Here is a 288,358-nt window from a genome sequence, read left to right on the forward strand (position 1 = left end):
GATTTGTTCAGGATCCTCAGTCATCCCATAGAAGTAAGTGTCCTTAATTACAGACAAGTGTGTCTTCTGTTGCACGGTGGGACTGGCTTCCGGGTAGGGTGGGAGGGGTGAGTGGATGTTGGTTAAGAATAGCTTTCTCCAGAGCTGTTCTCCTCACCAAAGCCCTCTCCAGAACTGTTCCCACACTGCCTTCTTTTTCATCCTAGAAGTATGTGTGTATGGTGGGGGTGGGGACATGGGCTGGGGGTCTTGAGGCTTCATAATACATGTGCAGGATGACTTAACCCTCGCTCTGTTACCATATCTCCTGGTGTCACCTAGGAAGAGCCCAATTACAGTTTAGAGGCCTTTTTGACTGCCTGATTTTTAGTCTTTTAAACTTCCTACACTTTTATATTTTAAAAAGAGATCCTTTGAGTTAAAGGGAATGCTGGGACACACACACAGACCATCCACTTTGTTCTTTTGGACACGGTGACCAGTTTCCTCTGAAATCTGATGCTTAGGGAATGTGTTGCCAGTTTCAACCCTTGGACTTGTCTTTTCAGCAGTTTTTAGTGACTGGATGAGGCCCAGAGGGACACCTATATCATCTGCAAATGTTACAGGGCAGAGGAGGGTTAATATACTGGATGGTAGTCGATATCCAAAAGCATTTCACAGCCTAGAATGGATGGAATGACTATAACAACATGAATCAAAATAGGACAGGGTGTAAAGTCAGGTTCCTGTGTTAAGTGGGAAAACAAAAGGCTGTCCAAGTCCACAACTGGGGAGAAAACAATAACTACATATGGAAGGAAAAAAGCTTTAGTTCCCTTCAGTACGCCCAGTGGAGTGCTGGGTTGTGTCAACACAGTGTCCAAACAAAGAGACAGCAGTCCTGCTGTCCTGGGGACATGCCTGCCAAGAGATTCAGTAGTAGACTCCCAGGGAGATTTTGCAGCCATGAAATAGACAATATTAAAAAAAACTGTTGATAAATTGCTCCCAAAAGGGATGAACCATAGACTGTGTGGTACTTACTGTAAGTGTCCAAGTGGATAATAGCAAAAAAAGGTAAATCTTGAGTTGTTTTCAGGAAGAATTGAAATCTGTCAGATCAGGAGCAAAGCAGCCTGCCTACCTGAGGCTATGTTACCTCCCCTGTGAACTGCTAACATTAGCTACTGTGGTAACTATATTGCATCTGGATGCCCCCTCCCTAGTCATTTTGTCTTATAATTGCAAGCATCAAAAGATTCGATGGACATGAGTTTGGTGATAGACGGGGAAGACTGGCATGCTGCAGTCCATGAGGTCCCAAAGAGTTGGAAACGACTGAGCGACTGAACTGAAGACATGGCTAGGATGATATTTAAAATGGTACTTCTTAAGCATAAAGGAGGACAACAAGGACCTATTGCACATGGAACTCTGCTCAATGTTAACGTAGATGGGAGGGGAGTTTGGAGGAGAATGGATGTATGTATATGTGTGGATGAGTCCCTTCACTTTTCACCTGAAGTTATCACACTGTTAATCAGCTATGTGCTATGCTTAGTTGCTCTGCTGTCCATGGGATTCTCCAGGCAAGATTACGGAAGTGGGTTGTCATGCCATTCTCCAGGGGATTTGCCCAACCCAGAGACTGAACCCAGGTCTCCCGCATTACAGGGGGGGTTCTTTATCATCTGAGCCACCAGGGAAGCCCAAGAATACTGGAGTGGGTAGCCTATCCCTTCTCCAGGGATCTTCCTGACCCAGGAATTGAACCAGAGTCTCCTGCATTGCAAGCAGATTCTTTACCAGCTCAGCTACCAGGGAACTCCTAATTGGCTATACCCCAAAACAAAATTGGAGAAGGAAATGGCAACCCACTCCAGTATTCTTGCCTGGGGAATCCCAGGGATGGAGGGGCCTGGTGGGCTGCCATCTGTGGGGTCGCACAGAGTCAGACACAGCTGAAGCGACTTAGCAGCAGCAAAACAAAATGAAAAGCTTTAAAAAAATAAAGGTTGAATAAGCAATTCCAGGCTCACTAGGAACCAAAGAGAGATCAAGTCAGATAACACTGTAATACTTCTACAGTGTCAGCTGAGGAGATGCTACCCCTTTGTCCCACTCACAAGGTTCAAAACAGTGATATAAAATGTGTTTAAAGCCAAGTGAATCTATGTGTGCTAAGTCGCTTCAGTTGTGTCTGACTCTCTGTGACCCTATAGACTGTAGCCTGCCAGGCTCCTCTGTCCATGGGATTCTCTAGGCAAGAATACTAGAGTCGATTGCTATTTCCTACTCCAGGGGGATCTTCCCGATCCAGGGATCAAACCCAGGGATCTCATGGCTTCTGCATTGCCAGGTGGGTTCTTTACCACTAGTGCCACCTGGGAAGCCCAATAAGTCTCTGACTATACTCAAAAAGTAAGAGAGGGAAGCCCCAGACACCAGCATTCTTAGGAATTCCCAGAAAGATGGCTATCAGGCAGGAAGTGGCAGCCAGGAAAACACAGAGGCCCCATGTCAGTCACTGGCCACAGAGCAGAGAGAGGGAAGCCTGAATGGTCAGCAGTGGAGCTAAGGGGGAGGCTGCAGCAGAAGCGACTGGATTTCCTCTCCACCTGCCCAGGAGGAGGTGAGCAAGGAGTGTGGTGGGTGGGTGGGGCAGAGTCAAGACACACAGGCAGTGTCTCGGGGCCAGTGTGTAGAACAGATTGTGTCCTCGGTAGCCTGCTTACTGCACACCCCTCCTGTGTTCAGCAGTATCTCATTATTATTGGGCCCACTTTATAAAGGAAAATACCTGGACTCTCAGAGCTTGACTTGCCAAAATTTCTCACAGCAGCCAGAACCCAGGCCCCTCAGGACCAGGACAACGCAGGCCAGCCAAGTATCATCTGACACTTTAGTTTCCCCCTAAAATAATCCAGGGAGATGAGACTAGAGAGTCTGTCTAATCTGCAGCAAAGGGGGGAATCTAAGGAGGTGTCCAAGCTGTAAGTGCCCTTTCTTTGCAAATTAGTGGAAGTACTATGTAAGCATCTCCTTTTGTGTGACATCATAGTTGTGTAATAACTCATTTTCATCTTCAAAGAGCAAATATTCCCAAATAAAAACCACTAACATCTGGGTAGGTCTAAAGAACCATGTTAGATTTTTTTAATGGTAGCTATTGAGCTCATTTTTGAAAACTAAAAATTATTTCCCAAAAGTGAGAATCACTAGCAGCACCCACTTTATTTATGTGTGAGTATATGTGTGTGCCTGTGCATTCATGCACTTCGTGGGGCAGGTGCTAGGGCTTGTTTAGGAAGTAGTACAACCACTGGAGTGACATTATAGTGTCCACAAACTACTCACACCAGGAAAATTTAAATAAAGAATACTCAAGTTTCCAGCGAAGATTGAGAAATAAAGAGAATTTAGAATTATGAGTTGCAGTTGAATTAGAAATGTAAACTAGGATGTCTTATGGGAGGGTGAAGTAAAATATGACTAGTTTAAAGACTTTGGCAGCATTTTCTGCAGAGCTAGCTTTTCCTGATTCTAATGAATATACGGGGAAAAAATAATTCAAGAACTAATGGAGGCAAGTGGGAGCAGTCTTGGCAAAGGAGAACAGGTAATATTAGACGGTGACAACATTACTTAAAAGTCAGGAGGGCACGCCACTATCTCCACTGAGTCATGATGGAGATTGCCAAGGCATGATTGCTATTGTTGAGTATTGATAGTGTTACTCGCAACAAATAGAAGTACTTCATAAAATAAACTAAGCAAAGTAACCCAGACAGATACCACTGCCATTTTTTATATTTCCATTTTGTCAGCCTTACCACATGAGGAGGAAAAGCTTCCTTTGGGGAAAGTGCTTGAATAAAGTTCAAAGTTCTGGAAGTCAAGAATAAGACCCACTTGAAAGTGCACATGAACAAAATTCTGAAGATAGGAAAGGAGAAGAAGAGCATTCAGTAACAATACATGCTGATTTAACAAAAGGGAGAATAGCAGAAGCCTCAGAATGAACTGTCCTTGAAGTGAGCAGATATTTCAATGTAACAAGTTTTCCTAAAGGGGCTTCCCTTGTGGCTCAATGGTAAAGAATCTGCCTGCGATGCAAGAGACGCAGGAGTCCAGGGTTCGATTCCTGAGTTGGGAAGATCCCCTGAAGAAGGAAATGCCAACCCACTCCAGCATTCTTGCCCAGGAAATCCCAAGGATGGAGGAGCCTGGCGGGCTATAGCCTATGGGGTCGTAGAGAGTTGGACATGACCGAGCGACTGAACGATAACAACAACAAAAGACCCAGTTAATAAATAATAATAATAAAGTTATTCTAACAGCTATACCAGATATACCATGAGAAGGGACTTTTTTTAGAAAATAACTTTGATGTATTACTGGGGTCACAAGGGAAGCCCTGAAAACAATGATGTCAACAGGTGCTGCGCACCATAAGAAAGAGGTAGGTTGCTTTGCAGAGAAAATGAGAGCAGAAGGGGGTGGGGTGGTTTGTGCTGTATTCAGGAGGCTACTTTTGAAAGGATGGGGGTAGAGAGAAAAGAGGAGAGAGATGGGAGAGAGGAGGCCCAAGCAGGCCACTGATGAATATGTGGCAAACACATTAATAACATTTCCTTCTCAAATTTTCAATAAGTCCTCCTAGGCTCTCAGATGCCTTGTGTGAGTGGATTTGTGTTTGTTTGCTGGACTTTGGGTCAGCATTCTGCAGAGCAAGGCATCTCCCCTGGGACTAGGGGTGGTGAGGGTTGACACCCAGAGGAAACTGCAGAATCTAGATGGGTATTTGGACTTTGACTACCCATGTAACTGAGGCTAGGAGACCACCTTAGCTGGATCTTGGGGGCTTAGGGAAGCCCTGCCCATTATTAAATAAGAATTGCCTCTAGATGCCTTTGTGCTGTGTGCTATGGAGGAAACAGCAAAAAAGGACTCCTCCTGAAGAGTTTTGAATTTGCTTGTGATGGAAAGACCAAGACACTAAAAGTGGAAACAGCCAGTAGACATTACTGGTAGAATGTATGGGGAAAAGTATGCCTGCGAGAGAAGCTGAAGGATGGATTGCAGCCATAGCAAGGACCTGGGACACATCCCAGCAAGAAAAGAATGGGCTGCAGGGGGCATTAGCACTTGGACCTCAGGGAAGAGCTGAATAGCGGTGCAGGTATTCTCTATCCCTGAAGAAGTGAATTCATTTAGAAGATTGATAAGCCATATACAAAATAGATAGCCAGTGTGAATTTGCTGAATGATGCAGGGAGCTCACACCTGGTGCCCTGTGACAACCTAGAGGGGTGGGATGGGTGGGAGGTGGGAGGAAGATTCAAGAGGGAGGGGACATATGTATACTTATGGCTGATTCATGTTGATGTATACAAGCATATTAGTTGATTCAGTTGTGTGTGACTCTGTGCAACCCTATGAACTATAGCCTGCCAGGCTTCTCTGTCCATGGGATTCTCTAGACAAGAATACTGGAGTGGGTTGTGACGCCATCCTCCAAGTGATCTTCCCAACCCAGGGATTGATCCGGCATCTCTTATGTATCCTGGGTTGGCAGATGGGATCTTTACAACTAGTGCCACTTGGGAAGCCCGTTGATGTATGGCAGAAACCTTTTTTTCCCCCCAATTAATTAATTTATTTTAATTGGAGGATAACTCCAATTATGATGGCTTGTGCCACACATCAACATGTATCAGCCACAGGTATACATGTGTTCCCCCCAACCCCATCCTGAACTCCCCTCCCTCCTCTCTCTACCCTGTTCCTCTGGGTTGCCCCAGAGCACCGGCTTTGGGTGCCCTGCTTCATGCATCGAACCTGCTCTGGTCATCTGTTTTACAAATGGTAATGTACATGTTTCAATGCTATTCTCTCAAATCATCCCATCCTTGTCTTCTCCCACTGAGTCTAAAAGTCTGTTCTTTACATGTGTCTCCTTTGCTGCCCTGCAGGTAGGATCGTTGGCACCGTCTTTCTAAATTCCACATATATGCAGTTAATATACAATATTTGTCTTTCTCTTTCTGACTTACTTCACTCTGTATAATAGGCTCCAGACTCACCTCATTAGAACTGATTCAAATGCATTCCATTTTATATCTAAATAACATTTGATTGTGTGTAAGTTCCACAACTTCCTTATCCATTCATACACCAATGAACATCTAGGTTGCTTCTTTTTTAATTGGAGGATAATTGCTTTATGATACTGTGTTTGGTTGATGTATGGCACAAACCAAAAACAATATTGTAAAGCAATCATCTTCCAATTAAAAATAAATAAATTTTAAAAGATAGAAGATTGGTAAGAAAATTCAAAAGTAAGTGTAGAACCTATTGTCTAAGGACTTTGAGTTCCAGGTTTGAAAAATTACCCCTGATTCACTTAGGAATGGCTAGAGGAAAACACAGTTTCAGTCTCCTAACTGCCTGCTGAAAAACAAATTCAAGTGTGAGGTCAGGAGAGCAGGTGGGCAAGGGTGAAGGGAAAGATTTGCGGAAGGCCAGGATGAATCAGGGAGAGAGATTCATGGTCAGAGCGCAAAGGGTGAACAGAAAAGGATGCTGCGGGTGGACACACCAGCAGAGGTCTCCGAAGTTTTTGGGAGGGTGGCTGGGTTGAAGTCATGTGGGGCTGGGGTGTGGGCTCATCCCAGCAGCCCCACGACAAGGCCCACTGGGCAAATGTGAGCAGACAGTGTGCACTCTCCCTGTGTCCTGAAGGTCGCTGACGCTGACCTCCACTACAGCCCTGAGCCGCCCTTGTGCCTGGCCTGGGTGCAGAATTAAACAGACAGAGCGTCTTCACGCATCCATGTTGCCAGGTTGGAAATTTCCTAAGGATGCTCCGGAGTCACCCACTTCCACTTAACTCTTGAAGTCTGGACTCAGAGCTTCTCCCAGCGGGTCCCTTAGACCTGCCCAGGTGTACACTGAATCCGGAAAAGATGATAGGGAGAAGGGTTAGAAAACATGGAAGAGCTGGGAGAAAAGTGATTCAGGGAAGACAGACCCGAGAAGAGCAGAGCAGGAGGTTTTCTTTGAGGTGATGAGCCTGAACCTGCTAAGAAGAAACCCACAGGGTGGCTCCTGGCAGGAGAAGGGGGCTGCGGTCCTACACTCCAGGAAGTTGATGGGACAGGAGGCTGACTCACCTGCGGACAGAATCAGAGAGGTCAGTGCAGCAGTCTTCCTCTTCAGAACTTACTCAGAACTGCTAAGTTGCCATACAACTAGCCTTTTCCAGCAGGCAGTTCATAAGATCGCTTCTTTTCTCTCCTTAAAATCATGTCACCATACAATATGAAAAATACAAGTGTGAAATTTAGCTGAAAAGCTCTGACATGCCCGCATGCATCAGCATTTTCTGGACACTTCACCAGTAACAAATTGAGCCAACCAGGGTTCCTGAGAAGGTGGATTGGAGTGAACCTATTCTTAGTCTTCTACAAAGTAGGATAAATGTCACAGTAAATGATGTTTTGCTTCTTTGATTTGTAGTTGCTTTTGTACTGTAGGCCAAGTGGCAACTGAGATCACATCTAGATCACTGCTGTGCAAAATTGTGATAATTATTTTGATAACTCAAGTGAAAGGATTCTGAAATTTTTGATATTGTAAATGAACATCTTTTTCAAAAATCAAGATAATTGCTTGCTATGAATATGCAAATTAGGCCTAAAGCTTGCAAAACACACAGAAAGTGTTTTCGCTAGGTAGAAGGAATCATCTTAGCACCTCCTTAGAGTCATGCAATAAAGCAGAAATGCAGAAAGTGTCACTCTTGTGTTCACTGAATTTGAAAGTAAATTAACTTCAGGCCAAAATGTTCAGTGATGGAGAAAAGTGTAATATAATAACTGATGAAAGCAATAAACAATGGCTAAGCAGAAGGAAATATAAGCAATTACTAGAACCTACTACTTTTTGTTTGTCACTGCATAACATTTTTGCCAATTTCTCTGATGCCTAAAGAACACGAATAGGGTGCCAAAATTGAACTCTGCCTTAAAAATACAGTAATGTGTGTTTTTGATGAAAGCATAATAGAGAACTAATAACAGGTCATATTCCTGGGCATGCCTTTATAAGAACTCAAGGCTTTAAACATATAAAATTACTGTGTGTGTCAAGTCAGGAGCACAAGCAGCATTTCCTCTGCACCCTCCTTTCTCATCCCCACGCCTTTTTCTCATCCCCACCCGACTTCTTCACTCCCTCATGACTAGAGAACAAAGTGATGGGGAAACCAGGGTTTGGTGATAGCAGATTCTGAAACTTCATTCAGAGGAATATTCTGCCTGTAGTGACAGAAATTGTTTGCCTCAGGAAATATAACTGGTCAGAGTAAGGATGTGGGAGTGCTGGACTTCGACACAGTGTGAACAGTATTATCTATACTTCTGAGAGCTCTTAGGGTGTCCCTCAGGGAAGTATGAACTTAACCTGCTGTATTAGTCAAGTGTGTTTAGAGAAACAAAGCCAATAGCATTTAAGGATATCTCTATCTACTTCTCTATCTACTGAGAGAGGAGAGAGATTGAGATTTATTATAAGGAATTGGCTCATGTAAATATGGGGCCTGAGAGGCCCACAATCTGCTTCTGTAAGCTGCAGAGCCAGGAAAGCCAAGCCAGTTGTATAACCATCTGAGTGCAAAGGCCTGAGAACCAGGAGAGCAGATGGTGCAAATCCCAGTCCGAGGGCAGAAAGAATGATGAGATGTCCCAGCTCAAGCAATAAGGCAGAGAGAGAGAGAGAGAGAGAGAGAATTCCCCCTTCCTCTACATTTTGTTCTAGCCAGGACCTCAAATTGGATGAGGCCCTGCACACTGGGAAGGGCAACCTGCTTTACTCAGTCCATGGATTCAAATGTTAACCTCATCCAGAAATACTCTCACAAATACAGCCAGAGTCATGTTTAATCTAGGCACCCCGTGGCCAGTCAGTTGACACATAAAATTAACCATCACACCTGCCTAAGCTCACAGAACTGGCAGGTAGGGGAGTCAGGATGTGATTTCAGGAGCCATGTTCCTGACTACGGTCCACACTGCCTTTTATTCAAACTAGTGGTGCTTTGAAAGGCAGAAAGAAGAAAGAAAAAAGGACAATAAGTACATTATCCTCTTGGTTTAGGCCTATTTTCCTCATATCTGTGGGGTGCTACAGTAGTCCCTTAACTCCCAACTCTTCTTTATTATGTGTTTGTATTACATAATATACTATATACAGTATACACACATACACACATATATGTCTGTGTGTGTGTATATATACATCTTTATGTATATGTGTGTGTGTATTCACACACTAAACCACCACCATGTATTATTACTGGTATTTCTGATTTTCCATCTAAAAATTGTTCTTATGTTGTATATTTAAAACTAATACAATGTTATATGTCAATTATATCTCAACAAAAATGAATACATATATGTGTGTGTGTTGTGTATGTACTATGTATAGAATATTATGTAATATACATATATATACAGGGGCTTCCCTGGTGGCTCAGATGGTAAAGAATCTGCTGGCAATGCGAGAGACCTGGGTTCAATCCCTGGGTTGGGAAAATCCCCTGGTGGAGGGCATGGCAACCCACTCCAGTATTCTTGCCTGGAGAATGCATGGACAGAGGAGCCTGGCAGACTACTGTCCATGGGATCACAAAGAGCTGGACACAACTGAGGGACTAAGCCCACACATATATACATCCCTCATGCCCACTGTTGCAGATTGACCTCCACTCACTTTTTAAAAACCTCAATAGGTCTTCTTGTTAATAAATAATAAAAGTCGAACTCCTTTACTTGGCACTCAACATTTTGACCAATACTAACTTTTCCAGGCTTATCTGTTACCCACAGATTTGCGGCAAAGACTCAGACATGACTTAGTGACTAAAGTACCACCATGTATTATTACTGGTGTTTCTGATTTTTCCATCTAAAAATTGTTCTCACATTGTACATTTAAAACTAATACAATGTTATATGTCAATTATATCTCAATAAAAATAAATTTTATTTAAAAAATATAAAAATTATTTGATATTATACCCCTTAAGGACAATTTGAATAAATTAAGTCACCTGACAAGTCTCTGAAAATGCAAAGGAAAACAGTCCTAGTATCTTAGACCAGAGATTTCCAGCTTTCATTTGTTTATCACACAGTTCTAGCTATATCAAGAAAAGTACATCCGTCCATCCATTTATCTATCAGTCTCTCCATCCACATCAACCCAATTCTCACACACACACACTCACACACACTCACACTCACACTCAAATGCACGTACTAGAGTCAGTTAAAGCATTAAATGATAATGAAGTTTTATGTAACTGATTTTAGACAAATAAATGTAAAAAGAAATTCCAATATTTTCCCTGCATCAAGGAGGATAATCTTGTAACATCCTGGGCATGATGACCCCACATAAAGACCACTGGTCTGTGTAGGGGGCACAGGGGTAAAGGAATAACTGCTCTTCATATACTTGATGAACCAACTGGGACTTTCTTTGTAATTTTGTTTAAGGTGTGTTTTAGGACCTCAGTTCAAAGCTCCTCAGTATTTTTGAATTATAAAGGTATACACACATCCCTATGTATTCCTCCTTCTATTTCTTCTCACTAGCCAGGATTTTAGTGCATAATATTTATAGGTAATATAAATATTTTAAAATTTTCAGCTATTTTGGATGCTTATGCTGTATTTTGGAGCTGAGGCTGGGTGAGTTTCACAAAGTGCCCAATACTGTCTGTTGCTAAACTAGGCAGGAGCGTCGTGGGCCTGCCTGAGTCTCTCCCAGGGTTCGGGGACAGCTGTGTCACTACATGAAATTTACTGAGGCATTGGGAACTACGTAACATTGGGCGATGCATCCATCAGGAGTTGTGTTTATTCAAGCACTGGGTACCCAATTATGGAATAAAAGACCAAAGAATATTAAGTGAAAGTTGCTTAGTCGTGTCCGACTCTTTGTGACCCATAGTCCATGGACTTCTCCAGGCCATAATATGGAAGTGGGTAGCCTTTCCCTTCTCCAGAGGATCTTCCCAACCCAGGGATTGAACCCAGGTCTCCTGCATTGCCGGCAGATTCTTTACCAGCTGAACCACAAGGGAAGCCCAAGAATACTGGCGTTGGTAGCCTATCCCTTCTCCAGGGGATTTTCCTGACCCAGGAATCGAACCAGGGTCCCCTGCATTGCAGCCAGATTCTTTACCAACTGAGCTATGAGGGAAGCCCAAAGAATATTAAGACCCCCTTTAAAAATTGTGGCTAGAGTTCAAATAGCTTTGGAAAAATAATCACCTATTAAAGATTTTATGGGGAGCATCTCCAAATTAATCTTTTAAAGAATACCATCTGGTCTCTGAACTTAGACCTTCTTGAAAATGACAGCTGACCCCAAAGTCATTCTCTTTTGCTGTTTTCTGCCTTGGGTTCCAGCAGCCTTCCCAATAAGTGTAAGATATTTGTAAGATTCATCATCTGTTATTGCTCACTATGTGTTAGGCTTCTAATGTAATAAAAACATTATTTTAAATAGTACATTTTAAAACTTCCTATCCCCTTTTGTGAATGTTTACTAAAGAATCATTATTAAGTCATTAAGGTAAGTATGATAATTTATTATTACATATTTGTTTTTCTACAAAATGAGAACAGCTTGTCTATAATGGTAACAGAATCTTCAGGAACATCTGCTTTGGAGTTAACTTCTAATAGGCCTCACATGGAACAATCTGTTCTCCGTGTACAGGACTCAATCACTGCTGGAGTCCCTGAGAAAAGATGGCACCAAATCAACTCCTGCTGTTTCAATTTATACTATTTTTAAATCATTTTATTTTTGGCTGTAGATGCTCTCTTCTTGAAATAGACAACATATAAGAATTCTGCTAAATTCCATTTCTATAGTAAGACCAAACTATTAAATAGGGGAAACATATATAGTGCATTCAAAGAATGCAATTTTTTGCAAATCTTTGAGGTGTTCTTGCCATTTGAGGAATTCCTGCAATGAATCAGGGGACAAGAAAGCCAAGTTACAGTAATTATTCATAATGTATAGGACAAATGTCTGCAGAACTTTTGTTGTGTGATTAACTGCAGTAGCAATTCATTTGCAACCAATTTCACACATAGTTTTCTGGTTTAACTTTATAAAATACAAATGCAGTCGAGCCAATCTTGCTGTGTAGACTAACCTCTGCTACTCAATGTGTTCAAGACTCCAGCAGCAAGGACCTGACATAGAAGCTTCTAGAATCATAGACTCTTAGCTCCACCCAGAATTAGAATCTGCATTCTAACAAGATCCTCAGGTGATTCACATATCCCCATTAAAGTCTGAGAAATGTGATCTGTAGGGTGGCCTCCCTCAAACTCTGTCGTGGTGAAATTAGTGAAAAGTGGACAATACAGTTTTTCATAAAGCTTAATGTATTCAACTATGTTTTTTTTTAGTAGATATATGATTCGCATACATTCTTGGCATTGTTCTTTATGAAAATGATGTTAATTTCAGATGATAGTAGTTTGGTTTTTACTTAGTAAAATAAAAATCCAACAATCTTATGACAGCTATTAACTCTTTACCTTGTAAAAGAAATGCAATAATCTGAGAAAATTTGCTATGGCAAAGGCCAAACTTCCTCACATGCTCTTTAGAATTGTCACCCCTCCTCCAGCCTCTGTCCCCCACCATAGTCCTCCATTTAGTTCTCCAGTCACCACGTTCTAGTCTTCACCTCCCACAACTCTGGACTCCCTGAGTGAAGTCCCTCTGCTGGAAACCCAACCTCCATCTGACAAGTTCCTTCACTTTCTTCAAGCCCAGCACAAAGTCTCTACCTGTGAGGTCCTCCTCAATGGTGTTGCTATGATGCTTTGCTCACACTGTTATTATAGTGCTTTTCACACTGCATAAAATATTGCTTGTTTAGATGTCAGTCAACACATCTAGACAGCATGCTCCTCAAAAACATGACACCACATTCTATCACTGTCTTCTCAGTTCCTAAGAAAGACTCACACACACACACATACACACACACACACATGCTCAATATGCATTTGCTGAGTGGCTTTGACATACTTGGAAATAAGCCCTGTTTGAAATAGTTATCATTAAATATTCCATTTGATAGGATGAAAATGGTCAGTGGAAAGGCTACTGGTCTAGATGACCAAATCTCTAAATCTGGTCTCAGTTTGCCCCCGCACGTTATGTGACTTTGGTTGAGTCTTATTTGGTAGGTGTCTCAGTTTCCTTATTTGTAAGACAAGAACACTTGCTTTACTTTGCTGCACTGATTTATCCTGACAGTGAAAGGACTTATGAAAGAGTTTATCAAGTTGAAAGCTAAAACATTAAACAAAAGATTAGGTGTAAGTATGAGGCCATACTTTCTCTTTTATCATCCCACTAGGATGAAGACATACCAAAGCTGAAGGCACAGAAACATAGAGTAGAAAAGTGGTTGTTTGGGGATGAAGGTTGGGGGATATAGATAGAGGCTGATAAAAGGGAACATGCTTTCAGTTATAAGAGGAATAAAGTCTGAGGATCTAATGAATAATGTGATTCATTAGAAAAGTTAATCATTTTTAACTATAGTTAAAAATACTCTAATGTATAATTGACATTTGCTAAGAGAGTAGAACTTAAGTGTTCTCACCAAAAAAATAAAAAGCTATATATGAAAGGTGATGGATGTGTGAATGAACTTGATGGTGGGAATCCTTTTAAAATGTATTTGAATATCAAATCATTACATTGTATACTTTAAATATATTATAATTTTGTCAATTATACCTCAGTAAAGATGGAAATAAAGGACTGAAAGTATACCATATATGAATATTAGGTCACTGTATTAGTTACTAGGGCAGGTTGCATAACAAATACCAAAGAATGAGTGGACTAAACAGCGGAAATTTATTCTCTCACAGTTTTAGGTGCTAGAAGTCTGAGTCAAGGTGCCAAACAAGGTTGGTTTCTTCTGAGGCCCTTCTCCTTGGCTTATGGATGGCGTCTTCTCCCTGCAGCTTCACATGATCCTCTCTGTGCAGGTCTGTGTCCTAATTTCCTTTTCAGGTAAGGAAACCAGTAATATTAGCATTCACCCTAATAACCTCATTTTAACCTTATTTCCTCTATAAAAGCCCTAACTCTAAATGCAGTCACATAATGAGGTGTCAGGAGTTAGAACGTCAGCATATGCACATGAGACCATTCAGTCTATAAGTAATTATTTAACTTTGCATTGTAAGTATAAAGCTAAGGTACCTCCTATGTGGTTTATCCACTCCAAAAACCTGCCTTTTTTTTTTTTTTTAACATTTTTTAATTTATTTTTGGCCGTGCTGGGTCTTAGCTGCTGCACATGTGCTTTCTCTAGTCACAGCAAGGAGGGGTTACTCTCTAGTTGTGGTGCGCGGGCTTCTCATTATGGTGGCCTCTCTTGTTGTGGAGCAGGGGTCTAGGGCACAGGCTCAACATTCATGGTGCATGGGCGTAGTTGCCCTGTGGTATGTGGAATCTACCCTGACCAGGGATCAAACCTGTGTCCCCTGCATTGGCAGACAGATTCTTAAAGGCTGGATCACCAGGGAAGTCTGTTTCTAATTTTTTTACAACAGTGGGTAATTTCAGAAATGAAGGGAATGTTAAATTAACCATGGTGAACCAAAGCAATTTATCCTTGGTAAATAGGATTTGATTCTAACATGATGCAAATGTATCAATTTTCACAATATTTTTCAAGTTATAAAAATATAAGAGAAATATAGAAGTATAGGAAGAAAAATTTTAAGGCTTCCCTCTTCTAATGTGATCCTCTTAAGATGACCAATGTTAAGTTTGTATTTTTTCATATTAAAAAGGCTTGTATGTGAAAATTTACACTAAAACAGATGCACATATGGAGATTCCATATGGAGGTATTTTCATACCCATTTCACTTTTTATGTCATGTCACCCATCTTAATATCCCAGTTTCATAATGCAATTTCAGTGGAATTCATTTAACAACTCAACTTGACAGATAATCAACACCTTTCAATGAGGGGAGGGGCAAATAACATGACTTCCACTTGCCAATAATAACAGAAAGTCCTAGCATTCAATTCTTTTCTTGTGTAGACCTTGCCCACTGGACTCCTAACAACTATTTCTAATTCCTTCCATCTTGCCTTCTCAGAATATAGAAACAGGAACAAAATAGATGCTCACTTTTGTGGACTCCCTTGCAGCTAGTGGTGGAGATGTGACCTGATTTGTAAGTGTAATATAAGGGAAGTCACTTATACTGCTGAGAGTGATCTGTTTCTTCTCCTGATAAGAGGAAAGCTGTCTACAAATGCTTTTCTCTATCATTGGATAAAGTCTCATGAGGCTGCTAGGCCCAGAGGGAGGGTCAAGAAAACCACAGACACCCTTTGATATCCAAAAGAAGAGTTTCCCAGCAATTGGACTACATTGAAGGGAGAAAGGTCTCTTCATCAAAATATACCAGGTGAATGTATTGTCAACCCACAGCTGACAAAACCCACAGGGACTGACAATACATTTGATTTCTATCAGCATAACCAACAAGAGAGTCATAAAATGTGTTAGAAAACGTCTATAAATCTGTAAGAAAAAGAGCAGACTTCACAAATGAGGATATCCAATTGGCTCATGTTCTTAGTTATCTGAGAAACACAAATTAAAACCACAGTGGACACTACATACCCACCAGAATGGCTAAAACTTTAAAGCTTAAAATACCAAGTTTGGACAAGGATATGGAGCAAGTGAAATGTTCATACATTGTTGGTAGGACTGTAAATTAGTACAATTACTTTGAAACCAACTTGTCAGTTACTAATAAAGATAGACATATGCATACTTTATAACTAGCAATTGTGTTCCTAGATACATCCCCTATGGAAATGAAGACATCATCCACCCAAAAAACCTGTACACAAATGTTCGTATAGCAATGTTACTCACAACACCTAAAAACTGAAAATAATACAAATATCCATCAACAGTCAGTTCAGTCAGTTCAGTCACTCAGTCATGTCCGACTCTTTGCAACCCCATGAATCGCAGCACGCCAGGCCTCCCTGTCCATCACAAACTCCCGGAGTTTACTCAAGCTCATGCCCATCGAGTCAGTGATGCCATCCAGCCATCTCATCCTCTGTCGTCCCCTTCTCCTCCTGCCCCCAATCCCTCCAAGCATCAGGGTCTTTTCCAATGAGTCAACTCTTCGCATGAGGTGGCCAAAGTATTGGAGTTTCAGCTTCAGCATCAGTCCTTCCAATGAACACCGAGGACTTGTCTCCTTCAGGATGGACTGGTTGGAACTCCTTGCAGTCCAAGGGACTCTCAAGAGTCTTCTCCAACACCACAGTTCAAAAGCATCAATTTTTCGGCGCTCAGCTTTCTTCACAGTCCAACTTTCACATCCATACATGACAGTAGAAGAGATCAATTAATTGATCAATTAATCTTGGTATAGTCACACAATGAAGACAATGAACAACTTGGGTAAAATTTACAAACATAATATTGCACAAAAGAAACCAGATTTAAAAAATACACACTATATAATTCTATTTGCATGAAGTTTTTTTGAAAGAGGTAAAACTACCTAGTGTTAGAAGTCAGGAAAGTATTGGTGAATTTTAGGGAGGGAGAGGTAACTGGGAGAAGAATTGAGGAGGGCTTCTGGGATGTTGCCAAATCTCTGTTTCCTGAACTGGGCAGGTCACTTTGTGAAGACTGATCAAACTGTGTACTTATTATTCCGCACTTTCCTGTACATGTGTTATACTTCAACTAACAAAGTTTATTGATAAAGACATTACACTGAAAAACAGAGGATGGGAAGTTTGTGTCCCAAGAAAATATTTGAACTTGCCCTGTACGAAATGAGGAGCTGGTGAAGATTTTTAAGCAGAAGAGTGATGTGATCCAGCCGTACAAGCCCATGGGATAAACTGAGCGGTGGTTAAAGGAAAGAGATTGGTAGGGAGAGACGTAAGGAGCAATATTGTAGGAAAGAGTGAAAGGATGCTGTACCCTTGGGCCACCACAGTGATGGCTGGAGTATCACACCAGAGAATGAATGTGAAAGCCTGCTGGACTACCACGATCTGTTGGATGCTATGACAATGCAGAGGATGAAGTTAAGAGAAAGACAAGTTGATTTGAAGCATATTCCCATTGGGCTTCCCTGGGGGCTCAGCTGGTAAAGAATCTGCCTGCAATGCAGGGGACCTGCGCTCAGTCCCTGAGTTGGAAAAATCCCCTGGAGAAGGGAACAGTTACCCACTCCAGTATTCAGGCCTGGAAAATTCCATGGACTGTACAGCCATGGGGTTGCAAAGAGTTGGATGCAACTGAGAAACTTTCACTTTACTTCCTTTTCTCATTACCAGGTGGTGCTAGTGGTAATGGACCCACGTACCAACGCAGGAGACATAAGAGATGTGGGTTTGATCCCTGGGTCTGGAAGATCTCCCAAGGAGGATTCAGCAACCCACACCAGTGTTCTTGCCTGGAGAATCCCTTGGACAAGAGGAGCCTAGCAGGCTACAGTCTATAGGGTCTCAAAGTCAGACACAACTGAAACCATTTAGCACACAGCACACTCATTACTCAAGTCACTGTCACCCAACATAGGTATCTTGGAGGTGTCAATGCTGTGGGCAGGAGCAGCAGATCCCACATCCTCACATCTCCCTTCCTCACTGTCCTGCCCCCAAACCTAGCAGGAGGTGGCAAACAGTCTCCTCTCAATGAAGCTAAATTTGCTATCTTTGTCCTTTGATGGTACTGCTCTGTTATTTTCTTTATATCCCAGTGTTTTAACAACCAGAAATGTTTACACTTCTATCAAAGGAATGCCAATCTAGCAGCACAACAAAAAAGCAAGTATAAACCTCCCATAGTCAAGTTATCAAACAGCAGTAACAGAATGAGGCAGAGTGAAATTCTGATGTGATGTGAAAGCAAGTACCCAGATGATAGTACCTACATAGGATTCTCACCTAAATATGCAGCCTGAACCTCACCCTCAGGAAATAATCAGAGAAACCTGAAATCCAGACATTCTACAAGACAACTGGCCTGTTGGACTCTTTTAAAAAAGTCAATAATGTTCTAAATTAAAAGACTAAAGAGGCATCACCAAGTGCAATATAGGAATTTTAAGTAGGAAAAAGCTATGGATGACATTCTCAGAAATTCTAAGTATAAATGATCTTTTGGAATAGTTTTTAGGTTTGAGATGTGATAATGGGTATACATATGGAGACAGAATTTTCTCATTCTTAAGGAATACATGTTGAAACATTTAGCAATGAAGTGTCATGATGTCTGTAATTTACTTAGAAAAACAAATGCAAAAAACTGGTGAACATACTTTTTACCTGGTAAAAGGTATATTCAAGTGTTTGTTGTACTCTTCTTTCAACTTTTCTGTAGATTTTAAATTTTTCAAAAGAGAAATATAAAGAAGAATCTCTAAGTATCATGTAATTAAAACTAAAACTTGGTTTAAAAAATAAATTTGATTTAGAAACAAGAGGGGCCATAAAACCCCATTCTAGAAACATTTCGCAGGGCAAAATATATGACTGAGTTCCATGTTCTGATCAGTTAATGAAACAAAATGTAGTGAAATGGGATACAGAACTGCAAAGGCCAGAGAAGGAACAAGATGGTAAGTAAATATATAAAGACAGAGGAGAGAAGGTGAGAACCGATCCCAAAGGCGTGTACAGAAGCATGGGGCTCTCACGCTAGGCAAAGAGACAGTACCGTCCTCTGGAAAACTGCTGCTGAAGACAGTTAGTGATCAGAAGCAGCACAGGTCAGAAGTTCAGACATCAGCTCTGGGACTCACTGGCTAAAGAACTAAAGGCAAATTTCTTCCTTTTAACGTCCCCAATTTCTTTTTCTTTATGAAAAATGAGGATTAAAATACAAATATTCACAGGGTTGCTGAGAGAGGTCCATCAAATACGTAGCAAAGTACCCAGCATCACAAGGGGTTAACAGTCACTGCTAGTATGATCACAGATATATTTTACAAAGGTAGGCAGAAATGGATATCCTGGAGTTACAGCTCCATGCAAGTTCTGTCAAATGAAGGTGATAGCCCACCTGGTGGGAGAAGCAGCTTGGGGAAATTATAATCAGAAAAGGGGTATTCGAGGATAGTACAGCCTTGGTAATCAAACAGGTCTGGGGTATAATACTAGCTCCATCACTTTTTACTTACGTGTCTCTGGGTAATTACCTTTCCAAGTCTCAATTTTCTTGTGGGTGGCTAAGAAGTTAAAATAATGAATGCCTTGAATCTAAGTGAAAGTGAAGTTGCTCAGTCGTGTCTGACTCTTTGCAACTCCATGGACTGTAGCCTACCAGGCTCCTCCATCTATGGGATTTTCCAGGCAAGAATACTGGAGTGGGTTGCCATTTCCTTCTCCAGGGGATCTTCCTAACCCAGGGATATGAACCCCGGTCTCCTGCATTGCAGGCAAACTCTTTACCATCTGAGCCACCAGGGAAGCCCACAGATATGTATAAAAACATTCTTCATTATATTGTATTATTTTTAAAAAGATTGAACTGAATTAAGTAAGAATTTTTACTTTCATATATAAATAACAAACATGTTTTGTTTGTGGGGGGAAAGGCATAGATAATGTAGATGACTTCTGTCTCATGGTTTTTTATTTAAAACAAAAACTGCCCAGCTCTCCACCAGATTTTAGATAGGAAAGATGCTGAGAAGATAAGAAAATACATCAGCAAGTTACCACATCCCTTTGAAATCCTGATCACCTTTCTCTTCAGTCTTGGGGGCTTTTTAAGCCTTCTTTTCAGTTAGTTATATTTTAGATCAAGTCGGGTAGCACATGGTCACCCAGGTGAGGCTGCTCTATGGAATGACTATGTTCTATCCTGTTCCCAATACCTTCTTTTTTTCCAAGAAGGAATTTAGGAACTCAACAAGGGCACTCACCTAAAGCACAGTCTAGAGGAGACCACTCGACCCCAGAAGAGACTGAGGACTACCATGGCCAACCTCAGCTCTTTCTTCTGCCATGACTTCTGGAGATCTCTCCCAACACTGGACGTCATGTTGGCAGAAAGGAAGAGATGGTAATCCAAGAGGCAAAGAAGGTCTGTTCAAATTATTGGATTGGGCTAAAAGTATTTTAATTCTAAAAAAATAGACTTTTTTTTAGAGCAGCTACATTATAGTAAAATTAGCAGAAAGTACAGAGAGTTTTCCCATGTACCCTCTGACCCCACAGCACAGCCACCTATATGATCAACATTCCCAAATAGTGTGATATGTTTGTTACAATGATGAACCTATATGGATACATAATTATCACCCAAAGTATATAGTTTATATTAAGGTTTGTTTTTGGTGGTGTACATTCCATAGGTTTGAACTAATGTATAATGACATGAATCCATCATTATAATATCATACAAAATAGCTTCACTGACCGAAAAATCTTCCATGCTCTGCCTATTCATTGTTCCCTAGCCCTGAGCTCCTGAAAACCACTGATCTTTTTACTGTCTCCATGGATGAGTGGATCAGGCTATATTTAACATGGAGTAGATACCTGCTTACTTTTTTCCTGCTAACAAGTAGAAGGAAGCTTGAGAGAAACACCTGAGTAGTTACACACAGTTGGAGGGAGCTCTTTTTGTAAAGATGAAGTTGGAGCATGAGTTCCGTTTTCAGTGTTGCTACATTGCTGTTAACAAGTTGAAGGTGGAGAGGCCACTGTACTAGCCTAGTGGTCAGGAATACTGAGTGTGGTGGTTCATTTTATGCGTCAACTTGACTGAATCACAGGGCACATGAGTATTTGGCTAAACATTATTTCTGGGTGTATCTGTGAGGGTGTTTCTGGATGAGATTAATATTTGGATCAGCAAACTAAGTAAAGCAGATTGCCCTTTCCAATGCAGGTGCACTTCAGCCAATCCACTGATGGCTTCAACAGAACAAAATGGGGATGGAATCTCCTATCCTTGGCATGAGAATTTTACCATCAGCTCCTCTGATTCTCAGGCCTTTGATCTCAGACTGGAATTTACACCCCTGGCTTTCCTGAATCTCCAGCTTGTAGATAGCACATTTTGGGACTTCTCAGCTTCCATACTTATATGAGTTGATTCTTATAACAAATCTTTCTCCCTCTCTCTCTATATATATCTCCTATAGTTTCTTTTGGTTCTTGTTTCTATTTCTCCAGAGAATTCTGAGTAATACACTGAAATGTGTGACTTACCAGAACATAGGTTGCAGTTAAAGCCACGATATAGATGATATCTTCCCAAGAGGGTACTTCAGGAACAAAGAGACAGTACCTAAGTCAGCACCCCGAGGTCCAAACCAACTCTTTGCAACCCTATGGCCTGTAGTCCACCAGGCTCCTCTGTCCTTGGGATTCTCCAGGCAAGAATACTGCAGTGGGTTGTCATGCCCCCCTCCAGGGGATCTTCCCCACCCAGGGATTGAACCCACATCTCTTATGTTTCCTGCATTGGCAAGCAGGTTCTTTACCACTAGAACCACCTGGGAAGCCCAGGATCAGGAAGAAATCTGTAAATAACATGCAGAAGGAGAGGCCAGAGTGGGAAAGAGGGAAACCAAGAAGCTGTGCTATCACAAAAAGCTAGAACACAACCACACCAGAAAATTGGACAGAGAGGCATTTAAAATAGAATTTGGACTTTTTCCATCGCTGACTTGAGATGTTCAAACAGCGAATTCTATACGTTGACTTGCTTAATTTTCATAACATCTCTGTATGCATTTGAAATGTCACTGCCTAAGAGATATTCATTTCATTGCAAATGGAAATGAATATTGCTTCTTAAAATGTTTTTCTGTGAGGCTTAGTGGGGAACTGACATGATGCCAAAACACCACTGCACAGATTGCTCATTGTCAGAAAGGGGGCAATGACAACACTCCATGGAAGGACTTGACTGTGATCTGTGTCAGCATCACAGAGATCAGGCAGCCAGACAGTGGCTTCTCCTTTGGTGGAAAAATACAAGCTCTGTGCTATTCCTTAGGAGGGTCCTTGTCCAAAATGGTTAATCTGAGTTTAATGAAGCCTATCTACTTGCCTCTGGTTTATGGAGAAATATAGGTAAAGGAGAAAGTGAAGCGGCTTCACAAGGACACAAACAGATGAAATCAGGAGGTGGGACTTTCTATAGGACAATAGAAATCGGTACACAGAACACAGTATAACTGTCTCCTCAAAAAGTTAATGTTGTATGAAGAGGGGTGGGGAGGAGGGTAAAGAGGGGACTGTGTTTTATTAAGAGATACTATACTGGACATAATTATGCAATATACAGTCCTGAATCGTATCCTGGTGTGTTTACACAGAAAGGCAAGTTTGGAGATAATTGGAAAACAATTATGAATTGATATTGGTGATATGGGAAGTTATTAATTTTATTAGGTATGATAATAATCACATGATTACAAAGCAAAAGCTTAATGTTTAAAAATGCATACTGAAATATGTAGAGTTGAACTGCTGTACTATCTATAATTCACATTGCAATACTGTAATTGCATTACTTTGCCAACAAAGGTTTGTATAGTCAAAGCTATGGTTTTTCCAGCAGTCATGTATGGATGTGAGAGTTGGACCATAAAGAAGGCTGAGCGCTGAAGAATTGATGCTTTTTAACTGTGGTGTTGGAGAAGACTCTTGAGAATCCCTTGGACTGCAAGGAGAGTCAACCAGTCAATCCTAAAGGAAATCAGTCCTGAATATTCATTGGAAGGACTGATGCTAAAGCTCAAGCTCCAATACTTTGGCCACCTGATGCAAAGAGCCAGCTCATTAGAAAAGGCCCTGATGGTAGGAAAGATTGAAGGCAGGAGAAGGGAATGACAGAGGACAAGATGGTTGGATGGCATCACTGACTCTATGGACATGAGTTTGAGCAAGCTCTGGGAGTTGGTGATGGACAGGGAAGCCTGGCATGTTGCAGTCCATGGGGTCACAAAGAGTCGGACACAACTGAGTGACTGAACTGAACTGATACCTTACATTGAAATATTTTAACCTGCTCCCAACATATTAATAAGGCAAATAGAGGAGAATCAGACATTACTAATGTTCACCAGTATCTGGTTGCCCCTACTTTCTAATGTCTGGAGAATTACACTCCCCCATGTTCTTGAAGTTAACCTAAGAGTGGCTGGGAAAGAAAATTAGATCTTGCCAAAGGAGAGTGGGCAGAAATAATAAAGTAGTTCAGGGGCAAACATTTAATCACCTGTATCATCTCTCCAGATTGCTTTTAGCCTGTCCCACAAGAAGCCCAGAAGCCTCTTGTTTTGATTTAGGTATCATAACATTATGGAGTCTTTGTCAGCCTGGACCCCCAAGTGATGCCCAAATGATATACAAAGTACAGCCTTGATCTTCCCACAAACTTATGTTGAACATATGGCAGAATATTTTATTGCTTTCAAGGTCACTGTGAAGCCACTGGGGTTGTTTGTTACTGAAGTATAAGGCAGACCTTTCCTGTAACAGACTAAGTGATGAGTGTATTTTATTACTTTACTTTTCTGAAATTTTTTACAATAAAAAGTCTAAGTAATGATCTTTTAAAAATGAGTGTCTATATCACTGGCATTAATTCATTGAGATTCTTGCTTATTCACAACTTCTTTTGTGATGCTGGAGCCAACTCCATATTGTCAGAGTAAATATTTTGGTATACTAAAAAGAGTCAGGTCCACATACTGCTTCTAAAAATTTTTTCTGATTGACATGAGTCATATTTTTTGAATTTCAGTTTCCCTCCTTATAAAATGAAAAATTTGGACAAGACAGTCCCTAAGGTGCTTTCCATTTACAAAATGTAATGACTAAGCAATTTAGGGACTTAATATCACTCATTTTTAAGTGAATATAAACACACACACACACACATATATATATTATTCACATTGATTTTAAATCTATTTCCTTTTCCTTGAACTTAAATTTCATTCTTGATTGTATTAACTTGCTCCTTATGTAGATACACTGCTTAAGGAACAAATTTTTAAGAAACTTTGGGGATGGAGAGCAAGTAAATTCTGTTTTACTATCTCAAGACATTGACTGGAAATAATAGGCCATATGAGGCATCAGTGCCTATGAAGCACCTTGAAGAGGGACAGAGCCAGAGGAGAAAATTTAGTACACGGTGCACTTATACACATAAGGCTATTTAAAGTTCTTATTCTTAAGTAGAAAGCTGGACCTACTTTAAATGTAAAAATCAGGACTTGAATGCTATTTTGAGGCAATAAATGGAATGCCTGAACAGAAATAGCGATTGATGAAATACCTCATTGGAATAATATACTTTAATAAGACTGTGGTGACTAAGGGCCTGAGGTTGAAAGCAAAGACTTCCCATCGTCACTCCTCTGGCATCTACTTGGAGGGAGCTCACTGGGGCAACGCTCTTGCTCTCTCTCCTCCCACTCTTTTCTTCACCCCAGGGAAGAGAAGGGAATTCATCTCATTGGTTGTTTGGGGGGAAAAATCAGGGTTTGTGGCTTAGCCCCTTCCTTTTCTGTCTCTGTTTAGGATCTAGATCTAACTATCTGAAAAGTATGCTTTCTTTGCCTCTCTGTGCCTTGAGTGTTAGGTGATCAAGTCTGAGCCTGAAGATGGGGAGGCAAGTATTGGGTTGGCTAAAAAGTTCGTTCAGGTGTTTCCATAACATCCTTAGAGAAAAAAATCTGAACAAACTTTTTGGCTAACCCAATAGTTCTAACAGCCAATTGGTTGTCTAGTAATGATGGTGACTGAGTGAACAAGTCTTGTTCTGGAGCCCAGCACTGGCAAGCTTATTGGATTGCAGGTGCAAAGCCACATTAGCTAGTAGCCCTAAACAGAGATCAAAGTAATAGAGGAAAACCTGAGATAACACACACATGGACACGGACGCCCTACCTCCTGCTCCATCTATCAATAGTGCTGGGGTGGGGGTAATGTGTAGTGTGCATTTTTGAGTTTGTTAATATTTGATGATTTGCTATAGAAGAAATAAAATAAATGGGCAAAAAGGAAACTAAGTGGAAAGGAGGAAAGATGTAAGATAAATAAGTATAGATGTAAGACATAAGTGTAGATAAGTAGATAATAAGCATTTGGAGTGGAAGGTATTGGCAAAATTCCTAGGATATGCAGATAAAGAGAAGAAGTTCCCAAGCAGAGTCTGTGTATGCTAAACACAGAGAGAGAAGGAAGGCAAAGACTCAGAGATATCTAAAATTCACAACTATAAATATCCATTAGGCACTGGGGTACTAAATATTCATGAGGTTTTAATTCAACCACCCTTTCAAGTTCCATGTGGCCTTCATCTAAGTGCAACTAGAACCTATAGCTTCTTAGCAAGCTAACTGGCTGGACCAGACATCCTTGTCTCGCTGGCCACAGGCACCTTCTCTGATTGCACCTCCTTGTTCAAATCTCAGTTCCAGTCCTTAGAGCATTACAACAGAAACACTGATGATGCAGAGATACACACCCAACAGGAATCCTGTGTTGGCAGGACTCAGAGCATGGCCTTCCCACCCTGCTTGCACCTTATCCTGAGTTCATTAACTAATCCTATACATTTCGCCTAGCTTATCTCTGTGTTTTAAAGTGACTCAATAAACTAAGTGCTTGGAGCAGTTATATTTGGCACCTTCTATGCTGTGACCTCTGGGACCTCTTGGCTGATGAGTGTCCAGTTGGCAATGAATATGGGGATGACTCTCAACAAAGGTAATATAGGTCAGACCAGAGAAATGTTCTCTGAAACTGAAGCAATATTTAAGAGGGAAATCTTCAACCTAAGGGGACTATGAAAAACTGACTCATGGTCTATTGTAGAAATGCATTAAATAAGAAATCAGAAACAAATTCAGGTCAAAACTCAATAGAGGCCTGATAAATCTATAGAGAAAAAATCAAAATCCCAAATCAAAGGACATGGCTTTAGTGTTAGTGACAGCTATGTCTAATGTGGATAAGCAGATACATTTGGCACAAATCAAGTGAGGCTGCAACAGTTCACCCCTGGGAGCTGACTGTGGAGGATTCTGACACCTGACATCCCAACTCTGCCCAGAGCATATAGAGAGGAACATGATGATCAAGCAAAATAGCTTTTGCAAAACCCCAAATACTGCTCATGGTCTGTCACTCATCATAAAAATGAGAAACTTAAACCAGATCAGAATTAAATGAATAAAAGAAAATCAAATCTTAATTAAGAAACACAATGAATTAGCAGAGTGAAAGAAATTCTAAGTCAATCCATCACTATAGTTTTTGTCTTTTTAGGGATGTCTTACAAATGGAATCATACCATATTTAATCTCTTGAGCCAGGCTCAGAAATTTCACTTAGCATAATGCCTTTGTGATTGATCCTAGTTCTGTGTGTATCAGTTGTGTGTTCTTCTCATTGCTGGACAGAATCTTGTGGTATGGTTGTACTGCAGTCTGCTTATCTATTCACTTATTGAAAAACATTTGAGTTGTTATCAGGTTTGGGTTATTACATGTAAAACTTGTGCAAATTTTTGTGTAAAAAGAACTATTTTTCTGGGGTAAAAAACTAGGAATGAGGTTGCAACCAAAAGTGGGAAGTATGTGTTTAACTATATGAAGTTTATGTTTAACTATAAACTGTCAAACCCATTTCCACAGCAGCTGTACTATTCTGCATCCTCAGCAATGTCTGAGAGTTCCAGTTGCTTTGTATCCTCACTAGCACTTGGTGGTATTAGTACTTTTTATCTCAATCATTCTGATAGGTGTATAGTATGTGCATATGTGCTCAGTCATGTCTGACTCTTGGCAAGCCTATGGACTGTAGCCTTCCAGACTCCTCTGTCCATAGGATTTTCCAGGCAAAAATACTGGAATGGGTTGCTAGTTCCTCCTCCAGGGGATCTTCCCGACCCAGGAATCAAACTCAAGTCTCCTGCGTCTTTTGTGTTAGCAGGTAGATTCTTTACCTCTGAGCCACTTGGGAAGCCCCTAGTATATAGTGGTTCCTTCTTAAATTCTCTTTTCTATTTCTTTCTTCGGAAACTTTCCAGATCCATTGGTCATCCCTCCCTCAAAGAAAAAGTTCTTTCATTCCTAAAAGTCATGCCATGAAAGTCTTGATAGTATCATCATCATTTAAGTTCAGTTTAGTCACTCAGTCATGTCTGACTCTTTGCGACCCCATGGACCACAGCACGCCAGGCCTCCCTGTCCATCACCAGCTCCTGGAGTTTACCCAAACTCATGTCCATTGAGTTGGTGATGCCATCCAACCATCTCATCCTCTGTCGTCCTCTTCTCCTCCTGCCCCCAATCTTTCCCAGCATCAGGGTCTTTTCAAATGAGTCAGCTCTTCGCATCAGGTGGCCAAAGTATTGGAGTTTCAGCTTCAGCATCAGTCCTTCCAATGAACACTCAGGACTGATCTCCTTTAGGATGAACTGGTTGGATCTCCTTGCAGTCCAAGGGACTCTCAAGAGTCTCCTCCAACACCACAGTTCCAAGGCATCAATTCTTCAGTGCTCAACTTTCTTTATAGTCCAACTCTCACATCCATACATGACTACTGGAAAAACCATGGCCTTGACTAGAAGGACCTTTGTTGGCAAAGTAATGTCTCTGCTTTTTAATATGTTGTCTAGGTTGGTCATAACTTTCCTTCTAAGGAGTAAGCACCTTTTAATTTCATGGCTGCAGTCACCATCTGCAGTGATTTTGGAGCCCCCAAAAATAAAGTCAGCCACTGTTTCCACTGTTTCCCCGTCTATTTGCCATGAAGTGATGGGACCAGATGCCATGATCTTAGTTTTCTGAATGTTGAGCTTTAAGCCAACTTTTTCACTCTCCTCTTTCACTTTCATCAAGAGGCTCTTTAGTTCTTCTTCAGTTCTGCTATAAGGGTGGTGTCATCTGCATATCTGAGGTTATTAATATTTCTCCCAGCAATCTTGATTCCAGCTTGTGCTTCTTCCAGCCCAGTGTTTCTCATGATGTTCTCTTCATATAACTTAAATAAGCAGGGTGACAATATATAGCTTTGACGTACTCCCTTTCCTATTTGGAACCAGTCTGTTGTTCCATGTCCAGCTCTAACTGTTGCTTCCTGACCTGCATACAGGTTTCTCAAGAGGCAGGTCAGGTGGTCTGGTATTTCCATCTCTTTCAGAATGTTCCACAGTTTATTGTGATCCACACAGTCAAAGGCTTTGGCGTAGTCATCATCTAAGTGACAATGCAAATGCTGTCTTTGCTTCTCCGCTTACTGTCTTTGTGATCTTGTCATGTTGCTTCTCTGCACCTCAGTTTACTCTTCTGTGAAATAAGACTGTTAATAACAGTACAGCTATCTCATAGGGAGGTTGCTAGGATAAACATAGTGATAAACATAAACAATGCCTGCCAAGCAGTAAGGTCTGTAAAAATATTAAACTTTATTGTTATTATTTAAGTAAAAAAAAAGCTCTTTCACTTACTACATACCTGGAAGAAAAAGAATGGAAAGGGACTGAGGGGAAAAAAAACCCCAAACAACCAGAACAGCTATAAAAATTTCAGACATCATCATCAGAAGGGATTTGGTATCATATGGTATAAAATAAAAATAATGTCTTTTCTTCTCTGAGAAGAAGACCACACAAAACCAACAGTACATTCAAATGTTGGGGATATGTATCTAACATTTGGTAACCCTTCTGTGAGGTTATGGGAAGATCCAGGAAACTTGAAAAAACCTCACAACAGCAAGACAGCTTTTGAATAACCTAAGCAAGCCCTTCACTCTTGCCCCTAGCAATTTCTTCCTGTGAGCTGGAAGTCACTATGTTTGACAACTATGCTTTCTTGTCCCTGTTTTACATTAGCAAGTAGGCTTTGGGGATAAAAATCTGTCCCATTCCAAATCTAAAATGATACAAATTTCTTGCATGTGTGCACATGAGCACACACTTTCTCTGACAACATATTGGGCATTAGAACAAACTGCGACAATAACTCAAAACTATCCAGAAATACTGACAACTGCTAGTACAATGGGCTAGATGTACTTGGGTACATCTAACAAGAAACCGGGGGCAAGCCCGCTTCTCTCTGCATACAAAAGGAAGAGGTACACCATACAGCAGGCCAAACCGGAACCAAGGGCACATCATTCTTATGCGATGCTACATCCTCCTTGAAAGGGGACTTTCTGGTTTCTCAGAGCTCACAGAGGGAGAGGGAAGGACCCACTGGGTACCTGGGTCCTTCATAACCTGGCATGCTACAGCCTATGGGGTCACAAAGAGTTGGACACAACTAAACGACTGAACTGAACTGACCTATCTGCTCTAGAGTTCTAATTGAAAAAGTCAAATGCTGAATCTTGAGATACTTCTAAAATTAATTAGTAATTTTGGGGGGTTTGGTTCTAGTTCTAAGTAACTTCATGGAAAGCCTAGACTTATCTTTATTTGTTCAGTAAGAACAAATCTTACCAGGAATCTAATTTGTATTAGACATTATAGTGGTCCTTGGGATACCATAGCCAATAAAGTATGAAAAAGTGAAAGTGAAAGTGAAGTCACTCAGTTGTGTCCAACTCTTTGCGAGTCCATGGACTGTAGCCCGCCAGGCTCCTCTGTCCACGGGATTCTCCAGGCAAGAATACTGGAGTGGGTTGCCATTTCCTTCATCAGGGAATCTTCCCGACCCAGGGATCAAACCCACGTCTCCCACATTGCAGGCAGGCACTTTAACCTCTGAGCCACCAGGGAAGCCCATATGAGGGGCTATTTTCCTGGATTTTATAGTGTGGCAGTAATTTGGTTGCCGATCCTGGGAGTATAGAGAAAGGCCACAGACAGTATTCAAAGTAATTGTGAATTCAATCCTGGGCTACAGATTTGAAAAAGAAAAGCCCCAACTATCAAAATTTGATATGTGGCTCAGGATTACATTTTCCCTAATTAAACCTGTGCACCAGTAACATCACTTAAGTGGTGTGCTTGCTAAACATACATGTTCTTACTCTCATATTTACTATGAAACAAAGTCAGCTTTCTTTTTGGAGCTGAAGGTGCCTTCTGACTCCAAAGACCAGAAGATTCCAGGGCATTTGCTTGGCTCTGGTAGATTGACTCTCACGGAACTGACATCAGTCACAGGGGTTTCCATACCCATAAGGGTAGAGTGTATACAGAAGAAACAGGAAAAGTCTCCCTTCCCTCTTAACTCTATTTTCTAAGAGACTTAGTAAAAGATCTTTGGTGTTGTGATATTAGGAAGCATTTTTTTTTTTTCTCTCAGAAGTACAATTGAGTTACTTTTGCCTCTTGTTTGGAATTCTGTTTCTGGTAATGGCACAGTAGTTCATACTGGACCAAATCTCTTGCAGATAACAATTGAAGCTCTAAACAAACACAAACAACAACAAAAACCCACAGACAACTAACTGAAGGAAGAAGTGAGAACAGGAAAAAACTGGAGTGGAGTTGACACTTGGAAGAATGGTACATTACTTAGTTATTCTCCCTCTTTTATGGATTTTTGCCTGAGGGCAAGCTTCAGTCTATGTGCTGGCTAAAACTCAGAAACCTGCACATTTGTATTCGTTGTCCCAGTACAATGTGTCCCAATGTACTGGCTGAGGAATCAGAGGAGAAATGTAAGGGCAACCACACAAGCTAAAAGTTAAGGGGAGAAATCTCAGAAAAAGAGAATTACAGACCAGATGCCCCAAATTATCTGTGTTAAGACTGCCCATCTCTGACTGGCCTTTGAATGATGCATGAACTTGGCAGACTGCAAGCAACACAGCTAAGGCTAAAAGAAGTAACAGGAGAGCTCAGCTACTGCCACTGCAAGAGAGACAGAGTCTGTGTTCAGACAAGTTAATTGCCTGCCAAAACAAACTAATCAATGCTATTCAGAGCAACTACAGAATCCAGAATCTCTATAATATATCACCACAATGTGCAGAATATAACCCAGAATTATTAGATATATGAAGAAACAGAGAAACATGACTCATAATAAAAGCAGTGCTTCTAAAACATTTTGATCTGAGGAACTCTGTACTTTTAAAAACTAGTGAGGACCCCAACAGGGCTTTATCACGCATGTTATATCTATTGATATTCCCTTATTAAAAATTAAAGTTGACATTTTACAAAATTTATTAATTTCCTAAAATGTGTGTGTATATTCAGTTGATTCCAATGCATTGTGACCCCATGGACTGTAGCCTGCCAGGCTCCTCTGTCCATGGGAATTTTTCAGGCAAAAATACTAGAGTGGGTTGCCATTTCCTCCTTCAGAGGATCTTCTTGACCTAGCGATTGAACCCACATTTCCGGCATCTCCTGCATTGGCAGGTGGATTCTTTACCACTGAGCCACCTGGGAAGTCCAGCTATTTTAAAATAGTAAAAATAAATATAGTACATGTCAATATAAATAATATGTTTTCATAAAAAATAACTATATTTGGCAAAATAAAAGCAATTAATGAGTGGCATTATTTACATTTTTTCAAATCTTTGATGTCTGATGATAGAAAAATAGCAAGATTCTCATGTTTGCTTATGCATACAACCTATTGCAATGTTTTGGGTTGGTTTACATTAAGAAGGTAATCTGGCCTCATATAGTTGGAGAGGTAGAAATATTTTAATAGCCTTCACAGATAATTGTGGATATTCTTCTTTAACACTGTACCAAAATTTGAGAAATAGTAGTTTCTTAAAGATTTGTTGCCACGTGGAATCTGAAACTGGTAAATTTCATATTCTATTATATTAAAATCCATTGTTTTATATTGTACCTTTAATTCATGCATGAGTTTACAACACTAGCTTTGGTCATTTATGAAATACTGGTTCATTAAGTCATGTAGAACTTTTAAATGTTGACTCATTTCATTGCTCAGTATTAAAAATCACAGTCATTAATATCATTACTGATCTCATCAGGCAAGTCTTTAAATACCAAGAAACTCTTATGCTCATGATGATAGTTATAAATTTTTTAAAATTCCAATTTTCACTGAAATTTCAAATTATATTGCAGATAATAAATATTGTCAATTTCCCTGAAGTGGCAAACTCTCATTCACTTTTTAAAAAATGTCTACCAAATACTGAACTCTGAATTACCAGTGTGGCTACTCATTGTTCTTTAAGTTAAAAATGGTATTTCATGAAAGAATCAGCTAGTTCTGCTCACAGCTCAACAAATCACCAAGTACTTTTTATTTAAATCTGCTTTTTTACGCAGCAAAAGTGGTTTATGCATGATTCACATCTTGTTAGAGAATATTTAAAAGATCTGTATTTAAAAGTTGAGATTTGAAGAAAGTAATAGTTTCATTTGGCTTCATCCAGGAAATTCTTAAATAACTAGCCACTAGTACAGCTTGATTCATTCTAAAACATCAGGAGTTTTACTGACAGCGGCTTTTGTACAATCATTGCAAATGTCGGCATATTGAAACAGGCAAATAACACACTAGTATTATTAGTAAAATAGTTTTAACTTTTCAACTCCCCAGAAAGCATCTTGGGAACCTCAGGAGCCTGCAAACCATGCTCTGAGAAATGTTGCACAGGAGAAAATATAAACAATGAAGGCTGACCTCAAGAGCACCCAGATCGGGACTTCCCTGTGGTTAAGAATCTGCCTGCTAACACAAGGGATATGGGTTCAATCCCTGGTCAGGGAAGATTTCACGTGCTTGGAGCAATTTAGCCCATGCACCACAACTACTGATCCCCATGCTACAGCGACTGTAGCCTGCTCACTTTGAAGCCAAGCTCCACAAAAAGAGAAGCCCCCACAATGAGATGCCCATCTATAGCAATGAAGACACAGTAGAGCCATAAATAAATGTAGAAAGGTCACCCTGATGTTTAAGATGAGAAACTTCCCTTTATAATCTTACTTCAGTGGCTGGGGCCTGCAAATTAAACTGGCAAAAGAGATCAATAGGAGAAAAAAGGATGTTTTTTCTATGTATATTTATACAGGAACTAACCAAAGAAGTAGTTAGCTTCCTATATGGTTAAAGTTAGAGGCTTTAGACCTAACTTAGAAGGAGAATGGGAGCGGACTTGTATGAGAACAAAAAGGTTTCATTAGGCAAGACAAATGGGTTTTAAGAAAACCAAACTGAAGATAAGAACATCTGTGATAATGTTTGTTTCAGCAGGTGTGAGTGGAGTGGTCTTTCTTTCTTCTTCATGGCTGTGAAACTTCCCAAAGAAGGGATTTACAGTAAGTTTAGTTTATTTTGATTTCTCTCCTGGGAGTAGACCCACTTCCAAGATGAGATTTATGACAGCCTCATTTCTCAGAAGCTCCTGCTGAGTCAGATAAAAGAAGCTCTGAGAAAGCTCCTTTTTACATCTGTCAAATCTCAAATATTTTCAGCTTAAAATAAGAAGGCTGCTGTGGAGCTGGGGTAGGTGGATGTAGATCAGCAGAGCTGGTTACAGGGAACTGAAGAAGGGGAGTCTCTGCCATAGACTCAGTCGTGTCTCCTCAAATTCATATGTTGAAGACCTAACCTCTAAAGAAACTGTATTTGGATATATGGCCCTTAGAGAGGTAATGAAGATGAGTAACATCAAAAAGATGGGGCACTAATTCTATAGGACTTAACAGAAGAAGAGGCAGAGACATGAAGTAAGCACACATACAGAGGAGAGGTGGACATAGCTATAAGGTGACCATCTGCAAACCAAGGAGAGAGGATTCACAAGAGACCAAATCTCTGGACACTTTGATATTGAACTTCTAGCCCAGTTTGTGGTATTTGCTATAGCAATCCAATTTGACTAATAAACCCTCTTTAGACTCCTTTGGGCTTCCTGGTGGGGAAGAATCTGCCTGCAAGTGGGAGATCCTGGTTCCATTCCTCGGTCTGGAAGATCTCCTGGAGAAGGGAATGGCTACCCACTCCCGTGTTCTTGCCTGGAGAATTCCATGGACAGGGGAGCAAAGAGTCGGACACAACCGAAGTGACTGAACACACACATGCTGACTCCTTTACAGATGTAGAGGACAGAATCAAATTCTTACCTTCTGGGAAAGAGTCTAAGGAACAAAGCAGAAGAACCCCAAGACCTGAAGAGAATGGGCTAAACCACAGATTTCCAGTTACACTCCAACAGAGCAGAAGCTCTTTCTACCTGACTGAGAGGTAAGAGAGAGACACTATAACTTTGAGGACTAAGAGAGGTAAAGAGTAATGGGATTGGCCTTCAAATCTTAGAGTTTTATGCCAATTCTCATCCTAGACATGCTAACAGCCAAGCAGAGATTTATTGTCTAGTGGGGACGGCAACATTTAAGCTTTCCCTGGGTCTGTCTGGGAGAACATGATGCAGGGAGGGAACGTCAAAGGATCCAAGGGGCAGGGAAAGACAAACAGGTGGCTTAGAGGAGAAGGCTGGGTGAGAGGCATGGAGGTATTCCAGAAGTGTCCAAGACCAAGTGACCAGGGTAGACTTCCAGCTTAGTTCAGAGCAGCACAGACTTACTGGTTTTGAATTAGGGTCCAGGTGGACTGTGGCATCTATCTTTTATTTTGTCTTAGTAATTTAAAAAATGTTACAACAGTTTTAGACTTACAGAAAAGTTGATAATAGAACAGATAGTTCCTGTATACCCTACTCCAAGTTTCTCCTGTTATTAACATCCTATTTAGTATGGTACATTTGCTTCAACCAATGAACCTATATTGACATGTTATTGTCAAGTAAATGCTATACTTTATCTGGATTCCCTTAATTTTTACCTAATGTTCATTTTCTGTTGCAGGATCCAGCCAGGATTCCATATTCCATTTAGTCATCATGTCTCCTTAGGTTCCTCTTGGCTGCGACAGTTTCTCAGACTTATTTTTGATTGTTTTGATAGTTTTAGGTATTGGTTAGGTATTTTGCAGAAAGTCCCTTAATTGGGATTTGTCTGACATTTTAAATCACAATTAGTATGTGGTTATGGGTTTTGGGAGGAAGACCTTGGAGGGAAGATGCCATTCTCATTACACCATATCAAGGGTACATATTAATTCTGTCAATATGGCTTACTGCTATTGATTTTAACCTTAATCTCTTGGCTGTGGTGGGGTCTGTCAGATTTTCCCACTGTAAAATTAGTCTTTCTATTCCTCTTTATACACTGTACTCTTTGGAATAAGTTACTGCATGCAGCGAGCATTAAGTAATGGAGAGTAATGCACTCCCTCCTTGAGGGCAGAGTGTCTACACAGATTATTTGAAACTCTTTTGCTTGGGAGATATGCCTCTTCTCTCCCATTTATTTAATCATGAATTTATACCAATAAATATCCAATATTCATGGATATTTATTATATGCTTTGGCTCAGATGGTAAAGTGTCTGCCTGCAACGTGGGAGACCTGGGTTTGATCCCTGGGTTGGGATGATCCCCTGGAGAAGGAAATGGCAACCCACTCCAGTACTCTTGCCTAGAAAATCCCAAGGACGGAGGAGCCCGGCAGGCCACAGTCCATGGGGTTGCAAAGAGTCGGACACGACTGAGCAGCTTTGCTTTCTTTCTTTCTTTCTTGAGTTAATTTAGCAGTGGCCACAGGACTGGAAAAGGTCAGTTTTCATTCCAGTCTCAAAGAAGGGCAATGCCAAAGGATATTCAAACTACCGTACAATTGCACTCATTTCACATACCAGCAAAGTAATGCTCAAAATCCTTCAAGCTAGGTTTCAACAGTATGTGAACTGAAAACTTCCAGATGTACAAGCTGAATTTAAAAAAGGCAGAGGAATCAAACATCAAATTGCCAGCATTTGTTGGATCATAGAAAAAGCAAGGGAATTCCAGAAAAACATCTTCTGCTTCATTGACTATGCTAAAACCTTTGACTGTGTGGATCAAAACAAACTGGAAAATTCTTAAAGAGATGCGAATACCAGATGATTTCTTCTGAGAAACCTGTATGCAGATCAGGAAGCAACAGTTAGAGCTGGACATGAAACAATGGACTGGTTCAAAATTGGGAAAGGAGTACATCAAGGGTGTATATTGTCACCCTGCTTATTTAACTTCTATGCAGAGTACAGCATGCAAAATTCTGGGCTGGATGAATCACAAGCTAGAATCAAGATTGCTGGGAGGAATATCAATAACGTCAGATATGGCGATGATACTATTTTAATGACAGAAAGTGAAGAGGAACTAAAGAGCCTCTTGATGAAAGTGAAAGAGGAGTGTGAAGAAGCTTGCTTAAAACTCAACATTCAAAAATCTAAGACCATAGAATCTGATTCCATCCCTTCATGGCAAATAGATGGGGAAAAAGTGGAAATGGTGACAGATTTTATTTTCTCGGGTTCCAAAATTACTATGAATGGTGACTGCAGCCATGAAATTAAAAGACACTTGCTTCTTTGAAGAAAATCTATGACAAGCCTAGACTGAATATTAAAAAGCAGAGAATCACTTTGCCAACAAAGGTCGATACGGTCAAAGATATGGTTTTTCTGGGAGTCATGTACGGATGTGAGAGGTGGACCATAAAGAAGGCTGAGTGCTGAAGAAATGATGCTTAGACCTTGATTCTGGGAAGGTTGAGGGCAGGAGGAGAAGGGGGTAACAGAGTTTGAGATATCTGGATGGCATCACCAACTCAGTGGACATGAGTTTGAGCAAACTCCAGGAAATACTGAACGACAGAGAAGCCTGGTGTGTTGTAGTCCATAAGGTTGCAAAGAGTTGGACACTTAGCAACTGAACAAAGAAGTAAGCATTAGAAAAATGTCAGGATGTGGAGGAATAAAAAAGACTGTTAGATGACAGCTACCTAGTGGCAAGTTCACAAATGCTGTAAACCAATGATAGTAATTCCTGGAGGAGGAAATGGCAACCCACTCCAGTATTCTTGCCTGGAAAATCCCTTGTCCAGAGGAACCTGGAATCCATAGGGTCACAGTCAGACACAATAGGGTGACTAAGCGCACAATGGCAGTAATTATAGTGTTAACAGAATGTAGCAACACTAGCCTTACCTTTCTCTTCCAACTGACATTCATCATTCCCAGAGCACATCTTTTTCTGAAGAGTAGAAGGAACCAAAAGAAATTAAATTTTAATGGACACCTTAACATCATTAATAGGCTGTATAAAACAGTGATTAAGAACATGGGGACTGAGGTTATATATATCAGGGTTCCAATTCCAGCTTCATGACTTATTAGCCATAAAGTTTGGTAAGTAACTTAATCTCAGTGTCCTCATCTGCAAAATGGAATAATAATACCAACTTGGAAGCTTTCTGGACATTAAATAACATATCTAAAATCTGGAATGGACAAAAAAAAGAGGCTGATAAATGGTGGCTAACTTTATCTATTATGATCCCACTTCCCTGTCAAGAGCTTTACATACTTATCCCATCAATCCTAATAAATGGATATGATCTATTAAAAAAAAAAACAAAATTTAACTGAGTAAATTTGAAGATCTAATTGGCTTTATAAAATGATTCATGAATTGGACAACATCTCATCTGGAAAATAAAGAGCTACTCGGAGAGGTTACACAGCAAAGAAGGTTTCTATAGTAAAGATGGCAGGACAAGGAAAAGACATTATTAGCAAAGAAAAAATAAAATTTCATTGCAGGATAGTAAAAGCTGAGGTGATGCTGGCTCCTCACTGGCTGAGCTGTGGTGTTTTCCATTGGCTTGACTTGTTGGGCAAGAAGGAATTTATTCTTCCTCCCCTGGGGTAGTAAAGTAGTTGTACTTCCTGTTTGTGAGTGCAAATTACTTCCTGGGGTAAGTAACTGATTAGCTTCCTGTTGGGATAAGTGTCCTCTTCCTTTTTGGGGTAATTGACAATGAATGGTAGGGTGTGAGAGCTCCCTCCATAGGCCTTTCAGACTGATTTTAGTTGAGATTTCCTTTTATTAACTTCCACACATACTTATGTTATTAATCCTATAAAATGGACATAATCCTTCCCACTCTATAGATGAAGAAATTGAAGTAAAAGAATTTATGAGATGAAATAGGTATCATACTAGCTATACTGCAAACGAAGAAATGGAAGCATGGATTATTTAAATAACACCTGAGTGTTTCAAAGCAAAGCAATGTGGAGATAGGATCCAAAGTCATGTCTGTCTGACCTGATATTTGGCAATACTATATCAATTGTCTGGGGATTCCCTGGCAGTTCAGTGGTAAAGAATTCGCCTGCTGGTGTGGGAAACACAGGTTTGATCCCTGGGTCAGGAAGATCTCCTGGAGAAAGAAATGTCAACCCACTCTAGTATTCTTGCCTGGGAAATCCCCTGGACAGAGGAGCCTGGAGGGCTACAGTCCATGGGGTCACAAAAGAGTGGTACACAACTTAGTGACTAAATAGCAACAACAACGTATTAGTTGTCACCCCTGACAGGTTGTCACTGTCATGGTGATATTTGTTATTTGTATTAATTTTTAAGAATCAATTTTCTTTACAAATGGGGATATCCCCATGACTCCTTTCAGTAAGGACCAGAGTCACAACATTTAGGGAAGAAGCAAGTGTTCCCAAATGGTATTTTCTCAACTGGTTCTGTGCTCGTCAAAGCCATAGGCCATCCATTTAACTCGGATTTCTTTTTAAATTTTATTTATTTATTTAGGCTGTGCTGGGTCTTCATTACTTTGCGTGGGTTTTCGCTAGTTGCAGTGAGCAGAGGCTATTTCTCATTGATGTGCTTGAGCTTCTCATTGCAGTGGCTTCTCTTTTTGTGGAGCACTAACTTTAGGAGCAGGGGCTTCAGTAGTTGCAGCATGCAAGCTCAGTAGTTGCAGCACATGGGCTCAGTAGTTGAGGCGGGTGTGCTCTAGGGTGGGCAGGCTCCAGTAGTTGTGGCTCACAGGCCCTAAAGCACAGGCTCAGTGATTGTAGCCCCCAGCTTTAGTTGCTCCAGTCCCTGTGGAGTCTTCCCAGTCCAGGGATTGAACCTGTGTCCCCTGCATTAGCAGACGGATTCTTATCCACTGTGCCACCAGGGAGGTCCCTACTCCGATTTCTAATATAACACAAACAATCTATGATCAGCCTTCTGCAGTTGTCCGATCAATCACAAGTATTTTCTGAAATTGAATTATTTCAAATAGTACTGTGTCAGGCATTCTGTAACTCCTTTACTTGAGTTTACAATCTATTGATAAACCAACATAAAGATATCAAAACAATTAGCAACTAATGTCAAAGAACAGTAAATAGATATTTAATTAGTTATTGATTAAATAATATCAAAATTAATATTTGATAAATATTATACAGTAAATCATTTAAACAGTAAATAATTACAAGTATTGTAGTAGTTGAGCTGTAAATTCAATTCTGAGTTTCTCAGCAGAAGTGAACATGATTATAAGAAAAGGGGAAAGATACCAGAGGAAGCAGTTTTTCCTTGTATTCAACTTCAAGAGATTGCAAAAGTGTTACTTTACAGAAGATAGAGTAAAAGATGCCCTCAGTGACATTCTCACAGCAGACACAAAAATGGAACCCAGTTAGCTTTATCTTTTTGCTTTGCATAAAGCTGAGGGTCTAACATTGGAGGCGTGCGTGCTAAGTCACTTCAGTCATGTCTGACTCTGCCACGCCACGGACTGTATCTCGCCAGGCTCCTCTGTCCATGGAGTTTTTTGGACAAGAATACTGGAGAGGGTTGCCATTTTCTGCTCCAGGGGATCTTCCTGACCTACGGATCGAACTCAAGTCTCTTTCATTTCTTGCATTGGCAGGTGGATTCTTTACCACTGTGCCACCTGGGAAGACCACTTTGATGGGCACTTACATTTTAAGTTGATATTCTGCCTTTCTGGTTGAGGAAAAGGCCTCTGTGCTCTAAATCCCACCTTTGCAAAAGGTTGGGCTGAGCCTCTTTGTTAAAATGGTGGCGCCAGATTACGACTGGACTCTGGGAAAGGTCCAGACCTGCCTGAGTTAGTGGGCTGAGAACCCTTGTTTCTATTGGCTGTTTTCATGCCCTTCCTGAACTCCCTATGGTACTAATCACCTATGTTTACAGGCACGTTTAACTGATAACCCACGACTCTCACGGGGCTTTCCTGGAGGCTCAGTGGTAAAGAACTTTACCAATGTAGGAGACGCAGGTCTGATGCTTGGATGGGGAAGATCTCCTGAAGAAGGGAGTGGCAACCCACTCCAGTACTCTCGCCTGGGAAATCCCATTGACAGAGGAGCCTGTGGACTACAGTTCACGGGGTCGCAAAGAGTCGGACATGACTTAGCGATTAAACAACAATATCAAGACTCAACATGCGTGAGAAAACCGGAGTCTCAGGCAGTGCTTCTAGCCTGTCAACCTAACTTGACCCTGTCAGCCAAACCTGAGACCAAACATTTCGGTTTACCTTTGCAGCTAACTCAGGACCCCAGAGAGTGCAGGGAGGGGCTCTCGCCCAGGAATTCTTGTTTCCCTAAGAATATTCCACAGCCTTGGAGAGTTACTTTCCCGCTGCCTTGAGTGGACAAGCTAGTACACCTCGTGTCAGACAAGGGAGGCCTGAGCGTGTGGAAAGTTCCGTCATCGGTGCTGGGCGGGGCGAGGATTCCCGGTCTGAGCCTGTCAGCAGAAGGAGACCCCGGGGGCGTGGCTGGGCGGGGCGATCCGGGGGCGGGGCCTGGGCGTGCCCTGCGGCGTGCGTGGGGCTGGCGAGCGCGCGACGGGGGCGGGGCAGCAGCTGCGGGCCCACGCCGTAAACAGACAACATGGCGGTGGCGGCTGCCGCGGCACCTGGGGCCTTGGGCACCTTGCAGGCCGGCCGTGCCCGCTTGGTGGCCGCTTGCTGTGCGCGGGTAGGCCCCAGGTGGAGGCTGTCCGGTTCCTGGACGTGGTCGCGGGTCGACTCAACGATATGGGCCCGGGGCTGGACGCCCGCGGCCGGGGGAGCGGCCTGGCAGAGGGGCTACAGCGCAGAGGTTAAGACTGAGGACGAGCTGCGTGTGCGGTACCTGGAGGAGGAGAACCGAGGTGAGGGGTGTGACCCGGGTGACCGTGGGCCTTAGGAAAGGGTCTCAAGGTCGCGTGTTCGGGCTGACGTCAGTGTCTACGGAGAGGCTCGAGGAGGGGTGTCCTCCCTTCCCCCACTCACGCTTTGCAGCTTTTAGTGCTTTCCCGGCCTAAAGAGGGTTTCCTTGGTGGCTTAGCTGGTAAAGAATCTGCCTGCAATGCGGGAGACCTGGTTCGATCTCTGGGTTCGATCCCTGGGTTGGGAAGATCCCCTGAAGGAGGGCATGGCAACCCACTCCAGTGTTCTTGCCTGGAGAATTCCATGGACAGGGGAGCCTGGCGGGCTACAGTCCCTGGGGTGGAAAAGAATCGGACACGACTAAGCAACTAAGCACATGCCTAAAGATGTACTACGGAGCAGCTTACCTGCAAAAGAGGCCCTTGGCGCCAAAGACAGAAATGCAGCTTACGCTTTCATCTCTAGATGAGCCAAGGTTAATAAACCGGGTGAATGATATTTGCTTCCAGATTTCGTTCTTGCTCTGCAACTGCTTTCGGTTAACTCAGCTATGTAGGGGAGAGTTTTAGAAGCTGCAGTCAAAGTGCGCTTTATTAGAGTATTCGTCAATTTAAAGCTGTTCATCTGGAAAAAAAATTTTTCCTTTGTTCATTTTATCTTAGGAGGATAGTTTTGTGGACTATTTCACTTCACAGTTAGACAATTTTGAGTATTTTCTTGGTTTTCCAGTTCCTTTGCTAACCCTGGAGGAGACACACTTGGGGATGGTATTGATGTTGCCCTTGAGCTCCTTTAGTGGGAGGAGACAGATGCTTTAGCAAAATAGTACAGTGGGAGGAAGGGTTATGATCCAGGGTGTGTGCCAGTCCTAGGAATGCTGTTAAAGCCCAGCTCCTTTCACTTGCCTTGTTGGGAGAAGCTAAATGGATCATGAAAGGTGGAAATAGCAGTGTGCCAGAAGGGTAGTCTCTGAATTTTGACATGCAGTTATTGAGCACCTATAATCTGTTAAGCAGAAGTGCAAAACCAGTTAAGTCATGATTGATACCTTGAAGCTCCTAGTATATCGAGAAAGATACTGGTGATTAAAAAAATTATGCTAACTTTAAAGTCTTGATGACAGCAAAAGGTTGTAATACCCGAAATAGGCATATGATCAGCTATATTCGGTGAGATTGGAAGATTCCAGAGGGGAGGTTCTGAGGGTCAAGTTAGGATTTTGCCAGATGTATATGCTGTCCAAGGCATTCCTTGCAATGGAATTTGACATTACTGAGGCAAACTTCTCTGTGCTTCAACTTTCTTATGTGTAATATAGAAAAAGTAATACAGACTTTGTATGGCTGCTGTGGAGACTAGATGGGAGTGTGATATTAATTGCCCAAGTATCAATCTAGCTCTCGAGGGTGCTCTGAAGTATTTGATGAGTTATTTCATTTATTTATTATTCCTGACAGAAGAGCATGGTTAAAGGCATGTATGGTGTTCTGGGGAAAGGACATAGGGCAAGTGTGGTTGTAGTATGGCATGACAGGCAGAATACTGAGAAATTCAATTGGAAAGTAGATTAGCACTGGAGTGCCTAGAGCCGTGAATCCTCCCATCTTTTGGGTAAGCGTAGTCTTGTCAGGATTTCAGTTCCATCACGTGTACCAACAGTACATTAGATACAAAAGCATTGCAGGTACAGCTAGTAATATGCACCATATTCTGTATTTTTTTAACCTAAATAATGCACACTGAAAATTAATTTTCATAAAATTTCTAAGAAGTCCTTCAGTTAGGTTTCAACTGGATGAAGGGAAAGAAATCAGAGTATAAATTCAGAATGTTTTCAGTCACTTGAAATGTAAAAATCAGCTATTAGTAAATACAGTTTTTAAAGAAAATTGATCCGCTTCCTTTCAGGATTGACCAGGTGACAACTTAGTTTTGTCTAACATTATATATGCTTTGCTTTACTGTCAAACCAGCAATAAGCAGTGCAAAGAAAAACATCCTGGTAAGGCTGATGGAAGTGAAGGAATCTCCGTGGTGTCTTTGCGTCTCATTAGAGGCGAGTCCAAAATTTTGTCCTCTCAGTGGTCTGCAGGCAGTATGATGACTCTGCTAGGGGTCAGAGGAGCCCCAAACTGCTCTCTGCCCTGTCGGCCTTGTTAGGCTACTGGAGGTAGGTAAGTGCAGAATGTATCAGCTCTCATAGGTTTTCTGAGTTCCATGTTTGTAATTTATTGCAGAAGCTCAGTTAGACACCAGCTTTCTTGAGTCGTTGTTTCTTGCATTGTTGTCCAGCCTACTGAGCGTTTAGGGCAGTGGTACTGGTTATGGTTTACAAAGGTCTCTTCCTGGTTTCCTGCAGTGGCCTCTTTTATAGGTCTCTAGTCATTCTCCTTCCCAGTTCATTCTTTGCCTTGGTGCTGGAGTTATTTTTTCAAGGCCAAGCAAGAATTGCATCTCTGTTCATTTAGAAACCTCTAGTGGTCTCTAACGGAGAAGGCAATGGCAACCCACTCCAGTACTCTTGCCTGGAAAATCCCATGGGCAGAGGAGCCTGGTAGGCTGCAGTCCTTGGGGTCACGAAGAGTGGGACACGACTGAGCGACTTCACTTCCACTTTTCACTTTCATGCATCGGAGAAGGAAATGGCAGCCCACTCCAGTATTCTTGCCTGGAGAATCCCAGGGAAGGGGGAGCCTGGTGGGCTGCCGTCTGTGGGGTCGCGCAGAGTCGGACACGACTGAAGTGACTTAGCAGCAGCAGTGGTCTCTAATGTCTGCAAGCTCTCACACCTACAGATATTAACAGATCATTCATCTCCTTTCTGCTGCACCTAAGCCTTACCTTTTCCTGCTCTTATGTGTCAGTGCTTCTGCACACACCTTCTGGAATGATCTGTCTCCTGTCCCTACCAACCTTCTCCCAGTCCAACAGACTTATGCTTGTAATTGTGACCCATTTTAAAAATAGTTTTTCTGAACTTTGTCCCAACTTCTGGCAGAAAGAGAACAAATAAGCAAATGCATAATGCAAGTTATTCTCAATACTTGCTCCTTCCTCATTCATTCACATCTTCTGGAGTGTCTTTGTAGTCCTTCCACTTTTCTCCATGTTCTTTACCAGCACTATTTTTGTCCAAGCCTGTATCACCTCTCAAGTGGATTGTTGCAGAGTTCAGCTAGCTTGCCTTCCTACTGCTTTAACAGATTGATTCTTTTCATGTTTTTCTCATGTTTCAAAAAATGTATTTTCATGTATTTTATGGTGTGTGAATTCTATCTCAGTAAAGTTCTCGATTTAGAGAGACATGTATATTTTAAAATTTTTATTGAGATAATTCACATTATAAAATTAAAAATGTACCATTGTTTTTAGTATATTTATAGAGTTATGCAACCATCACCACGATCTAGTTTTAGAACATTTTTATCACTCTAGAAAGAAACCATGTTTTCTTTAACAGTGACTCCCCATTTTGAGTGCTCCCTCTCCCTCCAAACTAAGACCCATTTGTCATCTACTTTCTGTCTCAAAAGATTTTTTTTCAACAACATACTTTATTTAAAAAAAATTATTTATTTTTAATTGGAGGATGATTGCTTTACAATATTGTGTTGGTTTCTGCCATGTATCAACATGAATCAGCCATAGGTATATGTATGTTGAAACTTGTTGAACTCCCTGTTGAAACTCCCTCCAACCAATAGATTTTTCTGCTTTGGACGTTTCACGTAAAGAAATCATATGCGGTTATTTACGGCTTTTTCACTTGGCAATATGCTCTTATTTTCTTATGTTGTGACATGTACCAGTGCCTCATTTCTTTTTATGACTGGATAGTGTTCCATTGTTTGGATTTTTTTGTCTGTTAATTATTGATGTGCATTTGGATCATTTCCACTTTCTGAATCTTGTGAACGGTACTGCTTAGAACATTTCTGTATACATTTTTATGGATACCCTTTTTTATTTCCACTTGGGAGTGTAATTGCTGGATCCTATGACAATTGTAATATTGTGATTAACATTTTGAGGAACTGCCAGTTTTCCAAAGTGCCTGCAGCATTTTCCATTCCCACCAGCAAAGTGTAAGGGTTTTAATTTCTTCATATGACCAATATTTGGACTTTTGATTATAGCCACTGTGTGTGTTGTGAAGTGATAGCTCAGTGTGGCTTTGATTTGGACTTAAGCTGGAGAAGGAAATGGCAACCCACTCCAGTACCCTTGCCTGGAAAATCCCATGGACAGAGGAGCCTGGTAGGCTACAGTCCATGCGGTCGCAAAGAGTTGGACACGACTGAGCAACTTTACTTTCACTTTAATGGTTAAAGATGTTGACTATGAGGATCTTTTCACGTGCTTATTGTCCATGTGTATATCTCCTTTAGAGAAATGTCTTCTCAAATCCTTTTTAGTGGGGTTGTTCTTTTGTTGTTGAATTGTAAGTGTTCTTTATATATTCTGGATACAAGTCCCTATTCAGATATATAACTTGAATATATTTTCTCCTGTTGTATGGGTTGTCTTTCCATCCTTGTTAATTTTGAAGAACCTAAGTTTTTAATTATGGCGTAGTACAATTTTCATGGACAGAGGAGTCTGGTAGGCTACAGTTCATGGACTTGCAAGAGCTGGACATGACTTAGCCACTGAACCAACAACTGACCAAGAATTTATTTATTTATTTATTTCTGTTGTTCAGTATCAAAGAATCTCTAGAGAATTCTCAGTTTTTTCAAGAAAGTCACGTCAACTGAGATTTTGATAGGCATTGCATTGAATAGGTAGGTCGATTTGGGGAATATTGCATTTTTAACAGTGTTAAATTTAGCATTCCATGAACATGGAATATCTTTTCACTGAGCAGTGTTTTGTATTTTTCAGTGTATAAGTCTTGCACAATTTTTATTAAATTTATTTCTAACTATTTCATTCTTTTTGAATGCTACTGTAAATGGAATTGTTTTTCTTAGTTTTCAGATTGCTCATTGCTGTCCTACAGTAATACAGTTGTTTTTGTATGTTGATCTTGTGTCATGCAACTCTGCTGAACTTGCTTATTTATTCTCATAGTTTTTTAGTGGGTTTCTTAATATTTATATATATATATATATACACAAGATCCATGTCATCTGCACATAGAAGAAATTTTACTTATTCTTTTCCAATCTGAATGCCTGTTATTTCTTTCTCTTGTGTAATCTCCTTCCTTGAGCCTCCATTACAGTGTAGAGTAAAAGTATCAAGAATAGACATCTGAGTCTTTTTCCCGATATGTGGTGAAAGCATTGATCCTTTCACCATTAAGTATGATATTAGCTGTGGGTTTTTGGTAGATGTCCTTTATCAGGTTGAAGGAACCTCTGTCTATTCATACTTATAAGTGTTTTTATCTGGGTGAAAGTAAGAGAAAGTTGCTCAGTCATGTCTGACTCTTTGCGACCTCATGGACTATACAGTCCATGGAATTTTTTTACTGGAGTGGGTAGCCTTTCCCTTCTCCAGGGGATCTTCCCAACCCAGGGATCGAATCCTTGTCTCCCTCATTGTAGGCAGATTCTTTACCAGCTGAGCCACAAGGGAAGCCCAAGCATATGGGAGTGGGTAGCCTATCCCTTCCCCAGCGGATCTTCCTGACCCAGGAATCGAACCAGGGTCTCCTGCATTGCAGGCGGATTCTTTACCAACTGAAATATGAGGGAAGCCCTCTATCTGGTTGAATTTTGTCCAATTCTTTTTCTGCATCTATTGACATGATTGTATGACTTTTCTTGTTAAGCCTATTAATATGATTGATTATGTTAATTGTTTTTCAAGTATTGAACTGTCTTGCACACCTGGAATAAATCCCACTTGATTTTGGGGTGTAATTATTTTTATACATTGCTGCATTTAATTTGGTAACAGTTTATTGAGGATTTTTGCATTTATGTTCATGAAAGATAGTGGTCTTTAGTTTTCCATTCTTGGTATATTTTTTCTGGTTTTGGTATAAGGGAAATGCTTGCTTCATAGAATGAGCAAGGAAGTGCCCTTTCTGCTTCGATTTTCTGGAAGAGATTGTGGAGAAATTGTATAATTTTTTTCTTTGAATGTTTTGGTAGAATTACAGGTTTTGGTAGAATTACAAAAACTATCTGCCCCTGATGTTTTCTGTTTTAGAAGCTTGTTAATTGTTAATTATATTTGTTTAATAGATGTAGGCCTATTTGACTTATCTCTTTCTTGTCCTGGTAGATTGTGCCTTTCAAGGAAGTGGGTTTATTTCATATAAGTTAGCAAATTTGTTGGCATATAGTTGTTCATAATGTTTTTTTATTATGCTTGTATCAGTGAGATTCAGTAGTGATGAATTTCTCATGTTAGTAGTTTGTATTTTCTTTCAAAAGATTTCTGATATTAATAGTTTGTTTTCTTTCTCTCTCTCTCCCATGGAGAGCCTGGCTAGAGGTTTATCAATTTATTGATCTTTTAAAAGAACTAAGTTTTGATTTGACTGATTTCTTTTCTACTGATTTTCTGTTTTTATGGCATTGATTTCTTCTGATTTTTAATTTTTTCCCCCGCTTACTTTAGATTTAATTTCTGTTTCTTTTCTAGTTTCTTAAGGTGGAAGTGTAGATTTCCAGTTGTAGACATTTCTTAATAAGTGCATCAGTGTTATCAGTTTTCGTCTAAGCACTGCTTTTGCTGTGTCACAGATATTTTCAGTTCAGTCGATCAGTCGCGTCCGACTCTTTATGACCCCATGAACACAGGCCTCCCTGTCCATCACCAACTTCCAGAGTTCACCTAAACCCATGTCCATTGAGTCGGTGATGTCATCTCATCGTCTGTCGTCCCCTTCTCCTCCTGCCTTCAATCTTTCCCATCATCAGGGTCTTTTCAGATGAGTCAGCTCTCCGCATCAGGTGGCTAAAGTATTGGAGTTTCAGCTTCAACATCAGTCCTTCCAATGAACACCCAGGACTGATCTCCTTTAGGACAGACTGGTTGGATCTCCTTGCAGTCCAAGAGATTCTCAAGAGTCTTCTCCAACACCACAGTTCAAAAGCATCAATTCTTTGGTGCTCAGCTTTCTTTATGGTCCAACTCTCACATCCATACATGACTACTGGAAAAACCACAGCCTTGACTAGACAGACTTTTGTTGACAAGGTAATGTCTCTGCTTTTTAATATGCTGTCTAGGTTGGTCATAACTTTCCTTCCAAGGAGTAAGCGCCTTTTAATTTCATGGCTGCAGTCACCATCTACATTGATTTTGGAGCCCCCAAAAATAAAGTCAGCCACTGTTTCCACTGTTTCTCCATTTATTTGCCATGAAGTGATGGAACTGGATGCCATTATTTTAGTTTTCTGAATGTTGGGTTTTAAGCCAACTTTTTCACTCTCCTCTTTTCACTTTCATCAGGAGGCTTTTTAGTTCCTCTTCACTTTCTGCTATAAGGGTGGTGTCATCTGCATATCTGAGGTTATTGATATTACTCCCGGCAATCTTGATTCCATCTTGTGCTTCTTCCAGCCCAGCGTTTCTCATGCTGTACTCTGCATATAAGTTAAATAAGCAGGGTGACAATATACAGCCTTGATGTACTCCTTTCCCGATTTGGAACCAGTCTGTTGTTCTGTGTCCAGTTCTAACTGTTGCTTCCTGACCTGCATACAGGTTTCTCAAGAGGCAGGTCAGGTAGTCTGGTATTCCCATCTCTTGAAGAATTTTCCACAGTTTATTGTGATCCACATAGTCAAAGGCTTTGGCATAGTCAATAAATTAGAAATAGGTATTTTTTGGAAACTCTCTTGCTTTTTCAGTGATCCAGTGGATGTTGGCAATTTGATCTCTGGTTCCTCTGCCTTTTCTAAAACCAGCTTGAACATCTGGAAATTCACGGTTCAGGTATTGCTAAATCCTGGCTTAGAGAATTTTGAGCGTTACTTTACTAGCGTGTAAGATAAGTGCAATTGTGGGATAGTTTGAGCATTCTTTGGCATTGCCTTTCTTTGGGATTGGAATGAAAACTGACCCTTTCCAGTCCTGTGGCCACTGCTGAATTTTCCAAATTTGCTGACATATTGAGTGCAGCACTTTCACAGCATCATCTTTCAGGATTTGAAATAGCTCAACTGGAATTCCATCACCTCCACTAGCTTTGTTCGAAGTGATGCTTCCTAAGTGGCAGAGGACGATGGGCGGGGGGGGGTGGCGGGGCGCACGGGGCACACATATATTGGTAAGTTGTATTTTCAGTTTCATTTAGTTAGAAATATTTTAAATTTCTCTCTAGATTTCTTCTTTTACCTATATTTCACTTAGAAGTACCTTATTTAGTCTCTAAGTATTTTGAAGTTTTCCAGCAGTCTTTCTTTTACTGATTCCTGGGGTTTATTTCTATTGTTATTTAGGAGCGTACTTCAGTATGATTTCTATTTTAAATTTGTTGCCGTGTGTTTTTGGCCCAAAATATGGTCTGTCACGGTGAATATCCATATCACCTTGGGAAGAATGAGTAGTCTGCTGTTGTTGGGTGCAGTGTTCTATATTCAGTTAGATATGGTATTCAATTAGATTTAGTTGATTTTTTTGTTGGTATTCAGTTCAGCTATACTGTTAATTGATTTTCTGCCTGCTGGATCTATTAGTGATAAAGGCAAGTTGAAATTTGCAACTGTAATGATGGATTTGTTTATTTCTCGTTATAATTCTGTCAGTTTTTAAATCATGCAGATTTAAGCTCTCTTGTTTGCTGAATACACATGGGTTATTATGTTGGAGAAATGACCCCTCCAACATCACCCCCTTTTCTCGCTCAGACTATTCTTTGTTCTGAGATCTGCTTTTTCTGAAATTAATGTTTCCACTCCAGGTTTTATTAGTGTTGTTGTTGTTTCGTCGCTAAGTTGTGTCTGGCTTTTGTGACCCCATGGACTGTAGCCCGCCAGGCTCCTCTGTCTGTGGGATTTTTCCAGGTAAAAATACTTAATTGGGTTGCCATTTTCTTCTACTGATCTTCAGGACCCAGGGATTGAACGCAAGACTCCTACATTGGCAGGCGATTTCTTTACCACTGAGCCACCTGGGAGGTCCTTTTTAGTGTTAGCATTGATTATCTTTCTTCATCTTTTGATTTTTTAAATCAGTGTGTGTCTTTTTTTCTTTTTTCTTTTCCAGTGTGTGTCTTTATATTTAAAGTGGATTTCTTGTATATGTCATACGGTTGGTCTTGTTTTAATCCACTCTGACAGCATCTGTCTTTTAATTAGTGTATTTTAGACCATTCATCCTTAAATTGATTATTGAACTAGTTGGATTATTATGTATTTGTAACTGTTTTCTATTCATTGCCCTTGTTTTTTTCTTTCATTTTCTGACTTCCACTCTTTTGCTGCCAATTTTCTTCCCTGTTTTAGCTTATCAGTTACCCTTTTTTAGAGATTTTATTGGTTGCCATGTTATTTGCAGTACATATTTACAACTAGTGTACATCTACTGCAACACTAGCTGACTTCATAGTGGTAAAGGTGTAAATGCGTATTCCCATTTCTTTCCTCCATACCATTGCTGTCATTCTTTACACTTTTCTGTAAGCTACAGTCACCACACATGTTATTGCATTATTGTTTGGAATAAGTTGTTATCATTTAGTTATAAGTCAAAAAGAACATTGAAATTTATTTTATAGTCTGTTGTTAGCAGTAGTTGGGCTTAATAGTTCTGAATTTGTTTTCCTTTTATTGTAGAATAGAGCAAATGAAAACCTGTTGGTCTTGGGAATTAGACTTCATTATGATGAAAAGAGAAGAGGAGAGAGACGGTACAAATATGGGATGGGGGAAAGGGAGGAAGAAACTTGTTGCATTGGATTTGAATTAGAGTTACCAGGACAAACTTAAAAAAATCATAAGTATGTTGTATGTATACATATTTACATTTATTTCCTTTTCTGACCACTAAAGTTGTCTAAATGGAATGATACCATGGTAGCAATAAACATATCTGATGTCCACATTTTGGTTTCTGAAGACTATTCTCCCACTGAAAGAAGCCAGGACTTTTTGGAGAAATGTCTGATTTCAGGTCTGGAGCAGGGAACATGAAAGGTGAGTCTGGAATATCTTTGTGGGCCAGAAAGCAAGGAAATGCTCAAATAGTAAAAGGATTGTGGCAGGGGACAGCCTTACAGGGCTCTCACTGAGCCTATCTAGGGTAATTTGAACATTAATGGATTAATGGAACAGTGTTAATGGATTATATAGCACCTTGATTAAAGAATCCATGAAGCCATAGTGATTACTCAAAATAGTGGGGTAGGGAAGAACATATTTTTATAGAAGAGTGGTAGGAATGATAGAAAATCACCATTTTTTGAAACCACCAAGATAAAAATAAAGGAATTATCATGGCAATGAGATACAGATGCTTTATCTTTTTCCAAGTCGGTATATTCCAAGTCCCAACACTGCTTAATCATCTTTGCTCCACCGTTTTGAAGGGCATTTTTATCACAAGCTGAATTTCCACACTGTTTTTCTGTTCTATGATCTCCGTAGATGTTCTCCATTATTTTATGATTAAAGCTGTGTTGTGTTTCTGTAGGGCCGGGTCCTCACTTCTTCATCTTTACTCTTTTTTTTTTCCTTCGTTTCATTCCTTTTCCTGCATGGTTATTTTTCTGCAAGAGTTTTGGAATGTTCATGTATAATTTCAGAAAAAGGCTTATTAGTATTTTTATTGGCATTGTGTTGGTTTTAAAATTAGAATATTTATATGATGTTTTTTTCAACATAAAAACATGATGTTTCCATTTGTTAATACTTTTTTTTTTTTAAGGACAGTTTAAAAAGTGCCTACCCACAGGGTTTGCACATTTATGTTACGTGTATCCCAGGTCATCCTGCCTCCTGTCTGGTTCATAAAAATGAAATAATTTGTTTCACTGTATCTTCTAAGTGGTTTCCTTTCTCCCTTTGTTTCTCTATTTCTCTTTATAAGAAGGCTGTTGTTTCTGGATATATTAATGTCATGTGTTTCAAATAAATATGCTTTTGTTTGCAATAGTTTTTTATTTGATTTGGATTTTCTAGGTTTATAATCATCATCTGTTAATGATTTTCTAATGTTTCTAAAATTTGGATATTATAAAATTGCTGCATATTCTCTTTGTATTCACGTGAAAGATTTCTGGGTTAGTTCATTATGTTTTTAGTGTAAGTTCTCACTACTTTTATAGTCTTTTAAGGAGCCTGAATTATATATGGTTTATCAAAAGTATTCTGTTCACTAGTTTTCAATACTTTGAATATTACATGTGATTTGTTATTAAAAATAGTTAAATTATTGAGGTTTACAAAATTCTAAATTGGCAATATGTCCTCATTGGTAAAGTTAAAAAACAAAAAAGCACCATGGAAGGGTGCTACCTCTTCACTTTCAAACCCTTTTATCAAAAGTAAAGAGTTTATATTTTGAGTCCTTGTTGTGAATGATAATTTTATTCAGTTCTGATTTGTGTTACCTACATAATTATATAGGCAGTATCTGAACTTTTTTTGGTATAAGGTTAGAAACTGTTTGCTGTTCTACATCTTTAATCTTCTAAATGTACAATTTCTGTCATTTGTAACCTTAGTTTATATCATCAGAACTTTTGATAGTTGCATCTTGTTCTCTTATCCAGTGCTTTACCTAGAGACTGACCTGGTGCTTTATCTAGAGATTTAATATAAACAGAGTTTGTAGTGTTATTGATAATATTTATGTTGGTACTACTTTCAGTATATCTTTAGAAGCAGTCTACTTTCCATCTCTGCTCCACAGCCTATGGGATCTCTTACTTGGATCTCTGCAGTAGCATCTTGTTTAGTATCCCCTACTATACATTTTTTTTTTTGTCTATGTAGATGAAATTCACATAATAGAAAATTTACCATTTTAACTTTTCAAGGTGTACATTCAGTAGTTTTTAGATTATTCCATGTTTACAACCATCACCACTGTCTTAATTCCTTTCAAATTGCTTTCAAAACAAAACCATGCTTTTTAGTCACATCCTCCTCATCCCATTCTCCCCAAGGTTTCCAAAACCCACTATCTCCTTTCTGTCTTTATGGAGTTTGTCTATACTAGGTACTTTATAGAAATAGAATCATACCATATGTGATTTATGTCTGAGTTCTTTCAGCCTAATGTTTTCAGAGTTCATCTGTTTTACAGCATGTATCAGCATTTCATTTGTTTTTATGGCTGAATAATATTTCATTGAATGGATATGCCTTTTTTTTTTTTTTTGTTTTTAGATACAATGAGTAATGCTGTTGAATACTTGTGAATAGTTATTATTTGATTGTATGTTTTCATTCTCTTGGTTAGATACCTAGGAGTAGAATCATTGGATCATGTGGTAATTTTATGTTTAGTGTTTGGAGAAGCCACTGTATGAGACTGTATGAGAGTGTATATGAGAGTTCTTATTTCTCCACATCCTTGTCAATGCTTGTTTCTTTTTTAAAAAAATTAAAGCCATCTTACTGGGCATAAAGTAATTTTTGTGGTTTTTGATTTGCATTTCTTTAGTAACAAATTCTTGGTCTCATTTAATTTTGAAAAAAAAAAAAAGTTAATTTTTTAACACCAGAAACATTTTGTATTGGTGTAGAGCCAATTAACAATGTTGTGGTAGTTTGAGGTGAACAGCAAAGGGACTCGGCCATAGGTATACATGTCTCCATTCTCTCCCAAACCCCCACTCCCATCCAAGCTGGCACATGACATTGAGCAGAATTCCATGTGTTACACAACAGGTCCTGGTTGGTTTTCTCTTTTAAATATAGCAGTGTGTACATGACTCTCCCAAAGTCCTCAACTATTCCCTTCCCCCCAGCAACCATAAGTTTGTTTTCTAAGTCTGTGAGTAAAAAACAGGCAGAAGACCTGAACCGACATTTCCCCAAAGAGGACATACAGATGGCCAATAGGCACATGAAGAGATGTTCAGCAACTCTAATTATTAGAGAAATGCAAGTCAAAACTACAGTGAGACATTACCTCAGACTGGTCAGAATGGCTGTCATCAAAAAATGCACAAACAACAGATGCTGGAGAGGGTGTGGAGAGAAGAGAGCCCTCTTGTACTGTTGGTAGGAATGTAAATTGGAACAGCCACTATGGAGAACAGTAGGGATGTTCCTGAAAAAACTAAAAATGGAGCTATCATATGACCCTGCAGTCCCTCTCCTGGGCGTATATCCAGAGAAAAACATGGTCTGAAAAGAAACATGCCCCTCAGTGTTCATTGTAACACTGCTTATGGTAGCCAAGACATGGAAGCAACCTTATTGTCCATCAACAGAGGAATGGATAAAGAGGATGTGGTGCATGTGTACAATGGAATATTACTCAGCCATTAAAAAGAATGGAATAATGCCCTTTGCAGCAACAAAGATGGACCTAGAGAGTGTCATACTGAGTGAAGTAAGTCAGAGAGAGAGAGAAGTATCATATGACATCCCTTATATGTGGAATCTAAAAAGAAATGATACAAATGAGTCTCATTTAATTTATTGTGTCTTCTTTGGAGAAATAATTATTCAACTCTTTGCCTGTTTTTCAGTGGAATTGTCTTTTTGTTGTGAGTGGTACCTATTCTTTATATGATCTCAATATTAACCCCATATCAGATGTATCATTTGCAAACATTTTCTATTCTGTGGGTTTTTTCACTTCCTTGTTAATTTTGATGAAGTCTAGTTTATCTGTTTTTTTCTTTTGTTGCCTGTGCTTTTGTTGTCATGTTTAAGTCAGTGTTGCCTAAACCAGGATTGTGAAGATGTATACATTTGTTTCCTTCTAAGAGAGTTACAGTTTTAGGTCTTAGATCCATTTTGAGATAATTTTGTGTGTGCTGTGAGTAAAGGGCCCAGCTCCCTTCTTTTGTGGGTGAATATCTGGTTGTCCACCCCTGTTTGTTGAAAAGTCCTGCACCATTGCATGGTCTTGGTATCCTTGTTGAGAACAAATTGATCATTCATTTTTATTACTGAGGTCTTTCTTTATTACTTAGATCTCTTTCAGTGTGTTTTGTAGTTTTCAGTGAACTTTCTTGGTTAAGTTTATTCCTAAGCAATTGTGTGTGTGTGTGTGTGTGTATATATATATATATGTATATTTTATATGTATATATGTATGTATATATATTTTATATACATATATATGTATATGTATAATATATATATATATATTTGATGCTGTTACAAATTGAATTGTTTTCTTAATTTCATTTTTGGAGTGTTCACTGATAGTGTATAGAAATATAACTCATTTTTGTATATTGATATTATATTATGCAGCTTTACTGAGTTCACTTATTAACTCTAATAGTTTTTGATGGATTCATTGGGATTTTCTGTGTGTAAGACCATGTTATCTGTGAATGGAAATAGACTTCTTTTTTTCCCTCATAGCTCAGTTGGTAAAGAATCTGGCTGCAATGCAGGGGACCCTGGTTCGATTCCTGGGTCAGGAAGATCTGCTTAGAAGGGATAGGCTACCCCCTCCAGTATTCTTGGGCTTCCCTTGTGGCTCAGCTGATAAAGAATCCACCTGCAATGCAGGAGACCTGGGTTCACTTGGGAAGATCCCCTGGAGAAGGGAAATGCTACCCACTCCAGTATTCTGGCCCAGAGTGTTCCATGGACTGTATAGTCTATGGGGTTGCAAAGAGTTGGACACAAGCAACTTTCACTTTCACTTTTTTTCCTATCTGGATTCCTTTTATTTCTTTTTCTTACCTAGTTACCCTGGCAGGAATTTCCATTACATTGTTAAACAAAAGTGGTGAAAATGACATCCTTATCTAATTTTTTTTATCTTAGGGAGAAGACTTTGAGTCTTTTAACATTAAATATGATGTTAATTGTAAGTTGTTTTTTTTAAATAAATGTCGTTTATTAGGTTGAGGAAGTTTCCTTCTGTTACTACTTTGTTGAGGTTTTTAAGTTATTATTTTTTAAAAATCATTGAAAGTATGTTGGATTTTTGTCCAGTGTTTCTTTTGCGTCAGTTGAGGTGATCATATAGTTTTAAAATATTTTCTTTTATTCTCTGTTAGTGTTAGTTGCTCAATTGTTGTGCTGAACTACCCTTGAATTCCTGGGATAAATCCCTCTTGGTCACGACTGCTAAATTTGAATTGCTAGTATTTTTTTGAAATTTTTACATCTGTATTCATAAGGGATATTGGTCTAGTATATTCTTGCTTCCTTCTAATCTGTTTTCTACACTGTGCCCTGAGTGACCTTTTTAAAATGTAAGTTTGAACATAGAAATAAATTTCCCCAATTTGAAAAAAAAGCTTTTAGAAATGCATAGCAAACATTATACTAAACGGCAAATGCTTAGAAACATTTTCATTAAAGGTATTGACAAAATAAAGAAACTTATTATTTTTGCTAATATTATATTGGACTTGAAGTCCAGGCTAAATTGAAATAGCAGGAGAAGAAAATGAGAAATTAACATTGGAGCAGAAAACATAACTGTTAGTATTTTTGAACAAGATTGATTATTGACTTAGAATATTGAAGAGAACCATGTAAGTCTTTTAATATTTCATAAGTTTGCCAGAAAAAATTTATGTAAAACAGCACTAAAAAAATAGCACTTTCCACATACTCTCAATATGTGATTAGAAAATGTAACTAATATAGAGTGATTTTTGTAGTTATTTAGAATACAGTTGTTTGATTTTTAAAATCAGAAGGAAAATAATGGACTGTTTTATAAATGGTTCCAGCCAAAAATGTTTGTGCAAATTAGAGAAAATAAGACTCCTGTGGAGTTGAGAGCAGCAGAAATAAAAGTAGTCAATGTAAGGAGACAGTGTCAGAGGATTGTTTTATTCAGAAAGAGTTATTTAAAACCCTTTGGCTGATTGTTTTGGGCACATATTGTCTCATTTAAAATAACATACATATATTTCTACTCCTGGAATTTTCATGTTTAGGTATTATCTGTCTACTGACTTTTTGCCATGGAGGATAAGGGTTTGGTCCCCTTTCACACTCCACCACACGTGTGTATCTTCTTTTTTGCACTTGTTCTTCCTCTAATTTGACTTTATTTCTAGGTCTAAGTGAATACTGCTATTTTTTAAAAATAGCTTTATTGTGATACAATTCGTATACCTTAAAATTCTCCTGTTTAAAATATACAATTTAATGGCTTTTAGTACATGTATAGAGATGTGCATCTATCAACACTATCATGTATTGAACATTTCATTGCCCTAAAAAGAAACCTGACACTTTTTAGCTGTCACTGCTCAATCTCTCCATCTCCCGCAGCCCTAGGCAATCACTAATCTACCTTTTTTGTCCCTTCTGATTTGCCTACTCTCAACATTTCTTATAAATGGAATTATACAGTATGTGCTCACTTGTCACTGATTTCTTTCACTCAGCATGTTTTCAAGGTTCATTCATGTTGCACATGTATTGATGCTTCTTCTTTTTTTTTTTTGCTAAATATTACACTGCATGGATTTGTTATATTTTGTTTATCCACTCATTTCAACTGATGGATATTTGGGTTGTTTCCACGTTTTGAATATTTTGAATGATGCTGCTCCGATCATTCTGGTGTAAGCGTTTGTGTGGACATGTGTTTTCATTGTAAACTCTTTCTAAGGAAGATACTAAGTCAAAAGTTGGAAAGGCAATAATATATAAAAAGTTAAAACCTTGGTGCAAAAAAATGCCATAAACAAGTTGATTTTTAAAAGTGAGTGATAGGGAAGAGATCTGGTATATAAATAATGAATTAATATCTGTAATCCAAAAATTTATTACTTGAAATGCAAACGACAACTTTAATAAGATAGGTAGACAGTAAGAACAGTCAGTTCAGAAAACAAATGACAAATGATTATTAAACCAATTTAACTTTTGTTCCTACGATTGGGTGAAATCTGATATATAATGGCATTTCCCCATATATTGTCAAAGATTTGCAATATTGAGAATAACATGAATATTATAATATTCTCAATGATTCCAATGATTCTCAATAATGTATTTATTAAGGTCCTCTTATTGACCTGAAATGAAATGTATAGATAATGTAAGCAGCTGACACACATAATTAAAAAAAAAATCCTTAAATATAATAATGAAAGCAAAAGAGGTAATTTATGGCAGAATAACATTTCAGTATGTAATTTTTCTGCTGTGATCATTAAAATATAAATAAGTTAGAATTTAAGAGAAATAAAACTAGAAACCATTCTACAAAGTAAATAAAGACAAATAAAAAACAGATGATATAAGGGTATAAATAGACCAAACTTATTGTCTATGATAAGAGGCTGAGGAAATAGCCTGAATTGAAAAAGGGGTAATATACCAAGATAAGTTTGATACTGAGCAAAAGTGGTAGTCTTACAAATGAGCTCCACTTTACTTATTTGTTTTTGACTTAAAATAATCCTCTATTGGGATGTGGAACAGGGTGGTGACAGAGTAAATTGTGATTCAGTTCTCATTGACACCACGTCAAACAGAAGTTCTTTTACCAGTAATAATACTTGAAAATGCAGTGAATGTAATTAGACTTAACATACATTTTGTTTTCTTGTTTGATGGGTACCATGTAAAACGGAATTTATTAGAATTCCTGTAATTTTAGGACAAAAAGCCTGTACTCGAAAATTCTAAATGTAAGTGACTTCGGGTTAAGTACCTGGGACAGAGTCAGGAGAGAAACCTGGGGTGAAATATTGAAAACTATGTAATATGGCAAATGGAGTAGTTGAAGTATTAATTCCTGGTGGCTCAGATGGTAAAGAGCCCGCCTGCAATGCAGGAGACCCCGGAGTTTGATCCCTGCATCAGGAAGATCCCCTGGAGAAAGGAGTGGCAACCCATTCTTGCCTGGAGAATTCCATGGACAGGTGGGCTGCACAGTCCACGGGGTTGCATAGAGTCGGACATGACTGAGTGACTATTAAACACACACACACACACACACACACACACAAGCAAAAAAAAGCTGATCCCATAATGCTTGCCTGTGATAAGAAATTGTTAGCTATTGTGTATTTCTATGTATACTGAAGATAATAAAACTGTATTTTAAATAGTATTTCATAATTTAGAATTTGTATCAGTAAATGTGGCCTTCCTACTCTTTAGTCTGATTAAGCTATGTAAAATTTAAAATGTGTAAAATTGTAAAATGTGGCATATTACCTTGGTGGTGCATAAAGAGAGAGGAATTGAAGGGGACGTGCTATTTACCAAGTTCTCTAACAGGCTGAATAAAAGTGGTGAATGTTAAGTATCAGATTGATTTTATAAATACGTATACTACATTTTTCAAAAATATGCTTGAAAAGGACGGTAAACATGAAAATTAGGATAAGGCTCTTGAAGCGAACCTCAGAGAGGTGGTAGATTCCAAAGTCCCAAGTTAACTGGCTGTGTATGTATGGGAATCTGTACTCTGAATTGGAAAAACTGATGCTGAAGCTGAAACTCCAATACTTTGGCAACCTGGTGCAAAGAGCTGACTCATTTGAAAAGACCCTGACGCTGGGAAAGATTGAGGGCAGGAGAAGGGGACGACAGATGATTAGATGGTGGGATGGCATCACCGACTCAATGGACATGAGTTTGGGTGAACTCCGGGAGTTGGTGATGGACAGGGAGGCCTGGCGAGCTGCGGTTCATGGGGTCGCAAAGAGTCGGACACAACTGAGCGACTGAACTGAACTGAACTGTACCCTAAATACCTCACTAACTCAAATGCTTTTTTGTTTCCCCCTTAACTAGGAATTGTGGTGCTTGGAATAAACAGAGCCTATGCCAAAAATTCATTGAGTAAAAATCTTATAAAAATGGTGAGTGTAAAGATTAAAAACTGTTTGCTTCTAAGATTGTGGTACAGTGTTAACGCCAACCTGAAAATGATTTTTCCTCTTTTCCTTCTTATCTTCCCTGTTTCTGTTTAGCTCTCAAAAGCTGTGGATGCTTTAAAATCTGATAAGAAAGTACGGACCATAATAGTCAGAAGTGAAGTCCCTGGGGTATTCTGTGCTGGTATGTAAAAAAGATTAAATTTTTAAAACTAGTCTAATGTTTCCTTAGTAGTACCCTGTTTTCCATTATAAAGTGTTACGTGGTTTGAATTTCATTACCAACAATTCCTCTTTGTTTTTCTACTGTTGTTACAAGAAAAAAAAATGTTTTCTCAGAAAAATCTTTGCAACATGTGGAGAAGTTGTTTTGGAAGTTGAAAAAATAGTTTGAGCAATTAAAATATTGGTTTGTCGTACTTGAATGATCTTTATGAAAGATGAGCTGGGAAGGAAAAATTGTGTCTCCTACTCAAAACAGTGTGCTCTGTGTTTATAAGTTACTTAAAAAGTACTTCAGCTGACTAGCAGTAACTACCCCAGTGTAAATGTTAAGTGTAGACATATGCTTCGGAGGTTTGTGTTTGTAGTAGTGCCCACTCAAGTATGTGTCCACAAATGATGTTTTTAAATTGGTGTCTAGAGCAGTGAAGTGTTTTTTATTTTTTTCTGTTTGTGCTGTGTTACCAAAAGCCAGAGATTAAGTTGCCTTGCATTTTCCATATTTGTTAGTATTTCTAAGTCATGAGATTGTATGAATCTGTTTCAGCTAGTCAAAAATATAGATGATTAAGATAAATAAATGCTGATAAGACACAGTATTATTGTATTTTATTAATAAGTAAATGAAGGTAGAAGTTGAGGGGTGAAAAAAATTTCTTCCAGTACATATAAATGGGATAATCTACTTGAGATAATCAAAGATTTGAGGGAACAACATATAATATTTTATTCATTCAAGTACTTTTGAGCATTTGGAGTACTCCCAGAGCAGTGCTGGGAACATGGGGGAGTATTTTTAAACAGAATGTTTTAAGAAGTGTCTTGGTTTAGACCCATATTCTTTAGTTTGTCATTTTTAGATTTTTCAAGCTTCTAACTCTGTAGCTTCCACCTTAAAATACTATAAAATTTTATGGTATTTAAGAATATTCAGTGTAAATGAGTTTTATTATAGTTTTTTATGTAATGTACCATATATAAAAGGATTAGTTTTAGCTTCAGTTTGGTGATCAAAGAGAGTAGGTTTATCATGCTCAACTGCCTGGGTGAGGACAATTTGCAGTAGTTTCTGCTGCTTCTACATATGTCCAGCTTGAGTAATGCTGTCCTCCTGGTGTTGTCAGAGGCTTGATGTGACTGTCCATAACACACAGTGCAGTGGTCAATATATTGTGTAACTGTTAATAGTTTCATAAGGACTAAAATTTATTAAAATTGTTTTCATAATATGAAAAACTTACATCCAGTGCATTAGAATTCTTTTATCTGTGACCTTGGGATCCGGCAGCTATGTTTCCAGGTGACTGAATCCAACATCGTGACTGATGGCTCTGAGGTCACTGCGCTCAGGTCCTTTGAGGGCTGCTGAGGGGCTTATTGGGAAGATACTGAGCAGTTTTGGGGCTTTTCAGGAAAGCCCAGTTATATGACTCTTGGGGCATGATCGTAGTAGTGGCAGAACAATACTTCAGAAAGAAGGGTTGATCATAACTCGCGTTACTTTCTTTCTGTTGGTGATGGGATTTGTATTTATAACACTATAATTACTGGTAGAATTCTTTTTATCTATTCCTTTGCTGTCCATTTGTTTTGTGTCTCCACATTATCAATATTTGGAAAAAGCTTTAGTGCTTTCATACCATTTATAGCTATCTTCTATAGATTTCCATTTTTGGGGGGATGTATTAAGTAATATACCAAATGCTCTACCAGATTAACATATTAACCTTGAATACTTTTTCCCAAGGGTTTATTAAATCTACTCTCTTTGTTCTGTGTGCTTTTGTGTGATCAGGATAGTTTTTCCTATATTTTAACTCATAAGACTTGTTATTATATTTTGTCCAAAAAAAGTTTGAATTATAGAAAAATTAGGGCAAATTGTTTTAGTAACAGTATATATAATAAAACCATTCTTCCAAATTTCTTTGAAAGGTTTTCTTTTCTTACATATATTTGAAACAGGCAGTTTAGTAGGTCTGTCTTTATTACTGTGTACACATTAAGTGTATTGTAAGTTTAGATACACAAAAGCTCTTTACATACCTAAAAAGAATATTTAAACTTATAGCCTATGAAAATAGTAGTATAAAAATATTAATTTTAATCAGACCTCATTTATTCATTCTTGTTGAAGAATACAGTCTTTCACATAATTAGAGTGTTAACTTTTATTCTGAAGTAGTCATCTTCAAAAGAAAAATCCTCACAAATAGTGTACTCATTTATTGGTTATTCTCTTAGCTCCCCATTCCCTAAAGTTACTCATTTTACCTCTTCCCTTTCTGCCCCCACAAAGGTTTCTCTTCTCTGTACATCTGTGTTCTAGTGGCATTTTGTTCATTTCCAGAAACTTAAAGCTTATGAAGTGATCTTGCTTCAAATTTCTTGAGGATGGTAACTTCTCTTTTTCTTCCTTGAAAATCTTCTTATGTATTCTCACATCACAGTACATAATAGAGACTCACCATGTACTTGCTGAATTTAATCAGCCTTTTGGAGAAGTAAATGGCAGCCCACTCTAGGATTCTTGCTTAGAGAATCCCATGGACAGAGGAGCCTGGCAGGCCACAGTCCATGGGGTCGCAAGAGTCAGACATCACTTAGTGACTAAACCACCACCACCACCAATTAGCTTTTAAAGTGTGCTGTGATTCACTGATTTTTTTTTCAAGGATTATTGGGTTGTGAGCAGTTTCTCTGAAATTATCTCAGACTACTCTCCTATTCACTGACAGCATCTCTGGCTCTTGCCTTTGGTTCTTTTTTCTGTGTCCTTTTCCTAATATACTAGAGGAACAGGTAATTAAGCATTATTAAAGTGATTCTGGTGGTTTGGGGGAGAATGGATACATGTATATGTATGGCCGAGTCCCTTTCTTGTTCACCTGAAACTACCACAACTTTGTTAATTGGCTATACCCCAATATAAAATAAAAAAGTTTAGATATTAAAAAAAAAAGTGATCCCTACATGCACTGGAGGTTGCACTGATTGATTTCTGACTTTTCATTTAAATCTGTTATTTAGAAGCAAAAATTATATTTTACTTGCCTTAACATTTTTAAAGGAAATTTTAGTTTAAATAATAAGTAGTATGTCAAATGTATGAAATGTGTACAAAATGTTTGAAAAAGTATACAAAGAGAAATCCCATTCTTACCCATTCCATTCTTTTCCTAATAAAAATAGCAATTTTAATTTTCTTTTTTATCCTTCCAGTTTTTCATTATACAGATATATACAAATATACAGACATATACACATGCACACAGTAGAATGTTAAGGAACAATTTAGAATGATAGTATAAAGACTATGTTATAGTGCGAAAAATACATGTTATAAGAGATAGCTACTGTAAAATGATATTCCCATTATGACTGCACCTGTGTAAACTGTGTCTGCAGATGTGGTTCAGCTTTCTGTAATAAGTATATTAAGTTGTATTAAGTGAATATACACAAAATAATTTTGAAAAAATTAGCAAATGTATTTAGTGTATTTTCTAGTTTTGGTAACTAAAATCATAACATTAATTGAATTTCTGAATGATTGTTGCGACATTTGAGAGGAAAAATTTCAGAGTGTAAAAACCTTATGTCATAGTTCAGATGCTTTCATTTAATATAACCTGTGTAAACCTAAGTGCCTGTTTAAAGGTGGTGGCTTTGCTGGAATTACTTCTGACTCCTAGGGTAGGGTTTTTACTAAATCAGTGATTTTTAATCTTTTGAGGTATGAGGTCTCTAAGTTCTTAAAATTTCTTGCACTTATACAGTCACCTATGGTGACTGAGAATATGTGTAATGTCATAACGGCATTCTGATTACAGTAATGTAGTTAAATGAATTTTCTCTGATTAACCGCAGTGAAATCTAGAGCACAAAAATGTATATCATGGCCATTATGACCGTAAATGTTTTTTACACATGCTTTCAGATACTATGCCATATCCGCAGCATGACTCTAGGTTGGGAATCAGTGTTATGTTTTCTTTCTTGTGGATTTGAGCATTGCTTCTGGGTTTATGACTTGCATATATTTTTCATAGAATACTGAGAAATACCGTTTTGATAGTTAGAGTTCATTGTGAAGTACTGACTAATTTTATCTTGTTTCTTACATGCACAGAAACACACATACCAAAAAAACTGAAATAATTTTACTGTTTCATAATGTTTGAGTCAAAATTTTAACATTATCTGTAATGAAATTATGAGAAAGACCTTTTAACTAGGCTATTGTATTGGATGTAAAAGTTTACTCCTACTCATCTGTTCATTTTCTTGCTCTTTTAGTGTTCTAACACTAGGTAGCAAAGTATGTATGTATTGTTTTTATCATAAAAATTTTATGAGAAATTACTGAATCTGAGGGGTTTTTTTTTGTCTTGAAATTCCTGAAATAGATTATAAACAATTCTTGGTAATTGATCCCTGTATGTAGAACTCTAAATTGAGTGATTCACTGAATTATACGAGTATGGTTTTGTTTTTTTTTAAAGTAAAGGTACTTTTGCTTCTGCTTTTGAGTTCTAGTAAATTACGTTCTGACTAAAAACTTGTCACTAAAATTGTCAGCGTGCTTTATTGAGTGATGTATTGTTCAAATGGATGTAGATGTCCTGACAGTTAGATATGTGGAGTCCTCTGACTAATGACGTTATCTATTCAGTATTGTTTAGAATCTCAAGTTAAGTTATATTTGTTAATTTAAATGTTAGTGCCTTAGAGAGTTTGATAAGTAAAGTGAAAGGATACAAGTTTGTATTAATTCTGTGTTGGGTTCTTTTTTGGAAGTAAAAAACCTGTGTTATAGACGTAGGCATTACTTGCAATAAAATGTACCTGTTTTAAGTACACATGTCCGTTTTGATAGGTGTTTAAACCATGAGGACAGTTGTGATATACAACATTAAGCTTTCTTTTTTGATTTTTAATTGAAGTGTGACTGACTTGTATTACTATGTTAAGTCCAGGAGCACAGCATGATGGTTCATGCTTTCCATACATTACAAAATGATCGCTAGGAGAAGTCTAGTTACCATCTGTCACCATGCAGTTATTAAATATTACTGACTGAATTCTCCATGCTGTACATTTCATCCCTGTGACTCACATCTTTTGTAAATGGAAGCTCATGCCTCTTAATCTCCCTCATCTATTTCATTCCTCTTCCTGCCCTGTCCCTTTTGGCAACCACTGGTTTGTTCTCTGTCTGTGACTCTTATTTTTGTTTGGTTATGTTTGTTTATTTGTTTTGTTTTACAAATTCTACAAATGTAAGTAAATTATATTTGCAAGTAAATTTACAAGTATATTTACAAGTACATTATATTTATAAGTAAATTTGTTTTACAATTTACAGATGTAAGTAAAATCTTAGAATATTTGTCTTTCTTTGTCTAACTTATTTCACTTGGCATAATGCCCTCTATGTCCATCCACATTCTTGCAAATGGCAAGAGTTTTTTTCCTTTTTATGGCTGAGTAATATTCTGCTGACCATATATGTATATACACCGCATTTTTGTTATCCATTCATCTATCAGTGGACACTTAGGTTGCTTCCATATGTTGGCGATTGTAAATAATGCTGCATTGAACATATGGATGCATATACCTTTTTGAATTAGTGTTTTAGTTTTCTTTTTTTTTTTGCAAAGGAAAAATATACAAGTCTATGTATTTAAAAATATGAATGACGATTTCTACACTTTTCTTTGGAAAGATCCCAAGGAGGGAAATTGCTGGGTCATAGGGTAGTTCTGTTTTTAGTTTTTTGAGGAATGCCCATACTCTTCTCCATAGTGGTTGTATGAATTTGTATTCCCACCAGTAGTGCACCGTGAACAGTGCTCTTTTCTCCACATTCTTATCAACACTTGTAATTTGTTTTTTTTTTTTAATAGCCATTCTGAGAGGTAGGAGGTAATATTTCATGGTGATTTTTATTTATATTTCATAATGATTAGTGATTTTACCTGTCTGTGTGCCATCTGTGTATCTTCTTTGGAAAAATGTCTATTCAGGTCCTCTGCCCCTTTTTTAATCAGAGTATTTGTTTTTGATGCTGAGTTGTATGAGTACTTTGTTTACTTTGGGTATTAATCCCTTATCAGATAATATAATTTGCAAATGTGTTTTCCCAATTGTTTTGTTGATAGTTTCCTTCAATGTGCAAAGCTTTTTAGTTTGATATAGTATCATTTGTTTATATTCATTTTTGTTTCTGTTACCTGAGGAAACATATCCAAAAATATATTGCTAAGACCAGTGTCTAAGATCATACTGCCTGAAGTTTAAGTTTTCTTCTAGTTTTTTGGTTTCAAGTTTTATATTTAGTCTTTAATTCATTTTGAGTTTATTTTTGTATATGGCGTGAGAATATAACCCAGTTTGATTCTTTTGCATTTACTGTCTTGTTTTCTTAACACCATTTATTCCTCTGTTGTATATTCTTTTCTTCTTTGTTGTAGATTAGTTGCCAACAAAAATATGGGTTTATTTCTGTGCTATCTGTTTTGTTCCATTAATTTATTAGTATTTTTGTTTTTTGGGCAGTTAGCATATTGTTTTGATTACTGTAACTTTGTAAGATAGTTTGAAATCAGAGTGTGTAATACCTCCAACTCTATTCTTTCTCAAGGTTGTTTTGGCTATTTGGGGTCTTTTGTGTTTCCATACGAGTTATAGAATTACTTGTTCTGGTTCAAATGCTATGGGTATTTTGGTAGGGACTGCACTGAGTCTAGAGATGGCCTTGAGTAGTATGATCATTTTAACAATATTCTTCAAATCCATGAGTGCAGTGTATCTTTCCATTTGTTGGTGTTGTCTTCAGTTTCTTGTAGTTTTCTGAGTATAGATCTTTTACCTCCTTGGTAAATTTATTTCTAGATATTTTTGCTGCAGTTATACATGGGATTATTTCCTTAACTTCTCTTTCTGTTAGTTTGTTGCTGGTTTATGGAAAGGAAACAGATTTCAGTATACTAATTGTACCCTGCAACTTTACTAACTTGAGTGATGAGTTCTAATAGTTTTTTGATGGTGTCTTTAGGACTTTCTATATAGAGAACCATGTCATCTGCAAACAATGACAGTAAAGTGCTTTACATGTACTCTCCTCAGTTCATCGAACATCTTTTTAAAACATTTTTTTTCGTTTTTTATTTTTGGCTGCACTGGGTCTTTGTTGGTACATGCAGGTTTTTCTCTAGTTATGGCGAGCGGGGGCTACTCTTTCTTCCGGTGCTTTGGCTCCTCATTGCAGTGGCTTCTCTCGTTGCAGGGCACTGGCTGTAGCCGTGCGGGTTTAATAGTTGAAGCTCCTAGGCTCTAGCGCATGGACTCAGTAGTTGCGGTGTGCAGGCTCAGTAGTTAATAGTTTGTGGGCTCTAGGGTGCAGGCTCAGTAGTTGTATTACGTGGGCTTAGTTGCTCTGTGGCATGTGGAATCTTTCTGGACCAGAGATCAACTAACCCATGTACCTTGCGTTGCCAGGCAGATTCTTATTCACTGAACCTTGAAAGAAATCCTGAATTATGATCTTTATCTTGAACTCTCTATCAGAGAGTTTGCTTACCTCTTCACTTAATTCTTCTGGCGTCTTGTTTCTTTGAAACATATTCCTTTGTTGCCTCATTTTTCCCAGTTCTCTTTTTATTTCTATGTATTAGGTTGATGGCAGGCGGCAGGCTACAGTCCGTAGGGTTGCAGAGAGTCAGACACGACTGAGTGACTTAACACTTGGGTAGCTTGGTTACATTCCCCAATTTTGGATAACTAGCCTCATGTAGGCAATGTCCTGTGGGGTCCGTCAGCACGCACCTCTCTGGTTACCAAAGCTGTATGCTCTTGGGATGCCCCCTAAGTGGGCTGAGTGAACCCTTTGGTTGTGGCAGGGCTAACTACCTTGCTGGTGAGTGGTGCTGGCCTCTGGCCACGTTGACTGCCAGGCTCCGCCTTACATAGAGGCTGTAGGTCACTCATGGTTAGGGCTGGGTTCTGGGCAGCTGGCTTCAGGGTCAGGTTGTCCTAGGGCTGGTGCCAGCTTCCTGCTGGGTGGTGCTGTTAAAAATCATTCTTATGTACATTTGTAGTCAGTCCTTTCTCCTACTGTGACCCCCTTAAAACACTGAGCCTGTTACTCTTACCATAGTTGTTCCTCTTCTAGAATGTCTTACAGATGGGATCCTTCTGTAGGTGGCCTTTCTGTGTGGTTTCGTTCACTTAGCATAATGCTTTGAGGCTCACCCATGATATATGTTTCAATAGTTTCACTTTACTGTTGAGTATGATTTTCATTATATTGTTGAGTATTCATTTTATATGTTGAATAGTCCATTGCATTGATACACTGTGAATTGTTTATCTGTTTAGCAGTTAATGGTCATTTGGGTTTTTCCAGTATTTTGGCTTTTATAAATACCACTTCCATGAACAGTCACATATGAATCATTTTGTGAACATGTTTTCATTTCTCTTTTATAAATACTAAGGAGTGGAATTGTTGGGTTTATAATAACTATACATTTTGTTTTATAAGAAATTGCTACTGTTTTCTAGCCATTTTGCATTCCTGACAGCAGTGTGTGAGCCTTCTAGGTCTTCTGCATCCTTGCCAACACTTGATATTGTCAGTCTTGAATTTTAGACATACTAATTGGTGTGCAGTTGTGTGTAATTGTTTTAGATATCATTTCTCTAATGAATAATGATTTTGAGTACCTCTTCTCTTGCTTTTTTGTCACCTTTATGTGTTTTTTTGGAGAAGTGTATTTAGGTCTTTTGCCCATGTTTTAATAAAAACTGTATTGAGTTATAGGGTTTTTAATATATTGTTGACATAAGACCTTTTGCTGATACTTGTTTTTAAAGTATTTCTTCCTGCTCTTTGGCTTGTCTTTTTCTTAACAATATGTTTTGAAGAACACAAATTTTTCGTTGATGTCCAGTTACTCAATTTGTTTTCTTTTTTTCAGTTTTGTGAACTAAGAAATCTTGTCCTACTTCAGAGTCACAGAGAGTTTCTCATGCTGTGTTTTCTTCCAGAAAGTTTTTAGTTACTATGTTTTATATTTAAGCCTATGACACATCCTTAATTTTTGTTGCAAGGTGTGAATTTAGGTAATGTGATCAAAATAAAATATGTCCTTGATATCTGCCTTGGGTTCCTGGGACAGAGTTCCTAAAATCTTGGAGATGTCCTTCATATTATAGTAAGAGTATCTTCTGTATGTGATTAGGGGATTAGAACTCTCAGCCTCAGTTCTCCAACTTCAAGAAGGCAGAGGAGCCGGAAATTGAGTTCTATCACCACTGGCCAGAGATTTAATATATTGTTCAGGTAGTGAAAACTCCATAAAAACCTATAAACAATGAGGTTTGGGAGAATTTCCAGGTTGGTGAACTCATGGAAATGTTGGAGGGTGAAACCTTTGTGCCCCTCCTCTCCTGTACCTTATCTATATATCTCTTCCATTTGGCTGTTCCTGAGTTGTATTTTAATAATAAACTGGTAAGAATCTGCCTGCCAATGCAGGACATGTGGATTCAATCCCTGGGTTGGGAAGATCCCTTGGAGAAGGACATGGCAACTCAGTCCAGTATTCTTGCCTGGGAAATCACATGGACAGAGGAACCTGGAGGACTATATAGTTCATGGGGTTGCAAAAGAGTTGGGTATGACTTAGCATCTAAAGAACAACAACAACAAATGTAAGTTTTGTGAGTTTTTCTGATGAATTTTTGAATCTGATGAGGAATTTGTGGGGAACTCCTGACTTTGTAGGTGATTGGTTAGAAGTATGGTTAATCTCCAGTACTTATGACTGGCATGTAAAGTGAAAGCAGTTTTATGGGACTGAACCTTTAACAGTATGGTCTGTGCTGATTTAGGGAGTTAGCATTAGAATTAAGTTGAATTGTTTGACATCCACTTGGTGTCAGAGACGTAGTGAATTGGTGTACAAGTCCTCCCCTCCCCACCGCATATCATGTCAGGGTAGGATTTGCTAGACTGACTCAAAGAACTCAAGAAATTGCTTTACTTATTACTACTGGTTTATTATAAAGGCTACTACTCAGGAACAGGCAAAATGGTAGAATGCATAGGGCAAGATTGGACTGGAGGGTGTTAAGGAGCTTCCATGCCCTCTTGGGCATGATGCTCTCTCTAACATGTGTTCAACAACCTGGAGGCTTTTAAACCCAGTTGTTAATGGGTTTTGTGGAGATTTCATTACACAGCCACAGTTGATTAAATAATTGGCCATTAGTGATTGAACTCAATGTCTGGTTCCTCTACCCTCTCCGGAGGTTGAAGGGTAGGGATAAAAAGTTCTAACCTGTAATCATGACCAACCTCCATCCTAAAACTTTTAAGGGGCTTTCCAATAGTTATCTCATTAACATGAGCTCTGGTATGGTTGAGAGGGGCTCAGTATGAATAAAAATAGATAGAAAATACTTCTGTCATTCAGGAAATTCCAAGGGTTTTAAGAGCTCTGTACTAGGATCTCATGACAAAGACTGAATATGTTTTTATTATACACTAGGGTTTTTATGTATATCCAATTCTTTCAGCACCATTTATTGAAGACTAACTCTTTGTCCATTGAGTTATTTTAGTACCTTTCTAAAAAAAATCAGTTGACCATCTGAGTGTGAGTTATACCCAGACTGTGCTTTTCACTGTCTCAATTTCTGTGTCTTGAAATTGTTTGGCTAAACTTATTCCTAAATATTGCATATTTTTGATGGTACTGTAAAGTGACCTTTCATAATTTAGACTCTTAATTTTTATTGCTAGTGTATGGAAATATAATTGACTTTTATATATTGACTTTGTATCTTGTAGCCATATTAAACTCACTTTTTGGTTCTAGGAATCTCTTTTTGTAGATTCTTTGGGATTGTCTCTGTAGATATTCAAGTAATCTGTAAAGAAAGTTTTACTTCTTCCTTTCCACTATGTTGACCTTTTGTTTGATTCTTATTACATCAGTTAGGACCTTTTTTAGTGTTGAGTACAAGTGGTGAGAATGTTAGGGGGAAGGTTTTATTGCTGTTTTTTTTGGTTTGTTTTGTTTTATTGTTTTTCAAGTCATGAACTGTTGAATTTTATCAAATCTTTTTTTGTTTTTGCATCTATTTTGATGATTATATAGTTTTTCTTTCTTTTAATATGGTGAATTGATTGATTTTCAAATATGAAACAGACTTGTAGTCCTGGAACACATCCTTCTTGATCATGATGTATTAATGTTTTTACATATTGCTGGATTTGATTTGCCAAAATTTTAATGAATTTTGCAGCTTTGTTCATAAGGAAAGCTACTTTGTAGCTTTCTTTTCTTGTAATATTCCAGTCTCTCTTGGTGGTAAGGTGTTGCTGGTCTCAAAATGAATTGGCAAATATTCCAATTTGTTTCTTCTGTTTTATCGGAAGAACTTGTGTTCTTCCTTTGTTTGTATTTCTTTGTTGTTCAGTAAAATGCACCAGCAAAGCCATATGGTCTGAGAGTTTTCTTTGTGGGAAGATTTTTAAATGTGAATTTAGTTTCTTTAGTAGATATAGGACTGTTCAAGTTATCCATTTCTTTTTAAGTTTTGATAAATTGTGTCTTTTAAGGAAATTATCTGTTTTATCCAAGTTTCATTGGCATAAAGTTGCTTATAATATTACTTTTGTTGTTGTTATTCAGTCTCCCAGTTGTGTCTGAGTCTTTGCAGCCCCATGGACTGCAGCACACCAGGCCTCTGTCCTTTACCATCTCCCAAAGTTTCCCCAAGTTCATGTCCATTGCATCAGTGATTCCATCCAGCCATCTGATTCTCTGACACCCTCTTCTGTCCTCAGCCTTTCCCAGCATCAGGGACTTTTCCAGTGAGTCAGTTGTTCACATTAGATGACCAAAGTATTAGAGTTCAGCTTCAGCATCAGTCCTTCCTATGAATATTCAGGGTTGATTTCCCTTAAGATTGACTGGTTTGATCTCCTTACTGTCCAAGGGACTCTCAGGAGTCTTCTCCAGCACCATAGTTCAGAGGCATCAATTCTTTGGCACTCTGCCTTCTTTATGGTCCAGCTCTCAGAACCCTATGTGACCACTGGCAAGATCATTGCCTTGACTATACAGACCTTTGTTGGCAGAGTAATATCTCTGCTTTTCAACACACTGTCTAGGTTTGTCATAGCTTTCCTGTCAAGAAGCAAACATCTTCTGATTTCATGGCTGCAGTCACCATCCACAGTGATTTTAGAGCCCCAAAAGAGGAAATCTGACACTACTTCCACCTTTTCCCCCTCTATTTGCCATGAAGTCATGGGGCTGGATACCATGATTGTAGTTTTTTTAATGTTTAGTATTAAGTTGGCTCTTTGACTCTCCTCCTTCACCCTCATCAAGAGGCTCTTTTAGTTCCTCCTCACTTTCTGCCATTAGAGTGGTATCATCCGCTCATCTGAAATTGTTGATGTTTCTGCCGCCTATCTTGATTCCAGCTTGTAACTCATCCAGCCCGGCATTTCTCATCATGTGCTCAGCTGTAGATTAAACAAACAGGGTGACACCTGGTCATACTCCTTTCTCAATCTTGAACCAATTAATTGTTTCATACAGGGTTCTGACCATGGCTTCTTGACCCATATACAGGTTTCTCAGGAGACAGGTAAGATAGTTTGTTATTCCTGTCTCTTTAAGAGCTTTCCACAGTTTATTATGATCCATACAGTGAAAGGCTTTGGCCTAATCGATGAAACAGAGGTAGATGTCTCTTTGGAATTCCCAAACTTTCTCTGTGATCCAGCGAATGTTGGCAATTTACTCTCTGGTTCCTCTTCCTTTTCTAAACCCAGCGGATATCTGCAACTTCTTGGTTCGGATAATGCTAAAGCCCAGCATGAAATATTTTAAGTATGACCTTACTAGCATGGGAGATGAGTGCAATTGTCTGATGATTAGCACATTCTTTAGTACTACTGTTCTTGGGAATTGGCGTAAGGATTGACCTTTTACAATCCTGTGGCCACTGGTGGGTCTTCCAGATTTGTTGACATAATGAATGCACCACCTTGATGGGATCATCCTTTAGGGTTTTGAATAGCTGTACTGTAATTCTTTCACATTCACTAGCACTTTATAGCAGTGCTCCTAAGGCCCACTGGACTTTGCTCTCCAGAATGTGTGGCTCTGGGTGGCTGACCACACCACTGTAGAAATCTGGTTCATTTGGATCTTTTTTATACCATTCTTCCATGTATTCTTTCCATCTCTTCTTGATCTCCACCGTCTACTAGGTCTCTACTGTTTATGTCCTGTGTTGTGTTCATCTTTGGTTAAAATGTTCCCTTGATATCTCCAATTTTCCTGTAGTTCTTCCCCTTCTGTTGTCTTCCAGTTTTATACACTGTTCATTGAAGAAGGCCTTCTTGTCCCTTTGTGCTGTTTTTGGAATTCTACATTTGATTGGGTATACTTTCCCTTTCTCCCTTTCTCTTCACTTCTCTTCTTTCTTCAGCTGTTTTCAGGGTCCTCTCAGATAACCACTTTACCCTCTTGCTTTTATTTTTCTTCAGGATGGTTTTGTTTGCTGCCTTCTGTACACTATTATTGTACAATATTATCCATCTGTAGTTCTTCAGGCACTTTGTCTACCAGATCTAATCCCTTGAATCTATTTGTTACCTCCATTGCAGAATCATAGGGGATCTGATTTAAGTCATACCTGGCTGGCCTAGTGTTTTCCCCCACTTTCTGTAGTTTCAGCCTGAATTTTGCTATAAGAAGCTGATGATCTGAGCCACAGTCCACTCTAGGTCTTGTTTTTGCTGACTGTGTACAGCTTCTCTATCTTCGGCTACATTGAATGTATAATCAGTTTGATTTTGGTATTGGCTATTTGGTGATGTCCATGTGTAAATTCATCTCTTGTGTTGTTGAGAAGGGTATTTGCTATGATCAATGCATCCTCCTGGCAGAATTCAGTTAGCCTTTGTCCTACTTAGTTTTGTTCTCCAAGGTCAAGCTTGCCTGTTACTCCAGGTGTCTCTTGGCTTCCTACTTTTGCATTCTAATCTCCAGTGATGAGCAGAATATCTTTTTTTGGGTGTTAGTTCTAGGAGGTCTTCTAGGTCTTCATAGAACTGATCAACCTCAGCTTCTTTGGCATCGGTGGTAGGAGCGTAGACTTGAATTACTCTGATATTGAATTGCTTGCCTTGAAAACGAATCAAGATCACTATGTCCTTTTAGAGGCTGCACCCGAGTACTGCATTTTGGACTCTCTTGTTGATTATAAGGGCAACTCCATTTCTTTTATGGGGCTCTAGCCCGCAGTAGTAGATATAATGGTCATCTGAATTAAATTCGCCCACTCCCGTCCATTTTAGTTCACTGGTTCCTAAGATGTAGATGTTTATTCTTATCATCTTGTGCTTGACCACATTCCAGTTTACCTTGATTACAGGAACCTGACATTCCAGGTTCCTGTGCAATCCTGTTCTTTGCAGCATTGGATTTTACTTTCATCAGCAGGCACATGCAAAACTGAGCACCATTTCTGCATTGGTCCAGCTGCTTCATCCTTTCTGAGGCTATTAGTAGTTGTCCTCTGCTCTTCCCAAGTAGCATATTGGACACCTTCAGATCTCAGGGACTCATCTTTCAGTGTCATGTTGTGTCCTTTTATACATTCATGAGGTTCTCACGGCAGATATGCTGGGGTGGTTTGCTATTCCCTCCTCCAGTGGATCTTGTTTTGTCAGAACTCTCCACTATGACCCGTCTGTCTTGGGTGGCTCTACATGGCACAGCTCATAGCTTCATCAAATTATGCAAGCATCTTCGCCACAACAAGGCAGTGATCTGTGAAGGGGATATTCCCTTATTATCCTCTTAATGTCTTTTGAATCTATAGTGATGGTTCCTCTTTCATTTTTGATATTTATTATCTGTATCTTTTTTCAAAACTTCTGGTAAAACATTTTACTTTTCTAGATCCTTTGAAATAGCTGGCTTGCTTTCATTGTTTCTTTTTTTCTTTTCTGTGTCATTAATTTTTTTTATTATTTTATTTTCTCTGCTTTGGGTTAAATTTAATTATTGTTTTATAGCTTCTTACTGTGGAACTTCCCTGGTAAAGGCTCAGTGGTAAAGAATACACCTGCCTACAATCTCTTAAAAAACTTTTCTCAGTGCTTTCTTTTTTTCTTTTTCCTCTGGGACCCCTATAACTTGAATGTTGGTGGGTTTCATATTGTCCCAAAACTCTCTGAGGCTATCCTCAATCCTTTTCATTCTTTTTCCTTTATTCTGCTCTTCAGAAGTTATTTCAGCCATTCTATCCTCCAGCTCACTTACCCATTCTTCTGCCTTAGTTATTCTACTATTGGTTCCTTCTAGAGTATTTTTAATGTCAGTAGTTGTTATTCAATTTCAGTAATTGTTATTCACAATTCTCATGATGTACTCTTCATATAAGTTAAATAAGCAGGGTGACAATATACAGCCTTGATGTACTCCTTTCTCGATTTGGAACCAGTCTGTTGTTCCATGTCCAGTTCTAACTGTGGCTTCCTGACCTGCATACAGGTTTCTCAGGAGGCAGGTAAGGTGGTCTGGTATTCCCATCTCTTGAAGAATTTTCCATAGTTTCTTGTGATCCACACAGTTAAAGGCTTTGGCTTAGTCAATAAAGCAGAAGTAGATGTTTTTCTGGAACTCTCTTGAATTTTCAATGATCCAATGGATGTTGGGAATTTGATCTCTGGTTCCTCTGCCTTTTCTAAAACCAGCTTGAACTTACGGAAGTTCATAGTTCACGTGCTGTTAAAGCCTGACTTGGAGAATTTTGAGCATTACTTTGCTAGCGTGTGATATGAGTGCAATTGTGGGGTAGTTTGAACATTCTTTGGCATTGCCTTTCTTTGGGATTGGAATGAAAACGGACCTTTTCCAGTCCTGTGGCCACTGCTGTTTTCCAAATTTGCTGACATATTGAGTGCAGCACTTCCACAACATCATCTTTCAGGATTTGAAATAGCTCAACTGGAATTCCATCACCTCCACTAGCTTTGTTCGTAGTGATGCTTCCTAAGGCCCACTTGACTTCACATACCAGGATGTCTGGCTCTAGGTGAGTGATCACACCATTGTGGTTATCTGGGTCATTAAGATATTTTTTGTATAGTTCTTCTGTGTATTCTTGCCACCTCTTCTTACTCTTCTTAATATCTTCTGCTTCTGTTAGTGAAGTGAAGCCACTCAGTCCTGTCTGATTCTTTGCAACCCCATGGACTGTAACCTACCAGGCTCCTCAGTCCATGGAGTTTTCCAGACAAGAATACTGGAGTGGGTTGCCATTTCCTGCTTATGTTAGGTCCATACCATTTCTGGTCCTTTATTGTGCCTATCTTTGCATGAAATGTTCCCTTGGTATCTCTGATTTTCTTGAAGAGATCTCTATTCTTTCCCATTCTGTTGTTTTTTTCTATTTCTTTACATTGAACACTGAGGAAGGCTTTCTTATCTCTCCTTGCTATTCTTTGGAATTCTGCATTCAGATGAGTGTATCTTTCCTTTTCTCCTTTGCCTTTTCTCTTTTTCTCCTTTGCCTTTTGCTTCTCTTCTTTTCACAGCTATTTGTAAGGCCTCCTCAGACAACCATTTTGCCTTTTTGCATTTCTTTTTCTTGGGGATGGTCTTGATCCCTGCCTCCTGTACAGTGTCATGAACCTCCGTCCATAGTTCTTCAGGCACTCTGTCTTTTCACATCTAATCCCTTGATTCTGTTTGTCACTTCCACTGTATAATCATAAGGGATTTGATTTAGGTCGTACTTGAATGGTCTAGTGGTTTTCCTTACTTTCTTCAATTTATATCTGAATCTGGCCAATAAGGAGTTCATGATCTGAGCCACAGTCAGCTCCCAGTGTTGTTTTTGCTGACTACATAGAGCTTCTCCATCTTTGGCTGCAAAGAATATAATTAATCTGATTTCAGTATTGACCATCTGGTGATGTCCATGTGTAGAGTCTTCTCTTCTGTTGTTGGAAGAAGGTGTTTGCTATGACCAGTATGTTCTCTCGGCAAAACTCTATTAGCTTTTGCCCTGCTTCATTCTATACTCCAAGGCCAAATTTGCCTCTTAACTCGAGGTGTTTCTTGGCTTCCTACTTTTGCATTCCAGTCCCCTATGATGAAAAGGACATCTTTTTTGGGTGTTAGTTCTAGAAGGTCTTGTATCTCTTAATAGAACCGTTCAACTTCAGCTTCTTCAGCGTTGCTGGTCGGGGCATAGACTTGGATTACTGTGATATAGAATGGTTTTCCTTGGAAACAAACAGAGATTATTCTGTTATTTCTGAGATTGTATCCAAGTATTGCATTTCTGACTCTCTTGTTGACTATGATGACTACTCCATTTCTTCTAAGGGATTCTTGCCCACAGTAGTAGATATAATGGTCATCTGAGTTAAATTCACCCATTCCAGTCCATTTTAGTTCACCGATTCCTAGAGTGTCGATGTTCACTCTTGCCATCTCCTGTTTGATCACTTCCAATTTGCTTTAATTTCATGGACCTAACATTCCAGGTTCCTGTGCAGTCTTGCTCTTTACATCATTGGACTTCACTTCCCTCACCAGTCACATCCACAACTGGGTGTTGTTTTTGCTTTGGCTCCATCTCTTCATTCTTTCTGGGGTTATTTCTCCACTGATCTCCAGTAGCATATTGGGCACCTACCAACCTGGGGAGTTCATCTTTCAGTGTCCTATCTTTTGCCTTTTCATACTGTCCATGGAGTTCTGAAGGCAAGAATACTGCAGTGGTTTGCCATTCCCTTCTCCAGTGGACCACATTTTGTCAGAACGCTCCACCATGACCTCTCTGTCTTGGCTAGCCCTACACTGCATGACTCATCGTTTCATTGAGACAGAAAAGGCTGTGTCCATGTGATCAGATTGGTTAGTTTTCTGTGATTGTGGTTATCATTCTGTCTGCCCTCTGATGGAGAAGGATAAGAGGCTTATGGAAGCTTCCTGATGGGAGAGACTGACAAAGGAGAAAACTGGGTCTTGTTCTGATGGGCAGGGCCATGCTCAGTAAATCTTTAATTTAACTTTCTGTTGATGGGCAGGGATGTGTTCCCTCCCTGTTATTTGACCTGAGGCCATACTGTGGTGGAGGTAATGAAGATAATGGGGACCTCTTTCAAAAGGTCCCATGGATGTACTGCTGCACTGAGTGCCTCCCACCCTGAAGCAGGCCACCGCCAGCCCACGCCTCCACTGGAGACTCGTGGACACTTATGGGCAAGTCTGGATCAGTCTCTTGTGGAGTCACTGCTCCTTTCTCCTGGGTCCTGCTGTGCTCAAGGTTCTGTTTGTGCCCTCCCAGAGTCTGTTTCCTCAATCCTGTGTAAGTTCTGGTGGCTCTACGATGGGGTTAATGGCAACCTCCTCCAAGAGGGCTTATGCTGTACCTTGGTCTACTGCACCCAGAGCCCCTGCCCCTGCAGCAGTCCACTGCTGACCCGTACGTCCCCAGGAGATGCTCAGACACCTGTCTCAGTCTCTGTGGGATCTCTGGGTCCTAGTGCACACAAGGTTTGTTTGAGCCCTCATAGCATCTCTGGTGGGTATGGGGTTTGATTCTAAACGTGATTTCACCCCTCCTATCATCTTGCTGGGGCTTCGCTGTGTTATGCCCGATGTCCGAATCCCCGAGCGGGAGGAGAGAAGGCTTCCAAGACAATGCAACTCGCAAAAAAGGGAAGTATATCGCTGACTCAAGTCAGGGCTCACTGCCGCAACCAATGCAGTGGTGCAGGGTCAGAAAGCTCTGAGCCTGAGCTGTTACCCAATTTATAAGGTGTGCATAAGCAGTTGGTAGCTGGCTTAAGCAGATTGGTTACATGTTTGCAAAGTAATCTTATTGGCTCAAACCTTCGCGGGCGCTTTTCAAACTTGGGCGATCGTGGGCTTTTCAGCTTTCCCCTGATAGGTTCCCTTTTCCTTACTGGGTGCATATTGATTGGCTGGCTCCAGGTGGCCTGATAATCATGTTACCCTGGAAAGCCAGGCCTACTCCTAGTCTAGGCTGCCTGTCATGGCGCAGCCTCACTCTCTGCCCTTGGACATGGGGTATCTCCGCAAAGTTGCTCTAGTGCCACGTAGCTGCCTCTCCAGCACTACGCAGCCACCACTCCAGCGCCTACCGTCTTAGTGGGGCTTCTCTGTCCTTGGATGTGGGGTATCTCCTCAAAGTCCCTCCAGCACCGTGCAGAGTCACTTACAGGATAAACCCAAGGAGAGACATGTCTAGACACATATTAATCAAGCTAACAGAGATTAAACACAAAGAAAGAATATTAAAAGCAGCAAGGGAAAAGCAACAAGAAACATAAAGGGAAAACCCATACCATTAACAGTGGATCTTTCAGCAGAAACTGCAGGCGAGAAGGGAATGGCAGGATATATTTGAAGTACTGAAAGAATAAAGTCTACAACCAAGATTACTATACCCGACAAGGGTCTCATTCAAAATTGATGAAGGAATCAAAAGCTTTATAGACAAAAGTTTAAGAGAATTTTCCACTACTAGACCAGCTTTAACAAATACTAAAGGAACTTATTTAGGCAGTAATCATAAGTGAAAGGAAAGACCCACAAAAACAAACCCAAAACAATTAAGAAAATGCCAATAGGAACATAGGTATCAACAATTACTTTAAATGTAAACAGATTAAACACACCAACCAAAAATACAGACTGGTTGAATGGATACAAAAACAAGACCCATTTATATACTGCCTACAAGAGACCCACTTCAGACAGAGACACATGCAGTCTGAAAGTAAAAGGATGGAAAAGGATATTCCATGCAAATAGAAACCAAAAGAAAGCCAGAGTGACAATTCTAATTTCAGACAAAATAGACTTTAAAGAATATTGCAAGAGATAAAGAAGGAAACTACATTATGATCAAGGGAACAATCCAAGAAGAAGACATAACAGTTGTGAATATTTATGCACCCAACATAGCATCTCAGTACATAAGGCAAACACTAACAGACATAAGAGGTGAAATTGACGGTGACACAATAATAGTAGGGGACTTAAACACCCCACTTACACAAATGGACAGACCATCAACATAGAAAATCAGTAAGGAAACACAAACCTTAAACATTAGACCAAATGAACCTAATTAATATCTTCAGGATATTCCATCCAAATGCAAAAGAATACACTTTCTTCTCAAGTGCACATGGAACATTCTCCAGGATAGACCACATCGTGGCCACAGATATCAAGCCTCAGTACATTTAAGAAAATTGAAATCATATCAGGTGTCTTCTCTGACCACAACTCTGTGAGACTAGATATCAACTCAGGCAAATAGATTGGGAAACAGTGGAAACAGTGGCAGACTTTATTTTTTGGGCTCCAAAATCACTGCAGATGGTGACTGCAGCCATGAAATTAAAAGCTGCTTACTTCTTGGAAGGAAAGCTATGACCAACCTAGACAGCATATTAAAAAGCAGAGACATTACTTTGCCACAAACGTCCATCTAGTCAAGGTTATGGTTTTTCCAGTAGTCATGTATGGACGTGAGAGTTGGACTATAAAGAAAGTTGAGCACCAAAGAGTTGATGCTTTTGAACTGTGGTGTTGGAGAAGACTCTTGAGAGTCCCTTGGGCTGTAAGGAGATCTAACCAGTCCATCCTAAAGGAGATCAGTCCTGGGTGTTCATTGGAAGGACTGATGTTGAAGCTGAAACTCCAATACTTTGGCCACCTGATGCGAAGAGCTGACTCATTGGAAAAGACCCTGATGCTGGGAAAGATGGAACGTTGGAGGAGAAGGGGACGACAGAGGATGAGATGGTTTGATGTCATTGCCAACTCATTGAACATGAGTTTGAGTAAACTCCGGGAGTTGGTGATGGACAGAGAGGCCTCACGTGCTGCAGTCCATGCGGTTGCAAAGAGTTGGACATGACTGAGTGACTGGACTGAACTGAACTGAACTTTTCTTTCAGGAAAGAAACTGCAAAAAACACACTCATGGAGATTAAATAATACATTACTAAATAAGAGGAGATTACTGAAGAAATAAGACGGGAAATCAAAAGATTCCTAGAAACAAATGACAATGAGTACACAACAACCTTGGCCTATTTACAGTAGGTCCTTTACCCATTACATTATGTCGGGCCATCAAGAAGATACTAAAAGGCTTCTCAGTAGGGCTGGGAGTTGCAGAGAGGGGGAGTGCTGTGATTAAGTGTTACGCTTTTAGTGAGCCTGTGCGTCTGAAAGGTGAACTTCACAAGTGTTTCTCAGTGTTTTTTTTTGACCCTTTAGGTGGGACTGGATGACTGAATGGACTGGAATTGGGTATTTCCCTTCCTCCTGGTCAGTTAGGCTTTGGTTAATTAGTTTCCCCTGAAGGCAGACTTTGTTAAGGACAGAGTGCTCTGGTATTTCAAAATGGTTCCTTTTCCTCTTCCTCTGTCAGAAGGGAGAGGGGATTTTTCTCCAGTATTTACTTTGAGAAGCTGGTTAGGCTCTTGGAGGTAAATCTCACGAAATTTTTGGGTACCCCTAGAGTTTTTAACCCTCAGGGTTAAAATGGAGAGGGGGATGGTGGGAGAAAGAATAGAACTACAGGGCTAAGTATCCCCAAATGCAATTGTAGAAATACTTTCAAATTTATTACTTATCATGGTGAATGCAAGTGTACTAAATTCTTTAATTAGAATACAAATAGTAGCTGACTTAAATTATCACTAAGCTACTCAAAAGAAACACCTAAAACATAAGGATGTTGAAAGTTGAGTAGAAAAAGATATACCAATCTAATACTGACTAAAACAAAGCTGGTAAAGCTGGTAAAACTGTACTGATATCAAATGAGACAGATTTTAAAACAAATTTTTATCAGAATAGTAATTATTAGAGATAAAGAAGGTCACTAGATAATGACAAAAGTTTAAATTTCCTTGGTAGAATGATGATTCTGAACTTTTATGCTGTTAGAAACAGCCTCGAAATATACAGTGTAAAAATTCATGTCACTCTAAGGAAAAAAGGACATATCCACCACCATAATTGGATTTTTTTTTAGCACCTTTCTTAGTTATTAATAGATTAAACAAGAAAAAAGAAAGTCTATTTGAATAGAAAGAAAGAATATTTGAATGGGTTAATAAACTTACCTTCAGAGTCCCCTGGACCCAGATTTAGTTTACTGGTTTCTATTTTGAACAATTCTACTTGGATTTGTTGGATTGATGCTTTATGGCTTTCTTTCTGTCTTAGAGGTCTTCTGAAGAACAGAAAATTTACTTTAAAATAGAAAATTAAAACTCCTTTTCTCTTATAGTGTATATCATATGGGTCTTTTGGGCCTTTTTATGAATCTAAGATGCTGTGGGTTCTTATATCACTTTATCTGTGTATAGGTAATTTGATCATCCTAGAATAATTTTTATCATCACTCTTTAATTATTCCCAACTATATTAAGACTAAAATAAAATGAAAGGATGATGGAATCATCTAGAAAGATGTTATAGTAGTCAAGTCATTGCTATTGCATTATCTTTGATTTTACTACATTACCTCAAGAATTGCACATATTTTAAGAAAATATAAATGAAGTCTGGAGGTACCATCTTTGTAGTCATTTTAGTTTTTGTTGAACCCAACTGAGAATTTAATAGTTTTCATTTTCTACATGTAATGGTACAAAAGTAGAAAAGTTGATGGAGGAAGTCATTTCAGCTATTAAATGGGTAAAATGATGGTCAACAGAGGCAGCAGACTCTAGGCCCTAATTATTATGGTGAACTTGATCATGTGAGTGACGTCTTAGACTGTGAGTCACCAAGCAGCAATATCCTAGATGAATTTTCTTTGAACTCAAGAATTGATGAGTGACCAGTGTGTTTCTGCAATATTCTGTGATAAGAAGTTGGACTCTTCAGTTTTGTTAAAAGAATATGTGACTTATTTTTGAATTACATATAATGTTGTGCATGAACATTTACTTGTTACAGCTTATAATTGAAGAGTGTTGAATTAAAGTGTGTATACAAAGGTGATAGGAAGTGAATATATGATTTAGGAGAGAAAGCAAAACATTGGATCATTTTGATGTATGTTTATAAGTCTCAAAATGAATGTTTACAACCAAGGAACAAACAATATGGCTGTCCTTCTCAGCAAGTTTATGAGACATCAAAATTTTAAAAAAGCACTGCATTTCTACAGTGCAGATTCAAGAAGAAGTAGTGATGATTATCTAGTAGAGATATAATTGAAATCTGGAATCAGATTTTGTAAAACTATATGTCCCAGATTCATGCATGTCAGTTGGTGACCAGTTTCATTCTCTTTTCATGTGTGTTTGTGTGTGTATGTGTGTGTGATGTGTGTGAGTGTATATATACACACATTATGCATTTGTAGATATGTGTATGTATCAAACACATATCATGTACATACACATAGTATGTACATACACATAGTATGTACATACTAGGAAATATAAGAATACAGATTTTCTGTATTTAAATTTTGATTAAACTTTTCAGTTAATTTGCTTTTTTACTATATCCTTTTATTTTTCTGTAAATTATGTGCTGGGTGCTTAGTTGCTCAGTCATGTCCGACTCTTTGGGACCCCATGGACTGTAGCCCGCCGTGCTTCTCTGTCTATAGGATTTCCCAGGCAAGAACACTGGAGTGGGTTGCCATTTCCTTCTCCAGGGGATCTTCTCCACCCAGAGATCAAACCTGCATCTCTTGCATTGGCAGGCAGATTCTTTACCACTGTGCCACCTGGGAAACCCCGTGAATTATTTATAAAATGACCTAAATATTAAATAAAATACAAAGAGGCTATCAGCCCAGCTGATTAAGGGTGTTGATTATTTTTCCTGGCCTACTGAGGGTTAATATATTGTACCTGTGTGGATCATTGCCCTCAGCAGTTGATGACTGTGCATCTCTTTCAAGTGCACATGAAATATTCATGAAAATTAGCCATCTGCTTGGCTATAAAGCCTCCACAGATTTCAAAGACTGAGTTCTGTTACTACAGGCAGTTAAGAGACAAGTCATTTACAAAAGGTAATTAGAAAAAGTCCCCTACAGGGGGAAATTTAAAATAACTTCTAAATAACTTACAGCTCAACAAAGGAATCTTAATGTAAATTAGAACATATTCAGAATTAAATTCTAGCAAAATACTTCAAAAGTTGTGTAATGTAGTTAAGATTGTACTTTAAGAATAAATGCTCAAGATGAATAAACTAAGAATCCAATTTTAAAAAATGACAAAAGTGATTACAGAATAAACTCAGAGTAGAAGGAAGAAACTGAAGATGAACATAAACTTATGACATGGAAAACACTCAGTAAGTACTAAGAATAATAAAGTCCAAAGCTGGTTCTTTGAAAGTCAGAAAGTCAAACTTCTGGTAAGATTTATCAATAGTGAGGGAATAACTAAACAATATTCAGATTGAAAAAGGATGCCATAGGTATAAATTTCACAGAGATTAATTTGGTAAAATAATATTAAGAATAACTGATGTCAATGAATTTGATATTTTAGGTGGAATAGGTAAACCATTGGAAAATAAAACTTAACCAAAACCGACTTAAGAAATTGAAAACTTAACTTGTCTTATAACAGTGAAAACTCTTGGTCTCCATGACTGCAGAGGAATATTCTATTCACACATTTCATTGAACAGATAATTGCAATCTTACGTATATTATTTGATAAGTAAAAAGAAAGACCTTTTCTTAGCTGTTTTTGTGAGACTAGGATAACACTACTACAACCACCGTGCAAGAGCAGTACAGGAAAGGAAAACAGATACATCTTCTGGTCTTAGATGGGCAGCTCCCCAGGACAGCTTCTACTCCATCTGGTGCTTTTTGGAGGTTAAGATGCAGATTGAGGCACCTGGAAATCCTTGCTTATTTTGACCTGATGTTTTGGTTGGATGGAAGAGATTAAAGCCTATTTGGAGTGGGAGCACTGAAGACCATGGTGCTTTGGATTGATAGCACATGTCCATAAACTGAAACAATTCTGAAATGATGACTTTGTTCACTGTACAGTTATGTTTTACAAAATTGAGATATTTCATCTTTTACTGTGCTGAGAAAAGTGCAGCTTAAAGCCACCTTGTCTCACCCATTAGCTGAGCGGACCTGTGTGTGACAGTGCCAGGCCCTGGTGATAATGTAGAGCAATGCCCTGCTGGTGACAGTGTGTGGAGGTGGGAATACTTTGGAAAAATAGTTTGGTATTAACTTTTGAAGATCATTGCACTTCACGTGACCCAGCAACTACATTTCTGAGGGAAATGACTTAAAGCAGTGATTCTCCCAGACTGCAGTTGGGATCTCCTCTAGGCATTCAGGAGATACAGATTGTTTTAAAGGAATCTAGCTGATAATGCAACTTATATGCATTTTTTCTTAGAACTTTTCAGTCTGATGTTTAACTTTACCATCTTCTCTTTCATAGTTGCCCCCTCCCCCGCCTTTTTTTTTTTTTTTGCTTCCTTGCTTCAGGGAGGGAGAAAGCTATGACTTGCTATAAAAGAATTGTTTACAATACCCAGGTTGAGAATTTCAGCTAGGATCCTTAATTTGGCAGTGTCCAGTTCTTTTGTTTTCAGCATGATTTAAAGACAATGTAGTTTTTATGTAATTGTTAAATTGCTTTATTAGCAATTGTTAAATTGTTCAGTTGCTTCTTGATTACTATGTGATTTTTCAAGAGCTGACTCTAAAGGAGTTGAAAGAATTGGGAGACATTGCTGAAATATTCTAGCAATAAGTGATTTCATTCATATATATATGAAATAATAAAAGGAGGGCAGGTAGTCTCATCTGTCTTATTGAGATAACCTTCTCCAAAAAAGTTTACTTTTAGTACCTAGTTGTCAGATATGTATTTTTGCTTCAATCAACTGTATGCTAATAATACTTGTAATCAAAAGTCAATCCAGAGGAAAACTTTTAAACTTAGTGCTTCATGGTTACAAGGAATTTAATAAAAATCAATTCTATTTGTATATATGTTTTGTTGCATAGAAATGTGACAGAGTGCGCCCCTTATGAAAAAAAAAAAAAAAAAAAAGAAATGTGACAGAGTGATCAAAAGAAGATTTTTAAGCATAAAAGCTGATGGTACCAGAAAAAAAAAAATCACAGAAAAGTGCTATAGGAATATAACACTTCATAAAATTGTTCATAAAGAAAGTAAATGATGTGGTATTTGTGCTGTTAAGCAAGGATTTGTGTGTTTTAGACATGAATGATTTTGAGAATCAGTCGCTGTGGTGTGTAGATTCTGCTGGATACATTGACAGTGATATAAATTAATTGTATTTTAAGGTGCTAGTGTTTATAGTGTACTGCAATCTTTGCAACTTTTATTTTTTAAAAACTACGTGTATATTTATTTTTATTTATTTATTTTTGGCTGCACTGGGTCTTTGTTGCTGTGCACAGGTTTCCTCTAGTTGTGGAGAGCACAGACTGCTTTCCGATGGAGCATGTGGCCTTCTTACTGCGGTGCTGGCGTCTCTTGTTGTGGAGCCGGGGCTGTAGGGCATGTGGGCTTCAGTAGTTGCGGTGTGCAGGCTCTAGGGCCTTTACATAGCATCTGTTTAAACTTAAATTATGAAAAATTTTAGATGTCAGTATAAAAATGTTCGAGGGAGTATATTGTCTTTCAAAATTCTCTGCAGCAGTAATGGAAACAAAAAAAGTTGAAGACCACTGAATATTACCATGTTAGATAATAGGTCTCAAGGGGGATTGTAACACTCAGTGGGGAACATACTGGAATTTGAGCAGGCATTTTTGCTTGTCATGATGATTGAGGGGCTTTACTGTCATTTGATTATTGGGAGCCAAGGAAGCTAGATATCCTGCAGTGTACAACAAACAATATTGTAGTTTCCCATAAGTTTTCTAAAGTTACTGGACTAGTCCACGGCAAATATAAATAAGTAGAAATTTACTACATAATACTCCTAAAGCATATTCAAAAGAAGGAATTTATTTTTTAAAAAAAGCCCAAGAATTTTGAGAGGACCATTTTAGTGGACAGTATTTAAATGAAATAGATACTCTCTCAGAATTGTTAAATAATGTATTAACTCTGTGCATTGTCTTCTTGGGGTATTACATTTCTAATTACTACATGTTTAGTTGAAAAGAGTGTGCAGTACAGGAGCAATATAAGCAATTAAAATATGTAACTTAGAACCAAATATTAAATTATCAGGAACTTACAAACTACAGAGATCTCACTGAATTTTATTACACTTTGTCTGTAAGAACAGTGTGATTGTACTATTTAGTGTTGTAACATGGTTCAGATCTTCTACTCCAGATTCACATTTCCTGATTGATTTACTCCTGAACATTTATTGCTTTTTATGTAGGTTATTTATTATATTTATTTTTTACTGTATTTTTGTCCCTTTTACTTAGAGACATACTGTAAGAGGAGAGATTGGAAGACAGAAAAAGCAGCCCTTTTGAGGAGTCTAGCTTATTAAAAAAAAAAGAAAATTGGAGGTAGCTGGATCAGGTAATTGTGTATGGGGATCAGGAATTTTTTTTTTTTTTTTTTCATTTGTCTTTTGGGGCAGGACATTAGGATTTATTGGTAGTCGTGAGTAAGGAGGGAAAAATACCGGCTTTCACGAGTGTAGGTTCTGCCATTTGTCCTGTGGGCCACAATTAGAGATGTATTAGGTTGGGTCAACACTCCAGTACTCTTGCCTGGAGAATCCCAGGGAGGGAGCCTGGGGGAGCCTGGTGGGCTGCCGTCTGTGGGGTCGCACAGAGTCGAACACGACTGAAGCGACTTAGCAGCAGCAGCAGGAGGTTGGTTCAAAAGTTATTGCAGTTTCGCATCGTTGAACTTTGCCGTTTTATGTTGAAATACATTCTTAAATAAAATAAATGTGGTTATGTTATATATCATTTTAATACTCATTTCTAGCTTTATTTTCTTTTTTTGCTGATGACTTATTACATGCTGTTTATGATTTCAGACTGTATAAATAATGTTAGGACAAAAAGCAAATCTGAGCAGTTTTTTAATTTGAGTTCAAAATGGATCATACAGCAGCGGAGACAAATCACAACATCAACAGTGCCTTTGGCCCAGGAACTGCTAACGGAGTAGACACAGTGGTGGTTCAAGAAGTTTTGCAAAGGAGACGAGAGCCTTGAAGATGAGGAGCATGATGGCCACCATCGGAAGTTGACAGTGACCAGTTGAGAGCAATCATTGACGCTTGTTCTCTTACAACTACACAATAAATTGTCAAGGAACTCAACGTTGACCATTCTATGGTCATTCAGCATTTGAAGCAAATTGGGAAAGTGCCTTGTGAGCTGATTGCAGGTCAAAAAAATCATCATATTGAAGCGTCATCTTCTCTTACTCTTTGCAACAATGACCCGTTTCTCTGTCAGATTGTGACATGTGACAAAAAGTGTATTTTATATGATACCCAGTGACAACCAACTCAGTGGTTGGACCAAGAAGCTGCTCTAGGGCACTTCCCAGAGCAAACTTGCACCCACCAGTCATGGTCACTGGTTGGTGGTCTGCTGCCCAATTGATCCACTACAGCTTTCTGAATTCAGTGAAACCATTACAACTGAGAAGTATGCTTGGCAGATTGATGAGATGCAGCGAAAACTGCAATGCCTGCAGTTGATATTGTCAACAGAATGGGCCCAGTTCTTCTGCATGGCTACGTCCGATCACACATTGAACAACCAACGCTTCAAAAGTTGAATGAACTGGCCTACAAAGTTTTGCCTCATCTGCCATATTCACGTGATCTCGGTACCGACTGCATCTAGACAGCTTTTTGCAGGGAAACCACTTCCACACCCAGCAAGAAGCAGAAAATACTTTCCAAAAGTTCTTTGAATCCTGAAGCATGAACTTTAAAAAAAAATTTTATTTATTTATTTTAATGGCAGGGTAATTACTTTCCAGTATTATGGTGCTTTTTGCCACACATGGACATGAATCAGCTATGGGTGCATCTGTGTCCCCCCTTCCTGAACCCCACCTCTCTCCCCACCCCATCCTTCTGGGTTGTTCCAGAGCACCGGCTTTAAGTGCCCTGCTTCATGCATCAAACTTGCACTGGTCATCTGTTTTACTTATGATAATGTACATGTTTCAATGCTATTCTTTCAAATAATCCCACCTTCACCTTCTCCCACATAGTCCAAAAGCCTGTTCTTTACATCTGTGTCTCTTTTGCTGTCTTTCATACAGGATTGCCATTTCCGTCTTTCTAAATCTCATATATATGCGTTAGTATACTGTATTGGTGTTTCTCTTTCTGAGTTACTTCACTCTATATAATAGGCTCCAGTTTCATCCACCTCATTACAACGGACTCAAATGTATTCTTTTTTATAGCTGAGGAATATTCCATTGTGTATATGTATTACAACTTTCTTATCCATTTGTCTGCTGATGGCTGCCTCCATGTCCTACCTGTTGTAAACAGTGAAGTATGAATTTTTTATGCTACGGAAATAAACAAACATTTCTTGTTGGTAAAAATGTGTTGATTGTAATGGTTCCGATTTTGACTAATAAAGATATATTTGAGCCTGGTTATAATGATTTAAAATTCACATCTGAAACCATAATTACTTTTGTACCAACCTAATATTTGACTACCCATCATCCAGGATGATCCACTTTTCTCCTACCATGTCTTCAGATTCATCCACTTCTTGGAGATGTGGCTCTTCAGGGGCCAAGGAACTTGAATGTGGCCCTGTGTGGGGCCTTAGTCATCTGTTCCTTGTTTTGCAGCTTAGTGCAGATGGGCATGATAACTTGGTCAGTGTGGACCCTGGCCAGTGTGCGCTGCGGCTTTCCAAAGGCACTCTGCATACCTGTCTGGAACTTGGACTGGGGACACCAGTATGTCCGACATGAATGTCCATGGGAAGGGGCTGTCTTCACAGTCCTTTAAGGCAACTGGCTGCATGCACTACCGAAGAGGCTACATTTTCCAGCCATTCCAGCCATTGCACACCAGGCCCCCACAGAGAAAAGGAGCACAGTGCACCTGATTGGCTGCAGAAGGAATTTTGTCTTCTCTGGTGGCTCAAATAAAGAATCCACCTGTCACTGCAGGGGACTCAGATTTGATTCCTGGATTGGAAAGATCACCTGGGGAAGGAAATGGCAACCCACTTCAGTATTCTTGCTTGGGAAACCCCATGGACAGAGGATCCTGGTGGGCTATAGTCCCTGGGGTTACAAAAGAGTTGGACCTGACTTAACAACTCAACAACAACAACATTATGTAGGAAAATTGCATAAAGTTTAAGTAATAAGTTTCTACAAAATGAACTCACCTGTGCAGTCACCACTCAAACTAAGGAATGAACACTACCATTACCAGCGTACTAATCCATTCCATATGCCTTTTCCTATCATTAACCATCTCTCACCCAAAACTAGTGGAGATTTTTATGGTTTTTATTACCAAATACTAAGTTTGCCTGTTTTCAAACTTTTCTGTAACTAAAAATTTCAAGTATGTATTTTTTAAGGTTGACGTTTTCTCAACATGTTTGTGGGATTCATTGCATAGTCTTCATCTTGGAATAGTATATTCATATTCCTTGGGGCAGTATTTTATAGTTTATTCGTTTTGCTGTTGATGAATGTTTGGGGTGTTGCTGGCTCCAGCTATTCTAAATAATGCTTCTGTGAATATGTTTCTGCATGTCTTCTGGTGTAAATATCATGCGTTTCTGTTGGGTGTGTGCATGTGGGGTGAAATTGCTTTTCCAAAGTGAGTTTTACCAGTTTTATTCCTAACAGCGTTAAATCAGAGTTCCTGTTGCTCTGTGCCTTCACCAGGGCTTCTCTGGGGCTCAGTCAGTAAAGAATCTGCCTGCAGCACAGGAGATTGCCTTTAACATAGGAGACATGGGTTTGTTCCCTGGGTTGGGAAGATGGATCCCCTGGAGAAGGAAATGGCTACCCACTCCAGTGTTCTTGCCTGGGAAATCCCATGGACGGAGGAGCCTGGTGGGCTACAGTCCATGGGGCTGTGACAGTCCTACATGACTGAGTGACTGTAAACAACCACCATACCTTCACCAGCACTTTAGCACTGTATTGCTTATAAACCTATCTGTGTCTGTAATTGGTGTTTCCTTGATGATTGTTGTTGTTTAGTCGCCAAGATCATCAGAAAAGCAACAGAGTTCCAGAAAAACGTCTGCTTTACTGATTACACCAAAGGCTTTGACTGTGTAGATCACAACACACTGTGGAAAATTTTTAAAGCGATGGGAATAATCGACCACCTTATCTGCCTCCTGAGAAATCTGTATGCAGGTCAAGAAGCAATAGTTAGAGAACTGGACATAGAACAACAGACTGGTTCCAAATCGGGGAAGGAGTACATCAGGGCTGTGTACTGTCACCCTACTTATTTAACTTATATGCAGGGTACATCATGCAAAATGCCAGACTAGATGAAGCATAAGCTGGAGTCAAGATTGCTGGGAGAAATATCAATAACCTCAGATACGCAGATGACACCTCCCTTATGGCAGAAAGCCAAGAAGTACTAAAGAGCCTCTTGATGAAAGGGAAAGAAGAGAGTGAAAAAGTTGGCTTAAAACCCAACATTCAGAAAACTAAGACCATGGCATCTGGTTCCATCACTTCATGGCAAATAGATGGGGAAACAATGGAAACAGTGAGAGACTATTTTGGGGGGCTCCAAAATCACTGCAGATGGTGACTGCAGCCATGAAATTAAAAGATGCTTACTCCTTGAACGAAAAGCTATGACCAACCTAGACAGCATATTAAAAAGCAGAGACATTATTTTGCTAACAAAGGTCCATCTAGTCAAAGCTACGGTTTTTCCAGTAGTTAGGTCTGGATATGAGATTTGGACTATAAAGAAAGCTGAATGCCAAAGAGTTGATGCTTTTGAACTGTGGTGTTGGAGAAGACTCTTGAGAGTCTCTTGGACTGCACAGAGATCCAACCAGTCCATCCTAAAAGAGATCAGTCCTAAATATTCATTGGATGGACTGATGCTAAAGCTGAAACTCTGATACTTTAGCCACTTGATGCGAAGAGCTGACTTATTAGAAAAGTCCCTGATGCTGGGAAAGTTTGAAGTCAGGAGGAGAAGGGGACGACAGAGGATGAGATGGTTGGATAGCATCATCAACTCAATGGACACGAGTTTGAGCAAGCTCCAAGTGTTGGTGATGGAAAGGGAAGCCTGTCGTGTTGCAGTCTGTGGGGTTTGCAAAGAGTCAGACACGACTGAGCAACTGAACTGAACTGAGTCCCCAAATTGTGCTTGACTCTTTTGCAGTGGTCCCAGCCTCATTTACTGGACTGTTCCAGCAGTGCCATCTTTGTCATAAGTCAAGCAGGTCTTTCCCAGACGTGCTGTTCTGCTCCTTTGCTCTGTTTCTCTGTCTTTGAGTAAACATCACATTTTGTTATTTACTGTAGCTTTATAATCATTTTATTTTAGTATAAATTCTCCCAACTTTTTCTTCTTCAAGCTTATTTGTTATTGAGCTTTTGCATATCTACTTTGTAAACTTCTAAGAAGTGTTAGGATTTTGATTGGCACCACATTGAATATTAATTTGGAGAGAATTTACATCTTTCAGTATGGAGTCTTATAACATATGATGAACACAATATATTCCTTCATTTATTTTATTGTCGTTGCACCACTAGGTCATGTCTGACTCTTTTGTGACCCCATGGACTGTAGCCCACTAGGTCCCTCTGTCCATGGGATTTCCAAGGCAAGAATACTGGAGTGGGTTGACATTTCCTTCTCCAGGGAATCTTCCTGACCCAGGGATCAAACCTGGGTCTCTTGCTTGGCAGGTGGATTCTTTACCACTGAGCCACCTGGGAGGCCCCTCCATTTATTTAGGACTTATTTAATTTAGACTTTGTAGGTGTTTTTTTTTGTTGTTGTTGTTCAGTTCAGTCCAGTCGCTCAGTCGTGTCTGACTCTTTGTGACCCCATGAATCGCAGCACGCCAGGCCTCCCTGTCCATCACCAACTCCCAGAGTTTACTCAGACTCATGCCCATCGAGTCGGTGATGCCATCCAGCCATCTCATCCTCTGTCGTCCCCTTCTCCTCCTGCCCCCAATCCCTCCCAGCATCAGGGTCTTTTCCAATGAGTCAACTCTTCGCATGAGGTGGCCAAAGTTTTGGAGTTTCAACTTCAGCATCAGTCCTTCCAATGAACACCCAGGACTGATCTCCTTTAGGATGGACTGGTTGGATCTCCGTGCCATCCAAGAGACTCTCAAGAGTCTTCTCCAACACCACAGTTCAAAAGCACTTAACCAGTTATTTATTTTTGGTTATGTCAGGTCTTCCTTGTGACAGGCGACTTCTCTCTGGTCGTGGCGTGTGGACTGCAGGGTGTATGTGCTCTGGTTTCCAGCACACGGTCTCTCTAGTTGAGGTGCTAGCCCTTAGTTGTCCCACAGCATGTGAGATCCTAGGTCCCCAACCTGGGATTGAACCCGCGTCCCCAGTATTGGAAGGGGGATTCTTAACCTGAGGACCATCAGGGAAGTCTTTTTGTATGTTTTTGTGTCAAGATTTTATGCATCTTTTATTATATTTATTCCTTGACTCTTTGAGTTTTGAATGTTAATGTAGATGATATCTTTTTAAAAATTTCTTTTTGTAGTATATAGAAAGACAGTTGATTTCTGTATATTGAGCCTGTATCCAGCTTATTTTTATGATTTGTAAATTCTTCTGAGTATTCTTCATGTATAATTAACTCATCTGCTAATAAAGACAGTTTTATTTTTTTTCTTATGATCTTTATAATTAAAATTTTTCTTATTACACAGACTAATACACCTATTTACATTTGTAGAAATGATAAAGAATGCATTGCCTCATTCTTGATAATTGAGAGGAAATTTTTGACCATTAAAGGTGATGTTGCCCATAGGTATTTTGTATTTACTCTTTTTAACAAATTAAGAAAGATTCTTTTATTCTTAGTTTGCTATGAATTCTTAATTAAAAATGAGTGTGTTGATTACAGAGGACAATAAAAGCACAATAAAAGAGAAATATTGATAAACTGGATTTCATTAAAATTGAAAACCCATCAAGAACTATCAAAAGATAAGCTACAGATACGAGAAAATATTTCCAAATAATTTTTCTGAAAAGGGACTTTTATTTAAGATACAACTCTTACAACCGGTTAAGAATCAAATAAATTGCACAGCAAAAGATTTGAATAGACATTTCAATCAACTGTGTGAATGGCTATTAAACATCTTGAAAAGGTACTAATAACTTCATTGTTGTTGTTCAGCTGCTAAGTAGTGTTCATCTTGTGACTCCATGGAGTGCAACACACCAGGCTTCCTGGTCCTTCGCTATTGCCCAGAGTTTGCTCAAGCTCATGTCCATTGAGACCGTGATGCCATCCAACCTTCTCATCCTCTTCCCCTTCTCCTTCTGCCTTCAGTGTTTCCCAGCATAAGAGTCTTAAAAAAAAAAAAAAAAGAGTCTTTTCCAGTGAGTCAACTCTTCATATTAGTATCGGAACTTCATCTTCAGCATCAGTCCTTCCAGTGAATATTCAGGGTTGATTTCCTTTTAGGATTAACTGGATTGATCTTGCTGTTCAGGGGACTCTCAAGAATCTTCTCCAGCACCACAGTTCAAAAACATAAATTCTTTAGTGCTCAGCCTTTTATGGTCCAGCTCTTACATCCGTACATGACTACTAGAAAAACCAATAGTTTTAACTATATGAACCTTTATAGCAAAGTAATGTCTCTGCTTTTTAATATGCTGTCTAGGTTTGTCATATTAGTCGTTAAAAAAAAATTAGTCACCCATTCCTGTCTGACTCTTTGGAACCCCATGGACTGTAGCTTGCCAGGCTTCTCTGTCCATGGAATTCTCCAGATAAGGATACTGGAGTGAGAAGCCTTTCCCTTCTCTAGGGGATCTTCCTGAACCAGGGATTGAACCCTGGTCTCCCACATTGCAGGCAGATTCTTTACCATCTGAGCCACCAGGAAAGCCACATTAGTCATTTGGGAAATGCAAATTTAAAACCATAATAAATATCACATCACTAAAATGGCTATGATAAAAAGGCAGACTAGTGTCCTTGTAGGACAACAGAGACCCTTCTGCATTGCTAAGAATGTAAAGTGGTACAGCCACCATGGAAAGCAGTGGCAGATTTTTGTTTTTTTTGTCCTTCCCTGTTTTAAATTAAATAGAAATTTACAATATAGCTTAGCAGTTCCACTCTACCCAAGTGAGTCTTTGGGTGAAAGTGAAAAAATTTCTCTACACAAAGACTTGTATGCGTGTGTTCACAGTAGTATTTTTCATAATAGCCAAAGAGTAGAAATAGTGAAATGTCCATCATTGAATGAATGGATAATATCTGTCTCTACAATGAATACTATTTGGTAATAAAAAGACAAAAGATACTGATTCATCTTTATATCATGGATGAACCTGAAAAACATTATGTAGTATGAAAGAAAGAAGTGAAAGACTATATATTCTATGAGTTTTGTTTATATGAAATGTCCAGAGAAGGCAAAGTTATAGGAAAATAATAGTTTGGGACTAGAGGTGAGAACAGGGAGTGACTGTATATGAGTATGAGGAATCATTTTTGTGATAATGAAAATGTTCTAAAACTAGGTTGTGGTGATAGTTGTACAACTCTCTAAATTTACTAAAAGATACTGAATTGTGTATTTTAAATGACTGAATTTCAAGTAGATTATGACATCAAAGAAGGTGTTAAGGAATGAGTGTTGAATTCTATCAGCTCATTTTCTACTAAAAATTTATATGATTTTCATCTTTCTTAATTTCTTAAATTAAAAAATCTAATAGTAAATCAGTCTTAAATCTTGGCCTGAGTATAAATTGGTATTAATACATGTATGTTACTAGTAGGTATGATATACTGATATTTTGTTTAGGATTTTTTGAGACCTTATGAGAAAAATTGGTCTGTCATTGTTTTTCTTACAATGTTCTTGTCAAGTTTTTATTTTCAGTTCAGTTCAGTCGCTCAGTCATGTCCGATTCTTTGCAACCCCATGAACTACAGCACGCCAGGCCTTCCTGTCCATCACCAACTCCCGGAGTCCACCCAAACCCATGTCCATCTAGTTGTTGATGCCATCCAACCATCTCATCCTCTGTTGTCCCCTTCTCCTCCTGCCCTCAATCTTTCCCAGCGTCACGATCTTTTCAAATGAGTCAGCTCTTCGCATCAGGTGGCCAAAGTATTGGAGTTTCAGCTTCAGCATCAGTCCTTCCCATGAATATCCAGGATTGATCTTTAGGATGGACTGGTTGGATCTCCTTGCAGTCCAAGGGACTCCCAAGAGTCTTCTCCAACACCACAGTTCAAAAACATCAATTCTTCTGCGCTCAGCTTTCTTTATAGTGCAACTCTCACATCCATACATGACCACTGGACTAGACGGACGTTTGTTGGCAAAGTAATGTCTCTGCTTTTTAATATGCTGTCTATGTTGATCATAACTTTCCTTCTAAGGAGTAAGCATCTTTTAATTTCATGGCTGCAGTCACCATCTGCAGTGATTTTGGAGCTCAGAAAAATAGTCAGCCACTGTTTCCACTGTTCTCCCATCTATTTGCCATGAAGTGATGGGACTGGATGCCATGATCTTAGTTTCCTGAATGTTGAGCTTGAAGGCAACTTTTTCACTCTCCTCTTTCCCTTTCATCAAGAGGCTCTTTAGTTCTTCTTCACTTTCTGCCATAAGGGTAGTGTCATCTGCATATCTTAGGTTATTGATATTTCTACCAGCAATCTTGATTCCAGCTTGTGCTTCCTCCAGCCCAGAGTTTCTCATGATGTACTCTACATATAAGTTAAATAAGCAGGGTGACAATATACAGCCTTGACGTACTCCTTTTCCTATTTGGAACCAGTGTGTTGTTCCATGTCCAGTTCTAACTGTTGCTTCCTGACCTGCATACAGGTTTCTCAAGAGGCAGGTGAGGTGGTCTGGTATGCCCATCTCTTTCAGAGTTTTCCACAGTTTATTGTGATCCACACAGTCAAAGGCTTTGGCATTGTCAATAAAGCAGAAATAGATGTTTTTCTGGAACTCTCTTGCTTTTTCGATGATCCAGCAGATGTTGGCAATTTGATCTCTGGTTCCTCTGCCTTTTCTAAAACCAGCTTGAACATCTGGAATTTCACGATTCACGTATTACTGAAGCCTGGCTTAGAGAATTTTGAGCATTACTTTACTAGCGTGTGAGATGAGTACAATTGTGCGGTAATTTGAGCGTTCTTTGGCATTGCCTTTCCTTGGGATTGGAATGAAAACTGACCTTTTCCAGTGCTGTGGCTACTGCTGAATTTTCCAAATTTGCTGGCATATTGAGTGCGGCACTTCACAGCATCATCTTTCAGGGTTTGAAATAGCTCAACTGGAATTGTATTACCTCCATTAGCTTTGTTCGTAGTGATGCTTCGTAAGGCCCACTTGACTTCACATTCCAGGATATCTGGCTCTAGGTGAGTGATCACACCATTGTGATTATCTGAGTCGTGAAGATCTTTTTTGTACGGTCTTCTGTGTATTCTTGCCACTTCTTCTTGATATCTTCTGCTTCTGTTAGGTCTTTACCATTTCTGTCCTTTATTGAGCCCATCTTTGCATGAAACTGTTCTTCATATAAGCATTTAAGATTGATGGTAAATGTTTTTCATTATATTTTTGGAATAATTTACTTTTGCAGCCATATGGGCAAGCAGTTTTCTCTGTAGGAAAGTTTTAGATTACATATTCAATTTTTAAAATATTTATTTGCGTTTTCAGATTTTCTGTTTCTTTGTCAATTTTAATAAGTTGTGTTTTCCTAGGAATTTGTTCATTTCATGTCATTTTTCAAATGCATTGAGTCAGAATTATTAGTCGTTTTATTGTTTGTGAAATCCTTAGTGTTACCGTCTTTTTCATTCTCGAGACTTGTGCCTTCTCTGATTATCTGTGATGCGTCTTGCTAAAATGTCTGTTATTTATTTAAGTTTTTTTCAAAAGCTGATTGTTTTGATTTTCCTCTCATACATTTGTTTTCTATTAAAAGTTTCTTGCTTCAGTTTTTGCTGTTTCTTTTCTTCTACTTTGGGATTAGTTTCGTATTTTTTATTTCTTGATAGGAACGTTTGACTGCTTTATCAGTTAATGTGAAAGGTCTATTATAGTCCATTGTAGTTGTCCGCTGTAGACAGTTTTTTCATTTTAGTTCTGTAAATTTTTGCTTTATGTATTTTGGGGCTGTCTTTTTTATGTATGCCAGTTTAGAATTTTTACGTCTTTTTTAATGGATCATCATATTTATTATAAAATAACCCTCTCGTTGAGCGATATTTCTTGCCTTACTTCTCTTTTGTTAGAGATGAAGATACCTTTACAAGTTTTCTTTTGGTTAGTGTTTGTATGTTTTTTACACTTTTATTTTAGCCAGCCAGTGCTCTTACATTTTAAGAAGATCCCTTATAAGCAGTATACAGTAAGTTTTAAAACTCTGCTCTCATAATGCCTGAAGAATTCCCTGTAGTGCTTCTTTTAGTTTGGGCCTGCTGGTGTGTTTGAGGATGTGTCTGTTAGTTGGTGTGTAAAATGTTTTTATTCATCATTTTGAAGGATAGGTTTGATTAGATTGGAATTCTAGATTGGCAGTTAGTTTCTTTTCCCACTTGAAAGACAAATCCTCACGCATTTGTGTGGATAAAGCTGCATTCCATAATAGGACACATCTTCTATACTTCTCTGCTGGGACTGATGTGCAGTTAGTTAAATGGGCTCCATATGTTAAGAGAAAACCTTGATTCCCTTTAGCTCCTGACATGGTTTCTAGCAGCTTTGTCTTTTGTTTTCAAGCATGCTGCGTGGTCACAGGGTCAGAATGTTGGTAAGACCCCCAGTCGGAGCTCTAGTTAGTGTGTTAGAGGGTACCCTAATGGTGCCCTGGGGTCCGAGGACATGGATCCCATGATTCAGTTACGAGGGCTCCTTCAGGACTACTTCCTCAGAGTCCCTATCTGTCCCATCAGCTTTTACTTTGTGGCTTTGGCTCCTCTTCTGTCTGTTCCCTTCCCTCATATCATACTGCATTTAGCTACATATGCAATCTAGAAAAGCAGTACTGACGACCCTATTTGCAAGGAAGAAATGGAGGCATAGACGTAGAGAAGGGACTTGTGGCCACAGAGGGGGAAGGAGAGGGTGGGATGAATTGAGAAAGTAGCATCAACATATATACACTACGGTGTGTAAAATAGCTAGCTAGTGAGAAGCTGCCATGTAACACAGGGAGCTTAGCCTGGGGCTCTGTGATGACCTAGAGGGGTAGGATGGGAGAGGTGCAGGGGATGAGGGATGGGGGGGGTGGGAGGGAGGCTCAAGAAGGAGGGGATGTGGGTTCTAGGGTATGGGTTTTATCAACTGCAGTTCTCAATTGCACAGGAAGTGTATCGGCTCAAAATGTCTCAGCTTCAGCTGCTACTTGCTTGTTACATCTAGTCCTGATCAACTTATATTTGGCTCGTAAAAGAGTAGGTAGCCGAGTAGGTACCTTCTATGCTGTAATTTTACTTTGTTTTTTATTTGTCTATTTATTTAAATGAGGACTTAACCTTTTCTCAGAGTGTTTAATTTTACTAAAAAGAATGTCTTTGTTGAGACACAAAGGAAATGATCCCTTGAAAATGAAGTGAAAGTTGCTCAGTCGTGTCTGACTTTGTGACCCCATGGACTCTATAGTCCATGGAATTCTCCAGGCCGGAATACTAGAGTGGGTAGCCTTTCCCTTCTCCAGGGGGTCTTCCCAACCCAGGGATTGAACCCAGGTCTCCTGCATTGCAGGTGGATTCTTTACCAGCTGAGCCACACGGGAAGCCCAAGAATACTGGAGTGGGTAGCCTATCCCTTCTCCAGCGGACCTTCCCGACCCAGGAATCGAACCGGGCTCTCCTGCATTGCAGGTGGATTCTTTGCCAAACTGAGCTATGAGAGAAGCCCCAAATGATCCCTTAAGGAAGTAATTATATTTATTATCTGTTCCAAAGTTACGATTCTCTGGTAAACTCATAATTATGGAATTGTTGGTTTGTATGTATTTTCAAGTCAGTGATTCTCAGATGTGATCTGCAGTCACCAAGTCAGGCATCCATAAAATAACAGTGATTTTCATAGCAGTAAGGTGTGAATTGCACGTTTCATTGGGTTGGCATTTGCACTGATGGGGCAGAAGCAGTGGTGGATAGAACTACCAGCATCTTGTCAGGAACCAAGGAAGTGGCATCAATCTGTAGTCATTTATGTTGACAGGAATGGATTTATTTGTATTCAGTGGATAAATAATTTAAAATTTTAATTGGGTTCATTTTCTAATAGAATACTGTGGATAGACACATGTATAATCTTAACAGTACCTCTTCCTCTAAGAGTATAAAGGAGTCCTGACATGAGAGTTTGAGAAGCATTCCTTTCAGTCCTTGGTAGATGTGTAGACAAGCAAGTATTTTGTTTAATCTGATGCTGATTTTTGGGAAGAAAAGCTTAGAGAATATGATTCCTTTGATAGGTAAATCCAGTCTATCTTCAAGTTTTATGTGAATCTTATGTAAATGTTCAGTTCATTGCCTTAAAATTTTAACTAGTTTATATTCATAAATAAAATACTTTGCAGGTGCTGATCTTAAGGAAAGAGCCAAAATGAGTTCCAGTGAAGTTGGTCCTTTTGTCTCCAAAATAAGAGCAATGATTAATGAAATTGGTAAGTACAATTAAATTGTCCTTTTAGCATGGTTAAAGTGACCTTAAATATTGGATTTTAAAAGTTGCACACTGTTTTTAAGTAATGTGAAGTGAAAGTTGCTCAGTCTTGTCCGACTCTTTGCTACCCCATGGACTGTATAGTGCATGCAATTCTCTAGGCCAGAATACTGGAGTGGGTAGCCTTTCCCTTCTCCAGCGGATCTTCCCGTCTTTATGTATAAGCTTTGGCTAAAATATTTACATGATTAGATAATCATGGTGTATAGCTGGTTGTAAAACAGAATGTATGTTTATGTTTAATTTGAAAAATTGTGAAAAATATTTTGTAATTAAACCTGCCTCATATTTATGATGACATTACTTATGGAGGTAATTATTAGAAAACAAAGAATAATTTGGCATAAGTGTTTGACATAAGTATATTTCTTAAATAATTGCAATCACAGACATACAGATTTGGATTTATTTTTTGTGTGAGTGGGATTATATTGTTTCTTTAGAATGACAGTCTTCTTTGTAAGGTTTATATTTAAGTAACATATAAATTTGCTTTTATTATTAATACCTTTTAATACATTACTGCATAGTAATCCATGGTCTTACCCAGAATTTTATTTATTTATTTTCCTTTATTTTTATTAGTCGGAGGCTAATTACTTTACAATCTTGTAGTGGTTTTTGCCATACATTGACATGAATCAGCCATGGATTTACATGTGTTCCCCATCCTGAACCCCCCTCCCACCTCCCTCCCCATCCCATCCCTCTGGGTCTTCCCAGTGCACCAGCCCTGAGCACTTGTCTCATGCATCCAGCCTGGGCTGGTGATCTGTTTCACACTTGATAATATACGTGTTTCGATGCTGTTCTCTCAGATCATCCCACCCTCACCTTCTCCCATAGAATTTTAAATTATTTCTTCATTAATGAACATTGGATGTTTTTTTTTGTTTTGGCTGTTTTATTTTCATGTTTTTTTAAACTGCTTTTTTTGTTTATAATAAAATAGTGATTCCTTTGTACAAATTCTTTTAGAACATTAGTATATATAAGATAGATTTCTAAATATGGTATTGCAGTTCTAAGTATCATGTGTTCATTTTACATTTTAATAAATACTACCAGATTATATTACAAAAAGATTATAATAATTTATATTCCATCAGTTATATGACAGTACCTGTTTCTTCATGTTCTTGCAGCATTTAACGTTGTTATTTTTTTAGTTTGCCAAAGTTATAGAAAAAATAGATCTTAACATTTTAATTTGCACTTTCCCAGATGCTAGTGTAATGTTATATCTTTTCAAATTAAACTTGCCTTTCCCCTTCTGTAGATTGCCTTTTCACATTCATCTCCTTTTCTGTAGCATCATTTAATAACTGTTTACTGAAAAGCCAGTTTTGTATTGAGCTTTTGTTGTTAAATGTATTAGAGGTATTGTCTCTTAATATTCCACCCTAATTCAATTCCAGGAGCTTTATATATCTAGAGGGTACTAAGTTCTCTTTATTGTTTTTTTTTTTAACTGAAGATTTCTTTGCTAATCCTCACATCTCAGTTCTTCCAAATGAATTTAGGATTGTTAATTTTAAAGGGAAGAGGAAAAATAGTCTCGAGCCTATGATTGGAATTTCTGTAAATATTGTTTATAGAGAATTAACATTTTTATGATACAGAATCTTTCCATTCGTCATGTCATAGCTTTCATTGTATGGGGGGATCATTCATGTTTTAATGTTCTTTAAGAAAGTTTTCTTCACATTGCCTTCAGTCTTGTATCTTTTTTCCCTCTCAGATTTATCCGTATTTTATAGCACTTATTCCTTTGAATGGAATCTTTTCCTGATATTTCTGTTGAAGTCTAGTTATTGTTGTAGGTCTGTAGGAAATTTGTTAAATTTTATGTGCTTGTTTTGTATCATGCTAGCTTATTACTTGTATTAGTTATTGTTATTTCTCAATTTTCTTGTGTTTTCCAGAAAGCAAAAAAGTTCCTTATATATAAATAATGCTGTTTTTATCTTTTCCTTTTCCAACATTTTAATCTTAACATTTTTCATATATTTTCACATTGGCTAAGGCTCTTGGTACAATATTCAGTTGTTGAAGTGATCATATTCATCCCTTTATTTGAGCATGATGACTGCATTTAATATTTTGCCAGTAATTGTCAAGTTCAGGGAGTTTTCTTATATTTCAGCTTGTTTTGGAGTTTATTACTCTTCTAGTCAAGAATTAAGGTTAAAATTTGTCAACTGCCTTTTTGGTATGTGTCAAGATCATATCTATTAGAATTTGTCTCAGCTTTTATTATACTAAATTGTATTAATAGCATTACTGATGTTACACTGGCCTTGTGTTACTAGAATAAATACTGCCTGGTCATTGTGGTTAGTGATTATGGTGGTTTTTAATATATACCACTGGATTTAATTTTATATATTTTGATATAAGCATAAATGAGATGGGATCTTCTAATTTTGTGTTCTGTGTTTCTCTTTCTGGTTCATTACCATGGTTTTACAACCTTCATAGAATAAAGTGAGACGTTTTTCATCTTTTTCTGTGCTATCCAGGGAAATCATCTGTTATTTGAAAGAGTAGTAGAATTTGACCATGTGACATATTTGGGGTTTTGTTATTGTTGTTTACCTTTTGTTTTTAGAGCTAAGTTTTAAAATATACATGTTTTGATTTCTAAAATAGTTCTTGTCACCTTCCTACCTTTTGTTTATCCCTTGCCAGATTTATTAGAGGCTCTTGTCCACACAAACACGTGGTCAGAGAGATGTTTTCTAAGGCAGAACATGGATTTGTTTTCCATTGTGGTCAGAGAACTTGATCTTGGAAGTAAAAGTTTATGCTGTCTGTAACTTTATATATATGCTAGGACGAATTGTTAAGGCTGGTTCAGTTGTAAACATTACCTTGATGTTTCTTCTCAGCCTCTTTCTGTTTTATTGAACCTGAAATTGGAGTTTTCTGGGACTTCTTAAATGAAGAACTATTCCTTTTTAGTAGTGGTGTTTTCTTTTCAGTGGTTGTAGTGGTAGCATTTCTGTTCTGGATCCTGATCCAGTATACTTGTTTCCCTTACATGGATTCCCTAACTTGGGAGTGATACTTTTCACTATGATATTACAATGGGCATAAATCTTTTAAGATGTCTTTTTTTTGGTGACTTACTGAGATTTTGAGGGGCAAATAAAAACTGTCTTGATCAAATCTCTTTGTTTAAACCACGGGCTAGCAAAGTTCTTCTTAAAAGGACTGACAGATATTTTAGGCTTTGTGGGGCTGTTATGGTCTAAGTTGCAGCAACTCAATTTTTTTTTTCTTTTAAAGACTATTTTTCAGGAGCAATTTTAGGTTCACGTCAAAATGGAGGGGTAGGTAAAGAGATTTCTCATATATCCTCAGCCCTCAATATGCATAACCTTTTCCCCATTATTAATATTTCACACTAGAGTGGCACATTGGTTATAACTGATGAACCTACATTGATATATCATAATTACCCAAGTCCATATGTTTACATTAGGGTTCTTTATTAAGTGTTTTACATTCCATGGATTTGAACAAATGTAAAATGACATGTATCCATTATTATAGTGTTATGCAGAGTGTTTTCACTGCTCTAAAAATCTTCTGTGCTTGTCCTGTCCATCCCTTCTGCTGTCTCTGGCAACCACATTTTATTGTCTTCATAGTTTTGCATTCCCAGAATGTCAAATATTTGGAATCATATAATATGTAGGTTTTTCAGATTGGCTTCTTTTCACTAAGTAACATGCATTGACATTTTCTCCAGGTTGTTTCATGCCTTGCGAGCTCTTTTCTTTTTATTGCTGAATAATATTCCAGTGTAAAGATGTGTCACAGTTTGTTTATCCATATACCTACTGAAGGACATCTTAGTTGCTTCCAAGTGTTGGCAATTATGAGTAAAGATGCTGTATACATCTGTGTGCAGATTTTTGAGTAAATGTGTTTTCATTTCCTTTGTGTAACTGCCAAGGAACATGATTGCTGGATTGTGTGGTTAAGAGTCTGTTTAGTCAAGAATTTACCAAACTGTTTTCCAAAGTGGCTGTACCATTTTGTTTTCCCACTGGCAATGAACGAGCTTCTGTTGCTTTATATCCGTGCCAGCATTTGGTGGTATCAGTATTCCAGGTTGTGGCTATTCTGATAGGTGAGTCGTGGTATCTCTTTATTGTTTTAATTTGCATTTCCATGATGGTGTATGATGTGTCTTTTCATAGGCTTGTTTACTGTCTTTACGTCTTCTTTGGTGCTGCTGCTGCTGCTGCTAAGTCGCTTCAGTCGTGTCTCTTTGTGCGACCCCTTAGACGGCAGCCCACCAGGCTCCCCCGTCCCTGGGATTCTCCAGGCAAGAACACTGGAGTGGGTTGCCATTTCCTTCTCCAATGAATGAAAGTGAAAAGTGAAAGTGAAGTCGCTCAGTCGTGTCCAACTCTTAGCGACCCCATGGACTGCAGCCTACCAGGCTCTGCCGTCCATGGGATTTTCCAGGCAAGAGTACTGGAGTGGGGTGCCATCGCCTTCTCCCTTCTTTGGTGAGGTGTTTGTTAACGTTTTTGGCTCAGTTTTTAATTGAATCGCTTTTCTTATTGTTGAGCTTTGAATTCTTCGTATATTTTAGATAACATTCCTGTATCAGATGTGTCTTTTGCAAATACCTTGTCCCAGTCCATGGCTTGTCTTATTCTTTTGACTTGATCTTTGACGGTGTACTGTGAGGGCTTTCCAGATGGCGCTCATGGTGAAGAACCTGCTTGCCAATGAAACGTAAGAGATGGGAGTTTGATCCCTGGGTCAGGAAGATCCCCTGAAGGCAGGTATGGCAACCTACTCCAGTATTCTTACCTGGAGAATCCCATAGACAGAAGAGCCTGGTGGGCTACATACAGTCCATAGGGTCGCAAAGAGTCGGACACATCTGAAGCAGCTTAGCATAACACAGCACACTCTAGCTTATCACCCACCAGCTGGTCACAGCTAGTACTAGGGTACTTCAGGGAAAGCAACCAGCTAGGCTGGGATACAGCCTCGCCCACTAGCTTCGAAGTCGCTAGGTTGTGTCCAACTCTTTTGCGACCCCATGTCAGCTGCTTCAAGACTTCTTGAGCCCACAACTACTCTGGGACCTGGCTCTGTCCTCCAGAGGGTCCAGAACCAAGCCTTGCACACTAGTAGGCTGGCAATAGATGCCCCCCTAAGGGCCCTGCAGCCAGAGACCTCAGGTCCTGACTCTGCCCACCAGTTGGCTGGCACTAGCCTTAGACCAACCTCAGCAAACATTGGGCAGGCACCAGCTTCAGGTCACCTTCAGCCCTAGCCTGCCCACTAGTAGGTTGATACACCAACTCCAGGACCTCCAGGGCCAAAGACTCTAGGATCTGGCTTTGCCCACCCAGGGACTGGTACTAACCCCAGACCAGCTTTACCAGCTTGCTCATAGGACCTGCCCTGGTGTAAGCCAACAATAGCTCTAAGACATCTTGGACCCCTCAGCAGGCCTACCCAGGATTCAGCCCTACACACCAACAGGACAGAGACAGCTTTGGGACACCCTGGGCCCTGCAGCCAGCTGTGTCAAGAACTGGCTCTGCCTACCAGCCGATGAACATTAGATCCAGGAACCCCAGCTCTGCGGTCACCCACCCCACAACCTGGCTCTGCCCACCAGTGATCCAGTGCTAGCCTTGGGACCCCCTAGGGATCCACAGCCAGCCAGCTGCCTTGTGACCCAAGCCTGCCTAGCATCAACCAGCAGCCTTTGTGTAAGGACCTGGCAAACAGCTGAATTGGAGCCAGCTATGCCTGCCAGACTGTTCATAGTAGTCAGTTTGCTGTAACAGCAGGACCCATGCAGCCCCCATGAGGGGCATCCCTTGAGCATACAGTTCTGGTGACCAGTTGGAGTGTGTTGCTGGAACACATAGGATGTCTTCTACTAAAGAGAAGTTCCAAGGTTGGGGAATGTAACCAAACTACCAAATACATAGCAATAGAAATGGCAGATTAGTCAAAAAGAGGCCACAGAGGTACATGTTCTAAATGAAGGAACAAGATAAAACTCCATAAGGACTAAATGAAGTAGAGATAAGCAATTTACCAGATAAGAAGTTCAAGGTAATCGATCATAAAAATGTTCAAAGAAATTGGAAAAGATTGGATGTATAGATTGGGAATACAGACGTTTTTAACAAAGAGTACTAAAATATGAAATGACTAAATAGTGTAAGAATGCAGTAACAAAGGAAAAAAAATATGCTAGAAGGAATCAACAGTAGATTAGATCATAGAGAGGAACAAGTTAGCTGGAAAAATGGAGTAGTGGAAATCAATGAAATGGAACAGAAAAAGAATAAAAAGAAATGAGGACAGTTTAAGAGACTTGTAGGACACCAAGCATCTGAACATTTGCGTTTTAGGAGTCCCAGAAGGAGAAGAGAAAAAAGGGAATGGAATGTATTTGAAGACACAATAGCTAACAACTTCCTTGACCTGGGAATGGACCAGGAAGAACAGAGAGGCCCCCAAGAAGATCAACCCCCAAAAGATAACACCAAGATACATTGTATGATTAAAATGGCAAAAACTAAAGATAAAGAGAGACTATTAAAAGCTGCAAGGAAGAGTAACAAGTTGCCTAAAAGGGAACTCCCTTAAGGTTATCAGCTGACTTTTTAGCAGAAGCCCTGCAGAGCAGAAAGTTGTGGCTTGATACACTTAAAGTGATGCAAGGGAAAAATCTACAACCGAATATACTCTACCCACAAGACTTTCATTCAGATTTGATATAGAGGTCAAAACTTTTACAGATAAGAAAAGCTTATAGCACTAGCAAACCAACTTTACACAGAGTAGTGAAGGGGTTTTTCAAAAGAAAAAAAGAAAAGGCCAAGTTTTTATCATGATGGATGATGAGATTTAAAAAAAAATGTGGAGAAATAGTGATATATTTGAGAAGGGGAAAAATTGCAACCTGGAATGATTTTCACTGCAGTAGTAAACATTTCAGGCATGATACAATTTTAGTAATATTGACAGGTAAAAGAATGTTAGAGAACTCAAGATAATTAAGTTTTAAGAATGTCATCTGATGTGTATTTCAGAATTCCCAGGCCCTTTGCTCAATTCTCTGCAGCCACTATCCAAAGGGCAGTTGTTCAATTATCTGTCAGGGCTCATCCTAGAAAAAAACTGGGAAAAATGAAAACATGAGCAGAGGGTTTTGTTCAGTACTTTTGTTTTTTTTTTAAAGGTAGATTACTGAGGGAAAGGGGTTGCTGATTTAGCATTCTCTGGGATTCTAATATCCCCTCTATCCTGGAGATAGTGTTAGTTGATTTTGGAATTTACCTAATAAGATACCAAATTTTCTTTTTAAAAATACACCAACTCAGGAGGCCTGTATATTCATTGATGCATGAACATTGTTACTCCAGGGAGCCGCCTTAGATCCTTGTTAAATTACCATATATGACTCCCTGTCCTCCTCTTAAGTCAGCTCTGATCATCCCTCCTTGAATCTTAGTCAGTTGGCTATTCCACTTACTTATCCAAAGCGTAATAAACACACCTCAAAAAAATAAAATAAAAAGGCCACAACTAGAAATATGAAAATTATGAAAGAAAAACATATTATTGTTAAAGACAAATATATAGTAAAGGTAGTAAATCAACCACATATAAAAGTAGTATGAAAGTTAAGAAATAAAAATAGTAAAATCACCTATATCCCCAATAAGTAGTAAAGGGATACACAAAAAAATGTAAAATATGATGTCAAAAACAGTGACATATTGGGGCGGGTAGAAATTCACAGAGTTGTTAAAATACATTTGAACTTAAGAGATCATCAGCTAAAAATAATTACTTAAAACATACGTATTGGTATATTTAAACTGCATGGTAACTGCAAACCAGAAATGTAATAATATAACAGATGCACACACAAAACAAGAAAGGAATCCACATGTAACAAGATGATAATCAAATCACAAGGGAATAGAGCAAAAGAAGAAAGGAACAAGAAACAGCTTCACAAAAAGCCCAAACACAATTTTCAAAATAGCAATAATTCAGTAATTACTATCAGTGATTGGGCTTCCCTGATAGCTCAGTTGGTAAAGAATCTGCCTGCAATGCAGGAGATGCCAGTTTGATTCCTGAGTCGGGAAGATCCTCTGGAGAAGGGATAGACTACCCACTCCAGTATTCTTGGGCTTCCCTTGTGGCTCAGAATCTGCCTGCAATACGGCAGACCTGGGTTTGATCCTTGGGTTGGGAAGATCCCCAGAGAAGGGAAAGGCTACCCACTCCAGTATTCTGGCCTGGAGAATTCCATGGACTGTATAGTCCGTGGGGTAGCAAAGAGTCAGACAGGACTGAGTGACTTTCACTATCAGTAATCACTTTATATGTAAATTGACTGAAAGCTCTAATCAAAAGATATAATTGCTGAATGGATACAAAACAAGACCCATATATACACTGCCTGCAAGAGAACTCACTTCAGATCCTAAGACACACACAGACTGAAAGTAAGAGGGTGGAAAAAGTTATTCCCTGCAAGTGGAAATGAAAAGAATGTCAGGATAGTTATATCAGATAAAATAGATTTTTACAACAAAGACTGTCAACAGGAGACAAAGAAGGATATTACATAATGACCAGGGGATCTATCCAGTATGCAGCCAGCATAGGCACACCTAAACACATAAAACAAATATTAGCAGACTTAAAGGGAGAAATTGGTAGTAACACAATAATAGTAGGGGATTTTAACACCCCACTTATATCAGTGAACAGATCATCCAGACAGAAAATGAATAAAGAAATATTGGCCTCAATCAACACATTAGACCTGTGCTCTGAAGAGCAGAGTACACATTCTTTGGAGGTACATGTGGAACATTCTTCAGGATAGGTCACATGCTGAGCCACAAAACTAGTCCCAGTAAAGTTACAAAAATTCGAGATCTTATCAAGCATCTTTTGCAACCACAACACTGTGAGATAGGCATCAGCCACAAAACAATAAAATTACTATTTATTTGTATTATTAATCCCTCAAAAAACAAAACAAAACCCCAGACACATGGATGCTAAGTAGTAGTCTACATAACAACCAGTGGATCATTGGAACAATCAAAGAAAGAATAAAAATACACCTGGAGACAAATGAAAATGAAAACATAATGATCCAAAACCTATGGGATATGGCAAAAGCAGTTCTAAGAGGAGAATTTACAGAGATACTAGCCAAACTCAGGAAACAAGAACATTGTCAAATAAATATCCTACACTTACACCTAAACGATGTAGAAAAAGAATGAATAAAACCCACCCAAAGTTAGTAAAAGGAAAGAAGTTAAAAAGATCAGAGCAGAAATAAAGGAGATACTGAAAGGTTGTTGCTGAGCTGTGAAAGATGACAGGGTTCTTGGCCTCTGGAGGAGAAGCATTCAATCTGGGGCCAGTGACAAGGCTTGGTCGCTCAGAGCTTTTGTACTTTAATAAAGTTTTATTAAAATATAAAAGAGATAGAGAAAACTTCTGACGTGTACATCAGAAGCCGGCAAGAGTGCCCCCCTGCTCGTCTTTACCCGGATGTTATATAGTTACTAGCAGTATGCTAATTAGAGAAAGGAAATGTCTCAAAACTCAGAGACTGACACCAGGCTCCTCACCCACAACATGCATTTTGGGATAACATTGGCACAAGGTGGGTTTTCCCAGGCCATAAAATGATTGACATGAATCTTGAAGAAAGGCAGGTTTCCAAGTAAATATATAGATTCAGTAACATAGATTAGAAGAACTTTTGTATGAATAAAACATATTGGTTTGTCAAGGTTCTGAGTCTTAGGTGAAACTGACTTGAAGAGTCTAGGGTAAATACATAGTTCATTAACATAGCTTAAGACAAATATTTCCATAAGAAAAACACACTGGTTAGCTCAAGGTTTGAGAAAAGTTAAGTTCTGGTGGAACCAGGTGTCATCATGGCAACACGAAGGGGAAAAAAACACTTGTAGTTTGTTTCCTCCTGCCGCTTAAGAGAGAGGTAGAAAAAGTCTGACACTTGCCTGTTTCCTCCGTTTGGAGACCCCAGCCTTCCTGCTTGTTACCCTCTCAATACCTAAAAAAATAAAAGATTAATGAAACTAAAAAGCTGGGTCTTTGAGAAGATTTTTAAAAAATTGATAAACCTTTAGCCAAACTCATGAAGAAAAATAAGAGAGGGTCCAAATCAATAAAATCAGAAATGAGAAGTTATGACTGATACCACAGAAACACAAAAGATCATTACTCACCAATAAAATGGACAGCCTAAAAGAGATGGAAAAATTCCTAGAAATGTCCAGTCTCCTAACATTGAACCAAGAAGAAGTAGAAACTGTCAGCAGATTAGTTACCAGTAATGAAACTGAGTCCATAATAAAACTCCCAACAGACTATAGTCCAGGGCTAGATGACTTCACGGGTGAATTCTACCAAACATTTAGAAAAGAGCTAACACCTGTCCTTTGTGAACTATTCCAAAATATTTGCAAAGGAAGAAATGCTTCCAAGCTCTGTGAAGCCAGTATCACCCTGATACCAAAATCAGACAGACACAGCAGGTTAAAATCATATGTTTTTCTCAACAGGTTGATAAAAGGAATTAGATGTCATATCTATCTTAAGTAAAGCTCAAGGCAAACTGGAATTAGAAGGAAGCTTTCTTAGCCTGACAATTGTTAGTAAAATATAAAAGTGGTCTCCTAAAATCAGGAAAAAGACAAGAGGCCTACAGTCACCTCTCTTCAACGTTGTTCTGAAAATCTTGACGTTTTCTTTTGCTGTTACGGAAAAGCAGGAAATAGAAATAAAATAATGACGAAAAAGAAGAAACGTAACACTGTCTTTCTCAAGTGGTTATTGTCGCCTTTGAACTAAAAGGATTAACAAATTGTTAGAAATAATAGACTTTGCAAGATAGCTGAATATAGGATTCATATTAGAAAATAATCAGTTGTCTTTCTTCCTGCCATGAACAGACAAAAGATGTTGTTCTTCAGTCACTAAGTCGTGTCCAGCTCTTTGTGATCCCAAAGAACTGCAGTACGCCAGGCTCCTCTGTCCGCCACTATCTCCTGGAGTTGCTCAAATTCGTGTCCATTGAGTTGGTGATGCTATCTAACCATCTCATCCTCTGCCACCCCCTTCACCTATTACCTTCAGTCTTTCTCAGCCTCAGGGTCTTTTTCAGTGAGTCAGCTCTTTGCATCAGGTGCTCAAAGTATTGGAGTTTCAGCTTCAGCAGCAGTCCTTCCAATGAATGTTCAGGGTTGATTTCCTTTGGGATTGACTGGTTTGATCTCCTTGCAGTCCAACGGACTCTGAAGAGTCTTCTCCAACACCACTTTTCAAAAGCATCAATTCTTCTGTGCTCGGCCTTCTTTAGAGTCCAAACGATAAAAGTCAGACAAAACATATCTGTCAAAATAAGATACTGTTGACAATAGAAAAAAAAAAAGAATTTAAAAATATATTCAAGCTGTATGGAAAAATTATGAAACTTTTTGGGAAGGCATTTAAAAAATTAAATACCGACATACCATCTTCTTGAATAGGAAGATATCAGTATCTAAAAGATGATTCTCAAAAACGATCTGATGTACAGATTTAACTTAAAAACACATTAATATTATGAGGAACTTGATGAGCATAGAGAGGCCTCAAAAGAGCCAACATTTTTAAAGAAGGAGAAAATGAGGGTCCTTATGTTATTAGTACTGAAGACCTATTTTAAAGATATGAAAATTAATAATTAAGAACATAATATTATTGGCTTTGGGATAGACAGTTGACCAGTGGATTGGAGTATAGGACCCACAACAGAGAGGTCATTGAGATCACTGGAAGATGGCAGACTTCACTGCATTTATGATGTAAAACAAACTTGCATGATCTTCACAGAGTTAAAAATTTCTTAAACATAGAATACAAAGTAAAGGGGAAGGTTGATAAGTCCTATGAAATTAAACTTAAGAACATCTGTTCATTGAAAGATGTTGTAAAGAAAGTAGAAAGATAAAACACAAACTGGGAGAGAAGACTTGAAACATCGCCAAAGGATCTGTGTGTGTATATATACATGCGTACGTGGGTCAATGCATGCATACATATATGCAGCTGGGAAATCAGTAAGACAGAAATGTTTCTACACAAGAGGAAAGATAAATGGGGAGTAAGCATGTGGAAAGATGATCAATCTCATATGTAGTCACGAAATGCAAATTAATACCACAGTAGCATGCTATTTTATGTTTTCCATGTTAGCCAAAATTCTCATCCTGACATTACCAAAGATAGCAGGGAATTTGATCACCACAAAGTTTTATACACTTCCAATGAGAGTATAAATTGGTGTAATAGTTAGGAAAATAGTTTGTTGTTGTCTTAAGAGTTGGGCATCCACATTTCAAAAGACTGAATAGTTCACATTTTTATGGGGTATTTACCTAGAAGGGTGTCTTTAAGACTATTTTTACTAGACTTGTAGTAATATATTTACAATTTGGTCAATTAAACACATAGAGGTGGATGAGTATCAAAGGTTCATGAAATAATTGCATTGCATTTGATGCTATCTTATTTCATTTTTAAGACTTCTGATTTTGGCTTTTTAAATGAATGAGTTGCTACTTGGAATTTGAAACTACGCTTATCTGTAGGCATATTGCACACGTATGTTCTGGGGAGACTTATAAGAAAAAGACTATAGTAGCGATATTGTTCATAATAACAAGCTGAAAACAACCACATTTCAATAACAGGGGAATGAATAGATGTTTTGGTATATTTGTATGGTTACATGTGGACAGCATTGCAAACAAATAAATAAACTTAAATAAATAAATACAAAACAGAAATCTTTAAAATATTGAATTAAAACAACATAATTTTTTATAAAACTAAAAGATGCAAAAGAGCCTATGGTTTAGAGATGTGTATAAATGTAATGAAATCACATAGACATATGTATACAGGGAAAAATACTAACATGATAAACAGACTTTGGTGATTACCTTTGGGTTTGAGAAGGCAGGTGAAAGAATGGGGGCAGATAGGTTATTAGTGCTGATCTGTTTCTTGATTTGGTGGTTTTAAGGTAGTTTGTTATTATTATGCTTCATTATATATACATGCTACATATATTCTTTGTATTTGCCAAATTAGATCAATGTTTTTAGTAGCTTCATAGAGCTTGAGTTCTGCAAACATTTCTTATGTGATTTCTTGAACAATTTTCTGCATTTTTGCTTATATTCCTTTTTCTTATTTTCAAGAGAAGCCAGAATTCCCGATTTTTAGAAAGTATCTCCAGTTTGAGGGCTTCCCCAGTAGCGCTAGTGGTAAAGAACCCACTTGCCAATGCAGGAGAATTAAGAAGTGCAGGTTCTATCCTTGTGTCAGAAAGATTCGCTAGAGGGAGGGCATAGCAATCCACTCTAGTATTCCTACCTGGAGAATCCACATGGGCAGAGGAGCCTGACAGGCTTTGGTCCATAGGGTTGCAAAGAATCGGGCATAACCGAAGCAACTTAGCATGTACCCACTCCAGTTTGAAGGTTTTTCTTGAGAAGAAACCCGTTGGATGTCAAACAAAATTGGTTTAGGGACCAGATTTGCACATATGCCACCAGCGTTCTTGGTCCTCATCCTAACGTTCTCCTCACATAATTCATTTTCTGTGGAGATGGATTTCCTGGGGCTGTTTTTCCCTTGGGTTGAAATGGCTTGTCTGGTGGATGTTAATGGATGATGGTGGAGGAGGATTCAGCATTGTAATCTCTCTCTCTCCTTTTTTTTTAAATACAATTGATTTCTAAAAATCATTTGTTTATTTGGCTGCACTGGGTCTTTGTTGTGGCATGCAGGATCTTCATTGTGTCACACGGGATCTTTGCCTGTGGCTCACTGACTGCCCAGTTGTGGCTCACAGGCTCAGTAGTTGTGGCACGCTGGCTCCAGCCCAGAGCTGGCAGGCTTCTCTAGTTGTAGCACCCAAGCTCTCTGGTTGTGGTACATGGGCTTTGGAGCACATAGGCTAAGTAGTTGCAGCATGTGGGATCTTAGTTCCCCAACCAGTATTTGAACTTGCATCCCCTGCATTGCAAGGTAGATTCTGAACCACTGGACCACAAGGGAAGTCCCAAGCATTATACTCTTGGGACTGTTTCATATACACGTGTTCTGGCATCTGTTCATATTGTTACCCAAAATGCAGGTCCATATGCCTGATGCACAGTGAGGTCAAACAATACTAAAACATTGGAGTTTGGAACAGGGAAAGGTTTATTACAGAGCCATGCAAGGAGATGCATAGCTTATGCCCTAAGAACCCCAAAGTTACTGAAAGCTTTCTGCAAAGCCGTTTTTAATAGGAAAGGTGGGGGAGGGGCATGGTTAGTTGTTGCATACTGCTGCTAAATCACTTCAGTCGTGTCCGACTGTTAGCGACCCCATGGACTGCAGCCTATCAGGCTCCTCCGTCCATGGGATTTTCCAGGCAAGAGTACTGGAGTGGGCTGCCATTGCCTTCTTCGTGTTGCATACTACTTGGAGTCAAAGCCTTTGTTCTTGAAGTCAGGTCATGGCCAGGTAACTATATTCCTGTAAAATGAATGTTATTCTCTGTCCTGACAAGAAAGGGCAAGGTCCCCAACTCTGCCCAGCTGCCATCACTGAAGGAGCCAGGTGTCTAACCCAGCTGGCTCTCAGACTGTCCATATGAGGTGGGGGCCAGGTCCCACAGACTGCAACCCAGACAGACTGCTACTCCTGTTAGATTACAGAGACAGGAATGGGGGAGAGGTTCACTGTTCTCTCAAGGCCTGGGCCAAGGCTGTTGGGTGGTCTTGGTGAGGAATCTGATGCCCTTGCAGGACACATCCCCCAGCTTGTTCTCTGGGCCCAGCAGATCACCTGCTGGCCCAAGGCCAGGTGAGCTGGAGGGCCTCTGGGAGAAGGGTGGGATCCCCCTCTTTCTGTAACAGGGCAGGATGAGCACAGGCCTTAGCAGGTAGCCATTGCTGTGCCTCATTACTCCACATCCTGTTCGTAGCTAGGCAACAGGTCTTGCTCGGCCATTGGTCAGTGCCTCAGTGGACCCTGCCCACAAGCAACCAACTTTCAGTGAGCGACCCTTAGGGAAGAGATTGAGCCAAGGGTTGGTTGGTGGTGTGGTGGTCATCAGGTGGAGAGTGAGATAAGAGGCAGATTCAGGCCTTCTCCTGGAGGCCCTCCAGCTCACCCAGCCATCCATCTCTTTGTGTGAATCTGTAATAAACCTTTCTCTATTCGAGACTCAAGCGTTTTAGTACTGATGGGCCTCACAGTGCGTCGGGCACACGGACTCGCAACATTGCCTCACTCTTTACCTTATGACTACCATGCAGCCGACCCTTGGCTGAATTCCACTCACTGTTGCCCCTTAACAGATGATTGCTTGTGGGCAGGGCCCACTGTGGTGCCAGCCAGTAGCTGAGCAGTACTAATGGTTGCTCATTGATAATTGGTTACTTGTGTGGGGCCCGCTGATGTGCTGACCAATGGCTGAGCAGGACCCCTTCCCTGATAACAGGATGTGGAGTTATTATGCACACCAAGGGCTAAAGGTTCCCACTCACTGTGCTCTGTTACAGTATGGACTCGGATTGTTAAAGTTTCACGAATTTTGTGAGCTGGTTTTTAACGACCATGTATATCTTGAAATTGGTCACTACAGCAGTATCAGTAATAGTATAGATTAGAATATACCCTACTTGTTTGACACTGCTTTCCCCTTTTGCCCCATTATACTTTAATTTTCCACAGCTAGAGTATCTTTCTCTGTGGTCTAAACGGTGACTACTGTGCTCTGCTTGTTTTTAATGAAAGAGAATCTATAAGAAACCAAAATGTACTAGATTCATTTGAAAGCTGTTCTATTAAAATAGAGATCAGAAAGAAGCTTTATATTTTGAATCACTGAATTCCTTACTTTACTGTTCTTAGCTTCTTAGAAAGCTTCTTTTTAAAAACTCCAAAATCCTAGAACAAAATTTAGGTCTTTTTCTCTTTTCAGAGGGGGAAAAAATACAACTTTATGGCTCTCTTTGAGATGTTTTATTCTAAAGAATTTTTCAGATTTCTAAAAGGTTAGTCGTTATTACAAGTCCCCACTGCTCACTTCGGGTGTGGGATATGTAGGTTGAAAGCAGTTAACTATTATTAGGCATCAGCAGGTCAGCATGGATGCACAAACATATGATGATCTCAATCTAATAACTGCTCTTATTCCTGAACTTACCACCTCTCCTGCAGTTCCATGATGTGACTGCCTCACTACTGGGCCCTCCATTGTGCAGATTAGCCATGTATCAGTAGAATGTACAGTTTGAGAGCAGAGGTGTTTAATTAGCTACTTATGACCAATCTTTGTCTAATTAGATGGTACTTCATGAAGAGCCAGAAAACGTTTTTACAGTTCTCTTTGAAGTAAAAACCGAGGGTGCAGGCCCAGTTCTCTTAACATTGAGACCTCAGGGAATTTCTGTCTCATGATAAAGAAATATTTAAAATAGGTTTTCACCAGAATTTTAAATAGTAAAATATTGTGTGATGTGGATAATATTTTTGTAAATGCTCTTCTAGACTAATACTTTAAAATGCCAGGCATTTCTAGTTTCCTTTGCCTTTTTTTTTTTCCTGATGAAGAAAAAATTGCAAAAGCTTTAATTTAGCTTTGTAAATACAGGGCTGAATTTGCATTGAAATACAGGTAATTATGTTAAAAGGATAGATCACAAAATTCATCTATTTAACAAACATCTTTTTTTCTTAAAATTTTGTAAGGAGATAATTTAATTTTGAAAGTTTTCAAATTCTGATTAGCATTTCTTCATGCGATTGAAAAATCTCCTGTTCTTATACATTTTTCTGTTAGAAAAAACCTGTCTTTGGGTCAAATATTTATCTCTCTTCTCCTTGAATGATTTCAATAAAGTCAGACTTCTGGTATTATCATATAGGCATTTTTTTGGGAAATAGTTAATTTTCTGTGAGAACACTGTTCTTCAAGCAAAACCAAATTTAAGATTCATAACTTACATTAGCATATTCCCTTAATAATCACATTGTTTATTTTTTTTTTTAAGAAACATCTGAAAACGTACATTATGTATTACATTTATCTCAGAGCTGAAAGGAGACCCTCACTTGCCTTTCCCCCTACATTCATGGCCTCTGATTCTAGTTATACTCACAGAAGATGTTCTGCAGACTCAAATAGACAGGGCCTCCCCTTGCAGCTCATTTATTTTCTCTTAAAATAGCAAAACTCTGATCGTTTGCTTTAATTATATTTTTAGGAACATTCAAACGATTATTATCTTCTTTGTCATACCTGGCTCATTTCCTGGTACTAAACTCAAAATAGAATCTGATCCTGTTGGTTGCATAACACATTGAGTCATCATTTCTTCCTATTGCTATTGGGAATAGACACTGCTCATGGCAGTTCCCTTTTCATTCAGTCGCACTCTGCAACTGCCAATTTGATATTTCTCAATTCTTTGAGACTGATAATCTGCTTTTCAGATGTGTGTTTTATTGAGTTTTCTCTTAAGATTATTAAGTGCTCCCAAGTAGAATAAATACTGTGTGTAAAAACAAGCATATTAGGTAACTATGAAACTAGCATGTACTTTGAGATGACTCATGTTTTCCTGAAAAAAAGTTTACAAGAAAACATCTTTCAGGGAAAATTTAGGGTTATGTAAAACTTCAGGACTATAAGATGATTGAAATTTAATTAGTCATTGAATACTAATTAAGTTGTTCTGTTTAATTCTTTAGTAGGAAAATTTTTATAGTCAGCTTTATAGAGTGCTAATTTTTTAAAAAATATTTATTTATTTTTGGCTATGTTGGGTCTTATTTGTGGCCCATGGCATCTTCATTGTGGCATCTTTTGTTGTGGTGGGCATGTTGATTGCTCCACAGCAGCTGGGGATCCTAGTTCCCTAATGAAGGCTCGAACCTGTGTCCCCTACATTGGAAGGTGGATTCTTAACCACTGGGCTGCCAGGGAAGTCTGTACAGAATGCTAATTTATATTAATATTCAAAAGTACCAAGTAGTTTGCCTATTTAATGATGTGAGAGTATTAATACTCTTGTTTTCTGTGTTCTTTTTTATGTTAAGGACTCCACATTTCATTTTTTTATTTTATATTTTTATAGAAGTTGTAATGTTAAATAAGTAATGTTAAAAACTTTTATCTGAGTAAATATCTTAAATTCTTAACTTCTCACATTTAAAAATAATTTTCATTACTTCTAAAAAGATAAAGTGTATAACAGAAAAGTGTTACATTCTCTAATTTCAGAATTAAGAAAACCTTTAGCATGAGCTGATTCATTTTAAACCCTTCCTACTAGTGAGTGCCCTCATTTCTCAGGTCAGCAAGTTTCCATTTGTTAATTTCTTTCTCTTTTCCTGCCACTGCATTGTATAAACCACACCCTCATACTTCACCTCCTGTGAAACTTGAAACCTGTCTGTTGAACATATGCCTTCCACCATCATTTTATTTTAACAAAGTAGTAGTTGTCAGTTTTCATTCCAGTGCCTAAAAAGGACAGTGCCAACGAATGTTCAAACTACCTTACAACTGTGCTCATTTCACATGCTAGTGAGGTTATGCTCAAAATCCTTCAAGCTAGGCTTCAGCAGTTTGGGAACCAAGAACTTCCAGATGTACAGGCTGGGTTTCGAAGAGACAGAGAACAAGAGGTCAGATTGCCAACACTCACTGAATCATGGAGAAAGCAAGGGAGTTTCAGAAACATATCTGCTTCTGCTTCATGAACTACACGAAAATCTTTGACTGAATGGATCACAACAAACTGTGGAAAACTCCTATTAGAGATGGGAATACCAGACCACCTTACCTGTCTCCTGAGAAACCTATATGTGGGTCAAGAAGCAACAGTTAGAATCTTACATGGAACAACGGACTGGTTCAAAATTGTGAAAGGAGTACAAGAAGACGGTATATTGTTACCCTGCTTATCTGATTTCTATGCAGAATAAATCATGCAAATGCAGGGCTGGATGAATCACAAGCTGGAATCAAGATTGCTGGGACAAATATCAACAACCTCACATATGCAGAAGATACTACTCTCATGACAAAGTGAAGAGGAACTAAAGAGTCTCCTGATAAAGGTGAAAGAGGAGGGTAAAAAAGCTGACTTAAAATGCAACATTCAAGAAACTGCAAAGAGATCAAACCAGTCAATCCTAAAGGAAATCAACCTTGAAAATTCATTGGAAGGACTCATGCCGAAGCTAAAGCTCCAATACTTTGGCCATCTGATGCAAAGAGCAGGTTCATTAGAAAGAATGCTGATGCTGGGAAAGATTGAAGGCAAAAGAAAAAGCGGGTGGCGAAGGATGAGTTTGTTGGATAGCATCATCAACTCAGTGGACATGAATTTGAGCAAACTCTGGCCGAGAGTGAAAGACAGAGGAGCCTGGTGTGCTGCATTTCATGGGGTTGCAAAGTCAGACCAGACTTAACAATTGAACAACAGCAGCAAGCTATTTGTCTATAGACTTCTCACAGTGAAGGGAAAGGGCATAGTCATTAATTGCATTTTCATTTTTGTTTTTCTTCTTTTAATGACATTTTATACTTACCCAAAAAATGATGCTTTTTAACTTTCTATTAGCTAAGTGTGATTTTTAAGTGTAATGTTTGTTTGAGAATATTAACTAATAAAAATGTAGAGCAAAGCCTTGTCAACTCTTTTTGAGACAATCATTGCCTTTGTGTTTCAGTGTTAAGAGCATTATAGATGACCAAGAATTGTCCTTTTCTGGTATTCTCTCCATTATGCTTTAGGTATTATGAGGTTATCAAATATTTCTTTTGTAATTTATAGTCAATTTATTCCTTTTACACTTCTATTTAGTCTACATTTTCAATGCCCAGTTTGAAGTGAAGAAAAATTCCTCTTTCCATATACATCACATCAGTTTGTTCCTATTTAAAAAAATCTAAGGAACTTGAAATAATCCCTATTTACCATGAGTTGAAATTTTCAGAAACTGGAACTTGGGAGTACATATATTTCAAGCCTGGATTTGATTTTGTATGTTTGTGTGTGTTTTAGTCTCTTAGGTCCTATCCGACACCTTGCAACCCCATGGACGTAACCCACCAGGCCCCTCTGTCCATAGGACTTCCCAGGCAAGAATACTGGAGTGGGTTGCCATTTCTTTCTCCAAGGGATTGTCCCACCCAGGGATTGAACCCGCATCTTCAGCATTGGTGGGCAGATTCTTTACCACTAAGTCACAGGGGAAGCCAGGTTTGATTTTTTGAAAGCCCTTTAAACTCACTTCTGTTAATTCATTCTCTGATGAGTCAGCTTCCAGCAGATTTAGTGAGTCCTGAAGGCAGTTACTGTTGACCAGCGTTTTCCACAGTGAGGAGAAGATACTCCCCCTGTTCCTATTGCTTTCTCCAGCTTAGGAACTCTGCAGTTTTTCTTTTCTGTAGCTCTGTAGGGCTGCATATATTCATATTGTTCCATTTAATTATAAAATGAAAGAAGTTAATAAGAAAAATAGAGACAATATAGGACAATAGAGGAAAATAGAGACAATATCAGGATTAATGGAGATAGAAGAGGCAATGAAAAATCTTGAGGTTTGTTGCAGAGTGGTAAGAAGGATATTATTGACCAGCTTTATGTGATGTTAATCTTTGTTTCTGAATGGGCAATAAGGTGGTGTGAATGCTCTGTTGGAAAAACATGTATAAAGTGCCAAGGAAGCATAAAGATAATTACCTCTAAAGATAATTAGGGGCTAGCTGGGCATTCTAGGCAATGGGCAGCTTGTACACAGCTTTGGATGTAAATGATTTCTGAAGGTGCCTTAAGTAGTTTGGGCCTGGAGTATGGAGTATGTGTGTGAAGAGAAGAGGTTGGGTAGGTGGGCAGCTGTTTCCTGTGCCATGCTGAATTTTTCACTGTTTTTATCTTGAATGTGGAATAAATCATTGTACTGTTTTAAATAGAGGAGTATCATGAATGTGTTTGCATTTTAGAAAATTATCCTGCAAGAAATATAGAAGGTATAATGGTAGGGAAACATTGAGGATCGTTGTTCAGTTGCTCAATCATGTCTGACTCTGCGACCCCCGTGGAGTGCAGTGCGCTAGGCCTCCCTGTCATTCACCGTCTCCTGGAGTTTGCTCAGACTCATGTCTGTTGAGTCAGTGATGCCATCCAACCATCTCCTCCTCTGTTGTCCCCTTCTCTTCCTGCCCTCAATCTTTCCCAGCATCAGGGTCTTTTCCAGTGAGTCAGCTCTTTGCATTAGGTGGCCAAAGTATTGGAGCTTCAGCTTTAGCATCAGTCCTTCCAGTGAATATTCAGGGTTGATTTTCTTTAAGATTGACTGGTTCTATCCTTCACTGTGCAGGTGAAGGAAGTCAGAGGCCTCCTGCTTGCGAGAAATGAGGGGGCCCATAACTCTGACTGTAGCAGAGGGAGGGGAATTTGCCAATTTGTGAGCTGTTAGGCAGGACTTAGAAAACAATTAGATGTAAGATCCCTGGAAAAGAGCGCATTTGAGATGACTTCTGGGTGTCTGTTTTGAGTAACTTGGTGAATGGAGATGCTAATCAAATGTGAAATAGAATCTTGAAGGATTGACAGGAAGTTGATTTGAACATGATAAAGTATTTAAGTAGAGGTGTCCAACAGGCAGGTAACTATAGAGATACAGTTTAGAGAGAAGTTTGGATTTCAGGTGGTGATTTGGATATCATTGGTATTACAGATGGTGAAAGGAAAGAGACCTCCTGGGAAGAACTTCTATTGATAGGGGAAGAAGACTGAGTTATATAACCAGAGGCGGGAAGAAAGGCAGGAAAGATGAGGGCAGGGACCCAGCAGGCAAAGGAAGAGAGGAATTCAAAGAGGAGGAGTGTCCAAGATTAAAGTTTCTGATCTTCAGAGGCAACAAGTTTAATAGGGACTGGATAGTGCCCATTGGCTATGGGACAGTATCACAGTGTCACTGGGAAGTGAAGCAAAAACAGTCTCTGTGAGACGAGCGGAACTAGCACTGTGAGGTGGAGGTGAGTGGAAGTGTTTATTCTTTTCCCTCCAGAAGCTTATCTTACCGGAAGGTGAGCCAAGGCCATAGTGAGGCCTGCTTCGGGAAAGATTTTGATGAGAGAGACTTGAGACTGGGGACATTGGGGAGGTAGCAGATCAAAGGAGTCTAGAAATAGGATAATTTCTATAACTAGCTTTGTAGAAAGGAAGGGGGTTTGGGACCTGTGTAACACTAATTCCATTTTGCTTGTAGTGGCTTGAGGTGATTGTGGGAGCCACTCAGATTAATTTGCCATTATATTACATCATCAATTTTACTTTTTTGTCAGATAAAATTTTATTTTTTCATTACTCTCATTTCCTGATTGTAAACACTGACATCGCTGTCTGTTCATTTTTTCATCAGGTGGCACATTGTGTGGAGCACCTTTGAATTTGTCCTGTATTTTCAAGCTCCCACCTCCCCCCAAAACTCTCAGACAGGTACAAATAGTGAAACATGCCCGTTGCAAAGACTCGTTCATTCCTGCTCAACCAATAGTGCTTTTGCCTCAGATGGCAGCATCTATATGTGCTCTATCCCAGCCTTTTCAGACTTTTTCTCTTAGAATAAATTTGATAAATTTCTTCATGTATGAATAAAACTCAGTGCACTTCAACACATTTGAATAAACATCTCTGTCTGAGGAATTTCACATATCAGAATACCTATGGAAGATAGGCTTCTAGTGATGGTATCTTTTAATATTTTATTTTTATTCATTTTTATTTTATTTACTTTAATACATAATTGACATGTAACTTGTGTAAGTTTAAGGTGAATGTGTTGATTTGATATATTTATATATTGTCATATGATTACCACTGTAGCATTAGCTAACACCTCCATCATGTCACACAATATTATTTCTTTTTTGTGGTGAGAACACATTAAGAGATGGTACCTTTTTAATATCCCCATTCTATTCATATGTTAAGGTTGTTCAGCCTAAACTTTGCATTTACATAGTCAAAAATAGAATTAATAGAAAGGATTCTGCTTTACATAATAATTAACCAGTCAGTTTTTGAACTGGTTATGAAAAATCTATATATTATGATTTATAAAAGTTTCAGTAAAATATTAATCTGTTTCTGAACTAAAGAAAGTCTGATTTTGAGTTTGTGATTGGCCAATCCCTTCCCAGTCATACTTACAGGCAGATTCAAGTGTCTCTTCCGTCTGAAGTGTGTGGTATTTTCTAGGAATTATTCATCGTGTGTGTGTGTGTGTGTGTATGTGCTCATTGTATTCTTACCAAATGGTAGAACTATTGGGTTGATGCCTTGGCAACCACTGAGACTGCTTCTGTTTTGTTTGAGTAAATATATTCTCTCAGCGAGGTTCTATCATTCTAAGAACCAAGATAACCTGTAAAAGGGTCATGAATTATCCATTATACCTAAGTCATTTCAACTTGAAATTTATATGAACCAAACATCTCATAAAAGACTTTAGGTTCAAAGATTACGAAGAACTGTGATCCTGTTAATGCAACAGAAAGTATTTATGAAAGTATTTCAGTAGTACGGTAAGATTTAAAGATGTTACTGCTTATTTTAAGTGGTAGAACACTATATGATCATTATATTTTCTAGAATCATGGTAAATGAAATGCTTGTTTAGTTAATAGTGAAAGGAATATAAAATTCTGTAGATAATATACCATTTGAATTATATTTACATTAAAAAATTTGAAATAATTGCATAGAACACCCTTACTGAAGAAGCATGAAGTCTTTCTTTCTGTTTCAGCTAATCTTCCAGTGCCAACCATTGCAGCAATTGATGGACTTGCTTTAGGTGGTGGACTTGAACTGGCTTTAGCGTGTGATATAAGAGTAGCAGGTGAGAATTAGTCCTATTAAAACATAACTTTTTTTCTATTAATTTTTGAGAATTTGGTATTGAAACGCCAACTAAAAATCTTAATTTATATACTTAAAATAATTGTCATAGATAATGGAACTATATGTAACTTTGTTCTGTATTTTCCAAGTCTCCTGTAGATGTTTTTATACTTTCATAATTTAAAAAATAAAAAAGAAACATAACTTTTAAAAAATGAGATTTGTATTTACTGTGTGTGCTCAGTTGTGTCCAACTCTTTGTGACCCCCTAGACTGTGGCCTGCCAAGCTCCTCTGTCCATGGGATTTTCCATGCAGGAATACTGGAGTGGGTTGCCATTTCCCCTTCCAAGATCCCTTGGATCTATCCCTGAATCAGGAATAGAACCTGTGTCTCCTGCATGTCCTGCAATGGCAGGTGGATTCTTTACCTTCAGATAATTCCAAATATTTTTTTCTCCCGTATTGTTGAATAAAACATGTTAAAAAAAAAGTCACCTGTTGAGGTTAATGAAGTATTTAAAATTCCCAGTTAAGAAAACAGTCTTTTATACTATCTCTTTCAGTCTTAGCAGGAGTAAAGGAGAACAGGAATTGGGTCAGATGGAACTGAATTTGGATCTTAGGTCCTGTCATTTTTAGATCAGTTTCTCCTCTACAGTGGGGGAAATGAAGGTTTCTATTGTGAAGATAAAATGAATTCATCTCCGGCATGTGCCTAGTCTAAGCATGTAATTATTATTAGGGCTATGGTAATAATGACTAAATGTCTTTGAGGTTCACTTTGTTCCTGCAAGGTTTTCTGAGTGTTGGATGAGGTGATTATGAAAGTAATAAAGGAAACAGTTAGTGCTAGCCATGTGCTGAGTATTGACTTGGTGCTTACCTAATACTCGACGTATACTTAGGCTCAGTTAATCTGCATAATAGCTCTGTGAGAGAGATACACTTTTGGTGCTTGAGGAAGCTAGGGCTGAGACAGGTGAAGAAACAAACCACAAATCAGTGACCAAGCTGGGATTTGAACCCAGGCAGTCTCATGTCACAGCGCTCACTTCTGTTATCCTTTCAGAGTACTGCATGCTGCCCCTGCTATTCTCGACACTGTCTTCTGTATGATCACAGCGCTGTCTGTATCATTGTCCCTCATCAGGGCGACAAAGAGGGGCTCTCGGACCAAGCACTGAGTGCCACAGGCAGCACATATTTGTCACTGTTCTTTCCCTGGTTCCCACTGTCTCTTCTGATGGAGCTGCCTGTTAAATGTAGAATCATTATAATTATGTTTTTAATAATTTTACGGTAACTGGCTCTTGGAATTTGCAGTTACTAATTTATGTGTACTTTCCCTTTTCAGTTTATTTTAGATTTCTGTTTTCTTGACAGCTATTTGGGTTTTAAACTGTAAAGTCAAGTTACATGCAATCCATCTCTGAAAGAATGCAAGTTCTGGGAATTAGGAGATAGGAAGTAGTCCAAGCACATTTGGATATGCAAATAAAGAAATAATTAAGATATTTTAAAGTAGCTGTGAAAACACACATGGAAAGAGGAACCCTATCCAGCTGTCAGAACAGTAAAACCATTTGTCAAAAGTAACTAGAGATTTGGTCTTGAGGAGTTGCTGTATCTGATATGATATATTAAGCTACTTGATCTGGAGGACTGTCTGGGCAGCTAAAGAATTCTTACTTGTTAGACACAGTCTCCCTCCTGATCCTGAATAATGAATGAGATCTGTGCCTTCAAACATGACTTGGCAGTATCAGGTCAAATTATGTAGTTAACACCCCTGGTCTTTCTGCATCAAAACTTAATTGGCTGCCAAGCAATTTTTAACAGAAAATGTTGTGTGAATCTCTTAATATATATCATTTAGAATGTTTACTTATTTACATAACTGAATGCCTTCTGGAGTGATTTTTAAAAAGATTTATGACACAAATTTAATTAGTCAACTGTTTCTAGCTTATTTTACTATTTGAAGTCATTGAATTTGAATTTGATGATTTGGATGTTACTTAATTTTCTTCTTTCCTTTTTAGCTTCCTCTGCAAAAATGGGCCTGGTTGAAACAAAGTTGGCAATTATTCCTGGTGGAGGTATGAATTGTTCATGCCCGTCTTGATCTGTCCCTCGAAACAGAGCATAAAGCAAAAAGGTGTTAGTTGAAAAGGCAACAAACATTTTGGGTAAAGAGACTAATGCTGAGTTGTTTGCTTGTAACAGAGTCCTCATTCAGAAGGTGTTTTTTGGTTTCTGTGGGTGTGGAGATGGCAGACGCGTTGTCTGTTGCTCTCTTGCTCTCTTTTTGTGCTTGCCCTGTGCTTTTCTGTATGATTTCTTAACTTTAAAATTATTACACTCGTCGCATGATTCTTGAAGGATTGCACTTGTGTTTTGAAACTTTAATGTGAGTATGTAAATGTGTGTGCCCTCAGACCCCAGTGCAGGAGGGGGCAGAGGTTCCCAGGCTTCTTGCCAGCTTGCTTGTGTTTCTGTGCAGCGGGACAAAGCTTGGGGTTGTTTGGTAGGCTGGATTTGGATCTGAAGAGGTGTTATTTCTTCTCTGTTACTACAAAAAAGATAATTGAGCCGCTGCTTTTGGAAGATTAATAAAGCACTTTTCCAGCATTGATAATGAAATCTTTCACCACACGGTAAATCTGAAAATTTTGTTCTTTTGTCTGCTCAGAGAATTTGGAGCCATTGCCATTCTGTTGAAGTCTTTCTTTCAAAACGTAGGCTTCATCCGAGGCTGTACTCTTTGATAACTTACTAGTTTATGAATGAAATAATAATAATTAAAAATTTAGAGCAGTGTTTGAACACTTCTTTTGTACCTGAGTTAAAATTATCTGTTTAACCTTATTATAAGAATATTTATCTTGATTAGGGTGTGTAGGTAGAAATTAAAACATATTTCAGTGAAATTAAAGACTACCCAGATCAATGTGTATGATTCACTAAGTTTTCTACTTTGGTAATGTGCAAAAAGTGATTCTTGTAAGTAAAAGCATTTACTGTCTACCTGTTTTACCACGCTAGTCTTTTTTACTGTGACCCGTGAAAAAGCCGAAAGAATTTATGAAGCTTTAGCTTCTTCTGTCTTCTGTTGGGAGCTGCCTGTGTCGTATTAGGTCCAGAAACTAGTCTTTTCTTTCCAATGTGCTTCAGTTTTTGGGGTCTTCTGCAATAGTGGATCCATTAATCAGAACCTCTGTTTTGTATATATGATTGAGTTTGGATTCTCATGAATACTGTTATTTAGAAAATTTTTATTGAATTTGTTATAAAATTTGTAATGCTTTAACATTTTCCATATATTTATAAAGGATAGTTTTCTGTCTTTTTTTCTTCCCTTTATTTCCAAGTGAATCTGAAGTAATATATGTCAGTTGTTCCTTTAGTATAGTAAAGCTTTCAAGTTCATAGTGCATGTAATTTGTAATATTGAACTTATTGAAAATTAATCTAATTTTGTATAAAGCCACATATTCACCTTTAGATGATAAGAGGTGCATGTAGAAGTTTTTGCTTCATTCTTGTATTAGTATTATGGTTATTAAAGTATCCCAAAGTAAAGTCTGTTTTTCTTTTTGTTTGTTTGTTTTAATAGCAGCAGAATAACTTAAGTAAGCATTTTTTTAAAGTATATCTAAAGAAGTTATTTCTGAAAATTTTATGGAGAAAATCCTCTTCTGTCTTATGCATATAAAATTTTTTTAATCCACAAATACTTTCTCCATTTTCATTTTTCTCCTTCCCTTTCTCTTAGATGATCCTCCTGTGAAAATACTGCTTATGTTTTCTTCTGTTTTTAAAGATTTTTTTTTAAATGTGGGCCATTTTTTTAAAAAAGTCTTTGCTGAATTTGTTATAGTGTTGCTTCTGTTTTATGTTTTGGTTTTTTGGCGGCAGGTCACTTAGGATCTTAGCTCCATGACCAGGGATTGAACCTGCACCCCCTGCATTGGAGGGAAGTCCCCTGTGTTATTTTTTGCTTAAAACTGTTTTTAAATTGGTGGATTTTCTATGCCTAAAATGATCTCTGGGATGTTCCCCTTGCTTTTTTTTTTTGGACTATGAACATTGCTGCTGTTATGAAGAGCTTATTACTATAATAGACGTAGCAGACTACACTGAATTTTTTTCTCCCTTCCTCGTGGTACCAAACTTGCTTCATGTTGTAGATGCTCATTGAGCAGCCAGGTGCTCCTGACCCTCATCAGTGAGCCTGTCTTCAGCGTCAGTGGTCCCAGCCTTCCATCTTTCAGACAGCGGTGGCTGTGGATAGAAGATGGATAGAAGATAACTAGGAAGAATTCAAATACAGCAAGAGTATTGTGGGGGAAAAAAATAAGACTTCCCTTTTCTTTTTAATACTATGGATGGAATAAATATTTTTGGGTGAAATGTATGGATTCCATTCAGTCTAGAAGATATATGTCTGTAAGTCTGAGAAATAATGCTCTTCGGAGTTGTTACAAGTTCATGGTTTCATGTTAATCCAATTGAAACTGTACCTGTCCATTTGTATTTACTGTATGTTTGATCAGCTGCAAGAGTTAACCTGATGCTCTTAGTTTGCATATTATTATGACTTCTAATCTTTTATGGTAACAGTTTACTGAGAAATGATCAAAACCTGACATTTACTTTTGGGTTTTTGTTTCTGCTTGAACTTGAGTCTGAATAACAACATGATTATTTTTATAGTATATTTTGTAATTCTTCTTATAATGCAACAAGTTAAATTATAAAGTGATTGTTTTAAAGTGATAGTACTATTTCTAATGAGTGTATTAATGGACCATCACTGTAAGTTTTAGGTTTAATATTCTAAATTTCAGTTTTTACCTGACTATTAAAATTACATAGTTAGAAAAGAAGTAAGATGTAAAGAAAGGGAGAAACACACTAAAGCCAAATTGAACTTCTTTAAGTTGTATTTTGTCAGATACAATTAAAAATGGAGTGTAAGTGACTGTCCTGTGCTTAAACCAGCACCTTTATTTGTTTTATATATATTTATATAGACAAATATTATAAAATATAAAAAATACAAAATAAAATTTAATGATGTAAAGTTTAAAAATCATTAATATTGTTACCCTAGGATCTTCCTATGATATTTTAAATTATATTTGGGATTTTTATATACTAAATAGCCCTATCTGTCCTCCACTATTTTCACCTTTAAGAGAGCAGCTAAATTTCCTGTCTTCTTCCTAACTGGGAGAATGCTCCAGTATTATAAAATAAAATTCTCTTTTGGGAATAGCTCCCAAACAATACTGCCCTTAAACATGTTTATAAGACCACAATAAAACAAGCTCAGGGGCTTAGGATTCTGTTATTTGACAGTTTAGAAAATTTCTGCTAAATGTGCACAGAAAATGGTGGCCTCTGCCTCTGTTTAACCATTGCTACATCTCTACAGTTTCCTCTGTTGAACCATCTCTACAGCTTCTGCTGGAGGATTTGGGGTATATGTCAGGAAACTTTATTATAACTAAGAAAAGTGTTCTTTGCTTTTTGCTTGGGTATATACCCCTGTGGACAAGATGTCTAGTATTTCCATTGCTCTGTGGCTGTCTTTCATTCTCTCTAACCTTTTTTTTTTTTTTAAATATTCAAACTTTAGGAAATAGGAAAGGCAGTGAATGAACCTCTTTATACCTTTCGCCAAGGTCTCTCCTCATGCCCCTTCTCCTTTCACTCTTTGTCTCTCTCTCATATACTTATTCCTTTTTTTTTTTTTTTTTTGCTGAACCATGTCAAAATAACGAGGTGAACCTTTAAATCTTTCAATGTGCTTTTCATAAGAATAAGAAAGGAGTCTTTAACCACAACCCTATTGTAACACCTAACAGTATTAAAATTAGTATTATTAATATTCAGATTATCCCAGGTTCAAAATGCTGTTTGTAGTGTTTTTTTGTTTTGCTTTTCTAATTCAGGGTTTATTTAAATGTCACACATTACATTTTTGTTTGTTTTTTAAAAGTTTTGTTTTTTAAAAGTTTTCCATCTCTTATTGTTTCTTAGAACAGTAATCTTTTTTAAAAAAGTCAGACAAATTATTTTCTTGAAGTTTGCACATTCTGGATTTGACTGAGTTATTTCCTCATATTTAGGTTTATGATAAAAAATGTTTTCAGAGAATAGTAAGTGGACCATGTTCTTTATTTCCTTTTCTTTTAATTTGTTGGTACTTAAGAGTTAGATTGTCCCACTTTGGGTGACAGAAACTTTGATCACTTGGTTAAGGTGGTGACTTAACTGTGCGTACACTTTCAGTATCCTCCTCTTGGAAGGTTTACAGGAAAAGAATCTTTAACTATTATTGGTATTGACTGCTTCCCAAATTAAAAAAAGAAAGGAAGAAAGAAAAATGAGTTTTTATTTTCCATTAAAAAACCAAAAAGAAGGAAGGAAGTGAGCGCATTCAGATTTCACAGGACTAGAGCAAGAGGCCCCAGTTTTGTCTCTTCCTCCTCCCCAGGGTGAGGGGTTTGGGACATTGCTGCCTGTCCCGCTGTAGGCTGTGTTTAGCAATAAGGCGTCTCTTGGCATGGTGTCCAGGAACTCTATTTTAAGGTGTGTCTATGAAGTAATGACAGATTTTTAAATCCAGTGTGTGTGTTGTTCTGAACACAGTAGTCATTTTGGAAAGTTTTGTTTATAACCTTTGTTGAAATCTTCTTAGAATTTACATCAGTATCTGACCTTATTCTTTTGAATATCTTCAACAGTGACTCATCTTGATCCTGTGAGGGTGAATTTGATTTTCAAAAATAGCATAGGACCTTTCTGTGCCAAATCTGATTAATAAGGTCATACTATTTCAGGAAGAAGAAAAGTATAACAACAAAAGTAAGACCGCTTTTCTTAAGAGGCTTATAGATATCAAACATTTACCAGTGTTACAGGCAGTGGACAGTGCTGCTGGGTTTAGTGGACTGATTGCTAGTGACCTCTAAAGGCCAGTGCTTGTTCTGCTCTCTGAAGTCTAGTGCATTCATGAACACACTTCATACACTGTGCGGGCTCATTTCTTTGTATTTTAAAATCTGTTCACTGACCACTTTACTCTTTTCTGTCTATTTATGGTGTTTTAGAAGCTATTGGTTGCTAAGTCATGTGGTTAGTTGTTGTAGAGGAAACAGACAGATATAGATACAGATACAGGTATAAATATAGATGACTCAGCAGTGTTCCCTTGAAGTGCCCATCTGAAATCTAGTGAGAGAGATTAAACATGTACAAGCATCATAACTGCTCTATTACAAAGTTGTTGGACTCAAACAGGAATAAGGCAGTTGAAACTTGGAATTGTGAGTTTGAGAAAATGGTGTGGTTTCTGTCAGCCATAAACCTCAGTTTATAAGACCCGCATCGTGGGTCCCCAGCACTTCTCTCAACCTTCTCTCCTCCTGCCGCTCCCTTTGCTCACACACTAGCTTCCAGGTATATTTACTCACTCAACTTGCAAATATTTGTTGAGCCATCTGGTGTAGACACTGGGTATGTAGCCGTGAACAAACGTGGGAAGATCACTGGTGCCTTGCAGCTGACATTCCAGGACACAGGCGGTAGACATGGCAAATAGTAAGTTGTGAATTACGACAGAAGTGTAAAGTGCTATAGAAAAAGAAGTAGGGGAAGGGATCTGAGGAGGGAGGAGAGCTTGCACTTTAAAATAGGGTTCAGAGGAAGCCTCATTGAGAAGGTAACATTGGGGTTAAGACTGATGGGAATTGAGGAAATTGTCATACAGATAGGAAACGAGCATTTCAGACAGAGGGGCATACAGGATGTAGGGCTAAGATGGGAGCACGCCTGGAACATTCACCCCACCACTGCAAGCACAACAGATGGGAGGAGGAGAGTGGTAGGAGATGCTGTCAGAGAAGGAACAGAGAAGTCAGAGCATAGAGGTATTACAGCTGTTAGCCTGAGTGAGATAGACCCCTATAGGTTATTAGCAGAGGTACAGTGTGATCTTAGGGTTTCCCAGGTGGCTCACTGGTAAAGAGTCTGCCTGCCAAAGCAGGAAACGCAGGTTCAGTCCCTGGGTTGGGAAGATTCCCTGGAGAAAGAAATGTCAACCCTCTCCTGTGTTCTTGCCTGGAGAATCCCATGGGCAGAGGAGCCTGGTGGGCTGCAGTTGATGGGGTCACAAAGAGTGGGACACAACTGAGTGACTGAGCACGCAGCACATAATGTGATCTTAGGCCTTTAAAGATTTGCCTGGTTGCTGTGCCAAGGATAGAAATTAATAGGGCCACGTTAGAGGCAGAAACCCATTCCTACTTGGAGCCTGTTGCTGTAGTTCAAGTTTTCTGGCTGGAGGACCAAAAGAGGGGAGCCCCCTAGGACCCAGAAAGTACCAGGGAAATAGTAAAGCGTGAGGAACTCAGGGAGGGGACCCCACCGATGTGTTCATGGACTCCTGGACTCATTCCTCAGCTGTGCGTGTGTCTCTTATGCTAAGCAGCAAACTAGACCACTGCCCAGATCTAAGACTGGCCAAGGGCCTTGGAAACATAACCAACACTGAAGCCACAGTTCACAGAAGGCTGGCTGGAATGTGCAGCCTGAGCACAGCCAAGTTGATTGAATGCTGAAACAAAAATGTCCAGGCCAGAATTACTCAGCATTACCTGAATGTTAGTTTACACGAGCAATGATCAAACAGATGTCATCCAGAATGACAGGTGTTGGAATTATCTAAGATTTTAAAGCAATTTCTGCTTTAAGAAGTAAGGGTGAACTGTTTCAGTTGCCTCCTCTTCACCTTGTTGGTGAGGCAGGGATTCCTTTCCTAGGTTTCTGGAGATGGCCAAACACAGTCGACAGGTATGATTGATAGCAGTTTCTTAGCTGGATGTACTCACAGCCCAAGGGGCGCCACCGCATGGCACACAGGATCATATGGAGGCTGTGCTTGGAACATTGGAGAAAACAGTGTGGGAGGCAGGCTTTGTAGTGATGAGAAGGTGGTGTGCCCCCTGGTTCCTTAGGGAGGAGTCTCACAATCTGGCAGGAACCTCGAACCCTCTCTCCAGGGATAAGTAGGAATGCTGCCTAGTCTTCGTGATGAGGAGGGTTGTTTGTCTAGGGGACTTAATAATCCTTTGGAACAGAATTGGTAAGAGACCATGTGGTCAGGTCATTTGTGGTTCACTTGGTTTCCCTAAGGTGTTAGGCAGCACATGATATTGGGCCTTAGTTTTGGACTTTACCCACATGAACAAATGGAAATATAGGAAGTTTCAGAATAGAGATGACAGAAGAAAGTGAGTGAACTTCATGATTAATCAGTGGGAGTTACTCAGTATCAGAGAAAAAAAAAACCCAAAAAACCTAAATAAATGAACTGGACCTCAGGAACCTAGAGGATGGTACTGAAATGTTTAACATTTGTGTCACAGAAGTCTTAGAAGGAAAGGAGAAAGAATGTGGTCCAGAAAAATATATTTGAAGAAAAAATAGCTGAAAATTTCACAAATATGGTGAAAGGCATAAACTAAGGATCTAAAAAGGTGAGTGAACTCAAGCCAGATAAGCCCAAAGAAGTCCAGGACCAGACACATCATAATCAAATGCTTAAAGCTAAAGACCAGATCATCATCATCTTTAAAATTGAAGGAAAATTGCACATTATTGATATGGAAACAATGATTTCAGTGACTGGTTTCTTCAGAAGCAGTGGAGTCCAGAAATAAGTGGATTTCTATAGTGCTAAAAGGAGAGAACTGTCAACCCGGAAATCTAGAAAAAATGTCCTTTAGGAATGAAGATGAAATGAGAATATTCCCAGATTAAGGAAAACTAAGAGAATTTATGGCCTGCAGACCCAGTGTGGATTTGGGGGAAAGACAGACACATTGATCTGTGGAACACAACAGAATCTAGAAATAGACCTGTGCAAATATGGCTGGATGATAATTGATAATTCACACAAGCAAGTCAGTGGAGAAAGTATGGTGATAGAAAAATTGGACATCCATATGCAAAAGAAAAGAAAAAAAAAACACTTCCACCTAAATACCACAATGTGTACAAAATGAACTCAGAATCATAAATTTAAATGTAAAATATAAAACCATGCAATTCTTAGAAGCTACAAGAAACCAGAGACCATCTCTTCCATACCTGCAGTTTGAGACTACAGGTCTGGTAATCATCTGAGTATTCCATTAGAGTTAGACTAACACTAACACTAGCTTACTTATAGTACCTCTATAATATAAATGCTGTGTAAGTAGTTATAAATCCAGTGTAATTGTATGCAGTGTATACAATTTGTATATAATGCTAGGTAAAGACAGTTGGCCTTTGAATAACATGGATCTGAACTGCATGGATCCACTTATATATGCAGATATTTTTCAGTAAATATACAATTGGCCTTATGTATTCATGGGTTTTGTATCCATGGATTCAGTTAACTGTGTATCGAAATTTCCACCTGAAGTTGGTTGAATCTAGGGATGTGAAATCCATGGATATAATGAGGGGCAGTTGTATTCATTGTACTACTCCATTTTATGTAAGGATCTAGATAATCAGCAGATTTTGTATATGTGAGGGGTCCTGGAACCAATACCCCTCGCATACCAAGGGATGACTGTAGTTGCCAACTATAGTTGCCAGTTTGCTTCTGGGAACTTTCTGGAATTTTTTTTTTTTTTCTGAATATTCTTGGTTGGAGAAGGTTGGGTGAATCCATGGATTGGGAGGGCCAATTTTACTGCTCCTGGAGGAGATAGAAGGAAATTAACTTCAAAGACTGATTGCATGAAGCAAATTGGAGATTTACTAATCAGAAATACTTTGTTTACTTTTACTGCATGCTTTTCTTTATTAAAATTCACATTATTGCTTTATGTATTTAAATTATATAATAATGGGGTTGAATTAATCAGCCGTTTTGACTGATCTCAGATTTATGTCTGTTGCTCTCATTTTTTTTTTTTAATAACTAGTAACTTGGTATTTTGAGAGATCAGATTATTCATTTCCTGAGCAGCATCTTACTTTCCTTTTTCCAGCTATGCTCAAGATAGCCTTATTTGCATTTGGATATTCTATAGTGTTTATTTTATGTATCAAGTTAAATAACTAAGTTTTAAGAATCACTTGAAGCCGTGTACAAAGCAGATGCTGAGCAATTAAATGAAATATGTAAAAAGTTCATAAAGGCAGATTAATACTATATGTGTAAATTAGGGAGAATGGCAGTTCATTTTTCCCATCTTTTGACAATAAAGTTGAATTTTCTTTTCATAAATCACTGATTTTGGTGACTGGATTTTGACTCTCTGATGCCTATAGCGTGCAAAATAGGGTGTGAACCATTCAGACTTATCCTCAGTATGTGACCCTGAGCATTTTATGTTATAAAAGTACTTGTCCTAGTCTAATGATAACAAGAAAGCTTGTTTGGAGAGCTGGTAAAATTGCATTCTTTGTATTTATACAAATTGAACATTCTTACCCACTCAACCGTGGCATTTGTGATTACATGGCTGATGAGCAGCCACCTCTACCTGTAGGTGAAGTCCTGGTTCATGGGAGGAGTTCTGGGCTGAGCGTCTCAGGGCTTGAATCCTACCTCCCTCACTAAACAGTCTTTATTAGGCAAGTTATTTCTGTACTTTATATTTCACTGTTTTCTTTTGTAAAATGAAAATAATGTCTATACCCACAGGGCTATTGTGAGAATTGGCAAGGATAGTATGTGTGCTTATAATATTACCTGGCACATTGTCAGGACAGATATTTGTCTTGTTATTGGGTGGTGGTTTGCTGTAATTTTTCTTCTTTTTAAAGTATCTTTAACAGCTGTATTAAGTTACAATTGATGCACAATAAGCTGCATGTATTTTTAGCATGTTTAAGTTTTGACATACACACACACACACACACACACACAGGTATATGTTTCATTTTCTAGAATTTTACATAAATCACACCATATATTATGTAATCTTCTGCCTGGCGTCTTTTACTAAGTGTATTTCTTTTGGTATTCATTCATGTATGAGTTTCAGTACCTAATTTTTTTTTTTAATCGCTGTTTGGTATTACAGTGTTTGGCTATACCACAGTTTGATTATCTAGTCACGTGTGGGTAGACACTTGGTTCATTTCCAGTTAAACTGCTGTGAACATTTGTGTATAGGCCATTGTATGGATGTTTTCAGTTAATTTGGGTAAATGCCTAGGACTGGATGGCGTTATATGATAAAATGTGTGTTTACATTGTAATCTGCCAAAGTGGCTTCTAAGTTGGTTAGACTAGATGTCTGTTAGATTTCCCACCAACAGTAATGAGAATTCCAGTTTCTTTTGCATCCTTACTGATGTCTGGTAAGCTCACCAGTGCTTGGTATGAGTTCAGATCTTCTCAAGGGCATATGGTATCTCGTTGTGGTTGTAATTTCCCTTACTCTAATGTCTAATGATATTGAACATCTTTTCATCTGCTTAATATTTGCATTTCTTCTTTGATGATATATCTGTTCAAACTTTTCACCCATTTTTAACTGCGTTGTTTTATTACTGAATTTTGAGTTCTTCATAAGTGTTCTTACTAGTATTGAGTATTATAGATGTAAATCCCTTTTTTAGAATTATGCTTAGCATGTGTCCCTTTGATCTGACTTGACTGTCTTTGTCTTAGCAGTTCTTTCAAAGAGCAGAAAGTTTTAATTTTGATGAAATTTGATTTATCATTTTGTTCTTTCATGATTTTGATGTTGCATCTAAGAAATCTTTGCCTAAACCGAAGTCATAAATGTTTTTCTGCTATGCTTCTAGAACTTCTGTAGTTTTTGGTAAACATTTAGGTCTGTGGTCCATTTTGAATCAGTTTTGGTGTGTATATGGTGTGAGGTATAGGTTGATGCTGTTTTTCCATATAGACATTTGTTGTTGCAGTGCCATTTGTTGAAAAGATTGCCCTTTTATTTGCCTTTGGATTGTTCTCAAAAATGAGATGTCCATATTTGTGTGTAGGTTTATATCTGGATGCATTTCTATTCCATAAATTGTCTATCTTGATACTACTAGTATACCATTTTCATTACTGGAGCATTAAAGTAAATCTTGAAATCAAGTAGTGTGTTAGGCCTCTTGCCAAAGTTGTTTTGTCTAATTCTTTTGTATTTCCATATGAATCATGTCAATTTCTATAAATATATGCTGCTGTGATTTTGATTTAGATAACTTTCAATCTGTAAATCAATTTGTGGAAATTTGATAATTTGGCATTATTGACTCTGTAGACCCATGAACACAGCATGTCTTTATTTTGTTAGGTCTTTTGTGTCTACAATTTTTTAATATTCTGTATATGTAAATTAAGTTGTCCAGTAGTGTTATTCAGTTCTTCTTTGTCTTTATTGATTTTTTTTCTCTGCTTTTTCTATCAACTGTTGAGAGACAAGAATGTAAACCTCCAGCTGTGATTGTGAATTTTTCTATTTTCTCTTTTCAGTTGTGCTGGTGTTTGCTTCATGTATTTCAAGGTTCTGTTATCAGAGTGCTTAGGTACTTACTTTTGTAATGTCTCATGATGAACTGAACCCCATCATCTTTTTTTTTTTTTTTTTTAACCCCATCATCTTAAAATGATCTTTTGCAATCCTTGTAATGTCTTTGCTATGTAATTCTCTTGCCTGCTATTTACATAGCTTTTCAGATTTGGTTTTTTTTTTTTTTTTGACTACTGTTAGCTTGGTATAGTCTTTCCATTTCTTTTATTCTGAACCTATTTGTGTCTTTTTATTTAAAATATGTTTGTAGTAGGCAGCATATTGTTGGATCTTGCTTTTTTACCCTGTCTCACAACTGAGGCTATTTATGTTTAATGTGATTGACATTGATATATATAAATCTCTTGCTTTATTATTTGTTTTCTGTGTGTTCTATTTTTGCTCCCCTTTTTCTTTTCATTTTTGTCTGGGTTAATTGAATATTTTTTATGATTCTGTTTTATCACCTTTATTGACTTACTATTAAAGTGCATTTGTTGTTTTCCCCTGACCCTTGTCCTGCTGTTGTTATATACTTTACTTTTAGCATAGCATACAAACCCACACTGCATGGTTAATTACTTCTATTAAATGATCAATTATTCCTTAAAGAGATTTAAGTAATTAGGAAAACATCTTCTGTGTTTACATCCATGGTTATTGCTAACTCTTTTATTTCTTTGTGTTGTCATTCTCTTCTTCCATCTATTATCATTCTCTTCTCCAGGAGGACTTCCTTTAACTTTTCTGTAGTGCTGTCTGCTGCTGCTTAATTCTTTCAGCTTTTGCATATTTGGAAAGGTCTTTATTTTAACTCTGTATTTGGAAATATTTTTTCTGGGTATAGAATTCTAGGTTGGCATTTACTTTCTTTCAGTACCTTCAGGATGCGCTTCACAGCTTTCATAGTTGCATTTCTTTTCTGGCAAGGACCCTGCTCTCATTCTTCTCTTCATTTTTGTATATGACATTTCTTTTTTTTTCTAGAGCTGCTTTACAGTTTTCTTTATCACTGTATCGCTGGCTGAGAGCAGTTTAAATTACGATGTGCTTCAGTGTAGTTTTCTTTATAGCCCTTTTGCTTGGCAGTTAGTGAGCTTCTTGAAATCTCTCATCCTTTCGGGTAGTTCTTTCCCTGGACTCAGAGTTTTCTCCCATGCATAGTGGTCAGTACTTTGCTGAGTGCAGAGTTCCTTTCTTCAGATTTCTCTGTGCTGCACACGGTCGTTCCTTGAGTCTCTTGGGATTACAGCCTGTCCTCAAGTGAGAAGTTGCCTTGGATTGGCTTGCTTCTGCCTGTCTGTGCTGTGTTCTGGAAACTGTTTTAGGATGATAAGTTTGGGCAGACACAGAGCTCACCTTGCTTGTTTCTCTCTTCACTGTTCTTTGTTGTCTCGTGTCTAGTATTGTGAAAAGTTTTTTGGGTGTTTCAGGAAGAAAGTAAATCCACTCTTTGCTACTTTATCTTGGTTGGAAAGGAAGTACTGTGATTTCTTAAATGAATACTTGTGCATCCATCTTTCAATTGTTTGCTTTATTTATTTAGATACAACTGACATATAACATTAAATTAGTTTCAGGTATGCAACAATGATTCTATATGTGTATATGTTGTGAAATGATCACAAGTCTAGCTAACGTCTGTCACCACACGGACTACTATTTTTTCTTCCAATAGGAAATGTTATGATTTATTCTTATAGCAACTTTCAAGTATACAATACAGTATTATTAAGTATGTCACCATATTGTACATTACATCCCCAAGGTGTAATGTAATTACTTATTTTATAGTTGGAAGTTTGCAACTTTTGACCATCTTCAGCCATTTCACCCAACCCCCACCCTGCGACTCTCACAGTCATCAGGCTCTGTATCTGTGAGTTTGTTGTTGTTTGAAAGATTCCACAGATAAATGAGATCATACAGTATTCGTCTTTGTCTGATTTCACTTAGCATAATGCTCTCAAAGTCCATCCATGCTATAGCAAATGGTGGGATTTTCTTCTTTTTATGACTGAATAATATTCCATTGTTTGTCTACACGCCACATTTTCTTTATCCATTCATCCATTGATGGACGTGTTGGCTTCCATTGTGTTGGTTATTGTGAATAATAGTGCAGTGAACTAGAGATTATATGAAGGTGCATGTATCTTATTGAGTTAGTGTTTTCATTTCCTACAGATAAATACCCAGGTGTGGAATTGCTGGATCACATGTTATTTCTCTGATATTTTGAGGGCCATCCATACTGTTTTCTGTAGCAGCTGCACCAATTCCCACCAACCGCACAGAGGTTCCCTTTCCCCTATATCCTCACTAACTGCTATTTATTTTTTAGTAATAGCCATTCTGATGGGTGTGAGGTTATGTCTTATTGTGGGTTTCTTTTGGATTTCCCTGATGATTAGTGATGTGAGAATTTTTTCATGTACCTGTTGACCACCTGTGTGTTTTTGTTGGAAAAATTGTCTATTCAGATCCTCTGCCCATTTTTTTTTTTTAAGCATTTGGATTTTTTTAGGTTTTTTGTTATTGTGTTCCATGAGTTATTTATATATTTTGGATAGCTATCCTTTATCAGATATATGATTTATTTTTGACTTTCTTTTTCCATTCTGAAATACCTATTTTGTTGACAGCGTCCTTTGCTGTGCAGCAACTTTTTAGTGTGATATACTCCCACTTGGGCTTCCCAGGTGGCTCAGTGGTAAAGAGTCTGCCTGCCAAGCAGAAAATGCAGATTCCATCCCTGGGTCAGGAAGAGCTTCTGGAGATGGAAATGGCAACCCACTCCAGTATTCTTGCATGGGAAACCCTACGAACAGAGGAGCCTGGCTGGTTGCAGTCCATGGAGTCGCAGAAGAGTCAGATGCAACTTAGCAACTAAACAACTCCCACTTACTTAATTTTGCTTTTGTTTCTTTTACTTTTGGTGTCAGATCAAAAAAATCATCAAGACTGATGTTAGGGACCGTACTGCTTTTTTCCGGAAGTTTTATGTTTTCAGGTCTTACATGAAAGTCTTTCATCCGTTTTTTTTTTTTTTTTTGCCCTGCTGTACATCATGCTGGATCCTAATTTCCTGACCAGAGATCAAACCTGTGCTCACTGCATTAGGAGCACAGAGTTTTAACCACTGGACCACCAGGGAATGCCCTAATCACTTTGAATTGATTTTGGTATGTGGGGTAAGATAGTGGTCCGATTTCATTCTTTTGCATATGGCTCTCCATTTTTCTCAGTGCCACTTATTGAAGACTGTCCTTTCTCTGTTGTGTAGTCTTGTATGTGTGTGAAGTGCATTTGCTCAGGCATGGCTGACTGCATCTCTGTGAACTGTAGCCCATCAGGCTCATCTGTGGAATTTTCCCAGCAAGAATACTTTAGAGGGCTGCCATTTCTTCCTCCAGGGGATCTTCCCAACTCAGCATTTGAACCAGTGTCTCCTGCGTCTCCTGCATTGCAAGTGGGTTCTTTTACCAGTGAGCTATTGGGGAAGCATGTAGTCTTGTATCCTTTACCATAAGTGAATTGACCATATAGGCACAGATTGGGTCCTCTGTTCTGTTCCATTCATCTATGTGTATATCATTATGCCAGTATTATATTGTTTTGATTGTTATATCTTTGTATTATAATTTGAAGTCAGGAAGCATCATTTTCTAGCTTTGTTCTTTCTCAAAATTTCTTTGACTGTTTGGAGTCTGTGAAGTGAAGTTGCTTAGTTGTGTTTAACTCTTTGTGACCCGATGAACTGTAGCTCACCAGGCTCCTCCATCCATGGAATTTTCCAGGCAAGAGTGCTGGAGTGGGTTGCTATTTCCTTCTTCAGGGGATCTTCCCGACCCAGGGATTGATCCCAGGTCTCCTGCATTGCAGGCAGATGCGTTACTCTCTGAGCCACCAGGGAATCCCCTGGGAGTCTGGTTCAATATAAATTTTAGGATTATTTGTACTATTTCTGTGAAAAATGTCATTCTTGGTCCTTTTCGTTTTTTGATTACAGATTCAGTCTCCTTATTTGTATTGTGTCTGTTCAGATTTTCTATTTCTTCATGATTTAGTGTTGGTAGGTTATATGTTTCTAGGAATTTTTTCTTTTCTTTCTCAGTTTGTTGGTGTATAATTTTTCTCAGTTTCTTATGATCCATTGTATTTTGTGGTATCTTTTGTGACAGTTTCTCTTTCATTTTTGATTTTATTTGTTTGAATCTTTTCTCTTTTCCTTGAAGAGTCTCAAGAAAGGTTTATCTTTTTAAAAATAGTTCTTAGTTTCATCAATCTTTTCTATTATCTTCTTATTTGCTATCTCGTTTATTTCTGCTCTGACCTTTGGTTTTTCCTTTCTTCTATTAACTTTGGGTTAGAAGTTTCTTTGTAGTTCTTTGATAATTGTTCATTTGAGATCTGCCTTTTTTCTTAAGGTACACATATATTGCTAAAAACTTTCCTGTTGTAACTAATTTTGTTGTATCCTTACAAGTTTTGATATGTGTGTTTCTATTTTCCCTTGTCTCAAGACATGTTTTTATTTCTTCTTTGACCCATTGGTTGTTCTGGGAGCATGTTGTTTAATCATATGTTGTTATTTCTGAATTTTTTAGTTTTATTCTTGTTGATTTCTGTGTTTGAAATAGATGCTTGGTATGATTTTGGTCTTCTTAAGTCTGTTGATTTGTTTTGTAGTCTAACATACGATTTACCTGGGAGAATGTTTTTAATGTGCTTGAGAAGAAAGTGTATTCTGCTGCTTTTAAATGGAAGATCTGTTAGTTCCATTTGATCTAACGTGTCATTTAAGACCAGTGTTTCCTGATTGATTTTATGCCTCGATGATCTATCCATTGATGAAAATGGGATATTAAGATCTCTTACTACTATTGCTGTCTATTTCTCCCTTTAATACAGTGCTTAGTTGCTCAGTCGTGTCCATCTCTTTGCGACCATTTGGGCTGTAGCCTACCAGGCTCTTCTGTCCATGGGATTTCCCAGGCAAGAATACTGGAGTGGGTTGACATTTCCTTCTCCAGGGGAACTTCCTGACCCAGGGATCAAACCTGGAATGAACTGATGGGACTGGATGCCATCTTTAGTTCCACTTCGCTTTTTGCCATAAGGGTGGTATCATCTGCATATCTGAGGTTATTGATATTTCTCCTGGCAGTCTTGATTCCAGCTTGTGCTTTATGCAGCCAGCATTTCTCACGATGTACTCTGCATGTAAGTTAAATAAGTAGGTTGACAGAGGAACCAGAAATCAAATTGCCAACATCTGTTAGATCATCAAAAAAGCAACATTCTTTGGAAGAAAAGCTGTGACCGACCTAGACAGCATATTAAAAAGCAGAGACATTACTTTGCCAACAAAGGTCTGTCTGGTCAAAGCTGTGGTTTTTCCAGTAGTCATGTATAGATGTAAGAGTTGGACTATAAAGACAGCTGAGCGCCGAAGAATTGATGCTTTTGAATTGTGGTGTTGGAGAAGATTCTTGAGAGTCCCTTGGACTGCAAGGAAATCCAACCAGTCCATCCTAAAGGAAATCAGTCCCGAATATTCATTGGAAGGACTGATGCTGAAGCTGAAACTCCAATACTTCGGCCACCTGATGTGAAGAATGGACTCATTGGAAAAGACCCTGATGCTGGGAAAGATTGACGGCACGAGGAGAAGGGGATGACAGAAGATGAGATGGTTGGATGGCATCACCGACTCTATGGACTTGAGTTTGAGTAAGCTCCAGGAGTTGATGATGGACAGGGAAGCCTGGTGTGCTGCAGTCCATGGGGTTGCAAAGAGTTGGACACAACTGAGTGGCTGAACCGAACTGACTTTCTGTCTTTGTGTATACTTTTGTCTAAAGTCTGTTGTATGCAGCATATAGATAGATCTTTGTTTTTTTTAAAACCCACTGAGCCATTTAGTGTCTTTTCATTGGACATTTCCTTTGTTCTTTTCTTCTTTTCTTGGTCTCCTTGTGATTTGGAGATTTTGTTGTTCTTACTAATAAGCTTATATGCTTATCTCCTTCTCTTTCATATACCTACTCTTGATTTTTGCTTTGTTGCCATGAGTTTTACATAAAACAACTTAACAAGCCTGTATTAATATCTTAAATACATTCTAAATCTCTACATTTTTATTCTTATACCACACAATTTATATTTTCCATGTCACATTTCCATCTTTTTATCCTGTGTATGGTTATCAATTTATTGTAGTTATAAATGTTTATCCTTTAGCTTTCATATCAGCTAAATGAGTCATTTACTCTTAAGATTTATACTTTCATATGTTTTCTTGCTACTAAGTCATACCATTTTGTTTCAACTTAAAGAAGTTTAACACTTTTTTTGCATGGCCAGTCTAGCTGAATTCTTTGGGCCTCCTGGATTTTGGTGACTTTTTACCTGTTGTTTAGTCACTAAGTCATGTCCAACTCTTTTGTGACCCCATGAACTATATGTAACCTGAGAGGCTCCTCTTGATAGCTTACTGGTGAATGTTGTCGGATTTGTGATCTCAGAAGAAGCAGATTTAGCTTCGGGACCAGGGAACAGGCTTGATCATTCAAGAGCTTTTGTGTAGTAGAGTTTAAGTGACAAAGGGACAGAGAAAGCTTCTGACATAGACGTCTGAAGGGGAACAGAGAGTGACCCCCTCTCTAGTCTTAGCAAGGGAGCTGTATACTTTTTTAACTGGTTGTTTCAATAAATCAAAAGAATGTCTCAAGATTGTAAAGGGTTTACCAGACCCACTCCCACAATATACATTTTAAGATGATGGGATTAGAGCTAACAGTAGAAAGATCTTACCAGATCCACTCCCACAGTATACATTTTAAGATAACAGGATTAGTCAGAAAGTTCTCAAGAAGGAGAAACATGTCCTCAAGCAGGGTGCATTGTTGTTATATAATCCTTGAAAGTGAAGTGGCTCAGTCGTGTCAGACTCTTTGTGACCCCATGGACTGACCAGGCTTCTTCATCCATGAGATTCTCCAGGCAAGAATACTGGAGTGGGTTGCCATTTCCTTCTCCAGGGGATCTTCCGTACCCAGGGATCGAACCCAGGTTTCCCACATTGCAGGCAGATGCTTTCACCTCTGAGCCACCAGGGAAGCCCAAATATAATCCTTAGTACAAAGTTTAAGCTGAGTTGTTTTGTTGTGTAATCATCAGCTCCAGGCTTAAAGAAAAAAAAAGTTTTATGTGAGGAAGACTAAGGAATGTAGGAAAAAAGTTTGTCCTTTTCTCCTCCTTGGACTTCCCTAGTGGCTCAGATGGTAAAGCGTCTGCCTACAATGCTGGAGACCCGGGTTCAGTCCCTGGGTTGGGAAGATCTGGAGAAGGAAATGGCAACCCACTCCTGTATTCTTGCCTGGAAAAACCCCATGGATGGAGGAGCCTGGTAGGTTACAGTCCATGGGCTCACAAAGAGTTGGACACAACTGAGTGACTTCACTTCACTTTGAAAACTCCAGACTGCTAACTCCTCTTCGAGAGCCCCAGACTCCTCTGTCCTGCTCAGGGACCCTGGGCTTCTTATCAACCTACCTAGGAATTGACTCTCTCACTCTGTCCGTGGGATTTTCCAGGCAAAAATACTGGAGTGGGTTGCCATTTCTTTCTCCAGGGGTTCTTCCTGACCCAGGGATTGAACCCAGGTCTCTTGTGTCTCCTGCATTGGCAAGTAGATTCTTTACTACTAAGCCACCAGGTTAGGGATATTTTTAGTCATTGTTTTTTCAAATAAGTTTCCTGCCCTTTCTTCATTCTCTTCTCTTTCTGAGACCCTTATAATGGGAATTTTGACATGCTTAATGTTGTCCCATAAGTCTCTTAAGCTTCATTCCTTTCCATCCTTTTTTCTTTTTTGTTGCTTTGATGGGATGAGTTCCACGACTTTGTCTTTGAGTTCCCTTAGCCTTTTTTCTACTTCATTTAGCTTGTTGTTAATTCTTCTGTTATCTTTCTCAGTTCAGGTATTGTATTCTTTAATTTTGTCACTTCTGTTTGCATCTTAAATTTTTTGTCTCTTTATGGAATTCCTTTTTGTTCATGCATATTTTTTCCTGTCCTTAGTGAACAGTTTTATGACTGGTATTTTGAGCTCTTTTTCAGGTAAATCACTTACCTTTTTTTGTTAATGTCTTTTTCTGAGATTTTTATCTTGTTCATTTATTTGGGAATATATATTCCTTTGTTTCTTTATTTTCCTTGACTTTCCATGTTATTTTTTATACATTAGATAAAACAGTCACCTCTCCCAGTCTTGGCGATGATATTTATTGTTCAGCCCTGCCCTAGCTCTTTACTGTCTGTGAAAACTTCGGTTTTGTCCAAGCATCTTGCTTTATTTTTAGTGGCTGTTGGTAATTGAGGGTGTGCTGGGACCTGTCAGTGTCTCAGAGGGGAGGATCTCAGCATCTGGGTTCAAGCCAATTAGAAGCCAGACCCTCAGGAACAACTTTTAAGGCCTGCAAACGTAATTCTTTCAGACTAGGAGAGGGTCATTTCTGTTTGCTCGCTCTACACTGACCCTTTTGGTGATAGCCAGTTAAAAACTGTCTTTTAGTTTGTTGTTGTCCTTTTGTACCATAAACACAGGGCCAGCTGGTCAGCAGATTCTGGCTGTCAAGGGGTGACTAGGTGGCAGCTGTAAAAACGAGGGTAACGTGTGTGTGTACAAGGATTTTTCTGAGACAACAGTGACTTGAGCAGGGCAGATGGAGGTTAGGAAGATGGCTCCTCCCAGCTCTTTGTCTCTAGAGAAGATTGTAGTAGGCCCTTTGATGTGTGTTTAATTAGAAACTGCCCCTCTAGCCTAGTTATGGAGGTAAGCTAATTGGCCTCTTACACAAAAATACTAGACCTGTTATTCAGCTACTTCTCTACTGTGCCATCAGGTGTATAACTGTGAATATAAGCTCCGTGGGCCTCCAGAGCCTAGTGATCAAGGGGGTATCTCCTAGGTGAGAAAAGTCAGAGTGCCAGATGGGTGTATAAAAGCTCATTTCTAGGAGATTCTGGTGATTAGAATGAGGCAGGAGAGTGAAAATATGGTATCCACTTGTCTCTGCTGTCTTTAGATAGTATTTCAATAGGCCTGTAGATAGGTATTGAATTAGATGCCTGTTCCTTGGACTGAAGCTTTAAAAGCAAATTGGCCTCTTTCTCAGAAAGGGGCATTTTTCAGACAGCTGCCTCTGTTCTGGGATTGTGAGGTAGCCAGGTGAGTCTATCAAACCCAGAACTAGTTTATCATAGCTGTAATTCTCATTGAGACGAACCCGTTGACTTTCACACCTAGGTATTTTGGGGTATCATCTCTCAGGTGCAGGGCTTAAAAGTTGGAGTGCTTGATGTTGGATTCAAATGCTTTGATCCTCTGGAAGAAGTTTGGATTTTCGACTTGCCTCTGGAGTGTGTTACTGTCTTGGGTGTGGAGTTAATGATGAGATTGTGCCTCAGCCTCTCCTATGTTTCTGTGTGGGTTTTTTTTTTTTTTTTTTCCCTATTTTCCCCAATGTGAGGGATCTCTCTGGTAGTTTTGGGTTTTCATCCAGAGGACATTGTTCCTTCCCTAGCTGTAGACTTGGTGTGTCTTATGGAAAGAGATGAATTCAGGAGCCTCCCGTGTTGTCATTGTAAACTAGAACTCAGTTGCATTATTCTTGTCAAATGACCAGAAGCATTGTGAGCAAAGTTCTATGTACCCAGGCTGATGGTTGCTAGATGACGATTCACTGAAAATCTCCCCAAACTACTTCCAGGATCTTTTACCCTCAGAAGTGAAGTCAAACTTAACAGTACCAGTCTTAAAAGATGTTTGGCATGGGTATTTGAAAGGTCCACCTATACTTTGAAACAGATTCGCCAGTGTTTCCTTGTTACTCATAGGTGTGCACCATCTGTTATGATTGTGGTTGAGCTGAAAACGTCCAGTTAAGATTCAGGTTTCTTATCTTTGTTTGAAAAATTGGCTGTTATGAAATAAGCTTTTTGTGTATAGAATTACACTGCTAAACTAGCATCTGTTTTTATAGTAATGTTTATTTATGTATATATAAAATGCTTGGACCCTGATGCTTGGAAAGATTGAGGGCAGGAGAAGAAGGGGACGACAGAGGATGAGATGGTTGGATAGCATCACCAACTCGGTGGACAAGAGTTTGAGCAAGCTCCAGGAGTTGGTGATGGACAGGGAATCCTGCTGTGTTGCAGTCCAAAGAGTTAGTCGCAAAGAGTTAGACATGACTGAGCACTGAACTGAACTGAAATTCCTTAACACTAGTTGCTTATGGTGGCTCAGAAGGTAAACAGTCTTCCCGCAACACAAGAGACCTGGGTTCAGTCCTTGCATCAGGAAGATCCCCTGGGGAAAGAATGGCTACGCATTCCAGTTCTTGCCTAGAAATTTACATGGACAGGGGAGCCTGATGGGCTACAGTCCATGGGGTTGCAAAGAGTTGGACATGACTGTCTAACATTTTTACGTTGTCTCATGTCTCATAATTTCAATAAAAATAATAAGGGAAATGTTAGTCCCAATAAGTGATTATTGTTAATGTTTTGTGCACGTCATTTCAGATTTAAAGTACATTTGCCAGTGTATTAATACAGGTCTATGTAGGTTTTTTCCCCCTGTAAATATTATATTATATACATTTTGTTCTGTGACTTGCTGTTTTTTATTTAATGACATGTTTTAGATAACTGTCCTTCCTTCTTATTTATAACTCTAGTATAGAAAAATTTCTGGTGTTTTGCCATCATGCATTCTCCTGGCCTTAACTCTGAGATGTGTATTCATTATCCTATGAAGGAAATATTTTGACATATTGATAGTGTTGAATTTTTTGATACTGAAATTACTTAGATTTTCTATTATTGAGAGATTAGCTTTCTTGAAATGAACTGCTCTGGTAATGGTGTATTACTCTTTCATGCTTAATGAGTTTTACGAATTCTGTATGCCTATATTGAAATGGTGCTTCCCAGATTGCACATTGGAAAGAATCTGCCTCCTAACACAGGAGATGCAAGAGCTGAGGGCAGGTTCCATCCCTTGTCTGGAAGATCCCCTGGAGGAGGAAATGGCGACCCACTCCAGTATTCTTGGCAGGAAAATTCCATGGGCAGAGGAGCCTGGTGGGCTATAGTTCATGGGATTGCAAAGAGTCGGATGCGACTTAGCATACACAGGTACATATTGAAATGGTACTTTTTGCATTCATTTTTATAGAAAAGATTATTTTGAGGTTTTATTTTATATGTTATCATGTGTGATTTTGGTAGAGTTAAATATTAACATCTTAAAAATTATTTGGAATCCTTACTGATTATCTGCTTTCTCATATACTGGAAGTAATCCTAGAATTAAATATCACCCTTGAAATTTTTGTATTAATTTTCATTTTGTATCCTTATATATTTTGACATTTTAAACTTTTCTTTTATGAATTGACAGTTCTTGGTAAATACAGTTACCCAAATTTTCAAATATGCTCACATAGACGTGTATATCATGTATTCTTATAGTGCTTTTAATTTTCTTTCATATTTGGGTGTTTGCCCTTATTAATTCCTTAATTTGTATTTTTATTCTCTTCTGTTGATCCTTATTTGCTTTCCCACAGAACCAGCTCTTAGGTTTATTGGTTTTTTACCCCTGTTGTGCTATTCTTTTCTTTTCTAACTTATAACTTCCTGCTTTTGTGATAATTATACCTTTTCTCTGCCTTTGTGCTTTCATTGTTTTTTTTAACTTAAAAAGTTAAGTATTTAGTTGGTTTATCTCAATTCTTTGTGATGAAAAAGTTTAAAGCTAATATTAGCTATTTAGCATTTATTTTTCATATAGCACACATTATTTTCCAGATTTGCATTCTATTCTTATCTAATAGTAACCCAAAAGAAGAGTTTTTGGGTGTTTTTTTTTAGCTTGTTTTTGTCATTTTTAGTTTCCAAGTTATTTTTGGTGTTCTCTATTAATAATTTCTAGTTTCACTTTAACATATTCATATAATATTTTCTGTAGCACTACTTTTAGAAAGTGATTGAGGTTTCATTTTGTATAACAGTTACATTGACCACTAGTTGTAAATACTCCGTGGCCTCTGAAAAGTAAGCATCCTTTTTGTTTGTAGGATTTAGACATAGTTTTATAGAATATGTTTTATTAATTACACTCTGTTTTAGCTTTTCTGTACTTCATGTGTCAGACATTTTCTTACACATTGACCCTTGAACTACTCAGAGGTTTTGGTGTACCAGCCCCTCATGCGGTCAGAAATCTGCATATAATTTTATAGTTGGCCCTCCATATCCAGTTTTGTATTGGCAGATTCAAGCAACCACAGATTGTATAATACTCTAATATTTGTGAAAAAACAATTTTCATTTAAGTGGACCCACACAGTTTAAACCTGTGTTGCTTTGAGGTCAACTGTATACATATATTTCAATTCCATGTTTTTTGGTGTCTAAAGAAGTCTTATGTATCTCCATTATGGTTTATACCACTTTACGAGTACAACATACCCCTGTTTTCCCATTAAATGTTTTTATGTTGAATTCTGTTTTACCTGGTTGTGATGCTGTGAACCCCTAATTCATTTGAGCATCATTTGCCTTATGTGTCTTACCCAGCCTCTTTTTCTATCTTTGAGTTCCTTTTGTTAAAGTATGAATCTTATACTGTATACATTATACAGTTTGTAGACACTATACAAGTAATTCTTCTAAGAGGTAATTTTATCCTGTTTCTTACATTCTTTATTTCAGGAAGAAAATTCCATAGTAAATAGGTTTCATAGACCCAGCATCTTTTAGACTTGTTTCTGGCTCAGGTCTTTGTAAAGTAATTGTTTTTAATTTTTGCTAGTGTTTATTGTGCCAGATAATGGTTCTGTGGTACTGTGCATAGGTTCAGTATTTCTTTATATTTCTATACACATGTAATATAAAGATAGTTCTTTTAAAGTCTTGTATTTTATTACTTGTATTTTTGTTTGACTGTGGCATTGGCAAAGTCAGCCAATTATTTTTATAGAGTTTCTTAAAAATGATCTTAGTCTGCTGGTGTGGTATGATTGCCTGTGTGTGTGTGTGTGTGTGTGTGTGTGTGTGTGTGTGTGTGTGTGTGTGTGTGTGTGTGTGTGTGTGTGTGTGTGCGTGCGCCATCATGTTTTATTCTTTGTGACCCCGTGTGTGTGTGTGTGTGTGTGTGTGTGTGTGTGTGTGTGTGTGTGTGTGTGCGTGCGCCATCATGTTTTATTCTTTGTGACCCCGTGGACTGTAGCCTGCGAGGCTCCTCTGTCCATGGAGTTTTCCAGCCAAGAATACTGGAGTGGGTTTCCAGTTCCTCCTCCAGGGGATTGTCCCGACCCAGGGATCAAACCTGAGTCTCTTACATCTCCTGCTTTGGCAGGCCGATTCTTTAGTGCTGGCATCACCTGGGAAGCCCACGATTGCCTCATAATTGCCTAGTCTAATAATATCACCTAATATAAGAGAATTACTAGATTTTGAAAACAATTTCTTAATTTTACAGATCCATAATTTTTTCCAAGCTTTGGAAATATTGATAACATAATGAGCTTACATTAACTTATGGGGGTACATAAACGAAATTCATTTTTGCTGTTGGCACTGGCTGTTCTATTTGCCCTTGCATGAAAAGATTATTTAAAGCTTCTAAAAAGTTGACGTTGTTCTTTAAAGAAGTTATTTTGGTACTAGTCTCAAAGGACAGATTGCTATTCCTTTCCCACCCTAATGAAACTAGGTCACTGGCTTTTGGCACGTCTCCGTGATGTGAGATTTATTTGATGTTTAAGTGTGCTGTCTAGAAATAGTGATGCAATGTCAGCAAGGCCACTTTTCATTTCATGAACATAATTTCCAGTGCCATGAAATTAATTCATTTCTTGACCTGTTAATAGTTACACTTGGTCACGAGTATTTCAGAGGCAGAGGAAGTGTCTGAGAATGGTCATAGTCACCCTGTTAGATGGTATGTTATGGGATTTCTGTTCAGCTTGAAGATTTGGCTTGTTGGAGTAGTTGATGCCTTATGAAAAACAAGGAGCTATCTGTTAAGTAAACTTTAGCCTGGTGCATGGTAGGATTTGCTGATTCAGGGGGTTGAGATAACTCATCTATTTTGTATTTTGTAACTCATGTATTTTGAATTCTGTTTTACTTTGGCCAACTTCAAATGTAGTCGAGGAGGTTCCCTATTCCATTCACTAACCAGAAGCAAGTACTTGGAAAATAAGGAGTAACCACAGGACTCCTTTAAAATTAATTATCTGTAGGTCCTAAAATGCCTGATATTTAAAATGAGCTACTTTGAGAGCATTTGTGTATTGGTTCAGTGTCTCAAAAAGAGATTGAGGAAACCTCATTGAGTGTGGACTCTGGAGTGGGTTTATGGCTTGCCTTTCTGTGCTTTCCTAATATATAAAGAGTTATAATCATTATGAGTAATTTATAATGGCGTTGTGGGGATGAAAGGAATAAACGGACATGCATTAAAAGTTTTCTGGTAGATAATGAGCATGCAGTATGTTCATCATCATAAATATCCTTTTAATGTGCTTGTATTTATAAGTGTCCTTTTTTCTCTTGCTACTCCTGACCCTTCCTTGCCTAATATATTGTCATTCCATCTGGTTATGGAGGGGTATATGCTTCACTTAATTCTGCCAAGAGAGCAAGTCTTGGAAGTAGAATCATTTCACCTGCTCAGGAAATGTATTCCAGTAGAATTGGAGCTTTTCCAAACTGTAGAATTAAAGAACAAAGCCTATAAGGAAGTTTGTGGACTTAGGATATTTTCTGTGCTTCAGTTTCATTATTTATTTAGTAAATGTTTTTCTTCTTAGAATTATTTAAGATCTACTTTTATCTTATTGTTAATTTACATAGATTTATTTAATAGAATTTAAATTCTTTACTTTTCAGAAACATAAAGAGTTGCCATTCTGATATTTACTTAATTCTCTTTGTTTTCGTACACGTGACTTTGCAATTATAAAGGTTTTGTTAATTTTTCATGCATTAATTTGACAACTTTGAGAATTCAGTGAGAAATAAATTACAACATCTGAAAGGATTTGAATGTTTTTATATAACCTATATTATGATCACATCATTAGGTATTGAAATAAGAACTTTATAATATCTTGTCCTTTTCTAGTTTGTAATTTTTGAAAGATAAACTGAGGCATATTAAAATATTAAGAGTTTATTTGAGCAAAAATCAATTTGAATTGAATTGGGCAGCACCAAACTGGCATCGCCGACTTGATGGGCATGTGTTGAGCAAGATCCGGTAGTTGGTGATGGACAGGGAAGCCTGGCCTGTGCTTGGTTGCAAAGAGTCAAACACAACTGAGCGACTGAACTGAAACTGGAAGTGGTTAGGAGCGCACTCCACCAACAGGTGGTTTGGGAGAAACGTTTATGGAGAAAAAAGGGAAGCAAAGGAAAGACATTATTGATTGGCTGTAGTAGAAAGTCTAGATGTCTGTGATTGGTTGTTCTTGGGCTTCCCTGGTAGTTCAGCTGGTAAAAAAATCGCCTGCAACGCAGGAGACCCCAATTCGATTCCTGAGTTGGGAAGATCTGCTGGAGAATGGTTAGGCTACCCACTCGAGAATTCTTGGGCTTCCCTGTGGCTCAGCTGGTAAAGAATCTGCCTGCAGTGTGGGAGACTTGGGTTCGATCCCTGGTTTGGGAAGATCCCCTGGAGAAGGGAACGGCTACCCACTGCAGTATTCTGGCCTGGAGAATTCCATGGACTATATAGTCGCGAAGAGTCGGACACTACTGAGCAACTGAACTGAAACTGGAAGTGGTTAGGAGCACTCCACCAGCAGGTAGTTTGGGAGAGACTTATGGAGAAAAAGTGGAAGCAAAGGAAGGAAATTATTGATTGGCTATAGCAGAGTCTTGATGTTTGTGATTAGCTATTCTTAGTGTTTTGATTTTGTAACTTCGAGGCATTTACAGACTTAGATTTTGGTTTGCTTACATAGGCTGCCAAGGCATTTAAAGTCCCTTAGTCTAATTGTTAGGGGAAGCACACTGATTGAAACCACCCACCCTAGCCAGGCACCATGGTAACCATTTGCAGGAGTTGTTTTATGACAGGAGGTCCTGGTAAGGAACAGGGAACTAATAAGCCTCCACCAACCAGAAGAGTGCGAGAAAGGTCGAAAGGAGACACCACCTGTCCGACCACCTCCCAGAATCCTTCTGTCTGGCATCCATCTTGGCTGAACAAGGCGAGCACCACCAGGAAGGACTCTGAGTCAGAATGACTGGCTAAAGACAACCCAGAAACTAATCCCATCACCGTAAAACCCCCAAGCCATGTGACAGAGCAGTTCTCCTGGGTTCCCTTACCCCCCTGCTCTCCGCCCGGGCACCCTTTCCCAATAAAATCTCTTGCTTTGTCAGCACATGTGTCTCCTCGGGAAATTCATTTCTGAGTGTTAGACAAGAGCCCAATTTCGGGCCCTGGAAGGGTTCCCCTTTCCTACAACATAATGGCCTCCTTGTTTTAATCAACAATTTATATCTCTTTGCTCATTTCATTATGTTCTCCATGTGATCTCAGCGAGGCAGCAGTGAGCCATGGCCTCAAGTGAGATCTTCATTCCCTGCTCAGGAATTGAACTTGGGTAGCCTGGATGAAAACCAGGAATCCTAGCCACCAGACCAGCAAGGGCTAGAGGCTTAAAGCTATTTTTCCCTGGATCTCTGCCCCCGGTGAAAAATGCATGTCTCACTGAGGCAGAGAAACTATACATGCAGATACAAAGTTTATGAGAGCTATAGCACTACAGCAAATGGGAGAACACACAGAGAAACAGTTGGCTAAGACTGAAGCGAGGCCAAGACGCACACCTGGGGAGAGAGGGTGTGGGCGGTCCCCCAGGAAGGAGGAGCTCAGTCAGGAGGCGGTTAAATCATTTATGTAGGGCAATTCTTTGGAGTCTTTGTCTTCCCTTTGGCCAATTGTCTGGTTTCTTTTTCCACACCTGACCTGCCCTAGGATCCTCCCCTACAGGCGTGCACAGCTTTTTCCAAGGTGGATTCCAGCCCAGAGGCCTATGGGACGCTCTTAGCATCACATATTATGGAGTGGTGCCCCCTCCTTTTGACCCCCAAGGAGCCTTTCAGCACATGTGAAATGTCTCCCTCGCACCAAGGATGGGAAATATATGACCTCCTGACCCTTCGCTCAAACAAGATATATCCCCTGAATTTAGTTATTTTATAACCAGCAAACAGCAGGCTGTTTATAAATATCTAATCTGGAGCCCACCTATCCCCTGTTTCAGGAAATGGAAACAAGAGACTAGTTGTAAGTGTTCGGCCTGGAGCCCATCTTTTTCTCGCCCCAAGAAATGTAAACAGGAGGCCAGTTGTAAATGCCTCACCTGGGGCTGTCTGTTCCTGCCTCAGCTTGCATCCTCAGCACTGCGTGCAGAAGGGAAGGAATTGGTCGATTTTGTTGACTTGTGTCAGCAACATCTATCTAGTGCAGTGTTTTGACGTGATAGGTGCTTAGTAAATGTTCCTTGAATGGAAGAAGTTGGTTTTCTTTAAATGTTTTATTTCTAAGATTTTTAGGCGATATACCTAGAAATTAAGTTTGTAAGTTTTTTCAATGAGTGTTTGGTTAATGGTGTTTTCTGCTTCTGTTACTTTCTTTGTTACAGTTTGTTGTTAACTAGGCCTGTTTCAGTACCCTTTGGGGACAAATTCTTCGGATTCCAGGGAGCTTGTAAAAACTGTTTCCCTGCTGTAAATAGCAGATCTTAACAGAGGCTTCTAAGGCCCATCATTTGAGCCAGAGGAGGCTGAACAAGAAAGGAATAGATTCTTTCTAAAACTCAAGCATACCTGATCAGCCCTTTCACACCTCTGAGAAGAGAGAAAAGAAAGTAGATTAAAATTCTGGAGGTTTGTGTGTGTGTGTGTGTGTGTGGCTACACAAAATAAAGCTGCAAAACAAAAACAAAAACAAAACCCTAATGTTCCTCAAAGAGCTCAGGCCCTTTTAAAATGCAAACAACTGAATTTTCCTGAGTCAGTGGTTGCTCTGTAACTGGAGCAGTCAGCCCCTCCCAAACCCTATTATTTGGGTCACTCTGCAATTTTTTGCTGATTTGCTCCATGAATGTACACACATGCTTGTTATTTTAGATGCCTTAAAAACATTTCAGAGAGGTAGAGGATTTAAAATACTTCAGTTTGAGGCCTTTATTTTGTGCAACTTTAAATAAGTGTAACATTTCTAATGCTAGCTGATATAGTAAAAATCTGAATTTTTCAAATCTGAAGTTTAGCATATTCATTTTAATCTATTCTCACATACGGTGTTAATGAACAGCCACCTCACTAATTTGTTCACTCTAGTCAAGTATAGTAGAATTCTTTGTAATGCGGATATTAGGAGATACATGCATTCCAGGGAAGAACATTTGGTATTTATATTAATACCAATATTGTAATGTACCTTTTTGTTTGTTTTTTTCCTGGCCTTCCCAGCCTATGAAACCCTCTTTCTAAGTCTGTGGGTACCTGCTAGCAAAAGTTTCTGCCTAGGTTTTTTAATTTGAAGCTTGACCTTCACAGGTAGGGACAATGAAGGGTCCTTTCGGCAGTGGTGAGGGCTTTGTCCAAATCCTGGGAGACAGTGTCCTTACTTCTGTAACCTCTCTGGAGTGGACTGGAGCTGCCATCCTGGCTCATGGTGACTCTTGGTTCTGTCTATTAAACATAGTTCTTTAATATTCATGGCAATTCTTGGAGTGGTCCAGAAAACTTTCAGTAGATTTTGTTGTGTGCATATCAGCCAAAGTTAATTTACATTGCCAACAGCTAAGAAGTCTGACTAATACAGATTGTTCTATCCATCCACTTGCACATCAGTGAGATATAGTTGATGGTCAGGTGCAAATGTTATATACTCAGAATTTTGTTCTCTTTTTCTTTAGAATATATTCTGTGCCTAGGATGTCTGACCTGATTTTTCCAGTAAAGTATTAATTTTGGTTTATAGGTCTGTGAGATGTATTCATTTATCTGTTTGGTATTTTATTGAGTGCTTATTATGTACCAGGTGCTTGTAGTGACTAAAAAAAAGCTGAAATGAATTTAGGCTGATCTTTAAAAATTCTGCCTATCAGCTACCTGTTCATCAGCCATCACTGTCCTGAAACCGTCAGCACATCTTGAGAATCAAAGTGGTCCAGAAGCTGTGCTAACTTACATAAAAGAGACCAAACGTCTCATTCATGGAGTTTACATTTGAGGAGGCAGATTTTTGAAAAAATAAAATATAGCCTTCTTAACAGTGCAAAGAAATAGAGGAAAACAGTAGCATGGGAAAGACTAGAGAGTTCTTCAGGAAAATTGGAGAAACCAAGGGAACATTTCATGCAAAGATGGGTACAATAAAATGGCAAGGACAGAAATGGCAAGGACTTAGCAAAAGCAGAAGAGATTAAGAACAGAAGAATACAAGAATACACAGAAGAACTGTACGAAAAAGGTCTTAATGACCCAGATAACCATGACAACGTGGTCACTCACCTAGAACCAGACATCCTGGAGTGGGAAGTCAAGTGGGCCTTAGGAAGCATCACTACGAACAAAGCTAGTGGAGGTTATGAAGCTCCTGCTGAGCTATTTCAAATCCTAAAAGATGATGCTGTTAAAGTGCTGCACTCAATATGTCAACAAATTTAGAAAACTGAGCAGGGGCCGCAGGACTGGAAAAGGTCTGTATTCATTTCCAATCCCAAAGAAAGGCAATGCCAAAGAATGTCCAAACTACCTTACAATTGTGCTCATTTCACATGCTAGCAAGGTAATGCTCAAAATCCTTCAAGCTAGGCTTCAGCAGTACATGAACCAAGAACTTCCAGATGTTCAGGCTGGATTTAGAAAAGGCAGAGGAATCAGAGATCAAATTGCCAGCATCTGTTAGATCATAGGAAAAAAGCAAGGGAATTCCAAAGAAAAAAAGATCTACTTCTAAAGACTCTTGACTGTGTGGATCACAACAAACTGGAAAATTCTCAAAGAGACTACCAGATCACCTTACCTGTCTCTTGAGAAACCTGTATGCAGGTCAAGAAGCAACAGTTAGAACAAAACATGAAACAACAAACTGGTTCAAAATTGGGAAAGGAGTTTGTCAAGGCTTATTGTCACCCTGCTTATTTAACTTATATGCAGAGTATATCATGTGAAATGCCAGGCTGGGTGAAGCATAAGCTGGAATCAAGATTGCTGAGAGAAATATCAACAACCTTAGATACGCAGATGATACCACTGTAATGACAGAAAGTCAAGAGGAACTAAAAAACCTCTTGATGAGGGTAAAAGAGGAAAGTGAAAAACCTAGCTTAAAACTCAACATTCAAAAAACTTAAGATCATGGCATCCAGTGTCATCACTTCATGGCAAATAGGGAAAAAGTGGAAACAGTGATAGCTTTTATTTTCTTGGGCTCCAAACATCACTGCAGATGGTGATTGGAACCATAAAATTTAAAACACTTGTTCCTTGGAAGAAAAGCTATGACAGACCTATGGCCAGTAGTCATATATGGTTGTGAGAGTTGGACCGTAAAGAAGGCTGAGCCCTGAAGAATTGATATTTTCAAATTTTGATGCTGGAGAAGACTCTTGAGAGTCCCTTGGACAGCAAGGAGATCAAACCAGTCACTGTTAAAGGAAATCAACCCTGAATATTCACTGGAAGGACTGATGCTGAAGCTCCAATACTTTGGCCACCTAATGCAAAGAGATGACCCATTAGAAAAGACCCTAATGCTGGGAAAGATTAAGGGCAGGAGGAGAAGGGGGCAGCAGAGGATGAGATGGTTGGATTGCATCACCGACTCAATGGTCATGAGTTCGCGCAATCTCTGCGAGATGGTGAAGAACAGGGAAGCCTGGCATGCTGTTGTCCATGGGGTCACAAAGAGTCAGACATGACTGAGCGACTGAACAGTAAACAATGTAGTTTTGTTAGATGGTGATAAATGTGGTAATGATAAAAATTAAGAGAGAAGAAAAGGAATGCTTAACCAAAAGGCCATTAGATTGAGATGTCCTGGTCATCTTACCAACAGCGGTAGGGGACTGCTGGTACCCTAGGCGATTTCTAGTGAAGCAGTTTGGAGGCCCAGAAGGGAGCAAGGCTCACCCAGAGCACTCATAGCTTTTGGACCACTTTGATTATCAAGATGTGCTGATTGGTCCAGGAGAGTAATGGCGGTTGCATAGATAGCTGATAGGCAGAGTTTTTAAAGATCAGCCTAAATTCATTTTAGCAAGTATACATGTAATGAGGTTATATATATGTTTGTGTGTGTGTGTGTATATATATATATATGTGTATATGCAGTTTTTGTAGAACATAGTTTAAAAAGTACACTCACATAGGAGTTAGCACTTGAAATAGTTTACATAAAAATGAAAGCACCTGCTTTATTAAATCTAGACCATATGCTCATCATCCTTTTTAGTTGTCCTACCGCACACACAGAGTGTGTAGAAGCACAGCGTTTCAGAACAGCATAACCTCCGGGGGAGCTGCTATAGTTTTTCCTTAGTGAGCATGCAAAAGCATTTCACACTGATGCTTGTATGTGAGTACAATAAATGTAGAGAAGTAGGGGCATTGTAGAAAGTGAGAAGCATAGTGAAGATATTGTATTTCTTTATGAAAAGGCTAAATTATTTTATTATGTAGAAAGTCTATAAATATATCATTTGTTGAAATAATTGTCATTGGAAAAATTCTACTGAACGTCAGGTCTTTTCCCCCACTTATACTTTACTCTAAATGCCTTATGATTGAATATTTATTTTTGTCAGTGTGAAGATTAAAGAAAAGCTAAGCAGAAGCAATCTTAATATCTTGTTGATTACATTCCAGAAAGAAAAAGAAATGGCAGAACATTAAGCCTAAATGCCATTTGCTATAATTACCCTGTGTGTGAAATATAACTGGTAGCTGTCAAGCTTTGATTGAAACTTACTGAAGGTTAGCACCAGCTGCATGCATTAATTGTCTCTGAGCAAATGCACATACCACAGCCACCATTTGGAAGCATGCTTTTTTGTATTTAATTTGTTGTAAAGTATTTTATGATTGGGTTTGGATGAATGCTACTATAACTTCCGATTTATTTTTTGCATCATTTCCATCAAACAAACAGTCCTTTCAGTTAAATTCTAAGTACTCTATGTAAGTGATATTTCCAAATTTCATATTACTGAGTATTTTGAGAAGGGGAACTTATAAATATTATTTATTATTGTTATTGTTCTATAAATATTATTTTAAAGTGTTTTGAAACATTTTTCTAATAAAGATTTATGTATCTACCCTTTTTGAACTATTATTATTTAATTTTTTCTAGATATATGAAATCTAACTTACACCTTGATATTTTTTGTTAAGGTAGTTTGATCTTATTATGGTGTTTACTTTTACCCTCTATTTATCCTTTTTAGTTGAAAGGTAGCAACCTTCAGTGGAATTTTCTATAAATACTAATATTTAATCTTCATAAAGTTTAGGTCTTTTGAAAAGTACTGAGGCAAACCTATTATCTGTATTAAAGTAAAGAATATTAGTTTGCAAATTTAGTTGGAAATTAAAGCATATTTTCCTGAGTGAATAACTACAGTGTTTGATTTGACAGGTACCACATATGGCAGCACCAGAGCCTGTCACATATTGATTCTTTGTTTATATTGATCACAATCTGAATTGAACAAAAATTCTAAGTAGAGCCCAAAGATAAGGTGTTTATTCTTTTATTGCCCTACATAGGGACATTTAAATAGTTTGAGTTCTCTGAGAGCCATAACCATGTAAATATGACTTGAGTTCATCAAATTACACTGAGAAATATTTCAGTATTGCCAGACTGTTGGTGGTCTGCAGTAGGCATTTGTTGCTTTTTGGTTTCCTAGTGTCCATTCTCCTTTCTGAAAACACTCCAGTTTCCATGAGGAGATCACGGAGCCTGTTCCCACTAAGGAGGGAACCAGAGTCCCCCCTCCTCTCCCTTGGGCATGCAACCTTGAGCTCCCCCAGGGTGGGTGCTCTCCCAGGGGACCCTACAGGGGGTGGTGGAGCTCCCACAGCATGACCCTGACTGTGGCATTACCAGTTGGACTTGCGGTGTCTGCCTGTTATCTTTCAGAGCCTCCCTTGAGATCCTTCCAGAAATCCCATTTTCTTTACACTAAGCAGAATCAATTTTAGTTGCTTATCACCTTCACCAGAATTTTAATTGGCTAAAAAAAGCATATCCTTTTCAAGTCTAAGGGCTTCCCAGGTGGCACTAGCAGTAAAGAACCTGCCTGCCAATGCAGGAGACCTGAGATGTGGGTTCAGTCCCTGAATGGGGAAGATCCCCTGGAGGAGGAAATGGCAACCCACTCCAGTATTCTTGCCTGGAAAATTCCATGGGCTGAGGAGCCTACAGTCCATAGAGTCACAGAGATACCAAGTCTAAAGTGGTGTTTTAATTTTAGTAAGCATGTCCTGCCGGCTCGTATTATACAGTTGGTGGCAGTTTCCAACTCCGTGGCTCAGAGACAGTCCGCACACTTGGCCTGTAGACCTTGACTTTTTGTCTCTTTTTAGTTAGTGTTTGTAGACAGAGTTTGTACCCATGTGGATAGCAGGCTTTATAAAGGTATTTGGCAGTGTTTTTCTTTTTGCTGAATTGTATTTAAAAATGCTACCCAGGTGCCCTAGTGTTTAAAGCCAATTAATTAGTTACTGGATGTTGTGTGAAGGGCAGCTGAAATAAAATATTTCCTCACTGAATTTTTATATAATGTAGGTTTTTTAAAAAGATGTGGAGTAAATAAGTACTTCATTTTCTCTCTTCTGATTTCAAAGTGACAGTTTTAGAGTTAGAAGATGACTAAACTTGAAGCATTTTAGAATTCATATAGAATAAAATATACTTTTTTCATTGAAGACATTTCTTTTTATAAAAATTAAAATATTACTAGAATTATATACTGAAAGAAAATTAATTTTTTTCAGTCATTTTTTATTTTTCTGAAATGAAATTTCAGAAATTTTTCTGAAAATTTTTTCATTTTTCTGAAATTTTTCATTTCAGAACTAGTGAAATAAAAAATTGAGCATTTATATTTAGATCTGTCATTACATGGTTTTTGTATTAGATCACTCTCTGACTCTGTCACATCCTTTTGCATTTGGCCTTCTGGACAGTTAAGCATTTCTATAGTTAATCCATCTCTACGGAGGGAACTTTTTTCAGCATTTGGAAAGGGTTAATTATCTGAATCATATCACCTTGATGTAGGATAAACCTGGTGAAAGGGTAGTCAGACCAGCATCTTATATTGCTGTTTATTAAGTATATGCTGTTCTTCTCTGTATTATGGATGTATTATGTACATATAGATGTATTATGTACAGTGGCTTTGAATATAGGCTCATCACAACTGAGGATATATGGATTTACCTCAGAAGACCCAGACTTAGCAGTGCATATGCTATAAAGGTATCCCAGCTTTCAAAACAGGACTGTGAAATAGTTGCAACTGGTATATCAGCATAAAAAATAGAAGCTTGGGGTTTTAAAAAGTATGTACATGGAGTGTCATATTTTTTTCAATGTAAGTGTACATGTGTATTCTTTTCATATTCATAGGTTTTGCAAGCTCTTTAAATTTTGTGCCCTTCCTGACACAGGAGTGAGTTACGTTAACATGAGTTTAACCCAGTGGATGTTCTTGTCATAGAAATGTTGCATAGGATGAGGAGGCCCATGGGATAGTACTCAAGCCTAATTTAATACAGAGTTTGGATGAATTCTTTGTACATTTGAGTATAAAAGGAAACAGTATTCTGTGACTAAACTTTGAATGGTAATGTTGTCCAGAGAAGATTTGACTCCGTGGATTTACAGTCTTCATTTTACCTTCCTGAAGGGCATCCTTAGAGTACTCTGGAGTTGATGTTTGGTGACCAGAGCTTTCATGGGTAAAGCTTAGAGTTAGTGGGACAGACTTGTCAGTCCAGGGATAGGAGTTCTGGGTAGGAATGTGGTATTTATGGATGGAGGTGCTAGAACCAGCCAAACTGCACTGTTGTCTGTCTTCTAAGAACTAGTATGGAAAAGGTGGTAGTAGCCTTAGGGAAGGAAAGCCTTCACAGAGTAGGGAAAAAGGGACTAGGAAGGGGGGGGGGTGATTTCTTTTATCACTTATCTAACCTGCCTGCCTGGAGTACCCACTACACCAGAGAAGAGGCAACCGAATATTACCCATGGGAGACAGGCTCCGTTGAATCACGGAGAGCAGGAAAGGGACATGGCAGTTGAAGCCACTAATCAATTCAGTTGAAGACACAACCAAGGAAGGAGGATGCATGCTCCTAGCAGTAGCTTCACATCTGCTTTCCACTTGTAGGGCAAGTAGATGAGGGCCAAAGCAATAAAAAATGCAGGCAAGTGAAAACATACTTCTGAAAACCTTGGGTTTTTCTATTTGGCTATTACAACCATTAAACAAGAACCAGAAAGCACAAAAAGGGAGCAGGTGAACAGTTAAGGGACACACAGGTTTTGTTCTACATTGTGGAAGTTTGGAGTTAAAGAAACTGAGTTTAAGTCATTTACTAATTATGCTGCAGGTTACTAATTTTGGCAGGTTATTTAGGTCTCTGAGCTTTTCTTTCTTTATGGAATGAGAGTAATGATAAATTTCTATTACAAAGCTGTTGTAAGATTTATTATATTTGTTATCTTCTTAAAAACTGCTTTGAATGCTGCAAAGTGCCATGTAAATGCTAGTTGTTCCATGGAGTCTTACATTGGGAGCTGGGGTACCTTTCTAGCACATGCATTGCTAGCTCTGGCTCTTAGAGACACAGCAGCAGGTTCGGGGGACACTTCTTTTTCTGCTCTCTGAACTGATACTAAAGAGATCTGCATCATGGTGCTGGAGAGCTGGTTTTACTCGTAACTAGCTTTGTGTTTCTGAAATTTCCCACTAAAGCAGACCTGAAGGGAACACATGCACTCAGGGCTCCCAAGCAGCTTGTGATGTGCTCCTAGTTTCTCTAAAATCTCACTTTGTTTTACAGTTTTATGTAAAGTTTGCAGCTTAGCCTATAAAGTATTTATATTAAACTAGATATTCCTTCTAAGTTAATTATGAATAAGATATTAAGAAGAGGGAAAGGGTCTTGCCTATTCAGTTAATTGATAGGCAAGATGGCATTGCCCCAGCCTGTGACTTCATGTCCCCAGACGTAACACACATTCCCAACTCTTGGGCTCCTCTTACTTGTTAAAGAAGAGGATTGACTCTGTGTGGCCTGTGTTCCCTTCTGGGCAATTATTCTGTAAAATTCCATGTAACAGATAATGTAAGGAACTCTTGCCCCAACTATAAAATCAAATTATATGACAAACTCATTCTTACACAGTGGATTTTAGATATTGTATAATCTTTATCCATATAGGCCAGTCACAGAGGACTTTGCTCAATAGCATTTATTGTAGAAGCTGCAAATGATCGAATTTTGTTTGCTTAGAATACCTTGAAAGTTAGTCATCAGTGTATGACACTTCATTTTACTGTTGTCTCTACTTTTGAGTATAACTTTCCACTATAAGCTTAAGAATCTTTAAGTCTTTTGATCAAGAAAGTAGACTAGTCACTGAACACTGTTAGTTGGCACCTGCCATTTTAAGCCTCATCGAAATGAAAGCACAGACTCTAAAAGAAAAAAAAAAAGGTTTAATCAGTAACCAGTAAATAGCAAGGCAAGGAGAGAGGAGTCTTCAGTAGACAAGAGATTTCAACAACTTTTTTGGAATGTAGGCGATGAGACAGATTGAAAAGCTCCAACTTAGATATACTGCCTGGGGGCCTCGGAAGAAATGGAAGGCAGTCTCTCTAAGGGAATCTTGGAGGGGCTCAGAGTCAGCAGCTGTTTCAGAGGTTGTACCTTAGATATGAGCTTTTCAAAAACAGGATATAATTGAAGGGTTTGTTAAATTGTACAGATCAGTCTCCCTGCCCCACTCTCCCAATACTCAGTGCACATGCTCACATGTTCACACATGTGCACACATATTTAAAACAGAGGCAGCTGGTACATACTATTAGGCAAAATAGGCAAAAACTTATTTTGGGGGAGGTTTCCTGCTCAGCAGTCAGGTTGATTCCTGTTCACATCAAGTAAAGCCTGCCTGCCCTGATTAAACATGGAGTTATAATTTCCAATTAGAGAAGAAGCCTTTCTGAAAGAAAAAAAACAGACCAACTAACAGAGAAAAGGAGAGCAATTCTATCTTCCTATATTTCCGTCTTAAATGAACAGCCAGCCAGAGGGGTCATTGAGTTTATAAGAAGAATTGACAGCATGAAAGGAAAAAAAAAAATGGGGCCTTAAGAAAACAGGTTCTGCAGAAGCAATGATATTACAAGAAATGCTATTAGATTTATGTATTTATTTTTTAAAGGATTGCTGATACGAAAATCTAAGAAAGTTGAAGTTATCTTTCGAAATGTAGACAAAGACCCCAAAAAGAAAAATGCAAGAAGAGGTGCTTAGAAAATGAATCTATGAGGTTTGATATTTGACTTATTAGAAGTGAGAGAAAAGAAAAAAAGAGGGGAGGAAAGTATCAAAAAAGAAAGGGAAGGTAATTCCCAGAGGCAGAAAAGACACATGCCCGTACAATAAAATGACCCACTGAGAGCCAGCACGGTTAATGAAAACAAGTCACCCATGGGTGTATATTTGTGAAATTTCAGTGTTTCAAGGATTAAGACAGGGTTATAAAAATTTTCAGAGAGGAAGAAAAACAAATTATCCAAGTATGAAGAAGTTTCCAACTCACATCAGTGGTTTATCAGTCTTAACACTGGATGCTCTAAGTATTGCCAGCTAAGTCCAAAGGCAAACACGTAAACAACCCAAAACTCTAGACCTGACAAACTGACATTCAGGTGTAACAGCAGAATGAAGACATTTTCATTGTCCTAATAAAGACATTTCATTTCCTTATACTTTATTCATATAAAGGCTAGAGAAATTTGTTTCCCAAGTACGCTTATTAAGAAATAACTTGGCCTCTGGGAAATAGACGAATCAACCTAATTGGGCATCAATACAAATCCAGGAATAATAGCAATAAAAGAAGTCCTGATAGTAACCATTCCAAATTGGAGGGAGGAGTATAAGACTCATGGGGGAAAGCAAGGAGTGACAGCTTGGAGATAACCTTTGTCCCACCCCCTCCCAAACTTCCCAGAAAGAAAAAAGTTAGAAACCCAAGGGAAAACTCCCCTTGTGGCCTAATGTGGGAGGACAGGCCATGCTTTTAAAACCATCAGTGAGGAAAATGGGTCTATTTAATTTTAGAACTAGATTTTTTTTTTTTTTAATTCTTGGAGTGATCAGACTCATAAAGAATGAAATGTAATTTTAGTTCACCTCTTGGTCTGGCATAATGTAGATGCTGGTTGTTGATTTTCAACTTTTAGCACTAATCTGTGTTAAAGAAGGTTTGGTTGCTATTGACTTTGAGATATAGATGGTTACAGTCAATATCATTAAAGAAAAACCATAGCTGACCCAGGGTGAGTTGTGGAAAGACAGAGAAGAGTGTATCGACATCGTTAATTAACTTCTGTCTTGTTCATCCAAGAGTAGTGTACTGTCATTGGGACATTTAAAAACATTTACTCATCTCACTTCCTCTTGGCTTTGTTCTCTCCCAAAACCCTACTTGAGAAAGGCTACCACTCATTTAAAAAAAAAAAATGTTAATAAACTAGTATTGAAGATAGACTAGAATACTAAAAATGCTAAAATCTTAAAGATAATAAAAGAATAGGTGGTGGTAGTCACTTAGGCCCGTCTGACTCTTTGCAACACCATGGACTGTGCAAAGAGTTGCACCATGCAACACCATAGCCTGCCAGGCTCCTCCATCTGTGATATTTTCCAGGTAAGAATACTGGAGTGGGTTGCCATTTCCTTCTCCAGGGGATCTTCCTGACCCAGGGATGGAACCCAGGTCTCATGCATTGTAGGCACTTACTGTCTGAGGCTCCAGGAAAGTCCAAAGAATAGGTAATAAAGGCCAGATGAGAAAAATAGTAAATCTCAAGATGGTAAATTTAAACCTAACCATATTGATATCATATTAAATGTAAATTTTTCTTTATAATGTCATTAAAAACAGATGGTTAAAAAAATAAGATTCAATTATATGCTGTTTATTAAGAGCTATGCTTTAGCTATAAAGATACAGACAGGTTAAAATTAAAAGAATTGAAGAAGATATGCATGCTAACGATAGATAAGAAAGATGGAATAGCTATATTAATACCAGAAAACTAGATTGCAGAATAAGAAATCTTACTAGTAACAATGAGGGATATTTTAAAGTAACAGAACTTCAAAATAATGGAAGCAGACATAATGAAAATGAAAAGCAGAGATCAAGTGAAAGTTGCTCTGTCGTGTCCAGCTCTCTGCTACCCCGTGGACTGTACAGTCCATGGAATTTTCCAGGCCCGAATACTGGACTGGGTACTCTTTCCCTTCTCCAGGGGGTTCCCAACCCAGAGATCGAATCCAGGTCTCCCACATTGCAGGCAGACTCTTTTACCAGCTGAGCCACAAGAAATCCACTATTTTTGCTGGAGATTTCATAATTAGTGGAGCAAATGGAAAGAAAATCAGTGAGTATATAGCAAACTTAAATTGTACATGGAATATTTATCAAAACAGAAAGATGAACCCCATAAAATAAATTTTAATAAACTTTAAAGGGTTGAAATAATGCAGACTGTATTTTCTGACCTCAACAGAGTTAAATTAAAAATCAGTAACTGAAAATAAATGAAAGTCTCTAGATATTTAGAAATTAAATGACTGCTAAGTAAATACATGGGTCAAAGAAGAAACACAGGAGAAAATTAGAAAATATTCTGAACTTAAAATGAAAACAACATTAAATTTTGTGAGATGTAGCTAAAACAATGCTCTTTAGAGAGAAATTAGAGTTTCAAAAGTTTATATGAGAAAGCAAAAGGAAAGATCTAGAATCAGTAAACTGAACCACTACTTGTAATAAAGATAAAGTTAGTGAAAAAGACTTTGTACAAACAGAGAAAACTAGAGAAAAAATCAGTAAAACCAAAAGCCATTAACACTGTCAACTAACCTGATAATCAAGAAACAACAAAAAAACAAAGACAAATTACCGATATCAGGATTAAAGATCAGTTGTCACTACAAATCCTACAGCTATTAAAGAATTATAAGAGAATATCATAAATACCTTTATACCAGGATATTCTCCAAAATTAAGGCTATAAGAAGTAGAATCTGAATACCTCTGCTTTTTTTTTTTTTTAAAAAGAAATTGAATTTGTAATTAAAATTTTTTTCCATAAGGAAAACTCTGGGCATGATGGCTTCACTGGTGAAATTTATTGTCCATTTATGGAAGAATTATGACCAATTCTACCTAAGTTCTTTCAGAAAACAGAGAAGGAGAGAACAGGTCCCAACTCATTTTATGAGGCCCTCATTACTTTCCTACGAAACCAAACAGTGGAAAAGAAAGAAATTTACAGACCAGTATCTCTCCTGAAAACAGATATAAAAATTCTTTTTTTTTTTAATGAATTTTTATTGGAATATAGTTGCTTTAAAATGTTGTGTTAATTTCTGCTGTACAACAGTGAATCAGTTATACATATACACATATTCCCCTTTTTTGGGTTTCCTTCTCATTTAGGTTGCCACAGAGCATTGAGTAGAGTTCCCTGTGCTATACAGTAGGTTCTAATTAATTATCTGTTTCATACATGGTAGTGTATATATGTCAATCCCAGCCTACCAGTGCATCCCACACCACTTTAGCTGCTTGATATCCGTGTTTGTTCTCTGTGTTTGTATCACTATTTCTGCTTTGCAGATAATTTTATCTGTATCATTTGTCTAGATTGCACATAAAAGCATTATACAATATTTGTTTTTCTCTTTCTGACTTACTTCACTCATAGTCTCTAGGTCCATCCACATCTCTGTAAACAGCACAGTTTTGTCCCTTTTTATGGCTGAGTGATATTCCATTGTATATATGTACTACATCTTCTTTATTCTTCCGTTGATGGACATTTGGGTTCCTTCCATGTCCTGGCTACTGTAAATAGTGCTGCAGTAAACAATAGGGTGAATGTATCTTTTTGAATTACAGTTTTCTCCAGGTGTATGCCCAGGAGTAGAATTGCTGGGTCGTATGGTAATTCTATTTTTAGTGTTTTAAAGACTCTCCATACTGTTCTCCATAGTGGCTTTACCAATTTACATTCCCACCAACAGTGTAGGAGAGTTCCCTTTTCTGCACACCCGCTCCAGCAGTTATTTGTTGTAGATTTTTTGATGATGGTCACTCTGACCAGTGTGAGGTGATACCTCATTGTAGTTTCGATTTGCATTTCTCTAATAATTAGTGATGTTGAGCATCTTTTCATGTGTTTGTTGGCCGTCTGTATGTCTTTTTTGGAGAAAAGTCTATTTAGGTCTTCGTTCCATATTTTTTATTGTGTTGTGTGGTTTATTTTTTTGTTTGTTTTTATTGAGCTGCATAAACTGTTTGTATATTTTGGAGATTAATCCTTTGTCAGTTACTTTAATTTGCGAATATTTTCTCCTGTTCCATGAGTTGTCTTTTTGTTTTGTTTATGACTTCCTTTGCTGTACAAAAGCTTTTAAGTTTCATTAGGTCCCAATTGTTTATTTTTGTTTTTATTTTCATTACTCTAGGAGGTGAGTCAAAAAAGATCTTGTTATGTTTTCTGGAAGAGTGTTCTGCCTATGTTTTCCTCTAAGAATTTTATAGTGTCCAGCCTTATGTTTAGATCTTTAATCCATTTTAAGTTTATTTTTGTGTGCGGTATTAGGGAGTGTTCTTATCTTGTTGATTTACATGTCGCTGTTCAGTTTTCTTCTCATACTATTCATGGGGTTCTCAAGGCAAGAATACTGGGTTTGCCATTACCTTCTCCAGTGGACCACATTCTGTCAGACCTCTCCACCATGACCCGCCGTCTTGGGTGGGCATGGCTTAGTTTCATTGAGTTAGACAAGGCTCTGGTCCTGTGATCAGATTGGCTGGTTTTCTGTGATTATGGTTTTAGTGTGTCTGCCCTCCGATGCCCTCTCGCAACACCTACCGTCTTACTTGGGTTTCTCTTACCTCGCACGTGGGGTTTCTCTTCACGGCTGCTCCAGCAAAGCGCAGCCGCTGCTCCTTACCTTGGACGAGGGGTATCTTCTCACAGCCACCCCTCCTGATCTTGAACGTGGAGTAGCTCCTCTCGGCCCTCCTGAGCCCGCGCAGCAGCCCCTCCTTGGAGGTGGGGTAGCTCCTCTCGGGTGGGGACCCTGACCTCTGGGGTGGGGTAGTTACTCTCGGCCGCCGCCCCTGACCTCAGGCGTGGGGAAGCTCCTCTCGGCCACAGCTCTTGTGCTGTCTCAGCCTGGCGCTCTCAGTTGCTACCCTTGCCCTTGGACGAGGAGGGGTAGCTCCTCACGACCACGACCACGCCTCTGTGGTGTGGTCCTTCACAGCCAAGTCACTTCAGTATTCTTGCCTTGAGAATCCCATGAACAGTATGAGAAGGCAAAATGATAGGATACTGAAAGAGGAACTCCCTAGATCTGTAGGTGCCCAATATGCTACTGGAGATCAGTGGAGAAATAACTCCAGAAAGAATGAAGGGATGGAGCCAAAGCAAAAATAATACCCAGTTGTGGATGGGACTGGTGATAGAAGCAAGGTCCGATGCTGTAAAGAGCAATATTGCATAGGAACCTGGAATGTTAGGTCCATGAATCAAGGCAAATTGGAAGTGGTCAAACAGGAGATGGCAAGAGTGAATGTCGACATTCTAGGAATCAGCGAACTAAAATGGACTGGAATGGGTGAATTTAACTCAGATGACCATTATATCTACTACTGTGGGCAGGAATCCCTTAGAAGAAATGGAGTAGCCATCATGGTCAACAAAAGAGTCTGAAATGCAGTACTTGGATGCAATCTCAAAAACGACAGAATGATCTCTGTTCGTTTCCAAGGAAACCCATTCAATATCACGGTAATCCAAGCCTATGCCCCAACCAGTAACGCTGAAGAAGCTGAAGTTGAACGAATCTATGAAGACCTACAAGACCTTTTAGAACTAACACCCAAGAAAGATGTCCTTTTCATTATAGGGGACTGGAATGCAAAAGTAGGAAGTCAAGAAACACCTGGAGTAACAGGCAAATTTGGCCTTGGAGTACAGAAAGAAGCAGGGCAAAGGCTAATAGAGTTTTGCCAAGAGAATGCACTGGTCATAGCAAACACCTTCTTCCAACAAGAGAAGACTCTACACATGGACATCACCAGATGGTCAACACTGAAATCAGATTGATTATATTCTTTGCAGCCAAAGATGGAGAAGCTTTATAGTCAGCAAAAACAAGACTGGGAGCTGACTGTGGCTCAGATCATGAACTCCTTATTGCCAAATTCAGACTTAAACTGAGGAAAGTAGGGATAACCACTAGACCATTCAAGTACGACCTAAATCAAATCCCTTATGACTATACAGTGGAAGTGAGAAATAGATTTAAGGGACTAGATCTGATAGACAGAGTGCCTGATGAACTATGGATGGAGGTTCGTGATATTGTACAGGAAACAGGAATCAAGACCATCCCCAAGAAAAAGAAATGCAAAAAAGCAAAATGGCTGTCTGAGGAGGCCTTACAAATAGCTGTGAAAAGAAGAGAAGCAAAAAGCAAAGGAGAAAAGGAAAGATATTCCCATTTGAATGCAGAGTTCCAAAGAATAGCCAGGAGAGATAAGAGCCTTCCTCAGCGATCAATGCAAAGAAATAGAGGAAAACAACAGAATGGGAAAGACCAGAGATCTCTTCAAGAACATTAGAGATACCAAGGGAACATTTCATGCAAAAATGGGCTCAGTAAAGGACAGAAATGGTATGGACCTAACAGAAGCAGAAGATATTAAGAAGAGGTAGCAAGAATACACAGAAGAACTGCACAAAAAAGATCTTCACGACCCAGATAATCACAATGGTGTGATCACTCACCTAGAGCCAGACATCCTGGAATGTGAAGTCAAGTGGGCCTTAGAAAGCATCACCACAAACAAAGCTAGTGGATGTGATGGAATTCCAGTTGAGCTATTTCAAACTCTGAAAGATGATGCTGTGAAAGTGCTGCACTCAATATGCCAGCAAATTTGGAAAACTCAGCAGTGGCCACAGGACTGGAAAAGGTCAGTTTCATCCCAATCCCTCAGAAAGGCAATCCAAAAGAATGCTCAAACTACCACACAATTGCACTCATCTCACACGCTAGTAAAATAATGCTCAAAATACTCCAAGTCAGGCTTCAGCAATACGTGAACCGTGAACTTCCAGATGTTCAAGCTGGTTTTAGAAAAGGCAGAGGAACCAGAGATCAAATTGCTAACATCCGCTGGATCATCGAAAAAGCAAGAAAGTTCCAGAAAAACATGTATTTCTGCTTTGACAATGCCAAAGCCTTTGACTGTGTGGATCACAATAAACTGTGGAAAATTCTGAAAGAGATGGGCATACCAGACCACCTGACCTGCCTCTTGAGAAACCTGTATGCAGGTCAGGAAGCAACAGTTAGAACTGGACATGGAACAACAGACTGGTTCCAAATAGGAAAAGGAGTACGTCAAGGCTGTATATTGTCACCCTGTTTATTTAACTTATATGCAGAGTACATCATGAGAAATGCTGGGCTGGAAGAAGCACAAGCTGGAATCAAGATTGCGCCGGGAGAAATATCAATAACATCAGATATGCAGGTGACACCACCCTTATGACAGAAAGTGAAGAGGAACTAAACAGCCTCTTGATGAAAGTGAAAGAGGAGAGTGAAAAAGTTGGCTTAAAGCTTAACATTCAGAAAACTAAGATCATGGCATCTGGTCCCATCACCTCATGGGAAATAAATGGGGAGACAGTGGAAACAGTGTCAGACTTTATTATTAGGGGCTCCAAAATCACTGCAGATGGTGACTGCAGCCATGAAATTAAAAGACGCTTACTCCTTGGAAGGAATGTTATGACCAACCTAGATAGCATATTAAAAAGCAGAGATATTACTTTGCCAACAAAGGTCCATCTAGTCAAGGCTATGGTTTTTCCATTGGTCATGTATGGATGTCATAGTTGGACTGTGAAGAAAGCTGAGTGCTGAAAAATTGATGCTTTTGAAATATGGTGTTGGAGAAGACTCTTGAGAGTCCCTTGGACTGCAAGGAGATCCATCCAGTCCATCCTAAAGGAGATCAGTCCTGGGTGTTCATTGGAAGGACTGATGCTGAAACTGAAACTCCAACGCTTTGGCCACCTCATGCGAAGAGTTGACTCATTGGAGAAGAACCTGATGCTGGGAGGGATCGGGTGCAGGAGGAGAAGGGGAGGACAGAGGATGAGATGGCTGGATGGCATCTCCGACTCGATGGGCATGAATTTGAGTAAACTCCGGGAGTTAGTGATGGACAGGGAGGCCTGGCATGCTGTGATTCAAGGGTTCGCAAAGAGTTGGACACGACTGAGCGACTGAACTGAACTGAACTGAACTGTTCAGTTTTCTGAGCACCACTTATTGAAGAGGCTTCCTTTTTTTCTCTCCATTGTATTTTCTTTCTTTCTCTGTCATAGGGTAGGTGATCACAGATTCGTGGGTTTACGTCTGGGCTTTCTGTTCTGTTCCATTGATCTGTATTTCTGTTTTCATGCCAGTACCATACTGTCTTTATTACTGTAGGTTTGTAGTATAACCTCAGGCCAGGGAACCTGATTGCTTCAACTATTTTTCTTTCTTAAGATCACTTTGGCTATTCGGGGTCTTTTGTGTTTTCATACAAATTGTAAAAAAATTTTGTTCTAATTTTGTGACAAATTCCATTGGTAATTTGATAGGGGATTGTGTTGAGTCTGTAGACTGCTTTCGGTAGTATAGTCATTTTCACAACACTGATTCTTCCAGTCCAAGAACATGATAAATCTCACTACCTATTTGTGTTGTTTTTGATTTCTTTCATCAATGTCTTACAGTTTTCTAAGTATAGGTCTTTTGACTCCTTAGGTAGGTTTGTTCCTAGGTAAATATTTTATTATTTTTGTTTTAATGGTAAGTCGGATTTTTTCCTTAGTTTCTCTTTCTGACTTTTCATTGTTAGTGTATAGGATGCAAGAGTTTTCTGTAAATTAATTTTATATCCTGAAGCCTTACCAAATTCATTGATTAGCTCTCGTAGTTTTCTTTTGGCATCTCTAAGATTTTCTATTTATAGTATCACAGATATAAAAATTCTTAACAAAGTTTTAGCAAATTTAGAAAACCCAATCATATATAAATGACAAGTTGGATATAGGAGGTAAACTACTGTTACACAAGCTCCTGATGGATGTTTCCTTCAGGAATCTTACTCTGAGTGCTGGGAAGAGGGACTTTTGCTTCTCTGAGTCAGGAGTCTGTGGTTATATTTCTTCTGTTCTCTGCTGTTCTGGCCTGAAATGCCAAGAGGCTGGGGAACTGGTTGGGGAGTAGGGGGTCGTGACTCTGACTTGAGCAACTCTGATGTAATAAATCCTATGGGAGCTTGAAAACCGCCATCACTTACCCACCCCGATTAAATTGCATAACTTGATTGAATTAAGGACAGACTGTTCTACATGAATCAGTCAGTAGTCAACAAACACTAAAGATTTTAATTTATCTGTTTTATAGAAGAATATAATTCATATTAACAGAGAAAAAGAAAAATTCTGTGGTCATCTCAATATTTGCAGAAAAAGCATTTGATAGATTTCAGCATTATTCATGATTTAAACTCTTAGCAAATTAGAATAACAGGGTGCTTCCTCAATCTGGCAAAAGGCCTTTGTAAAATGCTTACAGCTTTTCAGTGAGGAAAACTTGAACCCCTTCCCACAAAGAATGGAAACAAGGCAAGTATGTCCACTCTCATCACTTCTCTTCAACATTGTACTTGTAGGTTCTAGCCAGTACAGCAAGGCAAGAAGAAGAAATGATTGCAAAGAACTCTTTATTCACAAGTGCCATATGATCATGGTCAGAGAGAATCCTAAGAAGTTTACCAAAAACATAGGGGTTGAATTGATCGGAGTCTCTGAATACAAGATCAATATATAAACATCAATTGTACTATAATGCTACAGTGAACAATTGAAAAGTGAAATTTAAAAAACACTCCCATTTATAGTAGCATCAAAGAACATGAAATATTTAGGAATACATTTAACAAAGTATGTGTAAAATCTGTACATTCAAAACTATCAAACATGGTAGAGAGAAATGATAGAAGAGTGAAGTAAATGAAGAGGCATAAGACATTCATGTGTCAGAAAATGCAATATTGTTATTATATCACTTCTCCCCAAATTGATCTGTAGATTATAGATCTTAGCTATAATCCTAGCAGCTTTATTTTTTCTTTTATAAAATGGTAAAGTGATTTTAAAATATTTATGGAGAGGCAAAGAGCAAAGTTGACTGAATCACACTTCCTGATTTCAAGACATACTATTAAAAAATCAAGACAGCATGATACCTGTGGGAGAACAGATGTACAGAATAGAAAAGTCCATAAATGGACTTAAATGTACATGGTTAAGGAACAGAAGTGGGGGGGGGGGGACAGCAGTGAGTCCCATTTGTCATCTCATTGTAAGAAGTATAGAATTTCAGAATAATCTGGGTCAGTTTTATTAGCAAATGCTATTTTAGGACAGATTTTATGAAGTGTAATTTTATGCCACTAAATAAACCATAAGCTTAATTGCTGCAATCTGGGTAGATGTGTATTTGTTTTACAGTTTAAGCCTCACTAACTGATTTAATAGACTAGCCAAAAGCAATTTCAAATACTTCCATATATTACCAATGATCAATCCTTATTGTTTCTAAAATAAGATGAAAGTGAAGCAAAATGTTTGTATGACATTACTCAAATTTAATTATATTTAGTTTCTGTAAAATAGCAGATTAAATGCCAGAACTTAAAACTTGTCCTTCATTTATTTTTTAAATAGAGCTGCATAAGTTACAGTGCTGTAATTCATGAGCAGTTAGATTGTTTTGGAAATTTTTAAAAAGCCATTTTCTAAGCTAATTCACATTATGCTTTTGATTTTAAATAATAATGGTTATTTCTAAATGATAGCTTCACTGTGTACCAAGTTAGCATTTAATAGTTTAAAATAAGAAATTAAACTTTGATTCTTTTCAGGGAGTATTTTAAATAGCTTTTAGTGTTTAAACGTGTACATATACATGCATAGGCACATTTAATCATTAAAATTGCTTGTCAGAATAGTCAAGGAAATGTCCTCTGTAGCAGTTTTCCTCAGATCTATTTCAGACTTAATGCATGTGTTACTATATTTATCTTTATCTAATCAGCCCTTGCTGTTAGGTTTTGTTGTTTTATTACAAGCAGCTGTGCAAAGCTTTTTCTTTTAAAATTATATTCTTTTGTAGTGCTGCCATCATTCACGTGTTACACATTTGGGCAGCAAATTAAAGGCAACTAAACTGCAGAACTAGATGAAATCCATGATGTCAATATAATTCATACCTTCATGGAAAAGCTACTCTTTCGGGACAATTAAATTCAAGATACTAAGATTTTCAGAAGTCATACAAAAGATATACTCATGAGTTTGTTTTATCACTCTTAGGTGTTTTCAGCCATGAAGTTTACACTGCTTTAACTGTGTATTTACTATTCTGAGGGTTAATAGCGTGCCAATGTTTAATTAGTTTGCTCTGATACTGAGAATTGTATCTGTATTAGTGTATACATTTAGTGAATTTAAAAGACTGTCAGAAGTCTAAATTTCAAACCTGCGGCCCAAATAAGGACTTTTGGAATATAAAAACTCTTTTAAAGCCTAAACTTAAAACCCCACTGCAACTTTTGTGTGACAGTTTGAAACATTTCAGTTTGCAGGCTGTGAACATCAGATTTAGTTGCCCTTTGGGTTGATACTAGATTCCAGGCTCGTTTGTGGCATCCACACATGGGATAGGCATTACCCCATTGTCTCGTATTGCACCACCAAGCTTAAAAGGGGAATTACTCCTGTGTCATAGGTGTGGGAACTGAATCTTAGGGCCTTCTTCAGGGTCACGTAACTAATTAAGGATATTAGATACAGTAGATGTATTGATGACCTCACTCCACCATTTAGGATTGTTGTTAGTTAAGAGAAGTGCTCCATGTTCAGGAAATAATCTTTGCCGTGTAAACATATTACATTGTTTACCAATATAGACAGGTCTTTACTTTTGTATTAACTGAAGAGATTCTTGAACAACTTGCTATTTTAGATTAGCCATCTTTTAATTCACTTTTGTTTCTGCTGCCACTCTGTTAATTCAGATTTCCATGACCTGCCACCTGAGCTAATCCAGTATTTTGTAGTCAGTCTCTTTTGGTATGTTTATGTCCATATGATGTTTAACAGGTTAATTTGATTCCAAAACTTTCAGTACCTACCTCATATTGCTTAATCAAAGGAAGCATGAACTCATCCTGGCATGGAACTTGAATTTTGCTTCTCAGTTTTGTCCTTCCCATTTCATCTCTGTGACCCATGTAAACCTCACCTGTTGTTGAATGGACCTTGAATTGAGCTACAGGTGGATGACCTCCCTCTTTACTCCGCATCTCAGCACTGCCCCTTTACCCCCTCCTCTTGAAAGATTTTCCCTGTTCCCTGACCTAGCACTTGGTTTATACCTCTTAGTTTTAAAACCTACTAGTTTTATCCCCAAACTCTTATTCTGATTGGCTGGTCAGAAAGAGGTTCTGAATGTTAATTCACATGCAGCCTGCATGGGGATACGCAAACCACTTTAGCAATAAGCAGCTTCCAAAGCTGCCTGTTGCCTCAGTCTTCTTTGACTCTCCAACACCAAGATTTAGGATCACAGAAGAGCCACAAAGCCATGAAAGCCAACTCCTCACCATACTTGACAAGAATCTGGTTTAGCTGAAGCAGAGAGACCTGTTCTGAGTGAGGAGTCAGACAGGGCCACCTCCACCCCATTAATAATCTCTCAGATTTCTCTTGCATTTTGGATCATACCCCCATAATTTATTTTCTGCTTTGACAGGTGTTCTGTGGAATGTCTTTATAAACTTAACAATATAGAGGAAGATATTATTTACAGACTTAGTTTTTAGGAGATGTGAGTCATGATTTATTTATAAGTATAAATATCCAACATCAGATTATATGATAAATCCTGAGAGTTGCAGTTTCTTCACTTCACATTATGCCTTGTGGAGAGGCCTGACATGTGCATTCTATGGAACATGGGAATGGTGCCTGCCAAATTCATTTTTCCAAATTTGTCTTGGAGAAGAAATCACTTGCATATTGTCTGAGGTTGAAATGTTCATTCAGTACAGGCTTGCTTTTCATTCTATATTTTTGAAGGTCTATTGTAGTCTTTGTAAACGTCATAATTTCAAACCATGAAAAGAGGTTATATACTGAATTATTTTCTAAAGAGTAATATTCCCTAGTGTACTTTTAAAAATTATAAATCATACAGTAGTTTAAAGGAAAAGATTTTTTAAAAAGCCACTAGTAATAACAACTGGTATAGAAACAAAGTTTGTTCTTATTAAATATTCATCTATACCATATGTGATTATAGTTTAGTCCTGTAGTACAAATGTAAAAATTGAAAGATTGTTTTGCTAACTCCATATTAAGGTCAGTTTTACTGGGCTTTATTTCTTTGCCTTTAAGGTTTTATGATACCTTTGTTCCAGTTAAGTCAAAACATGTATTACATCCACATCCAGTGGTATCTTACTCTTAATAATGTTGACTTCAAGTATTTTTTTGCTTTTTATTTCCAGTATGTGACCTCCTCGGTAACCCAGGGGTCCCCTATCCTTTGTACTCTCCTAAAGCCAGTCAGAGCTGGAATTCAGTGAGCACTGAGGCTCACAGAGATGGAAGAGATAGGAGAGCAGTGACACAGGCCGCTGTCCCAGAGACACACCGCTCTGCTCGTGATTGCCTACGAGGCCTGAGGCAGGGGTTAAAGCACCACTCTCAAAGAGTTGGTGTGGGGGTGGAATTAATTTATAAAGTACTTAGAAAGGCCTGGCACATAATAAGCACTAGATAAATGCTTGCTGTTTTGTGCCTTTTTCCCCCAAGGCATTATTATTGCCATGTATGTAGCTATTCCTTGATCACATGTAAAAGTTTTTTTTAAATGGGGAACACATGTAAATCCATGGCTGATTCATGTCAATGTATGGCAAAAACCACTACAATATTGTAAAGTAATCAGCCTCCAACTAATAAAAATAAATGAAAAAAAAAAAGACCCTCCCCCTGCCCCCACCAAGTAGAGAAAGAGAAAAAAAAACAAAAGATTAGTAGACTGATTGGTTTCTTCAGCAGTGTTTGTGGCTCAGCTAGACTCAGAGAACTGTGTAAGAGTGCAGAGGACTTTGAAAGAACTGGAATAGTGACAATTTATATAACCCCTTACCAATTACAGTTACGTAGTCTTGGCACTTAGTGGGGCAGTATGAATTAATTCTTTGCTTGAGCAGTATAAGAATTTATCAGAAGATTTGCTAAATGGAATGTCCATGGGCTGTAGGATTCTCAGGGACTAAAGTCGGTGGTTGAGAAGGATCAGGAGCACAGGGAAAGTTCACTCTATCCTAGCCTGCAGTCGACATTTGGCTCCCTTTTCGTTTTTCTTTTACAGGCTGATTGGGAGCTTGTATCAGTGGAAACCACAGCTTCTGACTTTTATAGTGAATACATGATCAGCCAGTGACAGACTTGTATTTCCCATTCTCCAGTGACTCCTCTCAGAAACCCAGCTACTTTGTAAGTAGAGTAAATCTATGAGTATTGACACTCCAAAGAGCATGACACCTTGGCAGTATCTGCATTATAGAAGAACCTATGAGAGGAGGAGAAAGTTTTATACTGGAGATGGAGTTAAGAGAGAAGAACTCATTTTCATTTCTTAGCTGAGAGTCCAGCACTTAGACATGTGTTGGTGTGCTCCAAACTTTCTGAGACCCTTTCTATTGCCATGGGGCCTTGGAACATCCCTGCTGCTACACATAGTGGTATGAGCCAGGAGCTGATATGTTTGATTTCTTGCAAAATACTTACAGCAGCAAGTTCACTTATCTTCCGCCCCTAATAGATGGGGAAACTAGGATTCACTAAAGTAAAATGTCATCCCTCTGGGGACTCTGAAACCCCCGGTACCCAGATCCCAGGATAGTGCCTTTTCTCTTAGGTCATAGCAGACATGTTGATGGACTCACTCACTTCTCCAGGTACTGAAAAAAAAATCAGTTTGTTTACTAGTGATTTCTTCTTTTTGTTAGACACAGCGTGCTTTCACCCAGAGGGGCACGTTGATGTATACTATTAGGAGTCCTCCAGGACTGAAATCTGTATCCCTTTCTGAGTTGTCAGAAGCCAAGAGCTCTTGGGTTGCACGTCAGCACATCTCAATCCACAGTCCACATTCTGATAGGCTTGTCTTAGGAGCAACTGTCAGTCCACCTTTGAGGAGAAAATCAGTGATTCATTTGATATTGGAAACTTGGGGCTTTATCCTATTTAATGAGATTTAAGTTATAGAAACTGTTTTCTAGAGAGAAAAAAGTATAATACGCAACTTTTTTTTTTTAGATTTTTAGTTAGTGATTTAGAATCACATACTCTGTAAGCATGGGTCAGGCATCCGGCAACTCGGGGGGAAGAGGCGAGGAGGGATGGTGGGGGGTTTTGTCTGGGGACACAACGGCCATCTGTGTGTGGAAATAGTGAGGAGAAAGTTCTCCTGTTGTTTTTGATCCTTATAGCAGACCTGGCAGAAGATAAACTTTAAAACTCATGTTTGCTAAGGGATACAGTAGTCTTTATGTCTCTTTGTGGAACAGGTTAATATGATTGTAATATTGAAACAGTTTTACAGAGGAGTGAAAAAACCTGCACACCAAGACAGGCTGGGATAGACCACTCCTGAGGAGGGTGGGGGCACAATGAGGAGGCTGACTTTTGAAGGATGTCCTGGATCACTATGTGGTGGGGTGGCCATGTACTGCCAATCTTCTCAGGGAGACAGTATTTTTATTGCCTCATTTTTTAAAAGAAGATGTTAGTGGAGACTACAACTTCCAAGGAACCCTGGATTTTCTTAAATTTAAATAGCTTTCTTACTTAAAATTAAGAAAAGCAGTGGTTGATAAGCATATTTTAAACATGATCATTAAGTATATTTTATCTGTCACATTCATAATCATGAGCAAAGATATATGATATTTGAGCATTAAGTATATATTACATTGCTGATTTTATGTTACTGCTATGGAAAAAAAAATCTACTGAGCAAACAACTTTTGTGTAATCAGCTGAAAGAACAGCCGCAGGGGTGAGGTAACAGGAAAAGGGGGATTGACATGATGGTTTGTGAGATATTGTTTCCTTAGTTGTGTCACAGAGCCACTGTGGCTTTAGTTTTCCCAGAGCCACTAGAGCTCTTGCAGAACTCTAGGACTGTGTTCAGAAGTATTGCATTCTTTACTTATTTCTGTTTTTCTCTCTTTCGTCATTTACACGGAGCTCTCCACTACAGACAAAGAGCTTTGTTACATTATTGACCACGAGCAAAAAAAAAACCTGCCCTGCTAGCCTACTAATTATGACATGTGTGTACAAATGTATAGCTAATGTGATATACACTTAATGTGAAGCAATGAAAACAATAGCTAGTATTGTGTAAGTGTGAAGCAGTAAGAATGTAAGGCTTACCAGGCAGCTCTTAAAATTCCTGTCTTAACCCATAGTCATGACAGTGTGTTAGGCTGTGTGTCCACTACCTCTGGAGCCATTCCCAGGTCCCACGGGTGTCCTTTGTATTACAGCTTTTCACTAGGGTGTCCTTTGTCAAAAGTCCAACATTGTTAAGAATTTATGCTTCTAGTTTTTCTTTCTTCTATTACTGTAGAAGTATATCACTATACTTCACATTTTTAGAGAAGAGATATATATTTTATTTGAGACATTCTCAGTAGATCCCTTAGAGACAAAAATAATAAACAGTATAAATTTAAACCTTTAAAAATAAAGCTTGGTATAAAAGTAGTTCATGGGGGAAAGAATGGTTTTTCAACTATTGGTTGTTCATATTGGGGCTTCCCTGATAGCTCAGTTGGTAAAGAATCCGCCTGCAATGCAGGAGACCCCAGTTCGATTCCTGGTTTGGGAAGATCCACTGGAAAAGGGATAGGCTACCCACTCCAGTATTCTTGGGCTTTCCTTGTGGCTCAGCTGGTAAAGAATCTGCCTGCAATGTGGGAGACCTGGGTTCAATCCCTGGGTTGGGAAGATCCCCTGTAGAAGGGAAAGGCTACCCACTCCAGTATTCTGGCCTGGAGAATTCCATGGACCATATAGTCCAAGGGGTGGCAAAGAGTCGGACACAACTGAGCAACTTTCACTTTCATGCAAATAATGAGTGTCAATCCATACTCCTTGGCATATATAAAAATGAACTCAAAATGGATCATAGGCCAAAATATGAAAACTGAAAATATAAAACTTAAGCAGCAAACTTAGGAAAATAAGCTTTATGCTCTTAGGCTAGAAATTTAAGATTTCTTAGGCAAGATACCAAAAGCACAATCCGTATGAGAAAAGAAAGGAAATACTATACTTGATCAAAATTAAGAGTATCAGTTGTCAAAAGACACTATTGATAGAATTGATGGTTTAAGTCCCAGACTGGGAGAAAATACATGCAAATCTTATGTCTCATAAAGGACCTGTATCTAAAATATGTAAAAAACTCTGAAAACTCAAGAGTGAGAAAACAAAACACTCTAATTAAAACATAGTCAAGTTATTTGAGAAAGCTCTTCACCAAAGATGTGTGAATGACAAATAAACACATAAAGAGATGTCAAAGTCATAAGGAAAATGCAAATTAAACCCACAATGGGACACCATTAATACCTAGTAGAATAGCTAAAATTTTAAAAATCTGACTATACCAAGTGTTGACAAGGATATAGAATATCTGGAACTTTGATACACCACACATAGGAATGTAAAATGGTACAATTGATTTAGAAAACAGTTTGGCATTTTCTTAAAAAACTAAGTTTACACACACACACACACACACACACACATAAAGCAGTTATTATTAAAAACAGATGTTTTCCTATTTCCCCCCCCCCATTGTGTGCTACTGTAATCCATTCAGACTGTGTCTTATGATAAACATTTGGCTTGTTTTTGTTCTTTTATAATTACCTATAATGTCACAGTGAAAAACCTCATGTGTATGTCATACATGCCATTTCACATTTTTACTAGACTGTCTGAGTAAAATCCTGGAAGTAAGGTAGTAGCTGGGGCTAGGGGTAGCTACTCATAGGTGGCAAACTTTCCTGTCATGGGGGTGTAACAGTTTGCAGGCCAGCAGCCTCCCTAACAGAATTGTCGATCTTTAGGATATTTGCCAAGCAGGCAGATGAGGAAGGGTATTTTGAAGCTATATAACTTGCATTTCTCTTTATAAGCAGAGTTGGTAGTTTTCACATGTTTTAAGGGCCTGTGAGGAGGAAAAACACTTTTCTTCTACTCTCTAGGTTCTCTGGTTGGGATGCTAGGAATTAACAAAAGACAGATTAGTAAGAGATAAACAGTTTACTAACATGTGCAGCACACATACATGTAGGAGAAACTCAGTTATGAGTAACTCAGGGAGGCAGTTAGAATTTGAGGACATGTGTACTGTCTTAGGCTAAAAAAAAGAAAAGGGGCCTAGGGTTTCTGCTGGGGAGTAGGGTGGGTTATGGAACATGACTAGGAAATACGTGGTGAACAGAGGTTGTTCAGTAAGATTTATAACACAGATTTTTTTTTTTAAGTAATTAATTTTTGGCTGTACTGGGTTTTCATTGCTCCACATGGCCTTTCTCTAGTTGCGGTGATGGGGGCTACTGTAGTTGCGGTATGCACGCTTCGCATTGCAGTGGCTTCTCTTGTTGCAGAGCCCAGGCTCTAGAGCTCCTGGAGTTGTGGGGCCTGGCATCTCCCCAGACCAGAGGTGAAACCCACGTCCCCTGCATTGGCAGGTGGATTCTTAACCACTAGACCCCAAGGAAGTCCCATAATGCAGAGAGAGAAGTCTGTGCTTTCTCCACCTACAGAAAAGAAAAGAAAGAAAGTGAAGTCGCTCAGCCGTGTCCGACTCTTTGCAACCCCATGGACTGTAGCCTACCAGGCTCCTCTGTCCATGGAATTTTCCCAGCAAGAGTACTGTAGTGGGTTGCCACCTATGAGAGTTGTTAAAAGTTGTCTTCCTTTTCCTGGTACTGGAGTGGGAGACATCTTTACAAATGGAAATTTCCTTTATAAATATATGTTTCCTTTGTAAAAGAAAAACTTTACTTTTAGGTCTTTTCTTATGTCTACTGTTCCTCAGTTACCTTCAGTGCAAAGTAGTCCTTACTTTAAAGAGATTTTTTCTTTTTGTAGCATATTCTGGCCTCCTTCAGGTCAATTGAATTTTTAATTGTCTAACTCTTGCCTTTTTCTCTTATTAAATTATCAGTCTCAATTTTTAGTATTGTTACATATTAAGAATTAATTCTTTAGCTGTGATGTTTTTCCAATTGCAAAATTTTTTCCTATTTTATGTATCTTTTAATTTTCCTTAGAATTTTTCTCTTTTTTTATGCAGTTCTTTTTTTAACGCCTCAGTGTTTTTTTATTACCTATAGATTTTAAGATATAGCCCCCAAATTATTAATAATTCACTCATTTTTTTTTTAAAGCCTTCAGATGACTTCATTTTTTACTTCTAGATCTCGATCTGTTTGGAATTTAACCTGACACATACTGAGAGAAATAAATACAACTTTCTCTTTTTTCTCATATTTTTGCCTTCATTTTTGAAGAGTAAGTTCATGGGGTGTAGGCTTCTAGGTTGGCATTTGTTTTCCTTCAGCCCTGTGAAGATATCCCACTCTCTTTTGGCTTTTGTCGTACCAAAGAACTTGGCTCTAGTCTAGCTTTTGTTCCTTTGAAGATAATCTGTCCTTTTTTTTTTTTTTTTGCCTAGTTGTTTTAACAGTTTTTTTTTCTTGTCTTGCTTCCTGGAATTCCATTTTATTCATTAAGGTGGATTTTTATTTTATTTGTCTTGCTTCTAATTCACTGGCACTCTTAATATATGAATTCATATCCTTCAGTGTTTTTGGAAATACCCAGCCATATCTCTTGAAATATTGTCTCTGCCTGTTCCTTCTTTCCTTTCTTCTTATACTCTGATCAAATTTATGTTAGACCTAATCACTGTTTTTTCCTTCTCTTTGTGTTGTATTTTGGATAATTCTTCAGATCCATTTTCCAGTTTATTTATGCTTTGTTTTTGCTATGTTCAGACAGTCTGCTGCCAAATATATGTCAAGTTTTTCATTTTGGTTACCAAGTTTCCCTTTCTAGAAATTCTGTTTGGTTCATTTTTAAATCTGCTATGTCACTTTTTCTAGTTTTCTGTTCCCTGAGAATATATTCAAGTTTGTCATTTGTTTACATATGGTAAATGTAGTTGCTTTAAAATATGTATCTGGTCATTCAGTCTCTGAAGTGTGCGTGGGTCTTTTTTTCTCCCTTGTCTCTATTGGTTCTTGTTCTTATCTTTGTGTGTGTGTGTCTGAATATTTTTGACTGCTTGCTGCCCATTCCCCATGAAAAATTACTCATAGGCCCTCTAGTGGGGGTTGATTGTGTGTCTCTCACCCCCTCCCCCCACTCCAGAGATTTGCATCTGTTCTACCATTTGTCCCAGAGCGGTGACAGTTGGATCCCTTAGATCACATTCAGGGCCCACAAGTATCCAGGTTCTGTGAAACAGAACTCCATGGTAGCAGGGAGTTGTTCTCTCTTTCCCCCCTCCCTCTCTTGCTCTGTTCAGCGCAAAAGCAGCCTTTTATGCTTATGAGGATGGAGATCTGGTTTACCTTCCCCTTAAGAGCCCCCTCTGAAGTCCCTCCCACCTGTGTGTTGGGTGGGTCTCCTCTGGCCTCCTTTTTCATGCTCTGAGCCCTGATTTCTCTTCTGTATCCCTGTGGCCCTAGAACCTTGGAACAAGAGCCCAAACTGTAGGGATGCCTGTATTCTACTCACTTCTGTGATTTGGATTCCCGGTTTTCATCCCTAAAATGGCCTGGAAGGTCATGCTGTTCTTTTGGATGTCTAGTGCTTTTAGCCTGATATCTCTTTTTTTTAAACCTGAAACCTAATTTTCTGCATGTTTGTTTACAGTGGCAACAATCGTCTGATCCAGATAGCCTAGTTCTTATCTCAGAGCTGTAGTCAACCTGTTATATTTTTTAAAAAATATTTTTTATTAAATTTATAAATTTTAGAAGCATGTTACCATGCTTTCTTATGCATAAGTCAGTTGTTCAGAAGTTTTATGTGGTTTTTGTAGCTATCTTATTTAGTATGCTTACCTGTCATTTAGTATAGGTATCTTTATGTTTTTAATGTTGAAATGTAGATGCTTTGGGGACTATTTTTGTTTGATATCTGATCTTTGTTACTTTGTATGCAAAGAACACAGACTGTCTAGTATGAATCACATTGCATGTGTTAAGATTTTCTCAGTGACCTAGCATATAGCTCGTTTTCGTACATGTTGCTTGTATGTTGGAAAGTAATAAATAGGGTGCAGAGTTCTTTAGGTAAAACTTGTTATTTGTATTTTCTCCAATCATGTATATTGGGGGGATGGGGAGACTTTTTCTATAAAGGACCAGATGGTAAAGTCATCAGGCCTTGCAGGCCATACGGTCTCTGTCCCAACTGCTCATGGTGGCTGTGTCCCAGGAAGACTTCGTGTTCAGAGCAGACAGCAGTGCAGATCAGGCCTCTGTCTGTGTCTAACCAGTGTTGTGTCTTCATCTATTGTGTTCTGATAGGATGAATCAAAGCTTCCCTTGCTTACTGTGGGTTTACTCTGTTCTCAGTCCATGTTTTAGAGAAATTAAATACAGTTGTGCTTCTCTTTATGACTAGTGATTGTTTCCCCAAGAGATTTTGTCTGTGTTCCAGCTGTCTTTTGCCACAATAATGCTGTGTAACAATCGCAAAGTAAGTGGCTTGAAACAATAACCATTTATTTAGGTCATGTGCCCATGTGTGAGTGATTTAGGCTAGGTGCCTTCGGCAGGTCTCCTCCTGCAGGGGCCTCCCACATGCCTGGTAGCTGGCCCACTTATTCGGTCTGGGAGAGACCCCCTGGGTTAACTAGGGTGACTAAGTCTTTCCCCTCCATCCTTTATCTTCTGTCCTCCACAGGCCGACTGGTTCCAGCATGTTCTGAGTGTAGATGGGGACCTGTAGGTGCTGGTGAAGCCCCTGCTTTCTGCACCACTGGCCAATGTAGGTCACGGGACTGCTCCTGGCTGGGGTGGGTAGCCAAGGGGGTAGGTGGGGAAGGTATGGCATTTGAATTCAGAACCTCAAGACAGCAGCCAAAGTTCTTTTATTTTACTTCTTTTTCTTGGACACCCCTTATCAAACATTTCTTTTACATCATTCTTGGTTTTTCTGTTTGTTTTACCATTCTTGGTTTTAATCCAAAATTAATTGTTGTACTTCTTTGTTTTGAAGGAGAACTTTTCAGAAAAACTTAATTTTTTTAAAAAGCAGCTTTTTTTTAGCCAGCATTTTCCTTTCCCTGAAATAGGTGCTTTTTTTTAACCTGAGGCATCTCATATGTCTTGTTATCATGACAATAGTTTATTAAAATCAAAATAATAAAAGACTTGAATTTAGTTTTTAGTAAGTTAGCTTACTTTAAAGAAAATCTGTGATTACTGTCATAATCATTCTTGAAAAAATCATTACTAGCAAAAATCATTCTTGAAATAATGGTTTGTGCCATTGTTTTAAGTATTTGTCAGGTTTCTTGTAACTGAAAGACTGTGTCTTAGTGAATGTTTTATCTGTGGAAACAAAGGGAGTGTGCTTAGGGTCAGAGGAAGAAGACCCAGTAGGCAGGAGGGGGTCGATAATACAGAGAGAATGATAACGGTATCGTGACCCACGGTCTTTGATCTGAAGGAAATAGAGGGATTCTTTTAGACTGGAGAAGGAATACTCTTCCTTCTAAGACCAGTGATGTCAGTGGATGAGAAAAGGGGCAGAAGATGGAGAAGTTGGGGGGTGAGGTATTGCATGCATGCGTGTGTATGTGTGACCAAGAGGGAGGGAGATCCTTCAGAGCGTGTGTATGACCAGAGAGAAGAAGAGAGACGCTTTCCTGTGCTGAGGTGGGGTAAGGGAGTGCTAGCTTGTGGGCCCATCTGTATGGAGCAAGAGCTTTGGCTGCCCGCCAGGGCTTCTCTTGACCAGGGTTGTTCTCTGGCACTGGGGGCTGAACTCCAAGTACCATTCCATAGATCCTCGTGATTTCTTGCAGAGTGTTGTACTGTCAAGCAGCAGAATCCCAAGAAAGTAAAAGGGTGTCTTAGCCCATGGTTGAGAGTTGCCAGTTTGATGCAATGAAAGATTAAGGGAATGGCAGGATTAAGGAAAAGACATTAAGATTAAGGATCCTGACAAGAATGTGTCTGAAGGGTTCTGGCAGTGGGAAGGGTAGGCTGCAGAGAAGGGGAGAGCAGTGTGAAGAGGCTGAAGAATTGGGGAGGGCAGAGGAGGAGTCAGGAGATTGAGATCCTGGTATAAGTGAGGACTTGAGTGTCTTTATGTATAAAGTCTGGGGAAGGCAGTTGGTGGCATGGTTCAGCTACTTAGGGATGACTTTAAGGTTCCCACACTTTTTCCAGCTTTCTGTTTTGACATTCTGATCATATGGCTTTTGATCCATAGCCTCGTTGTCTGGAATTCTGTTAGGAAAAGTGTTTTTCTTTGTTAAATAGTGTCTGTCCTATGTTTATTTACTTAGATTCTAACTTCTTGTGCATATACTACCTTTTTTGCGAGAGTTTTGCCTTTAGCTATATGTCTTTAGTCTTACTTCTTTTATGATGCTATTTCTAACTTATTTGTTAGTTCTGTATTAATGTACATTTTGTTCCCCAGTATTTTTCTAAACTCCGCAAGCGCACTTTTCATTTCCAGTCTCTTAGCATCACTGTTTTTGTCTTATGCATTGACTTCATGTCTTCTCTAAGTTATCTGAAATTTCTTAAAGTTCTTCTCTAAGTTATCTGAAGCTTTCTTAAAGACTGTGTCGTAAGCCTGTTGTGTGCTTTTGCTGTCTTCTGAAGGTGCACTGTTTGCTCTGCTTTGAGCACTGAGGATGCTGGTGTATTTTCCTGTTGTTAGAATGCCATGTCTTTCTCATCGCCACATTTTTTTTTGTCATCTCTATCAGGATTGTTGTTCTGTTACACAGTGAGTGAACTGCGGGTTCAGGGCTAAGTGTTGCTTGTTCTTCCTGTCTTCTCAGAGAATGAGAGGAGAGGATGAGGGGAGGCAGGCATCACCCATCAGGGCTGGAGGCAGTCTATAATGCAGCTTTATAAGAGTCCTTTCCCAGGCTCTCTCCACCTAGCCAGGGCCATTTTCCGTGAGACACACCCTCTGTTCCCTAGGGACGGGGGCCTTGGAATATTAGGATAGCAGGTCCCTGGTATGCATGCGCTCTGCTCTTGTCCCCATCCCCTACCTCCAGACCCTGTGTGTATTCTCTTTCCAGCTTGAGATAGAAAGGATGGGTGAAAACCATGCATGGGCACACATGTATGATTGGGGAACGTGGCTGGGGATCCAGGGTGACTCCTGAGATAGCATGGAGTGAGAGGGTTGTAGGTGGAGCAACTGCCAGGTTTGCATACTGACTTCTGCCTTACTAGCCCTGACTTGGGGCCTCTGGTATCCTTTCTATATAGAGGATAATGATAGTCCTACTTCATAATGAGGCCAGAAGGTTTAAATGAGGTAATACTTGTAAGTCCCTTAACACCAGAGTTTGCTCCTCTCAGCAAACTGAGATATGTGCTCAGTTGGCCAGTCATGTCTGATTCTTTCTGACCCCATGGACTGTGGCCCGCCAGGCTCCTCTGTTCATGGAATTTTCCAGGCAAGAATACTGGAGTGGGTTGTCATTTCCTACTTCAGGAGATATATTCCCAATCAGGGATCGAACCCATGTCTCTTAAACCTCCTGCGTTGGTATACAAGTACAGGTATATCCCTCTTTTTGAAAGTTCCATTTGTGCCACTTCAGTTTTATGAAAGACCTACATTAGTACCTGTTTTTACTAACTAAAAGGAATCTGAAGAGAGTTTTCACTTTTATGAAAAAAAGACAAAAAATAGGAATAGCGTTCAGGGTTTGTTTTGCAGAGGCAAACATCACAGAGGCGGTGCTTTCCCTATGTGGCGGCAAGGGCACCGCCAAGCTCCTTCCCCCCAGAGTCACACTCAGCGCCTCCGCATCCCGCTGCCAGAGCTCTGAACTGTGTCTGTGAGTGTCTGTGCTTGATCTCAATTGATTTTGTGTGTCTGTTAGCAAGATGTATCCTAAGGTGACTGCTTCTTTGCTTTATGAAGCCATTTTGTGCTTGCAGAAGGTCTCAAAGGAACAGCCTACTTCCAGATAGCTGGTAAGCCTGCACTCGCCATCTCATGGTTGGCTCGCTTGTGTACTTTTCCCTACTCGGTGATCCTGATCTCTGTGATCTTCTTTTCTTTATTTTTACTTTTGCCTTTCTTTTTATTAAATCCTATTGTTGAAGGTAATTAGTGGTGAGATGAGCATGATAATTTCTGCCTTCGTGCCTTCTTTCTCCAATTTTCTTATCAGATAAAAAGCAGAATGGCAACCTCTCCATTTTGTAGGACAGCCTGATGAAAAAAGTGGCCCTGTCTCTCACAGTTTTTTCTTGGGGGTGCCTTCACAGCACTTTTTTTTCCAAACAGGAAAGGGTTTGCGTAGTGTTAACACAAGGTTTTGTCCATTTACCATCTTTACTCCACATGGCTTCTCTGTTACTTGTTCAAAGTCCTACCGTGCTGTGGCCACACTTGAAATCTGTTGTGTGCATTACCTGGCCTCTGCTTTTCCATGACTGTGCCTCTTCTCTCTCGTTGCTCTTTCCTTCCCCACTTCTCATTCCCTCCCTCATTGAGTTTTCAACTAATTTTTGTTGCTTTTTGAAGAGAGTAGAAGAATTAGCTCTAAGCTAGCCAGATATCTTCCCTACAAAATCTGCAGTGTACATTAATTTGTCATCAATGTCATATTATGTTTCCAATGTGTATAGAGGTTTTTTCATTTAAAATACTGACAGTATGGCTTAATTTCAATGTTTGTATCTCAAATTTAGTTTTTCACAGGAACACCATCGTCAGTCCATTGTTGAATAAGACATATTATCGGGTGGTTGTGACAGAACTTTCATTGTTCTTGCTGAGATGGCAACAGTTAATCCCTGTTTTATGTGAAAGCTCCTTCAGATGTTCTCCTGGAACAGGGAAAGGACAGGGATTGCCTCTGGAACCTCCCATGTGTGGGTGTACAGGATGTGCCAGAAGGGGTAAAGGGCAGTGACCAACCTCTCATCCTGGTCATCTGCTCATAGAGTCAACAGTGCATGTTAAAAAGTTGGCTGTAAAATGTGGGTAAGAGGGAAGGAGCGTCAAGTCAGCCTTTAGACAAGTAAATTTCATATATATTTTACATCCAATAGTGCCTTAATGAGTTTGAAATATGAAGCTTAATATTTATAAAACATGTTTATTAAAACTGCAGCTGTGGTTTCTGTTCATCTATGAAAATGCTGAGTAACTGCGAGCAAAATGAGTAACCAAGAAGTCTACAGGTGGCCATTGTATGTTGTGGGTAGTTTATCTCCCCATTTCAGAGAGAGATTTTCGTTGTTGTATAGCATATGGTTGTTTTATTTTGTTTAGGGTATAGGCAGAAGGTTAATTTATTTTTGTACAGGCTTTCTATTTTCCTTGTGACATGACTTAGAGTTATGAAAAACTGACTAGATGTTGGATGTATTTTATAAAACTAATTTGTTTCCAGTAAGTTAGAGTTGCTTCATCTTGCTTGGATGTGCTCTGAATAATGAATTGCTTATCCTGCTTTCTTAATATGAAACAGTTGCTGACTAGTTCTCTAAATAATAAAATCTTCTACTCTCATTACACAAAATGTTTTGTGGTTCTCTCTATGAAAAATAATATTAATTAGCTCATCTTTATAGTTTAACCCACTTGAAATATCATTTTTTTAAATTTATTTTGGGCATTATAGTGTTTTTCTGTTCACAGTTAAAAAAATTTAAAAAGTGGGCTATTCGATACAGGAGGTCTGGGTGAGGAGGCATGGCCCCCCTGGCCCAGGCACCTTCATCTCAGGGTTTGTGCCTTGAGGTCAGTGCCACATCTTTTATGCCTCTGACCTTTTCCTTTAACATTAACCATCCCCCCACGCCACCCCCCCCCCGGCCAAAAAAAAACAGGGTAAAGTAGAGGCAGGCCAGTATCAAGATGTTGAGCAGAGTGTGAGGAGGAAGAACTGCCCCCAGAATGGAAGGGTGGCAGAAGTGTGCGCGTGCCTTCCACTTTGTGGGCCTTGCATAGTAATTCATTTCTCTCCAGCACCATTTCCCAGTGGGAATTGACCACTGCGTGCTGCTTTTAATTTGAAACTCTCTGCCATTGTTCACTGCCTTTGATACCAGACCCAATGGATTAATTTTTCCTTCTGTTCCAGATATCCAGTTATATTGTTATGCTAACTAGTTCACTTCAGTTCAGTCGCTCAGTTGTGTCCCACGCTTTGTGACCCCATGAATCCCAGCACACCAGGCCTCCCTGTCCATCACAAACTCCCGGAGTTTACTCAAACTCATGTCCATCAAGTCAGTGATGCCATCCAACCATCTCATCCTCTGTCGTCCCCTTCTCCTCCTGCCCCCAATCCCTCCCAGCTTCAGGGTCTTTTCCAGTGAGTCACCTCTTCGCATGAGGTGGCCAAAGTATTGGAGTTTCAGCTTTAGCATCAGTCCTTCCAATGAACACCCAGGACTGATCTCCTTTAGGATGGACTGGTTGGATCTCCTTGCAGTCCAAGGGACTCTGAAGAGTCTTCTCCAACACCATATTTCAAAAGCATCAATTTTTCGGCGCTCAGCTTTCTTCACAGTCCAACTCTCACATCCATACATGACCACTGGAAAAACCATAGCCTTGACCAGACGGACCTTTGTTGGCAAAGTAATATCTCTGCTTTTTAATATGCTGTCTAGGTTGGTCATAACTTTCCTTCCAAGGAGTAAGCATCTTTTAATTTCATGGCTGCAGTCCCCATCCACAGTGATTTTGGAGCCCCAAAAAATGAAGTCTGACAGTGTTTCCACTGTCTCCCCATCTATTTCCCATGAGGTGATGGGGCCAGATGCCATGATCTTAGTTTTCTGAATGTTAAGCTTGAAGCCAACTTTTTCACTCTCCTCTTTCACTTTCATCAAGAGGCTTTTTAGTTCCTCTTCACTTTCTGTCGTAAGGGTGGTGTCATCTGCATATCTGAGGTTATTGATATTTCTCCCGGCAATCTTGATTCCAGCTTGTGCTTCTTCCAGCCCAGCATTTCTCATGATGTGCTCTGCATACAAGTTAAATAAGCAGGGTGACAATATACAGCCTTGACATACTCCTTTTCCTATTTGGAACCAGTCTGTTGTTCCATGTCCAGTTCTAACTGTTGCTTCCTGACCTGCAAGAGGCAGGTCAGATGGTCTGGTATTTCCATCTCTTGAAGAATTTTCCACAGTTTATTGTGATCCACACAGTCGAAGGCTTTGGCATAGTCAATAAAGCAGAAATAAGATGTTTTTCTGGAACTCTTTTGCTTTTTCGCTGATCCAGCAGATGTTGGCAATTTGATCTCAGGTTCCTCTGCCTTTTCTAAAACCAGCTTGAACATCTGGAAGTCCACGGTTCATGTATTGCTGAAGCCTGGCTTGGAGAATTTTAAGCATTATTTTACTAGCATGTGAGATGAGTGCAATTGTGTGGTAGTTTGAGCATTCTTTGGCATTGCCTTTCTTAGGGATTGGAATGAAAACGGACCTTTTCCAGTCCTGTGGCCACTGCTGAGTTTTCCAAATTTGCTGGCATATTGAGTGCAGCACTTTCACAGCATCATCTTTCAGGGTTTGAAATAGCTCAACTGGAATTCCATCACCTCCACTAGCTTTGTTCATAGTGATGCTCTCTAAGGCCCACTTGACTTCACATTCCAAGATGTCTGGCTCTAGGTGAATGATCACACCATAGTGTTTATCTGGGTCGTGAAGATCTTTTTTATACAGTTCTTCTGTGTATTCTTGCTACCTCTTCTTAATATCTTCTGCTTCTGTTAGGTCCATGCCATTTCTGTCCTTTATCGAACCCATCTTTGCATGAAATGTTCCCTTGGTATCTCTAATTTTCTTGAAGAAATCGCTAGTCTTTCCCATTCTGTTGTTTTCCTCTATTTCATGACAGTGTACAGGAGACAGGGATTAAGACCATCCCCTTGGAAAAGAAATGCAAAAAAAGCAAAATGGCTGTCTGAGGAGGCCTTACAAATAGCTGTGAAAAGAAGAGAAACAAAAAGCAAAGGAGAAAAGGAAAGATATTCCCATTTGAATGCAGAGTTCCAAAGAATAGCAAGGAGAGATAAGAAAGCCTTCCTCAGCAATCAATGCAAAGAAAATGCTAACTAGTAGGTTGGTGCAAAAATAATTGTGGTTTTGCGTTGTTGAATTTTGCTGTTTGATATTGGAATATATTCTTAAATGTGGTTATGTTATACATCATTTTAATGCACATTTCTCACTTCATTTTTTTTTGCTAATGACATTACTTGCTATGTATTTTATAGTTCTTTTAGACTCTGGAAGTGATGTTGCCCCTAGCCATGTGGCACTAGTGGTAAAGAACCTGCCTATGCAGGAGACATAAGAGACGTGGGTTTGATCCCCGGGTCGGGAAGATCCCCTAGAGGAGGACATGGCAGCCCACTCCAGTATTCTTGCCTGGAGAATCCCATGGACAGAGGAACCTGGTAGAGTACAGTCCATAGCGTTGCAAAGAGTCGGACACGACTGAAGTGATTTAGTGTGCATGTGTGCATGTACACACACACATATATGAAAATGATGTTTAAAAAAAGCAAATTCAAGCAGTTTTCTTATTTGAGTTCAAAATCAGTCGTAAAGCAGCAGAGACAACTCACAACATCAACAACGTATTTAGCCCAGGAACTGCTAATGAACATTCAGTACAGTGTTAGTTCAAGAAGTTTTGCAGAGAAGGCAAGACCCTTGAAGATGAGGAGCATAGTCACCAGCCGTCAGAAGTTGACAACTAACTGAGACCATCATCAAAGCTGATCCTCTTATAACTACTTAAGAAGTTAACTTAAGAACTCAATGTCGGTCATTCTACATTTGAAGCAAATTGGAAACATGAAAAACCTCGATAGGTGGATGCCTTGTGAACTGACTGCAAATCAGAAAAAAACTGTCATTTTGAAGTATCATCATCCCTTATTCTGTGCAATAGCAATGAACCATTTCTCGATTGGATTGTGACATGCAATGAAAAGTGAATTTTTTACAACAACCGGTGAAGACCAGCTCAGTGGTTGGACCAAGAAGAAGCTCCAAAACAATCCTCCAAAGCCAAACTTGTACCAAATAAAGGTCATGGTCACAGTTTGGTGATCTGCTGTCCATCTGCTTCTCTACAGCTTTCTGAATCCTGGTGAAATCATTACGTCTGAAAGTATACTCAGCAAATTGATGAAATGTACTGATAACTGCAACTCCTGCAACCAGCATCGGTCAACAGAAAGGGCTCAATTCTTCTCCATGACAGCGTCCAACCATATGTCGCACAACCAACGCTTCAAAAGTTAAACAAATTAGGCTACGAAGTTTTGAAGTTTGGGAAATCTTGCTCATCTGCCATGTTCACTTGACCTCTCGCCAACTTGACTACTACTTCTTCAAGCATCTCAATAACTTTTTGCAGGCAAACTGCTCCTACAACCAGCAAGAGGCAGAAACTGCTTTCCAAGAGTTTGTCAAATCCTGAAGCATGAATTTTTCGCTATGGGAATAAACAAACATTTCTCGTTGGCAAAAATGTGTTGATTGTAATGGTTCCTAATTTGATTAATAAGGATGTATTTGAGCCGAGTTATCATGATTTAAAACTCATGGTCTGAAACTGCAATTATGTCTGCATCAATATTATAACTCCTACCAAGGCCTTGCCCTAATGAAGAATAACTATTTGAGGAGCTGTGCATCTGGTCTCTTCTAGGGGGAAGTAGCTTACCATTAGGAAATCAGGTGGGCTGCAGAATCAGATATACCTAATTCACTCACACCCACTGGTGTACCTAGTGGGCATGAGCTGGTCACTTTACTTCTCTGAGCCTCTGATTTCCCCATTTGCCAAATAAGGATAGTAATAGTAGTGGCCTTATAGAATTCTTGCAAAAAACATAAAAAGTAATTTGTTAAATTACATAATACATAGTAAATTATTAATAATGATGCAGCTTTGCCAGAATTTTCAAATATTTGTCATGTGACCTGCTTTTGATAAGAAAAATTAAAAGTATTCAGATCTTCATGTTCACTCCATTGTTTAGTCATTTAGTCAAATACTTATACATATTGTTTCTTTAATCAACAAGTACACAGCAACTCTGTACTTGTGTGGAAGTTCTGTATAATCCAGAGAGAAAACATTTGGATGTTGAGAATCTTAAACCATTTCTTAGATCCCCTCTCCCATTTAATGAAAATATTAGGGTCCAGTTTTTATAATATACAATCAGAGTGTCCAGGGTTTTTGCTGATCAGTTAAATCAGTGCATTATAGAAAGGCTAGATATGTGGGTGTCACTTTCTCTGCTGCTCGTAGTTGGCAAAGACTGTATTTTAATGGAATGAGCTTTCCAAAGGAACACCTTCTATTTTGTATTCTCCCTGAGTTTCCCCCCTCTATTATTTTTTTCAAGATAATGGTTAACATGTTCTGTTCATGTCCTCCTTGATTTTGAAATAAATGAAAGGTGGTTTTAAAGTTTTGGGAAACAGTCTGAATGTGCTCTGGAAAAGCTTGTTTTTGGTTAAAGGAAAGATGGGGAGAAGAAAAGGTGACCTTTACAGCATGTATTGCTTAATCAGTCTCAGACCTTGTGGTAAGCAGCCTCTAACTGCTCATGTTTTGTGCAGTCTCTCTGTTTGTGAAGCCTGGGGCTATAAACTCTGTTCTAATAGAATATGGCAGAAGAGATGGGAAATCACCTCTTGGATAGGTTATTAGACATCTGTGGATTCCGTCTTGTGCATTCTCTCTCTTGAATTACCCAAGAGTCACCTGTCTTGTGAAGAAACAGCCCTGTGGAGTGGCTCCTATAGAGGGGACCAACGGAATCTGCCAGCAACTATGTGAGTGAGCCTGGAAGCAGAGGACTGCAGCCTCAGAGGTACTAAGAGCCAGTCCGGGCCCATAGAATATGTATCTGTTGTTTTAAGCCACTGAGTTTTGAGATGATTAGCAGTGCACATGAAATAACTGATAAGTCCTTATTTAATCATTAGAAATGATGAAACTTGTTTTTTGTTAAATGCAGACTACCTGGTTTATGCTTTACTGTATTCACCATCCGTTTGGGTTCAGTTCAGTTCAGTTCAGTCGCTCAGTCGTGTCTGACTCTTTGCGACCCGATGAATCGCAGCATGCCAGGCCTCCCTGTCCATCACCAACTCCTGGAGTTTACTCAAGCTCATGCCCATCGAGTCGGTGATGCCATCCAGCCATCTCATCCTCTGTCGCCCCTTTCTCCTCCTGCCCCCAATCCCTCCCAGCATCAGGGTCTTTTCCAGTGAGTCACCTCTTCGCATGAGGTGGCCAAAGTACTGGAGATTCAGCTTCAGCATTAGTCCTTCCAGTGAACACCCAGGACTGATCTCCTTTAGGATGGACTGGATGGATCTCCTTGCAGTCCAAGGGACTCTGAAGAGTCTTCTCCAACACCACAGTTCAAAAGCATCAATTTTTCGGCGCTCAGCTTTCTTCACAGTCCAACTCTCACATCCATACATGACCACTGGAAAAACCATAGCCTTGACCAGACGGACCTTTGTTGGCAAAGTAATGTCTCTGCTTTTTAATATGCTGTCTAGGTTGGTCATAACTTTCCTTCCAAGAAGTAAGCATCTTTTAATTTCATGGCTGCAGTCACCATCCACAGTGATTTTGGAGCCCCAAAAAATGAAGTCTGACAGTGTTTCCACTGTCTCCCCATCTATTTCCCATGAGGTGATGGGGCCAGATGCCATGATCTTAGTTTTCTGAATGTTGAGCTTGAAGCCAACTTTTTCACTCTCCTCTTTCACTTTCATCAAGAGGCTTTTTAGTTCCTCTTCACTTTCTGTCATAAGGGTGGTGTCATCTGCATATCTGATGTTATTGATATTTCTCCCGGCAATCTTGATTCCAGCTTGTGCTTCTTCCAGCCCAGCATTTCTCATGATGTACTCTGCATATAAGTTAAATAAGCAGGGTGACAATATACAGCCTTGACATACTCCTTTTCCTATTTGGAACCAGTCTGTTGTTCCATGTCCAGTTCTAACTGTTGCTTCCTGACCTGCAAGAGGCAGGTCAGATGGTCTGGTATTCCCATCTCTTGAAGAATTTTCCACAGTTTATTGTGATCCACACAGTCGAAGGCTTTGGCATAGTCAATAAAGCAGAAATAAGATGTTTTTCTGGAACTCTTTTGCTTTTTCGCTGATCCAGCAGATGTTGGCAATTTGATCTCAGGTTCCTCTGCATTTTCTAAAACCAGCTTGAACATCTGGAAGTTCACGGTTCACGTATTGCTGAAGCCTGGCTTGGAGAATTTTGAGCATTACTTTACTAGCGTGTAAGATGAGTGCAATTGTGTGGTAGTTTGAGCATTCTTTGGCATTGCCTTTCTTAGGGATTGGAATGAAAACGGACCTTTTCCAGTCCTGTGGCCACTGCTGAGTTTTCCAAATTTGCTGGCATATTGAGTGCAGCACTTTAGCAGCATCATATTCAGGAATGTTAATTGCATATTCGTTTGTTGTCATTGTTTTAAGAAATATCAAGCTGCTAAATTTGATTTATTTCATATTACATGATTTATCCAGTGAGGTAGACGTGAAACACTGTATTTTTAATAAATATCACTGTATTAAAGAAAACTAATCAATAATTTTCTCTAAAGCTGTCACGTATACATATGTGTATATGTTGTTGTTCAGTTGCTGTGTCCGACACTTTGTGACCCCATGGACTGCAGCACACCAGGCTTCCCTGTCCTTCACTGTCTCCCGGAGTTTGCTCAAATTTATGTCCATTGAGATGGTGATCATCCAACTATCTCATCTGTTATCGTCCCCTTCTCTTCTTGCCCTCAATCTTTCCCAGCATCAGGACCTTTTCCGATGAGTCCGCTTTTCGCATCGGGTGACCAAAGTATTGGAGCTTCAGCTTCAGCATCAGTCCTTCCAATGAATATTCCGGGTTGATTTCCTTTAGGATTGACTGGTTTGATTTCCTCGTGGTCCAAGGTCACAAGAGTCTTCTCCAGCACCACAAATGGAACGTGTCAATTCTTCAGTGCTCAGCCTTCTTTATGGTCCAACTCTCACATCCATACATGACTACTTGAGAAACCATAGCTTTGACTGTACCAACCTTTGTTGGCAAAGTGATGCCTCTGCCTTTTAACATGCTGTCTAGGTTTGTCATAGCTCTTCTTCCAAGGAGTAAGTGTCTTTTAATTTCATGGCTGTAGTCAACATCCACAGTGATTTTGGAGCCAAAGAAAATAAAACCTGTCACGATTTCTGTGTATTTGTACGTATGTTCATTTGACACATGTTCCTTTGACAGTTATATACATATATTTGTAAGTAATCTCAAGAGGGAAGAGATATGCAGCCTAGTCGTAATCCTTATGATATACTGATAGATAACTCTTACAGTTAAACCAAATATCTTTACCATATATATGAAACATTTATTAAAATAACTAGGGATAAATGGCAACTATATAAATACAGAGCAGTGCTGCATAAGTGGCATAGTGTGGCACAAAATTTTTACTATAGGTAGGACATTTCTGTTACTGTGACAGTACTAATTGGTCCAGTAAGTATATATCATGAGATGGAAATCAGAAGACAGAAAGGTTCATTGGATCACTTCTTTTAGTTTTATTTTCTCTCAGCAATTGCTATGTTTAATCAAACCTGGGATAGGTTTGTGTTGAAGGCTGCTAGCAAGATCTCTGTTTTGATCTCATTTGCTGATACCTACTTTTCTTGCCTACGGCACAGCAGTATTATAAGAAGAGATGAATCATTTGCTTTCTGGATCATTTTGAATGACAGAGGTTACCTAGAACCTCGTAGAACACGTACCTAGAACACAGATACGTGTGTACCTGTGGAACACACGTCTTTCACTAGCCATGCATGCTTCCTGTCTTCTGGCTGGACAAGTGAGCTGTGGGGAAGCCTACAGACTCTGTACTTCAGCTGCATCACTTACTGTGACTCTGTACTTGTTGCAGTGAACTGTAGATCATATCCCAGTTTCTTTGGTTTTGCAACAGAAACAGATACTGCAACCAAAAATGAGCTCATGAGAAGCTGAAGGCCAGGAAACTCTAGACTTGAGCTATCCAATCCTGAGGCTGCTGACCACATGTGCTATTTAAATTTCAACTGATTATAATGAACTAAAAACTGAAAGTTCAAGTTAGTCACGTTTCAAGTGCTCATTAGCCACATGTGGCTAGTGACTCCTGGTCTGGACAACCCAGACAGACCCATTATCACAGATAGTTATGTCTGGCAGCACAACTTTAGACAAGCTCACCTGAAAGCCTTTGAATTTCTGAACCCAAACATAAACTCCATGTATGATCCAGATTTCAAGAGACAGTTTGATTGGTCTGATTTAAGTCTTTTGCCTACCCGTTAGCTGTGCCGGGGTGTGAGAGAGGTATCCACAAAGGAAGACTCCAGTAACCCCTTAGTGCTGCCAGGGAACCTAAGTTCAGAGCCCGCACAGCCACAAAGAGTTGTAGAGGAGCATGTTGTGCTCGTGGTGGACATAGGGTGGCTCAAAATGGACAAATCATTTTAAAAAGTGAGGTACTTTGTTTCATTAAAGATAGGAGAAGAAGGGGATGACAGAGGATGAGATGGTTGGACGGCATCACCAACTCAATGGACATGAGTTTGAGTTAAGCTCTGGGAGATGGTGAAGGACAGGGAAACCCCTGCAGTCCATGGGATCGCAGAGTCAGACCCAACTGAGCCACTGAACACTAGCTTTGTTTCATGCAGTATATAGCAATTATATTCTTCAGAAGTTAAAAAAAGATACAGTTATGCTTTAGATATTTGTTGTCAAAAGCGTCGGCAGACATTTAAGAGTGTGGTTTTGTTCTTAACCTGTCTCTCTAACAGAAAACTGGATATTAGTCAAGAAAACTTTCTATAATATTAATGAAGGCCTTATCACAAAGGTTTTAATTTGTTGCCAGGAAGCTTAATTTGCTCTTGAAGAAAAGTGTTTGATGTCCAGTTTTTCTTTCTGTGCCCCAGCTCTTGGAAAGTTTTAAAGTTTTTCCTAAATACTCCTTTAGTGTAAGCCAAGCAGAGCTCAAACTGATATATTTTAGATAGTTTCTGCTGGGGTTTAACCAGACTGTCAGGTTTTCCTTCATGTGTATTCTTGTCTTGTTTGTTCCTGTATGTATGCATGTGTGTGTCTGTCTGTCTGTCTGTTGGTTTGTCTATGTTTTCTCATTGTTTTAAAACATGCTAAAAAAAAAAAAGTAAAAAAATCCCAGGAAATATGAAGTATTACAACACTTTAAACATTGGTCACAAATTGAAAAATAGTTATTTTTATGCTTTTTTGTATGATTGTGACATGACCTATTATGAGACCAGTAAACATGTCATGTTTGTTCACATAACACACTTCTCTTCCATTGTAGAAGTGAGAGGAAGTCTGTTTTGTAAGCATCTAGCCAAGATTTGTCAAGAAAGCTCTTGGCTAAAGCCCTCTGACAGAGTTTCACAGTAATCAGTTGCAACAGACATTTTAATCCAAAGTTAACATTTTTAAAAAAATAATTTTACTCATTTATTTTTTTGCTGTGCTGGATCTTCATTTCTGTGTAGACTTTTCTCTAGTTGTGGCAAGCTGAGGCTACTCTCTAGGTTCAGTGCATGGGCTTCCCATTGCTGTGGCTTCTCTTGTTGCAAAGCACAGGCTCTAGGATGCGTGGGCTTCTATAGTTCCAGCATGTGGGCTCAGTAATTGCAGCTCCCCGGTTCTAGAGCACAAGCTCAGTAGTTGTGGCACAAAGGCTAAGTTGCTCTACAGCATGTGAGATCCTCCCGGATCAAGGATCAAATCTGTGTCTGCTGCATATTGGCAGGTGTATTCTTTACCACTGAGCCACCAGGGAACCCCCAAAGTTAACATTTTATTGCAATGTTTCTTTTACAATTCAAGGAAAATACAGCCTTAAATGGAGCTTTCTATTTATGAGAGGGGATTTAGAAATAATCAAAAAATGATAGTTCTTAAGAGTCAGCAGTCACTTGTAATTATATCAACAAAATGCCCTTAATGCAGCATCTAGATAACTTTCAACTTAACATATTTCAACACTGCCCTTTATTAGCATGGCTTCTTTCTTCATGAAATTGTAAGACAGGGAAATATAAACACTAAAAGGAAACCCAGAAAACAAAAACAAAAACACTTGAAATTTTCTACCTTTTACATATTGCTAAGACATAATTTATAATATAAAACCATAAATTATATTCAGTTATTTACATCAGTTCAGTTCAGTTCAGTTGCTCAGTCGTGTCTGACTCTTTGCAACCCCATGGACTGCAGCACGCCAGGCTTCCCTGTCCATCACAACTCCCGGCTACATATTACATTATAATTAATTATGAAATATCAAATAAAAAACTTGCTTTAAATTTTTTAAATATATGTGAATATGCAAAAGGGCTTCCCAGGTGGTACAGTGATAAATGATGGTCCAGCATCATCAGTAATCACTCCATTCTGAATGCAGACTTCCTGCATCTCACTCTGCGACATCCTAACCTTTCAGATCTTTTGGGACCTCATTGAATCATCAAGTCTATGGGCAATTTCACTCTCAGCAAAGTCCTTCCTCTCTTTACTCAACTTAGGTTTTATGGTCCTTTGTGATATGACAGCTTACAAATGACCTTAACTACCTTTGCACCAACCTCATAGAGGAACTGTAAGAATTAAATGAGCTAATTGAATATGTGTGAAGTGCTTAGGATAGTTGGCATGGTATTATCGCAGAGTCTGCTCAATACATGTCAACCATTGCTATTGCTTGGTGCCTCATCTCATCTTAACATTTGTCTAATGAAGTTCTGGCTTATCTACCTGCTCCATTTTTGCCCCCAAATGGGTAGGAGTTACTAGAAGAAACCATGCTAACCATCTCACAACCACAAATCTCAAATATGTAGTTAATTTTGCCGAGAAGTCTTGCCATTACTTTCCTAGTGTGTTTGCTTTCTACTCTCTAAAATGTATTTTCAGGTCTCTTTCCTTAATTCATCTACAGTTACAGACAATTTTGGTACAAGTAACAAGAACCTACATTTCAGGAAGCTTAAACAATAAGAAAACACCAGGTAAAATCATAAGAAGTCACAATAGGGCTGTCTCAGAATTGGTAAGTTCAGCAGCTTAGTGACATCTCTCGGCTGTGCAGTCTTTAGTTTGAAGATTCTGCCCTTGCTGGCTTCCATCACGGTTGCAAGGTAGCTGTCACTGCTCCAGTGTCACATGTCGACATGGAGGCGTCCTGGGAGAAGGCCCGTTTATTCCTGGGTGTCTTTATTTCAGTAAGGAAAGACTTTCCTAGAAGACCCATGCAGACTTGACTCCCATGGAAGAAGGCTAGGGCAGTGGTGGTGGTGGTGGGTGTCCAGCTGAGCATCACCTTCCTCCTGCATTTCTGCTATTCACTCATTTCAGTGGGCACTTATCAGGGTTTTTCTGACTCCTCCTCAGCTCCTTTCTATCTAAACAGTCTCCCTAGGTGATCATATCCAGGCCCCTGACCTTGAATGCCATCTGTATGATAGTGATTATTAATAAACATTTGACTGCATGTCTAATCACATGCTTGACTGCTCCATAACATGGCCAGAATACACACCCTTTTTCCCAGTGTCAGTAAACACACTTCGTTCTAATTGCACTCAAGCCAGAAATCTAGGCATTAGATTGATTTCCCTTTCCCCTACACCATTTTACTAGCAAGTTTGGACACTCACCCCAAATCCCTCCCCCTATCCCTTCCTATGCTGCCCTATATCAGTCCGAGCTGCCCTTGTGTCTCACTTGAAGGACAGCAGTGGTCTCCACCTGGACACCCCACTTTGATCTTACCCCTATAATCTGTTCTCTACCAAGCTTACAGAGGAGCTTTTAAAATGCAAATTGAATTAATGTCACTTTCCACTCAAAACCCTCCAGTGTCTTTACATCACACATAGAATAAGATGTAAACCTCCACTATATCTATATAATGTGAATCCTGCCTGTACAAATTCACTTCTGCCACTTGCCTCACCATAGCTACAGTGGCCTCCTTCTCTTCCTCAAAACATGCTAAGCTTGGCTTCCCCATAGATTCTTTACATGGCTGATCTCATCACTGATATTCTCTCTGATCTTCATGTAGCTGCCCTGTTAGCATTCAGACATGGGCCTCACCTTTATCAAACAGGCCCTTCCCAACCACCCAAACTAAGTCATCTGATGACTTTGGCCACCTGATTGCATCAGTTCTTCATCAGTTCTTTAGATTGAAGGCAGGAGGAAAAGTGGACAATAGAGGATGAGATGGTTGGATGGCATCAGTGACTGGATGGACATGAGTTTGAGCAAGCTCTGGGAGTTGGTGATGGACAGGGAAGCCTGGCGTGCTGCAGTCTGTGGGGTCGCAAAGAGTCGGACACGGCTGAATGACTGAATTGAATCGAATGTTTATCTCAATCTTTTCCCTGCCTTAAATTCTCTTTGTAACACTCATCACAACCTCAGTTCTCTCTTGTCCTTGTTTAATTGCCCTTTTCTTTCCTTGTGAGCTTTGTAACATCTGGGATGGCCTGTCTCATTCACTGCCACTTGTTCAGCACCTGGGACAGCATCTAGCACATGTTTGATCACTTGACCAATAAATTAAGAGATTGAACAAATGGATTTTATTTGGGAAAAGTAGAACAAATACAGCCTCATTCAGCTTCATCTAACCATTTTTGAAGGAGAGAGAAAAACAAAACTCATAGTATGTCGTCGTATCATTCGTGATGTTGGAAAGCACATAATAGAAATTGACTTTGGCTGCTGTATATGAAAGGGAAAATTTATTTTTATTTATCATCCATTCAGGACTCCTAGTCCTGAGAAGTAACATCCAGTGAACCAGACCTGTCTTGGATGCCTGCTTTGCTGTGCCAGGGCAGAGAGAAGAAGGGTCTGGTTTTCTTGGCCTCCATTGGAGGAGTTCTCTACTGTCCTAGGCTGTATACAGCTGGGGCAGGGCAGGCCGGGGGGAGGGGGGAAACTAGGGGGTGTTCTCCAACAGCAAGACCAGGATTTTAACGGGAACAGTGGATGTTGGGCAGCCAAAACATGACAGACATTGAAAGCATTTGGGAAGTTGTTCTGAAGTTTCTCTGGGCCTGTTAGAGCCACGCCACAAGTCATATGAACATTTATCTACTTCCTCCATCTTCTTGGCCCATAATGACCTTAGCTTTCCTCAAACCCAAATCTTCACTAGTGATTAACGTTCCTACACCACTGTTTTCAGAAGATGCTCTCAGATGCTCCTTGGCTTTCTGTCGCCCACACAGTAAGCTGTAGTTCCTTCCAGGTCTAAGGGACCCACGGGACCCGGGCCTGCTCCCCTTGACCTGTGCTCTGGCCGTTCTGGTCTCGCTGTGCTGCTCCGTGAGTCAGACGCAGTCCCCACAGGATCTGTGTGCTATGCACCCCTCGTTTCCTTCTGTTTCTGCCCAAGTGTCCTCCTTGGCCATTCTGTCTAAACTGTGTGCACCCCAGGGATTTGTTCAGTTCACAGCTGTATCCACCTGCCTAGAACAGGAAGCTGCAGTAGGTACTTGAATGATTGAACAAATGTGTAATTCTGGAAATGAGTTCCAAAAGAGAAATTCCAAAATGGTCCCAAGTAACACGTATACAGCATTCGAGGTGACTGTTCTGAAGTGGCACGTACTCCTTGGTTATGTAAATTATGTTGCCTTATTAAAAATGAATCATCTCCTGCCTCTTGTTTTACGGCACTGGATCAACAGATCCCACTGAATCAAAGTCTCCTTGTTGACAGAGACAAAACAAAAAAGCCTTAGAAAACAACTGGCATTTTCTGAGTGTGCCTACAATAGAAAGGGGAGGGTCCCCAGTGCTCCCTCTTCTTCATGACTTAGTGTGGCTTTGGTGTGCTATTTCCGCTTATTACTCTGATGGCCCTTCATGCAGATTCATGGAACACAACAAAGTGCTTTTTCTTGTTGGTGATGAAGTGACTTAAGAATAGTTATTTTTTTGTAGAAGTAAAACATGTTCTAAATTTACTACCCTTGGAAAGGGTTAAATTACTTGTATGTTAGCAGGATCCTTGTGAGCTATTATTGCACGGGTTCTCATCTCATGTTCATATATCTCTTCCTATTTGGTAGTTCTGTGGGGTACTTGCAAGAATGTTACGTGAATGGCCAACCTGACACCATGATTCCATAGTATCAGCATTGCAACCTGAGAGACCTGAGGCTTCCCACCACCTGGAGAGCTTGCCGGGAACGCAGACAGAAAGTAGCTTGGGAGGCTTTTACCTAGTGGCCAGCTCTTTGTCTGCCTGTACTGTGCTCTTGAAAAATGATGTAGCACTTTTATTCCTATTACCTAAATGTTGCAGAACATTTTTGAAATACAGACAAGCAGAATGAGTAAAAAAATTATCATTATCTATCAGCTGGTCCCACAGAGACAGCTTTCTGCATACATTTTAAATATGTATATGCCTACTTACTATTATGCAGCTACTTATATATACCCCATGCATACCTTTTATTTTATAAAATCAAGCCATGAATTTATTTCATAAGTTGCTTTTTACTTTTTTACCACATAGTAGATAAGAATCAGGCAGAGGTAGGTTTGGATTCTATTTCTGCAGCTTAAATCTGTGACGCTGGGCAAGTTACCAAAACCCTTGTGAGTCTCAGAGCAGGGCCCAAAGGAGTCAGGGGTCAATGCTGGAAGCTCTTGGGATGGACAGTAGTGTAAGTCTGAATCAATCTCAGACCTGTTTGATTTTGAATATGTTAGGGCAGCAGTCAGAATGGAACTATTTTAATTCCACTGAGGATGACCCTATTTTTAGTTCTGATTAATTTCACCAGTCATTAAGACTATCTCGAGATGGCACTTTGTCATCTTGAACTCAAATCCCTATTGGAACTCAGCAGATTGGGTGATCTGCTGAAGTAAGCCCAATATAAGAAAATCAACTGACAGAAAAATACAACACACTTATCTTCGCTTTACCTCTGAGCTAATACTGGAATTTAATATTCAGAATTAATAAAAGGTGAGTTGAAATAATTCTCTCTAATACTCCTTTCTTTATTTGGAACGTAAATCTGATGCCTTTTCATCCACACTACATCTCAGTGGCACATTCTGTCTCTCAGGTTGCAGGATGCAATTTTGCACTGAGCCTTGCTTTTCTAATGAGTTAATTGCTTTATTTCACAATAGAAAACAGCTTAAACAGAAGTACTTCCAAATTGGACTAGAATGTTGGCATAAAAGATTTTCTATTTGGAGTATCTATTTCTGAGATATTTGTAGAAATCAAATTCCACATCAGTCATGTTTAGTTTTCTGTGTGGTATTGCTCTGCAGTTCAGTAACTTCTGTATGTACAGCTCTTTGCTCACACTATCAGTATTAGTTGACAAAGACAAACAAACAGGTCATATCATCTTTATAAAGGTTGAAATCACAAATTTTATATGCTTGAGGATGGTAAAGGGTCAGTTACCTTTAATTCCCATAAAGTAAAAATATGGTTCAAGCTATCAGCCTTTGATTTCTGCGAACTGGATTGCAGCATATGAAAGTGGACCAGATAATTTCTTACCAAACAGGTTTCCTAAAGATGAAGTTTTGGTAAGAATGAGGAGATCAAATCACATATTTATGTAACTATTTAAGCATGCCCATTTTGACAAATAGTGTTAGGGAAACTGGATTCCTACCTGCAAATGAATCGAGTTGGACATATATACCATATACAATAATTACCTCAAAGTGAATCCTATACCTTAATGTAAGTATTGAAAGTACAGAACTCCTAGAAGAAAACAGTGGAAAAACTTTTGACATTGGATTTGGCAGTTACTTCTTGGCCATGACACCGAAAGCAAAGATAACAAAAGAAAAAAATAAACTGAATTTCCTCAAAATTAAAAATTTTGCCTGCCTCAAAGGATGCTATGAGCAGTGAAAAAGCAACCAATGAATTGGGAGAAAGTATTTGCAAATCATGTGTCTGATAAGGGATTAATATCCAGAGTTTATAAAGAACGCTTTGAACTCAACAATGACAGAACAACCCAGTTAAAAGTGGGCAAAGGGCCTAAATAGACTTTTCTCCAAAAAGATATACAAATTGTCAATAAGCACGTAAAAAGATGCTAAGGTCACTGGTTGTTAGGGAAATGCAAATCAAAAGCACAGTGAGATATCAGTTCACACCCACTAAGATGACTGCCATCAAAAAGCAAAATAACAAAGTGTTGGTAAGAAATGTGGAGAAATTGGAACACTTTTGCCAGGTTGGTGGGAATAGAAAATGGTGAAGTTGTTATGAAAAAGTATGGCTGTTCATCAAAAATTAAACACAGACTTACTGTATTTTCCAGCAGTTCCACTTCTGGACATCTACTCAAACAAATTGAAAGCAGGGTCTTGAAGACATGTTTGTACACACATATTCATACCAATATTATTTCTAATAGCCAGAAGGTGGAAGCAAGCCAGATGTTCCTCAACTAATGAATGAATAAACAAATCATGTTCAGCAGAATGAATAAACAAAACATATTCAGCGTTAGAAAGGAATGAAATTCTAACACATGCTACAGTATGAGTGAACTTGAAGACAGTTTGCTAAGTGAAATAAGCCAGCCATAAAAGAACAAATACTGTGTCACTGCACTTACATGAGGTTCCTAACGTGGATATCTTGTGATGTCAACCCAAAAAAGCCAAGTCTTGAATGCAGTGTTAGTTGCTGATGAGCCAAGTTGGTGGTTTTTCCTTAGATCCTGTGATGCACTGTTTTCAGCGGAACAGAAAGGTCTCTTCAGCACCAAGTGTCTCACCCTCGCATCATTTCCTCCAGCAGATGATTAAGTCTGCATCCATTTCATCTAGCAAAGTTTAGAGTTTTGTGCCATTCAGCTGTTTGATGAGGTTAGTTTCATGCTGTCCCTTTGTTAAATTGTTAGAAAATAATGTGATGAATGGGCTTAAGCTTTTTGGACTTGCAAAATACTGAGTTTCCGTTGAATAAGAAGTGCACACTAACAATGACCATTGAGGGTCACATGCTAAATTTGACCAGTCTACATTAAACTTTTCGTAGAACACAGCAAAGAATCATTCTCTAGTGTTGTGCTTATTATGAATACTATAGCTGTAAGTTCTTTAGTCTCTTGAAAATCCTCCTCACTTCCATGAGTAGATATAACTATCTGTGTTGTATTACTTGTATCTCTCTGTTCTAATCAGCTGCCATTAGAAATACCGTAAACAACTTGTCTTTTTCCATGAAGTTTATTCTATAAGTTCTCAGACCTATCTTTACTACACTGAGCAACATGATTATTTACAGTTGGATTTAAATTTGTCAGTGCTTCATTTTTCACCATTTTTTGCCATGTCGCATAAAATATCTCTAAACTTACCGTCTCTAACTGCTTGGGGAGTATAAGCAATAAGTAGCTGCAGTTTATAGAAGCAGAACTCTGTGCTATCTATGCTGTACTTAGTCTCTCAGTCATATCCAACTCTCTGCAACCCCATAGATGGTAGCCCACCGAACTCCTCTGTCCATGGGGATTCATTCTCCAGGAAAGAATACTGGAGTGGGTTGCTGTGCCGTCTTTCAGGGGACCTTCCCAACCCATGATCAGATCCAGGTCTCCCACATTGCAGGCAGATTCTTTACCAACTAAGCCACCAGGGAATAATCCTAAACTCATTTATGTTCAAAAACAATCCCTACAGAAAATGTCAATCCTTTTGAAGTTTGTTCTTATTTCTTTTTTCCCCATAAATCACCTATATTTTTAAACATAATTCTCAACATAATTGTTTAATAATAGCCTCATAAACTTCCAATACCAATGTGCTTTGTTTACTAAACACATAGGAATATACTTAATTATTGAAGGGATATATATTTTCTTGAAACTTACCTCTCATCCCCCCCCCAACTTTTGATTGAGATGTGGATAAGAAATGATTTTACCTTCCTTTTAAAATCGCTTAAAGAAAAAAAAATAAAATAAAATCGCTTAAAGAAAATCAAAACCTCTCAGTCTACAGTATTGGAGTCATAGGAAGTGGTGGAGGCTGTGGCAGCTTGAGTGCATTGTATCTAAAAGATGCAGCTGCAGTTAACTTCCAGGTTAAAACTAACTTTTATATGAAATCACCCACTCAGTCTATAAATGTTGGTGACTAATGCAGAATAAACTGCACGGGCAGTGAAACACACGGTGAGCTCGTTCAGATGTGTGAGCAACAGTTTTCTTCTTCTCCCCTGAACCTTCAGAGTCAGCCTTTCCTCCGCCTCCTGGTCAGCCCAGCTGCCACTTCAAGGATAAGACTCAGGGATAAGATTTAAGATTTGCAGCTGTTGGTAGAAATTAAAGCTACCAATAAGAATATGACCTGCTTTTGTTTAGCTTTCTATTTATTGAAATCACAGTCTCCTCACTTAAAGGTACTGGAGTGAGCAGACAGATGGATCTAATAGAATACTGCAACAGGGGATGATTATCACTTTCCTTAAAAAAGTTAAACCATGGGACAAAGCCTGTTTTCATGAGCAATTATCTGTTTTTATTTTCATTAAGTTAAAATTAGTTTACAGTTCATTTACCTTAAATAAGTCTTTAAAAGCACACGAGTTGAATTTCTGAGAATTTGATGTTTTATCTGAACTGAAGGAGAAATGCCAAGCTTGATGCACCTGTCATTCCTCCTATGAATGACCTAAGGGAAAGGAGACTGCCCCCACCCTCCTCCACTACTGTACATCTTTTGGTTCCTGACACGGTAATGATTGTGGATTGGATTCAGGAACATGCCAACTGTGTTACCAGTGATGGGCAGTGTCAGAATCACTTAATAGTAATACAAGATTCTTAAGTGCTTTTAGAGTTTTAATAATTTTATAAACTAATGAAGAAATGAGGTTAAGTTTTGAAGTAGTTTTCCAGTTACTTAATTTTAACATAAAAATTTCTGGTCCTGGTTTGTTTTTCCAATAGAAGAAATGAAAAATTGAGATGTTTAAGCAAAAGGCTGTCAAGTCATCACACGCGTTTTCTGTCTCATCCACGCTGTAGGGGGAACGCAGCGACTGCCGCGTGCCATTGGGATGTCCCTGGCGAAAGAGCTCATCTTCTCTGCGCGTGTGCTCGATGGCCAAGAAGCCAAGTCAGTGGGCTTGATCAGCCATGTTCTAGAACAGAACCAGGAGGGGGACGCCGCCTACAGAAAGGCCTTGGACCTAGCAAGAGAGTTTTTACCTCAGGTATTTTAACTACATTTCTTTTTTTGCTCTTTTTTATAACCTTACAACAAGTTGACAAAACCAGCGATCGTCTTACCTACCTATAATGTCCTTTGCTTGCTTTCCAAGTAGAGAAGTGTACAGGTAGCTGTAAAAGTAGAAATCATATACTAGATTAGTATTAAGAGCCTTCAGAATTAAGATTTGAAGGTAATTCAAGGCCCTTACTGTAGCTGCACATTGATAATATATTATGTGCGTGTTTATCACATGCAACAGAGATTCCCAGCAACTTAAGTTGTTCGCCAGCTAGTCCTCCTGCCCTGAACGGTACACGTGGGCTTTCACACTGGATTGTCCCCAAACTGAAACGCAAATAAATAAGGAGCCCACAGTCCATTATGTCAAGCGAGCTTTCATTGAGATCACTTAACTTGAGATAACCTGCTTAAATAGCACCAGTTGTTTATCTTACTGTGTTTGTTTTCATGGTGATGGAAGCCTTGTTTTAACTCCTTTGTGCACAATCCACTTCTTCAGAAGTAGACTTCAAGTCTGGGAATCACTGCGCGTTTACTCACAGGTCTTAATCCTTGTGAGCAGTAGTATTAATAATAAACAGAGTGTCAAGGAACCTGTTTTAAGGGTTTCTTGGTTCTCTCACTCTTGCAGAAGTATTTTTCAAATAGTCCTTTGTTCGGAAATCATAGATTAAAGGACTTTTGCCAAGTAAACAATTAGTGATTTGTCTTTATTCCCAATGGATTGTAAACTTTTATAATCCCCTAACCATTTCTGGAGTCAAAAGTACTTCCTCTCTAACTCAATCAGTATTTGTAACCTCTTTTGAGGCCATGGGTTCTTTTGGGAGCTCTCATGAATCTCTCTAGAGAAATGCACGCACCCTCCACATTTGTTCGGGGCTCTGTATCTGGTTTCAGGAGGCATCCGTGGAGTTCTTTGTTGTCAGACAGAGCCCAGGTCTGCTGCGGCGCACCTGTCCCTGCGAGCTGTCAGATGGGGCCTCTCATTTGAGTTGGCTTCTAAAGCCACACTGCCTGGATGTCGGTGCTATTTCAGCGCTTCTCAGTTAAGTTAGGAGCTGTAAGCTCTTTCAGGGTGGGGCCCTTATGTACGTTCATTGCCTGGATGAGGTAACACACAGCCTTATACTCTGCATCTATAGAGAGCTAACACAAGACTTTCACTACTTTGAGATTAAGAAAAGCTCTCCTTGTAACTTTGGTATTGATGTTTCTTCAAAATATTAAGGAAACATCTAGCTAAAGAGAGATTAAAGGTGTACACATATCAGAAGTGATAGTTTAGCTCCATACAGATTTAGCCACTTCCTGTAGCTTAAAACTTGACGACCAGTACACGTCTCAGTTGAAGTAAAGCAGTGTATTTAAGGAAGGTTTGGGCGTAATTCCAGTTCTGAGATTCACAACCTCCCATGGTCCTTGGATGTGAGTGGTCAGCTCCCTGTTACAGATCTCCGCTGGGGTGGCGGGTGGCTCATTAGCCCCTTGGTGCCTCTGTGGTTCCATTCTTCATCTCACTCCTGAGAACTGGCTCTCTCGTATGCGATCTTGCTCACACACATGCGCGCTCTCTTTCTCTTTCTCTCTCTCTGTGCCCGCAGCTCACCCCACCCTAGAGCCTCCTCCTCCCCACCTCCAAACTGACATCTGACTGCACCCTGCCATGTGGTAAACCAGGCTGTCCTCATCGTCCCTTTCATCTGAAGGACACCCCTCTGAGAACATTAATTGCTAACATTATTTTTCCCCCAGCTGAAGGGAGATGTCAGATGACTTCGGAAAATGTGTAACTGTGAAACTATATGCACACAGAATTTGAGGTGGAATAATTTTTATTTTTAAAGATCTTGTTACTACATGATTAGTCTCTAAGTAATTAGGAAACTTTTAAACAATTAGGATTTCTGCGTGATTTCTGTATTTGTGTGTATCTACTTCTGTTTTTCTGAGGAAAAAAATAGTTTGTATATATAGAAGAGGCACTGGTTTCATATTTTAAAAAAGAAGCTAATTGAATAAGCGTTATATCTAATAGTGTTTTCATTTTCCTATTTCTCCAGTTTCCTAAACCTTGCTGCCCAAAGTGTGGTCTGTGGACCAGCAGTCCAGGCATCCCCTGGGAGCACCGCCCACCCCCAACCCTGAATCAGTGTCACTGTTTTAACAAGGGACCTAGGGACTTGTGTGCATATGGAAGTCTGGCCAGCATTTGTCTGGGTCAGCTGGTGATAAAAGTGAAAGGATAAAATTCTCATTGAGAGGAGTACTCTGTTTTGTTTTGTTTTATTTTGTTTTTTAGTGAATTGTTGATCTTAAAAAAAACTAGTACATACAAATTACATTTGGAAGAATTCTACCTAAGATACTTGCCTAAGTCTCAGAAAATTGCAGGGTCTTAAAATTTTTCAGCATATGATTTAGGAAGAAAATTTAGGTAGGTTAAAACTGATAACCGAAAAAAAAACATGCCATCATACATTTATGCACTTACTGGAGTCCTTTATTGTGCCTCTTATTTAGAACCTCTTGCATTTTAATTCAAAAGATGCTTTAAACTATACCATTGAATTCTAATTCATCGCTCATAACAATTTTCAGGAATTTTAAATATGATCAAATAAATTCCATCTGGAGGATTGTGGTTTTCTAAGATAAAACCTCCTCACAGAGGACTCTCAGTTTTGACCCTCACACATCTAAAGGACTCATTTGGACTTTTGTGTAATATGGGAGTACTGCCTGAAGGACATGTCTTTACTAGTACATCATCATTGTGATTAATTATTGATGCCCAGGGAAGAATAATACAGATCCACTACCTAAAACAGATGCTATCTGTATATGTGCTGCCAAAGCGAGTCAACAGATGCTATCTGAATTCCCATGTTAGTCAAGAGCGTCAGCCTCATCTCCAGCCCAGTTCAGTTCAGTTCAATCTCTAGTCATGTCCGACTCATTGCAACCCCATGGACTGCAGCCTGCCAGACTTCCCTGTCCATCACCAACTCCTGGAGCTGACTTAAACTCATGTCCATCGAGTCAGTGATGCCATCCAACCATCTCATCTGTTGTCCCCTTCTCCTCCTGCCTTCAGTCTTTCCCAGCATCAGAGTCTTTTCCAGTAAGTCAGTTCTTTGCATCAGATGGCCAAAGTATTGGAGCTTCAGCTTCAGCATCAGTCCTTCCCATGAATATTCAGGACTGATTTGCTTTAGGGTTGACTGGTTTGATCTCCTTGCAGTCCAAGGGACTCTCAAGAGTCTTCTCAAACACCATTTCAAAAGCATCAATTCTTTTGCACTCAGCTTTCTTTATAGTCCAACTCTCACATCCATACATGACTACTGGAAAAACCATAGCTTTGACTAGATGGACATTCGTCAGCAAAGTAATGTCTCTGCTTTTTAATATGCTGTCTAGGTTGGTCATAGCTTTTCTTCCAAGGAGCAAGCGTCTTTTAATTTCATGGCTACAGTCACCATCTGCAGTGATTTTGGAGCCCAAGAAAATTAAGTCTGTCACTGTTTCAATTGTTCCCCCATCTATTTGCCATGAAGGAATGGGACCAGATGCCATGATCTTAGTTTTCTGAATGTTGAGGTTTAAACCAGCTTAAACTTTCACTCTTTCACTTTCTCCTCCTTCACTTTCATCAAGAGTCTCTTTAGTTTCTCTTCACTTTTCGCCATAAGGGTGATGCCGTCTGCATTATCAGAGGTTATTGGTATTTCTCCCGTCAATCTTGATTCCAGCTTGTGCTTCATCTAACCTGGCATTTCACATGATGTACTCTGCATATAAATTAAATAAGCAGGGTGACAATATACAGCCCAAGCTTCTGTCAAACCACTGATGGGTATGCTAATTGTGCCAAACACTCTTACCTCCTTTTCCTTTTCCTACTTAACTTGTAGGGAGATTTGCTGAACAGTGGAAAGCCCTCTATTGGACACATGCCATCTGCCGACCTCTGAGCATCTAGTGTGCTGTGCTGCAGCATGCCGTGGGCCCTGCGTCCTATGGTGGTGCAGTAGCTTGTTAGAATTATGGTTTATTAATAGTTAAAAGCCTTGCATGCGTGCTTAGTCACTCAGTTGTGTCCAATTCTTTGTGGCCGTTTGGGCTATAGCCATGGGATTTTTCAGGCAAGAATACTGGAGTAGGTTGCTGTTCCTTCCTGTGGAAGATGTTCCCAGCCCAGTGATTAACACTGTATCTCCTGCGTTTCCTGCATTGCACATGATTCTTTACTTTCTGAGCCATCAGGGAAGCCTGAAGGCCTTGCAAATCTCCTAAAATGAATTTTCCGTCAGTTATCTTACAGGCATTGTTGCTTCTATGCTATGGATCCACCAAAGGGATTTCCTGAATTTGACTGAGATGTACAACATGATTTGCATAAATAATAGTTAAAATATGTTTTGTTTGAATTTTAGGGACCTGTTGCAATGAGAGTGGCAAAATTAGCAATTAATCAAGGAATGGAGGTGAGTTTCCTAAGCTTTTTGTTGGAATAGGTAGTAGAGATTAATTTAAATGAACCATTATTTTTTAATATTCTAAAATATTTACTGCTGTGATTACTGAAAGCTACTGAGGTGTTTTTTAGCTACATCAGTGATTTCATTCTGCTTATAGCTGTAGTTGATTCAGTATCATAATCACAGAATCCAGTAATTTCACTTATACCCTGCAGCGTATGACATGCTTATTATTTTTGCCATTGAGTTAATAGACTAATTGGCTAGTAGTTCATAGAAAACCAAAGCAAAAGAGTATTCTATGTATTCTCAGCACCAGTATCACATTACAAAAAACCATTTTTTTTCTAAGGAGAACTTCCTGTTGCAAAGCTCCTGCTAAGCATGGAGACCCTCTTTCACTTCTCCATGTGCTTTCTTCAGTGAGACACATGCAGACCCTGTAGGGAGCCCTGGGGTTCCTCTGGAGATGTAGTCCAAAGGAGCAGAGGCCCCAGGACAGGGGAGAGGTAAGCAGCCCAAGGGATCCCTGCAGGCACCCATTTACTTGGGCTTTGCATTATAGCAGTTGTATTTTAGGTAAATTATAGGAATTTTGAAGAAAGATACTTCTTCCTTACAGACCCAGAAGTTCTATATTTTCCTGCGCTTCATAGCAGTAAAACAAGGTTGAATTTGTTAGCAGTAAATACGTTTAAAAAATTTTTTTAAGGCATTTGATTGGGTTTTAAAAATTCTTTCCCTTCTCCAGGGGATATTTCTGACCCAGGGATTGAACCCGGGTCTCCTTCATTGCAGGCAAATTCTTTGCTATCTGAGCTGCCAGGCAATATATAGATATATCTTATGTGCTTTCTAAAGACCTCACCTAGATTAACTCGTTTGACCTTCCAACAGCCCCATCTGGCAGGTACTATAATTAGCTACTTGTTCAGAGGCACCTCTCTGAGGCAAAGAGGTTCAGTAACCTCTGTAAGCAAGGTTACACGGCTCGCATAGAGTAGAGTCAGAATTTGAACCCAGGCAAACTAAGTTTCTCGTGCTGCTCATACTTCTGATTTGCTATATTACATCAAAGAGTTCTGTTCTTTTGGAATAAGGTTGTTAAATTTGAATTTATATTGATATACCATATTTTTAAAAAGTAATTCTTGCTAAAATGAATTATATTTTTATTATCAGGTTGATTTAGTAACAGGATTAGCCATAGAAGAAGCATGTTATGCTCAGGTATGTGATAAAATCTCTAATTCAATGCAGATACCCCTTACCTTCTGTATAAGTCAACTAAATTATGTATCATGAGCAGATTCGAATCACGCCTATTACAAAATCATACAAATGGGTTGAAATTGTTTGTTTCTTCTCTTTAACTATCACCAGCTCTTGTGACTAATTCTGTTTCACTTAGTGATGACTCTTGTCTACATAATTTAGAAAACCTTTGGAATAGTTGTTAGTAGCATTTGTTCTGTAGATGTCTCTCTGGCTCCCGTTGTGTTTTCTGGGTGTGGTTTGAACCCTCACTCCAGACCAGAGAGATGGGAGAAAGGCAGCTTTGACCATGTGCCTCTTGGGAACATCAGAGTTTGAGACTCATTGACTTTTCCTGATGTTCTGAACCTTTTCTCCTACCCACTGAAAGTTTAGTAATTCAATTACATACAGTTTTCTTTTTTATACACAAATTAATAGGGCTTTTTGTAGAGGAACAAATCTTCCTTCCTCCCTTTCTTCCATCCTTTTTTAAATGAAAGATAATATTTTGTTTTAGGGCATGTAAAGTGGCACAAGAGTTTTGTTCCACCACCTTTTCTGAGAATTGGAAACTGTGTTAGCTCCCGTTTAAGCATGGCAGAGTCATGAATTAGAAGCAAGAGCTAGAGTGCTAACTCTGTTCAGTATATATAAATCGCCACCTGTCATTGATGAACGCATGCCATGAGTGAACTAAATTACAAACCTCTTACAAATGGACAACCTCAGAGTCTGAAGAAAAATTTTAAAAGCATATTTGGCCACACCTTATCAAATGTAAAGGCACAGGAATCATACAAAGTAGTCTGTCAGACCACAAGGGAATTAAACTAAAACTCAGTAGCAGAAAGATAGATGGAAGCCTACCTATTAATGGTGAGATTTCATCTTTTCAATAAGACTGAACAGGGTGCTTTTAAATGACATACGTCAAAGAAAAAGTTTCAAGAGGAATTAAGATATATTTTGAGCTAAATCAAAATGAAAATATAGCTTATCAAAATTTGTGGGAATACATCAAAAATAATGTTTGGAGAGAAATTTATAGCATTAAATGTGTATATTAGAAAAGAAAGTTCTGAAATCAGCTTATTAGAAATGCAAGAAAGGTTATTATTACTGATCCTGTTGACATTGAAAGGATAAAAGAATACTGTGAACTATGTATGGCCACAAATCTGATAACTTAAGATGAAATAGACCAATTCCTTGAAAGACAAAATATACCAAAATTCATACAAGGAAAAACAGATAATCTTTATAGTCCTGTTTTTTATACAGATTAAATTAATAATTAATAAGCTTCTGAAATAGCACCAGGCCCGGATATTTTTCACTGGTGAATTCTACCAAACATTTAATGAAGAAATTACACCAATTATCTACAGTCTTTTCCAGAAAATAGAAGCAGGGGGAACATTTCCTAACTTATTCCATCAGGACAGCGTGTGTGTGCGCGCTGGCACTTGAGTCGTGTCTGGCTGTCTGCAACCCTGCAGACTGTAGCCTGCCAGGCTCCTCTGTCCATGGGATTCTCCATGCACGAATCCTGGAGTGGGTTGTCATGCCCTCCTCCAGGGGATCTGAACCCAGGGATCAAACCTGCATCTCTTACGTCTCCTGCATTGGCAGATGGGTTCTTTACCACCAGTGCCATCTGGGAAGCCTGAGGACTGTATTACCCTCATAAACAAAACTAAAGATATTACAAGAAAGGAAAATTGTAAACCACTCTCTCTCATGAATATAGATATAGAAATTCTCAGCAAAATAATAGCAAACTAAGTTCAGCAATCTATAAAAAGAATTATGTGGTACAACCAAGTAATATTTTTTCCTCAGATATGCAAGGCTGGTTCAGCACTCAGAAATCAATATAATCCAAGCTAAAGAAGGAACTCTGGTGAAAGAAATCACTATTTAAATAAATAGATAGCTCGTATTCATGGGTAGCAAGACTCAATATTTTAAGATGTCACTTCTTCCCAACTTGATCATATGTGTAGTGCAATCCCAATAAAAATGCCAGAAAGTTATTTTCTTAATGCTGGCAAACCAGTTCTAGAGTTTGTATAGGAAGTGCAGAGACACAGGTTAGCCACCACACTAGTAAGGAACAAGGCTGGAAGAATGACACTACTCATCTTTAAGACTTAGAGTAAAGCTGCAGTCATCAAGAAAGTGTGGTTCTGGCAAAAATAAAGACAGACAGGCTAATGAAACAGAATAGGGAACTCAGGAATAGATTCATACAAATACAGGCAGCTGATCTTTGACAAAAGAGCAAAGGCAATTCAATGAAGAAAAGTCATCTTGAAAATCAATAGTACTAAAAGCATGCGGACATTCAACTACCAAAAACAAAAAGAATCTAGACATTGACCTTATACCTTTTACAAAAATTAACTGAAAATGAGCTATAGACTTATTTTTAAATGTAAAATGAAAAGCTATAAAACTTCTTGAAGTTAGCATAGTAGAAATTCTAGGTGACCTCAAGTTTGGCAGTGGCTTTTTAGATATAACTCCAAAAGTGTAATTCATGAAAGAAAAAAAATTTGTGTGTATTAAGATTAACTTACTACTCTGCAAAAGACACTTTGAAGAGAATGGAAAGATAAGCCATAGACTGGAAAAAATAATTTGCAAAACATATCTGATAAAGGACTTATATCCAAGATGTAAAAAGAACTTTCAAAACTCAAATAGCTTTTATAGTAAGAAATAGTACACCCATGGTGGATTCAAGTCAATGTATGGCAAAAACCAATACAATGTTGTGAAGTAAAATAAATAAATAATTTTTAAAAAAAAAGAAGGTATAAGATCTGAAGAGATACCTCACCAAAATAGGTATACGGAAGGCAGATAAGCATAAGTAAATATGGTCCACATCATATGACGTTAAGAAATGCACATAAGACAGGATTTCACAGTTTAGCCATTTCTTATATAATTTTACCACATGACCTAGTGATCATGCAATTTTGCATTTACCCAAATGAGTTGAAAACCTGTGTCCACACAAAAGCTACAGAGTGGTGTTTATTACAGCAGCTTTATAAAGCTGCTATTCCTAAGTTTTGTAAAGCTTAGAAACAACCACGATGACTTTCAGTAGGTGAATGGATAAAAGCTGTGGTATTAATATATCCATTCAGTGGGGTCTTTGTTACTCAGCAGTGAAAGGAAATGAGCTACTCTGCCAGGAAAAGACAAGAAGGAACCTTAAATACATATTGCTAAATAATGAATTTTAATCTTAAAAGTCCATACTATATGACTCCCAAGTATGTGACCTTCTGGAAAAGACATGGGGCGGGGGGAGGGTGGTCAGGGATGACTAGATAGAGCATTAGGGATGTGTAGCCAGTGAACTTGTTTTCTGTGATGCTGCAATTAATGGCAGATACATGACATTATGTGTTCGTCAAAACCCATAGAATATCCCTAATGTTACTATGGACTGGTTAATAATATTGTGTCAGTATGGGCTCATTAGTCATAACAAATATACCACATTAATAAAGGATGTTAATAATAGGGGGAACAATGAGGGGCTTGAGGGGAGTATATGGGAACTCTGAACTTTCTGCTTAGGTTTTTAGTAGACCTAAAATTGTCTAAAAAATAAACTCTTAATTGTGTTGAAGTATGTTTAATAAAATGGAAGAAAAAAATATATTGGAGTTAGAATGATAAATTTGTTCGTGTAATTTAAATTTTTCAGATGATTTTACAATTTTAGATTGTCTTCTAATTAGTTTCCTTAGATAAAGCTCATTAAACTTTTATAGTTGTTTCTCATTTTGGGCACAGATAACATACTGTTTTGCTTCTCTTAGACCATTCCAACAAAAGACAGACTTGAAGGTCTTCTTGCTTTTAAAGAGAAAAGGACCCCTCGCTATAAAGGAGAATAGAAGAAACACAAATCTTTAAAATGCCAGTGTAAGAAATAATACTCCTGAAAGTACCTTTCAGATCCATATATGCCTCAGCACCTGGAATTGCAGTGACCAAAGTGAAGAACGAGTTACCTGTGTACTGATTTAAGTATCTGGAGTGGGCCCATATGCGTACTTTGTTCAAATATGTATCATCATACTCATTCAGATTTGTAAAGCTAGCTGTGTATACTGTCAAAAACACCAATTCAAAATTAGGTATACATTTTTAAATACCTCCTGCATATGAGGCTTTCTGTTCTGAATTTTTTTAATGTGAATAATTTATATATTATACACTCTAGGAAAAAAATATTGATTGTATGTCTCCTGTGCTATAGTATAAAAATAAATTTTATTTCTATACACCAAAAATGTGAAGTTATACCAAATAAAGTTTCTAAGGGATTGTATATAATGGACCTACAGACTTACATCTCACACTGAAAAAGGAGTTGATAGGATTCTGAGTGAAAATTACCAAATATGAATAAAATTAGTGAAAAGAAAACCTGGAAATTTTCTCTTACCCCATTGTTTTTGTATTGAGTAAGTCATTGCATGTTGGATTTTAGAAGAATCCCCCTGTCCATTGCTGATTCTATCAGGTATCTGACCTCTTTATGTAGTCAGTCTTAGAATACAGTGTGGATGATGGAGAATTAATCCAGTCAGAGATTGGGGCCAAAGGCCTTGTACAGCCAACTGAAGGCCTGGAACAACCTCGAAGCCCTCCTAGCCAGTGGCCTGGCTCCCTGGCCTAACCCAGAAGTAAAATGGTGTACCAAGGCTGGCCCAGTAAAGTGCCTTGGTCCTGGATTAAGGGTGAAGCAGGGCTTGCTCTTTGCTTCCTTCTCCTTAGCTCTTTGCACCTGATTTCAGTAAGGAAAGAAGGTGAACACAGCAACCCTTTATCCCCCACCTAACAACCATCATACCTTTCTAACCCTGTCCAGGTAAGCACCTAGAGATGCAGGGGCTCCGGGGTCATGTGAGTTTATATGGCTTTGCCTGGGGGGCAGATAGGAAGTGTGTGGGAATTAGCTACGTAATTCAGCAAAAGGGAGATGAACAGTACGCTCCCTGAATGAATCTGAGCTAGCTTTATTTTGTATTCTTTTTATCAAACCTCACTGCTTTCTGGGGCTGCATCCCGGGCTGAGTCCAGCAGCACCAGCAAAGCCTCCCTTTTCTGGGACCCACCCGCTCCTGTTACTTGTCAGCTTTGGGGTGCCCCACCGTCCCCAGACACTGTAGCTGTGCTTCATTGTAGTGAAGTCAAGTTCACTACACTACACTACAGTTCACTACACTACACGTTCACTACAGCACGTGGGGGACTGCCTGTCTCATGCATTTCCATGCTCACCACAGCTACTTCGTTCCTGGAAAGCAAATATAGACTTGGAATTTTTGAAATCATCGAAACTTAGCTTTTAATTCGAGAAACTGAACTCTCAGTCTTGACTCTAAAATCCTTGAGAGAGAGAAGCATGAACTTACCCTCGTCTGATGGTGACCTTGCCTTGCCAAGAGGCAGGGCTGCTTACTGTTCACACCCTTGCGCTATGGGCAGCCCTGTGCCCTTTGTCGCCTTGGCCACTGACACGGTGCAGACCATGACATTTGCTGACTGATCAGCGTTGTATGAAAGTTTATTAAAATTCACATTCGGCTGTGGTGATTGTATCTGCTGGTGTGTACACTTTGCTGACAAAGTTGTACCATTCATTTCCTACAAGATAATTTGCAAATAAAGTGCTGGTCCTTGTTTTCGTGGTCCTTTAAAGGCATTACCGACTCAGTGGTCATGAGTTTGAGTAAATTCTGGGAGTTGGTGTTGGACAGGGAGGCCTGGCATGCTGCAGTCCATGGGGTCTCAGAGTCAGACACGACTGAGCAACTGAACTAAACTGAGAGGTTTTGGGACCATTTTTCTCTGTCCATGACATGTTCAAAGGCCACTTCTTTTCTGAATAGGAAATAATTATGTTCATGGGGAAAATTGAGTGTGCTGAGTGACTTGTCTCTCCTGTCTTAGATTTGTAGTCTGCTGCTGATTGAACACAATTTAATCTAACAAGTTCTGATTAAGTCACTGGAGTATATCTGAAAGCAAAGACATCCTCCTGTAGTTAACTTCCACGTGTCTGCTCAGCTGTCTCTACAGCCATTTGCATCTCTCTTGGTTTTCCCTTTAGCAGAGCAGTCTTGCTGGGGCGTGGTCCTAACACTCCACCCAGGTTGAGGTCCAATGGCTGGCTGTCGGGGAAGGTGGGAGAGCTGCTTTTTCCAGAGGGAGCACCTGCTCTGACAGATGAGCCCCGACTTCTTTTGTTTTCCTCCAGAATGTAGAGTGTTTTCAAGTCCTTAAACTGAAAACACGTCAAGTCGACACAGCAAGCCAGAAATGCAGTGGATGTAGCCATACATTCAGATGGAGTTAAAGGCGACTGAGAGGGAGGATGATTAACCAGGCACATTTACAATTCAGGGCAAAAACATTTCGTGTTATCTCAGAGCAGGAGACCTACTAGTTTTGAGGTAACGTAGTGCTGGTTAATTTATAACTTATCTCTGGAAGGAAAAGAGGTATCCAAGTTACAGAGGTTCTGAGTCAAGAGAGGACTTATAATCACGGCTGAGAGAGGACTCGGATTTCCTGTGACTCATTTTCTGTGATTTAAAGGGTCATTTCAAGTTTGTGTTGTTTTCAATAAAAAACACCTGGCTTTCCAGTGCCTTTTTTCCCCTTCTGGCTGTCAAAAAAATTGGCTTGTCATACAGTGTTAACTTTTCTGACAGTACATAGAATAGTGCTCTGGATACGGGCTAGAGTAATTGGGTGTCATTTTGTGGATAGCATAATTACAGAAAATGCTTGTTTTTCAAATGGACTCATAGCTGGCTACCCACTGGCCCATTTCCTCACTTGATCTCAACTCCATCTTCTAGTTAAGGGAGACCCTACATTTGTTTTTATTCGGGGTCCAAAAATCCTGACAGGTAGGCAAACATTTTAAATGTTTAATCCTTCTGTTATTGTTTGTCTACTCACCTAGTTAAATATCAACTAATGTGTGTGTTGACATTTATCGGATTTTATCAGAAGACAATAGAAATTTTCTCATATTTAAACAGGACTTGTACATGCATCACACACACACAAAAAATAACAGCATTTCAAAGTTACTTGATAATATTTTGATAAAATGAAGAGCTGTTCTTCTGTGTTGAGGAAACAGGTTATAGATTGTGAAATGTGGTTGGGGATATTTTGGCAGGTAGGAGGCTGAAACACTGCTCAAAATATTTGTGGATCTCAAGCCCTGAAAACTCGCTGTTTCAGATGTCTTTTGGGGAACATCCCAAAACTCAGCTACCCCTCAGAGGGCTGGCTCCTAATCATCAAACAGTTTGGTGCACAATGTTTGTTTTTCAAACCAAACCCCAGGGTAATACGAGAGAGCTGGGTACCTGAAGGGGAGAATTAAAGACCCCAAGGACCCACGAAGACACACACCTCTCATGTGGTCAGGGCCAGCCTTTGTAACATTCATCCATGGAGCACCAGCTTCAAAGTTGGAAGGTGACCCTTCTACAGTGAGCTGGCAGTTCCCTGGGACCAGCAAAGTGAGCTCATAGCCACCAGGGTGTCAATCCCATTTTGAAGTATAGAATACACAGTATTACATGTTTGGATTCAAGGGAACAGTTTGACAATATCATTGAAGATATTAATGTACCGGCGACAAGAGAATTAGAGCTGGGTATTGTTATGATGATGATGACTACAACTTAGGAAGCCTAAATACCTCCAGGTGTGTCCATGTGCAGTTGTTTACTCTTCAGAGCATCCAGGAAAGGAGAGGTGCTGGTTATTCCTGGGATCCAGAGCAGGAAACGGGTGCTGGAGTCCGGGACCGAACCTGATACTGTTGACTTGTCATTTCTGTTAAGCCTGAAAACATCTGAACAGCACAACCAAAGACTACCAATAGATGTGTGTCAACCTTTGCCCAAAGTGGTTCTAGTTTTCTTGTGACTTGGCGAGACACTAAGTGTGCGTATTGAGGGATCAGAAGACAGGGGCAGACAGTGTGATGGTTACAGGGTTGCCTGCTCAGCGTCTCTAAATGAAGCCCTTTGCCTACCTGGTCACATCCAATACTTAAACACCTTAGGAAATGGGTTTGTCATTTTATCGTTTAAGAAACTGAAGCCAGAGCTATGTCTGTGGTGGGCATTCTGAATTCAGAGCCCCCGACGCTCATCATGACACCTGGAGGATATGGAGCCAGTCTTGGCAGCTGTGGACAGTGAGTCTGAGCACTCATGTTTGGTAAGAATACCCATCAGAAAGAAGCGCGTGTGGGTCGAGAGCACCCCATGCTGCTGCTGGGGAAGAATGATGCGTCTCTTGCTCTATTCTGCGCTGGTCAGGCCCACCACGAGTCTTGTATTCGCTTCTCAATGTCACAGTTTCAGGTGTTTGTAGATTCACTTTGTGCTTTTATGGAAAGCACACAGGCGTTTTTCACCCAAGTTTCAACTCTTCTGAAACCAGTGATGAGGCCATTTGGTAAAAGCATCTCCTCCCTCTGAGCCTGTTTCTTCACCTATAAAGGAATCCAATAGTCATTCGTGATCCCTGCAAAGACAGATTGGGCATGTCCATGCAAAAGGGCTGTGGAATCAGTAAGGTCATCTACAGAAGTGGTGGTGATGTTTGACTTTTTTTGTGTGTTTCAAAAGAGACCTGTTGGAATAGGTAGGCGGGTCTCACAACCACGCCCAGTTCAGGGTCATGTTCAGGAACCTGGACATTCACCCAGGAAACAAGAGGTTGGGGAAACCTGGTGACTATTTTTTTTTTTTTAGAACTACAGTGTGAAACTGGAACCTTCGAGGCTGCCAGGGGCCAGAGGAAGCCACACAGGTCCCCACCCCCAACACTCCTCTTCTGCTCTGTTCTATGTTTATCCACACACAGAGAACTCAGGTACTCCTGAGTTCAGGTAGAGTGTGTGATCTCTCATTTGCTATGGGTATTAAAAAATGTTCGCTTGTGTAGATCTGCTCCCAGGCCACTGAGGTTGAAGAAGAAAGTGGGCAAGGGGTTGGGGCAGAGGACAGTTGCTCCAACTCAGCTCTGTCCCAGAAGTCATCCAATGGCTCCCCTTCAATCTCAACACAGGCTGAAGAGATGGGAAATACGTGGCTGCAAAGGCAGCTCACTAGCGAGTTGGGTCATAAAGAAGCACCGAAAGCAGTGACCTGCCTAAGTGGGTCTGTGTTTAATAACTACTTTGGCCTTTGGGATAATCCATAACTTAGCAGTAGTTCTTTTAATATTTTGAGAAAAAGTATCCTTAGGCTTCCCTGGTGGCCCAAACAGTAAAGAATCTGCCTGCAATGCAGGAGACCCAGGTTTGATCCCTGGGTTGGGAAGATCCCCTGGAGAAGAGAATAGCTCCCCATTCCAGTACTCTTGCCTCGAGAATTCCATGGACAGCGGAGCCTGGCGGGCTACAGTCCATGGGGTTGCAAAATGTCAGTCACGACTGAGCCACTGCCAATTTCACTTTCATCCTTAGGCCTGAATGCCATGTTTATAGTACCAGTTTTGAGGGCCGGGACGGGCGGATTGTCCATTTTCTCTCATCCTGTTGGCTTTCACATGGCTGCCTGGTGGCCTTCCTGTCACAGAGGAGATACTAGGAGGTTTGGTCCCTACGGCCACTGAGCCGTGGGAACAAGGCGGGGTGCCTGCCCTGTCTACCCCCCACATCCCACTGCCAAGGTTCAGTCCTAATGCCTTTTCAAAGACTGGTTGTCAAATGTTCTGCAAACGCAGTCTCTTATGAACCCATTTCACAGAGCAGCGCCTGGATTCTAAGAGAAATAGTAAAAATCACTGTGGCATCAAGTGAGAGCTCACGAAGGAACTGTGTGCGTTTAGTCGTTTTGTTCACAGGCCTAGGTTTCAGAGGCACTGGGATGGGCAAATGCACTTCTTGACCTTTCTGAAAGTAGTCTGAGTCACTTTCACTTTCAGCCTCTAAACCTTTCTGAATGAATCCTTTGTGCAGTTTACAGAAAGTGAAGAGCAGTTTGGCAACTGAGAAAAGTTCAAACTCCTCACCGCCTCTCCTACATTGAGTAACATTTCTTTTGAGTTGTCTGTTAACACTATTCTGAAACAAACTTTTTATGAAGCCTAGAACTTGCTCATGAGTTGGCCTTATTTTGAGCGTTTTAAAAATACAAGAAATGTATTTTGTGCCATAAAAGACAGGAAATGACATCCCACATCTGACTTGGTGGAAAGAAATGTAATTATTGGAATGGTTTGATTGGTATAATTATGCATATTATACATATTACCTATCAGTGACTCAGATGCTTACAAGACACGACGAAAGGTGTTCATCTAATATGAAAAGGTATTTTTTTTGCTATGGTCTTTGTGGGAATGTGTATGTGACTTGTGATTGTCCAGCCACTCTTCTAAAAAGACTAACAGGGTGTGTATCCCAGCCCATCCACGATGGTGGTGAGTTCAGGTAGAGTGTGTGATCTCTCATTTGCTATGGGTATTAAAAAATGTTCGCTTGTGTAGATCTGAAAATATATGTCAAATTTCCTGAAAAACTAGACAGACCTGGCATTTTTAAGTTCCCGCAGGTATAAGCTAGTCTTGGAAAGTGAATGTGAGGAGTATTGTGGTTAAAGGGACCAGGGAAAGGAGACAGCCAAGTCCTGGTGTGGACCAGGCTTACCTGGCTGAGGTCTTCAGCAGATTCGGAATGGAGGCCACATCTATGAGGGAAAAAAAAAGACTTCCTCTCGTCGATTCATCCAACCTGAGGACAGATAGTTCCAAAGCTGCTGGAACCTGGAAAAGGCATCACCAAGATGTGTTTTGGGGACTCTGCTCCATAACTTCTGAATTGATTCTCTGTTTGGAGCCCTAAAATTGATATTGAGATAAAAGCCACCTTGGTAAACTTTCCTTTGAACTGTAAATTCACATACCATAAAGGTCACCTATTCAAGTGTACAAGTGTGTGATTTTAGTATGTTCACAGTTGTACAACCATGACCACTGTCTAATTCTAGATATTTTCATCACCCTGAAAAGAAGCCCTGTACCCATTACCAGTCAGTCTTGATTGCCCCTACCCCCAGCCCCTAGTAATCACTAATCTACTTTCTGTCTCTGGATTTGCCTACTTTAAATACTTCATATAAATAGAATTATACAATATATAGTCTTTTATGTCTGATTTTTTTCCACTCAACATAATGTTTTCAAGACGTATCCCTGGTGTAACATGTATCAGTACTTAACTTCTTTTTATGGCTGGAAATATTCTACTGTATGTATATACCACATTTTGTTTATCCATTCACCAGCTGATGAATTTTTTATAGTCGTTTCCACTTTTTGGTTGTTATAAATAATGCTGCTGTGAGCACGGGTGTACAAGTATTTGTTGGGAAATATGTTGTCATTTCAATAGTTTGTGTCTTTTTGGATTTTTTCTGTTTCACTTAGGTTATCTCATTTGTTTACACACAGTTTATAGTATTCCTTTATAGTCCTCTTTTTCATTACTGATTTTAGTCTTCTCTCTTTTTTTTTTCATGGTCAGTCTGTCTAGGTTTGTCAATTTTGTTGCTTTTTAAAGAGGCAAATTTTTATTTTGTTGATTTTTCTTCACTGTTTTCTTGTTCTCTATTTCTTTTATTTTGACCCTAATATTTGTTATATCCTTTCTTCTACTTGGTTTGGGTCTAGTTTGCTCATATTTTTCTAATTCCTTATGATAGAATGTTAGGTTATTTGATTTGAGATCTTTTTAACTTAGGCATTTACAACTATGCATGTATCTCTAAGAATGCTTTGGTTATATCCCATAAATTTGGATATGTTTCTGGAGAAGTTAGTATAATAGGTCTGAACTGCTGTCCTTGGAAGGACTGATTCAAGGTTGATCCTTGGCCTGCCTTGGGGAACTTAGATGATGTACAATTCCCACCGTTTGCAGAACTGATAAGTTATATCTAAACTGTTTGTACAAACAATATGGTTTATGCTAAACACCTGATTTCCTTTTTTGATTACAGAGTTTGGATATTTGCCAGTTGGGGTATGCCTACATGATTACTCCCCAGCAAAAACCCTGGTCTCTGAGTCTCTAATGAGATGTTGGACACACTTCACATATTGTTGTAATTTATTACTAGAGGAGTTAAACTTACCCTGTGTGACTCTGCTTGGAGAACACCCTCAGAAGCATGTGACCGTCTCCCCTGATCTCTGCCCCTACCTTGTTTCATTTGCTGCTTTTGCTTGTATCCTTTTGATTATGTAGCATGCCATAGCTGTTAATATTTGCTGACTCCTGTGACTCCTCCTAGTGAGTTGCTGAATCTGAAGACGGTATTGGGACACTGACATGCAATTTTGTTTTCATTCATCTCAATGTATTTTATAATTTGCCTTGTGTTATTTGTCTTTTGACCCTTTGGGGTTTTTAGGATTGTGTTCCTAAATTTTTACAGCCTTGTGAATATCCCAGATTCCTTATAATATTGATTTTAAATTTAATTCCATATTGTTTGGTGAACGCACTTCAGTCACATCATTGTATAACTTCAGTTCTTGGCATTTTAATGAGACTTGTTTTATGGCCTAACATATAATCTATCCTGGAAAAGATTTCATGTGTATATGAGAAGAATGTGTTTGTGCTGTTGGTGGAAGAAGTGTTTTATTAAATCTCATTAGTTTGTAGTCTTGCTTTGTTCTTTTATTTTCTACTTGATCATCTGTCTAGTTGGTCTGTCCATCATAGAAAGGGAGGTATTGATGTCTGCAATTATTATTGTTGAATTGTGTATTTCTCCCTTTAGTTCTGTCAGTTTTTCTTCATTCACTTTCAACTTTGCTGCTATGCATATATATTTATAATTATTATGTCTTCTTGGTGGATTAACAATTTTATTATTATAAAATATTCTTCTTTATTTTATCTGTACCAACTGTTTTTATCTTTGTTCAGTCGCTCAGTCATGTCCAACTCTCTGCAACCCCATGGATGCAGCATACCAGGCTTCCCTGTCCTTCACTATCTCATAGAGTTTTTATCTTAAAGTTTGTTTTATCTAATGTTAGTGTAGATACGCCAGCTTTCTTTTGATTGCTCTTTACATGGTATAGTTTTCCAATCCTTTTGCTTTCAACCTCCTTATGTCTTTGAATCTAAAGCCTGCCTCATGTAGACAGCGCAGAGTTGGATTATGTTATTTTAATTCATTCTGCTTCTTCTTCCTTTTGATGGAGGGTTTAACCATTTACAATTCATGTAATTATTGATAAGGTGATATCTACATCTGCCATTTTGCTATTTGTTTACTACATGTCACATCTTTTTGTTCCTCTCTTATCGCATTACTGCTTTCTTTGTGTTCAACAGACACTTGCTAGTGTACCATTTTAACTCCCTGGTCATTTCACATACTGTTTGCAACTTTGGACTTGTTTTCATAATAGTTTTTTGGGAAATTGCAATATTAACTTATAAATCTATCTTGGATTAATACCAACTTAATTCCAATAGTACATAAAACATCTGCTCTAATGTAGCTTTGTACCCTTCCCTTCCTCTGTACTACTATAACCATATAAATTAAACCTTTATGCATTATAAATCTGTACGAATAGCTTTATAAAGATTAATTTATGCAGTTGTCTTTGAATTCTGGTGGGAGGGATAAAGTCACAAACTGAAAAATAATTTCTACTGTTTTTAATATGTGTATAATAATTAGTTTTATCAGTACACCTAATTTTTTGCGTGGATTTGAATTATCCTCTTCTTGTTTAGTTGCTAAGTCATGTCCGACTCTTTTGTGACCCCATGAACTGTACCGCACCAGGCTCCTCTGTCCAGGGATTTCCCAGGCAAGAATACTAGCGTGTTGGTGCATGTCATGAATGCTTGGTCAGGCAATGGGCAACTTTGGTTTAGTCTTCACTTCCTGTTTGTACAGAGCCTCAAGGTCAACCAGAGGTAAGAGGGCCTCCTCAAGTCATTCCTGGTTGTACATACAGCCCTGCGTGTGCACACTGCATTCTGCGTTACTAGGAGTGTGTCAGAGCTTCACAGAGCCCCTTGCGGGCATCGCAGTCCCCCTTTTCTCATTTTCAGTGTTTTGGTCACTTTCTTGTTTGTGTCAACTGTAATCACTGCCTCAGACAATTTGGATGCTAAACTGGTCACTGGTTGTTTTCCACAAGTACTCCCGTTGAAAAATCTGCTCACAGTGAGGGAGCTCTGAGTCAGCTCAGATAAAGGCAAGCCTTTTGATACGAGTGGGGTTTTACCACTAATTGATTTTCCAAGGAGCTGCCGGACAGGTCAGATAATACAAATTTCTAGGAGGAGGGCTGTGGGAAGGCTATTTACATGGTGGTAGTCAGGTCACGGCTATACTGATTTTGAAGCTGTTGACTTTCAAGATGTACAAGGGGTTTAGAAAGGAGGCTGGATATACGACAGTCACCACAGCTAGAGAAAGCCCATGTGCATCAATGAAGACCCACCACAGCCAAAAAATAAGATAAATAAATAAATCTTTAAAAAGTCACAGAGCTTAATGTTCTCATTGAGATTCAGTCATCTTTCATGATCAAATGTTCTTTGGATTGTTGCAAGTCTTTGGTTGAATTCCAAAGTTCTGTAAACTTTGATTTTAACAATTATTGCTTCCATAGAGGAGAAGCTTTTGGAGATTCTCACTGTACCATTCCCACTGATGTGACTCATCCAGCTGATTCTAATGCAACTGTGTGTATCAAGCGATATTATTGATAAATAAAGTATCCAGAGTAGCTGTCTGACCTCTGGTACATCAGAATTTATGTCTATTGAATAAACTGATGTCTGTTGAATAACAATAATAATATATTAATCATTAACTATTAATATTAATAATATGTTAATAATTTTCACCAATATAATATTTACTATTGTTATTATTTCAGCCCCAAATATTTGCAGCCAAAATGTAAAGTTTATCTGCAGTCAGTAAAGGATAGGGTTTATTGCTGTGTTGTCTTTTAATTGTATGCTCTGAAGGTGGACTCAGGAAACAGATATTTTCTGCTCCAACTGAGGCTGCCCCCTCCTTGTCATGAGTTGGATTGGTCTGCTGAGAATTTGTATTCATTCAACCACCAGTGGCTAAACTGATAGCTGAAGATTAAAGCAAGTCAATCCATAAATGCAGAGTTCAAATAATAAAAGTCAAGAGTTAATTACTGCAATTCTAGCATTTATAAGTGTTTTATGTTTTAGGAGAAATATAAACTTTTCTTCTGTGTGGTTAAATGCATGTTCCATTGTTGAACATGAAGGCTATAATGACAAAGCAGCTTATTAATTTGAACTTGTTAGATCTTGGGCAAGATTTCAAATACAGTAAGAGTTTGTTAATGATGGAATCCAAGAGTTCTTTCTTACAAGAAAAAGTATAATGAAAATAACACTTACTGATTTGATTATTTCTAATATCTGCTGGGAAACTAGCTATATTCCAGTTGGTACCTAGAATGTATAGTTGTCCCTGGGTTAAGCTTCAGAAGAATTTTTCAGTTACGGTGTCGTTGAGAACAACACGTAGTTTTTCAGAGTCCTCACACCTCCACTGGCACTGTTAATTCTCATAGCTCCTCAAACATATTGGCCATTGTTAACTTGGCTAATTACTGGTGTGCTACACTAGAGCCTGTGTTGATGTTACAGAAACAGTTTATGCTACACAGACTCTTTATTCATGTAGTAATTACAGCATGTTTGTCTTATTTCGCAAGTGTTCTCTTTGGATAATACTGGCAAGATTAAGTAATAGTTTCTCGCTAACAGTATTGCTCAAGAACATCAAACATGATGGATTGAGATTTGATGTATTACATGTATGTCTTTGCTCCTGGCATCTTTGAGCTTTTACTTTTCTTACGTATAAAATAATCTTACAGTGGGGCTATGTCTATTGTTTCCAACACAAATGCCAGGAACTATTTGAGCAAAATATTTGATTTTCATTTTAATGGATAGTTTTTGTAATGACCAAGTGTAATACATCCCAGCCAGCCACAGCTCTGTGCCAGAAACCACAGACTTCAAAGAATCTTCTTTTTAGAACTCCAAAGGAACCAAAATGTCTATTTCACCATATCATCCAACTTAATTATTGGCAATAAGTTGACTGTTGGCAGGAAGGATGCATCACATGGTTCCAGTTCTGCTTCAGGAAAGGTCAATAGGAGGCACAAACTCTGGCCTGCATTGTGCAGACGTGGGCTTGGATCCCCGACACGTGCTTCGAAACCCATTATGCAATGTGACGTTCACTGATTCATGGCTACTTGCACAAGCTTTTCATTACCCTGAATTCAAGCATACTGGGAATGATTAACTTTGTGACATAATTCTCATCACACCACTATGGAAGATTCAAACAGAGTTCCAAAATCACACGCTTCAGAAATAACCGAATGTGTTTTGGCTTCTTAATGGATCTGTGATTAACAACTGCTTTAAAGCTACTGAGTGAAACAGAGAAACCTATTTGGGAATTTTGTCCAGAGTGGGGGTTTCATGAGCTTGGTTCATGCATGAACACGCTTCTACTTTAATTTTGCCTTTTGTATTCTAATTTGCTATCTATTTTGCAATGCTCCATCTTATGAGCTCAATACTGAATATACGGTTACTTTTTTTTCTTTATTTTTTATATTAGAGTGTAGTTGATTAACAATGTTGTGTTAGTTTTAGGTGTACAGCAAAGTGATTCAGTAACACATATTCTTGTGTCTATTATTTTTCAAGTTCTTTTCCCATTTAGGTTATTACAGAGTACAGAGTATTGAGCAGCTTCTCCTGTGCTATACAGTAGGTTCTGTTGATCATTTTATATATAGTAGTGTGAATATACAGTTGCTATTATTCAACATTTTGGGGCCACAAAGCTATGCCTCTCGTATCCCCAAACATGATAGATACTTAATATGATGCTTATTATTGATTTCATATGGTTAAATAGTAAATTAAAGTTTTGCATCTTGTTAAAGATTTTTAAGTCTTCATTGAGTACAGTGTGACATGCTTGGGTATAAGGACTCTTTGATGTGAATGTCAGGAAATCAACTAAAGTGGCTTAGGCACAAAGGAGTTTCGTGTTTCTCAGCATGGAACTCTGACAGGACAGGGGAACCAGGGTCGCAGGGCTTCAGGGGCACTCTTCATTTCTTGTCATGTGTCCTCTGGCATATGGCTTCATCCTCTGGCTGGCCTCAGCTCCACGCTGCCTGCCTTGCCACCAGGGAAGGAGGGGGACTCTCTTTACTCAGGTCTAACTCAGAATCTCCCGGGAGTGAGCTCTGGTGGGCCTTGTAGATCACATGTCCTCTTTGTGGCCACAACAGTGGAAATTATAAGTGGGGGATGTGAAAGAAAGTGAAAGTGTCAGTCACTCAGCCATGTCAGACTCTGCGACCCCATCGACTGTAGCCCGCCAGGCTCCTCTGTCCGTGGAATTCTCCAGGCAAGAATACTGGAGTGGGTTGCCGTTTCCTTCTACAGAGGATCTTTCTAACCCAGGGATCAAACCTAGGTCTCCTGCATTGCAGGCAGATTCTTTACTGCCTGAGCCTCCAGGGAAGGCCCAAGTGGGGGATGGAGGTCTCTCCAACTGAAGGGAGGGCTGCTATTCTGGCCAGAAAAATCACAGCAGCCCCCGAGGACCAACCTTGACCCAGTTGGTCATCCGTTCCCCGTGATGCCCCCAAATCACCGTAAAGCATTTCTTCCTTGTCCATCCACAACTTGCCCTAAAGGCATTTTCTCTTTTTATGTCTATGACTTACGTTAAAGCATTCCTTTCTGTATGTCCACAAATGCAGGTGTTTGCCAAGAGCCACCTCAGGTCCTGCCAGCAACTGTACCCAGCTCTCACCCCATACCTCTAGGTCACATCCACAGACCCAGGTAGCCTGTGGCTCCATGCTAGTTAGTCACCTTAGCACGCTGTATGCAGCAAGGAAGGGAACTCGTTTATAAACGGGGACAAGGCATACTGAGCTTTCTGTCCCCACAAAATCCGTATCGGGGGGAGGTGCATGACAGGGCCAGTGGGTCTCAGAAGTCCATTTTTTACCCCATTCCCTGACAGTAGATTAAGCCCCTTAGCAATCTCCTCACCAGGTTCTTGCTGATACGCTTTCCGCCTGAAGGATGATTGGAGAGAAGCTCTTCGTGGGGTCTTTATCCCTCATTGATTGACTTTTGTGAGTGTTGTTAGAAGGTTCTGGAGGTTGTCATGAACTGGGTAATAGACCCCTAAAAACTATATTTGGCTTTTCATAAATTTAATATAGGGGAGGCGGTCCATTATCGAACAACCGATAAAGTGATTCTAGTCAAATGAGTAGTCTGGGACCTGGATTGGGTGGAATCTGTGGGCTTTGCCTCCTAAACCCGGTGCTTGGGGAATTCTGCTCTCTCTAGACCTCAGCTTAAAGGCATTTTCTTTAGACCAACAGCATATTGAGGGCTTGGGAGAGGCTGATGGGGTTACTAGCATGCTCCAGTGTGTGACCCTATCAGTGAGGACCTAAATTAGCCGGGTAGGTAAGATACACAATCCACTGTCAGGGGAAAGGGGTCAAGTGATGGAGGGGGCATGGTCAGGGTAAGTCACCAAGGCCCATGCAGGAATTTTTTTGGTAGCAAGAAACACAAACCTAACTTGAACTAAATTAGGCAGGGAAAGAGAATTACCAGCCAGCTTCTGGGACAACTAGACTTGTGGTCTCCATCTTTTCTCGTCTCTCCCTCTCCCCTGTGCACGGAAGAGGACGTGCCCCTGGTGGTCCCCAGGTTGTGTCTTCCCAGTCTTTCAACCAAAGTGGAGAGTGATCCTACCTCTATATTTTGGGAAGGACTGGGACAAGGGCAAGGTGCTGTAATCGACAGCCTTCATTAGGACTCCATTCTTGGAGTTGGGGATACAATGCAGGAGACCCCCACCACACTTGGTTTTAATGACACAGATATACATGTGGAGTATCATTGGGCAGACCCATGTGCCTATATCTCCAGTTATTAATGCATTTTCTTGTTCACCTCTGCACTTGCACTATGAACACTCAGGAAACCACTAGGTTATTGTTAACGGTCTATAAATCCATGTTGCCACTAACTGAGTAAGCAAGCTCGGCACAGGTACGCCCATGCTTCCCCAGTGTTGTAAGAGCTGCTGTGTTTAATAAAGTGTTGGTTCATCTTAAGTTGGTTCATCTTAAGTCACCGCTCAATCCATGTTTGTTATTTGTCACTTTATTCATTTTCTAAGAGAGATTGATAAATGTCCAGTTACTTCCAGATAGGGCTCCTCAAAATATGATGATGCCCACACTCAGAAACCAACAGCAGGTGCCCTGGTTTTTTATTGCATCTGGAGCAATTCTACAGGTTTCTGCTGCCAGATGACTAGGCAACCACCAGTGGACTTTTTCTAAATAACATCCTAACAAATACACACTACTATATATTCTGTATAGCACTGGGAACTGTACTCAATGTTTTGTAATAGCCTATAATGGAAAAGAATTTGAAAAAGAACAGATATATGTATATAACTGAATCACTTTACATCTGAAGCTAACACATTGTAAATCCACTATGTGTGCTCAGTGCTAAATTGTGTCCAACTCTGCGACTCCATGGACCATAGCCCTCCAGGCTTATCTGTCCATGGGATTTCTCACGCAAGAATACTGGAGTGGGTTGCCATTTCCTTCTCCAGGGGATCTTCCCGATCCAGGGACCAAACCAGCGTCTCTTATGTCTCCTGCATTGGCAGGCGGGTTCTTTACCACTGAGCCACCAGGAAAGCTCTAAATCAACTATACTTTAATAAAAAAAAGAGAGATAGAAAGAGAGAAATAAGCATGTCCTGTTCCCTAAATAAAACTTTAAAGAAGAGAATGCTTGGTTTTCTTTTGCCTGAACATCTTACACAATGCCTGCATGTTTGATGAGACACTTAGAAGGGATATAAGACTAGTTAGCCTACAGGGCAGCCACATATGTTCATGAGAAAGGGGACAAGGTGATGAAGCAGGAATCCAGCCTTCACCCTGCTGCCTATACACTGTTCTCCGAAGCCCCAAGCCCCTCCTCTTCGAAGAGCAGATTGTTCGATAACCTGGTGCACTTGGCTTTGAGGGACGGCAGTGGCAGGCAAGTGTCTTAATGGAGATGGGACTTGAGCTGTGTGAAATTCAGGCTACAGTCCTACCCTGATGGCCCTTTCTTTCCACTTCAGCAGGGGAGCCTGTAGTTTTAGCTTCATTGCTAAGGGGTTGCATTTGTCCACCACCAAGCTTGGGAGAGTTCCCTGTCCCCGTGACTTCCCACACTCTGGCTTCATTGAAAGCCACTCGGGTGAGTAAACAGTGACTCTGGAGTCATCCCAGAGCTGGTGCAAAGGTGCAGGAAGCAGCTCTGGGCTGACTGATGCTGCCTACGTGCTGGTGGCTCTGGAGAGGGTGGTAACAAGGACAGAGCTGCTTCCTGGAACAAGGCGTAGATAAGAGGTGGCTTGTTGTGCTTGGGTTTCCGTTGAACTTCACTGCGAGTTACAAAATCCTATGACATAACTACTGCACATAGGATTTTTTAGCAGTGATTTCCCCAAGAAGGACTCTGTGTATATGGAGAGAGAGGAGAGAGAGACGGAGAGGAGGAGAGAGAGGGACGGAGAGAAAGGGAGTGTGTGTGAGCAAGCATGAGTTCCTGTTGATAATTATTGTGTAAAATGTTCAGAGAGGCCAACAATAATGAGGGGATATTGGGGTCTTGGGGGTCTCTATGCAGAGAGACACCCCTCCACCCCACCTTGTGTTGAAACAGCAACAAGCACTGTGTGGTGTCCATGGGGTCCCCGAACCCACCCTTCTCTGCACTCGCTGGGCTGGGCTGGGCTTCTCATCTTGGTTGTCAGACCTACCACGCTTGTACTGACCAATTAAATCTGCAGCCTTCCTTGCAGGCTTTTTCTGGCTTGTAGGAGAAAAATGGCATTTAGAGCTAGGTTATTCCAAAGGGTGGAGGGAGCTAAGTCCACTGGAGGCTAAAAATAGCCAGAGCCCTGCCGGCCCGGCCAGGCCTGCGGGCCTAGGGACCGCCCGCCGTCCCCCTGGCCCTCCCCGGGTGCCACATGCCGACGCTAGTTCCAGGAGGTGCTCAGAGCCTGTTACTCATATGTCAGATTCCCACTGTCGTGATGTTATTTCATGCACCAACTGCGTTTTCATAGAAAAGCGTGAGTCACTCCTGAGTGGGGCTTTGGGAAAGAACTTGGCCAGGGTGGTAGGGAGTGGCTCTCATAAGCCGGAAATCTAGGCGGGGAAGGGGCCTTTTATAGCATCCTGCGTTGGCTTTTTCTGTAGGTTAATTTTTATCTTAACAACCAAGATAAGGTTGAATGATTTTTTTATAAGAAATCTATTTAAATACAAGGGAATATTTGAACTTCTTTTTAAAAGCCGAGGGCATTTTTTGGTGGTGCTCAATTTATAAATAAGATAGATTAGGGGTTGTTTGATGGACATTTACAATGTCAGTGACTCTTACGGGGCATTCTCTCCACACCACTCTGGGGACACAAAATACCCTTTGTTCTATTCTGCAGGGACACTGGCTCTGATCAGCCAGGCATGCCTACCCCAGAACCCTCCAGACAGGGCTTACTGCTCAAAACAGATGGTGATTTTTCAAACTGAATGCTATTCTGGTGCACTTACTTAGGAAAAAGATCTAAAAATAGACTTGAATGAGCCTAACCTGCAAAAATAAGTTGTCAGCTTCTTTTTACTCCTTCTGGGTTGAAAACAAAGCTGTCAGCAATTTCTGTGCGTTGAGGAATCTGTGTGCTTTCTTATTTTAGAGGAAGCTTTTTCAGTAGGACTGCAATTGAGTCCCCTTAAATCTCTCAGTGTCAACAAATTACCATCTGTTGTTCTAGAGACTCTCAAGCTGATGAGTCCTCCTCCCCACTCGAAGCTGGAGACAGGTTGCCCATCTGGAAAACGGGGCCTGAGGATGGGGACCAGCGCTGTGCCCCTGGAGGGGCTGATTGCAGGATCTCAAGGTCAACCAGACCCCCTGAAGCCTGATGCTGGGAGCAGTGGCCCCCTCGGTGTGGTGAAGGCACTCTGCTTGGAGATGCGGTAGCCGTGAGGTCCAGGGTGGCAGTCTGATGCCTGTCATGACTTGGGTAGTGATGGCCCCAGCACTGGACTGTGAGGAGATGGCCAAGCACTCACCTTCTTCACAAAGTACCTGGTGCTGACTTGTCTGGTGGGCAGTGTGCGCCGGACGTGTGGGGGCTTTGTACAATATTATTGTCTGTGAAATGAGGCTTCCCCCATACTGACAGGGTGTGTATAACCTAGAGAAGTCGAGGGCAGGTGGAGCCCTTGTTCATCCTGGGAGGGACTGGCTTGAATTTGAGAAATAAAATGAAGCTGGAAACGGCACTTCTACCTGTGGAGAATTGTGCTGGTGATCCCCACACTCAGTCTAGGCCCGAGCAAGTGCAGGCTCTCGGGACCGCACACCCCTACTGAGCCTTCACCGTGGTCACGTGGGCACACAATCCACACCTTCCCCTCTCCCACACAAACCACAAACACACACCTGCTGAGATGACGAGCAGTTTTTCCTGGGATGGAGAAGGTGGGATATCAGAGGAGAAAAAGTTAGACTAGGGAGATGCTTGGTGGTGGAAAGGGGTGGTGAGAGCAAGCCTGGGCTGGGTGAATGCCAGAGGACTGCTGGGCTCTAAGAACCTCCAGGCTGGCTCCCTCAGGCCATCCGAGAGGGCTCAGGTGATGGTCAGTCTTGGACAGTGTTGGAGGCTCTGGGAATCTGCCCAGCCAGTTTCTGTTTGATGAACTGTTTTGATGGAACGATCTCATTAGCCAAGAGTTAATTTAGCCTGTGGGTGCTAAGTGGGAGAAGCTAGACTCACCACTAGCCATTTTCCCAGGCTGAGTTGGGATGGAAGCCTGCACACCTCGCCTCTATGCACAGACTTTTTCAAAGGGATCATCAGGCCATTTGCCAACCAGAGGCTCCGGGTTCCTATGGACACTAAAGGGTGCTCTGTGCACTCCTGGCTTCTAGCAAGTGACATTAAGACCATGGTGAATATACGTGTGTTTTGGACACTGCATGACAATTCTAAACAGCCTTTCTTCCGGCTAAAAACACACGGAAGCATCAAAGGATTTTGACCATTTCAAAGTAATTTGAAAGGTTGCCAGTGACTAGTCTAGGTCCCAAATTTTCTCGAAAGAAAAATGAAGTTTTAAGAGGAACAGAAAGGACACAGTACTTCAAAAATTAAGTGGAGCAGACCAGTGAAATGAATGGTCTTTAAACCTTGGAAGAACGTCTGTCCTACCCTTGGGCTGCTTCCTGTGGTCCAGAGAGCAAGGCAACTGGCTCACCCAGTCACAGCCTCCGGCGATGTGATCCCTGAGAGAAAGTGTCTGGCGGTAAAGAGAGGAGGCGGAGGGAGGACCTCTCAGAAGAAACGATCAAGAAGATATACGGTCAATGCCCTGTGTCAGCAAGGATCTGGGGCCAGAGGAGGGGTGGTGTGTCATAGCAATGATCTCAGAAATCCAAAGCCACACATTTAAAAAGAAAGTTCTATTCTTTGTCAAAGCAGTTGAAGTTCGAGGGATTTGTCCTGAGATACTAATCAAGGATGTGTACACAGACTGTTAACCTCTGAAACAAACAACCGTGATAATAGGGGTGGAACAAATACATTCTAGCACATGGACTCCATGTACTGAGACTGAGTTGTAGAAGTGTGTATATGATTGTCAAAGAAAATTAGAAACATGTTTTCTGTGTGCTGTTACATGGAAAAGAATTACAATTCAGTCAGTGTAATATGGTTCTATTTTCATGCAATATAATACCTTTCCTAATTTTTCTGCAATTGTATTAGTTTTCTAGGGCTTCCCTGGTGGTTCAGATGGTAAAGAATTTGCCTGCAATGCTTGAGACCCAGGTTCGATCCCTGGGTCAGGAAGATCCCCGGGAGAAGGGAATGGCAACCTACTCCACTATTCTTGCTTGGAGAATTCCATAGACAGAGGAGCCTGGCAGATTACCATCCATGGGATTGCAGAGAATCGGACACACCTGAGCGACTAACACAGACTAAACTAAACATTAGTTTCCTACCGTGGCTGTAACAAATCATCACAAACCTGCTGACTTCAGACAACATACATCTGTTATCTCACACTTCGGTAGTTCAGAAGGTTGACATGGGTCTCCTGGGGCTCAGAGCAAGGAGTCAGTGTGGCGGTCTGTCTGGAGGCTGCAGGGGAGCCTTTTCAGCTGCTGGTGGTCTTCTGCATCCCTGGGATTGTGTCCTCACTCCTTCAGAGTAGCAACAGCAGTTCAAGTTCTTTCCCCACACCTCTGGTCTCTCATGTCCTCACCCACAGCTGGGACCTGAGACCATGTTGGATACACTCGGCTGTCCAGGAAAATCTCCCTATTTTAAGGTCAGATGCTTAGCACCCTTCATTTTAATTTCCTTCATTTCACCTGCTACCCTAATCCTCTTTTGTCATGTAGCTTAATATATTTACAGGTTCCAGAGCTTAGGACACAGACATCTTTGAGGGGGACAGTATTCTGCTCACCACAACACAGTGCTGTGCTGTGAAAAGTTGCTCCGCTTGTGTCCTGCTCTTTGTGACCCCATGGACGGTAGCCCACCAGGATCCTCTGTCCATGGGATTCTCCAGGCAAGAGTACTAGAGTGGGTTGCCATGCCCAGATAAGAAAGGCTTCCTCAGTGATTAGTGCAAAGAAATAGAGGAAGACAGTAGAATGGGAAAGACTAGAGATCTCTTCAAGAAAATTAGAGATACCAAGGGAACATTTCATGCACAGATGGCTACAATAAAGGACAGAAACGGTATGGACCTAATAGAAGAAGATATTTAGAAGAGGTGGCAAATACACAGAAGAATTACACAGAAAAGATCTTCATGACCCAGATAATCATGATGGTGTGATCACTCACCTAGAGTCAGACATCCTGAAATGCGAAGTCAAGTGGGCCTTAGGAAGCGTCACTACGAACAAAGCTAGTGGAGGTGATGGAATTCCAGTTGAGCTATTTCGAATCCTAATCAATGATGCTGTGAAAGTGCTGCACTCAATATACCAGCAAATTTGGAAAACTCAGCAGTGGCCACAGGACTGGAAAAGGTCAGTTTCATTCCAATCCCAAAGAAAGGCAATGCCAAAGAATGCTCAAACTACCACACAATTGCACTCATCTCACATGCTAGTAAAGTAATGCTCAAAATTCTCCAAGCCAGGCTTCAACAGTATGTGAAACATGAACTTCCAGATGTTCAAGCTGGATTGAGATCAAATTGCAAACGTCTGTTGGATGATAGAAAAAGCAAGAGAGTTCCAGAAAAACATCTATTTCTGCTTTATTGACTATGCCAAAGCCTTTGACTGTGTGGATCACAACAAACCGTGGAAAATTCTGAAAGAGATGGGAATGCCAGACCACCTTACCTGCCTCTTGAGAAATCTGTATGCAGGTCAAGAAGCAACAGCTAGAGCTGAACATGGAACAACAGACTGGCTCCAAACCAGGAAAGGAGTACGTCAAGGCTGTATATTGTCACCCTGCTTATTTAACTTATATGCAGAGTACATCATGCGAAATGCTGGGCTGGATGAAGCACAAGCCGGATCAAGATTGCCAGGAGAAATATCAATAACCTCAGATACGCAGATGATACCACCCTAACGGTGGAAAGTCAAGAGAAACTAAAAAGCCTCTTGATGAAAGTGAAAGAGGAAAGTGAAAAAATTGGCTTAAAACTCAGCATTCAGAAAACTAAGATCATGGCACCCGGTCCCATCACTTCATGGCAAATAGATGGGGAAACAATGGAAACAGTGACAGACTTTATTTTGGGGGGCTCTAAAATCACTGCAGATGGTGGCTGCAGCCATGAAATGGAAAGTTGTTTGCTCCTTGGAAGAAAAGCTATGACAAACCTAGACAGCTTATTAAAAAGCAGAGACATTACTTTACCAACAAATGTCCATCTAGTCAAAGCAATGGCTTTTCCATTGGTCATGTATGGATGTGAGAGTTGGACTATAAAGAAAGCTGAGTGCCAAAGAATTGATGCTTTTGAACTATGGTGTTGGAGAAAACCCTTGAGGGTCCCTTGAACTGCATGGAGATCCAACCAGTCAATCCTAAAGGAAATCAGTCCTGAATATTCATTGGAAGGACTTATGCTAAAGCTGAAACTCCAAATCTTTGGCCACCTGATGCGAAGAACTGACTTATTGGCAAAGACCTTGATGCTGGGAAAGATTGACGGTGGGAGGGAAAAGGGATGACACAGAATGAGATGGCTGGATGGCATCTGTGACTCGATGGACATGAGTTTGAGCAAGGTTCGGGAGTTGGTGATGGACAGGGAAGCCTGGCATGCTGCAGTCCATGGGGTCACCGAGTCAGACACGACTGAGTGACTGAACTGAACTGAACTGAACTGAACTTGCCATGCCTTCCTCCAGGGGATCTTCCGGACCAGGGAATTGAACCCGCAGCTCCTGCGGCTCCTGCATTGCTTGCAGATTTTTTACCATTGAGCCGCTGGGGAAGCCCCGGGCTCACCAATTTCCCTCTTGTATCCTCCAGGAGACTTCCTTTTGCTAGTGGCAGTAAATGCTGCTATTAAGATTGGCCCTGACGAACATTCTGTAGATGTCATCGTAAGCCCCTCCGTGTTGCACTAGAGAACACAAACAGTCCATTGTTGAGACCTCCTCTGTCTTCACCCATTCAAACCTGAGCTGAGTTAAAAAATCCAAAGTGTGCACTGGGGACTTCCGTGGTGGTCTAGTGATTAAGACTCTGAGCTGCCGATGCAGCGAGTATGGGTTTGATCACTGGTCAGAGAACTAAGATCCCACATACTGCAGAGCATGGACAAAAGTTAAAAAAAAAAAGTGCACCATTTTAGGGAGAGACTAGGCCTTCCTTCTTGAGAGCTTGCTGGTCCCCAGTGGGTTTCTGGGCTGCACCCATTACTCTCACTCCCTTCCCAGCCCGAGAAGGAAAGGGCAGAGAACCCTGAAGGTTTAACACAGCTGTGACTCTTCCATGGTCAAAGGGACCCTTAGAATGTGGTGTTTGACTTGAATTAGTTCCTGGGCCATCCAAGGCTCTGGTGGTGTTTCCTTTCCTTCATCTTCTCCTTGGATAAGTCCCTACGTGGCTGACCTTCACCTGCCAGCATCCCTCCCACCAAAGGGACCCCAGGAGTGCATCCTGGTTGCTAAGTTGGCCCCTTGGGGGGCCCATCCCTCCACCTGGGATCTCCTCGTTTCCAGTGGTCAGAGCATATCTGCTTTGCTTTCTTCCACTGGACTGCTCAGAAGTGTGTGTATGTGTATTGTGTGTGTGTTCTCTGTTGCTTTGTGTGTGTTGTGTATATTTTGTGTTGTGTTGTGTGTTGTGTACGCTTTGTGTGCTGTGTTTCTCTGTTTTGCGGGTTATGTGTGTTGTGTGTGTTGTGTACAGTGGGGTGGATGTGTTGTGTTATATATGTGTGATGGGGCGTATGTGTGTTGTGTGCTGTGTGGGCTGTGTATATTGTTTGTTGCATATGTTTTGTGTGTTGTTCCTGTTTTGTGTTGTGTGTGTGTTGTATGTATTGGGTGTGTATGTGTGTTGTGTGTACAAGCAAAGGAGTCAGAGCTATGCACTGTGCCCATTGCCCTGACTGGCCATCTCTAAGTTAATGCTGTGTGGTTTCCACTTTCTTACTTTGAGTGTAGGTGGTATTTTATTTTCTGCTGTTGCTCTTCTGTGGAAATTGACTTTGTGAGGTTCAGGGGAAGAAGGTTTTGTCAGCATACATCTTTCTACTTTGGAAGAGAGCTGATCCATCATTCGAGGGCAGAGGAGGGTTTTGATCCAGGAGAATCCTTTGTGGGGGTGACGTCAGGAGTGGGGTGACAAGCATGTCTCCAAGGTTTCATTTCTCTCTTTCTGCATTTCCCAATAACTCCGTTCTCATGGCAGGCCTCTGTTCACTTGCCTCCTACAGCTTCCTCCACTCATGTGAGGGAAGGCATATTTCTCACACATTAAAAGGAAGACTTAAAAATTATTTTCTTATTCCTCTACTTTTAGAAATGCAATTCACCTCAGAGAGTTACAACTCTGTTCCTCAGTTGACAGGCTAAGAAGAGCCACTCTCTTTATAATCAAATAAACACCTTGGTCACATGGATTTTGGAACCAGATGGATGGAAGCTGAACCTGCCTCATCTACCAGTGGATGGCTTGGTCAGTTTCATGTCTCTCTGATTCCCCAGTTCCTTTCCTCCTTCCATCCTCCTCCACCCCTTCCTTCCTTCTTTCTCTCCTTTTAAAAAGGGGGTGATAATAACATGACTCCACACTGCAGGGACAACACACTGTTATGTGCAGGAACTGGCTCCCACCCAGATGGATCCAGGGGATCCGTACCTGAGAGATGAGTGGAGGTGGTGAGGGAGGGGATGGGCCCAGAGGGAGGAGTTGGGGGGAGAGCTGAACTGGGGGGGCTTGGAGGGGACAGCTGGTGGAAGGGAGTAGTGTGGGACAGAGGGAGGACTGAACAGAGCTGATGCCAACAGTGACCTCAGCTAACCCCCAGAGGGAGGGTCCTTTAAAACATCCCTGACTTTGGGCAGAGGCTCAAGTCTTTCCACTCTATGCTGACCAGCCATTGGATGTCAGCTGCCTGGAGGGATGTGGTTTGAGGACAGGGACCTCCCTGTTGTTCAGTCACTCAGTCTTCTCTGACTCTTTGTGACCCCATGGACTGTAGCACGCCAGGCTTCCCTGTCCTTCACCATCCCCTGGAGCTTGCTCAAACTCATGTCCATTGAGTAGGTGATGCCATCCAACCACCTCGTCCTCTGTTGGGCCCTACTCTACCTGCCTTCATTATTTCCAAGCATCAGGGTCTTTTCCAATGAGTCAGTTCTTTGCATTAGGTGGCCAAAGTATTGGAACTTTAGCCTCAGTATCAGTCCCTCCAATGAATATTCGGGACTGATTTCCTTTAGGATTGACTGGTTTGATCTCCTTGCAGACCAAGGGACTCTCAAGAGTCTTCTCCAAATACACCACAATTCAAAAGCATCAATTCTTTGGCACTCAGCCTTCTTTATGGTTCAACTCTCACATCCATCCATGACTACTGGAAAAACCATAGCTTTGACTATATGGACCTTTGTTGGCAAAATAATGTCTCTGCTTTTTAATAAGTTGTCTAGGTTTGGTCATAGCTTTTCTTCCCAGAAGCAACTGTCTATTAACTTAATGGCTGCAGTTGCCATCTGCAGTGATTTTGGAGCCCAAGAAAATAAATTCTGTCACTGTTTCCATTGTTTTCCCATCTATTTGCCATGAAGCGATGGGACCAGATGCCATAATCTTCATTTTCTGAATGCTGAGTTCTAAAGCCAGCTTGTAAACGCTCCTCTTTCACCTTCATAAAAAGGCTCTTCAGTTTCTCTTCACTTTCTGCCATTAGGCTGGTGTCATCTGCATATCTGAGGTTATTGATATTGCTCCTGGCAATCTTGATTCCAGCTTGTGATTCATCCAGCCCGCATTTCACATAATGTACTCTTCATGCGAAGAGTTGACTCATTAGAAAAGACCCTGATGCTGGGGGGGGTTGGGGGCAGGAGGAGAAGGGGACGACAGAGGATGAGATGGCTGGATGGCATCACCAACTCAATGGACATGGGTTTGAGTAAACTCTGGGAGTTGGTGATGGACAGGGAGGCCTGGTGTGCTGCGATTCATGGGGTCACAAAGAGTCGGACACGACTGAGTGAACTGAACTGACTGAACTGACTCTTCATAGAAGCTAAATAAACATGGTGACAGTATACAGCCTTACTGTACTCCTCTCCCAATTTTGAACAAGTCCATTGTTCCATGTTTGATTCTAACTGTTGATTCTTGACCTGCGTACAGGTTTCTCAGGAGGTAGGTAAGATGGTCTAGTATTCCCATCTCTTTAAGAATTTTACACAGTTTGTTGTGATCCACACAGTCAAAGGCTTTAGTGCAGTCAATGAAGCAGAAGTAAATATTTTTCTGGAATTCTCTTGCTTTTTCTATGATCCAGTGGATGTTGGCAATTTGATCTCTGGTTCCTCTGCCTTTTCTAAATCCATCTTGAACTTCTGGAAGTTCTTGGTTCACCTACTATTGAAGCCTAGCTTGGAGAATTTTGAGCATTACTTTGCTAGCATGTGAGGTGAGTGCAATTGTGCAGACCTCCCTACACAGGGGAATAGACCTTGCTGTCTTGAAGGGGATCTGGGTGGTATACCACAGCTTGGAAAAGAAGCAGGAAGCTGCATCACTGCCTCTCTGATGCCCTAGCCTCTCCTGATGGTGGCACCAGAGAAAGCCATGCACGCCCTGAGGATGTGCTCTCCAGTCTCCTGCACTTACTGACCTACCCTGACTCTCACAAGCCATGAGAGTTCCAAGCGGCAACCTCTGGGGACACAAAGCAGGACAGAAAATGGGTCTGGGATCCAGGTAATCAGTAAAGAACTGCACATCCAGTGTGAAGTGTCAGCTTTTTCCCCTAGGTCCCTCACCTTGGCTGGGTAAAGACAGGTCACCTCAGACCACTCGAGACATTTCATAAAAAGATCATTCAGTGAATAAAGCCCTAGCGTCTGGCTCGACCAAGCACCTCCATCTTGCAAGCCTCCTCAAGGGATGTGTGTGTCTGTGTCCTGGGCACTATAGGTTAGCAGAGCCTCTATAATACAGAGGAGATTTAGTGTGGTTCAGTTTTTGCCAAGGAACAAACCATCTCCCTATTTGGTGCTCAGCACCACACTATATTTTATTGCTCAGAATTCTGTGGATCAGTGTTTGGACAGGGCTCTGCAGGGCCAGTTCTTCTGCACTTGGCATCAGCTGGGGTCTGATGTCTCCTGTGGCTGTGTTCAACTGAGAGCTCTATCAGCTGGAATGTCCCAAATGGTGTCCCATCTCCAGGGCCTCTCCTGGGGACCTCTGGTCACTCATTTGTCCAGCCTGGACCTCCTGGCAGGACAGTGACCTGACACTGCTTGGGAGAGAGTAGATGCCCAAACCTTCTTAAGGACTGGATGCAAAAATCTCAAAAGTTCATTTCTGCTGCATTCTGTGGTCAGAGCAATAGACTGACCAGTCCAGTTTCAAGGGGAGAGGAAGTGACTCTAAGCCTGTGAGCCAGAGCAGGGATTCAATGAGATCATATTTGGACAAAGAGCAGCATGTGCCAATATTGATCAGTATTCCCTACACAGTGGTGTTTTCATTGCTTTGACCCATTTTGGCCCTCAGTTGGTGTTCATGGTAGTTCCCTTGTATCCATTCTGTCCTAGGGAGCTGGCATGTGAGGTGTATACAGCGTGTGCTTGATGGACACAACCACACACCCTTGGCGCTTCTCTTTCTGGGGATGGGATTTATTCAAGGAGCTCCTTTGTGTGGAAGCTCAAAACCTTGACTCCCTACTGTGGTCTCCTGGGAAGTTTTTAAAATCCACATGCCTGAGCCCACCCAGGCTGCTAGATCAGGATCTCTGGAGGTGGGATACAAGTTATTGTCCTGGTCAAGCCACAAATAGCAGTCACTGATTTCCATGAATGGACATGTGCCTAGAATTTCAATCAATGTGTACTTTTTTTAACACTAACTGCGGACAAGAATGATACTCGGTACCAGAAATGGGAAAGGGTACAGTATATGGGGTACCAGCCTGGCACAAACATTCCTGTGCTTTCCACCGGCAAAGTTGTTCCCACTTATAGCACGTGAGATGAACAGCTTAGCCTTTTCTGGTTGATTAAGTAAACATAGAATTTGAGACTGGAATTGCGGACAAAAGTCTTGGGTTTAACTCCAGGCTCTATTGGCTGGCTGGAGAGTGAGAGACAGAGCAGTCTGGACGTACTCGTGCTTACGTTTGTGGCTGTGACACAAGTAGTAACACTTGAACATTCGTAGTATAGCTTATGAATTATGCAGAATATATTTGCATTCTCATTTTGGTCGCAGCCCTGAAAATAGAAATAAAAAAGTCTGGAAGTTAGAGCAAGAAGCAAAGGCAGCAAGGAGCAGAGCCAAATGATATTCTTAGAACTTTATATTTCAGGTGGAAAGTTGAAGTCACAAATCCAGACAGATCTCTCTTTCTTTCTCTAATTAATTATACGTTGTGAAGTCAGGGTGTGGGCTGGTGTATTCCTTTTTTTGAAAAACCACATTTGACAGCTCTAGGTATCCAGGATTTCATCAGTGTCTCCAGGTGCACTGTAATTCATGTGAAATGTACACCTGATTGCATAACTGCATGATATTACCCATGTTTCTCCATCAGGCACACTTACATCATCTCAGGAGGAGGAGGAGAAGTCTCACAGCACTCTTTCACTGCGAAGGGAAAGGTGTCACTCTTTTCCTTTTTTAAAGGAATAACTTTAAATCTAAAAATAATCTAAAACTATAATAGAAACTGAAAAATATCCACAGTCCTTAAAATGTTCAATAACCTGCCCTACCTTTCATATTTTGGGCTTGCAGCAGAACAAAGTGATTCTGGTCTGGGTTTTGGAACCGGTCACTTGGGTTCAGTTTTGCCACCTACGAGGTCATGGGACCTTAGGGAAGTCATGTGACTGTTTCCTACCTCAGTTTCCTAGCCTGTAAAGCGGAGATAACAATTGTAACCCCCTTGTAGGCTTGTTAGGAGGATTCAATGCATGAATATGTGTGAAGTGCCTAGAACAGTGCATGGCACGGGGTGAAAATCAACTATGATGATCACCATTATTCCTGATTGCCTATGCTTAAAAAAGTAGACACATGTACACACACATGACAAACACATATGCACAATTACATGTGTATGAACACTCACACATACATGCATAGACACACACAGAGACCTGTGGACACACACACACATTTTCTCACAAGCAATAGCATCACGCTCTCCATGTGGGGTTGCAGCTTGCTCTGATTTTCACCTCACAATAATCATAAATGTTTTCCCAGGAGGTCTGCCTTCCTCCAGGGCTGCCACTCCTCTCCTGGTGGGCATGTAGTTGTTCTGAGGTTTCTCTGTCACACATGCAAGGCTTGGCCTGGGTTGGGGATACACAATTTTAATTACTCACCAAGATTTGTGCCAGTTTGCATTGCTACTGATGGTGGGGGCTTCTGTCTCCACTTCAGCATGGGAGTGGACATAGCCCTGGGCTCTGCCAACCCAATCATTGAGAAATGCACTGTCCTTATTTTAATTTGCATTTCTATAATTATTATATGTGTGATGGCCTCTCATTTGTCTTGTGCAACATGCAAATACCACTCTGAACAGTGTCAATATATTCTTTGGCCTTCACTGTTTTATAGCTGATCCTTTTTTCCACAAACAACAACAACAAAAAACCATGTACAGACAATCCACAATTTACTCAAGCCAGTAATTTGCCAAATTAGCACATTTAGGTAAAGAAGATTTTTAAATTTGGGACCTTGATGTTGTTTGCAATTGTAATATTTTTGAAGTGCTCATCCTTACAAACCAAATCCATCATGCGCTGTCCTTCCTCCAAAAAGTGATCGCTAAATCCCTATCTGTGTGTGGGTCATAATGCTTTTAGGCTTTTAGGTTACTTCAGTAAACAAATTTTTTTAAGAACCCTGCTGTGTGGAGTTTATAATCCATCCCAGATAAAGTGGGAACTGAGGTGTGGGCCCCAAGACAGGAGGTGGCTGCTCTGGGTGGTCTTGGATTGGGGTCCCCAACTTGCTTCATGCCCCCTACCCCCACCCCCAGGCTGTGATGGAGAACATGTAGGAAGGAGGAGAGATGGTCATTCCCTCCTGATGCCCTGGAGGCCATAAGGCATGATGGGCCAATGGCACTTCCGAGGCACTGAGCTCTTTTCTATCCAGGTTAGAGAATGAAGCCCAGCCCCTGGGTGCTGGCCCACCCTTCCTGCCTTTCTCCGAGGGACGCTCCAAGGAGGAAGTATGGCTAATCACACTCACACTGCTTTGAATATGTACACACACAGTCAGCATCTCTGGACTCACTGGGTCTGGTGAGGGCAAGCCAGGCTTCAGGGTTGCCCAGAAGTCTGCAGGGACCAGCCCTGAATCTGCACCCGGCTCCCTGGCCTGCCTCTCACACTAGTCAGTGAGGGCTGGCCCTGCACCCTCAGCTCCAAGTTGAAATACCCGAGAAGAGCTTCAGGGACTTTTCCTCAGCCAGTCTTTATCTCTGACCAAGCAGGTGGTAGTTGTCACCAGGCCAGCCAGTCAGTCACGAGTAGGGCCATGTTATAGATGGCAGTTGTTGCTGAACTGTGTGGCTGGGGTTCAATTCCCCACATCCTCAGGGAACAATTCACAGATGTCTGCAAAGCCCAGCACTGCAGTGGTCACTGTGGCCTTCGGGGAGCCATGGGGCCACGAACATGGGGGTTGTGGGAGGCCCCATCCTTCTCTCACAGAGCCTGTGCTGAAACGCCTTCCAAGGTAGAATCATGATTGCACAGTGTGTTAGTTTCCTGGGCTGCTGTAACTAACTGTCACCAATGTATGGCTTAAAACAGCACAGTGCTATACCCTTTCTATTCTAGAGGCCAGAAGAGTTTCACCAGGCTGAAGCCATGGTGTTTGGGGAAGAATGCATTTCCTTGGTTGTTTCAGCTTCTAGAAGCCACCTGTGTTCCTTGGCTCTTGGCTCCTTCCTCCATCTTCAGGATGCATCACTCCAGGCTTTTCTCCCACCATCACACCCTCTTCCTTTCTGCTGTCAGTCTCCCCCTGGGTAAGGACCTCTGTGATTACATTGGGCCCACCCCAAAATCCTTAATCACACCAGCAAAGTCCCTTTTGCCATATGAGGTGAACTTCACAGGTTCCAGGATTAGGAATGGACGGTTCTGGGGGCTTCTTCAGCTGACCACAGGCAGGAACCCCTTGGATGGACACATACTGATTCTCCGGGCAAGGGTGGTAGGAGGGGGCGTCCAGACAAAGAGGGCAGCGCACACCACCATGGCCCACTCCTGGTGAGTCAAGGAGCGAGTCAGGCAGAGCCGCTGCAGCCCAGGCCAGATCTGTGCTGGTTACTTTCACAGTGTCAGCCACCCTGAAGGGAGTGTGGGTCCTTATGGGGAACTATATACCAGCCAGGGAGGCCGGAGTGAGGGATGCAGGGCCGGCAACAGTGCAGAACGGTGGGCCGTGTCTACCTCGACCTTTCCCCCAAATCATGCAGAATTATGGAGATTAGGTAGATGCTGTGAGGAGTCCAGGGCCAGAGAGGTTGGAGGAGAAATGCCTAATGAGGGACAGTGAACTTGGGGGCATTGGGATGATTGGAAAGAGGGGCCAAATGGACCAATGCTGGGAGGATGAAACTCACCAACCTGACCCTGGACCCATAGAAAACTGCCCGTGTGGGTCTTCACAGGCTGTGGAGGCCCAGCCCGGGCTGCCTGCCTGCTAGTTTGGAACTTACTCTCCCCTCATTTTGTGACCATCTGTAGTGATTGATTTCCCTAAGCTCCTTGAGGGCCACATCTAAACAAATCCATGTCTCTGTCACCTTCAAAGTTCCCACCCAGCCCTGCACACCCACTGCTGAAAGCTTGTTCCGCCCTGTGTGGCGAATGGGCCAGCGGCCGGCTGGGGGTCAGGGTGAGGGACAGAGTCGCCCCTGTGGGAGAATTCACAGTTGTCCTCAGATGGCACGGTTGGCGGGGAAGGGTCCGAGACCCCCTGGAGACTTCCAGCGACCCTCGTCCTCCAGTTGGCGGCTCACTTTATGTGCATATGTGCAGAAGTGCTCAGCTGTGTCCGACTCTCTGCACCCTCCTGGACTGTAGCCTGCTGGGCTCCTCTGTCCATGGGATTCTCCAGGCAAGAATACTGGAGTGGGTTGCTATGGCCTCCTCCAGGGGATCTTCCTGACCCAGGGATCAAACTTGTGTCTCTTGGGTTCCCTGCGTTGGTAAGTGGGTTCTTTACCACTAGCGCCACCTGGAAAACCCACTTTATCTGCATAACATTACACAAATAATGTTGATTTCAAGCAACTCTCATGTGATCCCTGGAGAAGGCAATGGCACCCCACTCCAGTACTCTTGCCTGGAAAATCCCATTGACGGAGGAGCCTGGTAGGCTGCAGTCCATGGGGTCACTACGAGTCGGACACAACTGAATGACTTCACTTTCACTTTTCACTTTCATGCATTGGAGAAGGAAATGGCAGCCCACTCCAATGTTCTTGCCTGGAGAATCCCAGGGACAGGAGAGCCTGGTGGGCGGCCGTCTATGGGGTCGCACAGAGTCGGACACGACTGAAGCGACTTAGCAGCAGCAGCAGCATGTGATCCTTGACTGTTCTTAGATAACTGTGAGCCTTGGGCTGTTGCCCAGTACCTCACTGGTTGTCATAAACAAGGTCCCCTATGGGCTGACCTGACGTCTGGCCCTCTGCCAAGGAGAGTGGCAGGAACTTGCCTGCATTTACTGAAATGGGCCTGCGGTGTGGCCACGCACCACCCTGAGAACCCTGGCAGGTCTGAGAGGCCCATCCAGGTGAAGAAGCAGTAACAAGTCAATCCCAAGTGGCAGGTGGGGCACGTAGCAGGTGTGGGCCCCCAGAGACACAGGCCAATGTCAGGTGGCTGCCTCCATCCTCTACCCACTTCACACCCTGAATAGCTCAGCTCTCCCTTCTTCTGGGGGATGTTTAGCCCCAGGCTGATGGGAATGCGGGGCAGAGCCATGTAGCCAGGACCTTGCTGAGAAGCATGTGTGTGGTGTTCAGAGTCTCCGGCCAGGCCCCAGCCGCTGCCCACACCTCTGCTGGCTGCTGCTTTGCCTCTCTGAGCTTCAGACCCCTCCCCAGGGCCCGTTCATGTTCAGCTGGACCCTCTCATGGCCTGAGTGCTGTTCCCCACACCCCCAAATCCATCCACCTCAGAAATCTTCCCTGCCAAACCACAGAAACAATACTCAGCTTGTTCCTTGGCAAACACACCTTCTGCAGGCAAACTTGATGAGCCACAAGCTGGGTGTATCATGAAATCAAATATCACCCTGGAATTTTTTGATTGTCCTTAAAATGTGAGGGTAAGTGGGGTCAGCCTCCTCCAGAGCAGTGTAAGCAGGTTGCAGACTGTTAACTTTGTAAAATAAAACTTCTGGTACATGGAAAATTAAACGAATCTGTCATACAGAGTGAAGTGAGAAAGTGAAAAACAGATGTTGAATATTAATGCATATATTCGGAATCTAGGGCTTCCCAGGTAGCCCAGTGGTAAAGGATCCACCTGCCACCGCAGGAGATGCAGGAGTTCAACCTCTGGGTCGGGAAGATCCCCTGGAGTAGGAAATAACAATCCACTTCAGTATTCTTGCTTGGAAAATTCCATGGATAGAGGAGCCTGGTGGGCTACAGTCCATGGGGTTGCACAGAATCAGACACGGCTGAGCATGCACTCATAGAATGGAATCTAGAAAAATGATGCAGATGAACCTATTTGCAAGACAGGAATGGAGATGCAGACAGAGAATGGACATGTGGACACAGTGGGAGAAGGAGGAGGGTTGGACGAACTGGGATGGTAGCCCTGACATATATACACCACCTTAGGTAAAATGAATAGCTAGCTGAAAGCTGCTCTGCAGCACAGGAGGCTCAGCTCAGTGTTCCGTGGTGACCTAGAGGGGTGGGATGGAGGGTGGGAGGGAGGCTCAAGAGGAAGGGGATATATATATACATGTAGCTGATTCACTTCGTTGTGCAGTAGAAACTATAACAAGATTGTAAAGCAATTATACTCCAATAAAGTTTTTTCAAAGAAAAGAAAATAAAGGGATCACCAGTAATGATGGGATCCCAGGACACGGGACTCCTACACATTCACTATGGAGGTTGCAGAAGAAGAAAGGGTCACATCATTTCCAGTTTGCACCTGGAAGTAACCACACGGAGGTGAAACTTGGGGCTGACTCAGAAAAACGGAGGAGCTTCAAGCACTCTTGTAAGACGTGAGGTGACCCAAGCCTCTGTGCTGTCAGCATCCAGCTGAGGACACTGCTGTCTGCCCTGCAAACACTCAGGAGTGGGTATGGGGCGGGACTTTTGCTCTGAAGCAAGAAATTTCTCAATCCGGGAGTTGCGGGAATGTCCCTGCTCCTTGTTAGGGGCCAGAATCCTTTTCCCACTTTGTCATCACTCCAGGAATGATCTCACATGCAGATCAGGCTGCCAGGCACGTCACAGACCTGGCATTTCTAGGCACAAAGACCGAGACACCATCCCCACTTTTCTCTCCAGAAGCAAAGGGGAAGGTGAAGGATATGACTGGATCAGCAGAGATAATCTTGCATTCATTCATGTCTATTTACTTATCCATTCATTTATTTATTTAGGCTGTGCAGCACAGCTTGCGGGATCTTAGTTTCCTGACCAGGGATTGAACCTGAGTCTTTGGCAGTGAATGCAAGGGAGTCTAACCACTGGATCACCAGGGAATTCCTCATTCATGTTTATTTTAAACATCAACTGGGAAGTTTGACACCCTGAGTGTCATCAGAACTACCTTCATCAGTAGCTAATGCTTGTGCTCAATTATGTCCAACTCTTTGCAACCCCATGGACTGTGGCGCCTCTGAAATGGGGTTTCCCAAGGCAAGAATACTGCAGTAGGTTGGCATTTCCTTCTCCAGGCGATCTTCTTGACCCAGGGATCAAACTAGCGTCTCTTGCATCGTCTACATTGGCAGGTGGATTCTTTACCACTGCGCCACAGGGGAAGCCACTTATCAGTAGCTGCTGCTGCTGCTAAGTTACTTCAGTCGTGTCCGCCTCTGTGCGACCCCATAGACGGCAGCCCACCAGGCTCCCCTGTCCCTGGGATTCTCCAGGCAAGAACACTGGAGTGGGTTGCCATTTCCTTCTCCAATGCATGAAAGTGAAAAGTGAAAGTGAAGTCGCTCAGTCGTGTCCGACTCGTAGCGACCCCATGGACTGCAGCCTACCAAGCTCCTCTGTCCATGGGATTTTCCAGGCAAGAGTATCAGTAGCTAATTACCTGCAATTCCCACCAGAACTAAGAGCTGTAAAATCACACGTCCTAGAGACTCTTCTAGGACAGTGCATCACACACAATCTTTGGTGAAGGACTGCATCTTTTTAGTTGTTCTCAATCTCTTTCGGACTAGCATTTTTGTAAGAGGCAATAAGCATGAATTACTGAAAAATGGGCACACATTGGATGTGGTCAGAGCTCAGATGGCTGTAAAAGTTCTAAACCCTCACTGTCTGCTTTCAATGTCCCTGCAATGGAGCAGGATGAGCAGCTTGCCAATGGGCCAAGGCTGCAGACCACACTGGAATCATGCTGGCAGCCCAACGCCCCAGGTTCTCTGCATTCCTATTTCAATCATGAACAAGCTTTATATTGTTTTTATAAACCACCAGTACTGTCAGGCTGCCAGCCACAAAGTCTTTTGTCAGACCGTAGACCCCAAATTTTCAACTGAGAAATGTGGTCACTATTGGTTTTCTATAGCTGTGTGTATTTCCCTCTCTGGGAACTCCTAATGAAATTATTCTATGGAGGGATGCTTGGCCATGTTGAATGACACCTGGGCATGTTCATTTGGTCAGAGTCACTGTTGGAACTCAGTTTTATCCCCTAGGTAGCATGCTGGTTCTTAATAACTAGCTAAAGAAGTTCTCACTTCTCATTATCACAGATCTTCTGAGCAGGAAGGTCACTTAGCTACACAGTGAAAAACCACAAGAACATCTGTCAAAATAGAAACTGCAATGCTTTCTTCAAAGAATTCACATTTACACATTTATAAGTTCTGCTGCACACGCCAGTTACAAGGAGCATAGGCCCGTTTTCCTCCTGGATTTTTCTATATCGTTCCCTTCAAAACACATAGTTTTTCCAGGGTTCTAGTACTATATTTGGGTTTCTGCTAAACCAGTAATTTGGTTTTCTGGGTTTCTTTGCCAGAAGTTTCTTTTTTTCTTTTGAAGCAATCATTTATTACCAAACACTGCAAGATCTTAAAAGACATCATGAAATGAAGTTTAATGTTACAATGGGAGTTGAAGTTGGTTCTTAGTGGCTTGAATTAGTCATTTCTGTTACAGTGGAGCTGACTTCAATTCTGAGATTCTCATGAAAGTGTTAGTTTGTTAACTCAGATGCTCTAAAAAATGTCCTTTTTCAGAGGGGTCATATTTTGTTAACGTTATGGTGCTGAGGTCATGCTTGTCTCAGAAAACATGTCGGGAAGTGTTCCCTCCGCCTCCTATTTCCTGAAAGAGTTTGTGCACTGTTGATGTTACTTCTTTGAATAGGTTTCACTTATGAAACCTGGTGGGTTTTGTTTGGAGTCTGGGTCTGGAGTTTCCTTGCGGGGGAGGTTTGTGATGACAAACTCAACTTCTTTTGTAAATATAAGGCTATTCCCATTTTCTCCTTCATCTTGTGTATATTTTGGTAAGCTGTAGTTTTCAAGGAATTTGCCCATTTTATTCAGTTGCCAAAATGATTGGCATAGAGTTTTTTACAAAATTGGCTTAGAGACACCTTGCTGGTAAATGGTTAAGAATCTGACTTCCAAAACAGGAGATGTGGATTGTTTCCCTGGTCAGGAAACAAAGATCCCACATGCCGCAGAGAAACTAAGACTGTATCATAACTAGAGAAGGCCACACGCTGCAATGAAAGATCCCATGTACTGCAACTAAGACCCGATGTAGCCAAATAAATAAATGTTAAAAAAAAATTGGAGCTTTAAAAAAATTGGCTTCTTATCCTTCTAATATCTAGAATATCTAAAATGATCACCAATCTTTCATTCTTGATATTGATGAGATGTTCTGTTATGAATTTTTAATTGAGTTTATCTATTTTGTTGTTTTTAAAAGACTAGGATTTAGCTTTGCAATTTCTTGGCGTTGTTTATTTTCTATTTTGTTGATTTCTGTTCTTTTTTTTCATTATTTAGAGAATACTTTATTAATTTCTGTAATCAAACCCATGTAGATAAGACCTTATATATTTAATACAGTGCGTTACCCCTGTACATATGGCGATTTCTGTTCTTTATTACTTCTTTCCTTCCACTTACTTTGGGTTTACTTTGCTCTTCTTTTTTTTTTCCCTTGGGGTGGACATTTCCTCTTTCCTAACATATGTATTTAAAGCTGAAACTTCTCTTTAGCCACTGCTTGAGCTGTATGCTGTACATTTTTGATATGCTGTATTTTCACTATCACTCAGTTTGAAATATTTTCTGAATTATCTCTGATTTTTTTTTTTTGAAACATGAATGATTTAGAAGTGGGTAGTTTAATTTCTAAATATTAGAAGTTTCCTTATTTATCTTATTGTTTTTGATTTCTAATTTAATTACTTTATAGTCAGAGAATTTGCTTCATATATTTTCAGATCTTTTAATTTTTTTGAAATTTGCATTATGTGCAATTTTCTATGTGTACTTGAAAAGACTATCTAATGATGTATAAGTAGAAATTAGGTTAAAATAAATAACGATGTTCAGCTCCTCTCTGTATCTACTCTTGTTTTTTCTAATTGATCAATAAATCACCAAGAGGACTTCCCTGTTGGTGCAGGGGGCAAGGATCTGCCTGCCAATGCAGGAGACGTGAGTGCAATCCCTGATCTGGGAAGATCCCACATGCCGCAAAGCAAGTAAGCCCATAGCCTGCAACTACTGAGTCCATATGCTGCAACTGCTGAAGCCTGTGCGCTTAGAGCCTGTGCTCCATAAGAGAAGCCATTGCAATGAGAAGCCTGCACACGCCAAGGAAGAATAACCCCCACTCACTGCAACCAGAGGAAGTCCATGCAAAGCAATGAAGACCCAGCACAGCCATAAATACATAAAATAAATTGCTGAGAAATGAATGGCAAATCTCTTATTATGATTGCTTCTTTCTCCAGAAAACTAAGCAGAGAAAGGGACTTTTCATCTGATAAAGGGCATCTGTGAGAAACCTAGGGTTAACACAACACTGTCTGTACTGTTGAAATACTGAATACTTTCTCTCTAAGATCAGTAGCATGATAAGGAAGTATGTTTTCTCTCATCATTTGTGGTCAACATTGCACTGAGAATCTAGCTATGGCAGTAAAACAAGAAGAAGATGCGAAAGGCATAAAATGGTGGGGAAGAAATAAAACTGTATTTGAATGTGGCGTGATTGTTTATGTAGAAATATCAGGAAATCTACAAAACCACTTGTATTAGTTGCAGGATACATGTTAATGTAAAAAATTAATTGCCTATGTATATATTAACAGCAAGCAACTGGAAATTATGTTTATTTAAAAATTTCATTTGTAATATCAAATAGAATACTTAAAATGCATTTAACAAAAGATATACAGATCCTGTTCATAGAAAGCAGCAGACCATTGCTGAGAGGAACTTTTAAAATGATCTGAATTCATGGAGAGATGTACCATGTTCATGGATTGGAATTCTCAGTAATGCTGAGACATCAATTCTCCTCAAGTTGATCTACAACTTCAATGTGATTCCAGTCAAAATTGCTGCAGGGTTTTGTGTGGATATAGCAAAGTTAATTCTAAAATTTCCTTGAAAATACAGAGGACCTAGAATGGTCAAAGCAATTTTTTTCAAAGTTGGAAAAAAAGTAGTATTTGAGTTATGAATTCCTACAAAGCTGCAGTAAGCAAGTGGTGTGGCATTAAAGCCAGAATGAACATACCCACCAACTGAATGTAACAGAGACCCAAGCAAAGATGGTCAGTTAATTTTTAACAATGATGCCCACTCAATTCAATAAAAGCAAATACTTTTCATAGAACACAAAAAGCACGTACCATTAACAATGATATGCCAGATTTATCAAAATTTAAAACTTTTGTTCTTTGAAATATACCATTAAGAAAATGAAGATACCAGTCCAGAAAAGGAGAAAATATTAGCAAGACCTATATCTAATACATGACTTGTAAACGTATTTTGCCAACAGAATATAAATTTCAATAGTAAAAGAGCAAACAGTACAATTATAAATGGGAAAATGATTTGAACACTTTTTCAAAAATGACATATAAATGATAAACACACAGAAAGATGTTCAACATTAAGAGATTGGGAAATGCAAACAAAACTACAAGGCGATACCACTACATACCCACTAGGATGGCTAAAATTAAGAGTCTTGGTAGGAATGCAAAATGGTGCCAACATTGCTGACAGTTTCTTAATATATCTGTCATATGGCCCAATTTTTCCACTTCTAGATATTTATCCAACATAAATGAAGACTTATGTCCACACAAAGAACTCTATGTTCCTAGTAGCTTCATTCACAATAGCTTGTCCACAGCTGCTTGAATCACCACTTTGTAGTGCAGGGTTCCTTGGAGATACTGCAGGCTTGGTTCCAAACTGATAAAGCAATTATAATTATAAAGTGAGTCATATGAATTTTTTGGTTTCCCAGGGCATATAAAAGTTCAGTTCAGTTCAGTCGTTCAGTCGTCTCTGACTCTTTGTGACCCCATGAACCGCAGCATGCCAGGCCTCCCTGTCCATCACCAACTGCTGGATTCTACCCAAACCCATGTCCATTGAGTTGGTGATGCCATCCAACCATCTCATCCTCTGTCGTCCCCTTCTCCTCCTGCTCTCAATTTTTCCTAGCATCAGGGTCTTTTCAAATGAGTCAGCTCTTTGCATCAGGTGGCCAAAGTATTGGAGTTTCAGCTTCAGCATCAGTCCTTCCAATGAATACCCAGGACTGATCTCCTTTAGGATGGACTGGTTGGATCTCCTTGCAGTCCAAGGGACTCTCCAGAGTCTTCTCCAACACCACAGTTCAAAAGCATCAATTCTTCAGTGCTCAGCTTTCTTTATAGTCCAACTCTCACATCCATACATGACTACTGGAAACCCATAGCCTTGACTAGACAGACCTTTGTTGACAAAGTAATGTCTCTGCTTTTTAATATGCTGTCTAGGTTGGTCATAACTTTCGTTCTAAGAAGTAAGTGTCTTTTAATTTCATGGCTGCAATCACCATCTGCAGTGATTTTGGAGCCCAAAAAAATATAGTCAGCCACTGTCTCCCCATCTATTTGCCATGAAGTGATAGGACCGGATGCCATGATCTTAGTTTTCTGAATGTTGAGCTTTAAGCCAACTTTTTCACTCTCCTCTTTCACTTTCATCAAGAGACTCTTTAGTTCTTCTTCACTTTCTGCCATAAGGGTGGTGTCATCTGCATATCTGAGGTTATTGATATTTCTCCCAGCAATCTTGATTCCAGCTTGTGCTTCCTCCAGCCCAGCATTTCTCATGATGTACTCTGCATATAAGTGACAATATACAGCCTTGATGTACTCCTTTTCCTATTTGGAACCAGTCTGTTGTTCCATGTCCAGTTCCAACTGTTGCTTTCTGATCTGCATACAGGTTTCTCAAAAGGCAGGTCAGGTGGTCTGGTATTCCCATCTCCTTCAGAATTTTCCACAGTTTATTGTGATCCACACAGTCAGAGGCTTTGGCATAGTCAATAAAGAAGAAATAGATGTTTTTCTGAAACTCTCTTGCTTTTTCAATGATCCAGCAATATTGGCAATTTGATCTCTGGTTCCTCTGCCTTTTCTAAATCCAGCTTGAACATCTGGAAGTTCACGGTTCATGTATTGCTATGAAAGTTATGTTTATACTTTGCTGAAGTCTATTAAGCATACAGTAGTGTCATTTCTACAAAGCACAATATGCATACCTGAATTTAAAAATACAAAACAAAACATTTATAATAGTAACATCAAAGATCACGAATCACAGTTACCATAACAAATATAGTAATAATGAAAAATTTTGAAATATTACAGGAATTACCAACATTTTTGATCAGTGGAGTCCAACTCTTTGGGACCCCATGGCCTGTAGCCCTCCACGATCCCCTGTCCATGGAATTTTCCAGGCAAGAATACTGGAGAGGGTTTCCACTCGGGATCTTCCCGACCCAGTTCTTGAACTTGTGTTGCTTGTGTCTCCTGAGTCGGTGGGCAGATTCTTTACCACTGAACCACCTGGGAAGCCCCAACACAGAGACACATGAAGAGAGCAAACGCTATTGAAAAAATGGTGTCAGTCAACTTGCTGGAAGCAGGGTTGCCACCAACCTTCAATTTGTAAGAAGCACAATATCTGAGAGGTGCCATGAGTTGAAGAATAGTAAAACAAACAAGGTACATACATTTAGTGGGAAACTATTCAGCAATAGAATGTAATGAACTCTTGACATCACATGAATGAATCTCAAACTCATTATGCAGAGTGAGTAAAGCCAGATTGTATATACTTTATGAATCCTTTGATATACAAATTTTAAAATGCAAACTAATCTACAGTGACAAAACTCAGATCAGTGGTGGCTTGAAGCTGAGGGTGAACAGAGGGGCTTTAGAGAAGCTCTAGGACTCTCCTGGAGATGCTGAGAATGTCCTATATCCTGACTGTGGCCTTGATTCTGAAAGGGTGCATCTCAAAAGTCCTTAGACTGTTAACTTTAAAAGGGTGTAGTGTATTGGATATAAATCATACCCTCAGTCAGGTTTGGAAAAAGGTACTCCACCTCAAGTGGGGGATGACCAAGGACTTGAACAGAGAACAAGAACCCTGGAAAAGCTGGGTGGTAGCAGCATGGTTACATACACAAATGTACACATGCACCCATGGATTCACTGGAGTGTAACCTGAGATCAGTGCATCTCACTCACTGTAATATGTAAATTTCATACCTCAATAAAAAAAGGAAAAGTCCTTGTTAATTATCAGAAATGAACTACACTAAGTAGTGTTTTAGGCCAAGGTTAATTCCTATAAGTCTTCAACAGAGGTTTTTTTTTTTCCTGTGAAGAAAACTTATATTCTTTTGAATTAGTTTTCATCCATTGGATTTGCTCAGAATGGCACAACCCAATTAAAGGGTATGAAGTCTGGAAGGACTGATGCTGAAGCTGAAGCTCCAGTACTTTGGCCACCTGATGTGAAAGAGTCAAGACTCATTGAAAAAGACCCTGATGCTGGGAAAGATTGAAGGAATGAGGCACGACAGAGGATGAGATAGTTGGATGGCATCACCAATACAACGGACATGAGTTTGAGCAAACTCCGGGAGATAGTGAAGGACAGGCAAGCCTGGGATGCTGCAGTCTATGGGGTCACAAAGAGTGAGACACAACTGAGCAACTGAATAACAACAGCAATGAAATCCGCATCTCTTTAGGGTTCAATTGGTATCTCAGGATAGTTGCTAGTGTATTCTAAAATGAAATGTTAGGCGCTCAGTTGTGTCCAACTCTGCGACCCCATGGACTGTAGCCTGCCAGCCTCCTCTGTCCATGGGATTTCCCAGGCAATAATACTGGATCAGGTTGCTATTCCCTTCTCCAGGGGATCTTCCTGATCTAGGGATCAAACCCGGGTCTCCTGCATTGCAGGCGTATTCTTTACCATCTGAGCCACCAGGAAAGTAAGTATATTCTAGGGTTCCTGCAAATTGACCTTGGACTTTTAGTTTGCATTGCTAAAGTAAGAGATCCTACCTTTTGTTGACTCCTTTTTGTTGAATGGAAAATTGGTCTCTGGGTCTGTTCTGATCATGTGATGAAAGATTGCCCACTTTCCTTTGCTTTTGCGTTGCTGTTGGACAGTTTTTACTGGAGGCACCATTTCCCATTTGTGCTACAGAATTCTAGGATGGTCCCAGCACCTGAGCCCCCTGGTGGCATTCCTGGGGTTATGTTTCTTTACATAGCAAAAAGGAACTTGCAGAAATAGTAAAGGGTGTTCATCAGTTGGCCTGAAAATAGACAATCAAGGTGGGACTCAACTAATCTGAGAGCCTGGAAGAGCAGAAAATTTTCTTTGACTGGTCACCTGGAAGTGCGAGGGTGGGTGTGTGGTGGAAGAAGGTGAGTTAAAGAATCTGACAGGAAGGAGGTTCCCTGTTGAAGGCTTTGAGATGGCACAGCAGGGGACAAAGACCTGTGCATGGCTTCTAGGGAAAGCAGGATGTTCTGTCCTACAGCTGTAAGGAATGGACAAGCCTGGCAGTGATTCCTCTCAGAGCCTCCAGGCAAGATCCTTGACCATGCCCTTGCCCTTGAGAGGTGCTAAGCTGAGATGCTCAACAGCCTGCTTGGACTTCTGACCCACAGAACTGAGAGATCATAAATGGGTGTATTCTGAAGCTGCTAAGCTCATGGTTAGTTGTTGTGCAATAATAGAACCCAAATACACATCAGTGATAACCCAATCACGGTAATAAACCATTTGATAAGCGTGTTCCCAGTTTTATTGATATTTTATGGAATAATGAATGTGATGTTACTTTTTTTTTGGTTGTGGACAAGGTCTACATTTTCTGAACTGTTGCTAGCATGCAAGTAAATTATGGCCTATCTTCTTGGGAGAAAGTGTTAGTCGCTTAGTGCTGACTCACGTTTGGCTCTTTGCAACTGCATGAACTGTAATCTGCCAGGCTCCTCTATCCATGGGATTCTTCAGGTGAGAATACTGTAGTGGGTGGACATTCCCTTCTCCAGGGGATCTTCCAAACACAGGGACTCAACCTGGTCTCCTGCGTTGCAGGCAGCTTCTTTAACCAATATGAACCACCAGGGAACACATCTTTTTGGGAGAATGCCCCTAAATTCTTGCTGCTCAAAACGTGACTCCTAGAAACCAGCAGCAGGATGGACATCACCTAGGAACTTGTTAGGAACTCAGAATCCCAGGTTGCATCTCAGGCCTCCGACTGCAGAATCTGCACTTCAGTTCCATCCCTGGGTGAGTTGGCGCTTATTGAAGTTTGAGAAGCAGTTGTCCTGAAGTTGCACAGATTCTAAACCCCAAATTAGCACCTTTGTTGGCCAAGTCCGGGAACTAGACTTCCCCGTGCCCCCCAGCCATGGCGGTGCTTCTGCAGTCACTGGGTCTGAATTCTTGGGTTCTTGAATAACAGACCTTTTGAAACCAGGTACCTCAGATTGGAACTTGAACCCACAGGCTGGGACTCTGAGGGCTGTGTGTCAGAGTATCTCTGGTATAAGCTCATCTCTGCTAAATCTTCACGGTCTTTCCTCTCTCCTTCCATAGACTACACATTCCTGGGGAAATGGAGCCCCTCTCTCCTCTGACAGTTCATTAGCACTGTTATGTCTTCCCAAGAAGACTCTTCCATCTCACCACCTGAGATACTGCTTCTTCCGGGAAGCCTTCCTGGAATTTCCCCTTCTAGCCTCCCAGTGAGATGTGTCTGATATTTGCTTTGTAGTACTTTGGTCATCTATTGCAGCACAAAACCAGTCAGAATACAGTTCAGACTGGTTTTGTGAGTAATTGGGTGGCTTAAAACCACCATTTTATTTTGCTCCCTATTCCTCAGGCCAGGACTTTGGGAAGGGCTGAGCTGGGTGCATTCATCTGGAGTCTGTCCACAAGGGCGCCCTCACATTGCTGGTTGGAGGCTAGAAACTCATGCCAGGCTTTGATTGGAGAACCCACAGCCAGCCTTGCTCCGTGGTTGGGGTTTTCTCACCCATGTACCTGGAATCTAGGAAGGGTGTCTGAGAACAAGTGTTCAGAAAGACATATGCAGAAGCCTCAGAGCTTTTTCTCACCTGGTCTAGAACTCCCACACATAGCGTGTATCTCATTTCTATTAGTCCTAACCCTAAACCTACCCTTACCCCTGTTTGTCAAAGAGTCAGGGGCTTGAACCGGAGGAATAAGAGCTTGGAGTCCAGATCCAAGGGGAAGGGACTTGGACTCCACCTCTCAGTGCTGGGAGCAGCAAAGAACGTGAGGCCACATTTCCTCTCACACACGTGACCACATCACAGCCGTCTTTCCACCAAGGATCTGCTCTGGCTGGTGGGCCGTCTTCCGCAGGGCTGCCTCCAAACTCAGTGCCCGGCACCTGCTCACACATGTTTGTTGACTGAAGGAATGAGTCAATACAGTTCAGCAAAAGCAGGGGAAAGGTGGATTGGGAGACACATAGAAACACCTTACATGTGATGTGTATTTATTGTGTATGTAACAAGGCTTGAAATAAATCATTCACTGGTCAGCCTCAAAGTGTGAGGTCAGCCATCTGTAGGAGCTCTTGATTTCAAGAACTTGTGAGCCTCATTTAATGGAAATGTTTGGAGTGACAGCCTGGCAGAAAAAGACTTCATCCAGAGTGCTGGGGTCCAGGTGGGTCAGTGGGGACATGCCACAAGAACTCGAGGAGGAACAGGGTCAGCTTGCTGGTCTACCCAGGGAAAAGCTTCTCCAAGCTCTTCATGCTCTGGTTCAAGCTCCTGACAGTATCCCTAAGTCACCCAGCCCTCGGTGTGACGCGTGTCTTTGAAACAAGGGTCTCACTGAGCTTGTTTTAGGAAAATGTGGTAAAATAAGTTTCTGCCATCCTCAGCTTAAACTCCATAGTTTGCAGAATTTTATTTACAGCAAAATGTAGATTTACCCACAAACATCCTTCTTTGCTAAATATACCACTCTGCTCCTAGAACAAGGCTGTGGCTTCAGACTCTGGGTTGTTCCCTTCCTTCTGACACAGCTGACAGGCTGTGTCTTATTCTCTCTTTGCTGGCCCCTGCGCACGATGGGAGACAAGTGGGAACTCAGCCTGGACTGTCCTCCAGCTCAAGCCTCTCACAGCGTGAGGGCTGCAGAAGACAGGCCTCTGTCTGACGGATCTCTCCCCGGGGAACCTGGCTGTGGGGAGGACTTGCAGGAAGTCTGTGCCCACTGCCAGCCATGGCCCATTGACCGAGTCTCTTCCCCTTTTTATAGGCTGAGGGGGCTTCTGGGGTCACCCAAGATATATTTATACTACCAGGTCTCTGACGGAAGGAAGGACTCGGAGGTGATTTAATCAGAAGGAAAAATCCCACCCTGGCAAGACCACAGCTTCCCGAAGCAGAGACAGGACGCCACAAGCTTCTCTGGATGGTGAGCTTGGACTCCAGGAGGTGGCCAGTGAAGCCCCTGTCATCACCTTATAGAGAAAGACACAGTGCTAGGCAGAAGAGCAAGATGGGCAAGTGAGAAGAAAGATGATCACACCATACATTCATTTCTTCTGAAGCAGTAGGAAGGTGGGAAGAGAGGGAGGACTGAATAAACAAGAGTCAGCTCCAGGGTCTGGGTCAACATGGGCAGCCCTGGACTAACCTTTAAGAATCTTGAAGGAAAGGGGATTTGGGGGCGGGGCGGGGAGATGGTGGGATAGACACTGTATGCATGTTTGTATTAGCCACTCAGTTGGGTTCGACCCTTTGCAACTCTATGGACTGTAGTCCACCAGGCTCCTCTGTCCATGGAATTCTCCAGGCAAGAATACTGGAGTGGGTTGTCATTCCCTTCTCCAGAGGATCTTCCCAACCCAGGAATCGAACCCAGGTCTCCTGCATTGCAGGCATTTTCTTTACCGTCTGGGCTACCAGGAAAGCCAGGGATAGACACTAGAGCAGATGAAATATTGGACAGAAATGAGAAGAACATTATTCTGGTTCTTCTCTCCTGTCAGAGAGGAGTGTGGGCGCCTTACAGGTAAGAACCATGCTGGGGGCTGCAGGCTGCTCTGATCTGAGCCACCTCAGCTCAGATATGTCACCTCCACAGCCTCTGTGGTCACATCTGTAAATGGGATTCTAACACCTCTCTTTCAGGGTTTTCTGAGGGTTAAATGTGTAATGTTATATATAAAGCCTTTAGCATGGTGCCAACACAGAGTAACTGCTTGATCAATAAATAGCAGTTGGTAATTTTCACTCTGATTTTTTCAACTAACAGCATCAGCAAATAGTTCTGAACTTCCCTCTATTTCCACCTGAGAATAGAAAATCAATAGTATGTGGTGTAGAGCCTTGTGGCTAACACATTAGCTCTCTCTCAGATTAGTGTAAATCTCCCGGGGACTCTGGCAAGGGGAGGTGGCACTCTCCTTCAGAGAGGACAGAGAGATGAGAAACCCGGGGCCACTTCTGCTGTCGGCTGAAAGTCAGTGAGCACGATGCCAGTGTCCTTTTCAGATGCATAATGTTTCTAAGACATGGAGTTGTCTTGGATCTGCATCCTTCACTGCTAGGATGCCAAATGACTGCTTATTGAGAATTAATAACTGGGAAAGAGAGACACTTCTCTTTGCCTAAGAGTAGAGAATGAGTCGTTGGCCATGCAGGGTGATGAGTGACGTTAACTTCTCATTTGCCAAGATGATTTCCTCTGGCAGGTGGGTAAGTGAAGTTCACTGCTGAGAAAAGTCAGCTTCCTGTATTTGAGGAAATCAACCACAAATAATTCTTTAGCATCCAGTAAATGTCTGTGAAACACAAGTTGTCCTAAAAAGAGGTGAAGACCAGTCAGTAACACCTACGATGCGATATGAGTCAGTAACACCTTCCCTAAACCACAGAGCCATCCTCCTTGGGCTCAGGAGAGCCAGGAGGTGAAGGAATATTCAAAATCTTCTGAGGGGGAAGTTTGAGATCAGCCAAGGTGCCAAAATTTACCCCAAGCAAATCAGCAAACACCAGGAATCAAATTGTTCCCCACCCTCTTCCTTTCTCAGAGAGCTGTTTACTGGCACAGTTAAGAATGGCAAGAAACGCAATTTTTCAACAAGGGTTTTGGGTGTGGGTGTGTCTTCCCAATTCTTGCTGAGGGGGTAGGTACGTAGGGCAGGTCTTCTTCTCAGGCAGCCATCTGAGCTTAAGGAGTCTGCCCAAACTGGACCCTGCAGCATCCGATGACCAGCCCAGTGCCTGGTGACATTCTCCTTGTTGTTCAGTTGCTAAGTCACGTCTGACTCTTTGGGACACCATGGACTGCAGCACGCCAGGCTTCCCTGTCCTTCCCTATCTCCTGGTCTTTGCTCAAACTCATGTCCATTGAGTACATGATACCATCCAACCATCTCATCTTCTGTTGCCCCTTTCTCCTCCTGCTCTCAATCTCTCCCAGCATCAGGGTCTTTTCTAAAGAGTTGACTCTTCGCATCAGGTGGCCAAAGTATTGGAGCTTCAGCTTCAACATCAGTACCTCCAGAGATTATTCAGGGTTGATTTCCTTTAGGATTGACTGATTTGATCTCCTTGCTGTCCAAGGGATTCTCAAGAGTTTTCCCCAGCACCGCAGTTCGAAAGCATCAATTCTTCTGTGTTCAGCTATCTTTATGGTCCAACTCTCACATCTACGCATGACTACTAGAAAGAGCATAGTTTTGACTATCTGGACTTTTGTCAGCAAAATGATCTCTCTGCTTTTTCTCGGTCAGTGGGGGATAGGTAAAAGCTTCTAGATCACTGAGTGACATTCAGAAGGAGCAATCCATTTGTCACCTTTCCTCCATATTTCTCAGAGACACTGAGTTCATTCCCTCAGTCAGCCCTCAGGTGTTGCAGCGCCCGCAGCACACACCCCTCGGCAGGTTCCTTAGGCTGCAGCTAGCCCACTGGGCACCTCCTCTGGGTGAGAACTGGCTGCATGTGCCCACCATTGCCTCTTCCCCTGAAACCACAGTGTGACATCCACCCCCATCTTGGAGTGACTCAGGGCCCCCAGATGCCTAGGCCTGAAGCACTGGGGTTCACAGGCTGCAGGGTCATTGGTGTGCTGATGGTGGGAGGTGAGTGGGAGGCCCATGCCTGACCCCGTTGCCGGCTACCCCTACTGTCATCCTGCCCTGGGATCCCACTGGCAACATGAGGTCCATGGTCTGGCTGCAGATAGAGAAGGAAGAGACCCAAAGTGCAGAAAAATAAATGAACAAACTTCAACAATAATGGGAGGGACAGAGAGGCTCCCTAGCACAGCAGAGGGCGCCTGAAGGTTCAACCCAGTACAGCACCCAGCAGCTTGGGGAGACACCTGGGACCCCGAACCCTGGAACAGGGTGGCTTTCTGCTCTGCCCCTGTCTGGGAGGACAGCCAGACAAGGGCAGCCTGGCCATGAGCACTGATTGCATCTCAGGTGGTCATCCCCCAAGGTGGTGGGATCATCACAAGACTCTGATATTTTCAATAGAGCATTTTGCCAGGAGGAAAGGTTTTGATCCCACTGCTGAGATAAAGATGTTTGATGACAAGAAGCTGAGTTCTCTGGATTGTGACATTGACATCAGAGGGCTGATGGACTGGGGGAGGCATGGTGCAGGCTTGGATGTCGGGCCTCACAGAGAGATATTCACAGAGGTGGCTGAGCTGCCAGCTCCTAGGATCTGAGTGTAAGTCAGAGGAGGCATGGTGGTGGCAAAGTGTGGGACCAAGGGCAAAATAAAGCACAGGAGAGCTTCTTCTGGTTCCCCCATCAGCTGGGTCCTGGGAGGTTCTTGACTGTGGGGGCTCTAGCCAGGGCCCCTTTGGTTGGGTTACTGCTTCTACACCTCGCTCTGGGCTTCTGTGTGCTTTGGTATTCCTGGCCAGCACTTGCCCTTGAGCTGTTCTTGAATTGCCCTTGGGCTGCTGGAGCTGTTTTGTTGGAAGGGCCCAGGAGTTGAAGTCTCCACCCCTACATGCGCCCCCTCCCCGCCCTGACCCATGGCCTGGGCCAGTGAAGCTTGTGGGGTGCCCCTTCTGCTGTGGATCTCCCAAAGTTCAAGATGAAAGCTTCCCCACTCCCTGGGGACTGGCCCAGATTTCCCCTGGCTTGGTTCTTCTCTGTCTATGCCCTATTCTGTCCTCCCATCCCAGTCTCTCCTGGGAGTCCTTCCTCATCACTCTCTTACATGAACCCTCATCTCAGGACCTGCCTCTAGGGAATCTCAGGCAGCCCTGCTCCTCGCCTTTAGGGAAAGCAAGAAGAGCTTTGAACAGTGAGCTTTGAGCGAGCACGTCCATGGAAGGCAGGATGCAAAAGGCCCAAGTGTGATAACAAACACTGGGGTCCTGCAGACAAAGAGTGGGGCCTGGGCTGAGTGTGAGAGGAACTTAGTGGGAGGAGAATGGGCTGAGCATGACCAGGCCCTGGGGGACGGGCCTTCCTCAGAAAGGTGTGTGCTGCGGTGAGGGCTGCTCCAGGTCTGAGGCTCAGGGAGCCTGGGATTCACAGGTTATTCACTAGGTGGGCAGGATAGAGACATGGATCACTCCTCAGGCCTCTTGCTTTGAGCAGAACTCTAGCTGGAAAAAGAGACTCTCAGGTATTTTTCTTTATGTCAGAATCCCTATGAATAAAACCTTGCCAAACAGATTGCTAGCTTCTCAAAGCAGGATAATGGCCTTTATGAATTGGTTGCAATGCGATGGATCTGCCCTTCACTGTAGCTTCCAGGCTTTGGATCTTTGTTTGTTTCAGTTCAGTTCAGTTGCTAAGTCGTGTCCAACTCTTTGCGACCCCATGAATCGCAGCACACCAGGCCTCCCTGTCCATCACCAACTCCTGGAGTTTACTCAAACTCATGTCCATCGAGTCGATGATGCCATCCAGCCATCTCATCCTCTCTCATCCCCTTCTCCTCCTGCCCCCAATCCCTCCCAGCATCAAGGTCTTTTCCAATGAGTCAACTCTTTGCATGAGGTGGCCAAAGTATTGGAGTTTCAGCTTCAGCATCAGTCCTTCCAATGAACACCCAGGACTGATCTCCTTTAGGATGGACTGGTTGCATCTCCTTGATGTCCAAGGGACTCTCAAGAGTCTTCTCCAACACCACAGTTCAAAAGCATCAATTCTTCAGGGCTCAGTTTTCTTTATAGTCCAACTCTCACATCCATACATGACCACTGGAAAAACCATGGCCTTGACCAGATGGACCTTTGTTGGCAAAGTAATGTCTCTGCTTTTTAATGTGCTGTCTAGGTTGGTCATAACTTTCCTTCCAAGGAGTAAGCGTCTTTTAATTTCATGCCTTTTTGTTTGGCTTTGTGTGTTTGTTTACTCCTATCCTGATACCTGGATTTGTCTCCAAATGTTCGCTGAGCACTCAGCCCTCTCCAGGCTGGGCTGGGTGAACACTTGGCGTGGTCCACATCTCCTCTGGTGGGAGAAGTCATAGGGAGGACATGCATTAGTGAGTAGGTGATCGTGGACTGCAAGACGGGTTAGAGGGCAGGAGCAAAGCAGAGATGGGGGAGGGGTGGTGCAGAGCTCAGTGGGGTCTTCTTGGGCTCCTCCCCCAAAGAAGGGAAGGAGGACAGCAAACCGAGTAAGGGTTCACTGGTGGACAGGTGGCAGATGTGCAAAGACAATGCCAGGGAGCCAGCTGCAAGTAAGATGACCCTGGTGGGGGTGGGGCCAGATGATGTCAGAGAGGGAAGCAGGACACAGGACACATCTGTATTTTGGATGCGAGGACCATGTGTTAGTCGCTCATTCGTGTCCGACTCTTTGCAACCCCATGGACTGTAACCCGCCAGGCTTCCCTGTCCACGGAACTCTCCAGGCAAAGATACTGGAGTGGATTGCCATTCCCTTCTCCAAAAGAACTTCCCAACCCAAGATTCGAAGCCTGGTCTCCTGCATGGCAGGCAGATCCTGTACCATTTGAGTTATAGGGCAGGTATGTGAGGGGCAGGCAGTATATAATGTAGGTCCCGTCTGTCTATAAGGAAGCCTCGGAGAACCTGGATGGGGGACAGGAGTGGTGGGGTGGCTGGGGTGAGAAGGGTAGGCAAAGGGGGCTTCCTGTCCGAGGCAACAAGAACAGACTTGGATGTGAGGGTGCAAGGAAGAAGGTGAAGGTTGGGAAGGCCACCGCTTCTGGTTTGAGAAACTGGGTTAAGGCTAGGATGTAGGTGGATTGTTGAGACCAGAAGAGGCTCCTAGAGTTTACTTTGGGATGGGCAAATTTGAAAGGCCTGCGTGAAAATCAGGGAGGGCTCTTGGTGGACACTGGCATGTGAATGTAAATCTGGGGGTACTGTGACCTTTAAAGCAAGGCTCCAAAAGGCTGAAATGACCAAGGAACATTCACTGGCTGTTTCCTGGATCTTTCTTCTGAGTATCATTTTTGCACATTTTGCCACAGGATTACATCATTGTTTTCTTGAAAAATAACTTTTAAAAAGACCCTTGAAATAAACCTCAGCTTTTCCTATGCATGCTATCTGTGAAATATCTCAAGTCTGAAATGATGGAGCTAGCCAAGCTGGAGATATATTGTTAAAATTATTGAAATATCAACCTCTGTGTGGTGATACCTAAAAGTTGTTTTGAACCCCACCCTTTGAGTATGACCTCAAAATGAAAACGGATCCTAGGCATAGCTTTGCCCGTTGTCAGCAGCAGCTTCTTAATCTTGAACGTTGGATTTCTACTTGGTGAGATGGGAATCATAGCACTCCTTCACAGAGCTGTGAACTTCATAGAGATAACCATGAGTGATGGCTAATTTTGTCAACTTCCCTGGGTCGCCAAGTGTCTAGATATTTGTTATACGTGATTCTGGGCATGTGTGTGGTGTGATTTCCAGATGAGATTAGCATTTGAATTGGTGGGTGGAGTAAAGCAGATTTTCATCCCCAGTGTGGTAGTAGTAGTCACTCAGTCGTGTCTGACTCTTTGCGAGGGCAAAGAGGGCAGGAGCAAAGCAGAGGTGGGGGAGGGGTGGTGCAGAGCTCAGTGGGGTCCAGCCCATGGATCCCATGGGGATCCAGCCCCATGGACTGGATCATGCCAGGCTCCTCTGTCAATGGAATTCTCCAGGCAAGAATATTGGAATGAGTTGCCATGCCCTTCTCTAGGGGATCTTCCTGATCCAGGGATTGAACCCAGGTCTCCCTCATTGCAGGTGGATTCTTTATCATTTGAGCTACTGGGGAAGCCCCCGCAGTGTGGTGGGCCTCATCTAATCAGTTGAAGGCCTGAATAGAACAAAATGTGGAGGAAGAGAGAATGTACCCCTTTCTCTGCCTGGCTGCTTGAGCTTTGACATTGATCTCCTGCCTTCACACTGGAACCTGAATCCTCAGCCCTTCCACTTTTAGAAGCACACCTCCAGCTTTCCCGGGTCTCCAGCAGGCAGACAGCAGAACTGGGGACTTCTGAGCCTCTATAATCTTATGGGCCAATTCCCCATAATAAACCATATGTCTATCTCTATCTATCTATCTGCCATCTTTCTCTTGTGGGTTCTGTTTCTCTACAGAATCCTGACAAATATATGATGTAAAGGGCCTGATATAGGGCTTTCCACATGGATGACCATAATCTTTGTGTTCTGCAGTCTGATACACATCTTCTCCTCTGTAGGATGTGGAGGAGTCAGGGTCTCTGTTTAATTGGCCTTTGCATAAAACCAACAGAGGACAGCATTTGAGAATGCTGCTTGGAATGACACACAATGATAGTATCAATAAACTTAGAGCTGGATATTCCTTAAGATATGACTTTAAGCATTTTAGAATAGGTACATGCTCAGTGGCTCAGTCATGTCCCACTCTTGGTGACCCTATAGACTGTAACCTTCCTATAGACTGCCTATAGACTGTGAATCTCTCAGGGATTCACTTGGCAAGAGTACTGGAGTGGGTTCCTATTAATATAAATATTTCCTCCTCCAGGGGATCTTCCTAACCCAGGGATCGAACTCACGTTTCCTGCTTGGCAGGCAGATTCTTTACCACTAAGCCACCTGGGAAGCCCCCAGAATAGGTACAAAATTTGCCAAATCTTCTGCAGAAAATTGTGGCAAGGCTGCTCAGGTTGAGGATGCTGCTTTTAGGTACCAACGTCAACATTACCTTGGAGCTTGTCATAAACGCAGATTTTTAGGCCTTGAACTGAACTCTGCCATCTATGAACCCAGTCACCGGTCACACTAGGCTAATGGGCACTTGAAATGTGGCTCATGCCACAGAAGGGAAAAATAATATTTGAAACATTCTAGGTTAATTAAAATGTCCTATTAAGATGAATTTCACCTACTTCTTTTAACTTCAAAATATGTTGTCACCAGGAAATTTTAAATTACACATGTGACTCACGTGGTACTTCTACTGGACAGCACTGTATGCACACCTGCTGACTTAGAATCTTAATTTTAGCAAGCTGCCCAGGTGATCTTCAGCCATGAAAGTTTGAGGAGCACTGCTCTAAGCAAGGGGTCAGCAAACTACAGCTTGTGAGCCAAATCATGCCTACTGCTGGGTTTTTGAATAAAGTTTTATTGACTCATGACCAGACCCATCTGTTACATATTGTCTATGGCTATTCCCATGGCTCTTTCATGAAGAACTTAAGGCTTGAAAGTGAAGTCGCTCAGTTGTGTCTGACTCTTTGCGACTGCCTACCAGGCTCCTCTGTCCATGGGAAGAGTACTGTTTCCAGGCAAGAGTACTGGAGTGGGTTGCCATTTCCTTCTCCAGGGATCTTCCCAACCCAGGGATTGAACTCAGGTCTCCCGCATTGCAGGCAGACACTTAACCCTCTGAGCCACCAGGGAAGCAAGCAATAGAGTTTCTGATCCTGGGTCTGGGCCTTTAATCCTTCCGGTATCTGTGGCATGGTCTCCAACCCGCTCTTGTCAGGAAAGTCCCTTGCCAGGGGTGTCCCTGGTGCAAAGTACCCCTGGAAGCCTGCCTCTTTCCTGGAAGTCATAGAGCAAGCCAAAGATCCTTTGGCCATGTAATGGAAAAGATTAAAAGATGATTTAAGATAAAAATTTCCAGTCGTATTGGAAAGGCCCTTCAAGGCCACCTGCCCACTCTCTCATTTGGTGATGGGGGAACAAGGCCTCATGAGGGGGCGTGAGCTGTGGGCCACCCAGCTGCTGAAACCTCGGTGTTGTTTTTTTGGCACCAGGCTGTTTCCCTAGATCCTGGGTGTGGGGGCACCGCCCCAGGCGGGCCACAGAGGTGTGATATGAAAGCATAGCAGGGCTTTATCCTCAAGTACTGAGACTTGGTTTGGGTTTCGCACTGATTTCCTGTGCCAGTTTTAAATCATATTAAAGGAAGATATGAGATTTTTATGTTAATAAGTGGAAGGCACAGAGTTAGACAAAAAGGAAAAGATAAGACTGAGAATTATGGTTCTATTTTCCTGCTACTTACAGTGTGGTCCACAGATCAGCAGCAGGCTGAGGGCTGGAAAGAAATGCAGAAACTTAATGGTCCCTAGATCCCGCAGTTCAAAAACTATATTTAACCCACCATCTTGAGGAAGGGATAGGCACAGAGCATTTGAAATTTATCACTCTTTGGTTGTTCTTCAACTTTGGGACATCTTGAAATCACCAGGGGAGGTGTTAAAATTAAAATTCTGAAGCCAGGTCCCTGCTATAGAGCTTCTGATGTCATGGTCTGGGGCCAGGGCTGGGCATGGAGACTTTTAGGGCCCCTGTGTGGGGTGAGTGTGCAGTGGAGGGTGAGGACAACAGTCTACACTGGTCCTTTTCTTCCTGAATTTCACTACCCAAAACTTGTACTCTATACTGTCTGACTGGAGTCATCAAGGAATTTGTGCTTGATTCACATGGCTTGGAGCCCACTGTTGGTTTCCTTGCCCAACCAACAAGGTTCCCCTCCTACTAAGTGTGCGAGACCCGCCCTCTTTGGGTTCTCTGCACCTCTGGTGAAGCTTCTGAAAGGTGTGATGTGGAATGTGACTAACCCACCCAAGTGGGGAAGGGATGTCTCTGGCTCCAGCCATCAGGGCCAGCTGTGACACCCCTCTCTCTTCTCTCTGCTGCAGATGGTGGGGGCTTATGCCAGAGGAGCCTCCTGTCCCCTTGTGTCTGTGGGGGGACTGTGGTGGGCCAGGCCCTGGGGCTGGGGCCACTTGTATCTTCGCAGACATGATGACTCCAGCCCAAAGACTGGCCTTGCTGGGTGTGCAGTGATGCTACAGCTGGGCATGGGTGCCCCCACGTGACTGGCGTACTTCACACCTGTCTGGTTGAGGCCCTCAGGTCTGGGCAGATCCCAGGCTCTGTCCTCCCCTAGCTCTCCTGCCGACAATCCTGTGTCACTCAGGGAGGTCGGAGACCCTTCCGGTGTCCAGGCTTGTATCCTCACCTGTTTCCTACTGACTGCCCCTCCCTGCTGGGCCCTTGGGCTGCTACAGCATCAGGTGGTTCTTGCCTGGCTCCTCCCACAGTGGGAAGAACAGGGTAGCCTGGAGAATCAGATCCAGGACTTCTAGGTGCCCTGATGCTGTGGGTGGTGCAGAACCAAGGTTGCACCTTGGCTGGTATGCAGCTCTGCAGGGTGTCTACCAAACAGACTTTCTTTGACTGGATGCATTTTGAGATACTACAGTTTTAGGTGGTTGATTGTTCTTTCTCATCAGTACTTTACTGCGTGTATTTTTTTTTTTTTATAAGCATGTACTTTTAAGTAAAATAATAGCATTTTTTACAGCAGTGAAACCCAGTTAACTGCCTCCATCAGCTGTGTGGCTCCAACAAACAGCTTATGCAGTCCCTTCCATCTCTCTCATCACCCCCTGCTGCCTCAGTTTCTTCCTAGGGGACTCAGGAACCCCTTGCTGGGCCACTGTAAGGATTAGACAATGTACCTACAACTTGGAGCTTAATGCAGACGTGGGCAAAGCCTGGGTCAATGTTTGCAGACTTAAGACTAGGGAACAGCTGTTAGGGCAGGCTCATCCAGGCTGCCTCCCCGGGCCCTTTGCTGCTTTCACTCCAACTCCTGTCTGCTCTGTCTGGTTCTTGGGGCTACAGTGGGGATGAGGGAGGGAGGAAGAGGCATCACGAGGACAGAGGCTCCAGCAAAGGGTTGGAACGACAGGGAGGGGGCAGCTGGGTGTGTGGGGCGGACAGGAGTGGAAGAAGACAAAGGCAACAGGTTGAGAAGAGTAAAGAGAGCTGGATGCCCTCTGTGTGGCTGGAGAAGCACAGGTAGGACCTGAGTCATTCTAGAGTCCCTCTTGGTTGCCATGGCAACAGCACACTCCTGGGCCATGGAAAAAGACTGATTCCCTCAAGCTATGGTTCAGGCAGCACCTGCTGAGTGAAAGCAGAGATTTTTATATTCAATGTAAGATGGAAACTTCTAGAAGAGGAAGCACCTTGGATAGAACATGAATGTGGGTAGCAGAAGCTTCAGTGGGTGGGTGTGCAGCAGCAAGAGAGAGGGCTGGCACTCTTTTTTTTTCCTTGGAAGATCTAACTCATTCCTTTAAGACAGGTTCTTGTGAACTGGAAACAACAGTGCTTGCAGTCACAAGGATAGGTTGTATTTCCTTGGAAGGAAAGGAGAATGTTCCGAATGCTGATGCTTTTGTTCCAGCCTAACGAAAGGGTGGTGAGACATCACTTCCCTGAAGCAGAGCTGATCGAAACTTGCCTGGGGCACAGTGCCCCTGGGAGCCCCCGGCCCAGCCCAGTGCAGTTCTTCCTTGTCCACTGCTGGCTGGAGCCTATCTTGGTGCCTGAAGGCTTGTCGCCTGCTTCTTCATGTTGCTCCGGCATCTTCAGACAAAGTCCTTCCACACTTCCCATCTCTCTGAAGCCATCTTCAGCCGCATCTCTTCTTGCCTCCAGATAGAGAGCTCTCTGCTTTTCAGGGCACATGTGATTAGACTGGGCCTGCCTGGATAACCCAGGACAATCTCTTATCTGATCTAATCTCTTTTAAAATCTATAACCATAGTCACCTCTACAGGGTCCCTGTCACCAGTGTGACATATTCCCAGACATCTACGGGAGCCTTCTGCTCCCCACCCACCTCCTCCATCTGCTGGTCTGAGAGGCAGCCGCACAGGCTATGGCCTCTGCAGTGGAATTTCCTACATCACCCACCACGACCCTGCCGTCAGTCTTGTAAATTGCAGCTTCTATTAGAAGGAGGAAGGGCACTGAGCTTTCTCTCAAGATACAGTTGAGGGAATGTAACAAGCAAAAATGTGTTTTGATTTTTACTTTCCCTAAAATACAAATATAATGGATGGATTTTCGATGAGCAAATTATGAAAACCATGGCTGGGTTCCTAGCATGTCTCATCTCTTTAGAGCCTGAGCTATTTTGAAATGTCAGGTTTGCTTCTTTAAAAAGAGACTAAAATTCAGTGCAAGGCGGCTCTGCATCTAAAAGAACAAACACGTGGACAATGTGCATTAGAGGGATGAAAAATTCCTGTCCTGGGGGACCATTCTGGTTCGCGTTGATTTCGTAATGATAAAATTCATTTAAAAGGCAGAAACCCACAAACTCAAATGCGGTCAAACTGTTGCCGGAAGTAGAGGTGACGTCCAAGGTGAAGGAAACAGAAGTCTGTGGTTTGGTAGTTGGTTTCATGATGAGTTATGTATTTCTCCAGAAAAGCTCTGCGATCAGTTACAGTTTGCTATTGGGCAGCTTCAGGAACTAATTCAGCCGTGGTTTCATGTCTGATTTTGGTGGTGCTCTGTCTTTCTGTTCCATCCTCACGGTCACAGTCCAGCAATTTCTGGAGGGATGAGGGGAGCAGATCCCAGTTATCTATTGCTGTGTAACAATGCCCCCGCTTCCAACTTGGTGACTTAAAACCACCATTATTTTAAACCAGTTCTGAGAGTTGCCCAGGGCGAGCTGGAGGAGGAGTGGGGAGCAGGGTCTCCCTGCTGCTTCCCTTGGGACCCCATGCTAGCAGTTCATGGTCAAATCACTCGGCCAATCACATTACTGGGACATATAGTCTTCTCTTTCTCCTTGTGGCTTCAGGGCCCTTCTGTGGGGTCTCTCCAGTGGGTAGATGGATTTCTTAAATCAAGCTTTGGCAAATTCTCTGTTGAGGGTAAGGTAGTAAATGTTTTAGGCCTTGTGGCCATATGTCTTCTATCACCAGTACTCTGTAGCAGAAGCAGCTACAGACAATGCATAAATGAACAGGCGTAGTTTGTTACAATAAAACTTCATTTACAAAAACAGATGGGGAGGGCGGTTTTAGTCGGGGCCATAGTTCGCTGCCTGCTTTCTTACGTGGTCACCCGGGACTCCTGAAAACACAAAAGAAGACACCAATGGGCCTGATTAGGCTTGGGCCCTGCTCTGAAACAGCTTGCCTAGATGTGGAGGTACTACAGAGGTGAGGAGGGTAGGGTTCCTGGGCATCCCTAGGAGGCACACTCTCACAGGGGAAGGGAGATACAAGGGTCCACCATGGTGACTGATTATAAAGAAACAGTGGTATGTGCAGTCCTCATATTTAAACCAAGGAACAGAATTCACCTTTTGAATGAACATTTCCCGGGCCCGTGGTGCGTGTTGCTTACTGTGAGCTACTAGAATGAAAACTCCAGGGCTGATGATTCTCTGGTAAGTGCTACACCACTAAGATAAAGGAAAGAACCTTAGGTCACCTGGTTTTGTGGTGAGAATGCTGTCATCCCTTCCCCTTCCTCTAGCTGATTACCTTGTACTTGGATACAGGAAATAGAAACACTAGGTGACAGTTATGTTCAGAGGTTGCAGCCATCCAGGCCATCCTGACAATCTCATTTTGTTGGGGTCCAGATGGACCTCACCTGTGTTCTGCCTCCTCCTGTTTTGCCTCTGTTACTCAGGTGCCACGAGCTAGCGTGTGAATTACAGGGGGTCTGCAGCGCAGCTCTTAAGAGTGCTGAGGGTCTCCAGGCTCATGGGGTATACCAGTCATTGGAGGTTGGGGAGGGAAGCCCCTGACTCTCGCCCACACTGTTTCATAAGAGTCACATAGTCTGCTTCCAGCTGTCCCTCCACCGCAGAGCTGTCAATACACTTGGTTTTATAACATATGAATTATATAGCAGCGTTTGGATAAATGTCTAACTGCTCCTCACTGCCCTGAACACAGCCTCTGTCTGAGGTTGGTGGTCCAGGCCCTCTGTATCCCCACTTCACCCACCCTTCCATCCTCCCGGTGCACATTGTCGCTGCCCTGGACTCTTCAGCACTTCCCAAGCAGCCCTGGACCCTCCTGCCTTTCCACATTTACTTCAAGTCTCAGTCACTTCATGCATTTGAAGATGATTCTCCAAATCCCAACCTAAATGCCCCTTCTTCCAGGAAGTCCTCCCTAGTAGAATCAAATGTTCCTTCCTGAAAGAACCCCAGCACAAAGAAGAAAGAAAGAGAGAAAGAAAAAGAGGAAAAGTAGATCCTAGATATTTTACTGAAACATATCCTGGATGCTCCATGAGTACGTTCACACAAAAACTTATTTGAACCCATTTACCTTCACGGAATGCAAGAAAGCATAACCAAAAATCCTAAAGTAATCATTTCTGAAGCTTAATGATTCATCTCTTGCCTGGTGAGCAATTTTGTGCCTAGCAGGAGAGTTTCTGAAGTGGGTTGTCACTGATGATCAAGGATCCGAATTCCATGCTGCTCTTTAATTTCCCCAAACTTTCTTATAGATCATCATTAAGCTTTTTTTAAAACAAACAAACAAACCAGAAAGGCAGATGGATCTCTTTTGTCTGGCAAAGGAGCCATTTTGCCTTCCTTGTAGCTATAAAATACAGTTAAGAAGGCCCCTTGGCCTGGGGTTAGGGAGTACATAAGCTCCTGTTTTTCTTTTATATGTAGAGGTTTGGGCAGATGGCTGCCCCTCATGCTGTGAGTCAGGTAGAAGCAGAGATGGGAGTCAGGCTCTAGTGGAAGGGAGAGTCCCTGCTGCCTAGTGTTTGGAGTGAGGACCAGCTCTTGCGGTGACAGGGGAGGGGGCTTCCCACACTCATGGGACACTGGTAAACATGATATAGTATGGCTTGGTGATCTCAGGTAAAACAACAGCGCAAAGGGGTCCTGAGACCTAGGGGTCTAGGGGTCAGCCTGGACCCACATCCTTCCCCAGATTGCCCTCCCACTCCACTGGCATACCCTGCATTCGCTGCATCTCCCATCTCTGTGCCTACTTGACTCAGCCAGAGGACTCGCATGCTTCTTCAGATTTACCCAAGTGGAAGGATGGTGTCCACAGGAGAGCTTCAGGTTGGGGACAAACTTTACTGATGCTCTGAGGACCTATCACAGTTGTTTTTTTTCAAAGTGTGGATTGGAATCCATGAATGGGCCATGAAATTCATTTGTGGACTGTGATTGGTTTTTTAAAAATTGGGCAAGTGAACCAAATAATATTTTTCCCAAAGAATATATACAAATGGCCAAGAAGTACATGACAAAATACTCAACATCACAAGTCATTAGGGAAATGCAAATCAAAACCACAACGAGATAACACCTCATGCTTATTAGAACAACCATCATGAGCAAGACAACGATAACAAATATTGGTAAGGATGTGGGGAAAAGGAAACCTTTGTGCACTGTTGGTGGGTTTGTAAATCGGTGCAGCCACTATGGAAAACAGAGAGTCATTGAAAAATTAAAAATAGAACTATTATATGGTCCAGCAATTGCACTTCTGAGAATATATCCAAAGGAAACAAAAACACTAACTTAAGATATCTGCACTCCTATGTTCATAGCATCATTATGTACAAAGGCCAAGACATTGAAACATCCTAAATATCCACTGGTGGATGAGTGGGTAAAGGCATTATGGTATATATATACACATAAAACACACAGTGAAGTATTAGTCATAAAAAAGGAAGTCCTGCCCTATGCTACAACATGGATAGACCTTGATGGCATTATGCTAAGTGAAATAAGTCAGACAGAGAAAGACAGATATTATATGATCTCACTTATGTATGGATCTAAAAGTAAAAAACCCCCAAAACCCAAACTCAGAAAAAGAGATCAGATTTGTGGTTAGCAGAGGCAGGTGTTGGGGGAGGGGGAATTGAAGCAAGGTGGTAGAAGGTAGAGATTTCTAGTTATAAGATAAGTAAGTATTAGGGATGTAATGTACAACATAGTGGATATAGCTAATGCTGCTGTATGCTATATAGGGAAGTTAAGGAGTCAGTCCTGAGAGTTCTCATCACAAGGCAAAACATTTTTTTTCCTTTTTCTTGTATCTTTGTGAGGTGAGGGAGGCTAGATAAACTTATTATAGCAACCATTTCACAACATATGCAAGTCAAAACATTACATTGTATCTCTTACACTTCCACAGTGATGTAGGTCAATTATATCTCAATGAAACGGGGTGGGGGGAGGGCGAATGAAGCAAATTCAAAAAATAGACTGCCTAATGGTAAGATATTTGTCTTAACATTTTTCACTTTCTCCATCATTATCCCTATTTTATGATATCAAAATATCTGTCTGGAAAGGAGGTAATCTTAGACTTGTGTACCTTGAGATGCTTGCTTTTCTCACTTTCTCTGATATCTCTTCTCTTTTGGGTTCCCTCCCCTCTAGTTCTTAGAATGGGTAAACTTGGACTTCTGACTCTCTCCTTTCATGCTGTGCTCAGGGCTCCTTCTAGAGCTGTCACACTGGCCTCCTTTCTTCCAGTTTCATCCCCCAGCAACACTGCAGAATGCCTCAAGGCAACTATATTTCAAAAAAAGAGTTTTAAAAAAAAGTAAATGGTCATGATATCTGCTGCTTACTTGCAAATGACTTGGTAAACACACACACCCCTCATATCATGCCGACAAAAACAGATCCAGGCAAATGCAAGCTGGTGTTGAATCTTTGGGTATGATTTTTCCACTTTTCTCTCTGAAATTGTAAAATAATGCAACATTGAAGGAAAAATAAAATGCAAACTAAACCTGCTGCTCCCGGAACTGAAAACCTCCAGAGAGAGACTTTGAGGTTGTGATGCCTTAGGGCTGGCCCTGCTGATGGCCTCACCTTTCTGCCCCTCCGGTCTGCAATGCTCTGCCCCTCCCCTGGGCCTGAAATCACACGGCTGCTATTTCTGCCAGGTCTTTGCCTGCACCGTTTTCTCTGCCTCGAGTGCCCATCTTCAATCATACCCCCAACTGGGTCAGGTACCGTCACATTGACCTCCAAAGAGTTTGCTTCTCAGAAAAGGTTAGACATTTGGTTCCATAGACTGGAAACTTTGGGGAGGTCTATACTATGTCCCCAGTGCCCAGCACATGTGTGGGCTAGAGCAGGTGCTCAGCGTGCTTGCAGCAGGAGTGAAACGCTGCTTTGCACTTGGCTGTGGTCTGGGGAAATACATGACCAGACTCAAGAATCTGCTTTCCTGGGTATTCTGAAAAGTTGGGCTGGCTCTGTGATAGCAGTGAGGTGCTGCCAAGGCCTCTGGAGCTGGGAGAGATAAGCAGCCAGAATCTTCTGGAAGTGATTTAGGGCCCCAGTCTTCCCCTGAGTTGGGTAAAACAAGTCTGGACTGGGAAGAGAGACAGAAAAGCTTTCAGATACCTCTCACCATTCTGAGTTTGAGGGGTGGGGACCGCCTTAAGGCTTGATATGACTATGGGGCTTTATTTGTGTTGCTGAGTAAAAGACAGTTTTTATGTGGTGTGTCAACAAGGGAAAACTTGAAAACTTTATTTTTATTGGCAAGTAAGTAGGACTGCACTGGAGCTGAAGGACATGTCTGTGCAGAGATGGATAGATGGAAGATGGGTGGATGGATGAGTGGATATACGGAGATCTAGATACAGCTGTGTATATTAATACTGGATATTTTGGTTCCTATAAAATGAGAGAGAATGTCTTACCTACTGACTTGTGTCCTAGCCCTTCAAATGTCCGAGGGCCTGAAAATCAACTCTAAATTTTTTGCCAGAAATATTCACCCTGCAGCAGACTCAGGGTTCAGCCTGCTGAGTCTCACCCTGGAGGCAAGTGCCCAAGCTTAGTTTCCCAAAGATAATTATTTTGTTAGGATTCCATTTCATGATGGAATAAGCGCAGGCATATTACAAGAGCTCCCCTTTAGGTGTTTAGATAGTTCAAGGATGTAGTCATTGTATTGAGACTATGTTTACTGTTGGTTTGGTTTCTGAAATGTGAGTGGTTAGGTTTGTGGGGCTGAAAGTTAGGGATCCTAGGATATCTTAGCTCACCACCTGTGGCTTATACAAGTACACTGATAAATAACTGATGGGAAATTTTCAGCTATAGGCCCAGGATTAAAGAAGTGAGTCTGATTCCACGGTCTCCTTCGTGGTGTGGGATGGAGCCTGGAAACAGGAGGCCGTGGACTGGAAGAGAAGAGGATGGTTCAGAAGGAAAGGATGATGTGAATGTCCAAGGAGCCAGGGTTTCAGGCAGGAAGCAGGAGAAATGGTCTGGAGGATATGTAGGTAGTTTTCTATGTCAGTTGGCTAAAGTACCAGCTCCTCAATTAATCTAGTTGCAGCTGTGGAGGTATTGGGTAGCTGTAACTAATGTCAACTGTCAGTTGATTTTAAAAAAGATTGTCCTTGATAGTGTGGATGGGCCTCATCCAGTCCATTGAAATGGGCCTTAAAAATTGAGATTTCCCAAAGAAGAAGAAATTATGTTTCATGATTGTAGTTTCATCTCCAGACTGAGTTTCCAGCCTCTCGCCTGCCTTACAGATTGAAGACTTGCCAGCCCCCACAAGCCTGTGAACTAATTCCTTGAAATAAATCTCTTTACATGCACATATATATAAATCTCTCTCTATATATATATGTATATATGGCTCTATATATCTGTGGTGGTGGTGGTGGTTTAGTTGCCAAGTTGTATCTGACTCCTCTTGTGATTCCATGGACTGTGGCCCACCAGACTCTTCTGTCATGGGATTTCCCAGGAAGAATACTGGAGTGGGTTGCCATTTCCTTCTCCAGGGGATTTTCCTGACCCAGGAATTGTTCCTATGTCTCAAGTCTGCATTGGCAGATGGATTCTTTACCACTAGTGCCGCCTGGAAAGCCCCATATATATCTACAGATAGCTATAAATGATATAGAAATAGATCCAGACATAAATGCAGATATAGATCCCCCTTTTACTTTGCTGCTGGGAAGCATCCACACTGATTGGAGGGAGAATGAGGATCAAAGAGGAAGTGGTACCCAGGACACACTAAAGAATGGTCTGAATTTGAGAGGTCCGCAGAGAAAACAGGCTCTTCCCCTGAACAGCCATACCCTTTCTTGGCCCCAACCCTTCACACCTGTCTTCTCTCTGCAATTTGCCTACACTTCACCCCGTGATCAGCCAGTGAGCTCTTTCTACATTACAGTGCCATGCTCCAGAGTGGAGAGATTTCAGTTAAAAGGCACAGTGCAGTGTCCTGTCCCTGTTGCCCCGACCTCTTAGCTTGCTTATTGAGAC

The 288,358-nt window shown here is 40.3% G+C and overlaps 1 protein-coding gene, 2 long non-coding RNA genes and 1 other non-coding gene across 7 annotated transcripts; 2 read left to right on the plus strand and 2 right to left on the minus strand.

Moving 5' to 3' along the window:
- Positions 1 to 14,032: 14,032 nt before the first annotated feature.
- Positions 14,033 to 40,699, minus strand: LOC122431904. Its single transcript, XR_006266663.1, has 3 exons — positions 40,537 to 40,699; positions 37,163 to 37,208; positions 14,033 to 14,113 (listed from the first exon to the last, which is right to left on the minus strand). It is a non-coding gene; the product is annotated as an uncharacterized LOC122431904 (long non-coding RNA).
- A 138-nt stretch (positions 40,700 to 40,837) lies between these two features.
- AUH (AU RNA binding methylglutaconyl-CoA hydratase) lies at positions 40,838 to 233,772 on the plus strand. Of its 4 annotated transcripts, none has more exons than XM_043452996.1 (10): positions 40,838 to 41,156; positions 59,979 to 60,046; positions 60,158 to 60,245; positions 101,166 to 101,252; positions 125,261 to 125,353; positions 127,400 to 127,456; positions 213,015 to 213,202; positions 217,662 to 217,712; positions 218,889 to 218,936; positions 231,044 to 233,772. In XM_043452996.1, the coding sequence occupies exons 1-10, from the start codon at positions 40,895 to 40,897 to the stop codon at positions 231,116 to 231,118; spliced, it is 1,017 nt and encodes a 338-aa protein (XP_043308931.1). In that variant the 5' UTR covers positions 40,838 to 40,894; the 3' UTR covers positions 231,119 to 233,772. The 4 variants fall into 4 exon arrangements, with proteins under 4 accessions (XP_043308931.1, XP_043308933.1, XP_043308930.1 ...); XM_043452995.1 differs by lacking the exon at positions 231,044 to 233,772 and adding an exon at positions 222,809 to 223,429 and having other exon boundaries at positions 40,840 to 41,156; XM_043452997.1 differs by lacking the exons at positions 101,166 to 101,252; positions 231,044 to 233,772 and adding an exon at positions 222,809 to 223,429 and having other exon boundaries at positions 40,840 to 41,156.
- Positions 90,345 to 90,476, minus strand: LOC122432139. The gene has a single exon (XR_006266756.1). It is a non-coding gene; the product is annotated as a small nucleolar RNA SNORA70 (small nucleolar RNA).
- A 5,800-nt stretch (positions 233,773 to 239,572) lies between the features above and the next one.
- Positions 239,573 to 241,526, plus strand: LOC122431968. Its single transcript, XR_006266677.1, has 2 exons — positions 239,573 to 240,310; positions 241,013 to 241,526. It is a non-coding gene; the product is annotated as an uncharacterized LOC122431968 (long non-coding RNA).
- Positions 241,527 to 288,358: the final 46,832 nt, after the last annotated feature.

Source organism: Cervus canadensis, chromosome 30 (genome assembly GCF_019320065.1).
Source record: "Cervus canadensis isolate Bull #8, Minnesota chromosome 30, ASM1932006v1, whole genome shotgun sequence".
Taxonomy (NCBI): Eukaryota; Metazoa; Chordata; class Mammalia; order Artiodactyla; family Cervidae; genus Cervus; species Cervus canadensis.

Coding starts and splice junctions, on each gene's coding strand:
- AUH (XM_043452995.1), top strand. CDS start 40,895: ATGGCGGTGGCGGCTGCCGCGGCACCTGGGGCCTTGGGCACCTTGCAG. Junction 127,457..213,014: donor GGCAATTATTCCTGGTGGAG/GTATGAATTGTT, acceptor TCCACGCTGTAG/GGGGAACGCAGCGACTGCCG. Junction 217,713..218,888: donor CAATTAATCAAGGAATGGAG/GTGAGTTTCCTA, acceptor TTTTATTATCAG/GTTGATTTAGTAACAGGATT.